We start from the raw sequence: 288358 nt of genomic DNA, 5'->3' as shown, positions 1-288358 counted from the left end.
ATCCTGAGAAGAAAACACAGTCATTTGCATTACTGAAATTTGTTTATACATAAACCATAAACAGTCTTCTCCAAAACATCCAACCCTCATTACATCAAAGTCTGATCTATATATAGAGATACAACCTTAACCACTATGAGCTTCCTCCTCCAGCATGAGGGGAGCTCAAAGACTATCACTAATTACCCTTATCTACCAATTAACTAATTCATTAAATACATTAAGTGCTGACTGTAATTACAAATAGTGCTAATTAAACTACATATCTAATTCTATCTTCCTCGTATCATGATCCTTCTTTGCTCTTGGACGCCTGTCTCCTTTCAGCTTGGCCGAGATAACTGAGAAGTGGATGCAATGAACAAGGTTAGCATTGGATACTGAAGGCGCTGATGGTTCATTGATCATAAGAACAAACCCCTGTTTTTCCGGTCCTTGTCTCCCACCATCCTTCGAAAGTTAAGAAACATGTTCCCAGCGCTTTAACATCCCAAAATTTATGAGCATCACCATATTTCAGATGTGTTGGAGGCCTCGTTGCTGGACATGTGTATAAACCAAAACAATACTACTCGTATGCCATTTCTGCCAAACCCTAACTGGTCATAAAGTACCTTTATAAAAGTTTTAACTTGAGACAAAATATTTAACCTTTACAAAAAGGCACACTTGTAATTATCTGAATGGCTAGAATAGCCTCATGTGGTCTCCCTTATGTTCCTTAGGCGTTTCCTTCAAAAATTTGTTGATCTTACCATTAAACTGTTTGTCTTCATCCAAAAACAGCACCTACAGTAGTTTCGTAGCGCGCTACGAAACTGCTGTTTTTGCTAAAACATAGTATATTTGCATTAAGGCGTTCTTTGCTTGAACCTATGGCTCTTTAAACTTCCCCTACAGGTGTCAGAGACTTATATGTCTTCAAAATAATGGAGCTTAAACAAAAATTGACCAAAACTAAGAATGGCACCTTTTTCTTCAAATCAGTGAGCTAGTTGACCTAGCTGTATCTTTAAATCTGCAACCTCCTTCTTCAAGACTTTATTTTCAGCTCTCACTGGGCTCATGTTCATTTTTTTGATGAGTTTAGCTTGCTTGAGGGCTGGAACCATCCATGTATATACATCAGCCACTGAATCTGCCTGACCCACTAGGTTTTTGCTACCCTTTAACACAGCTCTTCGATAGTTGCCATACCTGACTGCACGCTCTCTAATAACATTCTTTGCTTTGACAATTTCATCTTTTGCTGTTCCCGCTTGATTCTTTATGGCTATAACATTTCCTCCTTGGGTAATGATAACTTTTCTGTTCTTGTCTTTATGCTTGACTGCCTCCACTGTTTTGGTCAATACTTCAATTACCTCTGTTCTGGGCGACTTTACAACTTCCTCTCCTTTATGCACTTTCTCAGCTTCTCTAACTTGTTTCCTTGTAACCGGCCTTCGTGGTTTGAAAATAAACTCCTCACTAGGTTCATCAAACCTTAGTCTCTTCGAAGCTTTGGATTTCTTAGTGCTCTCCGGTGATGATTGAGTCAAATCAATATGCATGGGTTCAATATGCACCGGTTCTACCTGCTCAAACTCCATGGCCTCAAGCAAATCACTTAAGCTGGCCTTTGATATTGGACTTTCCTCAACATCTACTGATTTGCCCTTCTCCTTGCTTAATTGACTCCTTGTTTTAACTATTGATACTCTTTCAGACCCACTTGATCCAGGTACATCTTTCTTGTGCTTAACCTTTTCCTTTGATGATGGCTGAGGTGGCTCTTTAAGAACCAAGGGCTTTACTGGTTTGTTCAACTGAGACTTGGTTTTCTTTTTATCCCTAGCCTCCTTTCTAAGCTCAGCTATTGCAGGTTCCTCCACTGATTCTTCTACTTCTCTAACTGGCTGAGGGGTGAGGCCTATCTTACTCTGGAAACCAGCCATATAGATGAAAGAATTCCAATCCCTACCAATTTTCTGAAGACCATCCAGCACTAACAGTTTTACTAGACCATGGTGAAATAATGATGTCTCACAATCATCCTTCCTCAATTGGACTTTGTCACACATCTTGCTGAGGCTACGAAACAAATAAAATGGAATATCTATAGATGCTTTGCCAGTAAAATGCAGCAACAACTTAAAGTGATAGGAGTAAACCTTGTTATATCTACCCTCACAGGTTAAATACTTTTGAATACAAGTGAGGAGAAGAGCATAGTGCTCCTTAACATAATTTCTAGGCACAGCCTTTGTTAAATCCTCATTCACATGTGCCTCTTTCAAGAATTCTTTGCAGGGGTTCATATCAAATTTGAAGTTTTTAAACCACTCCTGCCCCCCTCTTGGAATCTCAGTTACATTAGCAATTGCCTCTGGGGATACTTGAAATTCTAACATAGATACTTTAGAATTTAAACCTGTAAAGTTCAAGGCAAACTCTTTTGTTACCTGAGAATGGCCACCCTGCAGCTTCTCACAGAAATTCCAACAGCCAGCATCCTTGAAAGCTTTCCTCACACCTTCATCTCTCAATGCAAGGTCCAATCCTTCAGGCTCTGCTCTTTGACATCTACCAGACCGATGCTCCTTCCTCTCCATTCCGCTTTCGAAATTCTTTGCACAGAGAATCACCACCAGCTTCAACTCAAATGGCAAATTCAAATTTTTTAAAACGCGGGCTCGCTTGTATCAGGCTCTCTTGAAAAAGAAACTCGGGCTCATTTGCAATTGAAATATCTAATCATACAAGCTGGCCACTTTATGCATCGTTAACAAACATCATAACACAACCATGCATGACAAAACCGTTTGAATGATTTTTATGTGCGTGGCTATGAATCTATTGGTGGAGTGATGGCTCATAAGTGCTTGGGAGGTACGCCAACTGACAATAACCGGACTGACACAATGACTCATCCCCCAGACATGACCTTTTAAGAATCTGTGCTGCAAAATGCCCGAAACCGCGATTTCGTAGCGCAAATAGTTATAAATTAGCAGAATGCGCTGCGAAACGGCTGGATGCTGACGTGCTACGAAAAGGCTAAAACATAATTGCGCTGCAGAATCAACCAATAAGACTGCGCTGCGAAAATACGGAAAGGACCAGTGACATGTACAAGATAAGACATGGCTTATACAATCATGATGGAGGATGACCAACGGTATTTGAGAATGATTCACATCAAAACCTTTTAGAAACATGACCCCTAAGTAAGAAACATAGGACAAAAACCATTTGACACCCATTTTTGACAATGAACTTTGGACAAAAATTATATACATGTGACTGTAGTTCTAGGTGATAACAGTGGCTCCACTTGGGATAGTGTGCTCCTGTAGTACACTAAGAACTCGTAGAACCAGTGCTTTGTCCATTTTATAAAACATACACACAACTGACAAGCATTCCTTTCTAGCTTTGTGGGCCTTCTCCTCGGGCTAAAGCTTTTCTGTTCAGCTTGTCATTTATTTTTAACAAGAAAACTTCATAAAACGGTTATATACAATGCTCATGAGATACTTGGCAGACTTTCACTGATTGTAATGCTTTAAGAACCTGCCATTAACAGGCCCTCCAGCATATGGTGTTCCATCAACTTCCTGCAGAATGTAAGTGTTGTTTCCATGGAAAGCAGAAATCTGAAATGGCCCTTTCCACAAATTTTCAAATTTGCCATGTTTACCTTTCTCTTCAATTCTGGCTTCCCATTTTAGGACTTTATCATTAATCTGAAATATGACCTCTTTGATCTTCTTGTCAAAAGCTCTCTTGACTCTATTCTGGTTTTGTTGATGGTCTTCAAACACCTCATTCCTTTTCTCCTGCAAAGCTATCAACTGATTAATCCTTCGCTGTATGGCATTTGGTTCCTCTTCTAATCCCTGAATTAGCTTCATAACTGGTACCCCAAGAGATGTTGGGAAAATTGCCTCTGCTCCATACGCAAGTTCATAGGGAGATGTTCCAATGGACCTCTTTGTGCAAATTCGATCAGCCCACAAGGCATACTTCAATTTCAAATGCCAAGCCTTTTTATTATCCTGCAGCAGCTTCTTAATAATTCTCACAAGACTCTTGTTTGAACTCTCAGCCAAGCCATTTCCCTGTGGATAATAAGCTGTGGAATGACCAAGGGAAATGTGGTATTGACGACAAAAATTTATCATTCTTTTAGACTTAAAAGCCTGAGCATTGTCTGTGATAATCTTGTTTGGACAGCCAAACCTTGATAAAATGTTATTCTCTAAAAAGGAAATTATCACTGAATCATTGGCTTGCCTGGTAGGTATTTCCTCTATCCACTTTGTAAAATAATCAATGGCTGTGAGAATCCAGCGATGCTGTCCTGAGGAAGGAGGATGTATTTCCCCTATAAAATCTAATCCCCACTGCTGGAAGGGTGCCTCAACATAGATAGGAACCAATGGCAATGGCATGAGCTTTCTCCTTCCTTCAAATACTTGACATTCATGGCATGCTGCTATCTTTTTATAAATGTCTCTGAACATAGTTGGCCAAAAATATCCAGCTCTCAAAACTTTATTTGCAGTGGCTTTCCAATAGTGATGGCCTCCACAATCTCCCTTATGAAATTCATCAATTACCTTATCAGCCTCTTCTTCAATGAGGCAATTTAGTAAAATCCCTCCTGCATCCTTCCAAAATAAATTTTGATCATACACAAAATATCTAAGAGATTTCAGCTTTGTGAACCGAGCTTTAGATTTGGAAAGATTATCAGGAGCTCTATTGTGCTGCAATACAAATGCCACATCCTTATACCATTCTGATGTCAAAAACTTTTCATTGATTTGAACCAATTCTTCTTCACTCTCAGAAATTTCTGATATTTCTGTGCTAAAATTGATACCAATACAGTCCAGATTTGACTGAGTTAGCAACTTTGCTAAGCCTTGACCCTTCACCAACTTGGTGGGCCTGATCTCAATGTCATACTCCAAGAGCTTTGCTATCCATTTCCCTCTTTTTCCATCAGGGTCAGCTTGTGTAAGAATATCTTTTATTACAGCGCTTGGTACATATGCAACAATATGAGAGTGCAACACATAAATTCTGAAATCTTTAATAGCTTTTACCAATGCATATGCTTGCTTCTCTAAAATATTGTATTTCAACTCAGCATTAGCCAATGTCTTGCTAAAGAAAGAAATGGGTTGTTCAGTACCTTGACTTCCTTTCTGCAGCAACACTCCAGCAATTGTATCTTCAGAAGCAAAGGTGTAGATCAGGAACTCCTTGGTAAAATCCAGGCTGATGAGGACTGGTGCTTGAGTGAGGGCCTTTTTAATTTCTTCAAATGATTTCTTTGCTTCAGCTGTCCACTTGAAATCTGCTCCTTTTCTTAACATATTTGTTATATGTTTGACCACTTCAGCAAAATTAGGAATAAATCTTCTAAAAAAATTAACTTTTCCAAGAAAAGATTGAACCTCTTTTTTGCTCCTTGGCAAATCTAGCCTTTGAATAGCACTGACCCTATTAGGATCAATCCTAATTCCTTCTTCAGAAATAATATGTCCAAGCAATTTGCCACAAGTTAAAGCAAAGATACTTTTGGTTGGATTTAAAGAAATACCAAACCTTCTACACTTTAGCAAGATCCTTTCAAGGTGCTTTAAGTGGTCTTCCTCCCTTTTTGAAAAGACTGTGATATCATCAAGATATACCACCACTGATTTATCTTTTTCTTCAGCAAAAGCAATGTCCATAGCCCTTTGGAAGGTCGCCCCTGCATTCATGAGACCAAAAGGCATCTTTGCATACATAAATGTGCCCCATGGTGTAGTGAAAGCTGTCTTCTCCTGATCATCTGGATGAACAAGGATCTGATTATACCCTGAGAAACCATCCAGCATAGACATTCTCTGGGAACCAACAATATTTTGCAAAATAAGATCCATTTTAGGAAGAGGGTAATTATCTTTCAGTGAAGCCTTGTTTAAGTTCCTGAAATCTATGCAGATTCTAATCTCCCCATTCTTTTTCCTAACTGGTACCAAATTAGCAAGCCAGTTTGAGAATCTGATTGGAACAATAATTTTTGCATCAAAAAGCTTTTTCACCTCCTTTTCAATCAGTGGCATCAGAAGGGGATTAATCCTTCTTAATTTCTGCTTAAAAGGCTTCTCATTTTGCTTAATTGGGATGGTGTGTTGTATAATTGCAGAATCATACTGCTTCAAATCAGCATAACTCCATGCAAAAACATCAATAAAATTCTTCATCATTTCCACATATTTGACCTTCATATCAGCTGATAAAAACTTTGAAATCTTGACTAACTTAGGCACAACTGAGCCACCTAAATTACAACTTTCTATTTCCTCTTCATTAGCTTGCAATCTTGGTGCTTTACACACATCATTCTGATCAAATAACTTTTCCAGTGGAATGAGGCCTTTAGGGATTAGGTTGTTTTGCAGCTGCAACACTTCAGATTTGTCCCTTGTCTCTGCTAACATATTTTGCTGATCTATTTGATTATGCTCAAACTCCTCTTTCAACTCAAGAAAATTTCTTACCTGCTGATCATCTTCAAATACTTGCCAATTTATGATATTATCTGGGATGACTGGTCTATGGCGAACCTTCACTTCATAGCTATCAGAAGAATGCTTGGGAATAATAAAAAGACTGGCTGCAACAGCAAGAGAATCTGCCATAGAATTTTGATTCCTGGTTTTAATGGTGAAGGAATAGGATTGAAACTTTTCCAACAGCTCCAACACTAAGTTTCTGTAGGCTCTCATCCTAACATCCTTGGTTTGATATGCACCCTGTACTTGCTTAATAATCAATTCAGAATCTCCACAAACAACAATGTTCTTTGCTTTCAACTCTATCAATGTTTCCAAGCCTAACACCAGAGACTCGTACTCAGCCATGTTATTGGTACAATCAAAGTTAAGTTTATATGATAGAAACTTACTTTCTTCTGTTGGACTAGTAATCCAAATTCCAGCTCCTGCGCCTTCTTTCCCTGCTGCTCCATCAAAATATAGGGACCAACAACCATTGATATCTATTTCATTTCTTTGTTGTACCTCCAGACCCTGATTTTCTGCAAGTTCCTCTTGTGATTCTTTACCAACTGATTCATTGAACAAGATAGTTGATCCCAGACCTGTATCACATGAGTAAATAGGAAAATTCTGAGGCTTGTCTTTGCTGCTTACCATATATGCCATCCTTGTTTCACGATACAACCTCCTTTGTTCGCCAAACACTGGGATAGTAGCATATGTCAAATCCATTTGCATAGTACCCTTGATTTTTGCAGCCCATGACCTTGAAAGAAGCATCCCAAACTTAGGTGGAATGTCTGCAACAACAATGTCCATGACAGTTGTTTTTGCTGGGATTTGTGTGAGTGCCACAACAACATCTTTTATCAACCCAATGCAATGAACTCTCTTCGAATCAAAAGAAAATAAATCTTTATATGGTCTAGTTACTTCTAATCCCATTCTTTCCATGATTACCTTAGGCATGAGGTTATGTGATGCCCCTGAATCCAGCATAGCATTATGTAGAGTCATATCATGGATATTAATGCTTATATAAAAAGGAGGGAACTCATCACTTTGTTCATCTTCAAGTCTTGGTCCTAAACAGATAATAGGATTATCCTCTTGCACACTTAGAATATCAGCCCCTCCTGGTGGAGAATTAAGCATTTCCACAATCTTGCTTCTATATTTGTCTACTTTCAGAATTTCATTAAATGGGACTGATATTTTGATTTTTGCAATCTCATTTTCTATATTAAAAACAGAACTAGACCTTTCAATTTCCTTAGGAAGTGCAGGGTTTTGAATATCCTTTTTATCAATAGAAGAATCACCTTTACCATCAATCTGCTTTGACTTTTCCTTTTTGTCTTCAACTGCTTTTGAAACATTTTTCTTGGGCTGCGCTTTATTTGCTGTAATAGGGACATCTCGGTTTCTGAGATTATACTGCTTCTGAATTTCAAATATAGCATGCTGATAACCTTTTAAGAAATCAGAAGGTTCCTCTTCTGCCTTTACCAAACTAGACTCATCATGTTCCTCTTTTGTTAAGAAAATTTCTGAGTCTTCTTCACCAAAGCAATGAATAGACTCCTCAGGTACCTCAGGATCTTCCTCTTCATCCACCATGTTTTGTTGGAAAGGAGGTCTCACTGGAGGATCTGCTTGCTGATTTCTATTTTCCCTTGGCCTTTGCTGATTTTGAGGCCTTCTAAATTGAGGGTTCCTAAACCGAGGTTCTTGTTGTGCTTGAGGAGCAGCAGTATTCCCAAGTGCTAATTGATCCATCAATTTCTCCATGGTTTTCATCATGGTTTCAAACTTGTCTTCTTGAGCAGAGGTAGAAGGTTTCTCCTCTTCTTTTATCTTAGTCTTTGCCATCTTTGACTTCTTAGCAGCTAGCATATTCCCCTCTACCTTAACTGCATCATTCTGCATGTCAGCAAGAGTAGCAGACTCTCTTTCTCTGAGTAAAAGAGAGAAATCTGAATCAAATGACTCAGCATATCTTAACTGTGCCAAGGCTCCAGGAGGCTTCAAATGTGCTGGAATGGAATTATATACTTTATTAAACCTCTTAGAAAAATTTTGGACAGTTTCATCTGGAGCTCTTCTTAAACTATTATATTCGTTGAGGGCTTGAACAGGATTGGTCCTATTTCCCCATTTTCTCAGAAAACTATCTTCAAATTCAAGCCAACTATGAATGCTACCAGCTCCAAGGGCTTTAAACCATTTTCGGACTTCCCCAATAAAGGTTTGAGCAAACAGTCTTAACTTTACATCTTCATCATCTACTTCTTCCCTATCAACAAAGTCATTGAATCTATCCACATGTTCCTCAGCTGAAATTTCATCATCTCCTCCCCATGTTGGAATCCTAGCAGCATATTTGCTAGGAAGATCATGCAAAACAACAGGGAGAGCTAGAGGAGCATACCTAGCAGGCACAACCATAATGAAAGGAGGAGCAGGGATAACAAGTATTGTGTGACTAGGGGGACCCGAACTAATATGAGATGTTGTCTGAGGACTTTCTGGACTAGCAGAGGCAGAGGATAAAGTATGAGTACGGAAAGGGCTATTGGGACTTTGTAAGCCACTGACAAAAGAACTCCAATTTGGGAGAGGTAAACCAGTTTTGGATTTAAGCAAGACTTCAAAAGGGTCAAGCTCTTTAAGCTGTTTCAAATCCTCTTTCTCTAATAACAATTCAGAAGTAACAATTTCCCAAAACTCTTCTTTATCTCTTTGTGACACTAAAGATGAAGTATCAATACCTTTCTTTTGTAGATCCAAAATAATACCAATAAGCTCCTCTTCGTTTTCAGACCTCAACAACACTTCTTGGATTTTATCATCAACAATTTTATCTTCAGGACTTCTAGAAAACTCAGGAAACAAAGACTTTGAAATATTTGAAGTACCTGGTATATCAGAAAATCTTTGTTTACTCCTTGAGATGATATTAGGATTTTCCACAGGACTAGGTGGGTTTGGGTCAGGATTACTCCTTGTATACCTTCCTCTCGAAGCCACCTTTCAAACTTTAAAATTCATGGAGTCACCAAGGTAGAATGCAGCCTCGAAAACCTTTTTGAACTCCTGCTACCTTCAGAAATTCAATCTTATAACTACGGGAATGAGTAATCTTCAGGCTCCCGGCAGACGCACCAAAATGTTATCACAAAATCAAACACTGAAGGCTGCCAATCAGCAAGATTCTGTGTAACTATTTCAAACCAGGCTTTGGACTAAGGCTTAGCCTCCTTAGTCTGAGAGGGCTCTCTCACAGATTATGAATATTGACTAATGACAAGAAAAGATGGCTAACTCTTATAAGACACATGAAAAATAAGCTGGCTGGATAACATTGAATTGATTCCCATTTGGCATATGGAGTCTCTCATATCTCAGCAAACAAAAACACTATCTTTTCATAGAAATCAGGGCACTTTACATCTAAATGTTCAAACATAACTTTGGAACCACAGTTTGCCAAGGCATACAGGAAGTCAGAGCATGATTCATGAGTTCTGAGTGATTATGCATTAAAAAAACTGTAAAAGAACCTTAAAGAAAGAATACCATCACCCATTTGAACAAGAAGATCCATTGTGAATCCTGAGAAGAAAACACAGTCATTTGCATTACTGAAATTTGTTTATACATAAACCATAAACAGTCTTCTCAAAAACATCCAACCCTCATTACATCAAAGTCTGATCTATATATAGAGATACAACCTTAACCACTATGAGCTTCCTCCTCCAGCATGAGGGGAGCTCGAAGACTATCACTAATTACCCTTATCTACCAATTAACTAATTCATTAAATACATTAAGTGCTGACTGTAATTACAAATAGTGCTAATTAAACTACATATCTAATTCTATCTTCCTCGTATCATGATCCTTCTTTGCTCTTGGACACCTGACTCCTTTCAGCTTGGCTGAGATAACTGAGAAGTGGATGCAATGAACAAGGTTAGCATTGGATATTGAAGGCGCTGATGGTTCATTGATCATAAGAACAAACCCCTGTTTTTCTGGTCCTTGTCTCCCACCATCCTTCGAAAGTTAAGCAACATGTTCCCAGCTCTTTAACATCCCAAAATTTATGAGCATCACCATATTTCAGATGTGTTGGAGGCCTCGTTGCTGGACACGTGTATAAACCAAAACAATACTCCTCGTATGCCATTCTACCAAACCCTAACTGGTCATAAAGTACCTTTATAAAAGTTTTAACTTGAGACAAAATATTTAACCTTTACAAAAAGGCACACTTGTAATTATCTGAATGGCTAGAATAGCCTCATGTGGTCTCCCTTATGTTCCTTAGGCGTTTCCTTCAAAAATTTGCTGATCTTACCATTAAACTGTTTGTCTTCATCCAAAAACAGCACCTACAGCAGTTTCGTAGCGCGCTACGAAACTGCTGTTTTTGCTAAAACAGAGTATATTTGCATTAAGGCGTTCTTTGCTTGAACCTATGACTCTTTAAACTTCCCCTACAGGTGTCAGAGACTTATATGTCTTCAAAATAATGGAGCTTAAACAAAAATTGACCAAAACTAAGAATGGCACCTTTTTCTTCAAATCAGTGAGCTAGTTGACCTAGCTGTATCTTTAAATCTGCAACCTCCTTCTTCAAGACTTTATTTTCAGCTCTCAGGCTCATGTTCATTTTTCTGATGAGTTTAGCTTGCTTGAGGGCTGGAACCGTCCATGTATATACATCAGCCACTGAATCTGCCTGACCCACTAGGTTTTTGCTACCCTTTAACACAGCTCTTCGATAGTTGGCATACCTGACTGCACGCTCTCTAATAACATTCTTTGCTTTGACAATTTCATCTTTTGATGTTGCCGCTTGATTCTTTATAGCTATAACATTTCCTCCTTGGGTAATGATAACTTTTCTGTTCTTGTCTTTATGCTTGACTGCCTCCACTGTTTTGGACAATACTTCAATTACCTCTGTTCTGGGCGACTTTACAACTTTCTCTCCTTTATGCACTTTCTCAGCTTCTCTAACTTGTTTCCTTGTAACCGGCCTTCGTGGTTTGAAAATAAACTCCTCACTAGGTTCATCAAACCTTAGTCTCTTCGAAGCTTTGGATTTCTTAGTGCTCTCCGGTGATGATTGAGTCAAATCAATATGCATGGGTTCAATATGCACCGGTTCTACCTGCTCAAACTCAATGGCCTCAAGCAAATCACTTAAGCTGGCCTTTGATATTGGACTTTCCTCAACAGCTACTGATTTGCCCTTCTCCTTGCTTAATTGACTCCTTGTTTTAACTCTTGATACTCTTTCAGACCCACTTGATCCAGGTACATCTTTCTTGTGCTTAACCTTTTCCTTTGATGATGGCTGAGGTGGCTCTTTAAGAACCAAGGGCTTTACTGGTTTGTTCAACTGAGACTTGGTTTTATTTTTATCCCTAGCCTCCTTTCTAAGCTCAACTATTGCAGGTTCCTCCACTGATTCTTCTCTTTCTCTAACTAGCTGAGGGGTGAGGCCTGTCTTACTCTGGAAACCAGCCATATAGATGAAAGAATTCCAATCCCTACCAATTTTCTGAAGACCATCCAGCACTAACAGTTTGACTAGACCATGGTGAAATAATGATGTCTCACAATCATCCTTCCTCAATTGGACTTTGTCACACATCTTGCTGAGGCTATGAAACAAATAAAATGGAATATCTATAGATGCTTTGCCAGTAAAATGCAGCAACAACTTAAAGTGATAGGAGTAAACCTTGTTATATCTACCCTCACAGGTTAAATACTTTTGAATACAAGTGAGGAGAAGAGCATAGTGCTCCTTAACATAATTTCTAGGCACAACCTTTGTTAAATCCTCATTCACATGTGCCTCTTTCAAGAATTCTTTGCAGGGGTTCATATCAAATTTGAAGTTTTTAAACCACTCCTGCCCCCCTCTTGGAATCTAAGTTACATTAGCAATTTCCTTTGGGGATACTTGAAATTCTAACATAGATACTTTAGAATTTAAATATGTAAAGTTCAAGGCAAACTCTTTTGTTACTTGAGAATGGCCACCCTGCAGCTTCTCACAAAAATTCCAACAGCCAGCATCCTTGAAAGCTTTCCTCACACCTTCATCTCTCAATGCAAGGTCCAATCCTTCAGGCTCTGCCCTCTGACATCTACCAGACCGATGCTCCTTCCTCTCCATTCCGCTTTCGAAATTCTTTGCACAGAGAATCACCACCAGCTTCAACTCAAATGGCAAATTCAAATTTTTTAAAATGCGGGCTCGCTTGTATCAGGCTCTCTTGAAAAAGAAACTCGGGCTCTTTTGCAATTGAAATATCTAATCATACAAGCTGGCCACTTTATGCATCGTTAACAAACATCATAACACAACCATGCATGACAAAACCGTTTGAATGATTTTTATGTGCGTGGCTATGAATCTATTGGTGGAGTGATAGCTCATAAGTGCTTTGGAGGTACGCCAACTGACAATAACCGGACTGACACAATGACTCATCCCCCAGACATGACCTTTTTAAGAATCTGTGTTGCAAAATGCCCGAAACTGCGATTTCGTAGCGCAAATAGTTATAAATTAGCAGAATGCGCTGCGAAACGGCTGGATGCTGACGTGCTACGAAAAGGCTAAAACATAATTGCGCTGCAGAATCAACCAATAAGACTGCGCTGCGAAAATACGGAAAGGACCAGTGACATGTACAAGATAAGACATGGCTTATACAATCATGATGGAGGATGACCAATGATATTTGAGAATGATTCACATCAAAACCTTTTAGAAACATGACCCCTAAGTAAGAAACATAGGACAAAAATCATTTGACACCCATTTTTGACAATGAACTTTGGACAAAAATTATATACATGTGACTGTAGTTCTAGGTGATAACAGAATCAAGCATGAACATTCATGGGTTATAATCTTTCCTTTTATCAATAAAGAATTTAAAGCTTTTTCCATTCATGATATTATGTGATGTATATCGTATTTTGGATTCTATGATATGTTTAATTAACAGATCTTTATTGTATGCTTTGATGGGTTTCTGTCTTGGCTTGTGTGCAGGTACTTTCCAAGCGAATTAAGTATGGAAAGGAGCGGTGGAATCGGTCAAAGGAAAGAGGGAAGAAGTGAAATTTACAGGTTGGTTTCTTTTCCTCCTCCTCTTATCTGTTGATTATAGAAAAGGCAGCAAATTATTTTGTCTATTGTTTCTAGACTAGCTACTAAGTCTAGAGGGTTAGGTGTGTTAGTGTCAGTCTTTCCAACCTTCCTACAGTGATCAAATGTGCTCTTACAAAGTGATTTTGAAGTGTCAAGGACAAATTTTGTCATTTCAGTGAGTCTTCAAGCAAAATTTGGTCACTAGGCATTAGGTCTAGGGTTTGCCCAAATGTCAGTCCATGTCATCATTCATCTAAGTGTATCATCATTCAGAGGGTTTTCATCGTCATGTCAGTATCTAATGGGTCATTTTACATCTTGTTCATGCTTCAGTTGTGCCTAGGCAAGCTCATTTCCCTCTCCTAGGGTTTTGAAGGCAATTTCTCTTGGATGGTCAAATCACTGGCAAAACTTGTTTCCTGATGTTCATACACCTTCCCCTATCCTTAAAGTACCTTATCAAACACTTCCCATCCCTTAGATCCGCCAAATTCCTCATTTTTGCGCAAACCCTAGTTTCTAGCTCCAACCTGGCGATTTTCTAGATTTGGCCTGTGTTTTGTCCTTTTCGACCCCTTCCCCTCACTCAATCTCTGAGATTCCACTTTCCCCTGCTTCCTAACATCCCTCCCCACTCCCAAAAATTTCCCCAAGAATTTAGAAGCCCCCTATCCCCTTCATTTCGCTCCATTTCGACAAAATTCCTTGTTTCACACATCGGGACAAGTTGCACTCAAATGATGTTTCACAGCAATCAAAGATGAATTTTGCAAAACTGAGAGAGGTTTTTGTCCAAAACATGCCAAGGAAGAAAAACCTCTTTCAATTTTTACACAGGTGTCATGGTTTGAGAGAAATGTCAAAAATACCGGCGAGAACGAAGGTGCTCCAAGGACGGTTGGCCAAAGCACAAAAACGAAGGAAAACGCCCGATCCACTCCAAACTTTGGCCAAAGCCTCTTTGACTGAGCATGGTACTTGATTGGGGACTCCCAGCCCAAATTTCAAGAAATTTGGAGAAAATTTTGTCATTTGTGAATTTTTTGTGCAATTTACAGGTTTTGGCCATTGGAATGGTCTCACCCCGGGTGAGACCATTTTGGAGGACTGCTCGGAATTTTGAAAACTTGGAATTTTTGGAAAGGGCATGCAAAAGCTAGAATTACCTATACTTGGGGTCAACTTGATTTTTAGATTTGGGCCTCCAAAAGCTCAAAATACATCAAAATTTTGACTTTCTGCCCACTTTTTGAGTTGCAGAAAGTGACCTTGGGAGAATTGACTTTTGAGGGGTCAAATCAACTCCAAATCCAGAAATTCCACTTGGGATGGAAAGTAGACACACATAGCTTTACAATGAGCCATCTTGCACTTGATTTGGACAAATGGAACTCACTCAAAAAGTGCTGCAAAGGGGCGCGACCACTCGAGCAGGGGGCGCGACCACTCGAGCTAAAATTGCCAATTTTGACTTTTCAGGCCTGCAAACTCTGTTTTTTACCTTGGTTGATCATTTGTACTTGTAAATGATGGATGTATGGATAATTTTCATGGCACATTGATAGATTTAATCTCTCTTAACCCTTCTAGAAGCTTCCTTGATGTAAATAGTGAATATTTAATGCATGGATGAGTTAGCTAAGTTTTAGAGGCAAGTTGTTTTGATTGCCTATTATCTAGTGCTAAGTTTAGAATTAGTTCAAACTGCTCCTAGGAAGCTGAGCTCGACCCCTAGAGGTGGGGAAAGGAGTTAGATGGTCTATATTATGCCTTCTCTTGCTCATTTTCATGGTTGGACTCTTGTGGGAGAAAGCTTTATTGTGTATTGTACATCTATTTCTGCAATTTAAGGAAAGGAAGGCCAGGGTTTTGCAGACATCATTGTGGATTCTTGTGGATTGATGTGTTGATGGTGTGTTCTCTACATGTTCTTGTAAGTTTGTTTATGTATTCCACATCTCTCTTTTGCTTCTAATTGGACAGATGAAGTGGTAAAGTTTGAATTCATGCTTTGACATGCTCAGCTTTTTAGTTTGTTCAATATTTATGTTTTCTACTGTCTAGAGAGGATTCAAAATGGTTGTTTTCCCTCTTTAGCTCCTCCTCTATCATTCTTGATCATCCATCTCAGATTAAGGCATCAGCGCTCACTCCTACCTTGCCCCAAAGATCCCCCTGCAAAAACTGTGCTCAATCCCCGCACCCTGAATTGCACTCCCTCCAATTGCCACCAAAAACCCCAAAAATCATTAAATCAACCTCCCTATCAATTTACTAGCCTAAAATCTTTATTATTAATTGGTCAGCCTAATCATATTGAAAGATCTATCAAATCTGACCCGAGAGAGCCTTCTCATACCTTGTAGGGCTAGCTACGAGGTGAAATGGTTTGATGTAGCCTTGAGAGTTTGTCTATCTCAGCCTAGGTGAATTCCAAGCGCTAACAAGGTGTTTGTAGAAACACTAAATTTTCCTTAAACAAATTGGCAACCATATTGAGGAACTCTTTACCCTTTTAATAGCTTATCCACCTCCTTAGACACCTTGACATACTTTACTTTTTGTAATTCAACCTTTTGCATTGAATTTTGGTCAAAATTTGAGGTTAGATGACTCTTGAGTGGCCTCACAGGAATCAGTGCGGGCTAGCCTTAGAGACAGTGCTATGCAACGTAGTTCAGCCTTCTTTGACCTACGTTGATTAAGCTTGGAATATTTTAATTAGCGCAGCTTGCCCCTCTTTGACCTGCGCTGATCAACGCAGATTGGCCCTCTTTGACTTGCGTTGATCAATTTTGAAATTATTGAAATCAGCGCAGTCTTTAGTGAGAGCCAGTGCTCTGTAGCGCAGTTAGCCCCTCTGTGACATGCACTAATCAACCTTAGGTTAAATTCCCACCTTTGGATTGAGCTTTTGCCAAAATTCTTCTGATTGCTTGCTTGCTGAAAATAAATGATGTCTTACCTCTGAAAACAGTCTTTTCATCTCCTTAGCTAGCCATCCCTACCTTGATTGGACTGATTAATGTTTCTTTAATGTTTTCTTTGTTATTATTAGTCTATAGTCAAAGTTAGAATATAGTTGATCAATTGTTTTTGTCAATAGAAAAGTTTCGTAAAATTGTCATTTTCTTCGAGAAATGAAGTGTCGTAAAGTCTTCCGTCATAAATAATCAATTGATTTATTCGTGCATTTGATTTGTATTTTCATTTAAAGTGTCGAAAATCTTCATTTCTTTAAAATTGAAAGTTTCGTACAGTCTTCCTTTCCCTTTAAAAGAAATTTTCACAAATCGTCATTTTTATGAAAAGGGCTCTGAATCGTTTGTGCATTAGTTTTTCTTATTGCATCATTCACATTAAGAGAAAATGAAAAGAAAAACATGGATTGTGCATATTAATGTTTGTGAATGCTTGATAGGAATAGCTAGGGAATTGCATCTAGTTTGTGCTCTTTGTTGATTGATCAAAAAGTACTTGTTTGCTTTATCCCTACTAGCTAAGGATTTCCATTGTTCCATTGAATGGAAAGAGTGCTTCTCATTCTAGTTGCATTCTTAGGAATTTCGAAAAACATATTGTGGTGAATCCTCAAAGGCAAATTTTAAGCAAGATCAACCTAAAATTTACATCAATTAATTTAATAATGCATTGGAATTTAACATAAACATCTAGAGGTCTAGGCTAGAGACATGTTCTGGCATCTTTAAACCTAGTGGTTGTCATTTTCACTGAGGTTGGGTGATTCCTCCTCTCTAATTCGATAAGTGCTAGTACGGACTTGTGCTCCTTGTACCATCGAGTATATAGTGGGAGACCCTAATAGGTTGAAATCCTTTATCCTTAGAAAGTTGAGTCTGCCGCCTTACCGATCACAATGCACCGAACACAACATTCGGGAAGATTGACTGTCGTATGTTAAATGCTTGGTAATTTCTCCTTCATTTATCACCAAGGTGTATATTGCAGTTTTGCGATTAGTCTGGTAATCCTTTTTGTCTAGAATCTCCAGAGCAGCCACTTTCATTCCTTTTTGACTCCTTAAAAGAAAAGGATCATCTAAGCACTTGTCCTTTCAGGCTCATTAAACTTCGAAGGGGACTAGAGTCATCTTTTGTTTTTTCTCGACTCTTTAAAAAAGAAAAAGTGAAGTTGTGTTCCAGTGTCATAAAAATTAATTGACCTCGAATAACATCCTCCACGCTTGTTCCTTAGTTGATCTTAGGTTGAATCATATGGCAACAAATCCGGAGTCCACCAATCAAGGAATTTCTTTTGATGGGAATCCTAGTCCTTTTCCCGCTTTCAGAAATATTGGTGCTCCTTATATGGCTACATTGTCCCTTCTAAGATTTACCATTGGCTTGAAAGTATGGTTGTTTTCAACCTCATTGGTTCAAAATGTCGTGATTTCTCCGAACTTGACTACACCTCCAACTAGAGAAAATCAACCTCTAGTTGATCCTAAAGTTGACCGTATGCCTTCTTCCTCTGTTGTTTCTTCCTCCCCTTCTTCCCCTTCACCTGGTGAAAGTATTGGTACGAGTAACCAGGTGGATAAGAAGAAGAAGAAAGAGAAGAAGAAGAAGAAGAAGCAAATTTAGTAGAAGGCCAACCAAGCAACCATTTCTTTGAATGCAACATCTAATGAGAAACCGTCCGTCAAGACTCATAAAGTTTGACATCCATGCAAACTTTTTGTGGGAGACCATCTTCTTCGAAATTGTCCTGATATTACTCAGATCTTAGAAGAATGGTCTTCTCGCTCATATCATCTCGTGTCATCAACTTCTCGAGATCATGTTGGTGACAAACCATCAACTAGTGATAGTAAATTTTAAGGAAAGAAGGGAAAAATTAAGTTTCCCTGTAGTTTATGTGAATGGAATCACCCCATTCACCTTTTTCCCTATCTGGATGAAGTCAAAAAAGTGTTGGACAACCGTCTAGCTTCATCGCAGCGATTTCCATCTAGTTACAGGAAACTTTCCTTACTCCTTCACTAGTTGATGAATTGACTGACAAAAATCAACTTTCATTCAAACCCACTCTCTCTGAAAGTGAATCGTATGAATCTATACTCGACCCAAATCAACAGGTCGAGGTAACAATTGACTCAATTCCACCTTTAGATAATCGTACCATTCCCGAAGAGAGTGAATATGATACCACTCAAGTTCTTTTTGTTTCTTCAGATCCTAATGAGCTTGGGGACAATACTCCTATTCCATCAAGACAAGAGGAAAATCCTCCCATTCTAGTAACTCAAGGGGTTAATTCTCCCATTTCTACGGTACCCCCTCCAAGTAGTCTAGTTACTTCCTTTGATTGGAGTCGAATGGCAGAATTCTATATTCCGTCTTATGTACCTTTCCAGATCATAGTACAAGTTTGTAATATGATTGTATATGGAACTATTGTAGATGAAGTAGCATCCGTGAGTATCCTTTCCTCAACTGCTTGGCAAGCACTCGGTTCGCCGACGCTTGTGCCTGTTACTCAAAATTTGTTGTCTTTTAACAGAAGAACTAGTCAACCGTTAGGGATCCTTCCTTAGTTACCTATTACTTTGGGAGGAAAAAACGTTTATCTGAACGTGATGGTAGTCCTAGGCCCTTTAGATTACAATTTACTTCTTGGGCGCGACTATGTTTATAACATGGGAGCTATTGTCTCAACACTCTTTTGAGTGATTTGTTTCTCACATGAAGGCAGAATTGTCACTGTTGACCAACTTTCATTTCCTGGTCCAAATATGGTGTCTAGTCAACCATCTTCCCTAAATGGTCCTTTTGTACAAATGGTATCATCCCCGCCAGGGGTTAATTATGTGGCAACCTGTTCCATACCTACATCAACTGACAATCAATTCAATGATGTTGTACATCATGTACTGGGGGCATTGGAACCAGATCTCACCTTCATGACCACTTATGAGTTGTGATTGAATCCGAGGATAGTTCCTTGTCTTGTGTCAACCTCATTAAAAAATGAAGAAGGTCATCAAGGATAGTTCCTTGTCTTGTGTCAACCTTGTTAAGAAATGAAACCAAGGATATGAGGAGAGTTCCTGGTCTTGTGTCAACCTCTTTAAAAATTGAAACCAAGGATACAAGGAGAGTTCCTGGTCTTGTGTCAACCTCGTTAAAAAATGAAACCTAGGAATATGAGCATAATTCCTTGTCTTGTGTCAAGCTCATTAAAAAATGAAACAACCAATATGAGCAGAATTCCTTGTCTGTGTCAAGCTCATTAAAAAATAAAACAAAGTTCCCTGGAGCAAAGTTCCAAGTCGAGTCTTTGATTAGATCTCGTAAAATCCTAGTCGAGTCTTTCACTTGATCTCGTACAAGAACCTTCATTCCATCCACTTGATAGCCATGATAAGTCTACTTAGGTGAATGTAATGAAGCTTGGGGGGCATGTACCTAATCGTAAAGTTAATTTTCCCTGTAGGTTATGTGAAGGGAATCACCCCATTCACCTTTGTCCCTATCTGGATGAAGCCAAAAAGTGTTGGATAACCGTCCTGCTTCACCGTAGCGACTTCCATATGGTTATAGGAGACTCTCCTTTTCATCATTATGGGGGCATGTAAACCAATTTCAAGCATAGAATTTCTTCATTTCGAGCTTGTGTAAAAATGAAACCAGTTTCAAGAAAAGTTTTTTCTCATTTCAAGCTTGCGTAAAAATGAAACTAGTTCCAAGCATAGTTCCCTATGGTTCAAGCTTGTGTAAAAATGAACCCATTTCCATTTTAACCCTCGTGATTGCCATTCTACCAGCCTCTTTCGTCAGATGAGCCTTGGTTGTTTTCATCCCATTGCCACCATCCCTTTGGCTGATCATACCCATTTCCATTTTAACCCTCGTGATTGCCATTCTACCAGCCTCTTTCATCAGATGAGCCTTGGTTGTTTTCATCCCATCGCCACCATCCCTTTGGCTGATCATACGCTTTCACTTGGTTGTTTTACCCTTTTTTAGGAACAGTTGCAATGAGTGGTCTTATAACCAACCACTTCACATAAATCAACATGTTTTGAGAAGTTCCAACATCACCGGAACTAGTTGCTACCCTAGACACTACTCGTTCCTCAAAGTGGAGTCCTCTTTAAGCTCTTTTCAGACTCTCTAAACATAAAAATATTGCTGAGTGCTTGTCCTTTTCAGCTCGTTAATGGATTGGAAACGATATCTCTCTTGTATTATTTACACTTTTCAGACTTGAGAGATTATTTTACGAAAAAGAACTCATGGAGTTTTCTTTTTGTCCCTTTTCAAACTCTCCAAATATGAAAAGGACCAATTCATCTTTGTCGTTAAACTCATTAAAAACATCAAATAGTGACAAACTTGTCCATCTAGACAAGGTTGAGTTTCACCTTCGCTAGACTCATTAAAGCATCAAATAGTGATGGATTTGCCCGAAGGGTAAAATTATACAACAATCACATGTTATCCTCCTTAAGCTTGATTAAAAATAAAGAGCTACTGGTCAGTAATGACTGGGGAAAATGGGAAAAAGCTAAGAATACTTTATGGTAGCAGGTCGCTCTTGAACATGACACTTTCACTTCATCTCCATGACTACTTGGGTTGGGTTATTTTCTTGATGGTTATCATACCGTTGGCCTATCATACCATCCCTTACTTTGTTTTGGGTCAATGCTGCTAATTCATTCAATGTCACTGATATGTTCAAGAGAAGTCATTCAATTCAAACTTCATCCTTTGCAATACCATAAACCTTCATTTTCATGACCGCCATTCCTAAGCCTTGTTTCGTCAGTCGATTCTCATCTCCAAAATCATTTACCTTGTTTCATGTCGTTGATGTGGGATACATCAAAGCCCTCCCGTAACGAGTCGCTTCTTGTCGACATCAACACATCATCCAAGAAGTTGACTTAGAAACACCCCTTCAGTTCCTTGAGGCTTGCATACATCAATGGTAGGTTTCTCGCTTCCGATGATAGGTTGACATCACTAGCCCTTGATTGAAAGACTTCGTATGGTGTTTGACATCAAATCATTTATTCACACCTTGCGAAATGTATTGTAGTATCTTGAGGGTCATTATCATTATCAGTGATTCCTCTCGCGTCTGTTAACAGCTTACATCATTGGCTGGTAATCAGACAATGTCTCTCCATGTTCAACCTCAGATCATCTATTCACATGGTTAGACTTGTACATCAAGTGAAGAATGAACGAGATTGAAGATCCTAGATCTAGTTTCATCCATCCAGTATGCAATATATTTTTAGGAGTACTATATCAAATGTACAAATGGCCTTACATTCATGGTCATCCATTCATGGGTCTATATCTGTAGACGACTATATTTGTACATGTAATGAAAGTTTATAAGTTGAGCATGGGTATGCCTTCCCTCAACTAGTTCATGAGAAAAAATCAAATTATCATGATATTTGTATTGTAACTGATGCAGGTCACCTTCCACTTCAAAACATTCTCTCCAAATGGTAAAGCATCTCACTCGACATGTTTATTTTCAACTTCATGCTTTAGGGGGCAATTGTTACAGGTCAATTTGGGCACATCAATCCTGACTTCCAGATCAGTACTATTAGGGTCCATCAATCCCTAATTTAGTTGTTTTCATTCCCTAATGAGGTCAACCTACATCATGCTTGCCTCCCAAGAGTTTCCATGATAACATTCATCCAAAAAGTGTCCCTAAGGAGATCAGCGCAGGTAGCTTTCTATCAGGCTACATTGCAATGTAGAAGCTGAACTAACTGGGTGCGCTTCAGTGCACTTAGCCTTTGTTTCACCTGCGCTGGGGGAGATTCATTGAATTTTTTAAATGAATCCATTGGATTCCTCATCCAATGGACACTTATGGAAGTTTCCACGGTAATTGAGCTTGCATTTCGATGAGGAAGAGGGTGAATGAACCTCAATCCATTATCCCTTCCTCCATGGAACCACTTCCCAATTTTGGCAGAGCATTCATGAGGGCCATTAATGGCTTAACTTCCTCCATTCAGCTATAAATTAACCAAGCATTCAAAGGCTTAAAGAAGGTTGGAATTTCCTAAGCTAAGGAAATGCTGTTTGAATGAGATCAGTAAGAGTATTGTAATGATGTCAAATTGTTGCTTCATGAGGAGAGAAGGGATCGAAACTGGAAGGAAGAAACTGAATCAAGCATGAACATTCATGGGTTGTAATCTTTCCTTTTATCAATAAATAATTTAAAGCTTTTTCCATTCATGATCTTATATGATGTATATCGTATTCTGGATTCTATGATATGTTTAATTAACAGATCTTTATTGTATGCTTTGATGGGTTTCTGTCTCGGCTTGTGTGTAGGTACTTTCCAAGTGAATTAAGTACAGAAAGGAGCAGTGGAATCGGTCAAAGGAAAGAGGGAACAAGTGAAAGTTACAGGTTGGTTTCTTTTCCTCCTTCTCTTATCTGTTGATTATAGAAAAGGCAACAAATTACTTTGTCTGTTGTTTCTAGACTAGCTACTAAGCCTAGAGGGTTAGGCGTTTGTAGAAACATTAAATTTTCTCGAAACAATCATAACCATGTCACACCACTTTGCAACTTGGATTTTTGTGATCTGAGTCCAGGGTCTTGTGCTCCATAACGACCCGATCAAAGTATAGATCCTAGCATGCGAATATATGTGTTGATGTCGAACATGCTAGAAAGTCACTTGATTACCAGTCAATGATGTAAACTGTTAACAAGCACGAGAGAAACCACCAATAATGACAATGGTCCTCAAGGTAATATCAACACAATCATGGAATGTGAGAGGAACTCAAGTCGAACACCCATGAAATCACTCGATCGAAAGCCAATTATGTGAGCTCATTGTCGAGTGTGAAGAACTTGCCATTAGGGCATGCAAGGTCTAAGGTACTGGAAGGGAGTCTCTCGGTCCACTTCTCGAATAATGAGTTGAAGTGGACGGAAAGCGACCATGTTGAAGGAGGGCCATAATGAATCCCACATCATCGATGTGAGAGGAGAGGATGCAAAATGATTTTGGATGATATAGAGAATAAGAGGTAAGTGTAACTACAAAAGGACAACTCTTCAACATATTAGTGACACAACTGGAAGTTTGACAACTTTTGGATCCATGGGATCGATGGTCATGATGACATGGCAGAGATCAAATGGAAGGAAAAAATGAATGGCCCAAACCCAGGAAGGTCAATGATACAACAGAGGATGTCCCAACCTGGCACAAAGCAAAGAGTGTCATGTTCAAGAGTGAGCTACCGACACCACTGATAGATTTCCAAATTTTCCCCCACTTTTTCTGGCAGGTACCCCAATTATTTTTTAATCGCAACCTTGAAGGGGATAGCATATGCTTGCACTGTAAGTTCATCCTTTGGATGAATCTGACATAGTAAGTTTAACGAGCCCTAGGAAGGAGAAGTTCATGTTTGTCATGGTGACGAATCTGATGTCGTTTAATCATTTAACAAGTCCGACAAAGGTGTAACACAACATCTTTTTCATGTTTAGAGAGTTTGAAAAAGAGACGTAAAAGAAAATTCCACATGGTCCCTTTTCGTACATTTGTGTCTCTCGAGCTCGAAAAGGTAGAAAACAATACTTGAGACAAACACTTGACCATTTCAGCCAAGGAATACCTTTTTCATAAATAGTTCCTCCTAGCCTGAAAAAGGGGTAAACTTATACTAGGCATGCAACATTTCGCATCCATTAACGAGTTCGAAACGACAAGGGCTTTGCCATATTTTCGCTTTTAAAGGGTTGGAAAAGCACTGAAAGTGGATCCCCCATTTTTATTCTCTTTAACGAGTCGAAAAGGAAAAATACTCAGTGATCTTTTCATTGCTTATGAGTCAGAAAAGAGCTTAAAGGTGACTCGTCCTGGAGGAACGAGTGGTATAAAGGGTAGCAACTGGTTCCGACAATCGAGGAACTACTCAGAACATGTAATGATCAAGATGTTGGCTAATAAAACCACTCATTGCTGTAGTTCTTCAGGAAAGGAAAAACAACCAAGTGAAAGCATATGATCAGCCAAAGGGATGGTGATGATGGAATGAAACAACCAAGGCTCATTTAGCTGATAAAAATGGCAATCACAAGATGTAAATTGGGCATGGATTCATTTATATGCAAGCTTGAACCATGGAGAACACTACTTGGATTCAATTTCATGTTTACACAACCATGAAATGAAAAACTATGCTTGCTATAAGTTTGCATACCCCCAACATAATGACTCAAGCAAGGTGCATGCCCCCTAAGCTTCATTTCAGTCAACTAGGTGGATGGAATGAAGGTTCACTTTCAAGATCTTGGTAAGACTCGACTGGGATTTTACGAGATCTTAATCAAAGACTCGATTTGGACTAGGGATTTGTTTCATTTTTTTTAAAATGAGGTTGACACAATAAAAGAACTATCCTCAAAATCCATTTCATTTTTTAGCGAGGTCGATACAGAAAAGAACTCTTCTCGTGGCCTTTGTTTCATTTTTTAATGAGGTTGATACATGAACAAATTGTCCTCCGACATCTTGAATCATTTTTTAATGAGCTTGCCACAAGACAAAGAACTATGCTCATCCCTTGTTTCATTTTTTAACGAGGTTAACATAAGACCAGGCACTATCTTCATGAATCTAATCATGGACCATACGAGAACATGGCTCCCAAGAGGTCTTCACTAGATGGAAGAACCATGCTATGGGAGGAATACATGTCATTTGGTACCATAGACAGATCAGGTTCCAATGCCCCCAGTATGTAATGTATTATACCATCTGTATGAGTATCAGCAAATGTGGAGACAACAAGTAGCCACATAATTCACTTGTGGCAGGGAAGGTACTGCTTTCAAACAAGATCCGATAGGGGATGATGATTGTAAAGGAGGAGCCTCGTGACCAATGAATGACAGTTGATCAATAATTACAATTCTCCCTTCGTGAGGGAAACAAACCACACGGAAAAGTGAAGAAAAAAGAGCTCCCATGACATAAACATAGTCACATCTAAGGAGAAGATTGAAATCTAAGGGACCTTAGACTACCATCACGTCTATATAGAAGACCTTTCCTCCCAAAGTAATAGGGAACTTTGGAAGGATCCCTAAGGGCTGACTAGTTCCTCCGTTGAAAACCAATAGATTCTAGGTGACAGGCACAAGCTGTGGAGAACCCAAAGCTTTCCAAGTAGTAGAAGACATGATGCTAACAAATGCACCTTCATCTAATATAGTGCCAGGTACTACCATATTATAGGATTGTACTATAATCTAGAAAGGCACATAAGATGGGAGGTGAAAAGAAGTCAATGGCCCCCAATCAAAAGAGATGACAAAACTACTTGGTGGGGGTATCATATGATTACCCCCATGCTGTACAGGAATAGGAGAAGGACTCTCTTGAACAACTGGGATGGGAGGGTCACTCTTCGATTCATGAGAATCTAAGGAGATGAGAAGAACATGAGCAGTATGATCACCATTCTTTTCCAGAATAGAGTGAGCAACTAGTGGAAAAACCAAGTTGACACTCTTTTTGACCAATGGTTGGTTGGGAACAGACACAAGAGAGTCTCGCTCTGGAAGAGAAGGATGGGAAAGAGGTGAACCTAAGTCAATCTATTTACAAACTAGGAGAGGGTTAGAAGAAAGCCTTTGATAACGAACAGGAAGTTTGGGTTGAGGAGATGAAAGGTTTTCCAAAACTCTGGAAGCGTTATCCATAAGAGGACAAAGGTGAAGAAGATGCTCTTATTCATATAACCTACTACGGAGTCTAATCTTTCCCTTCTTCTTACCATCATGAGCTAAAGGCGTAACATCGACATGATATCCAGAGGTCGACGGGGATGGTCGATTCAGGTTTTGAGACCATACCTATAAGACTGTAGGAATTCCAGGACAGTCTCAAAGGAGATGGTCAGCCTTACACAGCCTTCAAGGGAATTTTACCTTCCATGAAGGGTCAGACGTTTGTCTACAAGAGGTGCGTTTAGAGAAATAGCCATATGGTTGGCCTCTCACTTATCCGAGTTCTTCTTCTTTGTCTTCGTCTTCTTCTTCTTAGCCTCCTGGTTACTAGATTTGAAACTTTCACCAAGCAAAGTAGAAGAGGAGGGTGAAGAAATGGGGGAAGAAGGCGAGATGTCAACCTTAGAATCATCGTGATGTGATTCAAATGAAGGAGATGGTGGGGCAAGAGTTGGGACACTCGGGACCACCGAGGTAAAAAATAACCAGACAGGTAAACCAATGGTTAACCTAGGGAGGGATAACGTTGCCATATAAGGAGCACCAACATTTCCAAGAGAAGGAAAAGGACCAGGATTCCAATCCGAGGGGAACTGTTGATTGTTAGACTCTGTGAATGTTGCCACTGGAATTGACTTTTAAAGAAACACTAAGGAAGATAAATTTAACTAGGAATATTTCGTGGGAAGTTAATTTTAGAACACTGAAACAAAACTCTACGTTTTCATGTTTTGAGAGTCGAGGAAAGGATGAAAGATGACTCTAGTCGCTTTTGGAGTTAACAAGCTCGAAAGGACAAGTGCTCGATGATATTTTCAAATTTAAAGAGTCATTAAAGATAAAAAATGACTACTTAGGGTACTCTAGGCATGAAGGATTACCAGGTAACCATGAATTGCAGAATACCTCCCGCCGAGCCGAAAAGTATGGGCAAGCGATCTCCCCGAATGCTGTGTTTGATGTATCACGTTTACAAGGCGGAAGACTTGACTTCCAACGGATAAAGGATTGCAAACCTAGTGGGGTCTCCCTCTATATACATTATGGTACAAGGAGCACAAGTCTGTACTACCACTATTTAATGCTGAAGCGAATGACAACTCCTAGGTTTAAAGATGTCAGAACACGTCTCTAGCCTAGGCCACTACATGTAAGTGTTACGTTTCAATGCTTCCTTAAGTTAATTCAATAAATTTTAACGATTGATATTGAATTAGGTTTCAATTACAAGGCCCTACCATTGTCATCTGAAAAAACTCCTACATGTAGCTATATGAGAAAAGATATCTTTGTCTTCGATGAAAGTTACCGCTAATTGAGAGATAGAGAACACAAAATTAATGCAACAATTGAAGAATGAAATATTTCACTAATAAATCTACTAAATGCACTTAATCTTCCTATAATAACAAAATAAGTTTCATTTCATTTCCAATGCTTATGACGATGTAATTCTAGCTTCTCAGTAATGCTACTAATGCAATATTTTCGCTTAAGTAAACTAGAATGATGTTCTCCTTTTCATAAAATGCAAAATGAATCTTTCACATAAAGCACTTTAATGAAAATTTTCACAATTCCGAACAAACAAGCATCAATCAAATCCAAAGCATTATAAATGAAACTAAAAGAAACTTCTTCCCTAAATCAAACAAACCAAACACATAAATGCTTCAATTGACAAACCAAGCAATGTAATCTATGCTTGGAAAGAGAAAAGAGACACTCGAAATAATAGAACAAACGAGACTCTTTTGCTCATTCAATTGAAAACAAAGCATCCTAGTCACTTCTGGGTGGAAGAAGAGAGCTTGAGGGTCAAGACACACTGGCATTGGAATGGGAGAGATTATGATTTTTCTTAACTCAGAGACTGGAGTGAATTTTCAGCCAAAAGTAGTGCCGATCAGGGGATTCAAAGAAAAAATAAAAAAGAACTTCACACAGGGCCAAAATTAACACATCAGAAGGTGGGCTAAACCAAGCTAAATGAAGCTCTATAGTCAGGGAGAAACTGGCCCAAAAGGCTTACGGGGTCAAAACCACAAGAGCAAAACACACTGGCCAAGCTTGGGGTCAAGCCCTAATCTTCACTTACAGCCATCGGCGCGACTACCTAACTGACGACAAGAGCCAGAGGCTGGTCGACACGACTGTTTCTTAGCAACTCGTGCTGGTTGGCGCGATTGTCAGCGAATTAAGTGCACTGATCGAGGGAAGGGAAAATATTTTTTTTTTTGAAAACAAGGACCAGATATGCTACTATGAATTTTAGACTCAGACTAGTAAACAGGAGAAAAGAAATAGAACCAAAGGGAAAATGTGGAACTAGAAAAGTTCTCATGAAATCATGAAATCCAAGACAAACAGAAGGATTGGGATCCCTAGCGGAGTTGCCAATTTGTGGTGAAGTAAAATTATAAGTGCAGACACAAACAAATTCCTCTAGTTCGATAATGGGTCTAGCCACAACAAGTAAATTCTATGGAAGATCTCCTTAGGTTAGAATCAATCAAGACAGCCTACCTTTTGGTCCACTTATCCTGCTTGATGATGTCCTCGCTTGCTCGCTCCAGCTATCTCTCACTTCCTTCTTCAAGCACCTGAAACAAGTAAACAACAACAAACAACAAACATGATAATAGACAAATTGCAATTCAACCTACTTAACATGTCAAGAAATATTAAGCCATGAATATGTAATATTAAAAAACATGTAGGAAATCAATCGATAGTTGCATATATTAATATCAAAGAGAGATTACAACCATTTTTCTTGACGTTGCAGTCATCCTCTGACAAGATCAGGTTCCCACACACTTCTGTTAGAATTCTATGATGGCCTCAATCAAAAATAGTTTTAAGGCTTTTCCCTTTAGGCTTCACTCCAAACAAAATCACACTTCTCCCTCACACAACTAGATAGCTACAACTAGTAATATCTTTCTTGTCTACTCCAAACCAAAATAGTATCAGAACACTAATATTGTTAGGCCCCGGTTTCATAACAAATATCAACACTTTAACTCTGCAACTAGCTTGTGCTTGGGAAGAAGGGAGGTTTATATAGGAAATATGGATGGCAGATGGATCCTCTTCTCATGGGAGAAGGACTTATCCCTTGAGGTAGTTCCATCATTATAGGGGAAAGGAGCCCAAACTATCATCCTCGACCCCATCTGGCGAAACCATTTACCAGACTTCAGTTACGAAGCTCCTAGATCTGGAAGCTTAGGATCTAATTTAAAAAAATTTCCATAACAGGATTGGCGTGACTAGAACACAACTCAGTCACTCCGATCGGCATGAGGAGTAGTGCTAATCTCTGCACATTGGCGCGGGGGAGAAAAAGGCCATTAGCGTTGGTTTTGTAAACTAGGAAAAACAAAAGTTTCAGGGGAAATGGTGCAAAAGGGAATTTATTTGCTCATGAAGAGGGAATGGGAGTTCCTTCATGAAGTCAAAGCATGTGTGGTTCACTGTAGAGGTCCTTTAGGATCAAGGAACGGGGAGTATAGGGACATTGACAAAATGTTGTGTAACAATTCGAGTTGAGGGTGTAAATAGAGTCATTTAGAGTTTCTCCAACTTTATAGGATCCATGGTTGAGTTTATTTTGAGTTTTAATTAATTAATTTAGTTTAGCTGATTTAAAGTGAGTTAAACTAGTTCCAATTAATGGAGGAACTAGTATGAGGCTAGAAAATGGGTTGTTGCTTCATGTGTTCAACCAGTTAACGATGATTCACTCATAAATAACTCATGCATGTCAAATCTGAGAGTTACCTAGTTGAGATTGGAGTTCAAGGGTAGTGTAATATCAGTTGTATAATCATCTGAATTGTATAGGTGGTACATGCAGTCAGAGGAAATCCTATGAGTATTGCACAATTCCAATTGAGGAATTTCTCTAATTAATAGGGCCTAATTACCAAGGAAACAACGCAAGGAAATAGGAACTTGGTAGGTAGCAGAATTGGCTAAGTATTGGCCAGAGTCATATTATGAGTGTTACAGGGAAAAGTGTCTATATAGAACTGCTCTATCCCACTAAGGTGTGGTAGTTGCCTTAGAAACAACAGAAAAAAGTCTACTTTGATTTATTTTACAATAGATAGATGAAAGAAGAATAAGGATGCCAACCTTTGTCTTTCGTTTGACTCCTTGCTCAGTTATTCTTCCTTCTTACAGTCTTTCAATGCTTGTCCTCTCGTACGCCCAGCTTCAAGGAATACCTGCAGGATCACAGCAGCACAATACTACGCAAGAACATGGATCTACTATTATAAATAATCTAGGGTCAGTATAGATTAACCATACCAATGCATAAACATGAATTACACAAGAATATGGAAGAAAACGAAGAATAGCTTTATTGATAATCAAAGTAAAGTCAAGAGAGTTACAACCAGCTGTTCTGACCCAGCATCATCCTCTTGACAAGAAAAGCCCTCTTTTCACCTCATACAAAGCTTAGATCACCAAACATACACTGATATCACCTCAAGAAACTAACAACAATTCCTTGCAATATGCCAAATTCCAACCTCTGGATCTCTGGGATGAGGGATCCATATATAGATATCTGCAAGGGGTATGAGTCAGCTTTGTGTTTTTGATTAGTGTCCTCCCACTGATAATCCTTGCTTCCACTTGGAGATTGAGCATCTCTTACTCATCTTAGGTCGAATTCAGAGAGGCAAGTGTCACAGGAGAGAGTTATGGAAGATTCCATGCCTTTCCACCTTGCAAGATGACACTGCCATTTGTCTCTTTCCGCTCAGCGCAACCCATAGAAGGGATTTTTGCATTTCAGTGCACCCCCATAGTGTCTTTAGGTGAGTTGCAGCGTAGCTTGACCATGGAGCAAGTGCATTGATCCTGATTTGACCCATTCTAAGCAGTTTTTCATGGAGAACTTCTGGGAGAAGCTGTAATCAGTTGACCTTGTTCCTTTAGGGGTTGGAACAACACTTTTAGGGACTTAGGAGCCCTTAGATTATGGATATTTATGCTTGGGGTTGTAGGGCCCAAAAATATCTATAACAGTTGCCCCCTAAAGCATGAGGTCGTTAATTCTTTAGATGTCAGGTGAAATGCTTTATAATGAGGATCCAGAGTTCTTTCGAGCCAAGAGGAGACCTGTAATAAGATACAACACAATACATTATCTTCATAATATTTTCATGATCTAGCTGAGGCGGGTATTCCCATGCTCAGCTTTATAAATTCATTTTCATGTACATAGGACAGACAATCGTCTGAGTATAGATTGATGATTCGGGTAGAGCCATCATCCTCTCGATTGGATGATATTTTGTGCCGTAATGCTGTACATTTGATGTTTTTATTTCCCTGAATATATATCGCAGCCCGGATGGATGAAACTAGATCCGGGGTATTCAATCTCGTTTGATCTTCACTCAAAGTACAAGTCGATCCATGTGAAAAATGTTTTTGGAGTCGAACATGGAAAGACATTGCCTGATTACCAGCCAATAATGTAAGCTGTTAACAGGTGTGAGAGGAATCACCGATAATGATGATGACCCTCAAGGTACTGCAGTACAATCTACGTGGTGTGAATAAAGGACTTGGCATTGAACACCATGTAAAATCTTTCGGTCGAAGGCCGTTGAAGTAAACCTTTCGCTGGAAGTGAGAAACTTGCCATTAAGGCATGCAAGCTTCAAAGTACTGGGGGGGGCATTCCTAGATCAACTTCTTGGATAATGAGCTGATGTCGACAAGACATGATCCGTCATAGGAGGGCCTTAGTGAATCCCACATCAATGACACGAAACAGAGCAAAATGATTTTTTATGGAGGTGAAAACTGTCTGATGATATAAAGTTTAGGATGGCGGTCATGAAAGAATGGAGTATAAGTGTATCGTGGTGGGTGAGACTCGGGTGAATTCTCTGAATGACTTCTCTTGAACATATCGGCGACACTGACATGATGGATTGGTAGCATTAACCCCAAAATGTGGATGGTGTGATGTGACCATGGTGATGTGACCGGTGAATGAAACAACCCAACCCGACATGGAAGCGAAGTGAAAGTGTCATGTTCAAGAGCGACTTGCTACCAACAAAGTTTCTTCAAGTTTTCTTCCCAATTTTTCCCCAGTCATTGCTGACCAGTACCTCTTTATTTTTATCAAGCTTGAGGAGGATAACATATGCTTGTTCTATAATTTGCCCTTTGGGCAAACCCATCGCTTTGTTTTACCGAGCTTAGCGATAGTGAAACTCGTTCTTGTCTGCCACAGACAAGTTTGTCGCTATTATGCTTTTAACGAGTTTAATGACAAGGATAACTCGGTCCTTTTCAATTTTAGAGAGTTTGAAAAAGGGACGTAAAGAAAACTCCAGTATTCCTTTTTCGTCACCTAATCCCTTAAGTCCGAAAAAGTATAAAAAAATATAGAAGGGATGGATTTTCGATTCTTTTAACGAGCCGAACAAAACAAGCGCTCGATCTTTTTGTGTAATGATACCTCAAGTCCAAAAAGTTTAAAATCTAAAGGAGGGATAGCACTTCCGGTCACTTTAACGAGTTGGAGAGGCCAATAGCTTGGCAATCTTTTCATATTTTACGAGTCGATTTTGAAAAGAGCTTAAAGACGACTCGTCTTTTGAGGAATGAGTGATAAAAATGGGTAGCAAATGATTCCAGGTAAGGCTTGGAATTTTCCAATCACGACAGTGTTACAATGATGGCTAATATAATCACTCTTCGCAGATGTTCCTCAAAATAGGTAAACAATCAAATGGAGGTGAATGATCGGCCAATTTAAAAGTGGAGGTGACGATGCAAACACGACCAAGGTTTTAGAGGCTGAAGTTTTACATTCACGATGGTTATTTACCGGGAATTGGTTCATTTTTTAATGGGCTTAAACTCTAGAGGAACATGTGCTCATTGCTTATATTTATTTTTTAACGAGCATGAAGTCCGCATTAAAAATGCTCGATAAATCCAGTCGTATAATAAGGATGTCTCATTTCATACGACAATTTTTCAGTTCTTTGCCCTTGAGCCTCCTACGTGCAAGCTAGGAGCGACCAACTACTGTTTATGGAGTTAGCTAGCCACTAAAGCAAGGTAGGAATTCTTCTCCTTTAATTCGCTGAGCCTTTCAGAGAAACGTTCTGCACGAAACGAATTGTCGATTCGACCATTCACTCGACTTGAGTGGCTATAGTTAGAAAACGAATGAGGTTAGCATTACGCTGGTCTCTTTTCACTTGCATGTGAGAGGTTTGCATGCCCCCAGGTATAAAGTAGAGTTTCGAGGTTACCCCTTCTTCTTATCCGTCAAAACATTTGTTTTAACGAGAGAGGCTTACCTCTTACAAATTACCAAAGATTGTCTTATTCACGGTGTAAATGAAACATTTCTTCGGTGATGTCTACCGAAGTAAACAAAGGTGCGTGGTGGCGCTCACTCACTCACATAACTTTGAAAAGAGAATCTTGTTCCAGTCCAACTCCCATTTCCAATTTTGGACGGGAGTACGAAGGTCATATACCTCTCGCAGAAACCTACCCTATACCTGAAGTTTTCTTGCCGCAGCAGACCAGGGTGCATGCCCCCAAGGTTTCCGTCACGCCCCCGAATTACTCGCGCTCATCGGGCTGGCGGACTGGGTGTTGAGACATTTCTTGTGTGAAAATACCATTTAGGAATGGTGAGCAACTATTTGCTATGTGTGAGCCGGGAAATGAAAGCTGGTCTACGAGCTTGACCACTCTTCCTTCGTGCGGAAAACACATTACTCTAAAGAGTGAGGAGACAATTTCTCCCATGCAATAAATATAGTCTCGCCCAAGGAGTAGATTATAATCTAAGGGACCTTGGACTACCATCACGTTCATTTGAACGGTTTTCCTTTTCAATGTTATTGGAACATTGGGAAGGATTCCTAAAGGTCGATTGGTTCCTTTGTCAAAGCCTGTTAGATTTCTCATTTCAGGCAAAAGCGATGGCGAACCAAGCGCTTTCCAAGTAGTCGAGGAAAGGATACTCACAGAAGCCCCTTCATCTATGATGGTGCCGGCCATAACCATTTGATATATTTGAACAATGATTCTAAATGGTATACTAGCCGGTAAACAGGGTCTACCTAGTTGATTCCAGTCGAAGAAAACAACTAGGTTGCTTGGAGGTGGGACCGAATAGACGGCCAGATATGACTTTGACAAACTTCCTTCCTGCGGTAAAGGAATGGGTAAATTGTTCCCTTGTTCATCGGAGTCTGTGTTCACGAAAAGAATTTGGACGGTGTCATCCTTATTCTCTTCGGTGACAGTATCGTCTGAAGATGGAACCTCTGAAGGCAAGACCGGGTCAACTGTTGTCTCGACCTTTTGACTATCGTCTGGTGTGGATTCAGACGGTTCATCTTCAACGATAGGTGCTTCGGCCGACCACTTGAGCGGGCCAGCCGGATTTTCGACTAGTGATGGACTCGGCAAGAGCTTTTTATATCCAGGTGGAAGTCGTAATGGTGAAACCGGATGATCTTCTAGGACTCTTTTAGCCTTGTCTAAGAAGGGACAACGATGTACGGCATGATCGCCTTCACACAATTTACAAGGAAATCTATATTTTCCTTTTTGTCCATGGGCTTCACTCTCTCTAGTCGACGGTGTGCTTCCAACATGACTTTCAGAGGTTGACGACACCGGATTGTGAAAACGAGGAGACTAGTCCCTTAGGATCCGAGGGATGCAGGGACAATCTCTGTGATAATGGTCTCCTTTGCAAATGACACATAGCGATTTAGGCCTAGTCGGTGCAGTGTGTGGATTTTCGCTAGGTAACGAATTGTTGCCCCCTTTTATTTTTGGTTCCTTCTTCTTCTTCTCTCTCTTTTTCTTTTCTTTCTTCTTCTCAGGTACTTGATTTTTGGCTTTACCAGCTCCATCAAGCGAAGAGGAAGGAAGAGAGGAAGAATTGGATGAAGTGGAGGCTTGGGGGGTAACTTTTGGATCGTCTAGCTGATGACTTGATTGATCAGGAATTGCGGTATTCATAACCACAGAGGTTGAGAAGAGCCATACTGGCAAGCCTATTGTCAACCATGGAAGTGACAATGTGGCCATGTGGGGTGCAGCAATATCTCCCCAAGAGGAGAAAGGACTAGGATTCCCTCCAAGGGGAATCCCTTGGTTGGTGGACTCCATTTTCTCAACCTAAGATCAACGTAGGAAAAGTGGCGATTATTCCATTTAAAATAAATTTTACGATGCTTTGACACAACTTGTTTTTTCAATTTTAAATAGTCGAGAAAAAGCAAAAGATGACTCTAGTCTCCTTCAATTTTTAATGAGCTTGAAGTGACAAGTGCTCAGATGGACCTTTTCTGTTAAAGAGTCTGAAAAGGAACAAAAGGGACTGCTCTGGAGATCTAGGTAGAGGGTGTACCAAACCAATCGCAAAACTGCAGAATATGTTTTACGGTACGGCAGTCAATCTTCCTGAATGCTGTGTTCGGTGCATTGCGATCGATAAGGCGGCAGACACGGCTTCCTATGGATAAAGGATAAAGCCTATAGTGGTCTCCCAAAATATACTCGACGGTACGTGGGAGCACAAGTCCGTATTGGCACTTGTCGTCTCAAAGTGGAGGAATCACCCAACCAACAGTGAAAGCGATAGTTACCACGTTTTACGACGCCGGAACACGTCTCTATCCTAGACCTCTAGATGTTGCGTTAAGTTCCAAAGCGTTGTTAGATTCATTCAATTTATTTTAGAGTTGATCTTGTTTATGAAATTTGCCTTTTGGGTTCACCGCGTGATGTATAGATATAATTCCTAAAATGCAATCTAAGATGATGAGCAAGCTTTTATCTTCTTTACGCCATGAAAATCCTAGCTACTAAGGAAAGATAGACATATTTCTTTCAACAAGTAGCAAAGAGCACACACTATATGCACTTTTCCTAAATCAAACCAATCAGACTGTCTAAATGCAAATGCACATGCATGTATTTTTTCGACTTTCTTAATATATGGATGATAAAAAGAAGGCTTAATGTGCAAATTCGAATTACTTTTAAAGCAACAGTGATTTAACAACTTTCTTTTCAAAGATAAGTGAGGGTAAAAAGACACTCAACGATTTCGAAAGGAAATATTGCTTTTCGACACTTTAAAAATCACACCAATCCAAATCATATGCACCAGTAAATCATATAATCGACTACCTAACAGGAGTATTGCTGTCTATGGCTGAAAACGACAGTTACGACACTTTCAAATCAAATGACGACAGCTCGATTATGTTACTTTTTACAAATGAGAACTGAAAATGACTAAAATACACTCAAAACACTGACAGTTCTTTGCACATTAGAGGTGGAATGTCATCAAGGAAAAGGGTTTCAACAGAGGTTTACTGATCATAGGCTGCAAAATTCAAGAGTAGAACTGAAAGGAGTGAATCCAGAGACCAACATTCAGTGGCAAAGGCTCATTATGATCAGCGCACCTGTAACACAAGGAAACTGGATTGCAGCGCAGGTTCACCACTCGGGAGGTGCGCTGAAATGCAGTTTCTCAGTTCAGAGAGTGCGCTGGTCCAGAGACGAGACTTTGAACAGGCTCCGGGTCACAATTTGCAGTTCATTTCAGGGTTTTTGGTCGTGGAAAAGATGATCAGTAACTTGATAATCAGGGGTAGATCTAAATGAGGCTACTAAGGCCACCACAAAGGGCAAGTAGAGGGCTTGTAGATCAAATGTTCAAGTTATAAACAAACCCAGAGATTTACTAAAGCAGCGTTGATCTACTTTGAATTCGTAAAATGAATGCAATTCGAAGGCTAGCTGGCTTAGCTTCAGGCTCCATCTGTGTGTTTATAAAGCAAACAAAAGTAAATGAACAAACAATCTATTCGCTCCCCAGCGGAGTCGCCATTTTGTTACAGGGAAAAGTGTCTATATAGAACTGCTCTATCCCACTAAGGTGTGGTAGCTACCTTAGAAACAACAGAAAAAAGTCTACTTTGGTTTCTTTTACAATAGATAGATGAAAGAAGAATAAGGATGCCAACCTCTGTCTTTCGTTTGAATCCTTTCTCAGTTCTTCTTCCTTCTTACAGTCTTTCAATGCTTGTCCTCTCGTACGCCCAACTTCAAGGAATACCTGCAGGATCACAGCAGCACAAGACTACGCAAGAACATGGATCTACTATTATAAATAATCTAGGGTCAGTATAGATTAACCATACCAATGCATAAACATGAATTACACAAGAATATGGAAGAAAACAAGAATAGCTTTATTGATAATCAAAGTAAAGTCAAGAGAGTTACAACCAGCTGTTACGACCCAGCATCATCCTCTTGACAAGAAAAGCCCTCTTTTCACCTCATACAAAGCTTAGATCACCCAACATACAATGTTATCACCTCAAGAAACTAACAACAATTCCTTGCAATATGCCAAATTCCAACCTCTGGATCTCTGGTATGAGGGATCCATATATAGATATCTGCAAGCGGTATGAGTTAGCTTTGTGTTTTTGATTAGTGTCCTCCCACTGATAGTCCTTGCTTCCACTTGGAGATTGAGCATCTCTTACTCATCTTAGGTCAAATTCAGAGAGGCAAGTGTCACAGGAGAGAGTTATGGAAGATTCCATGCCTTTCCACCTTGCAAGATGACACTGCCATTTGTCTCTTTCCGCTCAGTGCACCCCATAGAAGGGATTTTTGCATTTCAGCGCACCCCCACAGTGTATTTAGGTGAGCTGCATCGCAGCTTGACCATGGAGCAAGTGCATTGATCTTGATTTGACCCATTCTGAGCATTTTTTCATGGAAAACTTCTGGGAGAAGCTGTAATCAGTTGACCTTGTTTCTTTAGGGGTTGGAACAACACTTTTAGGGACTTAGGAGCCCTTAGATTATGGATATTTATGCTTGGGGTTGTAGGGCCGAAAAATATCTATAACAATGAGCTAGTGAGAAAGATAAATATAGTGCAGAGGTTGCTCAAGGTTTGACCAAAGCATTGTAATCTTATCATATTTTCTAACTAATGCAATATACAGATAGCATGGACTTTTAGTTGTGGCTTTCCCAAGGAAATCAATGTGTAATGTGTTTATTGAATTCTTTCTCTTGTATGCTTCATGATTTCTCGGTCGATTAATTATTTCCACTAATGAGTAGAGTAGATTCAAGTCCTTTGTTTTAGCAAATCACATAAGAAATTTGATTCTACAAGTAATTTTTACAACTATTACTTATGGAGACTTCAAAATTCTCATTCCAAGTCAGATGATCATCAATCCCTTGGACTATTTTCTCTGCATGTGTGTGATTCTATGTTTGAGGAAAATCACCAAGGCTTTCTGTTATTTTTCTTTTAATTTATAGACCAATGTTGTTAATCTTTCACTTCCTACTTGGAAGATTTTAGGCTAGAAGCTTCCATGCTTAAAAGTGCAATTATTGTTTGTTGTAATACATTGAGGTCAATATCAACTCATACTACAAATTAAGCATATTTCTATTTGTTGATCATATATTGTTGTTAATGTGCTTCAATTTTATATATGTGTCACTTTCATCATGTTATTATATTCACTAGTTTTTTATACAATAATATGTATTACTTTAGTTCTCTATTAAAATCTAATTTTCCACATCTTTCTGACCTTTTGTACATGGTTTGTATGTTACAATAATGTCTTTCTTTTCTTCGTTTGTCCATTTTCAGGATTGAGTAAGTTCCAAACCTAAATTCCTAAAAATTATATGCAGAATTACACTACTGAAAATATCAGAGATATATGTATACCTTTCTCTTTGTGTACTATTTGGATTGTTACTAATCTCTTGATCTACATGACGTAGTTAATCTTTAAATATTAACTTAAATAATATTTTAGTTATTTTTCCTTTTTGTTTATGATTGTAACATAAACCCTTAAGATATTATATATATATATATATATATATATATATATATATATATATATATATATATATATATATATATATATATATATATAATACTACTAGTGTTTCAGGTATTTATGACCTAAAGATAACTCTGAAATTTACTTTTCTCTAAAAGGATTATATATATATATATCTATATCTATATATATATATATATATATATATATATATATATATATATATATATATATATATATAGATATAGATATATATATATAATCTTAATTTTCTATAATTCTAATAAAATTATTTTATAAAAGTAACTATTTTTTTCTATCCTTGTTAAAACTTACATAGTAACATAAATTATAGATATCATTAACAATGAACTTTAAGCAATTGAATCTCTTCATTTTCCCTTCAACAATTATTGTAAATTTTCAATGTTTTGAATACAAAAGTAGCTTTCTAAAACACAATATTTTCATATAATCTTATAACTTCTATCACTTTCCCTAACCTTCTATTTCACATCTTAAATTTTGTAAAACATAACATAATAAGGTCTCTTTCTTCTAAAAAATTAAGAAAGTTAGGAATTCCAACTTGAAATTTGTATATTTAGAGACTAATACCAACTCTACCCAGTTCCTCCTAGCCTTGACACTTTCCTCCAAAAAGTATCCCCCGGAGCACAAGCATGGAAATCTATCCTGTCACTATTTTTCCTTTTTTCCAATGTCTCACTAGTTCAACACTGTGTGACTCTCTTTTCTCATCTAGGAGGAAAAATAGATTACCCACTTACCAATTCATTTGGTAGTTGGTAACTACCTCCAAGTCGCCCAACAGATGGTAGGTAGTTACTTGCTCATTTATGAGCCCCACTTCCCACTCTCAAAGACAAATATTGTCTTTAAGGGAAGATACAGATTAGTCAATTGCATAACCATAACTAATCTAATCATTTAGATTGAATGCCTAGGAATTAATGAATGGGTAATCAATATCCAAAATTAACTTGCATCCTTATCTCTTTCCACCAGGTGTAGCTTCAACATGAGTTTCCAAATTCCTTTTATTTCATTATCAACATAATAATTACAAACTCACATTTAATACTTATCATCAATAAAATATTGATAAATTAGTTTCCAAATAGGTTCTCAAAATAAAAACAACATTTACACTTAACCATAGACATAATTTACATTGTAAACTCCAAGTCAAGGGATATCACATTTCTTCTTGAATTGGATAAGTGATTAGCTCCCAATAGCAAGTGGTTGAGATCCTCCCCAGTTTCAGTTATAGAGTATCATCACTCTTGATATTAGGTTGCCCCTCTTTGAACTTTGACCCACTGTATAGGCATGGCAACTACTAGAAAGGATGACAGATTGGAGATGGGAACAATTAAACTGAAAATAGTATCAATTTCCCAACAGATTCCATTTTCCTTGATCAAGCTTCCTAGTGGCTAAACAAATGTACTATCGAAATCATATGTAGAGGAATATCTGGAATAGAACCAAGAATTAGTATTAAAATTGTGAACCCAAAATATCCAAACATACATAGGCCCAACTGGATATTTGGTCTCCTAGGGTGGAGCTCGCCTAGAGGGTGATATTATGCTTCCAACTCGACGTGACAGGAGGAATTATGTTCTATGTGTCCAAAAAAATGTATGAATTCTAATAAAATCAGAGCGCCATGCAAATAAGTGCCATCCTTGGTTTGGGAAGAGTAAACAACATGCCTAGGCCGATCTTTTCCTCTTAGACACAAAGTTGGTAACAAAGCTAAGATAGTGAAAAGCCATGATAAGGCACTAAATATGGTTCCTATGACAAACTATAACCAATCAAGCGAGAGAGGAGGCATGGCCAAAGAAGTCAATTTTTGAATTTCGAAGGTGACTTGTTGATAATGTTCTTCACACCCATGTCTGCAATGAAAATCCATGTGGGACATGTAGAATCTTGACAAAGTCACTGATTGTTGGATGATTGACAAGATATCACTGATGAGGCCACTTTATGATAATTGTACTATTATTCATTTAAAACCTATACAAATTTCTTGAAATTCCTCAAAAGGGCTCATTTTCAAAGAATTTTGATATCTGTTGTTATAACCAAACTCACCTAAGTGAAGATAGTATTCCCACTTATTAGGCCTATCCATGGCATACATTCTCAACATATATTCTAAGATCTGATTTTTCCTTTCTATTTTACCATTAGTCTGAGGACAATAGGCTATTCTAAAATTTAATTTTGTTCCCATTCCCTCAAATTAACTCTTCTAAAATTTAGAAGTGATCTTTGCATCCTGATCTGAAATCACAGTTTTGGGCATACCATGGAGTCTAAATATCTCCTTCACAAATACTTTCACTATGTTAATGGCATTAAATGTAAATGTAACAAGAATAAAATGTGCTACTATACTCAGTTTGTCTACTACCACCATAATATAATCATGTTGCCTCCTAGTTTTTAGTAATCTAGTGATGAAGTCCAATGATAGTATCATCCATTTCCATTCTAGAATTGGTAAAGGTTGTAACAGTCCAGTTGGATGTTGATGGTAAGCCTTAATATGTTGACATTCCAAGCACTTGGCCACATATTCTGCTATTTTTTTTTTTCATGTTAGCCAATAAAAATATTTTCTTAACTCAATTATTAGCTTTCTATAAGCAAGATGCTCAACTATTGGCTTCTTATGCAATTCATTTAGGACAAATATTTTTAGATCTGGATCATTAGGCAACTAAATTCTATCCCTATACATTAATAGGTCCTAATTATTCACTGAAAAATCACTCTGTTTGATTTAATAGATAAATTTTCTGAATTTTTTGTTTAATTCCTCTGTAATATTGATCAAAATATGCAACTAATTTAATCCCTTTTGTCAAATTTGTTTTGCAACTGGTTACATAAATGGCATAAATATGATTTAATTTTCTAGTCAAAGCATCCATAATCTTGTTCTCTTTTCATTTAATGTGTATGATTTCAAAATCATATTCACTAAGGAATGCCAACCATATTTCTTGCTTAACATTTAGATTTGGTTGGTCAAATAAGTATTTGAGACTGACAATATAAGTTTTTAGCTGAAATTTTCTTCCTATGAGATAGTGCCTCCACATTTTTAGAGCATGAATGATAACTACTAGTTCTAGGTCATGTGTGGCATAGTTCTTCTCATGGTCTTTTAGTTTTCTGGATTCATAGCTAATTACATGGCCTTCTTCCATTAAAACTCCTCCCAAACCTTCTTTATAGGAATTTGTGAAAACTACAAAGTCTTTGTTGGGATCAACTAATTTCAAGATTAGAGCAATAGTTAATAACTACTTTAATTTCTCAAAGCTATCCTAGCACTTCTAATTCCATTTAAAATTTGTTCCGTTCTTTTGTAAAGAAGTGATTGGATATGTTAGTTTAGAAAATCCTTCTATAAATATTCTATAATAACCTATAATTATCATAAAAGACCTAATATCAGCTACCTCTTTAGGCACTGACCACTCTATGATAACATTTATCTTTTTCGGATCCATAGCAATCCCTTCTTTAGACAAAATGTGTCCTAAGTACTGAATTTGTTTCTAATAAAATGAGCATTTTCTAAATTTATCATATAACTCATTTTCTCTCAGTGTTTGAAGAACAATATTCAAATGTTGATTGCGCTCTTTACTCTTTGAGTAAACCAGAATGCCATCTATAAATACCAAAATTTGTCCATAAAATGATAAAACACATTATTCATTAGACACATAAAAGTGGCTAGTGCATTAATGAGTCTGAATGGAAGTACCACGAACTCATAATGTTTATACCTTGTCTTAAATGTTGTTTTGTGAATATCTTCATCCTTGATTCTAATATGATGGTATCCAGATCTTAAATCAATTTTTGAGAAAATTAAAGCTCCCTTGACTTGGTCAAACAAGTCATCAATCTGGGGCAAAGGATACTTGTTTTTTATGGTCATTTTATTGAGTTGTATGTAATCTATACAAAGTATAAGGGTTCCATATTTATTCTTAACAAATAAGACTGGTAGATCCCAAGGCGATACACTAGGTCTTATATACTTCTTATCTAGCAGCTCTTGTAACTGAATTTTTAACTTCATCAAATCAAGAATGCTCATTTTGTATAGGGATTTTGATACTAGAGCTGCTTCAGGAATAAGGTCAATGGTAAAGTATATATTCATTCTTGGAGGAAGTTTTGGTATTTCTTCAGGAAAAAATCCTCATACTGCCCCAATATAGGATAATCCTCTAAAGATGGTTTATGATTACTACAGAAAGATCTTCAATCTAGAATGAAAACATTTGGCACCCTTTACGAGCACATTTCTTTGATTGTAAGGCAAAAATTTACCTCATAGAAATGGCTCCTATAATTATTTTGACTGTACAAGCTTCACCTTCATCATTGATGCCGGTAAAAGACTTCTCTAGACCAGTTAGAATTACCATGTGTTATTCTAACTAATCCATGCCAACAAGAACATCATAAGACCCCAAAGGTAGAATGTTCAGATTTAAATTAGTATTCATTCAATTTAGATTTAATGAACAATCTTTACTTATTTTAGTAACTTTTCTTTTAGCTCCTATGGCCAATTGTACTAACTAGGGTTTACTCTACTTTTCCTTTTTAAGTCCACATTTTTAAATTGCAGTAGGGGAAATATAAGTTAAAGTAGAACTAGGGTCAATTAGAATTGTCACATTTTTCTCAAACAATTTACCTTGGATTTCCACCATAGTGTAATAGTGATTTTCTTGCCTTCCATCCAGTGCTGCACTAATCCTTAGAATATTACAGGAAACATCATCAATTGTGAATGCTTCTTGCATATAGTTTATTTTTGTTCTTGTGTTCACAAGATTTTGTGGAAAATCCCTCCATAGATGGTTGTAATTGTATCCCTAACACTTGATTGGTGGCCTAACTTATTCACCAAAATTCTTGTTTCCAATTCCTACTCCTTTCCCACCTTTTTCTCTAATGTTTTTCTACTAGCCTACACTTCTGCTATAGTTTCCCCCTTGATTACTTCTAAAGGTCTTGGGAAAGGTAGGTTTCTTAAATCCCCCTTTTATTTTTTCAGTATTGAATTTTTCATTTTCCTTGGCCATCCAACTCTTGGAATTATCACCTTTTTATTTTCTTTGGTGAAAACACATCTTGGTAATCCTTATTGTTTCATCCATGGTCTTTGGATTGTCAAATTAAATCCTCTCCCTATATGAAAAAGGCAAAAAACTAATGAACCTTTGAATTTTCGCCTTTTCTTCTTGCAAATATGGTACATATCTCAACAACTCATGAATTTGTTCCCAAATTCATCCATGGTTGATTGTCCCAAATTTAACTCATGGAACTCTCTAGACTTATCACCAAAGTATCTTTCTATTAAGTACTTACTTAAAAAAAATATTAAATAGATTCCATGACATATTTTTACTTCTAATTCTCTTTATGCCTTTATTTTCCTCTCATCAGAAAGCTACTTTACTAGTTAGTTTGTAAGTAGCCAATCTATCCCTCAATTATCTAAGGTATTTGTAGACCTTAAAGTACTCTTGTTCCTCCTTTTCTTTGGATTACTTTTCTTGATTAGATTTAATACTATCTAAATCTACCTTCAAGCTATCAAATACTTATAGGATTCGGATTCATGATTATATGTATTACCGGTTTCTCCTCCCATCATTCACCATTTAGCATTATGCTCCTCACATTCCCTAGGTCATCCTACATAAGTCTATCCATTGTTATTTTTAGCCATTCTTCAAATTTTTCCTAACAAACTTTTTATTATTTGTATATCACATAGAAAATAATATTTTCAGTTTATGACCCATAAAAGGCCCAATGTTGTAACCTACAACGCTGATACCTCTTGTAACAAACCCCAAAAGCCATACCCAATTTTTTTTAACCAAAACAAGGGTAATAATATTTTATAGAAACATTAACTTATTTTTTATATCCTAGGAGGTTTCCAATACTTATTGGACATGAATTTCATACATATTATGAAATTTGAATGATCATTCACTACTCATTGATAGAACAACCCTTTGGCTAGATTTAGTTCTTTACATGATATTCACCTATCTTATCATTTTTCCTAAAACCCCTTATAGTGAAATATTTTTGATTTGGTTCTTTATATGATATTCACCTATCTTATCATTTTCCCTAAAACCCCTCATAGTGAAATATTAGGAAATACTATATTTTTATAAGTCTTTATTAATTTCTTTCTTCCTCATAAACCTTTGATACCAATTATCATCATACATATATAGCGTGGCCTATGAAATTCTCAAATCTACTTGATGTAGATTTTGAAACTTGGTGTTACTTATATTAATTCCTAATTACACAACTATCAACTTAGGTATTTCCAATTTTACAAACTTACCATGATTATTTACACTTCAAGTGTTTGTATGAAACATGTCCTATGGATAAACTCACACCGTAAAAATATATATTATGTTAACTCATTCGAGACTGGGGAATTTTTTTTATGCATATCATTTCTAGAGGTCCTTATTATATGTTCCATGACTCTGATTTCTATCGTCCGTGTGGTATATTGTAATTTCTATGATTTTGGACTCTCCTACGGATGTGGCACATAACTCCATGAACACATGTGTCCTTACCATGTTGAAACACATGCTCAACCATTCGATAAAATCAACAATTGATATTAATCTACAATGTGTGATGATTAGGGTTTTCTCCTTGTCTCAAAAGGCTAATACGACTGCTAACTTGTCCGTTTTCTCATTCAATTATTTTCAAACGGAGTTCAGATTATCTACAACTAAACCTACCCTACCTCCTTAACGTTATTTTGACTGTAATTAAATGTATGGTCTTAGCCCTGAAAGTATTCTTCTGTTAACCTTCCAGAGAAGAGTTGTAATTCCATTCCCATGTTGATTTTTTCATTTAAGGTCATTTATTTTCATTTCTAGCATAGAGTAACTACATTTATGAACATTTTTCTTCAAAATCTTTGCTACTATTTTTTTTCTCGGTATAGACTTATTCTTTCCATTCTTTTTCTTGGAGGTACATTCAAGGGTTTTAACATATTTTTGGTTCCATTCTCCAATTCAAGCCACAGACCATGAATTAAACTTCAAGCTTTCATTTTTTTTTAGAGTTTCTTCTCCATTGATGAAATGATGATGTTCCTGCAATTCATTTTAATTAATAGGTAATTTCTATGACTATCATTCATCGATTATGTTGTTGATAATGTTTTACAAGATTAAATTATCAGGGTTTTAACCCTAGAGGCTTCTCTGTAGGTATGTCCAATTTTATTTGGATGCTACCCTTCTCAACTTGGTTTTTTAATCTTCAGGAATTTGTGCTCTCATTTCTTTTGGTTCTTTTCAAGAACTGATCGCCTAAGTTTAGGTAAATTTTTAACGTTACAATTTTTCTCCTTTTCTTTTCCTAGGAATTATTTTTCTTAATGGATATGGTTTTATGTAACCCTAATCCTGCCAAGGTATACAATTATATTTTTCCTTATCTTACCATTACTATGATTAGGTTTTTTAGTTATAAACCCTAACCATTCAGGTTATATACTTGCATTGTTTTCATTTTAATTATTTCAGACACAAACAAAGGTCTCAACCATCCATATGTTAATATGTGAATGACCACTACTTCACTCTTTATCATGTATTTTTTTGAGACCCAATTAGACTAAAGTTATGGTTTTAAACCTATGAATTACTTAATTTTATAGTTTCACATTCGCTCACCTATGGTTCTGGTTTAAGAATATTACATGGTTTTAAACCCTAATCATCTTTCAATGTTTTTTTTAATCAAATTTTTATTTTTATTTTTATTTTTTGGGTTTATACATAACTATAACTTTTCCATGACATCTAATATGATTTTGTTTATATTTTACAGGGTTCTATCAGATGCACTGTTAGAGGAAATTCAAGTTATTACCCTTCTAGTTACTATACTTACATATTGAAATATTATTATAGTTGACTTATACTTTGATATGGGAATGAGATTTGTATTTTACTATTCATTCGTAGGTAATAATATTTCCATATTTAATATTATAATTTTTTTCTCCGATGCAATAACTTGGAGCTTTCCTATTTCTTATGGAGACTTTGAAATCCTCATTCTAGGTTAGATGATCTTGAAACCCCTACACTATTTTCTTTGTATGTGCGTGATTACATGGTCAAGAAAATCACCATGGATTTTTTTCATTTGTCATTTAATATATATACTGATATTGTTATCTTTTCTCTTCCTACTTGGAAACTTTTAGGCTATAGGCTTCCATGCCTAACATTTCACTTATTTAAGGGTACTTTCAACCCAGTGCTATTACCAATTATAATTATGAGGCCAATATCAACCCATACTATCGTACTGGTTTGACATCTAGATACATCTTGATTTCATGTTCAAAAATTCTCGAGTCAATGCCTGGCATTTCTTCATATGACCATGCAAAGACATCTCTGAATTCGCAAAAAAGGGCACAGTAGCTATCTAGTTCTGATGGAGAACAAGATTTGCCAACGTGAATATTCTCTACAACATTAGGTTTGGTCGAAATATTAATGGCGATAGTTTCTTCAGTGTTGGACAGATTTCGCTCGGAATCTAGTGTATTTATAGAATTTAATAAAAAATCAACAATTGAGGGGTGATTGAGGTCATTTGAATAATCTCCTTTGTTATTTCGAAGGTGGGAACGATGATGGTAATCTTTCCAAGCGTCTCTCCTATCATCATTGATTAGATGATTCCTTCATCTATAGAATGTATACGAGACCAAGGATCAGAAGAGGTACCATATTCTAAAGACCTATCTACCCAAACACTTGCTGAGTGCAGACTCGGATTTGCCGCACAAGCCCAAAAAATTGATTGCTACAAAGATTCAATGGGGCTTGGCAGCAACTCCTTGCGATGACCCTCACTATCAAAATAGTTGGAACTCTTCTTAAACTCAGATGTTGTAGAAGGGATCATATGATAGGTTTCCACTGTGGCCACTTCTGCAAAACTAGATGGAGACAGGAGGGAAAAAGTACCCATTAAGGAAGGGTCTTTTAGGAGACCTACTCCAACATTTTGAAGTGATTTTGAACTTCCATGGATCAATGGAATGCTTCCAGTAGCTTGTGAACTGTTAGCAAAAAATGCTAGTTGATCAACGATTGTGATTCCACCTTGGAAGGGAAATGCAATATTTCTGAAATATGTGGACACAACGGCAGCCATAGCATAAACCAAGGGCCTTCCTAGTAAAATATTGTAGTCAAGGAGTCCATCAATGACCTCTACTTCAATATCTACCATTTTTCCCCCCAATTCGACTTGCAAGCTACTTAAAATCCCATATGGAGTGTATGTTCTTCCATCGAACACTTTTAGTGTTGTTGGCAATCGTGACAAGGGTGGTGAACCAAGAGTTTTCCAGCAACTCATTGACATAATATAGGTAGATGCCCCCTCATCAATGATGGTTCAATGAACATTTTTATTGAGGGCTTTTACCTGTATAAGGAAAGCGAGTTGGGCCGGTAACTGTGGTGTATATCCTTTATGATCAAAGGCCACAAGATTGGAATCCATTGGATCGATCCCACCTATTGCTGATAATAAAGCTTTCTTTTGGGAGGGACAATTTTGCAATACCTCAAGTGTCGACATAGCGGATGGCGATTGAGCTAGATCCTCCACTATATTATAATTTTGAGCAGCTCGAGCACGAGGATTAAATGTCAATTTATGTATGGCTCCCTTTGACAGCTTAATGGTTAATTTAGGAATAATGGGTGGAACAACTTCTGGCGAAGTTGTTGTCGAAGCACCAGGTTGATCAATATCCCGGTTGTTCAATGACGATGGATTCCTATAATATTTACTCCTTGTCGATACCAAAGCATCATTTTTCTTGTTTGTGATGGATAGCATTAGCACTTGGGATGCGGAAGCATTATCGGTGGCAACCATATTAGTTTCTGGGTTTGGAAACGGATCAGTCAACACCGCTGAGGTATTCGAAGCCTTCAAAAGTTTTGAAACTTTAGGTCGATGTAGACAATCTCTCGTAAAATGTTCCTCATTACATATCAAACATGGATAATGAGGAGGTTTCCTTGTCGCAGAAGGGTTTTCAGATGATTTTTCAGGAGTGAAATTCTCCTGTTTCTTCTTATTATTTTTCCCTTTCTTCTTGCCCCCTGGTTGCTTTGGATTTTTGCCTTTGTCAGATGACACAGCATTAATCTCTGAGATAAGAGAATTGTCATTTGCATTTTGACTAGAAACAGTAAGATCTTGACGAGATGGTGCTCTTGTGGTTGCGTGCTTGAGGCACCAATCACACTGTCACTGGCATGCGAGTCCATATTCGATTTAGGAGGAGGTGGAACGAAAAAAACTGGTCTAGGAGCGTCAGGAATTTTGTCGTAGAGTGTACCAAACTGAGTATAGATCAAATCTAAATATTGGGCACGAGCAATGACTTGCTCTTCAGTGACAACTCCTCCTTTTTCCACGTCCTCAGTGATAGATGGCAACAAGGACTTAGTAAACCACTCAGCTAACAGCTGATCAGGAACATATGTCTTTACCATTCGACGACGACGTCGCCACTCATGAATATGATCAGATATGTGAGTGGATGTGGTTTGTTTAAAATTGGTAAGGAGTTCTGTTCCAGTTTCATACCTAATGGGTAACTGAAAGTGGGCTAGAAAAGTTGTGGCAAGGATGGTGAAGTTATCAAATGAAGCTCTAGGCAATTCAATATACCATTTCATTACTGGACTAGTGAGCGTTCTCTGAAAAATGCGAAGTCTAATCAAATCATGATTCAGAGAGTTAGACGAGCACCACAAATGAAAATTGATTACGTGATTCGATGGATCTTCACCTGGATTTGGATTGAACTTAGGAATATCAAAGGAGAGTTTATGAGGAATTGTTGGCCACCAAGGGGTGTATGCAATTGGATCATTCGTCAGCCGGTTCAAATCTGGTAATTCTAGAGTTGCTACAAAAAGCAACTACTGATTCAGGTTGGGTGGAGCATACCCAAGATAAGATGGAATCGCCTGAGCAGTAGGTCTTTGCATACCATCATAATGCATATGTTGCTGGTAACGTTGATAAGGTTGTTAGACATAACCAGTGTAGTGTGGTTGTTGATAACCGGTTTGAAAATGAGGCTATCTATAACCTACAAAACCTTGTTGCCTAGGTCCTCGATAGGCTTGATATTGACCAAATCTAGTCTGAGCTTGTAAACCAAGCCCAAACTGAGGTTGGGTTTACTGGAATTGCAGTTGCTGGTATTGTGCTAGCCACAATTGTTGGACCATTTTTTGTTGCCCAATACCAGAAGATTGACCAAGTTACGGGTTGAAAATACCCATTGGTGCCTGAGTCATTCCATATAAAGAAGCACTAACTTGAGGTTACGGTTGAGCTGTAGAGACAAGTGGTTGTTGTATCACACCCTGAGAGACTTGAGTCTTATGCCTCGAAACTTGAGGTTGCAAGGAAGAAGGAGCAGGTTAGGGTTGAGACACAACAGGCTGTGCTTGTATTTGCGACACAGTTGTAATAGTAGGTGTAGTGGGAATATTTGACACAGGTCGGATCAGTTGCATTGGATATACAACCCTTAGTTTTTCTAGCAGTATTGGTATCCAACCACTAGATGTAATTCCAGTTTGACCTGAATATTGTTGGGAACTCTCATATGGTTGTTCCCCAGGAGGAAATAGTGAAATGGCATACTGCTCTCCATATGGCGGAAGTTCAGTGCTTAAAGGATATATCGGTCTTTGAAAATTGGTTTGCCAAAATTGATACTGACATGCAAGATCAAATTGCTGAGCTTCAACATAAGAAGGACCAGATGGGACTCCGAATGACTAAATAGGAGCAGACCATGGCACCAAAGTAGCCCCTAAGTGGACTCCAGCTAGTGATTGATAACTAGCTCGAACAGATGGTGTATTGTATAAATATGACTCAGGTGTACCAAAAAACATTGTAGGAATAGTAGCAGGAAGTTTTGTCATGGCTACATCAGATGAAAGATTCCTAGATGTTGATGGTTGCTCAGACATGTTTAGTCTATCCAAAATATCTCCTAACAATTCAACATGAACTTGCAATGATGGAGGATTAAAAGAAACAAAGTCAGGAGCAGAGGGATACAAATGAATCCCAGTTCCAAAATGAAATGAGGTACTAGATGGGGAATCCTCTACTACCTCCTCTATAGAAATCAGACCAGCTGGAAGAGGTAGACCATCAGGTCCGTAAAATATTTCTGGAGCCGAAGAAGGTATAGCTTCTGCAGTGGTAGATACTAGAGGGGTGACACCTTCTGAATACTGAAACTCAACTTCCAGATGTTCAGGTAAATGAACTTCAGTCTCAAAGGGAGGTCCATGAACAACTATTGGTTCAAATGTAGCCTCAGTTTGAACTAGGAGGGGTTCTGGATCAACTCTAGATGGAGTTGTTTCAGGTACAGAAGTGTCTACCGTTACAATAGGATCAGTTCTAATGTCCTCTTGTAAATGTGGAACTTCTTCTCTTAAGGCAGATGTACCAGAAATAATAGGAGTAATTGTAATCTCTGACGATGTTGAAACAAAAGTTTCGAATAAACTAGATGAATTGGACTCAGTTAAACGAGACTGTTGTGTCCGGATTGGCTTCACTTTCAGAGTCAAAGACGATTGACTCGCTAGTCTCTACAACTGATGGGGTTTTGATTGACTTTCTTCCACGATTATGGATTATTTGATCAACTCAAAATTAAGGGGAAAATGATGTTATTCTGAATTCAATTAATTTTAATGACGCTTGGACACAACTTTTCTTTTTCATTTTTTAAGAGTCGAGAAAAAGCTAAAGATGACTCTAGTATCCTTCGATTTTTAATGAACCTGAAAGGACAAGTGCTCAGATGGACCTTTTATTTTAAAGAGTCGAAAAGGAATGAAAGTGACTACTCTGAAAATCTAGATAGAGAGATTACCAAACCAATCACAAAACTGCAATATACACCTTGGTGATAAATTAAAAAGAAATTACCAAGGACTTATGTATGACAGTCAATCTTCCTGAATGTTGTGTTCAGTGCATTGCAATCAATAAGGTGGCAGACTCAGTTACCTATGGATAAAGGATTTAAGCCTATTGTGGTCTCCCAATATATATGCGACGGTACGGGGAGCACAAGTTCGTGCTTGCACTTGTCGTATCAAGCAGGAGGAATCACCCAACCTTCAATGATAATGATAGCCACTAGTTTTAACGACGCCGGAACACGTCACTAGCCTAGACCTCTAGATATGTTGCATTAGGTTCCAAAGCATTTTTAGGTTCATTGAAATTTATTTTAAAGTTGATATTGTTTAGAGTTTGCCTTTCAATCGTTCACCGCATGATGATGATCTGAAATTCCTAAGATGTAATATACAATGATAAACAATCTTTGTTTATTTGAGCAATGAAAATCCTAGCTACTAGGGGAAGAAAATAACAGTGATTTTAAGGAAAGAGCAAAGAGCACACACTAGTGCATTTCCCTAAATCATTTTTTCGCACACAAATAAAAAAATGCAAAATGAAAATGCATGTATTTTTTTTTGCTTTCCTTAATGTGAAAAATTCCAAAAAAGGAAAACTAAATGCAGCAAAAAACTGAAATATTTCACTCAAAATGACATTTTTGACAATTTTTCTACAAAAGAAAAAGGAAGACTAAAAAAAGGCACTTTCAATTTCGAACAAAAATTCTTTCGACACTTCGAATGTAAACAAATCAATCAAATGCATCAAGAAAATATCAGTCAATTATCAAGTGAAGGAAGAATTTACGACACTTCTCTTTTCGACAAAAAATGACAATTACAACACTTTTTGTACCAAAGCGACAAATCAATTTAAACAACTTTTCGACAAAGAATTGTAAATGATGAACAAATACACAGTAACATTCACTAATCCTAATGTAATTGAGGCTGATCTAAGTGATGCAAGTAAGTTTCAGTAAAGAGGCATTGTTCATTTGCAACAAAACAACCAAACAAAACTGAAAACAGGGTCAAAAACCTTCAATTTCTAGATGGAAAAAGAGTTCAGTTAATCATCGCACCTAGGCTTCACATAAACTGAGATGCATTGCACCTACTACACTCAGGATCTGTGATGCATACTGAGTCATGAAGGAAGATAGTGCAATGGTCCAGAGAGCGCAACTGAAATGGGTTTTCGCTCAAATGTGGAGCTGTTTTCAATGAGTTAAGGTGGGTTTTGATGAACAATGCTGAGAAAAGCATGATGGAATGTCTTGAGAGGTTACTGAGCTACCAAAATGGTATCTAGATGTGCTTGCAAGTCAAATGTTCAATTCGTAAACTAAACCAAAGATTGACTGAAGCAGCGTTCATCTACTATGCAATTGCAGAGCAAGAGTAGTTTGAAGGTTAACTGGCTGACTTCAAACTTTATCTATAGCTTATCAAATTTAACATAAAACAAATAATAACAACAAACAAACATCTATTCGTTCCCCAGCGGAGTCACCAATTTGTTTCCAGGAAAACTAGTATTCCTAAAGAATGCTAGCCCTCTAGGTTTGGCAGCTACCTTAAAAACAATAGTTTAAAGCAATTCATGTAGAAATTTCTCATTTCCCACCCCAGTTTTCAGTTTCTCCTTATTTCTCCCATATAGTTAAATTCCATTCCCCATAACCATACATTTAACAAGCTGGAAAAAATAAATTTTCTGAAAACACAAATTCTGGAAATTTTACAGAATGCTGGAAATTGCAAAAATAAAAATCAGCAGTAATAAACAGCCATTAGAACACACTTACACACTGAGATTTTTGGTCAATGTGACCCTGGAAAAACCCCCTACAACTCTTGGGGAAAACAAGTTTGAGAGCTCTTCTTTATTTTTGAAAATTGCCTTTTTACAGTGAGAAATATTCAGCAAAAAATCAGCAAGTAAATTTACAACTTATCTCCTTTCCCGTGCCTCACAGCAATCTGGAAATTACAGCAAACAGGACAGCAATAAATGTTGTACGGCCTCCGTTTTGTGTGCAGAAAAACCAACAAACTGCTCCTCGATTTTTGTGCAAACCACTCCTCGAAAATCGTGCCAAAATCTGCCTTTCACTGTGTATTGAATCAGTTGTACAAATCTGCTCAATTGCTGCCTTGGAATGTGTGCCAAGTTGTTGTCTCCTTCTCCTCCCTGCTCAAAAATCTCTCTTGCTCTCTTGCTCTCCTTCTCCCAATCTGCTCATGAAAGAATTGAATCGAATGTGATCTTTTCCTCCTTTTCCTCCCTTAATATAACTCCAAGTGACTTTTGGGTGATCCAAGTGAGTTTTGGGTGATCTCTAAATCCAATGGCTGAAATAGATTTAGATCAATGGCTGAGATTAAATGCTCATTTAAATCTCACTTTTTATTTTTTAATTCACCCCACTTTAATAAAGACCCACTTAGTCATTTATTTCCAAAGTCACTTTTCCTTTCTAATTTTTCATTGACTTTATAAAAGTCACTTTAAAATTAGACTTAGTAACTTTATCACTTAAAGTCACTTTTAAATCAGATTTAATTTTATAACATTATAAAGTCACTTTAGGAGAAAAATTAAATTCTTTTGGAAACTTTTCCCTAGGCCAAAGATCAAAGCCTAAGGGAATCACCTGTCCTCCAGTACCAAATTTCAACACTCCCTCTTACCGAGGAAGGTGTTCCTCACCACACCCATCTTGTCTCTGAAGTAGACATGCTTGCCCCGTGGTAAGGCTTTGGTAAGAATATCTGCAACCTGCTCATCAGTGGAAATATACTCAAGCTTCACAGCTCCCTTTTAAACATAGTCTCTGATGAAATGATATCTGATCCCGATATGCTTTGACCTGTCATGAAATACTGGATTCTCCGTCAATTTAATGCAACTTTGATTATCACAGTAAATCACTGAAGGTCTCAATCGCTGACCAAATAAGCCAAACAACATCTTGCGAAGCCAGATAGCCTCACAACTAGCTAGACTGGCTGATATATACTCTGCCTCTGCTGAACTCAGTGCTACTGACTGCTGCTTCCGGCTGAACCATGACACTACTACTGAACCCAACCCAAAACAGCACCCTGAAGTGCTCTTCCTATCAGAAGCACAACCTGCCCAATCAGAATCAGTGTATCCTGCCAATCTCACTCCATCTCCCTGCCTGTAGTCCAGACCATAATCCACTGTTCCCTGCAAGTACCGCAAAATTTGTTTTGCAGCCATCCAGTGAACCTTCCTAGGCTCACACATAAACTGACTCATCGTGTTGACTGCAAAACAGATATCTGGTCTAGTGTTGACCAAATACATCAAGGAACCAATCAGCTGCATGTACAATGTGGGATCCACCAACTCGGAATCTGAAGCATGAAGCTTCTTCCAGTTGGTGACCATCGGTGTCGACATGGGTCTACAATCCTCCATGTGGAATCTACTAAGGATGTCCACAATATACTTCCCCTGCCCCAGGAAGAAATGCCCCTCCTCCTGCCACACCTCTAAGCCCAAAAAGTAATACATCAAGCCGATGTCCTTCATCTCAAACTTCGTCGCAAGATCTCTCTTGCAGTGCTCTATGAGTCTCTCTGCACCTGTAATGATCAAGTAATCCACATACAGGACCAGAATGAGAGGCTCCTCACTAATCACAATAAAGTAAAGGTTCGGATCTACCTCACTCTTTGTGAAACCCATCCCCTGCAAATATGTATCTATCCTGGAGTACCAAGCTCTGGGAGTTTGCTTCAGGCCATAAAGGGCCTTCTTCAGTCTGCACACATGGGACTCCTTCCCATGCACCTCAAAGCCCTGTGGCTGCTCAATGTACACCTCCTCCTGTATGAAGCCATTGAGAAATGCAGTCTTCACATCCATCTGGTAGATCTTCCAACCCATCTCTACTGCTATCGATATAATGGAGCGGATCGAAGTATATCGAGCCACGAGAGCGAAGGTCTCCTCATAATCAACTCCCTCTTCCTGGGAGAACCCTCTAGCCACAAACCTCGCTTTGAATTTCTCAATGCTGCCATCTGGAAGTAACCACCGATTTTCCCTCAGGCCTCGGCACCACCTCCCAAACATCATTCTTCATGATAGAAGAATACTCCTCCTGCATGGCCTCTCTCCAGACCTGCTGGCTAGCTTCCTCCTCATAGCTAGAAGGCTCAGAGTCAAGGATGTTGGTAACCATCGCCATATAGCTACAAAACCTCTCAGGTGGTCTACTCTCTCTGACCGGCCTCTTCGGCTCAGCAACAGATGTGGCATCTCTCAAGGTGTCCTGAAGCCACTTGGGCTTCCTTTTCCCTGAGTGCACTTCTCCCACCGGAGAATGAAACTCCTCCTCCTCATCATCATCAGGATCCTGGACTCCTAACTGTCTGTCTGCTGTCCTCCTGCTTGCACCTGAACCTGTAGAAGCTAAGGTATCGTGTGAACTGTCCATCAGTGGACTCCTTAGTGAACTGCTCTGCATGTTGCCTGGAGCAGCACCCCTCTGGCTCGGTGAGCCACTGCTCACTAACGGACCTGACATCCTCATAGATGTACCTCCTGATCGTCCTGATCCCTGCCCACTGGATCCCTGCGGCTGACTCAACTGCTGCTGAGGGTCTGGCTGATCCAGATACTCTAACTCCCATGACCTCCTAAAGACCTTGTCCTCCTCGAACTTCACATCCCGTCTGACAACAACTCTCCTTTGTGCAGGGATGTAAATCCGAAAGGCTTTTGAGGTCTCACTGTAGCCCACAAAGATACCCTTCTTTGCGGTGGGCTCTAGTTTGGTCCTCTTCTCCTTAGGTATATAGGAGTATGTGATACACCCAAAGATACGAAGATGATCAATATCAGGGTTCTTCCCAGAAAAAGCCTCCTCTGGAGTCATGTGCCCCAAGGCACAATGCAGACTCCTGTTCTGCAAGTAAACAGCTGTGTTGCAGGCCTTTGCCCACAAGAACAATGGCAACCCCTGATCATGTAACATGGCTTTGGCAACCCCTATGATGGATCTGTTCTTCCTCTCTGCAACCCCGTTCTGCTGAGGGTTGTAAGGAACAGTGAACTCCCTCCTAATGCCTGCCTCCGTACAATAGTCAACAAACTCTCCAAGGGTGTACTCTCCTCCATTGTCCGACCTCAGGGACTTGATCTTCTGACCTGTCTGTGTCTCCACAAGAGCTCTGAACTCCTGAAACCGCTTGAAGACCTCACTGTTGGTCTTCAAAAAATAAATCCAGGTCCTCCTGGAGTGATCATCAATGAATAAAACATAGTACTCATATCCACTGAAGGAAACATGTGACATCTGACCGCTCACATCAGAATGAATCAAATCAAGTATCCCAATCACTCTGTTGTCACTGCTGGGAAAAGGGGATTTGGCAAACTTGCCCATCGCACAACCTCTGCAAGTATCAAAGTGATCAGTACTGAAATCTGGCACACCTGTAGTGATCTCCCGCAATGTCCTCAAGGCTCCATGATACATATGTCCCATCCTGCGGTGCCAAATCTCACACAGCTCAGAACTGCTAGCTCTGCTGTCGGTGCTACTGCTCAATGCCAAAAGGGGCTGGAATGCAAACTTGTACACCTTTGCATGGCGTACACCTATCACTCTAGCTGAATCAGCTGGAGAGCCCCTGGGATACATCGACAACTGTCCTCCCCTGAACAGTACCTCATAACCTCTATCCTCCAAAGCTAAGACGGATATGAGGTTCTTCCTCATCCCTGGCACATAAAGAACATCTAACACTTTCAAGGAAGGTTTGGACTCCCTCTGAAATGTCACTATCCCCACCCCGACTGCTCTAACAACTCTGTCATCACCGAGTACTACCTCAATATCATTGCCACTCTCTGAAAGCTCTGAGAAGTACTCACGGACTCCTGTCATGTGACGTGAAGCCCCACTGTCCACATACCAGATACCTGAAGATGCTCCGCTAATCGACGGAAAAGCATGCTCCCTCTGTACCTGTGTGGCAGGTGATCTTGCACTAGAGGACTCACACATAGTGAACGCAAACTCCCGGTCAAAATGACCTGCAAAGTCCTCAATCTCTGCTGAAGCTGCCACGTCCTGGTCTTCCCCTTCTTCTTCTTCTTCTCCGAACACACAACTGCATAGTGTCCCATCTTTTGACAATTCCAACACTTCACCTTGGAATAGTCCTTCTGTGCGTTCCTCTGTTTACCTTTACCTTTGCCCCCACCACTGCTTGTGGAAGCCTGCTTCTTCCTTTTGCCTTTCTTGCCTCCTGCCACCAGTGCTACATCCTCGTCCTGCTCAACTGGCTTGGCTGCCCCAAGCTGACCTTTCCTGATCTCTGTCTGAATGCAATCATCCCAAAACCTCTCCCATGTGGGAAGGGTCTCACGTGCACAAACCCCATCAGCAAAGTTCATCCATGAACGGGGGAGGCCATTCACTGCAATCCGCACAAACTCAGTGGGTGGAATGGCCTCTCCAATCATTGCCAACTCATCTCTCACATTAGTAATCTTTGTGAGATATCCAGCTGCACTATCATTATCCATCTTAATGTTCTTCAGCTTCTCCTTCAGGACCATTTTCCGGTTCTCATTGGTACTCTGGTAGAGATTGGACAATGCTGTCCACATCTCATGGGCATTGCTCTTTCCTCTCACATGAGGAATGCAATGGTCTTTGATTCCATCTAGAATCAGCCTCTTACCGTTATTGTTCTTCTTATTATATTCAGCCAACTGAGTAGCATCAGTAGGCACAACAACATGGTTCTGTGTGGTATGCACCATGATATCCCAGACTTCTGCCTCCTCAAAGATACTTTGCATTCTCTCCTTCCAAACACTGTAATTTGTATGCCCATCCAGCCTATCCTCCACCCTCATTCCCAATGACATCCTGTTGTCCTAAAACTGAAAAATAGCACTGTTGTAGTAAAGGTAAAAGTGTTGTTTATGAAAAAATAAGCTTGCTGGAATTTTCTGAGTGAAAAATCAGCAACTGTAATTATTCCTTTTGCTGTCCCAAACTGCCTTCAGCACTCAAGCTCTAATACCATGTAGAAATTTCTCATTTCCCACCCCGGTTTTCAGTTTCTCCTTATTTCTCCCATATAGTTAAATTCCCTTTCCCATAACCATACATTTAACAAGCTGGAAAAAATAAATTTGCTGAAAACACAAATTCTGGAAATTTTACAGAATGCTGGAAATTGTAGAAATAAAAATCAGCAGTAATAAACAGCCATTAAAACACATTTAAACACTGAGATTTTTGGCCAATGTGACCTTGGAAAAACCCCCTACAACTCTTGGGGAAAACCAGTTTGAGAGCTCTTCTTTATTTCTGAAAATTGCCTTTTTACAATAAGAAATATTCAGCAAAAAATCAGCAAGAAAATTTACAACTTATCTCCTTTCCCATGCCTCACAGCAATCTGGAAATTACAGCAAACAAGACAACAATAAATGTTGTACGGCCTCCGTTTTGTGTGTAGAAAAACCAGCAAACTGCTCCTCGATTTTTGTGCAAACCACTCCTCGAAAATCGTGCCAAAATCTGTCTTTCACTGTGTGCTGAATCAATTGTACAAATCTTCTCAACTGCTGCCTTGGAATGTGTGCCAAGCTGCTATCTCCTTCTCCTCCCTGCTCAGAAATCTCTCTTGCTCTCTTGCTCTCCTTATCCCAATCTGCTCATGAAAGAATTGAATCGAATGTGATCTTTTCCTCATTTTCCTCCCTTAATATAACTCTAAGTGACTTTTGGGTGATCCCTAAATCCAATGGCTGAAATAGATTTAGATCAATCGCTGAGATTAAATGCTCATTTAAATCTCACTTTTTATTTTTTAATTCACCCCACTTTATTAAATACCCACTTAGTCATTTATTTCCAAAGTCACTTTTCCTTTCTAATTTTTCATTGACTTTATAAAAGTCACTTTAAAATTAGACTTAGTAACTTTATCACTTAAAGTCACTTTTAAATTAGATTTAACTTTATAACATTATAAAGTCACTTTAGGAGAAAAATTAAATTCTTTTGGACACTTTTCCCTAGGCCAAAGATCAAAGCCTACGGGAACCACCTGTCCTCCGGTACCAAATTTCAACAATTCAATGCTTTCTTCTATGTGTAATAGATAAGAGAAAGATAATGGGACCAACCTAGAACTTCCGCTTAATCTCTCGCTTGCTCTCTCTCCCCTCTGGCAGATCCTGTAACTCCTCTCCGTACTTAACACGCTTGGAGAGTACCTGCACAAATACAACAACAAAGAATCATTAAATAATCGTGATCTATTACAACATAAACATTACAAGATCAGATATATAATGAAAAAATGATAGCATTCACAAATGATAACATTCACAAATTGCACAATCATATGGAAGAAAACCTAAAGAACTTTATTAATAGAAGGGAGAATTACAACCCAGTTGTCTGATCCAGCATCATCTTCCCAGCTTCAATCCTTCTTCACCTCATGAAATAGCAAGATCACGCCAACAATACAATTCTCTTTCCTCAATTACAAAGTATCAACACTTCCTTGCAATTAACAATATTTCAGCCTTTAGATCTCTTGGATGAGGGATCCATTTATAGTTGTTTGCAAGGGTGTGAGTTATCCATGGGGTTTGATTAGTGTCTTTCCACTTGTTACAATGGGTTCCACAAGAGAAGGGATTGGAGATTTCTTTGATCCCTTATTCATCCTTGGGCGAATTCAGAGAGGCAAGTGATATAGAATAAATTTCTGGAAGATTCCATGAGCAATCAACTGACAAATGTCCCGGACATTTTTCCATCCTTTCCCATTGCACCCTATAGAAGGCCTAAACAGTATGCATCGCACTTTGCCAGTGGAGCAGTTAGTATGGTTCAATTTAGGCAATTTTTGGATGGTTTCTCAGATGGAACTTTTGGGGAATGATATATTTAGATGACTATGTTCCTTTATGGTATGAAACAACTCTTTTAGGGGTTGATGAGCCCTAATACATCGACATATAAGTTTGGGATTGATGTGCCCAAATATGTCTATAACACTTGGTCTTTGAGGGTATTAGTCAAGGGTCATAGGTCTTGGAATTCATGAATTGGAGATTCTATAAGAAGAGAAAAATTCTTGCAGGTTTTCCTCTCAGTTGGAGAGGTTTTGGCCCTAGTTGATCGCCTATATCTTGTGTTCTTTGTCTCATTGTTCTTTATGGTTTGGTAGTTTGTTTGATGAAGAGAATACTAATAATAATCAAGTGAAATAAGAAGATAATCAAGTTAAGTAAAAATTCATCACAAGTAGTTATCAAAGAAGAGAAATCACCTAATCTGGCTACCCCTAGACTTCTCAATAATATGGCCAAAATTTATTTTTCATAGATGGGTCTAAGTAAGTTTTTTCCCTTTAAGTTCACTAATTTCAAAGGAAATGGGCCTTCCTTCTTGCATCAAACCAACACCAATGCCATGGCCTGAGGCATCACACTCCATAATGAATATTTTTATGAATTCAAGTGTTTCCAATAAGGAATTTGTATACATAGTCTCTTTGGGTTCTTCAAACGATTTGGTTGCTTATTTAGTCTAAGAAAATGCTTCCATATTGAATAATTTGGTTAGAAGTGTTTCTATTTGACCATCATTCTTGAAAAAATTGCAGTAATGTCCTTTAAATCCTAAGGATCCTCTGAGTTTATTCAATTTATTTGGGATTGGCCATTCCCCAATAACTTTAATTTTGTTAGGATCCACCTTGACACCATCATGTGATAAAATATGACCCAAAAATTCCATTCTTACACCCCAAAGGCACACTTGGAAGGCTTTGCATATAGTTTTTTCTCTTGTAATAGTTTTAAGACCTTGTCAACATGTTGTACATGGTCTTCGCAACATTTGTTGTAAATTTGTATGTCATCAAAAAATACTAGCACAAATTTTCTAACGAAGGGTTTGAAAATATGATTCATCAATCTTCGAAATGTTGAAGGTGAATTTTCAAGTTCAAATGGCATAACCAAAATCTCATAATGACCTTCATGTGTTATAAAAGTTTTTTTGGGTGTATTATTGCCTCATTTTGATTTGATGATATCTAGAACAAAGATCCAAATTAGTAAAGAAAATTTCTTCATCAATGACAAAAATATGAAATTTATTTTTTATTGCTATTTTGTTGAGTTGTCTGTAGTCACGTATGAAACAAACCATATTTTTTATAACCATCACCATTGATGAAGAGAAAGAACTCTAGCTAGGATGAATGATGCCCACCTCTTACATTTCTTGAAGCATATGATCAATCTCACTCTTTTGTACATATAAATATCTATAAGCCTAATGTTAGGTGGTAAGCTTCTAGGTTGAAAATGAATAACATGGTCATTATCTCAGATAGGTGGAAGACCTTTAGGCATTTCACCAAATACCTTAGCATGATTCTTGATAACTTTTTGAAGATCCACCAACGCAGTGGATATAGATTATTGAACACCTAATGAACATAGTTGTGCAATTAGACCTCGGTGTCCTATTTTTAGCAATTTTTTCATGCTATTAGAGTTTATTACTTTATTGGGTTTCCTTTGGATAACACCAAGCTCAATTTTGTTTCCTTCTAAGAAATATATTATGAAAAGATCATGAAAATTAAGGGCCATTGTTCCCAACAATTGTAACTATTGGACCCCTAATACAACATCAACACCACTCATTTGGATTGCAATCATGGGATTAACCAATGAATACTCCCCCATATTCATCTTAATATTATTTCACTTGCGTAAATAATTTTTGGTGCCTCCATCTGCAATCATCACTTCAAATTTTGGTGTTAGATATAGAAAGCAATTAAGAAGTTTTTCCAATGGGTACTACATAAATCAATCAATATTGTTACCCTTTTCCTTTTGATATATCCTTCTATCTTGACGGTTTGTGGCGTAGTGAGTCTGTCCAATGCATGACAAGAGATAGTTGGAGAATTCTCTTATAGCTCTAGATCGTGTGAAATTTCCACTTCTTTATCTTCTTCATCTTAACACTCTATGTGGAAAAATTTCTTCTCACTACATTATGACCTTTAATATATTTTTCATCACACTTGAAACATACTCTCTTTTCTTTTCTTTCATCCATTTTCTAAGGAGTCAACCTTGTCGGTTTATGAAAGGGAGCGTGATTTTCTTTCTAGTTATTAGCGACCAATTTTCTAGTGGCCATATTTTTACTCTCAACTTTCCTTTCCATACTGAAAGAATTATCTAGAGATTTAGGTTCAAAGAGACGCACCTCGTGTTGGATGCTTTCCTTTAAAGTTCCCATAAATAGGTCTAACAAGTTATCCTCCTAAAATATTCTTTACTATGAGACTCTACTTTTGGAATTGTCGAATGTGTTCTGTAAATGGACCTTTTTCTCAAAGATTTACCGATTTACCAAAGAATGTGTTGCTCATAATATGTTATAAATTCCTCTATAAAAATGGCCAAAGATAGAACATAATCCTTTTTTCTTTCACAAATCCATTGATATCATACATCTTGGTCTTGTTCTAAGAACATGGATGCAATATTTACCTTTTGTATGGATGTCATTCGGTGTATGTCATATTATTTCTCCACCTGAAACATCCATGTTACAGGATCATTACCTTCAAAGTTCATCATATTAATCTTTAGAATGTAGCAGTTCCTTGGTGCTGACTTGGAGCCCTATTGATCTAAATCTTGGATTGAAATTAATGATTATGGTTATGTGATTCAAATTTTGTGATTTCTAATTGTGATAGCATACTCCCCATATGAGATTAATTCTCAACAATATGTTTCTCCTTATGTTTACTATTTCCTTGGATCTCCACATCCCTTTTAGGAAGCTTCTCCAAGAGAATATTTTCTATTGTAATCATGGATTTTGGTATTTCTATCTTATTTTCATTCATATTATTTTTTGTTCCTTCTTTTCATTCATATTATTTTCTATTCCTTCCTTATTTTCATTCATCTTCTTTTCCATTTTTCTTTTAAGCTTTTCTCGAGAACATGAGAAATCCACTTTTTTCAACATACTACCATCCATTTCATTAACTTTCTTCTCTGATTGAGATAACATAAATTCTAAATTCCAAGTCTTCACCTTCTTCATGAGTCAAGGAGGGCCTTTAGTAGATTTAATTGGTGTAATAACTTTCTTTTGAGGCATGTTCAAAAATAACAACAACCTCCCTCCTTATTACAACAAAAAATAAAAAACGATCTTCTAATAAACAGTTAGGTCACTTGTAAGTTTTGTACCTTATTTGGAGAATAGTATAATGGTTGAAGCTTTATTGATATATCTCTTAGATTTAATGCCTTTCAGATTTGAAAATTAATTCTGTAATATTTAGATATGTATTTTATGCAATTCCATGGGTGTGAACAAAATTTAATGTGCCAATTTAAATTTATAGTAACTTTCCAAAAGCTTGCTTATTTTTTGGTCTCTTCCCACGAAAAAATATGTATAGTGTGGTAGATGTCCAATTCTTGAAATATAACTCTAGAACTTCTAAATAAGGTAGTTCTATATATCTCCTAAAATTCTTGAAAATTTCACACTCTGAAAATTTCCATACAAAAATACCAAGCTCACTCACTTAAAATTTATTTCATGATTGTTCACAAACCCTAACTTCCATAGGATATAACTCCAAAAGTATAACAAACAAATATTAAAAATGGAATTAGATATTCCTTGAGGTTTCTCCTTACTATGATTCAAGTTTCACTTTATGAATCCTTACAAGAAGAAACTAACAGATATATATATATATATAGCACAAATTCCAAACTAACATGTTTGAGACTGATTTATAGAACATAAAAAAACCCTACTTCCTTGAAGCATATCTCCAAAAATATAACGAACCAAGATCTGTAACTTGGATCAAATGCTCACCACAATTTCGGCTCAATGTGATCCAAGTTTCATGTTCTGAAGCTTCACAAAACAAAATTTATAGCAATATTCCAAACTTACCTATTTGAGACAGAATTTAGGAGCATTGAAAAACCCTAAACTACTTATACCATATTTCTGAAAATATACCAAACCAATATTTGTAACTTGAACCAAATATTTCCCAATATGTCTTCTTAATCTTCTCTAGATTTCATCATCTGAAACCTCGTAGGAAAAAAGTTATCTTAAAAATTCCACAATAACTTGTTTGAAGCAAAAAATCCTAGAATCAAGAACTATGATACCAAATTTTATGATCATTGCACCTTTAAAATGATAAGAAACCAATAATTATAATCCATTTTGAGGAAGAAACCTCTTTTTACAATAAATAGAATGAAGAAGACAATATTTGATGGTCATAAGACTAGGTCCCCTTAATATATATATATATATGAGACAAAGGGTAAAATTATAGTAAAATAAGACCATGAGGGTTTCTAACCTAGATAACGATATAACAATATAAATGTAATCACTCAAATATGCCAGGCTTGATAAAGGGTTTTTGGGTTAACATGGGGCTTATATAGGGATTAACATTACATTGAAGTGTTTACAAAGCTCTTACTTGTAATTATTAAAAAGAAAAAATATACATTGAGTATTAAAACACTTGATAATAAGTATATTTGAATTGTTTTTAAGTTATTTCAAAAAAAAAGGTTATAAAGTATAATACTTTTCTTTGGATTAAAAAAGAGTAAAAAGAGAGGATAAAGGAAAGTATAAGGGTAATTATCAAAACATTTTTGTTATTAATAGAAAAGGGTATTATGGGATAATACCCAAATCATAAGGTATTAATTTTAAGTGAAATATGGGATTTTGACAAATACAAAATGGAGAGTAGTAATGAAACATTTCCTAAAAGTTTATTTTTATATAAAATAAAATAAAAACAAATCACACTATTAAGAATCGAATGAACTCTTGTAGGAAAGGATATTATTATCTCTATCACTCTTACGCAAGTTAATAATTATGCTAATATCAAATGTGCAAACCAATTAGTGATTCTTGAGTAAAATATAATTGAAACTATAGACTTAGAGACTAAAAAACAATATGACATGAACAAATTACAATTGAGCATTGGAGACTATATTCTTGTCTCACAATTGACCATTAAAACTTTATTTTGCGATGATAGTGACATAGTTATAGGATCTCCCTATATGGAAGCACTAGGGATCCTCATCTTAAATAGGAAGAAGAAGTTCTTATAATTTTCCCAATAAATAAATAAAAAACATTACAGGGCACTATGTCAAAGCTAGATTCAATAACACCAAAAGACCTTAAAAATATCTCAAAGGAAATCCTTCATGAAAATCAATGGTCAATATCAGAGTTGCAGAAGGAAAAAGGAAAATTTATTATGGATAAAAAACAAGGAATTTATTGGCTTAAGGAACATAGCGAAAAATTACTTACGCAAGTTAAGAAACTTGGGAAGGATAGGAAGTTGTTAAAAGACAAAGTGCAAAAACTTATCGAGAGGGAAGAATCGAAGGATTCAAATGTGAAAATACAAATTGTGGAGAAAGGAACAAATATAGATTCAATTAATATCACAATGCAAGAATATGCTAAACCAATTGAAGTAAAGGCATACTTAGATGCTAGATTACAAACAATATAAATTTCAAGTGTACTTATCAATAAAAGCTCAGCAATTAATAATGCAACATCAATGCATAAAGAAAATAAAAATCCAAAAGCAAATCAAAGAAACATTTCAAAGACACATTATTGACATCCTAATCACAAAAGTAGGTACATCAACCAATCAGTGTATCGACATCACTCAAAAGGGAAACAATTAACCTATCTTCAAAAGCATATTGATATTAGTATCATCAAGTCTCATCATAAGAATTCATCTTGGGAAGCTTATGAATGCAATGTTTCATAAAGGATCGAATTAGGCTGCTCAATTCATTTTACAGTTCGTCAATTATATTCAACTCTTAAAGGTTCATATTGTCTTGTGTCATCAACCACGACAACACCAAGAAAAAGAATCATGTGAAAACATTACAAGCAAGAGTATAGACATAAAAGCATTTTCATCGATATGTTTTAGGACAAAACATTTCTAAATGGGAGGACAATGTGATGAACATAAATATATATAAAATAATATAAATAATAACTTATAAAAGACATGTCCCAACTAAAAGACATGACTCCTAATAAAAGGGTGCTTCCACCTAGCTGTATATTTGGAGCCCTCATTTGTAATCAATCATATCATATAATACCATTTTTCATACATTTATTTAATGTATATTATTTTATCCTAAATAGATTTCCTTATATTCCAAGTATTTTGGATATTTTACTGGTAAGCCATATTTGGTTGTCATAAACATCAATATGCTTCACAACACACAATAATCATGAATTTTTCAGTGCAAAAAAGGTAGAAGGTAAATGCTCTAGAGCTAGGGTCTTACATGTTAAGGATATTGTCAATTAATGTTAGGGATGACTCTCATCCTTCATTCTCAAAATATATGTCCATCAACTATGTTAAATTAGATTTGAATGAGGAGTAAACAATATGCCAAATGAAAGATGATATGGAAATGAAGTAGCAAAATTACCTCCTATGTAATGTTAGATAGGAGGACGCAAACAATCAACATGTGTTCCACTAGTCTTTGTGTTTTTTAAAGCTAGAAGAATATTAGGAGTTTTTTAGTAAGTTTATTGCTTGAATATCTAGGATGTAATAATCTTAGATATTAATAATGTTAGTTTTTGTAGAATCGGATATGTTCTAGCCATGAAAATTGGTGGAGAGGCTAAGGAAGATGATTTCTAAAGAACCCATAAATTGTTTGGTGAAATTCCACCCGGATTATATTTTATTAAAATAATTAATATTTTAATGGGGTTCCTAAATCTAAACTTAGGAAAATTAAAGTATTAATAGGTATTAATCAAAATATGGGTGAGAATGTTCTAGAAAGTGGATCAAGTCAAGTTTTAATCTTATTCATTGATTAGATTTTTAATCTTGACCATTGAGTCTCAACGATAAAAGTATAAGAAGGAGGCTTATGGTTAATTTAGAAAGACACACAAAGAGAAGGAATTGATCTAGAGTTTGATTTCTAGGGCTAGAAAGCTGAGAATTTGAACTGAGTAATCATTCTGCAGTAGAGGGGTAGAGGTAGTTCAGGAATACTAGATGGAGATGCAGAGAGACACTAATGGAGGCAACACAATAGCTAGAAGGACTGATGTTGGGCCAATATGGGCCTATGCAAGCATGATGCAGAGTCAGAAGGGCCAGTGTAAAGCAGAAGTTTCCCTCCACACAAAAAGTCGGAATAGCCAAGGAAATGTCAGAACATATGGGAAGTTTGATGCAAAAGGCAGAAGAGATAGCATAGAGGTTGACGCAGAGCCTGTACGGCTGACACAGGGCCTATGTAGGGCCAACACAGAGATAGTCGGGGTTAGTCAATTCTACTTTCAAATCAGTTGGAATTTGCAGGGTGAAATGAGGTAAAAATCAGTTTTTTGCCATTATATTTACTCTATCACTGGATTACTCGGAGGGTATCCAACATTGTATTCAGAATTACTACTTAATAATAGAAAACCCTCAGAATTGTTGCACCGGTTTTCCTGCATTGGGTTTTTTTGGGGACTATTTTGTCCAAAAACAATTGTGTCCTATGTATCTTGTTCTTTGCTCAGTTTTATGTTTCATGTAATCAAATTTAAAGTAGTGTGGAATGCAGAAGTAATCTTCAATATTCATAAAATAACTTGATAAATGTATAGTATAATCAAGTAGGAGAAGTAAATTGAGTTGTTACTGCAGTAGGGGTTCCTTGGACTAGGAATTTTCACATGGTATCAGAGCATTGATTTTGAAACAAGAAGAGAAAATCTAGTGCTAAGCAGAGAGGCCAATAGCTGCATTTGGTAGCAATTCAAATCCCCCTGAAGGGATTGCACAATCCTTCTTGGGAAACAAAGATTTCGAGGAAATCTCTCTTTGAGAGAGTCGACAAAGAGACATGATTTCCAGTTCGTGAGGTTGTAGAGGCAAAGGGAGTGATGCAGAGCCTCGGCGCAGTGCTTGAAGGGCACAGTTTCTGCCAGGGCAGAAATACATTAGAAAAGAACGAAGACACATAGAAGGGGAATTTTCTCCTCAGAGGACTTTTCTTGAACAGGATTTTGGGGTCAGCCCAAGGAAGACTACACCTGAGGTAGACCCAAATCAGCAGGAGATGTACGATTATATAGAATCCTTAGAGAAGGCAGTTGCAGGTCAAAGCACTTCATCCATTCAGCCTCACACAACACAAGTCCAATCATTGAAACAAGAAATTTTTGAATTGGAGGTACTAAACAGACACATTAAACATGAAAATGAAGCACTAAAGGAACAAAGTAGATTGGACAAGATCATTCATGACAACACAATGTTACACCTTGGACTATGGCAAAAGAAGAACAGAAAATTAAAGAAAAAGTGCAAGAGGTTGAGTAGAGCATTGATCCACCTCAAATACAGATGTTTGATGAGGAAGCCAAGGATGTTAGCAGCACTAAGGAAGAGGAGAAGAGGACTGGGTGTACTGGCAGAAGTTTCAGAGCACATGGACTAAAGAGAGAATGATCAAAATTTTGGTTGCATGGGGACATGCAACACCTTCGCAGTGGGGGTATGTTGAGCCTCGAAACCACACTTTTCCTACGTATTTTCCTAAACTTTTTCCATCCACTAGACCTCCTAAGCTATCAACATCATTGCATATTCAGTTTAAAAGAGCACATAAAGTGGTTTTCTAACTAGGTTTTGTGTTTGCTGTTTGAATTAGATTTTTTCTCATAAGCTACAGAATCTTGTCACTTTCCGCAGCCAGTTCAACTTTCTGCGGCCTTTTTGTTAAACTCCATATTGTAGGTGTCACGAGGAAAAGCAAGCCACATGGGCAAGTTGGAAATGACTTGGACATGGGTCAAGTTCCATTAGTCCAGCTGGATTCATCAAAGAAAACCGTGGTCAAAGGTGGTCAAGCGGTGGTAAAATATAGAAGTCCTACAGCAACAGGACTCCATTATCAAACACGTGAAGATTTTTGTGACCGTTTCTAGATCTCTGGAGGCATGCTGACACCTGTAGGTTGACCATGATGTGGATCCAACAGCTGCTTTCAATAAGATTGTGTAATCTCGGCGACCATGATGCTAAATCCATGGACATTGTTTTTCACGTGTCCTCTGTTCACGTAGTTTTCCAGGAAAAATAGTTATGTAACCTTTGTTATAAATAATGCGTTCCTATACGCATGATAGTTAGTCTTTGAATGTAAGTTTGTTGTTAAGAACTCACTATGACGTGATACTAGTTTATTGATGTAACTGTGTTTTGAGATATATATAAGAAGACTCTGTTCTACATGCTTGCGTAAACGTGATTTTGGATTGATATCCTATTGGCCGAGGTTGTGCAGAGGGCCCCTGCACACTGAGGTTTCGTTTCCATCGTTGTTGTATAGTCTTTATGTATCATTTCTTTATTTTTACTGCACATGTTTTATAACTATTCACTTGTATATATATTTCTAACATTTCATTTCTGTCCATGACTTTACAAGCTTTGTATAACGCTTATCAGTGTGTGCATGTTTCAGGATAGAGTAGACAACCTGGGCATTTGTATAAAATTTCCACAATAGCTAGTGATATGGAATTGATCCTCTACTGACTTTGCTTTTCATTAGTTTCTTTTAAGTTCTATTTGGTTGATTTTAGTCTTGTTCATTTGTTTTGGTAAATTTAGTTTAGAAATCAACTCGCTCATTTCATTGAGAGTTACCTCCGAAAGCCATAGCTAGACTAACTGGCGAGGGATTGAAATATGAATGTTATGTGTTGGCCTCCTATACCAATAGGTGTCATTTTTCATGATTGACTGTGGAAGTGCCAAATATGTTCATCCTTTCCATGCTGCAAAGGTTCCATATTTCCAAGCAATCACTACTTTTGTTACAGTTAAGGGAAGGCCAAACAGCTTAATCTTGGCCTCCCTAGGTTTAAATTTCTTGTTTTAGAGATAGAGAATGAATATCTGTCCAAACTGTTTAATCTTGGCAGATTATTAGATAGGTAGAGAAGCTAGGGTGCTCAACAGCTTAATCTGAGCCCCTGGAAGATATAAGGATAGATTTAGATAGGAGAATAGCTAAAAGAAAAGAAGAAAAGCTGGGTTTGCTAGTTTAAGTGCACCCAAACAAAAAGAAGTGAAAATGTTAGGTAAGTAGGTAGGGTAGGCAGTTTTGAGGTTGCAGAATGAAGACTTGTGGTAATTTTGTGTTTCAAAGTGCTCAATCTACTTCAGATCACAAGTATAGAGGCATATTCCCTTGGAGCAGCTCAAGCGAGGCATGACTAACTTCCCCTTCTTCCTTTTCCCCAAATCATTCACTAATTTCCCCTAAAGATGTTAAGATCTGCTTAATATCTCTAAAATTCATCATATTCCATAACATTTGCCTAAGTAAAGATCTGCTTTGCTTAAGGGTGCTCATATTTCTTCTATAAGTCCTATTTCCCCTTTGTAGCCTAAGATTTCTATGCTTAGCACTTTCTGATCAAAATTCATATTAATTTCTAACTCTATTATGTAAATCCCTCCTTATTTCCCCTCCCAATACTAAAAATATAGTAAAAATCCCCATAAATACATATCCCCACCCTTTGGTTGAAATATAACCATAAATAGGCCCTCTTTCCATGCTATTAGACCCCTTCTGATGCATGAAATCCCTTATTTGCTTATTTAAACCATCTTCTAATGTGATCAGACCCCTTCCGATGCATTAAGAACCCTCTTTTAACCCTATTTGACCTCTTCTGATTTCAATAATCCTTCGTCCGATCTATAAAACCCTTCTCCAAACATAAAAACCCTTCTCTGATTCCATCGCCCCCCCTCCGACGCGATATCGCTCTCAGAGGTCGCAGCTGCATTGTTGGCCCTTTTATATTGTGCCCCGATGACACTCCGATGATGTGATTTTTGCAAATCGGCAATCGCAATACATATATGCCCCTTTACATGTCTCTGGCCATCCTCCAATGCGATATCGCTATCACAACCGAAAGCGATATCGCAAGCCTTCTCCATCGCATCATCCCCTCTATCACATCACCGCTTTTACACATTCCTCTACATTATCTTTAATCCTATGTTTATCGCAAAATCCATCTTTTATCAAAAAACTCCATTTAACCACAAATCCATGCATTTCCACAATTTTCCCATTTATCGTTAATACTTCACTTATCGCTTATCGCAATCACGCAAAGGTCAAGGATCCAAACCCCTTGACCTTTGCCGATGTGATATAGCGATCGCGCCGACCACCGTCCGATTAACCCCGCATCCAATGGCCCATTTTATGTCGCATCACCCCATATCATTGCGCTATCGCCCATTGCTATATATTCCCCAATGTGATATCGCAAGGCTTCCACCGATGCGATATCGCTATCGCTCATCGCTGCACTACTTTTCCCATATGGTTATGACCCATTGCCCACTCCCGATGTGATATTGTGATCTCCTCTCGGCCGTTGGATCTGCCCGTGCCAGATCCAACGGCCCACATTCAATCTCTCCTATTTTCTTCAAAAATGATCGCTCTCGCCCCGCAAAGCATCATTTTCCTGTGTAAAGTGGTTTTTGCCCATTTATGGGTTAAAAAGGCTTTTTCTTCATATTTTTGATTCAGCGTCCACTTGCACTTCAACAGCAAAGGTACCAGGTCATTTCTTCATCGATTTTCATCACCTACATGCAGAAAAGCTCCAAACAGCGAGCATACTGCCTCGGCACAGTCTCCATTATGCAGTCCTCCTCTATTATGCAATATTCCTCCTTTTTTGATAGTATTTTGATCGGCCAGTGCCGATAAGCCTTCTAAAGCCCACAGAAAGCACCGCAGCAGTTATATTTTGCCATTTTAGTGATAAAGCAAGGGTGATTAGCTGAATAAAAGAGTATCAGTGGAGAAAAGAGCATCGATTCAGTGTTAAAGTGTATTAGTCCAATAAAAGAGTATCAGTTTAGCAGAGCATTAAAGTGTATCAGTGGAGCAGTTAAAGCCACATCAATGATCATTAAAAAGAATCCCAATAAAGTCAAAGAGTATCAGAGCAGGAGTTAAAGCCATTAAAGCCATATCAGATCAGATTAATGCACATAGAGCCACCTAAAAGCAGCAAATCAGAGTTTAAAGAGAAGTTATAGCAGAATGGACAACATAGAGCCTAAAGGACGCCCATAGCCTCATTTTTGGATAGAGTTGCCTCCAGCGCAGCATTTTATAGATATTTTCATCTTGCTTGTAGGATAAGTTAGGTTAATCACAGTTATTTCCTCAGATCTTCTATCAGATCTATTTTTGTAGATATTTTGCTTATATATACCTCCCCAAACAATGTAAAAAGGGTTGGTTGGTTGATTAAGTCATTCTAGACTTGCGTTGTAAGCTTGAGAGCTTTTATGATCAAATATTGCTGGAATGTTTGCTTTTGAACTGGCTGGTTGTGGACTTAATGGCTGAAGAGCATTTTATGGAATTCTTGTGCTTCCTCATGGTTCAATAAGTCTTTCTTACCCCTGTTTTCAGTTTCTATGTGTCTATATAATCTATTTATCATGATCTAAGTTGCAGAAAGAAGGAATAGCTCAGACTTTACTGCTATGTAATCTGTGCTCAATTTCTGTGATTTTCTATGTTTTCTTCAGAATTAGTCATGAATATGTATACTTCATTGATCATGTTTACACTAGTTCTCTCATTTTTGAATGCTGTTTAGGAATACTTCATTGCTCCTATATAGTCTTCATTCACTTTCCCTCTGTTGGCTGAATGAAAGATACTTAATTGCCTTTCATTTCCTGACCTCCATTTCATCTTAATTCCAGCATTAAAGATTGTTCCATGTGTAGCTATCCTGCTCTGTATTCCTCTCTTCTACCAAAGAAAACACACCCATCAGTTCACATTCATTGACTCCATGACCAATGATCTGAACTTCTTACACTTTGCATGCCAACTCCGTCTGAATCATCATCCATACCACCAAACTCAAACAAAACCCATGTGCATCATAACTAGCCTAAAATCACCCCAAAACAAAGCTAAATCATAAAGAGAGAGCCCTCTCTAATTGCAGGTAGGCTAGGACCTGCAGTCCAAAGATTGGTTTGTGGTTACCTCCGTCGTATTCCCTTAGGAGTCAAAGGGAACAACCTAAGTGATAACACTGTGAATTGATTTTAGTTTACTTTTCTGCAATTAGATAATTGGATTGCTCATTTCATTGACAGTTACCTCCAAAATCCATAGCTAGACTAACTGGTGAGGGATTGAAATATGAATGTTGTGATTTGATTTTAGTTTACTTTTCTGAAATTAGATAATTGGATTGCTCATTTCATTGACAGTTACCTCTGAAAGCCATAGCTAGACTAACTGGCGAGGGATTGAAATATGAATGTTGTGATTTGATTTTAGTTTACTTTTCTGCAAATTAGATATTGGATTGCTCATTTCATTGACGGTTACCTCTGAAAGCCATAGCTAGACTAACTGGCGAGGGATCGAAATATGGATGATGTAATTTAATTTTAGTTTTACTTTCTTTGCAGTCTTTGATTTCCTTGAGTGCAATAGTTTAAATCATTTTTCTGTATTTAGACAGCAGCAGAGATGATAGTTTCATAATCAGTAGTTCATTAATTACTTGTTTTAAATAGTAGCATCTTTTCATTCTTGATTCAAGTGTTATTTTTCACTAGTATGTTTATGAAGTGTTAAGTTTTGGAACCCTTATAAAGGACATAATTGCCTTAAAACTTATAACCATACTTGCCTTCTAGAAACTTAGGAATAGGAATTCCATAAACAAAGATAAAAACCCCCAAACAACACAAAAATCAAAAAGGAAAAAAGTAAGAAACAGGTTATCTTGCACATATAGTGTGCCACACTTCGTCAGCTTACGAATCCTGGATTGAAAGTTAATGTAGCAATTTAGGACACACTAAATTGACCAAACAAAGACTTGGATTATCTACCTTAGTAGATAAATATTTTCAAATAAAAGACCTTGAAAATGAGGAAAGCTCCTTGAAAGTATTTTGTCAATGTTAGGACAATTACATGAATGTCTCTAATACCATAAGACTTTTGGAATCAAATCTCCCAAGGTACATGCTCCCCTCTGTGCGAATTTTCCCTAACATTATCCATCAATGTCATGCCAATTATAATCCCACCCTCAGAGCAATAATGTCCCCCGATCAAATTGTTCTCTTCAAAATTACTGCAGATTCAATCAATGAAATGCTACTGTTCTAGCCTGGTCAAGGCCTCACCCCCATTTTCCTTGGGGAATTACTAGAGAAAGCATCTAAAATGTCCCAGTCTGAACTCAGTCACCTTTGCTAGATTTTTATGGATAAACAACATCAACCAAAAGATCCTCCTCCCTATGTGGCATCTTTTTTCACAGAGATAGGAAAAAATATAGTCAATATGATAGCTGCAATCATGGGTTTCAATACTATTGAATATGTGGATGAATTGACTCTAGTTTTAATGTCCATATTTACCCCTGGTTAGCCTCCTATTATCAAATATAATTATGCTTCTTTCATTGTTGAGAAAATCACTGACTAGTTCATGAGGCTAGAAAATGAAAAGGTATTCAAGTATTCTACATTCATATATCACCTTTTCCTTTACAATCAGTCTGAAAAGTTCTTGTTTTCTGTAAATAAACTTGATACAAAGGGTAATTCCAAATCAGTCATTTTTTGGACTTCCATCTTCCACTATTCACATACTTGTCCCTATTCATACAATGAATTCGTTGACCAGTGTGTCCACCCAGTGACCACCATGCTGACAGGAAATACTCCTCCTAGGATTAGTGATGAAATCAAGATAATCCTTCCACTATCAAAGCAGTACAAGCTAAGTGATTGGTACTTGTACCAGAATCACATGAAAATTCAAATCTATGGTTGTGAACTCCCTCCATTCAAACTGCCTAAGTATATTCCTATGATATTGTTTCCCTAGAACATTATGGGCAAATGTTAAACTCTGATCAAACACATTTCACCAAGGCAAAGAAAAAATCACAAGGATTAAAGATCACTTAGGCCCATTTGTCTACAACAATAGAGAAGTAGGGAAAAGAGCAGAAGAAATCCTAGAAAAAATGAGACTAAAGAAAAGCTTTGCTTGGAGATATGATCCACAAGGTTTCATTTGTGATAGGAGAATGAAACATAAGTTGTCACCATATATCCATCACAGAATCCCTGAGGTAGAACAATATGCAAATATGGATGAATGGAGGGAAGGAACTCTAGTTGAAATGGATAGTGATCAAGTTGAGGTAGAGAATGTGATGAAAGACTTAGAAAAGAGACTTGACCTAGACTCTTGTGAATAGGTACCAGTTGAATCTACTCAAAGGCCAACACCAGAGCCTAGTGCCTCTACAACAAAGACTTCTCAAAGGCACACACAGGAAACTAGTGCACCCCCAGCAGAACCACCATAGGAACAAGACCAGGGAACAAGTACTCCAGCATCAGAACAACCAGAGATGTTAGAGCAGCCTAAAATCTCTGAAGAACAAGCTCCACCACAGCCTCATCCAGCTCAGGTTAATATGGGAAACCCTCCCGTTGTGCAGACTCCTCTAAATGAGGAAAAGAACTTGAAAAGAGACAGGGAAGTAGCTACCCCTGCCAGTGGTCCTTCAGACCAGCTTGGTGCTAAGAGGCACAAGCTAAATCCATATTCAAAGGAATAATTCTTTGAGGAAACAACATGTAGTTTGAAGAAAGAAGGTGGAGACAGTCTACATACATTCCCAACAGGTGGGACACCTTCCACTTCACAAAAACAAGAGCTTGAAAGATAGTAGAGTGCTGAAGTTTAATCTTTCAAATCTTCATCTGAAAAGATCATAGACATAAAAGGAAAATTCAAGGAGATAAAGGCCAAGAATGAGCAGCTGAAGGCCCAAGCCTATACTCAATACTTGAAGATGGCCCCTGCAAATCAAACTAGATTGATGTCATCTTATGACATGAAAGAAGGAAAAACGTAGATGAGCTTTCTAAAGTCCACAACAGCAACCCAAGTCATTTGCAGATTACCTCAAGATTGATTTTGAGGTCTTAGCTAAAGATATCCACCCCATAGATCAGATACAACTGCATAAGAAAATAGGGGAGATGGTTTATTCTACACTGACAAGCAAGGAATGATGGTGCATAGGTTGCAAAATTCACTGAACAACACTACTGCCCACTTGCAACTAAAAAAGGCCTCATCACAGGCAAAGGACAACAGAATTAAATCATTGGAGGATTTGATTATTGAGTTGGGCCATAAACCAAAGGATATCAAAGCTGCAGAGAGCCTAACAAAGAAAAAGAATGAAGATATATCTGCTCTGAGAAAGCAGTTGAAATTGCCACCACTCATTCACCCTCAGACTGCTAAAGTGATTGAGAAGAAAAATGAAGAAGAGCTTATGGACTTGGTCCTTAAGCTAAATGAGCAACTAAAAGAGACAAAGCAAGAATTAGAGAAAACACTACAAAGAAAGCAGAGTGAGTTGACCACATAGCCTCAAAATGTAGTGCCAGTGGTTTCTACAGTAGTCCCTTCTACATTGGCAATTTCTTTAGCACCAAATGTCCCTTTGGCAACCATTGTAACTATAGAAGTAACAGGTACAGGTACATCATAGGTAGGAACCTCAAGTTAGAGCATAGAAGATTTGATCAATTCCATAGAGGAAATGAAGCTCCAAGTCACTGAGCTGCAAAAAGTAAAAGAGAAATTCATTTCTTTAGAGAAAAAATATGATGTGTCAAAATTCAATTTTGCCGAAGAGATGAGGAAAAACAAAGGCTTGACTCAACAGATTAAAGCACTGGAGAAAGATCTTACGTTTGAAAAGCCTTTGACTGATATTAAAAAGATATTATGGACCAATATCATTAATTCAATCAATGATATTTGGTCATCAATTCAAATAATTTTGAACAAATTGACTTAGTGAAAGTTGCTCTTCAAGAGATTGAAAAAGCCAAGGAAGAACTAGGAAGGAAGTCTGAAGAAGCTATCAAATTAATAAACTTTCTAAACATTAGAAATAGGCATCAATTGAAACAGTTAAACATTGACGAGAGGACTGCTACCATCCTTGAAATAAAGAAAGTATTGACCAAAAGGAGTCTAATGCAAGGCCTGGAACGCAAATGTCAAAATATGAAAATGAGTTTATGGAGAAATATGGCATCTTAAAAAGTAAAGGAATTCCAAGTCCTTTAGTCATCAATGACAAGCTAATGTTTCAGGATGATTATGTCAACAAATTATATTAGCAAGCTAACAGTTAGACCAACTCATCTATAGCCAAGGCATTTCCCACAAGGAGTGTTCTCTATGATAGTTTAGAGAACCTTTTTTACATTGAGCATTAAGTACTTATTTCCAGTGCAACCAAATTTTGTAAAATATACAGAAGCAGATGAAATCTACAGAAAATTGACAAGGACAAGAATACCAAGAGATGATTGGTGGACCAACATGATAGACATCTTATGATTTACCATGGTAAAAATTGAAGTAAATTGAAATATTTACCATAGTCAATTTTGGTAAAAAGGGATGAATGGTGGTAAAACAGGTAAAGAGTATCAGTCACAGGTAAAAGAGTATCAGTGAAAAGCTAAAATAAATCATCCAGCACAAAATTATGAGCAACACAGCAAGATGCATATTCATAGGACCTGCCTCCAGCTCCTTCAATAAAAACAGGGACAACAAACAAACAGTTCCCATTCAGTTTCTACTTTCGAGACCATATGTCTCTATATCCATGTAAAAGATATTTAGTTTTCCTAGAATGTATCTCTTTTAGTTAGGAGATATTTTGATGTAAATTTTGTATAAGTACTTCCTTATTCGAAGTACTGTGGGTGTATTCTGAGACATTTCTGTAGACATTTTACTTTTGGAATTGAAGTGATGTTGAACATCTTTTGTATCGCTGGCTAGAACAAAGTAATAAAGCAGAGGACTTTTACAGGATACCTGTGTCAAATGAGAAACAAATAAGTACTCTGTATCCTGTGCCTTTTACATTTTTTTGGTTTAAATACTCATATGTGTTTCATATATGAATGATAAATGAAAAATTATATTTCAAAAAGAGCTTTACTGCATTCTGCCTTTAAAATCGTTTATTTTCTTAATGTTTTCTTCGAAGCTATTATAGGTAAGGAATTCTTAATTGCTTCCTGCTTTCATAGTTATCACTGTGACCATTTAACAAAGAATTCTTAATTTCTTTTTGTTATGAGCACCCACTTTCCCACATCTTGAAATTTGTTAAAGGATTCTTAATTTCCCTTCCTCCCTTTCAAGACCATGTCACCCTTTTAAGATATCATTTGTCTTTCGTTTAGCTATCTTGCCTTGTGAGACTATCCTTTGTTAAATCAACTTGATCTAGTTAATCCATCTTCAGTTGACTCCATAGCCCAATGGCCTGAAATACCTTGTTCTATCCATCTGCTCCTGAATTCTACCACCATACAAAATCAAAACCCCCAAGCTTTCATAACTAGCCTAATATCTCACAAGACAAAGCTAAATCACAAAGAGAGAACCCTCTCTGAGTACAGATTGGCTAGATTCTGTACTTAAAAGATTGGTTTGTGGTTACCTCGGACCCATTTCCTTCTTCTAACAACTTCAAGGAAAATCTGAGTGATAACACATTCGACCTGCAGGGAAGTGCCTAACCCTCTCCTCTATTGCATCTGTATAATTCAAAAACTGCATGAACGAATGGAATGGTTGGGATTAAATCAGAAAGGTGGCCAATTAACGAGCCACCCTCATCCAGTTCAACTGCGCTCATCCGGAGATCTCACCACACGTGTGTCTTTTCAACTCATGGGAAATCCAAAAGACAGGTAGTGACAGATGTTTAAACTCCAATGCAAATGATGGGAAGTGATTGCAGGCCAAAGGCATGAAGACTCATGATGACACAACAGTTGGGACCAACAGTCTGAATAATGGCAATGTACCCTTTTTTCCACCTCACATCATCGTCAGAAATATCTTGAGTAACCATAAGTACTCCTCCTCGAACTTATTCACCACCTTTGTTTCCATTTTATCATCGTCCCCGCGATTGCAGCAAGCTCCATACCACCTTCATAGCCTCGAAACCATTGCTCTTTTTCGTTTTCAAAACTCCTCCACTTATCAGGTTCTACAAGAGAACCCTAGCCATTTCTATAGGAGGACCAGTAAGCAGTTTTATAGAAGAGAACATGGGGTTTTCACTCAAATTCAGACTTGAAGAGGTAGGCTCGGTAAAAACACACTTTGGATATTCATATATACAAGGAGTGATGCAATTTTAGGGAATAATTAAGCTTGAAAAAGAAGAGGAATTGCATTAAAAAAAAAAAAATCATGTTTGTTAAAAAAAAAACACACAGTTTTTATCTATTTCCTGTTTCTGCAAAAATTGTTTTCTCCTTCTCCATCTGGGGTATTCCAAAAGATTATAAACATAATGATAGGGGGGATTCATGAGGAAGGATCCCCTAAATTCAGTCAAGCTGCATGAACATCCTAAGGTAGTAGCCACTTTTACCAGAGCCAATTGGATGCCATTTTTTGAAAAATTTCAAGGGTATGATGAAGAAGTGACTCAGGAGTTTGCCCTTTCCTTGGTACCCCACTCAAAGACCCATGTCATCGTTACTTTCAGAGGTCTCACCATGGAAATCACCTTAGATTTTATCAGTAGGGTTACCAGTCTTCCACTTGGACTACGCTGGAGCAAAGAAGAAAAGCCACTAGGTCAAGTTACCAAGAGAACCTTCTTCCAACCAAATGAGCATCCTATAGAGGAAAAAAATGGCATAATAAGAACAAGCATACCTTACCCTTGGGATGAGGTCAGTTATCAAATTATCATGTACATTTCTTGTGAAGGTAGGTATAGCATAGTTTATGGTTAACATTTCAAACTTCTGCATGAGCTGAGATATGGCATGGATACTCCCACTCCCCAAAAACTTAGTATTCTCTATTTTCTCCTATAGTCCCTTATAGATTCCAGCATTAAATTGAAGGCAGGAGGTCCAGATCAATTGGCTCACCATGGACTAATTAAACTGCTAGTGGAAGAAGCCCTCCACACATTCACGATCCCCATAGCCTGGGATATCTTCAGAAATATGACAAGAGAAGATGATATAAAAGCCCTCACATATGACCTCAGTCCTTCTGAAAGTGACGGGGAATAGAAGAAAGGGGAAGATGAGGAGGAAACCAAAACAGAGAAGGAAGAACCCGAAACAAGGAAAGAAGAGACTAAAACAGAGGAGGGAAAGACCAAAGAAAAGCAGAAGGAACCTAGGATAGAAGATAAAATAACTAAAACAGAAAAGAAAAAGATTAAACTAGAGAAGAAAAAGACTAAAGCAGAGAAGGCCAAAACTAAACAAGATGAGAAGGAAACCAAAATAGAGCTAGAGGAAACAAAGCTAGCAAAGGAAGAAAAGACAAAAGAAGAAGAAAAAGGGGTAAAGAAGACAGAAGTGTCTCTTGAGACACTAGAAAAGGATGCAGCAGTTGTTCTTGCTGCCCTTGACACCCCAGTTAAACCCAAACAAAAGAGGAAAAGGAAACCATCAATGTATTTCCAGGCTTGAAAAAGCACAAGAATAAAAATAGGGAAGACACATCCATCCTCAAAAGAGCCCATCATCATTGAAGATTCTGCTACTGTCAAAAAGGAAGAATCTCCATCCAAAACCCCCATCACTTATGAAAGAGGTAGCCCTAGATCTTCCACTTGGAAGGAAATAATAAAAATACAGGACTCAAAAACAGTCCTACAGGAGGCACAGACTGCTCTACAGGAACCCTAACAAAGCTACAGGAGACTGAGAAACTTGAGAAAAGGGTAGAAGAACAGGCCAAGGGGAAGGATGAGGCAGCAAAGACACAAGAACCTGACCCCCAGCCTAGTTTGGGCTCTTATTACAACCTTCTTGAAGGAGGGAAAATTATTCCACAGAAATTTGCAGTCCCACTTTTCTTTGAACTGGAAAAAGAAAGGATAAGGAGCCATAGATGGATTTAGATCGCCAAGTCAGAAGGGGTGGAGGACATTGGACACATTGAGAACAAGCTGAGAGATATGGGTAAGGAATTAAGCACTGCAAGACATATAGAAGCCATCAGAAGATCTCACTTGGAACCAAAGAATGAAATGTTAAGAAAACAAATGCAAGAAAAGGAAACCTAATTAGCATGCATGGCCTGTTGGGCTATGGAGGCACTACAGTGTAGACAACTATCCAAATCATATGGAGTATACCTCAAAGACCAGTGGCTATAGTTCTAGATCAAGACTCTGGCACAGAGAGGCACCATGCCTTTTCAAGATTATAGATAGTTCATGGATCTATGCGACCACAGTTCAGCAGAAGACAAGGCAAAATTGGCATAATTTTATTTGCATAACATGGCCCTCACTGATATGAACCTATGGGACGCTAATGCTAGGTTAGATGACTTACAGCTAATGGCCATGGCATCATGGATGAGTCATGAGGAGAAAAGGGCAACATAAATCAAGAAGTTGATGTTAAAAGAACAAAATGAGCCCCTAATAATTAGATCAGAGCCATCAGACCCTATGGCTCTCATTATCACACACCAACTACTTGCAAATGATCCTCAAAGTGCCCCTAAGTACATCAATAATCAGGCCTAGGCTATTTCACATTTTGAGGACATGGAAAGATTGCTTGGAGATGATTGCATTCATGCCTACATGAGAAGGTGGAACACACTACCAAACAACCTACAAATCAGGGAGTATGACTCCCCAAACAAAATGAAATAAGCATTGAGGAGAGTTCCACTGTACAAGCACTCTATGAAAAGTTTGAAGGTCAATTGGATTGGCCTCAAGTTGAGTCCCCCGCTGCTGCTAGGACTGTTAGAGGGCACAAAGGAGGAAGAAGAAAGACAGTAGTGGGAAGAGGTGGACAAAAAGGTTGGATTCCATGATAGGGAAGAGAATCTCACATCAGAGGCATGGGATGTTAGGGAGACCATCAGGGCCATCAAAGATGAGGAGATGGACTAGTTGCTCAGAGAATGAGCAACACATTCAGTAGGGGGGTGATGATGAGCCCATAAATGGGTAATTATATGGGCTCATTTTGCCTCCTAACTTAGCTTAATCCACCATTCTCATTAGTTTATTACATGTTTTTAATTATATTTATGCTAATAGAGTGAGTTGGGCTAGTCATTATGCCATAAAGTCTAATGTGTGCCTTATGTAGATTTTTGGTTAATTTTGAGACGAATTCAAAGGTTTAATGAGCATTTGGCAGCCAATATTCGAGAAAACAAGGGAGAGGATTTATAGGAGGGTGTCCCCCTCGTTAATGACTCCTTACTTTGAATCCTCCTTTAGAAAGCTCGGAGCACAAGCAACCACATCAATGCATCAAAGAGGCAACCGAGCAAGTGAAGAATAACTAACGTCTATCTCAAGTCTTGGGAGCCAAACCTCCTTGATTTTAGGAGAGATGTTGGGGGCTCTAGCTATATAAATAGAGAGGCTTAGGGTCTCAGTAGGTTTTTGGATGTTAGTCAAATTTTTGCACTTTTGTTGCAGCTCTTGCTCAGCTTATTTCGAGCTTACTTTTGTGAACAATTTTATGTAATGTGACTATTATTTTGATAATGAAGATGAAATATTTTCTGAGCCAGCACTGAGTTCTTCCAAAAGGATGAAGCTCTTGGGTTAGAGACCAACCCAAGCTTCCCAACACCTCTTGTTTTGTATTTATATTTTTTGTTTCAGTTCATGAATTAGCTGTTGTTAAATAGATTTTTTTTCCCTTAGTTAGAATAGGTTGGTTTTGGTGATTTACATAGTTGTTTCCATTTTAGTTTGTTGAAGTAGGTTAAATAGTGATAGGAAATAGATACAAAAAGGCCATCAATAGAGCCTTGACCTCATTTTCTCCCTTTTGGACCATTAGCTGAGGTCAAGACACTCTTGCTGCCACAAAAACACATTTTTGCTTCCTCCATGCAATTTCTAGTGTTACAGTTTGATTCAGAGGTTAATGTTTTGCTTCATATCCATTTTTCCATACTCATTTATGTTTCTGCAATAAATCTCTTTCCATGCTTTTCTTTCCATATAGCATTGTTTAGCATTTTATTTTTGATCTGAAAATGGAATGTACTTGTTTAAGGGTGCAAGGTATCCATTTCCAATAATTTCAACTGTGAGCTATACACTCCAAGTGACCTCTGAAAATGTGAAAACTTCTTATTTCTTATACAGAGATAGATTGCAGGGGCATTCACCGGACATGTCACCTCTAAAAAGAGGATGAGTTCCAGAGGCTACTTGGTCCTCTACAGGCTCTGCCTAAAGAAATAACAAAGTAAACACTTAGAAGTCTTTGACATACACATACTTGAAGTTTAAAGTCTTGCGGAATAAGACAAATAACTTTCTGTAGCTGAATAGGTGATTATGTGTGTATGCAAGTTATATATATTGGTTGTTTAAAACTTTATATCAGTTTTGTTTACCACATCATCTTTAGCAAATAAAGACATCAAAATGATAAAGCAGTTCACCCCCTTTGGGCTACATCTGCTGGACCAAACCTCTCAAACTAGGCTTGTCCTCTTGTATTAAAAATGCTAAAAAGGCTAATACAAGAATATGAATGTCCCAAAGGACAGATCTGACTGTAAATATAGAATCAGAAGATAGGAATTAGCTAAGAATGCTCCTTCCCAAGCACTAAATAGTGAATTTGTACCTTTTACAATACCTTCCCCAATTGGCCTTGGTGGCCCTTTAAACTTGCATGGAGAATTTCGAGGTGAAGATGACCTCAAATGGTTCTGAAACCTCTGCCATTAGAATCAGAAGGTCGAAAATAGCAGACATAGGCTTTTGAATCACCAAAAACGGATGAACATAGACCTCAAATAGCTCAAGCACTGAAATGGCCCTAGTGGCCCTGAAAGCTTCCCTGAAGCTAAACAGTGAGAAGAATGCCTCAAAAGGAAAAACAAGCTGCAGAAATGGATTCAGAAGGTTAAAAACCTTTAGGAATGACCTTCGTTCCACATTCAATGATTGCACAATTCCCAATGCAGCTACCAAACTGATTTGGCCCTAGTGGCTCCTGGAACTTCCACGAAGCTAAAACACCTGAAAATGACCTCAGATGGCTATGAAACCTGTGCCAATGGCTTCAAAAGGTCCAAAATACCCAAAATAAAAAAAAAAATTCCTCCAAAACTGCCTTTCCTAGCCAAAGTTATGGCCATTTCAAGTTTCTCCAGTTTGCCCCTAGAAAAACTCCAACTAACTTTAGTTAACTCCACATAGGCACACCAAATATGGAGGGACCGCCCAAATTTGGCGCTCCGCCATTGTTCCCGCCAACTTGACTGTAGTTACAATAAATTCACATGTGAACGGTTTACCTCGGATTGCGCGCTGGTGGTTAGTGTGCTGGCGGTTGGGGCTTAAGCCCTAGGTTCCGGGCCCGAGGTCACATGGTATGGGGGCTGGCCCCCTTCGGGCCCCGCCCAAAGTCATTTTAAACTTTAAATAATGTTTTTTCCACCCATATAATAAGAACTGCTACCATGGCCTAACGGTAAGGCGTGGGAGTGTTGTAACATAGGTCATGTGTTCAAACCACATGACTCCCAAAATTTTTAAACCATATGCACATACCCTTGCTAACATCACCTTGGGCCACGTGGCGGCCTCCAGGCTTGCCACGTGGCAGCCGTTGATTCGCTATTCAAAAGGAATATTCCTTGGAATATTCCATTGAATATTTTTTTAATTTTTTTTTAAATTCAAAAATTAAGGGTTATTGGGCGATTTTGTTTTTGGCATAACTTTCTCATACGGCGACCGTTTTTCGAACCGTTTGCAGCGCCGGGAGGACGAGCACTTTCCAGTCGTTCAACTTTGAACTAGTTCTAAGCATTTTAAATTTTGAGCATTTTACGACACTTAGGACATGAGCTCCTGATCAATTTTCCTAGATCAAAATTTACGTTAACATGAGATATAGTTCTGTTTTTTTGGTGCAGCTAGTTCATTTCTTGCTCAGTTTCAGTGTCTGATTTGTAGCTCTCTTATAGTATATCTATGCTGATAATAATACAATAAAGAAGCCACCACCATCTCTTTTGCTACATGTTTCACAGGTCATTCATAACCCTTCACAAATCAGACCTAATTTTCTACACTTTTCTCATAAACTTTCCTCTTGTCTCTTGAACAAATCCATCCATCATGTTCTTTCCTAATCCTCCTTGATGAACCTAAGACACATTAACACATTCCTCTAGTCTTCAGCTACCCTTTCCCACTATTTTTCCACCTTTAAAACCTATAAAAGAAGCCCTCGACATCCTCCTGTAGATCCCCTGCAACCTCTTGTCGAATTTCCTATAAGTGACTTTTTGAAGTCCAATTGCAGGGAAAGCCTCCAAAAGGTTACCATAGGCCTCCTAAGACCCCTCCACACCTTCCTACACCTCTACAAATCCCAAAGTCACCCTCCATCGCCACCTAATCACTGCCACATCCACACACAAATAATTTACATGCATAACAATTTCACATAAAATACATAAAAATCCAAAAAGATGTTTTTTTCTCGTTTCCTTCTATACATAGCTTGAATAGATGTAGTTTACTTCCTCAGTAGGTAATGGCTTTCATTTCATAGGTTTTCATCTCTCTTTCTGCAAAAGTAGGGTTAGTTGGTAAATTAGGGTTTTCTAGGTGTTGCTTTACAGTCCAGTCTTCTTTCTCTTTCTGCAAGTAGAATAACCTCTGTAGAGTAAGATTTCCTTTCTTTCATCCCATTTAAATCTTCTTCTAGAATTCATAGAAGTTGGCTTGAGCTCCTAGTGATCTTGTGCCAGCTGACTAAGTGACAGCCTCTAGTAAGAACTAGTACTTGTGCATACAACACTGTCACTTCCAAGTTTGTTACGAACTACCGGGTTGATAAATGTAAAGTAGGAAGCCCGTGGAGTTGCAACATTATTGATACAATACTGGTGCTCACCATGTACCAAACCCTAATTTAGTTACTACATGACCTAGACATGCCACCTCATTGAGTGCTTTCATCCATGAGAGTTTCCTGACTTCAAACCCTGCTAAAGTGCTTGCTTGGGTCACTAGCGCACCCCTGATCAGTGGTAAGTGATATACAGAGAAGGTAGCCCCATTCAAGGCTACGTTGTAGAGAACCTAAGCCCACTCAAGCTTGCGCTAGGTGAGAATCCTAGAAATGTTCATTGGATGTTGAGTATATTCCTCCTTTCTAAATCCTTCTAGAAGGAACCCAACTCCTATCCTATCAAGATGAGCTTGACTTAGGTTAGACTTGGATCATCTAATCCTCTATCTTCTAATCCCTTTGAACATGGAAACTAATCATCCAATTATGCAAAACCGTTCAATGCCATATTAATGACAAAACCACTTGCATTCATGTTTAAATTGGCCTCCCATCATAAAGCCAAGGGGCTTGGATATTATAGAGAAGTATTGTTGGTTTAGAGACTTGAAATCATTGTCAAAGTAATGTTATGCTATTGTATTGATGTTTTTATTGATGTGATGAGAGCTTGGACTAAGCTGGATGGGTGACACAAGATCAAACCACATTGGGTGTAACTTATCCTTCTATCAATCAATAAAGTTGTTTGTTCCTTTTCCAATACTTTTGTCTATATCTATGATGAATGTATGTTCAAATGTTATCGATTCCATTTGTTTACAATAAATAGATCATATGCTTTGATTGTTGTCATCTTTTGTTTATGTTCGCAGGTACCAATTGAGCGAATTTAGTTTGAGTGGGAGCGGCGGGAGCAACTCAAAGGAGATCAAAGGAAGCGAAAGATCACAAGTAGGTTATTTTATATTATGTGTTTATTGTAGGAAAAGGTTAAACATCTTTACTTCAGTTGTTCTAAATGTAACTATCCACTTAGGGAAGATATACTTATCCGTAGGTATAAATTCTATATAACACCCTCGTCATTCATTCTCAATACCACTTGACCTCTCCTCCATCCAAATTTCCATGTTTGTCCATCAAAAGTATTCATTTTCGCCCCTTCTCCCATCACTTCCACCACAGGAAAGGCATCTAACCCTTATCCATAGATTGATCATGAATTATTAGTGTTTTTAGAAGCATTATCTGAAGGATATTACGATCATAATGGGGTTTATCTACAAGAAGACACATAGTCTTGTGGCAGTCTACAGAAGCCCTACAAGACCATAACTGGGAGCACAAGAATGAAGATACATCATTTAGAGTCAATTTGGCTACCACCAAGGATCTGATAAGCTGCCATAGTGATCCTGGTGGATATTGGTGGCCACATGCCTATTCCACCTAGATCCCCTAGTCAGTTTGATCTGATTCCTTGTCCATTTCAACATTTACTATGTTTAGTAGTTTTTTGGGTCTTGAACTTCCAGAGTAGTTTTGACCCCCTAAACAACGTTTTTTTTGGTCCCAAGCAAGCCAATAGCCATAAGCAAGGGATTGTGGCAAAACTTTTAGTACTCCATGACACCTTTCCAACAAGGAAACCTCCACATGATCTCTTCTACATCATCTGAGTTTAAGAAGAGTTTCGACTATTTTGAAAGTGATGATCATCACAAGGCGTTGCTACCAAGCCCCATCAAATCTTTGTAGCAATCAATCTTTTTGGCCTGTGCGCAAACCCGAATCTACACTCAACGAGTGTTTGGGTAGATAGGTCTTTAGAATATGGTACCTCTTCTGATCCTTGGTCTCGTATACATTCTGCAGATGAAGGAACCATCCAATTAGTGATGATAGGAGAGACATCATGGCAATATTATCATCATCATTCCCACCTTCGAGATGACAATGAAGATTATTCAAACAACCTCAATCACCCTTCAATTGTTGATTTTTTTATTAAATTCTATAAATACAGTAATTTCGGAGCAAAATCTATCCAACATTGAAGAAACTATCTCCATTAATATTTCGACCAAACCTAATATTGTAGAGAATATTGACATCGGAAAATCTTGTTCTCCATCAGAACTAGATAGCTATTGTGCTCATTTTTGTGAATTCAGAAATGTCTTTGCATGGTGCTATGAAGAAATGCCAGGCATTAACTCGAGAATTGTTGAACATGAGATCAACATGTATCCTGATCTCAAACCAGTATGACAACGGCTTCGTCCTGTTCATCCAAAGAAATCTACAGCCATTAAAGCGGAGGTTGAAAAACTTTTACGTGTTGGCTTCATTTTGATCTAGGCGGATATTGGTGGCCACCTACCAAGTCCACCTCGACCCCCACCATTGTTTCTCTCAGCATTTTCAGTTCCTTAATTGTAGCACAACTTACTATTTTTAGCATTTTTTGGGGTCCTAAACTTTCGGAGCCATTTTGAGGTCCTAAACGACGTTTTTTGGGAAATCTGGGGCAACATAGTTCCATGGACCAATGTTTCCATCCGAAAGTGGTATTTCTCGGATAGATCTTTCTAACGAGCTATTGTACGCGTCAAATGGAGATCGTCTGCCAAAGTTACGACCCCGGGAAGTTGATGTGCCAATTTACCCAAATGGGGCCCACAGTTTGGTGTTTCATCTTCTAGGGTTAGGTTTTGGAATGTTAAGGGTTTTCCATTGTTTCTCAACAATAAATAGGCCTTTGAGCCTCATTGTAAGACAATTTAGAGGCATGTAGCCACCACATCTCTTCTCAGAGATAAGCTACCATCGCCCTAGCTGGTTTATTTCCATTACTGTTTGTAAGCATATTTAAGTATTTTACAGTAATGGAATGAAGTGCTATTTCCGCTGCAACTCTGTATTTATGGTTATCTCTGTAATTTGTTGCATTCCTGTTTAAATCTGGATCAGTGGTATCAGAGCTGTCTGCTTTTTCTCTGTTTTTCTTTGCATGTCCCCAACGAGGTCAGGATATAAGGAGTTAGGGATTGAACTGGTCGAACCTTTGCAAGACCAGCCCTGCAAATCCTGAGGTCCTCCCATGGCGGATGAGAAGAAAGACGAGGGGGCAGGAGATCCTATCAAAATCTTGCTCGAAGAAGCCCTCAAGTGACAACGGAACACGATGATGGACAACTTTGCCCATATCCTTTAGCGGCTACACAGAAGCAACGCATTGACTTCCAGCAACTACTATGGAAATGACACACTGTTTGAAGTGCAAGTGAATTTTGAAATCCCCATCTTCGAGGGTAAAATAGATGCAAATGCGGTAGATAAATGGTTAAATTTTCTAGAAGGGTATTTTTTTTGTTCATGAATTTTCGAGTCAGGAAAAGATTGTTTTCGCTTTTCTCAAAGCAGCCCCCCCCCGTCAAGGGCTGGTGGGAAACCTACTGCGAGCAGAAGGATGAAAGCACGGGCTCACTATTTCAGCCGCACCCACTTGGGATTCATTCCGGAATGCCATCAAGGAGCAGTACTACCTTGTTAAAAGCTATGAGGACAAATACATCAAATGGACCACACTGCGACAGGGATGAGACCAAGATGTGCCGGAGTTCACAAACATTTTTCATACCCTTCGCACTCAGTTGGGTATCAAGGACTCTGAGCTGCATTTGGTACTCAAATATTGTGGCTGCCTACACATATACATCCAAGAAGAGATGGAGTTCCTGAACATCTCCTCGTTCGGCACAGCATACCGGTACGCTATCAAAATCGAGCAAAAGTTCAAACAGAAGAAGCGAGACTTTGGATCTACAAATCCGAAGCCCAAAGGACAAAGCCAAGGCGGGGTGACCTAAGACAACCCGTCGAAGCCGCAAGAAAAGAACAACACCACAAAGCCGAAGAAGGACATAGGAAAGTGGTGTGAGTTCCACAAGAGTCCCACTCATAACACAAGTGAGTGTCGGACCAAGCAGTGGCTGGTGGCCGAGTTGAAGGCTTCCGAATCAGATGCATGCTTTGACCCTAAGCCAGAACCTAAGGGGAATGGAAAAGGGAAGCAGATCATTGATGCGGATACCAGCACCACTTTTGTCATTGCCAAGGTCCCAAAAAATGAGCCAGAAAATCCAGAGGAAGGGGAGCGTCTTTTCCACTCACAGATGTGGGTGAAGGGTTCACCACTGCAATTCATTGTCGACAGTGGTAGCCAAAAGAACCTCATTTCAGTAGAGGTCGTGAAGTGGTTGGGCCTACCGAATACACCACACCTGCAGCCGTACAGTATCGGGTGGCTTCATGAAGGACGAGATCTCAAAGTTCGCCAGCAGTGTCGCCTTCCCTACAACATCAAGCCCTTCGCAGATGAGGTATTGTGTGATGTTACACCTCTGGATGTTTGTGATGTACTATTAGGCTAGCCATACTTGTGGAGGCGACATGCTGTGTATGAGTCAAGGCCTCGCACTATCATTATTTCTTTGAATAATTCATTATACAGGATTCCAGAGGTAGCCCCACCTACCGCCACTTCTTTGATCGCTGCTAAGAAAGGCAGCAAGCTCATCTCACAGACTAGGAAATTTATTTTCTGTCTGTTTCGCTCCCAAAGTAAGGGGAAGATCATTGTTACTTCCATGACCCCTGTGAAGGGTTCCTCCATACAATAGCAACATCAAAGGGATTCGGTCATGACAGAACATAGGAACAACTTCTCGTCACCCATAGGGGTACCACACAATTTTCACGTGGGCAACAAAGTTTGGTTACATCTGCAAAGAGAACGCCTTACCAGAACCCATCAGAAACTCAAACCACTCCGACATGGCCCCTACACGAGTACCAAGGCTATGGGCAACAATTATTTGAAGCACAACATTCCTCCATTCCTTCGCTTGCACCGAGTGTTCAATGTGGACCATCGTCGACCATGCTTCCCACCATTTCTAGACATATCAGAGATTGCAGAACAGCTCACCAGAAACCCAGATAAGCAAAAGTTTCCTCATCTCATGGAGGAACTCAATGCAATGGGGACCATTGCTTCCTAAGGGGGGAGGAATGATCCAGTGGATAATGGTGGGCACCTACCAAGTCCACCTGGACCCCCACCATTGTTTCTCTCAGCATTTTCAGTTCCTTAATTGTAGCAGAACTTACTATTTTTAGCAGTTTTTCGGGTTCTGAACTTCCGAAGCCATTTTGAGGCCCTAAATGATGTTTTTTGGGAAATTTGTGGCAACATGGGTCCATGGACCCACCCATGTTGCCATCCCAAAGTGGTAGTTCTCGGATAGATCTTTCTAACGAACTATTGTATGCGTCAAATGGAGATCATATGCCAAAGTTACGACCTCGGGAAGTTGATGTACCAATTTACCCAAATGGGGCCCATAGTTTGGCGTTTCATCTTCTAGGGTTAGGTTTTGGAATGTTAAGGGTTTTCCATTGTTTCTCAACAATAAATAGGCCTTTGAGCCTCATTGTAAGACAGTTTAGAGGCATGTAGCCACCACATCTCTTCTCAGAGATAAGCTACCATCGCCCTAGCTGGTTTATTTCCATTACTGTTTATAAGCATATTTCAGTATTTTACAATAATGAAATGAAGTGCTATTTCCACTGCATCTCTATATTTATGGTTATCTTTGTAATTTTTTGCATTCCTGTTTAAATCCAGATCACATTTACCCTATACCTCTCACTGATTGGGTATCGAATATTGTTCCTATGATGAAAATACAAGGAATGATAAGAGTGTGCATTGATTATAGGGATGTAAATCAAGCATGTCCAAACGACAACTATCCTACACCCTTTATCGACCAAATTATGGATGAATGTGCTGGATGCAAAATCTTTTCATTCATGGATGGATTTTCGGGCTATAATCAAATCAATGTCCGTCCACAGGACCAGCCAAAAACTGCATTTATATATCCGTGGGGCACATTCACATATTGTAAATTACCTTTCGATCTGAAGAACGATGGGGCAACATTTCAAAGGGCAATGAATTATGCTTCCCATGACATCAAACACATTGTTCAACCATATCTCGACGATCTTCCTGCTCATTCGTGAAAATGCACTGATCATCCACAACATTTGAGAGCCATATTTTTACGTTGCCGACACTACAAGATACGACTCAATCCACACAAATGTGTGTTTTATGTTGGTTCTAGTCGACTGCTTAGTTTTATAGTTTCTAAGGACGGAATTCAACTTGATCCATTAAAGGTTCAGGCAATTCTTGACATGCCTTCACCTTCAAATTTGCTTCAGATTCAGAGACTCCAAGGGAAAGCTAACTTTACGAGGAGGTTCATTCCAAATTATGTTGAGCTTGCTAAAGGTTATACCGTCTTTTGATGAAAGGGGTACCCTTCCATTGGGATCAGGTCACGCAAGCTTCCTTTGATGCTCTCAAAGATTCCCTAATTAAAGCATCATTAATGTATGCTCCTGACTATCAAAAAGACTTCAACCTGTATCTTGCCACTGCAGATACAACCATCGGTATGGTTTTAGTGCAAGAAGATGACGGAATTGAACATCCTATATATTATCTAAGTCGAAATATTAATGATACAGAAAGCAAGTACTCTTATGTTGAAACGTTTTCTTTAGTAGCCGTTCAAGCAGTACAGAGATTTCGCGTCCTTGCGACCTGTGTGATCTTTGCAACCTATGTGACCTGCGACCTATGCGACCCGTGACCTATGCGACCTTACAACCTGTGCGACTTGTGAAATATTTGTGACCAATGCGACCTGCGACCTACGACCTATGAAACCTGCGACCTATGCAACCTGCAACCTATGCAACCTACGACCTATGTGACTTGCGACCTATGTGACTTATGCAACCTGCAACCTATGTGACCTGCGACCTATGTGACCTTGCGACCTATGTGACCTATGCAATCTTTGTGACCTATGAAACCTGCAACCTATGTGACCTTGCGACCTATGTGACCTATGCGATCTTTGCGACCTATGCAACCTGCAACCTATGTCACCTGCGACCTATGCAACTCGCGACTTATGCAATCTGCGACCTATGCAACCTATGCGACCTGTGTGACCTGCAACCTATGCAACCTGTGACTTGTGCAACCTTTGGGACCTGTGCGACTTTGCGACTTGGTTTGGCTTATGAAAGAGATGTGAGTCTTGTCTAGACCTTTCTGGGGTTTCCTGGCTTTCGAATAGACTCTAAGGATGGGTGGTAGCTACGAAAAAGGTGGAGGGGATCCAAAATTTAGAAGAGTTTGAAAATTTAGGATGGGTTGTTGTAGCGGCTACAACATTTTCATTGTTCAAGTGTCCAAATATAGCATGCCATAAAAGACTTGATGGAAATGTACCTTCATCATAGTGAGAACTGTATGAAAAAATTTGTGCACGAGCATAGGTTCCTTGCAACTTCAGAACTCTTTCTTCTTCGAGCCCAGTCATGACAAGTGAGTGATCTCATGCTTTTCTGACCTCGACCTTGCCATCAAATATATGAATGGAGTGTCCTTCCTAGTGGATGTGGACCAAAGACAACAAGTTTCTCCTCAACTTCAGGAGTTCTAAAACATCATGTAGAAGAAATTCTGGAAGACTAGGCAGTTTGAGCCCGATGGTGCCAAGCCTTGATGGCTTGAGTTTTTACTTATCTGCAAAGAAGTTCCATCAACATTATTAATGAATTCTTCAAAGAAATATTTCCTGAAAGTCATGTGGAAAGTTGCTCATGAATCAAGAAACCAAACATCTTTCCATGAAGCAAGTGAAGCATTGAATAAGTCTTCAGTTACTCCAATGTTACAATGTGTCACAACACAATGAGAAGACTCAGATGCTTTACCTTTCCCTTTATCAGGTGTTTTACCTTTTCCTTCATTTATTTCCTACTCAATTTTATCCGAATGTAGCTTACATGTGGATGCATCGTGTCCATCTCTATTGCATCACATGGAATGAGGATAAAACCTTTCTCCTTGGAAATTGTTGAAGAAAGTGAAACTAGGTTCACAATTTACAAATTTAATTTTGATCTTTGTACTTGTTAATAAAAAGAAATATTATTTTTTGTGAACTATAAGAATGGGTTTCTTGCTCATTTCTTAGGTCTAGGAAAGTCAAATAGTCAATGTCATGCTCTTCTTGAGCTTATATGTAATGTAAATGAGTCAACCTAGTGTCTAGATCAAAGCCCTCCAAGACAAGCAACATCCCCTTAAAGAAGGAAGCAAGCAAAATGAATTAACAAGAATAGTCATATCGGCCTGCAAATGAATTAAGAAGTACAGTCATGTCGGCTCAATAAAAAGACACAATCGTTCACATTGTCATGTCGGCTCAAATGCATAGGCTGACCACTATATATATTCGAACCCTTCACAAAAGAAGAGGAGCAAAACTCGCATCCCTTTGAAGTTTCAGATGGTAGTTACATGAAGGATTTCGTATGTCACAGGAAGGTAATATCGAAGTTTGTCCATAATGCAACTTATGTATTTTTCGGATGAGTACCACTACCTCAAAACCCTAGTTATAGTCACTATCTCGACATATTTACACTCTCAGAATACTATCTCGGTACTGTTACAGTCTTAGCTTAATTGTGATGAAGAGGACTTCGATGATCCTACAGTAGCACTCTCAATCTCGCAGTGACATGTTTTGGTATAATCCCACAGTGACATGCATTAACTTGACATATAATCTGGACGCAGTCATGATCTCAGTGTCTGTCATAGATATGTTGAAGACATAGTTACAAAGTCTTGATCATGTAAAAGTTCTCGGTGCAACTCTCATGAATACATACATATGGACCTCGTTGTTATGATGGTGATCGTGATGAAGGTGCAGAGATGATCTCAGTAAAGGCACAATGGTGATCTCAATGAGAAGTCAAGGTGCAATAATAATGATCTTGGTAAAGCAGTAATGATGATGATGATCTCAGCAGTAAGAAGAGGATTGGTGTCTTGGTCTTGGAGTGGCTTGATAGGTCAAGGGTCATGGTCTTGGTAGTCGTCAATTAGAATCTCTATAAGAAGAATTTTGCGTGGGTTTTCCTCTCCAAGAGGGAGAGGATTTGGCCTTGGCAGAAAGCCAAACATCTTGTGTTCTTGTCTCTTTGTTTTTGGTAGCAATTTGATGAAGAAAACACACACACTAATAATAAGAAGAAGATCAAGCTACGATAAATTTCAAAAGCACTTCAAAAATTGTTATCAAGTCTAGAAGAATCACATTAATCCCACTTTCCCTAGATTCTTCAACATGGTATCAAAGCTAAGGTGCTGAAGTCAAATGAAGGGAAACAAAAGAGACATACAAGGATTTGTCTTCAAGGACATCAAAGCAAATTGAAAGGATTAAAGGAGAAAGTATACAACAAGTAGGTCTACAACAATCATGGAGTATCAACTTCAGTAATTAAAGTCATGCACTCAACTCATGCTCAGTTTGATGAAGTATATCAATGATCCTCACTTCTTGATCAATGAACTTTCTCCATGACATAAAAGATAATCTTAGGTATATATATTGCAGAAGTAATCCAAGGAATACCTCTTACAATCCATGATTACTTCATTGTCCCAGTATAGTTATTACATCAAGGCAGTTTCAGTGATGAGACAATGTATCTATATAGTACCACCGACGGTTTAGTTATGTTATTCATTGACAAGTTTGGGCTCTCAATATATTGCATCTCTACACAATGCACATAGACATCACTGTGTAGTGCCATATACTTGTCACAATCTCGAATTCTGTCTATAATTATGATCTTAATAGCATGGTGCTCAGATCAGAACATAGTATCACTAACATGTCAACAATATGTTGAAGTCAAAAGTACCTTAAAATGAATTGACATTAGGGGAATTTTGAGTTCTAAAATGGGCCTCCTAAGGAAAATGTACAATCAAAATTCACTTTTATGAGAACTAATCACATTTTAGGGGATGAAATCATCCCCAATGGTTGAGGTGGCATTGCTTGAGTTAAATGTACTTACTTGTTACATTGTTAATGGTGGATAAAAATTCATGGTTAACCATTGTGGTGCTCTAAGTATTTTTAAAGTCACAAAGTAAAGTACTCATAATAAATGTCATTTCACACTTTTTGAATAAAATATTAGTAGTCATTGCATACTTTTTGAAAAAATAATGCATATTCCAATACAATATTCAAGTCTTTACACACTTTTCAATAAATATTATATTTGTATATTTTCATAAATTTATCTTTAAATTATACATTCATCTCATTTTATTTAATATTACAATTTTAAATTAATTATAAGTTAATATCTACAGATATATATTATATATATAAAATCAAAATAAATAAAAATGTAACCTTGTAATTTTAGAATAAATCAAATCTATGAATAATATTATTATAATATTAATAGCAATACAAGCCTATTAAAATTAAAGAAAAAATGTATATTAATTTTCTATGAATTATGGTTTTTTTTTAATAAATTGATCTTACAAATTTCGCTTAATTTCAAGTTATTGAATGTTATGCAAAACTATGTTATTATAACATTTTTAATCAAATCAATGTGACTAGATTATAAAAAAATTATAATGTTTTTCCAAAGTAGAAAATAATAAATTTTATTATGTTAATTACAATAATAATTTTATTAAAATATTTAATGATTAAAAAGTGAATATAATTATTGTTCCTACAAATCTGCATATATTTATCTTGAAATTATAAAATAATATGCAAATTGTGTTGTGATGTTTATTTTCAAAAATCAATATTATTTTATTAAAATATTTAATGATTAAAAATTGACTATAATTATTGTTCCTACAATTTTTCTTATATTTAACTTAAATTATAAAATAAAATTCAAATTCTGTTGTGATGTTTCTCTTAAAAAATCAATAATACTGATTTTAATATAAAAAAATTTAACCAATGAAAAAATATATTACAATTTATTATATTATATTATTTGATTTTTATATAGTATATTAATTACATATTATTATATAATTTAATTGTATAATTTAAATAATATAAATTTTAATTAATAGTGTATTATACAATTAAAAATTGGAGTTGTCTATAATGCGACTTTTTGAAGATTCCGGTGACAGAATCTGGCAGAAGAAATTGAGGTTAAATCTTGATTTGTTGCAGTTAAAATGGGTTTTTAACTGCATATTTGAATTCAGCACCCTGAAAAACCCCTGGGACGCTTTAATTGTGCAGAAACTAGCTATCAAACTTGCGATTCCAATAAATTTTTGTCGGATTTTGACCGGAAAAACCCGCCGGAAAGGCTTTCAAAAAGTCACGTTATAGACAACTGCTTAAAAATTTATGAACTTATATTTATAATTTATTTTAAGTTATTTGAGTACAAAAGGAAAATGCATTAGTTGTTCAATGATAATGACTTTTTCTTGAAAAACTCATTCTTATTTATAGTCACATCAATACAATTATTTTATTAATTTTATTTTGGTACAACTTTTCAATTGAATTTAACCATGATTACATGGATAGTGGTACAAAAAGTGAATGGAAAATTCATAAATATTATTTTATTTGTTTAGCTATTATTTTATTATTTCGTTAGGAGGCCCATTTTAGACCTCAAAATTCCCCTAATGGAAGGTTGTGAAGTAGTCTCAATGATGTCAAGGCCACTGATGTCATGGTGCTAGAAATCCTCCAAGGAAGTCGTGATGAAAGGATATTAATGATGGGCAGCTCAAGCAAAAGAAGCATCAAGGGGAAGATCTCCTCTTCACACAACAAGTAAGTATATTTCAATTTTATAATCAGATTTGGTTAAATGATTTCATGATTGCAAAATGATTTATAAATCAGTTAGATAGTTCAAAGTCATTGCATAAAATAAGGAGGATTGTCATAATCCTCATAGAAAAGAGAAATCATTGATATCTATGAAAATATCTAGGAAGATCAATCATTGTTTGAATCCATAAAGAGATTCATAGGATTCATATGATATCACTCAAAATTCCTCTCATGCCTAAATAGAAGAAGAGGAGACATAAAGAGAAATATATGAAACACTAGATATTGATCCAAAATTGATTTTGGATAGACTTCTAAGTCTAGTGGTCCTCATAGAGGAAAAATGAAAGTCCAAGGAAGTTCTTGGAACTAGCCCCATGGTAGAGATCATCTGATTCTGAATCTACTGCAACTTGAATGGGCAAAAATTGATTTAGGATGCAAAAGTTATCATAAAATGAAGCTGCCTATATCCTTTGGAAAAAGGGGCAAAATCCCTTGAAAATGGGTCCTAAAAACCCTCTAAGTCTTCAAAAAAGCTTAAAGTATCAAAACCATCGCATAAGGAGAACCTTCCATGATCTGAATTTGAAACTACTTGTAAATGGTTTGCAAGGTATTCAATTTGGATATATACATATTTAAAAGATGTCCATGTCTTGCAGAAAGAAAACAAATGAAATTTTTCGCTGTTCATGACCCATTTAAGTATAGCAGATTTATTTCCTTTTCCTGTTTAACACACTAAAACGAATTTGTTCTGCAAAATAAATCAACCACAGATGCAAAAGAAGTTGATAAAGCAGTTCACCCCTCCTGGGCTACGTCTGCTGGGTCCAAGGCTCCCAAATGGGCCTGTCCTTGTTTTAATAAAGTGCTCAGATTGAATATATAGCTGAATAGAAGCATCTACATGTGGAATAGATGGTAAAAACAGATTCAGAACACTTGAATCCTTTAGGATTGACTACTGGTTCACCTCAAATGGGTACCTGCAACCCTATACAGTCTTCCCAATACTGGGCCCTAGTGGCTCCTAGAACTTCCATGGCTCCAAAACCTCTACAAATGACCTCAGATGGCTGTAAGACCTATGCCAATGGCTTCATAAGGTCCAAAATACCCAAAAACAAAAAAAAAATTCGTCTAAAACCGCCTTTCCTAGCCAAAGTTATGGACATTTAAAGTTTCTCCAGTCTACCCCTAGAAAAACTCCAGCTAACTGTAGTTGGAGGCTAGATAAGCCCGCCAATTTTGGCGGTCCGCCAATTCCGCCACCAAATCCTGACCTAACCGCCGGATTTAACTGTTTCTTTAATGCGCATGTGAACGCATTTATATTAACTGTAGTTTTCCTCGGATTGCGCACTGACTGGTGGTTATTGTTTTGGCCCACGGTTCTTGGCATAAGGTCACGTGGTATGGGGGGCTGGCCCCCTTGGGGCCCCGCCAAAACAAATTTAAACTTCTTAAGAATTTCCACCGGCAATACAACCAACGTAACCCCGATGGCGCGTTGGTAAGGCGCTTGGTTAATTCTGGGCAGGTCGTGGGTTCAAACCACAGACCTTGCCACATAACTTTTAAAACATGCACACTGATGTCACCCTTGGCCATGTGGTGGCCTCTAGGCCTGCCACATGGCAGCCATTCCAAGGAATCTTTTGTGGAATATTCCTTTTTTATTTTATTTTTTTGAAAAATTAAAAAATTAAGGGTTATTGGGCGATTTTGTTTTTGGCATAACTTTCTCATACGGCGATCGTTTTTTGAACCGTTTGCAGCGCCGAATCAGGAAGATGAGCTCTATCCGGTCGTTCAGGTTTGGACCAGTTCTAAGAATTTTGATTTTTGAGCATTTTACGACGCTTGGGACATGAGCCCCTGATCACGCCTCCCCATTGGGAAGCTTTTGGACCCCAAAAGCCTTCAACTACCTGTTAAAGAGGTGAGGGTATAGCTCCCTCACTCTGTCCACCTCCATCCACTTGGCCTCGTTCGCTTTGCTGCCTTTGAAACCAACCCGAACATAATCTACATTGCCCCTCCTTGAAGTGCGTGTCCTTATGTCAAGGATTGTATCTTCTTTCAACTCATCTAAGAATTCTGGCAAGAAATCTTCTATAGGTGGCAGTTGAACAACACTTTCATGATCAGCAATCAAAGGAGGTTCATACAAACATAAGTTATCCACATTGACAATAGAATACATTTGCATGTAGGAAGGCAAATCTAATTGAAAAGCATTATTTCCAACCTTCTTGAGGATTTTGAATGGACCATAACGAATAGGCTTCAGCTTTTTACCTTCTCCTTGCATCCTTTCCTTACTAATGTATAGCCATACCTCATCCCCTTCTTGAAACTTGTGATCGACTCTATGCTTGTTGTGTCTTTCCTTGTACTTGCCTTGACTCTTCTCAAGCTGTTCTTGAATTTGCTGATGTATTTGCTGAATTCTTTCAATGAATGAATGAGCTTTTTCAATATCACTATGTCCCTCAATGGCGACATCTTTCTCAAGAATGAAATCAAGAGGTGATTTTGGCAAGTACCCAAAACAAGCTTCAAACGGTGAGGTGTTTGTGGAAGAGTGCTTGGCACGATTGTAAGCATGTTGTATGTAGTGCAAATGTTCATCCCACAGGTTGGGATGCTTGCTGCAATATCCTCTCAAGAGGTGCACAATGGTTCTGTTCACAACTTCGGTTTGTCCATCTATTTGTGGATGGAAAGCAGTACTTTTCTTCAACTTTGTGTCCATCATCTCCCATAGGTTGGACCAAAAATTCCCCACAAATCTGGAATCCCTGTCACTAATAATGGAAGTAGGCAAACCAAAGTGAATCCATACATGATGAAAAAATAATTCAGTAGTTTGTTCAGCAGTTATAGTTTTCTTACAAGGCATAAGTATACATATTTTGCTGAAACGATCAACTACTACATATAAATAATCACGTTGCTTTCTAGATTTTGGTAAACCTCCTACAAAATCCATAGAGATGCTCTCCCATGGTCTAGAAGGTACCGGCAAAGGAGTATACAAGCCAAGCTTCCTATTACTAGGCTTGCTTGTAGCACATAATGAACAACCTCTTATGAACCTTGAAACAAAATCTACCATGCGAGGCCAATAACAATACCTCTGTAGATGTGCAATTGTTTTGCTTACACCAAAATGGCCAGCAATAAGAGAAGAATGAGTTTCTCTTATGAAATTTATTCTCTCCCCCTGTGGTATACACAACTTTCCCAAATGAAACAGCAAATTGTTATGCATGTGATAATCATTTTCCTCTACATGATTCCCTTTACTCAAGTTAGCATACACATCTTTAAAGTCATCATCAGATGCATATTGTTCTATGTAACTATCATGTACAATGGAATCATTCTTAAGTAAAGTAACAACACCAATAATAGGCCTTGAAAGCATATCAGCAACTTTATTCAGAGTACCTTTCTTGTACCTTATTACCAAATGGAACTGTTGCAAGAAGCCCATCCATCTGAAGTGTCGTGACTGTTGTAACTTGCTTTGTGATTGCAAGTACTGTAAGGGCTGATGGTCGGTATGTATAACAGTTTCTTTGCCCATCAAATAGTGTTTCCACTTTTACCAATGCATACAACTCCTTATCATATGTAGGATAATTTACAACAGCACCATTAAAAGTTTCAGAATGAAAAGCAATAGGCTTACCATGCTATAGAAGAACTGCACCCATGGCATAATCACTAGCATCGGTTTGTATCTCAAATGGCTGTCTCAAATCGGTAATGCAAGGACTGGAGCTGAACTAATCTTCTCTTTCAAAGATTCGAAAGCTTTTTGCTGCTTGCCTCCCCATTGGAAAGTATGCTTCACACTTGTCACTGCATGCATAGGAGCTGCTGTAGAAGAGAAGTTGGAGATGAACTTCCTCCAATATTGAGTTGCACCCAAAAAGCTTCTTACCTCTGTTATGGATTTGGGAGTAGGCCACTTCACAATAGCCTCAATCTTAGCATGATCAATTCTCAAAGCACCTCCTCCTACTATGTGTCCCAAATAAACCAAATAAGTCTTTCCAAATTCACACTTTGACATTTTAAGAAATAATCGATTCTTCTTCAAAACATCAAGTACCTTCCTAACATGCATGACATGATCTTCTCTAGACTTGCTGAAAATTAAGATTTCATCTAAGTAGACAATAACGAAATCATCAAGAAAAGGACGCAAGACATCATCCATTACCCGCATGAAAGTTGCAGGTGCATTGCACAAACCAAACGGCATCACAAGCCATTCAAAGAGTCCTTGTTTGGTTTTAAACGTTGTCTTCCAAATTTCACTTTCTTCAGTTCTTACTTGATGATATCCACTACGCAAGTCTAACTTAGTGAAATATCGAGCATCTTTCAGCTGGTCTAGAAAATCATCTATCCTTGGGAGTGGGTAATGATTCTTTACCATTATCTTGTTCAAGGCCCTGAAATCAACACACATACGCCAAGTGCCATCTTTCTTTGGAATCAATACAATAGGTAACCCACATGGCGAAGTACTTGGCCTTATGAAACCCTTGTCCAACAAGTCCTTGATTTTCTTCTTTATTTCAGCATTATCCATAATAGACATGCGGTACATGCGTATGTTTGGAAGGGGACAATCTGGATGCAAATGGATTTCATGTTGAATCTCCCTCTTAGGAGGCAAACCTGTTGGCTCCTGAAACATCTCATGATATGCATCAACTACATCATATAGATCTGATTTAAGTTTTGGATCACAATTGTCAAATGACTCATGATTCACATCAACCTTGGGCTTAATCATAAGAAGAACAAAATTCTTACTTGAATTGACCAGCCTTTTTACTTGTCCTGCATTCACCATCGCTATATTTGTCTTCTTGCGATGAGCTCTAACAATGAACTCCTTGCCATCTTTGAAAAGATGATATTTGTTTTCATGGCGATGAAAGATAACTTTCCTGTCAAACAAGTAAGGACTTCCCAAAACAATTCCTACTATATCAAAAGGTACCACATCAAGTTCAACTGTGTCAATAAAATGTGCAGTAATTGCAAAGCGCAATGTGCACTTTCTTGAAACTTGTAAATTTGTATCCTTGCAAATCCATCCAAGTGGATATGGTTTCGGATGTGGAATAGTCTCAAGTTTAAGCTGCTTGACCAAGTCTTCTGATATAAGGTTTGCTTCTGACCCACTATCAAAAAGTGTGTCAATCTTAGTATGTTTTGAAATCACCCTCACATGAAACAGTTCAATTCTTTCTTCCTCATTAGGAGTTTGTACATGACAGTTTGAGGTACTAGTGCTGGCTTGAGTTTCAATTTCTTTTCCCTTCAAGTTTTTCAAACCCATGGCTGCAATTTTGGTTTCATCACCTGAATCATCCCCTAAATCTTGTGGTGTAGATGTAGTAGTAGTAGTTTTCTGTTTCCCTTTGGATTTGTTAAATTGAGGTCTTTTTTCAGGATGTAATTTCCAACAGTTTTTCTCCTCATGGCCTGGTTTAGAACAGTGTTTACGGATCACTTTCTCACTCCCCTGTTTGATAGATGCATTCTTTTTTCCTTTTCCCTTGTAGGTTTTCTCTTTGTTTTTCCCCTTGGGGGGCTTGTTTCTACCCTCTTCAAATGTGTTTTTTCCCCTTGCCTCTAAATGGGTAGCTTGGACACAAACCTCATCCAGGCTAGTAGGGTTAAACATCAAGATGGTGTGTCTAAGGTAGCTATGCAAGCCACCAGTGTATTTCAGCAAGGTTTCCTGGGTCTGTAAATCTACCCCTAACAAGAGAGCTCTTCTCCTGAATTCTTGGGTGTAGTCTTGGACACTCTGACCCTTAAGTTGTCTAAAATTTTTCCAGTTCATAATGGCTTTCTGCATGTGAGCAAGAGGATAAAATTTTTTTTAATGGCTAACAGAAATTCAGGCCATGTTAAGGTAACCTTACCAAATTTCTTGATCTCCTCTTTAGTCTTGGCCTCCCACCAGACCAATGCTGCTCCATCCATTCTCAAAGAAGCCAACTGAATCTTTGTGGCATCATCATGCATATTCTGGATCCTCAAGTAAACTTCCAACTGCCTAATCCAGTTGTCAAGCTTTTCTGCATTCACTTCACCATTAAACATAGGTAATTCGAATTTTACATCAAGCTTAAAAAAAGGACTTTTTCCAGAGGATCTATGCTTATGAACAGAAGAAGAAGACGTGGATGAAGAGGAGGAAGGTGATGATGGGGGTGGTGGATCACCATTACCTCCATGTCCTTTCTTGGAATGATCATTATCCTTCTTACCTCCTGAAGAGCCCTCTCCTTCATGTGGATGTTTGGACCCTTCTCCAACCAATTTCTCATTTCTTTCTTGGTACAATATCCTCACCATTTCAGTGAGGTCTAAGAAAGCCTTTCTGAAGACTCTTTCTTCTTCTCTTGGATCCGTCTCTGTAGGAATTTCTCCTTCATGTTCAGACATCCTTGAAACTTCTACTGAGACTCTTGAGGGTGAAATTGAAGGTGGAGGTGATGGTTCTCTGGCCTTCCTTGACTGAGGATTCTCTCATTCTCTAGTAAACTGTCCTTCCCCTCTTTTAAGTTTCAACCTGGTAAGCATCAATACTTGCAAGACGGTTAGAAGATCTTTGCACAAAAACAATCAAAAGACAACTACACCAGAGATTGACTGAAAGAGCATTTATCTACTTTGCAATTGTATAACAAGAGCATTTCGAAGGCTTCCTGGCTCGTTTCAGGCTCTATCTATAGCTTATTTGACTGCTTTTGATACAAAGAAGCAACAACATAGCTCTGATACCAACTTGATCTGAATTTGAAACTACCTGTAAATGGTTTGCAAGGTATTCAATTCAGATATATACATATTTAAAAGATATCCATGTCTTGCAGAAAGAAAACAAATGAAATTTTCAGCTGCTCATGACCCATTTAAGTATAGCAGATTTATTTCCTTTTACTGTTTAACACACTAAAACGAATTTGTTCTACAAAATAAATCAACCACAGATGCAAAAGAAGTTGATAAAGCAGTTCACCCCTCTTGGGCTACGTCTGCTGGGTCCAAGGCTCCCAAATGGGCCTGTCCTTGTTTTAATAAAATGCTCAGATTGAATATACAGCTGAATAGAAGCATCTACGGGTGGAATAGATGGTAAAAATGGATTCAGAACACTTGAATCCTTCAGGATTGACTACTGGTTCACCTCAAATGGGTACCTGCAACCCTATACAGTCTTCCCAATATTGGGCCCTAGTGGCTCCTATAACTTCCACGGCTCCAAAACCTCTGCAAATGACCTCAGATGGTTGTAAGACTTGTGCTAATGGCTTCAGAAGGTCCAAAATACCCAAAATCAAAAAAAAATTCGTCCAAAACCGCCTTTCCTAGACAAAGTTATGGCCATTTAAAGTTTCTCCAGCCTGCCCCTAGAAAAACTCCAGCTAACTGTAGTTGGAGGCCAGATAAGACCACCAATTTTGGCGGTCCGCCAATTCTGCCACCAAATCTTGACCTGACTGCTGGATTTAACTGTTTCTTTAATGCGCATGTGAACGCATTTATATTAACTCCAATTTTCCTTGGATTGCGCGCTGACTGATGGTTAGTGTTCTAGCCCACGGTTCTTGGCATAAGGTCACGTGGTATGGGGGCTGGCCCCCTTGGGGCCCCGCCAAAACAAATTTAAACTTCTTAAGAATTTCCACCGGCAATACAACCAACGTAACCCCGGTGGCGCTTTGGTAAGGCGCTTGGTTAATTCTGGGCAGGTCGCAGGTTCAAACCACAGACCTTGCCACATAACTTTTAAAACATGCACGTTGATGTCACCCTTGGCCACGTGGCAGCCTCTGGGCCTGCCACGGGGCAGCCATTGATTCGCTGCCCAAAAGGAATATTCCATGGAATATTCTGTGGAATATTTTTTTTTTTTTTTTTTTTTTTTTGAAAAATTCAAAAATTAAAGGTTATTAGGAGATTTTGTTTTTGGCATAACTTTGTCATACGACAACCGTTTTTCGAACCGTTTGTGGCACCGGAATAAGGAAGACGAGCTCTATTCGCTCGTTCAGGTTTGAACCAATTCTGAGCATTTTTATTTTTGAGCATTTTACGACACTTGGGACATGAGCCCCTGATCATTCCAAAAGGTGGAAAAACACTATCGGGAGGCGAAAACATAGAGAAAACAATGAAAAACAGAGTATCTAAGGCTTGAATAGTGAATGCACAGTATCTGTTAGATCTAGCTTATCAACGGTCTAGATTTGATCGTCAATCACAATCGGCTGTGGCTATTGGAGGATATCAGAGAATAATATATGGTTATTGTGAGCGCGACATCGCAATCGGCGATTGCAATAGAGTGATATCGCAATCAGCGACCATAGAGCGCTACATCGTCCCAGGGCATGAGCAATATGCGATTGCGATCAATCACATCGCGATATCGCAATTGACAGACACGATGGAGTGGGGCTTAGACATATATATATGTGCGATGCAATTAGCTGGACCCAATGGGATAATAAATGGTAGTACATAAGATTTGAGATCCGCTGAAAGGCATTTTGTTATGTGTTTTCGTATATTTCGTTATTAAACGAAATACAAAGGGGAAGCATGATGCGATGAAATTCGGACCTGAAGGGGTTTTGGAATGAAACCGAATAATATTTCAAATCCATCATAAGCCATTTTGTGATATTTACATTGTTTTAATGTAATTTTAAAATACAAGGGGAAACCTTGGAACAGGGCCGAAGTGACTTGCGATAGCGATTGCAGGCGGACCCGATAGTGTTATAAAGCGCATTTATGAAGATTTGAAGTCCAGGGAATAGTGTTCTCTGTGGATTTTTCCCGTGTTAGTGCATTTAATTGTGTAAGTCGGGAATGCCAAAATTTGGGGATTTCAAGCATCGATTGCCCCTTCTGTTACAGAATAGGTGGCATCCATCCCTGAGGGCGTTTAGTAATGATTGCTAATGGCCAGAGAAGGGATTTGAGCAGACTATGGCTAGAAGATAGAGAGACGGAGAGGGAAAATGAACCAACGACGTTGATTTGGCTTAAAAGCCACAGAACGACAAAGACGAGAGTTGTTGCTGGTTGCTGAGGTTGTTGATTGTGGGTTGTGGAAGGTGAAGCCAAGGTAGGAAGCTAAGGCAAAAGAGGCAGCGCAAAATCAAAAATGTAGCTGAGGGAGTCACTTGGAAATCAAGTGAAAATCTAAGAGGGTTGTAAACTGATAGAGGGCAGAAAGAAGCTAGAGCCAAAGAGCCAGAGATAGAGTCAGAGCTGAAGAGTCAGAGTCAGAGCCAAAGAGCCAAAACCAAGAGCCAAGAGCCAAAGCTTCAAGAGCCAGGGAATAACATGGTGTTTGAACCCACTATTTCTGTGTAAAGCAGCAGCGGTTAAGCCAAGAGGTTGTCCAAAAAAGATCTATACCATAATCCCAGAGAGCTTAGTTGAGTTGACTGGAGCTCATAGAGATGTAGCCCAAAAGTTGTGGGTGAACTCCTAATTAAATTGTTGTTTCTGTGTAATTGTATATTGTTGCTTTATTTTCTGTTACATGTATTTATACATCAGTTTTAGCACATTAATTTACAACACATGAGAAACTAAGAACAAATACCAGCATACACCTATAGTTTGAAGCATTTCTTAATTTCGCATTGGTTAATCAATAAGACTTGGGAATATTTAAGCTTTGAAAGTGAGAGAGGTTCTTGTAAGTTGGACAGGAACCCTAAGTGCCCCATTTTCAGATCAGGTGGTATTAGAGCCTAAGTTTGGTTAACCCTACCTTCAAAGAAGGTCATATCAGAATGCTTGATTGACAAAGAAAACATTGCTTTTCTAAAAGGTGTTTAAACAATCAGAGGTTGATCGTATGCTTGTGTTGCAAACTGACTATTTTCTTTGTTTGCAGAGGTAAAGGAAAAGTTGTTGCTATCTCAGTCCAGGAAGGACAAATAGGAAGAAGGGTTGAAGACATTCTTTTATCCCAAAGGACCTCAAGGCAATCCAAAGCACAAGAGATTTGTTGCAAGAGGTTGCTTAAATAAGCTCTTTATTTATCTTGTTGAAGTCTTTTTGTTCATTGGCATAATGACAACTTGTACAAGTGGGTCCTCAAATTCTGCTCTCTTCACAAGATTCTTTGATGAAGACATGAAGCAAGAATTATCCACCATGATGGATATGGTGAGAGAAATGTATGAGGATGGAAGGAAGAGCAGCATACTTAGAGAATAGTTGAATTCTGTGAAGGAAGAGAAGAAATTGCTTTCTAACAAATTGCAGGAAATGGAGAGGCAACTTCATATTGCAAATATGAACATGAATAGGATGCATGAGTTGGAAACACAACTCTTTGTTGCCCAAGAAGCCTTAGACAAGTATCTGCTTGAAGAAGAGGTAAACCATTCCAGTTTGTCTTCAAATTCCTCTAAGGATGCTTATATTGGTTCTTTTGAAAAAAATACTAGAGGCATAGGTTCCAAGCTAATGTCCAAGATGGGTTATGAAGGAAAGGGGTTGGGAAAGCATGCACAAGGTATTGTTGAACCAATAAGGATTGCGGATAGGCCTAAGTATTTGGGTCTTGGCTATGGACAAGCATACGGAGAAAGTTCCAAGGCTGCCATGAAGGCCATTGAAACAACTCCAAGGAGGGGTTGCATTATAGAGTGAGTTAAGAAAAAACTGAATTTCTCCCATTCCAGTGCCAGTGTGTCTTGACCCTCAGACTCTCTCCTTCCGCCTTGAAGTGACTAGGATGCTTTGTTTTCAATTGAATGAGTGAAAGAGTCTCATTTGTTCTATTATTTTGAGTGTCTCTTTTCTCTTTCCAAGCATAGATTACATTGCTTGGTTTGTCGATTGAAGCATTTATGTGTTTGGTTTGTTTGATTCAGGGAAGAAGTTGCTTTTAGTTTCATTTATAATGCTTTGGATTTGATTGATGCTTGCTTGTTCGGAATTGTGAAAATTTTCATTAAAGTGATTTATGTGAAAGATTCATTTTGCATTTTATGAAAATGAGAACATCATTCTAGTTTACTTAAGCGAAAATATTGCATTAGTAGCATTACTGAGAAGCTAGAATTGCATCATCATAAGCATTGGAAATGAAATGAAACTTATTTTGGTTTTATAGGAAGATTAAGTGCATTTAGGAGATTTATTAGTGAAATATTTCATTCTTCGATTGTTGCATTAATTTTGTGTTCTCTATCTCTCAATTAATGGTAACTTTCATCGAAGACAAAGATCTCTTTTCTCATATAGCAGCATGTAGGAGTTTTTTCAAATGATAATGGTATTGCCTTGTAATTGAAACCTAATTCAATATCAACCATTAAAATTTATTGCATTAACTTAAGGAAGCATTAAAATTAATGCTCATATGTAGTGGTTTAGGCTAGAGACGTGTTCCGGCGTCTTTAAACCTAGTAGCTATCGTTCACTTTAGCATTAGACAGCGGTAGTATGGACTTGTGCTCCCTGTACCGTCGTGTATATAAAGGGAGACCCCACTAGGTTTGCAATCCTTTATCCGTTGGAAGTCGAGTCTGTCACCTTGTAAACATGATACATCGAACACAGCATTCGGGGAGATTGCTTGCCCGTACTTCTCGATTCGCCGGGAGGTATTCTGGAGTTCACGGTTACCTGGTAATCCTTCATGCCTAGAGTAACTTGAGTAGTCATTTTTTATCTTTAATGACTTTAAATTTGAAAAGATCATCGAAAACTTGTCCTTTCGAGCTCGTTAACTCCGAAAGCGACTAGAGTAATCTTTTGTCCTTTTATTGACTCTCAAAATGTGAAAAGGTAAAGTTTTGTTTCAGTGTTCTAAAATTAACTTCCCACGAAATATTCTTGGTTAAATTTATCTTCCTTAGTGTTTCTTTAAAAATCGATTCCAATGGAAACATTCCCAAAGTCTACCAGTCAACGGTTCCCCTCGGATGGGAATCCTGATCCTTTTCCTTCTCTTGGAAATGTTGGTGGTCCTTATATGGAAACGTTGTCCCTCCCTAGGTTAACCATTGGTTTACCTGTCTAGTTATTTTTGACCTCGATGGTCCCAAGTGTCCCAACTCTTTCCCCGCCATCTCCTTCATTTGAATCACATCATGATGATTCTAAGGTTGAACCCTCGCCTTCTTCCCCCATTTCTTCACCCTCCTCTTCTATTTCGCTTGGTGAAATTTTTAAATATAGTAACCAGGAGGATAAGAAGAAGAAGAAGAAGTCGGATAAGCGAGAGACCAACCATGCAACTATTTCTCTAAACGCACCTCTTGTAGACAAACTGTCTAACCGTTCGCAGAAGGTAAAATTCCTTTGAAGGTTGTGTAAGGGTGACCATCTCCTTCGAGACAGTCCTGGAATTCCCAGAGTCTTATAAGTATGGTCTCAAAACCTGAACCCACCATCCATGTCAACCTTTGGAGATCATGTCGATGTTACACCTTCAGCTCATGATGGTAAGAAGAAGGGAAAGATTAGATTCCCTAGTAGATTATGTGAATAAGAGCATCTTCTTCACCTTTTTCCTCTTATGGATAAAGCTTCCAAAGTTTTGGAAAACCTTGCAGCTCCTCAACCCTAACTTCCTGTTGGTTATCAAAGGCTTTCTTCTAACCCTCTCCTAGTTGGTAAATAGATAGAATTAGGTTCATCTCTTTCCCATCCTTCTCTTTCGAAGCAAGACTCTCTTGTGTTTGTTCCCATCCAACCATTGGTCGAAAAGAGTGTCGACTTGGTTTCACCACCAGTTGCTCACTCTGTTCCGGAAAAGAGGTGTGATCATACTACTCATGTTCTTCTCATCTCCTCAGATTCTCATGAATCGAAGAGTGAACCTCCCATCTTGGTTGTTCAAGAGAGTCCTTCTCCTATTCCTGTACAACATGGGGGTAATCATATGATACCCCCACCAAGTAGTTTTGTCATCTCTTTCGATTGGGGGCCATTGACTTCTTTTCGCCTTCCATCTTATGTGTCTTTCTAGATTATAGTACAATCTTATAATATGGTACTACTTGGCACTATATTAGATGAAGGTGCATATGTTAGCATCATGTCTTCTACTACATTGAAAGCTTTGGGTTCCCCACAGCTTGTGCCTGTCACCCAGAATCTGTTGGTTTTCAACAGAGGAACCAGTCAGCCCTGAGGGATCCTTCCGAATTTCCCTATTACTTGGGAGGAAAGACCTTCAATATAGACGTGATGGTAGTCCAAGGTCCCTTATATTTCAATCTTCTCCTTAGGCATGACTATGTTTATGTCATGGGAGCTCTTGTTTCTTCACTTTTTTGTGTGATTTGTTTCCCTCATGAAGGGAGAATTGTGATTATTGATCAACTATTATTCATTGGTCACCAGGTGCCTCCTTTGCAATCATCATCCCCTATTGGCTCTTGTTTGCAAGCAGTACCTTCCCCGCCACAGGTGAATTATGTGGCTACCCATTCCATCTCCACATCTGTTGATGCTCACATAGATGGTATAGTACATTATGTACTAGGGGCATTGGAACCCGATCTGTCTATGGTACCAAATGACATGTATTCCTCCCAAAGAATGGTTCTTCCATCTAGTGAAGACCTCTTGGGAGCCATGTTCTCGTATGGTCCATGATCAGATTCATGAGGATAGTTCCTGGTCTTATGTTAACCTCGTTAAAAAATGAAATAAGGGATGAGCATAGTTCTTTGTCTTGTGGCAAGCTCGTTAAAAAATGAGTCAAGATGTCGGAGGATAGTTTGTTCATGTATCAACCTCATTAAAAATGAAGCAAAGGCCACAAGGATAGTTATTTTCTATATCAACCTCGCTAAAAAATGAAATGGATTTTGAGGATAGTTCTTTTATTGTGTCAACCTCGTTAAAAAAAAATGAAACAAATCCCTAGTCCAAATCAAGTCTTTGTTTAAGATCTTGTAAAATCTCATTTCAGTATTTCCAAGATCTCAAAAGTGAACCTTCATTCCATCCACCTAGTTGACTGAAATGAAGCTTAGGGGGTATGCACTTTGTTTGAGTCATTATGCTGGGGGTATGCGAACTTATAGCAAGCATAGTTTTTCATTTCAAGCTTGTGTAAACACGAAACTGAATCCAAGAAGAGTTATCCATGGTTCAAGCTTGTATAAAAATGAACCCATGCCCAATTTACATCTCGTGGTTGCCATTTTTATCAGCTAAATGAGCCTTGGTTGTTTCATTCCATCGCCACCATCCCTTTGGCCAATCATATGCTTTCACTTGGTTGGTTTTCCTTTCCTGAAGGATTGCAGCAATGAGTGGTTTTATTAGCCAACCTCTTGATCATTACATGTTTTGAGCAGTTCCTCAATTGCCGGAACTAGTTTCTACCCTTTATACCACTCGTTCCTCTAGGACGAGTCACCTTTAAGATCTTTTCTGACTCGTAAACAATGAAAAGATCACTGAGTATTTTTCCTTTTCGACTCAATAAAAAGAATAAAAATGGGGGATCCACTTTCAGTTCTTTTTTGACCCTTTAAAAGTGAAAAGATGGCAAAGCCCTTATCGTTTCGAACTCGTTAATAGATTCAAAACATCGTGTGCCTAGCATAAGTTTACCCCTTTTTCGGGCTGGGAGGAACTATTTACAAAAAAGGTATTCCTTGGCTGAAATGGTCAAGTGGTTGTCTCAAGTATTGTTTTCTACCTTTTTGAGCTCGAGAGACACAAATGTATGAAAAGGGACCATGTGGAGTTTTCTTTTACGTGTCTTTTTCAAACTCTATAAACATGAAAAAGATGTCATGTTACACCTTTGTCGGACTCTTTACACGATTAAATGATGTCGGATTCGTCACCATGACGAACATGAGCTTCTCCTTCCTAGGGTTGATTAAACTTACTATGTCAGATTCGTCCAAAGGATGAACTTACAATGCAAGAATATGCTATCCCCTTCAAGGTTACGATTAAAAAATAATTGGGGTACTTGCCAGAAAAAGTGGGGGAAAATTTGGAAATCTATCAGTCATGTTGGTAGCTCACTCTTGAACATGACACTCTTGCTTTGTGCTGGGTTGGGACATCCTTTGTTGTATCATTGACCTTCCTGTGTTTGGGCCATTCATTTTTTCCTTCCATTTGATCTCTGCCACGTCATCATGACCACTGATCCCATGGATCCAAAAGCTGTCAAACTTCCAATTGTGTCACTGATATGTTCAAGAGTTTTCCTTTTGTAGTTACACTTACCTCTGATTCTCTGTATCATCCAAAATGATTTTGCATCCTCTCATCTCGCATCGATGATGTGGGATTCATTATGGCCCTCCTTTAACATGGTCTCTCTCCGTCGACTTCAACTCATTAACCGGGAAGTGGACCGAGAAACTCCCTTCCAATAACTTAGAGCTTGCATGCCCTAATGGCAAGTTATTCACACTCCACGATGAGCTCACATCATTGGCTTTCGATCGAGTGATTTCACAATTGTTCGACTTGAGTTCCTCTATTCACATTCCATGAATTGTGCTAATAGTACCTTGAGGACCATTTTCATTATTGGTGGTTTCTCTCATGCTTGTTAACAGTTTACATCATTGACTGGTAATCAAGTGACTTTCTAGCATGTTTGACGTCAACACATATATTTGCATGCTAGGATTTGTACTTTGATTTGGTCATGATGGAGCACAAGACCCTGGACTCAGATCACAAAAATCTAGGCTGCGAAGTGGTTTGACATGGTTATGATTGTTTCGGGTAAATTTAGTGTTTCTACAAACGCCTAACCCTCTAGACTTAGTAGCTAGTCTAGAAACCAACCTGTAACTTTCGCTTGCTCCCTCTTTCCTTTGACCGATTTCGTCACTCCTTTCCGTACTTAATTCGCTTGGAAAGTACCTGCACACAAGCCAAGACAGAAACCCATCAAAGCATACAATAAATATCTGTTAACTAAACATATCATAGAATCCAGAATATGATATACATCACATAAGATCATGAATGGAAAAAGCTTTAAATTATATATTGATAAAAGGAAATATTACAACCCATGAATTTTCATGCTTGATTCAGTGTCTTCCTTCTAGTTTCGATCCCTTCTCTCCTCATGAAGAAAAAATTTGACATCATTACAATACTCTTACTAATCTCATTCAAACAACATTTCCTTAGAACAAGAAATTCCAACCTTCTTTAAGCCTTTGAATGCTTGGTTAATTTATAGCTGAATGGAGGAGGTTAAGCCATTAATGGCCCTCATGAGTGCTCTGCCAAAATTGGGAAGTGGTTCTGTTATCACCCCAAGAAACTCACCTAGGTTGTATATCAGTGATGCTCGGGAACATTACAAACTCAACAAAATGTTGGAAAAATAGGTGGATGAATGAAAGAAATGCTGCATATTCAAGCCAGATAACCACTTCTACTATGATTGACCCCAGACATGGGTGAACACCCCCAGGCTACAAGGCTTTTAACCACCAATTACTCACAGTTTTAGAGACAATGGGATGATGGAGAACACTGATCACACCAGCAGATGCACAGGACCCTGTGATGGCCAACTACAACCAGTTAAAAGGTCTGTAAATCTATTTTCTAATACACAGATAGGATGACAGCTCTCTGGCATTAAAACAACAAAAACCTGCAAGCAAATTCAATGATACATGCTAAATCCTAACACAGAGGTGGGATGACAGCCCCTCTAATGCTAAATATTAACAACACATGAAATAATGCAGAACAGGCACAACTTGGAACAAAGAAGAAGCAATGAAAAGTGAGCAATCAACAGCGAAAGAAGCTTGTATTAGCTGGAAATGCAGACCAGAAGCTGCAGGTTACAAAGTAGTTACAGTCTCCAAAAGTTGAAGCTTGCAATAGAATGATATTCATCAACCTGATTACATCGTTTTCCTGGGTATATATAGAATCTGCTTGCAAAATTACTCTGCTAAGCTGTGCTGGAGGTGTCTTAATTGACTACCAACCACATTTATAGTTAGATATGGGTCTTCTGCTACAATTTGAATGTTTTAATGGACAAAATGTCATTTACTGGTACTTTAATGTCCTCTCTGAGCATATGGGAAGTAATGCTTCATGACTGATTTATATCTTGATCTGCTTGAAGCCGTCCTTCTTGTCCTTGACTGTGGTGTCTCTTTAATATAGTGGGTGAAGTATTAATTGCAGAGAGCTGGATGACAATCATCTTCATCCCCTGGAAGCGCGGGGCAGGCCAAAACATGGAAATTGCATGGAAAACCAATGAGGGGCTAAGAACAAATGATAGCCATCAGATGGTGTAAATAAACGGCCGAGATTTGATTTGAGGGGCTATCGAGAGCTAACAAAAATAAAGGATCGGGGTTTAATGAAAGCTGTTGGATCCATCAGGCAAATCCAACAGTGATCAGGGGCGGAAGACGCAGGATAGTGAATGCGCGGGGAGGACGGTGGTATGACGGGCGGGCGGTTTCCCCGAACTGCCTTTGGGCTGCAAGCGGTAATCGTACATATGAGCACGGTCCAGTTATATGACGATGCATGGCTGACTGGATAGCGGGGAAACCGCTTTCCTTGGGAGTTATCGGATGGTCAATTTACAGGAAGAGGGGTTGCGAATGGCGTTAGATTATACAGTGGGCACAATCGGACGACGGAGAAAGGTCAAAGGTTAATGCACTTGTTTAGAGTTTGATGTGACAGGCGAGGGGCGGGCCCGGGCTTAATTAAAGCTTAGGGTTATAAACTTTATTATATGCGCGGGGTTAAGAGTGTTAGGACTTAAGTGACCCGGGATAAAACGAAGAAATAGATTAATATGGAGTTTAAAGGGTTTTCGGGGTTTATAAAGGTAAACGAGTTTTATAAAGAGTTATTGGGGGTTTTGAGGCAAAATAGGGAAAAAGGGGTTTAGAGGGAAATAAGGGAAAATGAACAGGGAAGGATGAAATGGAGGTAGCAGGGAAACTATGGAGGGACCATGATAGCCATTATAAACCATCTCTGAGCCAGCAACCAAGGACCAGACCAATTCCTTCTCCTGGAAAATCAGCAGCATGTGGTAGAGCTAACACTGGCTCCTTCTGGGGATGAGAGCCTCCCTGTGAGGTCTCAAGAACCTGCAGACCATTTCCTTTCCAGCTGAACACAAATTAGCCAAAATTCCTAGTGTTCCATTGGGCATGGAGTCTACTGTGCCTGCACAAAACTGATAAAAACAAAATATTTACAGCGTTTAAGGCCAAATACCTTAAACAACATAAACTTTCAAAAACCGCCCATTAACCGGGCCATCAAAAACTGTCTCTCCTCCCATACTTTTTAGTATGAAGGTGTTGTTCCCTTGAATCTATGCAATGATGAAAGGCCCTGTCTAGAAAGCATCAAATTTCCCACGATTTCCTTTCTCTTCCTTCAATGCATCCCACTTCAAAACCAAATCACCAATCTGAAAATTATTTGTTTTTGCCTTCTTATCAAAGGCTTCCTTGATCTTTCTTTGATGTGTTGTAGCCTTTTCAACCAGCTGTTCTCTAATCTGATGTAATTCTGCCAAATCAATGATTCTCTTTGCCATGTCTTCTTCTTCATCTTGCTCTGCTTGAAGTAACTTTGCCACGGGGAGAGTTAGCTGAATTGGAAATACAGCATCAGTGCCATATACCAGCTTGAAAGGAGAATTCCCTGTAGATTTCTTAATGGTCACTCTGTCAGCCCACAGTGCATACTTGAGCTTTGAATCCCAATTCTTTTTATTGTCCGCTAACAGTTTTTTCATTATCCTGATCAGACTTTTATTAGAGGATTCTGCTAGACCATTTCCCTGAGGATAATATGAGGTGGAATGAACAAGTTTAATGCCCATTGAATCGCGCATTTCCACCAGATCTTTTGCCCTGAAGGATGCTACATTATCTGTGATTAGTTTATGTGGACAACCAAATCTGCTGAAAATATACTCTATCAAAAACTTCATGACCACATTATGATCAGCCTTCCTTGTAGGGACTGCTTCAATCCACTTAGTGAAATAATCAATGGCTACTAATATCCACTTGTGCTGGCCACTGGAATGTGGATTGATTTCTCCAATAAAATCCAAGCCCCACTGCTGAAAAGGTCCTTTTGCCTGAATTGGTTTTAGGGGCAGGGATTTCAACTGCTGCTTTCCTTCAAATCTTTGGCACCTGTCACAAGATTTAACAAAAACAAATACATCAGAAAATAAAGTGGGCCAATAGTACCCAGCTCTGAGAATTTTGTGGGTTGTAGTTTTCCAATAATGGTGCCCTCCACACATGCTGTTATGAAACTGTTGCATAGCTTCTTTTAATTGTTCTTTGTCCAGGCATCTTAAAAATATTCCAGATGGATCCCTCCAGTAGAGCAGATTTTCTGTAATGCAATACTTTTCTACTCTAAGTTTTAAAGTTCTGGCCTGACTTTGAGTAAATTCTGAAGGGATTTCTAGCTTTAGCAAGAAATTAATTATTTTAGCATACCAGTTACATGAAGCTAGATTCTCGACCACTGACTGTTTTCTCACTGTTTCAGCTGCTCTTTTCTCTTCTTCTGCCTGACCATTTTCTGCCATTGTGCATAGGAAATCAATGTCTAAAGACCTGCAATTTTCTTCACCTAACAATTTGGCAAGACCCTGACCTCTGACCAGCTTTGTGGGCTTCAACACTATATAAACTTCAATCATTTTAGTAATCCACTTTGCCCTTCTTCCATCAACATCAGGTTGTGTTAGGACATCTTTTATTGCAGCAGAGGGCACATATGCAATTATTTTTTAATGCAAGATATAAAGTCGGAAAGCCTTTAAGGATTCAATAGGAGCATATGCCTATTTCTCTATAATATCATACCTTAGTTCAACATCCCTCAAGTTCTTGCTGAAAAATGCTATTGGATGTTTTGAACCTTCTTCATCTTGCTGCAATAAAACAGATACAATGGTATCTTCAAAGGCAAAAGAAAATATATGGAACTCCTTGCTGTAGTTTGGACTGCTTAGTGTGGGAGCTTCCATAATAGCCTTTTTGATGGAATCAAATTATTTTCTTGCTGTTTCAGTCCATTTAACCTCTGATCCTTTCTTCAGCATGGAGGTCACATGCTTAACCAACTCTGCAAAATTTGGAATAAACCTCCTGACAAAATTAATTTTGCCCAGAAAGGATTGGATATCTTTCTTTGATCTAGGGATAGTCAAAGTTTTTATTGCTTTGACTCTTTCTGGGTCAATCTGAACACCTACAGCAGACACAATATGTCCTAACAACTTACCTTCATGCAAAAAAATTGAGATTTTTTTGGACTGACTGATATTCCAAACCTCCTGCACTTCAAGAATACTTTTTTCAAATGCTGCAAATGATTTTGATGGCTGCTAGAATAAACAGTTATATCATCAAGGTAGATAAGGACAAATTTGTCCTTCTCTCCCACAAAGGCTATATCCATAGCTCTCTGAAAGGTGGCTCCAGCATTCATCAATCCAAATGGCATTTTTGCATACATAAAAGTGCCCCAAGGAGTGGTAAATGCAGTCTTTTCTTGATCATCTGGGTGCACAACAATCTGATTAAAACCTGAAAATCCATCCAAGAAAGACATCACCTTAGCTCCTGAGACTTTTTGCAGCAAATGCTCCATCTTTGGTAAAGGATAATTATCTTTCTTGGATCATTTATTTAAATTTCTGAAATCAACACACAGTCTGATTTCTCTACTCTTCTTCCTCACCACCACTAGATTTTCCACCCACTTTGAATATCTGAGTGGAAATATAATCGTGGAAGCTAGCAACTTTTTAATTTCTTTCTAAATCAGTGGAAGAAGCATGGGATTTATTGGTCTCAGCTTTTGTTTGAAAGGAATAGTGTCTTTTTCCAAAGGGATTTTGTGCTGAATTATGCTCTTATCATAAGTTTTCAGGTCACTATACTCCCAGGCAAACACATCAGCAAATTGCCTCATTAAATTGCAATATTCAACATTTTGATCAGTAGACAAATGAGAGGACAAATTCACATACTTAGGCTGACCTGGACTTCCTATATCATTCTTACAGACTGCAGATTGGTCTTTTTTTTGGGCAGCCTTGTAAGGGACATCATTTTGGTCAAATAGTCTTTCAAGAGGAATTAGGCCCTTAGGAATACTGTTACTAGGAAGCTGGACAATGTTGTATTTACCAATTTTATTTCTAAGTTGGGACTGGGGTTTTTCTTCCAAGGCATCGTTCTCTTGGTCAATTTACATTTCTGAAAACTCATCAATGACTTGAAGGAACCTATTCAGCGCATTATCATCTTCAAAAACTTTCCAATGGTGGACATTGTCAGGCAAGGATGGTTTGTATTTCACTTGAACTTCATACACTAGTCTGGGAGGCAAATGAGGTATAAATAGACTAGTAGAAATAGAAAGGGAATCAGCAAGCTGATTTTGGGCTCTAGGGATGTATGAAATATAGAAATAATCAAAGGAATCCCTAATTCTACATACCTCATCTCTGTATGCCTTCAGCCTTGGGTGCTTTGCCTGAAAAGCTTTATTTACTTGTTGAATAATCATATCAACATCTCCAAATACCTTTAGATTCTTTATTCCTCTGTCTTTTGCTGCATTAAGGCCCAACAGCAACGCCTCATACTCTGCTATGTTATTTGTCACTTGAAAAGCCAGTTTGAAAGACAACTGAATGCTTTCTTGTTGTGGAGATACTAGCACCACCCCTGCTCCTGCAGTCTCCCTGGAACATGCTCCATCAAATAACATCTCCCAAACCTGACTTCCTTGCTCTTCTTCGACCTGAACAATTGGTTCCCTGATCTGCATTTTTGCCTTCTGAGACTCTTCTATTTGGAGAATGCATGCTCCGAAATCAGTGTCCACTGCATATATAGGATGATTTGTAGGATTCTTCTCATCACTGATGATATATGCCAATTGTGCTTCTCTGTACAATCTCCTACTTTCTCCTCCAAAAACTGGTATAGTGGCATACGATAGATCATTTTGTAGTGTCCCACCTAGTCTCTTAATCCACCCTCTAGACAACAGCATGCCAAACTTAGGAGGGACATCTACTACCACAATATCCATCATCATACTCTTCATGGGCAACTGAGTTAAGGTAATGGCCAGATCTTTAATCAATCCAAGACATTTCACCTTCCTTGAATCAAAAGAAAATAAATCACGATAGGGTCTGGTGATATCAAGGCCCAACTCTTCCGAGACAGCTTTAGGCATTAAATTGTGGTTGGCCCATGTGTCTAGCAAGAAATTGTGGAGGATTTTATCATGAATGGTCAAGGAGACATAAAAAGATGGAGAATTATTATCAATAGGCTCAATCATAGGACTAAGCACAATGGCAGGCTTTTCATCTTGCAAATTAACAGAGTCAGTGGAGGTTTGTTTGGTTTCTAGCTCAAGGGCTTCAAGGATAGGCTTCATAAATACTTCACTTTTCACCAACTCAACCAGAGGCATAAATATTTTCAGTTTCTGAACTTCTGAATCAAAGCTAAAAGAAGAAGATTATTTATCATAAATTTTTACCTCTTGAACTGGAGCTTTGAGGATGACTGGATCAGCTGCTGGTCTTCTCTGCTTGACATTTTGAGATTCTGTTTGAATAACAACTCTTTGGGAAGCATTCTCTTTAGCATTTTTTACATTGGATCTCAGGTTATATCTCTGCTGATCACCTATTTGTAGAACAACTCCTCTATCCCACACCTGACTATTTTGTTCTTGCAGCAATGATTCTTCATACTGATCTAATGTCAAAAATGCAGCACTGCCTTTATCTTCCATGTAGTGAATCTTATCCTCATCTTCTTCAAATTGTTCCTCCTCCATGACTACATTCTAAAAGGGAGCTTTAACTTTCTGATCTCCTTTTGAATCTTCACCCCTCTGCATAATTTGTAACTGCTCATTTGCTCTTATGAAAGGATTGGGGTTTCTTGGAGCAAATGTATTTTGCTGCCTTGTTTTCCTTGAATTCTGCTCAACTTTTAGCTTAGAAATTTCTGCAGCCAATGACTCTATCATCTTGGTCATTTTATCTAATTTAGGCTCTGAAGATGATGCAGAAGAAGTAGAAGCCTGACCTCTCTGTCTTCTCCTATCAGCTTGATTTTTTAGCTTCTCTGCAACCATGATATTAGACTCTACTTCTAGGGCTGCATCTTGCATGTCTACCAGCGTAGCACATCTTCTTTCTCTCAATAACAAGCAGAAATCAGAGTCAAACGCATTGGCATAAGTGAGTTTGGAAGATGTAGGAGTAGGCTCTACCTCAGCTGGTATCTTACTATACATTCGATTAAATCTTTTGTTAAACTTAGGTATTGATTCCCCATTTTCCCTCTTCAGATTACCAAACTCTGTGTGGTAATACAACAAGTCCTTTTTGTCTCCCCATTGCTTCAAAAATGCATCATCTAATGCTTCAATATCAGTTATTGATCTCTGGGGTAATTCTCTAAACCACTTCATAGCCTCTCCATCAAGGCTCTGGACAAAAACTCTCATCCACACATCATTTTCATTTATATCTAAATTATCAGCATAACTGTAAAAAGCTTCAAGGTGTTCTTCTGCTATTACTCCCTCTGTTCCAGTGAATTTAGGCATATATTTTGATATTCTCCCACAGGCATAGGATTTAAAGGGACAGGCAATACCAGCGGTCCATATCTGGCAGCGACAATTCTTTCTATCCTCGTAGGTGCTTGTTGTCCTGCCATGATTGGAATATTTGGAAGACTACTAGCAGATGGAGAAGTAGGAAATAATGTGATGGATGGTAGAGATAAAGGGATGTTTTGGACTGAAATGGAAGCTTTCTTTGGACTGAGATTCAGAGGGGAACTGACTGTACCAGGGGCTGAGCTAATCTCTGGAGGTTTTTCCTTACTAACAGTGCTGGGCTCTAAATTTTCAAATTGTAAATCTTCAGCAATAGCTTTATCTTTCAGAGATGAATGAGACTTCTTAGGCTTACCTGATCCTGATGCCCCTTTCTGTGAATATTTCTTCGATTTAACAGTCCTCTCAGGTTCAGGCACTGGTTCAGCTGCTAATTTCTTAGGATTTCTTCAAGTGTTTTTCACAAACTGAGCCAGAAATTCAATGTGGAGTCGCCAAATGATGGTCTTCCTCCAATGGAGTCGCCAGACAGATGATTACAACTAGAAACTATGTTCAAACCTTGTATGTCATCAAATTTTGAAGCTGTGTCATTCTCCCAAGGAAGATGAGCTTCGAATCTCCTCTCCCCGGCAACGACGCCAATTAATGTTATCACCCCAAGAAACTCACCTAGGTTGTATATCAATGATGCTCGGGAACATTACAAACTCAATGAAATGTTGGAAAAATAGGTGGATGAATTAAAGAAATGTTGCATATTCAAGCCAGATAACCACTTCTACTGTGATTGACCCCAGACATGGGTGAACACCCCCAGGCTGCAAGGCTTTTAAACACCAATTACTCACAGTTTTAAAGGCAATGGGATGATGGGGAACACTGATCACACCAGCGAATGCACAAGACCCTGTGATGGCCAGCTGCAACCAGTTAAAAGGTCTGTAAATTTGTTTTCTAATACACAGACAGGATGACAACTCTCTGGCATTAAAACAACAGAAACCTGCAAGCAAATTCAATGATACATGCTAAATCGTAACAGAGAGGTGTGATGACAACCCCTCTAATGAAAAATATTAACAGCACATGAAATAATGCAGAACAGGCACAACCTAGAACAAAGAAGTAATGGAGAGTGAGCAATCGACAACAAAAGAAGCTTGTATTAGCTGGAAATGCAGACCAGAAGCTGTAGGTTACAAGTAGTTACAGTCTCCAGAAGTTGAAGCTTGCAACAGAATGACATTCATCAACCTAATTACATCATTTTTTCTGGGTATATATAGAATCTGCTTGCAAAATTACTCTACTAGGTTGTGCGTGGAGGTGTCTTAATTGACTACCAACCGCATTTACAGTTAGATATGGGTCTTCTGCTACAATCTGAATGTTTTAATGGACAAAATGACATTTACTGGTACTTTGATGTCCTTTCTGAGCATATGGGAAGTAATGCTCCATGACTGATTTATATCTTGATCTGCTTGAAGCCGTCCTTCTTGTCCTTGACCGTGGTGTCTCTTTAATATAGTGGGTGAAGTATTAATCGCAGAGAGCTGAAGGACGATCATCTTCATCCCCTGAAGCGTAGGGCAGGCCAAAACATGGAAATTGCATGGAAAACCAATGAGGGGCTAAGAACAAATGATAGCCATCGGATGGTGTAAGTAAACGACCGAGATCTGATTTGAGGGGCTATCGGGAGCTAACAGAAATAGAGGATCGGGGTTTAACGAAAGCCGTTGGATCACCGTCAGGCAGATCCAATGGTGATCGGGGGCGGAAGACGCAGGATAGTTAACGCGCGGGGAGGACGGTGGTATGACGGGTGGGCGGTTTCCCCGCACTGCCTTTGGGCTGCAGGCGGTAATCGTACATATGAGCGCGATCCAGTTATATGACGACGCGTGGCTGACAGGATGGCAGGGAAACCGCTTTCCCCAGGAGTTATCGGACGGTCGGTTTACAGGAAGAGGGCTTGCGAATGGCGTTAGATTATACAGCGGGCGCAATCGGACGACGGAGAAAGGTCAAAGGTTAATGCACCAATTTAGAGTTTGATGTGACAGGCGAGGGGCAGGCCCGGGCTTAATTAAAGCTTAGGGTTATAAACTTTATTATATGCGCGGGGTTAAGAGTGTTAGGACTTAAGTGACTTGGGATAAAACAAAGAAATAGATTAATATGAAGTTTAAAGGGTTTTCGAGGTTTGTAAAGGTAAACGCGTTTTATAAAGAGTTATTGGGGGTTTTGAGGCAAAATAGGGAAAAATGGGTTTAGAGGGGAATAAGGGAAAATGAACAGGGAAGGATGAAATGGAGGTAGCGGGGAAACTATGGAGGGACCATGATAGCCATTATAAACCATCTCTAAGCCAGCAACCAAGGACCAGACCAATTCCTTCTCCTGGAAAATCAGCAGCATGTGGCAGAGCTAACAGGTTCCATGGAGGAAGGGATAATGGATTGAGGTTCATTCACCCTCTTCCTCATCCAAATGTGAGCTCAATTACCCTGGAAACTTCCAGAAGTATCCATTGGATGAGGAATCCAATGGATTCATTTAAAAAATTCGATGAATCTCACCCAACGCAGGTGAAACAAAGGCTAAGTGCGTTGCAGCGCACCTAGTCAGTTCAGCTTCTACACTACAATGTAGCCTGATAGAAGGCTACCTACGCTGATCTCCTTAGGGACACTTTTTGGATGAATGGTATCATGGAAACTCTTGGGAGGCAAGCATGATGTAGGTTGACCTCATTATGGAATGAGAACAACTAAATTAGGGATTGATGGACCCTAATAATATTGATCTGGAAGTTGGGATTGATGTGCCCAAATTGACCTGTAACAATGATGATATGCATGTCTTTTTAAGATGGTTGGCTGCAGCCAGACCATGAGTTATCATATGTGATCCTTCTCATTATTGGATGGGTGCGACCATACCTTGGTTTTGTTATGATCCTCCTTGATGGATGGTTATGCCCATAACTGGATTCATTTGCATGATCATTCTCCGGATGGCTACATCCATGCCACAATTCATGTATCATTTAATAGAGATCTCAGTTTATGTATATGTATCTGTACTTGCAGGTTTTCTGATGGCAGACCGGTTCCCTGCACTGATTTATAAAGAATTTCATCCCTCACTCCAAATTGACCTTCACGCTTTAGGGGGCATATGTTACATAGAATTTCGTTATTGTCCCTATACTCCCTGTTCCTTGATCCTAGAGGACCTCTACAATGAACCCCACATACTTTTCCTTCATGAAGGAACTCCCATTGTGTCCCTCTTCATGAGTAGATAAATTCCCTTTTGCATCATTTCCCCCGAAACTTTTGTTTTTCCCAGTTTACAAGACCGGCACTAATGACCTTTGTCTCCCCCGCACCGATGTGCAGAGATTAGCACTACTCCTCGCACTAACTGGAGCAACTGAGCTGTGTTCTAGTCGCTCTGGTCCTGTTATGGAATTTTTTTTAAATTAGAGTCGAAGCTTCCAGCTCTAGAAGCTTCGTAATGGAAGTCTGGTAAATGGTTTGGCCGGATGGGGTCAAGTATGACAGTTTAGGCTCCTTTCCCCTATAATTGTGGAACTACCTCAAGGGATAATTTGTTCTCCCATGAGAAGAGGATCCATCTCCCATCCATATTTCCTATATAAACTTCCCTTCTTCCCAAGCACAAGCTAGTTGCAGAGTTAGAGTGTTGATATTAGTGTGCTAATACTATTTTGGTTTGGAGTAGACAAGCAAGCTATTGCTAGTTGTATCTATCTATTTGTGTGAGGGAGAAGTGTGATTTGGTTTGGAGTGAAGCCTAAAGGGAAAAGCCTTAAAAATATTGTTGATTGAGGCCATCATGGAATGCTAGCAGAAGTGTGTGGGAACCTGGTCTTTTCAGAGGAGGACTGCAACGTCAAGACAAAGGGTTGTAATCTCTCTTTGATATTAATATATGCAACTATCTATTGATTTCCTACATGCTTGTAATATTACATATTCATGGCTTAATGTTTCTTGACTAGTTAAGTGGGTCGAATTACAATTTTTCTATTATCATGTTTGTTGTATGTTGTTGTTTACTTGTTTCAAGTGCTTGAAGAAGGAAGCGAGAGATAGTTGGAGTGAGCAAGCAAGGACATCATCAAGAAGGATAAGCAGACCAAGAGGTAGGCCCTCTTGATTGATTCTAAGCGAAGGAGATCTTCCATAGAATGTACTTGTTGTGGCTAGACCCATTATCGAGCTAGAGGAATTTGTTTGTGTCCGCACTTATTATTTTACTTCACCACAAGAATATGTCATTTATGTCAAATTATCTGTGTCTTGCATGAATTCTGTAATGTTGGCCAGAATGATAAATCAAATTGAGTGACAAAATTGTGGTGCGAGCTTTATGTTATTCTTTTCCATTAAAACTATTTCTCTATTTTTTTCCATTGAATCCTCTATGCCTTATGTGACGATATCTCTTGTGTTAACTCGAAGACTGTTGTCTGTGAAATTTATTATTGAACGTTACTATTATATGTTATCTAAGTGTGAATGGTTTGTTTCATGCCAATGTTTGAAGTGTTGAATATTCGTTGAAGCAATATGATAAAGGCATTGAAGCAACATTGAAAAGTCATGGAACCATGGTGTAGCAGAAGCATGGTGAACCCAATGTGAAAGAGACTCATGGTGCAGGTTGTTGGAGTTTTGAAGGGCTACATTACTCCTTCTTGAATTGGAATCTTGTGTATAGTGCGACCTTGTAGGTGAATTTCGTTATATATGAAGGTTGTGACGAAGAATGTATCAAAGACTGTGTAATGAAGACCATTCAAATTGGTATGGAAAATTTTTTATAAGCATGAATTTAAACATGAACATTGATTTTTATGGAGCATATGGCTTAGAAACAATTAATGGAATGTCAAAGCTTTTTTTAAGATGGAGGTCGTATGGTATATATAGTTAAATTGGCACATAATTGGATATAAGTGTATGTGGTGATTTATACAGTGGAATATTAGGAGTAGTAAATAATGGAATTTAATTTAAAAAAGGAGTTGTTGTATATATGTTATATGATACATGTATGATTAAGTTTCTTTTTAATGGTTATATGGTATGAAAGGAAGCAGTTATATGTTGGAGACCATAATGTATATGTTGGAGCATATTTTTTTAGTTGAAGTTCTTTGAATACAACCAATCATTTTTATTACAAAGACATCAATCTATTGTTATGAGGCCATACCAGATTATATAATGCATTATTTAATCTCCATAGTGGGAGTTGTTATATCGAGAAAGGATAATTATTGTGAGTGATCTCGAAAGATAAAACAAACCCTCATTTTAAATCAGTTGTAGAAAGGGGTTTGTGAAGGAGAAGGAGACAGTGCACCTAAAAAGCCCATTTCAGATAAGGAGCTTTCCATTTGGGAAAAAAAGAACACCAAGGCCTATTCCTTGATTGCAACATTATTAAATGAAGAGGTGAGTCGACATATTTTTCCATTTTCAAATGACTTTGAAGCTTTAGAGAAGTCGAAGGAATTGTATGACTTGCACTCTGAACTTGGAGTTGTTCAATTGATGATTAAGTTGTTTAGTCTTGAATTGAAAAATGATGACCGTATTGCCTAAGCATTAGAAGTAAGATCCATTATGCATGACATAAAATCCATTGGTGTTGAGATAGATATTCCTCTCATAGCTTATGTCAAGGCACTATATCCCACCTATTCACATTATCTTGAGTCATTTCAAGAAAGTGGCAACCTTAAGGAGATTACCTTTGACTCCCTTGAGAAGAAGTTTGCTAAAAGAGAGAAGGAGTTTGGGAAGAAGATAGCTCCTCAGCCTTTTGAAGAAGTTGTGTTCCTTGCACAAAGGGAGAAGAATCATGTATAAGATTCTTCTAGAGGAAGAGGTGATCGAAGAGGAACAGGAAGGAGGAATTTTAGAGGCAGGGGGCAAGACAATTCCAAGGAGAAAAGTTTGATCTCTATTGCATACACTATAATAGAGATGGACATGATGCTTCCACTTGTAAGTTGTCTTGGGACCAAATTGAGCAGGAGTAAAATGAAGGAAAAGTAAAACAATTAAAAAAGGGAAAGGTGAAGCACCCAAGTCCACAAATTACATCGTGGCACATTGCAACATTGGAGTAACTGAAGACTTATTCAATGCTTCACTTTCTTCATGGAAAGATGATTAGTTGCTTGATTCATGAGCAACTTTCCCTGTGAATTTTAGGAGAGATTTCTTTGAATAATTTTCTGAAAATGTTGATGGAGTAGTATAATTTGCAGACAAGTCAAAACTCAAGCCATCAAGCTTAAACTACCTGGTCTTCCAGACTTTCTTCTACATGATGTTTTATACCTCCTGGAGCTAAGGATAAACTTTCTATATTTTGTACACATCTTCCAACAAGGACACTCCATTCATATATTTGATGGAAAGGTTGAGGTAAGAAAATCATCAGATTACTCACTTTTCATGACAGGGATAGAAGAAGAAATACATTTGAAGCTGAAAGGAACCTTTGTTCGTACACAAAACTTCTCATATAGTTCTCATTATGATGAAGGTACATTTACATGAAGTCTTTTTATGGCATGCTATATTTGGACCATGAACTATGAAAAACTTTGTTTGTTAAAGAAGAATGGTGTTATTCGTTTGCCTACTATTCCTAGGAAACTTAAGCAATGTGATTCTTGTATCTCGGGAAATCACAACAAACAATATTTTCATGATTCTCATTCCAGAGCACATAGAAAACTTGAACTCATTCATTTTGATTTACGTGGCCCGATGTATGTTCCTTCTGAAAATGGTAATAAATATATGATGACTACACTAGAATGTATTGGGTTGATTTATTGAAGAGAAAACCTTAATTTTTTGAAACATTCAAGAACATTCATGCATGGATTGAAAATGATGCACAATCTCATATTGGCTCTATTCACATTAATAATGGAAAAGAATACACTTAAAATCAATTTGAAAACTATCTTCATCGGCATGGGATCAAACATCAAACAACCGTGCCTTATAATCCCTAATAGAATGAAGTAGCTGAGAGAATGAATAAGACAATCTTAAATATGGTATGTTCCATGATATTTTTCAAGAATGTTAAAATAATGTTTTCAGTTGATGAAGTTCTATGTGTTGTGTATATAAAGAATAGGTGTCCATCTATGTTATAAAAAAGAAAACTCCTTATGAAATGTGGTATGGACACATTCCTTCAGTGAGGCATCTCAGGGTTTTTGTTCCAGCTGTTATGCCTTGATACCTAAGGAACAAAGAAACAAACATGGTGCAAGGAGTGTAATTGTATCTTCTTGGGGTACTCAAATACCTCCAAAGAATATTGTCTCTATGATGAAGTGAATAAGAAGTTTATAATATCTAGAGATGTGATATTTCTTCAATATTCCAAGTTTGACAATGTTGTTGAGTGGCAGCTTAATTGCCTGGATCGATTCAGACATGAAAAATATTTTCAAGAGTTTGATAATGAGATTCCGCATCTTGAAGGGGGGATTCCTATACTGGATCAATCTATGGAATCTTCTTCTGAATCACTCTCTACCCCGCATGAAGCTCCAACCACTGATGACACTTTGAGTGATGTGATTGACAAAATTGGGAGACTAAATCTTGATTCAACCCCATGTGACTCAATTAAGCAACCTAAGCCATCTCAGAAGGGTCCTCCAAAAATGGTTGACAAAGACACTCAAAAGTATTCATCCTAATGAGGTTGGAAAGATAGGAACAAGAAGCTCAACCAGACAGAATGGAGGTGATGTATATAATCTTGATTCAATGTTTCATATGGATGTTTCTTATGATTGTGAACTAAATTTGTCTATAGATTTCAAACCAAATTCCTTTAAATAAGTCACTTCTCTTGATGGATGGAAAGAAGTAATGCAGAAATAATATGAGGCTTTGATAAAAAATGGCACCTGGAAGCTGGTTGATCCTCCATTGGGAACCAAACCAATTGGTTGCAAGTGGGTCTTCAAAAACAAGTATAAAGTAGATGGATCACTTGACAAGCATGAAACTAGGCTTGGGGAAAAAGGTTTTGCATAGAAGGAAGGGGTTGACTATGAGGAGACTTTTCCCTCACAGCAAAATGGGCTACCATCTGGATACTCTTTTACTTGGTGGCTTAGAATGGCTAGAAAGTCCTTGAAATGGATGTAAAAACTGATTTCTTGAATGGAGATCTGAAAGAGAATGTTTTTATGTCCCAACTAGAAGGATTTTTTGTGAAGGGTTAGGACCAAAAAGTATGAAAGCTTGTAAAATTCTTGTATGGCCTCAAACAAGCATAGCGAGCTTGGTACAAGAAGTTAACTGAGCACCTTCTGAAACTCAACCTCAAAATTATGATCTTGATGGTGCAAATTTGTTTGTCAAGAGAGTTGGCAAAAAAATTCTATATCTTATGGTGTATGTAGATGATTTTCTAATTATAGGGAAAATGAGAGCGACATTGCATCCATAAAGAAGGAATTGAGGAAAGGTTTTGAAATGACATATTCGGGCTATGTTCACTACTATCTTGGTATTGAAGAAACTTAACATCTGAAGTTTATATTCCTCTCTCGGAATAAGTACATTGGATATTTGTTGAACAAGTTTGGCATAGTTGAGTGAAATCTTTTGAATAATCTAGTGGAACATAACTTAAAGCTCACATCCACTGAAGGAAAAGAATTTGAGGATGCAACAAAGTATAGACAACTCGTAGGAAGTCTATACTACCTGACTACTACCAAACCAAACATTTCATTTATTGTTGGAACCTATTAAAGCCCCGAAAATGGGGTCTACAACAAGGGGGATACCCACCCGGTCCGAACCTTGGTTAGCAACTCATTTTCTGTTTGGTATAGTGGGTCCGACTGGGGATATGGGACCAGTTTCCCAATTTATGTGTGTGTGTGTTGAGATTTGATATTTCCATTCTAAAAGTTCCTAAGTGAAATGCTTTTACTCTAACTCTAATCTAATAACATGCGACTGTATTCTAATAAACATATATATCTAATTCTACACTAACCCGGGGTGTAATCTTTCCGTTATGCGATCTAAAATGATTTCAAATAACAATTGGTAATAAAGATCATTCAACTATTATGAGAAAATAATTCAATAGAGATAGACCACTTCGTATAAAAAGTTAGACGAAACAGTTGTGCAAAATATATCGCATAATAAGCTATTCATACACTAAGCATAAATAAATAGCTATCACCGCACAAAAGTGCCAAATGATAACTCAAGCATTCACGCATCAATATATAAACAAATGATCATCAATATCACTTTAACACAAAAGACAGAAAGAGTTAAGAGATAGAAGTACCATTTATAACTAGTTCTACTCATGAGCTTCAAGCGATAATGATTTATCTCTTCTTATTCCAACATCGACTAAGAGTACAAAAGTGCAACATCAGTAGTAGATATTAGATGCAGATATCAATAAATCCTGTTCCATTCATTCATCAAAACCTCCTCGGAGGGTGAAAAAGTGCATGTTCTGAGGACAAGTTTTTGACAAATTTCAGGACCCTTCTCTAAATGCATGAGAAGGGTTTAAATACTACTAACTAAATCTAAAAATAACTTATTACAAAAATGTAGGATACGGTTTCAGGCAAAAATAAAGCAAAATTAATACTAACATTGAATCTAAAATTAAAACTAACAACTAACTATTTATGTATCTATTCCTTGAAATCACAAGCGTTCAGCATTTGTTTGAGAAGAGTCGGCTGGCCGATTTCCGACTTTAGCTGTCATATGAAAACGACATTGGTAAGAGCTGGTGCCATCTTCTCGGCAGAATTGATGATACATTTGAGAGTCATGCACTGGCTATGTGGTTTTACCAAATGTGCCCAGTAAGAATCCCAATTCAACTTAGTTAATCTTTTGATTGATTCTGCCTTTTCTTGAGCCTTCTGTCTCCAGCCTGTCTACAGTTGCTATGTATATATACATACCATTTTGAAGATATTTCTGATAAATACCACTCGTTTTAGGATTAAAGTTTTACTTTTTACCTCTAGTGTTGCTTTCTTACAAATTTCTAGGCTTACAGGTGACTGAGTAATTAGAGGCATTCCCTTTCAAGAGGTTTTTCTCAGTGATCGTGCATCAGAAACTACCTCCGTTTCTTGATCCGGGCTTCCCTGGTGCGATTTTTTGCCTCTTGCACGCTTTTTGTTAGCGGATATAAAGCATAAATTTTGTGAAAATAATGATTTCGTAAGTTGTTGACATTGAGTCTTAAATTGTCTGTTTTTTATGTCGATGCTGTCCAGTACCCATTTAACCATGTCCGTGTATGGAATAATTTTGGGCCTCGCCGCTATCCGGTGTAAGAATGAGCAAGCTAGCTCTGTAATAGATGCCTTAGAAGACCCGTGTGAGCCTGCAGTAGCTGTAACCTCCATTATTTTTGGATTCTCTTCTTCAAGTAGACTATACATGCCTTCCCAAGTAGTAATACCAGCGTCTCTGTTACAGGCAGTGTCTGTCTACAAGGGCGTCATTTCTTGATCTTAAGAACTCGGAGCTTTGCCTTTCTTTCCTATAGTATCCTGAATATTTCTTTATATCGTTCTTTGTTCTTTGTTCCTGCAATTTACAAATAAGGTGAGAATTATGATAAGGAAAAGGTGACGGGAAAGCTTTAATGCCGAAGACATATAAAATATACCACCTTACGTGAAATGGCTCTTCGATAATCACAAAACCCTATTTCATTAATGATTGGAAACTAACTCATTAATTAGCATTAAAGCGCATAACCAGGTCTCGGTTTATGGAAAATACTTTTTTGAACAACGAGCCTGAAATATTTGCGATGAAGCAATTTTGCAATTTGCTTCGCAATATCGCAGATTGCAACATCGCAATATCGCTTTATCGCTCTATCACTCTATCGCAATATCGCAATATCACTCTATCGCTATATCGCAATATCGCAATAGCATAGCATATGAAAATCATTCGTTAATGTGTTTTCCGCGAAATGCGATTTGCGATATGCGTCATCGCATATCGGCAGTTTGAGGTTTTTCAGCGTAAGGGATATTTGATGCATGCAATGCGATGAAGTTTCGCATCGCGATCTCGCAACCTTAGAATTGTGTTTGTAAGGAGGTATCCATTATCCTTTTTTGCGATGCGATATTTCTTAAGGAGTGATTTTATCCTATCTCATCATGAAACTTAAGCTTTTTAGATTTTTCAAGGGTATTCTCCTAAGTTTATGATGGTAAGTTTTATTGAACAAGGAAATTCAAGCACTAATTGATTTTTAAATTTTTGACTAAGGGTCCCCAGTTATTTTGTATTAGTAATAACACTAAATAAGAAGGGGGGTTGTTGCTAGCCACAACAATTGGTGATTCACTTGGAAGAACCAGTTATCTCTGCTTTTCTTTTGAATTTTCTAAACTTCCAAAATAGAAAATTTTCCAAAAAATCAAACTTTATTATAGAAAGACAAAGTACATTATGCTTTTACCTATCAATGATATTTCGTTTCTTCTATTTTTAATTTTGATTATTTACTCCCTCAAGCTAGTCCTTGTATCTACATCAGTCACTACTTGGTTTATAAAGATAAAAACAAAGCCTTCTCTGTAAATCAGTTTTAAATATGCTCATTTGTCATAGGTAGAGCCTCTGCTGCCAGCAGGCATTTATAGCCTCAACAGGGTTACCTGTTACCCAACAATGATCTTGTATCCCACTTAGAGAAATATACAATTTTCAAAGAGAAATCCATATTCACACTTATTGCTTTCATTTTTCTTTTTACCCTTAAAGAACAATGTCTTGGTTTGGTAGCCAATTTATGACAGTGTCATTCACTTGATTTATAACTTTGCTGAACAAGCTGGCTCGTGATGAGACCCCTTGTCTTTTGATTGCAACAATCTTTGAGTCATTGCCCTGTTGTGGTATGCAGTATTGGCAAAGTTAGCAAGCTATAATATCTATGATCATGATAATTCGGCTCGTGATGAGACCTCTTACTCTTTAAGTTAAAGTGTATCATTGGATTATTCCTTGAACGTTGTAATTTCCTAGGTGGGGAGGAAGTCATTGTTTCCTTAAGATAGCTCTGGACGACAATGGTAGAGTTTTTGGAAAGAGCTTTTCTACAGAGAATCTTCGTTTTGTTATTGATACCTTTCATTAGACTGATATAAAACAATTTCTCACTAAAGGTCGCTTTTCATCAAAATTTACAAGGTTGAAACTAGTATCATTTCTAGGTCTAGAGCCTTTAACTGTATCTTTCAGTGATAATGATCGATTTTCTAAAAGAATTCTATTTATACAAGTGAAAAAAAACAAAATCTAAAAGAGAATTTGTGTCTTTTTCGTGAATTCCGAATGTAACCATTTACAACTGGTTTTATTATGAAAAAAAAAAATCTAATCTACAAGATAGAAGAATGATTTCCTATGGAAAATATTTTTTGAGGATCTGTCCATTAACAGGTAAAGATTCTTTTCTTCCTGTTAAATCCTGTAACATAAAAGTAGACGGACCTATGACTTCTACGATTTGAAAAGGGCCAAGCCACATTCGTTGAAATTTCATATGTTTCCCTTTTTCTTCATGAGCCTTGTCCCATTTTAGAACTAGATCTCCCATCTGAAAGTCCTTTCTGGATATTATGTTTGAATCAAAAGAAGCTTTTACTAATGCTTGATGATGAGCATGCGTTATTTTGGCCTGTTCTCATTTCTCTTCTAACTTAATTATTTCCAGTTGCCTTAGCTGTAAGGAAGAAGTTGGTGCTTCATCAATATATTGAACTAAGGCTAAAGAGGGAATTGCTAAATGAGTTGGAAGAACCACTTCTTTCCCATAAACTAAATTAAAGGGAGAAGTGCCGATGGAGGCTTTCTGCACTATTCGATCTGCCCATAAAGCATATATTAAAGACTTGTGCCCATTTTTGTGATTTTGATCAATGGTTCACTTAATGATTCTGATTAAGTTTTTATTTGTAGATTCAGCTAACCCATTCCCTTGTGGGTAATAATTGGCAGAGTATTTAAGCTTGAAACCCCTTTTTAGTGCAAATTCAGTCATCACATTACTAGAAAAATATGATGCATTATCAAACATTAAAGCAGAAGGCAACCCATACCTGGTGATTATGAACTGACCTATGAACTCAATGATGTGTTTAGCATTAGTCGCCTTGAGAGGGACTGCTTCTACCCATTTAGTGAAGTCATTTGTTGCTGTAAGGATATATCTATGCTGTTTAGAGGAGTGAGGAACGATCTCACCTATTATGTCCAATCCCCATTGATCAAAAGGTTGCTCAATGTTGACTAGTTGCAGCGGCAATGAAGGTTTCTTTTGTCTCGTAGCAGCGGTTTGACAAACTTGACATTTCCTTGCGTAGTTATGTGAGTCTTTGAATAATGTGGGCCAGTAATAGCCTACGTGTAAGATTTTATGTGCATTAGCGTCTCCAGCATAATGTCCACCTACTAGCCCATCGTGGAGTTACTGCAAGACTTTTTCAGCTTCAGATTTCTCAAGACATGTAAGGAGAACATAATCATAATTTATTCTAAAAAGAACATCGTTCACGAGCTGATATTGTTTAGCCTTCAACCTTAGAGCTCTTTTCTTGGTATGATCGAGGTTTGAAGGAGCATATCCATTCTTTAGATAAAATATGATATCAACGTATAATGATTCAACATCGTTTAGGCTTACCTCATACGTTTGTATCTCTGTAGATGGTATTTCGGAAATAAGCGATGCTCCAGCTAGCATTTTGTAAAAGCCTTGACCTTTTACAATACTTGCTGGTTTGATTTCTACGTCATATTCCTGTAAGGCAGTAACCCAATTGGCTCTTTTCTCACCCACATCTTTCTGTACTAAGATATTTCTTACCGCTAGAAACGGTACTATGATTTTTGTATGGGTTTTAAGTAGAAAGGGTCTGAAATATTTAATTGCTTTGAAAACAGCATAAGCTTGTTTCTCTACATCTGAATAATTTAACTCAACACCCTGTAAATTTGAACTGAAAAAAGAAATTGGAGCTTTTGCCTTGTCTTGATTTGCTTGAGTGAGTATCGCGGCATATGATCTATCAAAGGCAAATGTATATAAAATAAAAGGATCGGAAAAATTTGGAGTTGCTAAAGATGAAGCGTTAACAATTGCTTGTTTGATTAGATTGAATGCCTCATGTTCACCTTGGCCCCATTTGAAGTTTGAGTTCTTTTTAATCATTGCTTGTAAAGGAGACACGATTCTTGAAAAATATGGAACAAATCTCTTTACAAAATTAATCTGGCCAAGGAAAGATTGCATAGCTTTCTTGTTGTGAGGTAGGGGTATTTCAGAAATCTCCTTGATTCTGTCAGGATCAATATGAATTCCAAATTTTGACACTATGAATCCAAGAAGTTTTCCTTCACTTAATGCGAAAAAGGATTTTTTCGGGTTAAGTGAAATTCCATACCTTTGACAACGTTGGAAGATTTGTTTTAAATCTCTAAGATGATTGCCTCATTTCTTGGAATATACAGTTATATCATCCAAGTAGATTACCACTGATTTGTTAACTAATCCCTTGAATGCGATGTCCATGGCTCGCTGAAATGTGGCACCAGCGTTGATTAGACCAAAGGGCATCTTTTGATATGCGTAAGTGCCCCATTTGGTTCTGAATGTGGTTTTTAATTGATCATCGGGATGAACCAACACTTGGTTTTATCCTGAGAATCCATCCAAGAAGGACATTAACTCTGATCCTACAACTGCTTGCAGTATTTGCTCCATGGGAGGTAAAGGAAAATTATCATTTTGACAGGCTTTGTTAAGGTTTCAAAAGTCAACGCAAATTCTAATATCTTCGTTTTTCTTTCTAACGAGAACCATATTGGAAACCCATTTGGAATGTTGAATGGGAAAAATGATTTTGGCTTTCAATAACTTATTGAGCTCAGATTTGATCTAGTTTTCTAGATTGGGATGGATCTTTCTCAGCTTTTGCTGGACAAGTTTTTCATCATTTAGCATTGGGATAGTATGTTGGATGATAGAAGTGTCATAAGTTTTGATTTCATCGTAGTTCCAAGCAAAGACACTTTTGTATTGCCTGAAGAGACGAATATACACTAATTTTTCTTCAGGAGCTAGGCCAAGGCCTAGGTTGATATTCTGTGGTTTGGCATTGGTTCCTAGATTTACTAATTCATAGTTCAAAGTTGAACTTTGCAGTTTTGAATTGGTAGATCTTTTGAATCGATCTTTCATATCATAAAGGTCTTCTAACTTGACTACTGATTTTGGCATAACATTATTAGTGCTATCTTGTTGCAATTGTCTATCATGTTGGTCCTCATCAATTATCTGATTGGTGTAAGATCCTTCAGATGTGAGAAAAATCACAATATTAGGATTGTCGTTAAAAATCCTCCAATTGGTAATGGTATCAGGAATTGAGGGTCTAAAGATTAATTCGATTGAAAATCGATCAGGGCTATAATCTTCTAAAGGAATGAGCTTGGAAGCTACATTAGCTAGGAGGTCTGCACTAGCATTCTGGAGTCTGGGAATTGATGAAATATTAAATGCTATAAAGTGTTCAGTCAGATCTTGAACTAAAGATTGGTAATGCTTTAGATGACTTGATAAACAATGTATAGTATTGCATACCTGTCTGATTACAATTTCAGAACCTCTGAAAACTTGAAGATATTTGATGTCTAATCTGATTGCTTTGTATAATCCTTGGACTAAAGCCTCGTATTCTGCGGTATTATTGGTGCAATCGAATTCGAGTCCATAAGTTAGCATAGTTTTGTTTCCCTCTGGACTGATTAACACGCATCCTACTCCTGCTCCTTCGTTAGACTTAGAACCTGATGAGCCCCAAATTTAGGTAACATTTTGGGCTCATTTGGCTTACTTACCTTGCTCAACCCTTCATTTTTTTATCACTTATGCATCATTTCTTAGTATATTTGTGTTATTTGTAGGAAGAAGGGCAGTCATTATGCCTATGTGGCTAATACATGATTATTTCAGGTTTTTTGACATTAAATGGAGCAAAGACCACGCAGATGGAGACAAGGAGACAACCAAGGTGGCATTGCGGGTTTATAGGAAGGATGTCCACAGCCTTGAATGACCTTCCTCGTGATCTCCACCCCAACTCCGAGCTCCAACAGCTATGACCACCAAGCTAGAAGGCAGCCAACGGATTCTATAGGAACAACAGTTTACTTTTAGTTGGACAACCAAGCCCCACTAATTGAGGAGGCCAGCTTGGCCCTCATCATGTATAAATATTGAGGCTGTAGCCTTCGATAGGACTCTTGAACCTTTGTTGTAGATTTTGAATCAAGAGCTATAGCTATGTTTTGCTGTTTGTAAGCCATTTTTGGCATGTTGTTAGACTCATGATTATGATCTTTTAATAAAAGGCAGGCAGATTTGGATTCAATTCTGAGTTCTTAGAGGAGCTATAGCTCTCAGGTTAGGGCTCAACCTGAGAGCAATAGACCTCCTTTTCTTTGTATTGTTACTTGTCTTTCCTTTCAACATTTCATTTCTTTGCCTTGACATGCATTTGGAAAACACAGTCTGTTGATTCAGATTGCTTGATGTGATTAAGTAGGTTAGTTTATGGATAAAATGCTTTCAACAGTTTAGATTAGAGTAGGAGGATTAGAATTTAACAGAGTTCCAAGAAAAGGTTGATTGTACACTCACTTCCACCTCTGTTTAGAGATTGGGAGTGTAGATCGTGCCAACCACCAAAAAACGCAGTCTTATATGTTCATGCAAGCTTTAAAGTCATATTTCCATTGGTAGAAGTATCCATGCATTTAGATCTTGAGCAATAACCCCTTGTTTCAGCTCCATGCACGATTTCTCTCTTAACTTACATCGTTGTTCTTTGATTTTTAATAAAACAGATAGAATAGGTTGATGAATTCTCAGTTTTGTGCAAGATAGAGGTGATTTGTTTCATTTACACTGCGCAGCACCACTTCAACACTTCCTTATCCTCCTCAGCCATCCCTAAGCCATCTCCCTACCTCGCAGCTAGATCCTTTGCCCACCAACTCTTCTATTATCCACGTTGTTTTATCTTTTCGGCCTTCCATTGCTTCTCCCCTTCTATCGACCAACCAGCTTTACACACCCTCTCTCCATCTCATCTCTCTGTCCACGAGCCATCACAAGCCCCCCTCTCATCCTACCTATCCACCCATACAGCTCATTCACTCCTCCATCACCCAAAACTCCGACTGCAGAACATCCTGTAGAAGTTAGCAGACTTCCTGTAGAAATCCCGAGCTTCCTGTAGGATCCCCTGCAGACATCCTGTAGAAGCCTGCAAACACGGTTGCCAAGCATATGAACGTTGTGAACTTCTGTAGAATGATGCTAGGGATCCCCTGGAACCTCTCAGAGTCCTCCTAACCTTTCCCAATCCTTCCTCCCCTTTGAACTACCCCTGCACAGTCAAAACCCAGTAAGAAGCACAATCGTAACAACTCCAACCACTTGAGCAAAAATACAAAAACGCGTTCTCTTCAATGGAATTAGTTTAAACTCATGCATCTCATCTCACTAGAAGTAATGGCATCATTTGTAGAAGTTGCATTCCCACTATTGCATCGTAAGGATTAAGCTGGTCAGATTAGGGTTTACTAGGGTTTCCATGTTTGGTTGACTTTTAGTTCATTCTTGCAAAGTAGGTTAATTTCCTTTGAGATAGCCTTTGTTCATCACTTAAAAAGCTTCTTCTGAGAATATATAGAAGTTGGCTTGAGCCCTAGCGGACTTGTACCAGCTGACCAAGTGACAGCTGCGACAAGAGCTAGTACTTGTGCATACAGCACCGTCGCTTCCAAGTTTGTTATGAACTACCGGGTTGATAAAATTAGAGAAGGAAGCTCCAGGAGTTGTAGCATTATTGCTACAATACTGGAGCCCACCATATTTTTGGCGCTGTTGCCGGGGAAGCGTCAGAGTATTAGTAATTGTTGCTTTTCTTCTATTTTCCTACTCTTGCCTTCTGCCAAGTAGTTTATTTCATTTCCATTATGTAAAAGTAGCATAGACATTTCCTGCTTTCATAGATTAGCATTTCAATTCCGCAATTTCAATTTTGCAAGCATAGATTAGTATTTCAATTTTGCAAGCATAGACTAGCATTTCCATTCCTGCAATTTCATTTGAACAAAGTAGATTAGTTCTTTCCTGCTTTCATTTCAATTCTGCATCTTTATTTCAGCAAGATAGTTAGTTGTAGATCAATCTGTTTCAGTTTTGCAGGTACCTAAGAAAAAACAAAAGCAATAAAAAAAAGTCTTTCCATTTCATACCTCGTAGGAATCGAGATAAAACAGGCAAATTCTTACCCAACACCCCCACCACATCACTGAGTCACCCTTCTCTCTTCTTCGGTGACAGTGATCCAGAAGAACCTATAGGTGAACCTCCTGAGATATACGAAGATCCTATAGCAGAAAAAGAATTAGAGACCATCCCATCTGAAGCTATGGCTGACAATAGAGGAGAAGATGAGAGAATAGAAGGTGCCTTCCCCATCCGAGAAACCAATGGAGACATGAAAATGAAAAACATTAGTCCCTTCGCTCTACCTCACTTCCATGGACTGACTACTGAAGATTCTGATACCTTCCTGTTTGAGTTTGCTGTCCTTTGTTGAACCTATGACTATACTGAAGATGAGCAGAAGCTGAAACTCTTCCCTTCAACTCTTAAGGATGCAACATTACGCTGGTTCATGGGCTTACCTGGGAATAGTATCACCACTTGGGCTCAGATGCAGCAAGCTTTCAATACCAAGTACCGGGACTACTGTAGGTCCAAGGAAACCAAGGGAGAAATATTTCAGATGACCAGGGGAAATGATGAGTCCTTAGAGGATTATGAGGAGAGGTTCCAACTTAGCTATAAACAGGCCAGGTGCACACTTGACCCTGAATTCCTCAAGTTGGTCCTGCTCCGAGGAGTCCCTGAAGACCTCTTAGATACCCTTCACATGTTAGCTGGGGGAGATATTTACCAACTGCCTTATGAAGACATCAAGACTGTGCTTAGAAACCACTCTAGGGCATCCCGGAAACGAGGTAGAGGAAACCTCCTCTCAGCTGGTATCCCTTTCTCCAAGCATGAGTTTGCAAATCAATTAGAAGATCTTAAGAGTGAGGTGAGACAGACCATTGCCATGCAACTGGACACATTCAAGATCCAGCAGAAGAAGGAAGAAGCTGAGAGGGCCTTGGCTATCTTCTGCCCTAGATGTACAAGGAGACACCCTAAGAACGAGTGCCCATTGCATTCGGTTGAAGTGTGCTTCGTTTGTGAGGAGGACCATCCCACAAATCAATGTCCAACCTTACCTGGGCTTAAAGCCATGTACCAAGGGACAGAAGCTCCCACTGAACCTCTCTATTTCCTCAACCAAAGGAGGCCACAAGGACCTAGACCTTACCAACAGGGGATGCAAGGGGCACCCCAAGCTTATTACAGCCCCAACCAGTCGACTCCTATGCCTTCCTGGGGTCCCCCTGCTCATCCTTCTTGGTCTATGCCTCCTCCATGGTCTTATCCACCTCAGTACCCTACTCAGCCCACTACTCATTCATATCACTCACATGCCCAGCCACAGCCTCAGTGGAATGCACCTCATTCGGGGTGGAGGCCCCAGTACAACACTCCTCCCGCCATTTTGCCTCCACCACCAGTTCAACCTCAACCATTACCTCCTGCTCCTCCAAGGCAACCTCAAATACCTGCTCAACCGAACCCGAACCCCAACAATAGACAGGCCCAGCAGGTATACACTGGGGAAACATCGTGCCCTACCTATGTTGTGGAGATCTAGGAGATCAATCTTCGATCTGGAAAGACTCTTCCAGATTGCCAACCTCCTCCCCCAGAGGACGAGGAAGACAAACAGGAAAGTGAACCAAAGGCTATTCCACCCTTTCCTGAGAGACTAACAGCCACCACACAACCCAACCCAGAGGAGGATGAGCTTCTGGGAGAGCTCAAGCAGTTGTGTGTGAAAATACCACTTCTCCAAGCCATCAAGGATGTGCCAATATACAACAAACTGGTTAAGGAAAAGTGTTTCAAAAACCCAGGCAGGCGAAAGAGAGATGCTTCAACCATCAATGTATTAGGACAACTGTCTGACCTTATGTTAGGACAAATCATCTGCCCAAAGTATCTAGATCCTGGGAGTCCTGTAGTAGATGTCCACATCAATGGCACCATCATACCTCACACCTTGATTGATTTGGGGTCTGCCATTAATGTGATGACCAGGGATACCATGCTCAAACTCAATCTTTAGGGTTCCTTGAGGAAGACCTCGACAATCCTGCAACTAGCAGATCGCTCCACCGTGACTCCCAAAGGGATTGTGGAGGATGTCTTGGTCTCCGTCGACTCTTGGGAATACCCTGCAGATTTCTTGGTTCTGCAACCCAAGGCAAAGCTTACTGGATATCCTCTTATTTTGGGAAGGCCTTGGTTAGCCACTACAGATGCTTACATAAGTTGTCGTGCAGGAAACATGACCATCAAAAATGGTCCTATGTCCAAGCAGCTAGTCCTATACCCTTCTGCCCAACCCTCCTTAGAGCATGACTTACCACTGTGGTTGGAGGAAGGAGAAGAGGATGAGGTGTACTCAACACCTTTGTGCACCCTAGATACCACTAGAAGAGACCCCCTAACCGAGGATGACTTGATTGAGACCTTGATCCAGAATCCACCGTCCAGTGCACTATCCTTAGAGAAATTGGTGGAGGATGCCCAAGCCAGCACCTTATTGGACCTTTGTGCCACCAACCCTGTCACTCCCAGAGTCAAGAATGTGGAGTTCGGCCCTGAGAGAACGTTAAATATCAGCTCCTCCCTATCTCCTTCCCAGGAAAAGGAGCTGTGTAGCCTGTTGGCCAGCCATCTAGATGCTTTTGCTTGGAGCTATAAGGAGATGAAAGGAGTCCATCCTTCGGTCTGTACCCATCACATATACATCAAAGAGGATTGTAAACTGGTTCGGCAACCTCAGAGGAGAATGAATCCATCCCTTAAGGACATTGTCAAGGAAGAATTACAAAAACTGTTGGATGCCGGATTCATTTACCCCATCTCAGATAGTGAATGGGTGTACCCTCTGGTGTTGGTTCCCAAGAAAAATGGGAAGTGGAGAATCTGTGTGGACTACCGAGAATTGAACAAAGCTACCAAGAAAGACCATTTCTCTCTACCTTTCATAGATCAAGTGTTGGATGGACTGGCAGGAAAGAAGTTCTTCTCTTTCCTGGATGGGTTTAGTGGGTACAACCAAATGCAAATCAGCCCGGAAGACCAAGATAAGACCACCTTCACTTGTCCTTGGGGTACCTTTTCCTACCGAGTTCTTCCCTTTGGGCTATGCAATGCTCCTGATACCTTCCAAAGAGCTGTCTTGAGCATCTTCTCGGAGCTGGTCCATGATGCGGTGGAAATCTATATGGATGACTTCACTCCTTATGGGTCCAACTTCCAGGAAGCATTGTCCAATCTGGGAAAGGTCCTAACCAAATGCATTGAGATGAACCTGTCCCTTAGTCCTGAAAAATGTGAATTCCTGATGACTGAAGGGACCGTGCTAGGCCATACCATTTCTTACCAAGGGTTACAAGTGGATCCTAACAAAATTTCTCTCATCAAGAAGGTTCCACCTCCCCAAAAGGTAAGGGATGTTAGGAGTTTCTTAGGATTAGCAGGGTATTACAGGAGATTCATTAAAGACTTCAGCAAGCTAGCCTTGCCATTGTTTGGCCTGTTGGCAAAAGATGTGGAGTTTAAATGGACTGACGATTGTCAGAGGGCTTTGAATGAATTAAAGGACAAGTTGGTGTCAGCCCCAATCTTGAGAGGTCCAAACTGGGCCCTACCTTTCCACATCTACACTGATGCCTCGAACAAAGCCATAGGGGCAGCTTTAGGACAAGTTGAACAAAAACTTCCTTATGCCATTTACTTTGTTAGCAAGAACTTGTCCAAAGCTGAACTGAATTACACTGTAACCGAGAAAGAATTCTTGGCTGTGGTCCATGCATTGAACAAGTTCCGACATTATATTACTGGCTATCAAACCTTTGTACATACGGATCATGCTACAATTAGATATTTAATGAATAAACCAGATGTGAATGCTCGTATTATTAGATGGTTACTTTTGTTGCAGCAGTTTGATTTGACCATTGTTGACAAACCAGGTAAAGAAAATGTTGTTGCTGACTTTTTATCTAGATTGGATTTGTCTACAAATGAGGATGGAACAGTGGATCACCAGATGCCCGATGAACATTTGTTTGCTATCTCAGTACTCTCTCCATGGTTTGCTGATATAGCAAACTACCTTGTTTCAACACAGTTCCCTCCGCACCTATCTTCAAGAGAGAAGAGCACAATCATCAGAAAAAGTGCCTCATTTACTTGGATCGGGGGCAATCTGTTCAAGCTTGGTCCTGATCAGATCTTAAGGCGTTGTGTAAGGGAGGAGGAAGTCTTTGATATCCTCACGATGGGCCTTGTGGAGGACATTTTGCAGCAAAGAGGACTGCCTTCAAAATCCTGTAGGCGAGCTACTATTGGCCCACACTTCATCAAGATGTCAGAAGGTATATCAGCCAATGTGACCAATGCCAAAGAATGGGGAAACCGACTCAAAGGGATGAGATGCCTCTCCAAACTCAAGTGACTCTTGAGCCATTTGAGAAGTGGGGTATGGACTTTGTGGGTCCAATCAACCCTCCTTCGAGGCAAAGGTCTTACATCATTGTGTGCACTGACTACCTGACAAAGTGGGCAGAGACTAAAGCAATCAAGGCAGCAACATAAGAAAAGGTGGTTGAGTTCTTAAGGGAGAACATCTTCTACAAATTTGGCTACCCAAGAGAGTTGGTCACCGATCAAGGAAGCCAATTCACATCCAACTTAATTGAAGACCTACTAGCTCATCACAAAATCAAGCATAGGACTTCCACCCCCTATCATCCACAGGCAAATGGGCAAGTGGAAGTCACCAACAGAGCATTGGAAGGAATTTTGACTAAGGTGGTGAGCAGCAGTAGGAAAGATTGGGCGGATCGCCTGGTTGAGGCCACATGGGCTTACAACACCACCTGGAAGATCACCACCGGCTTCACACCTTATGAGTTGGTCTATGGGAAGAAAGCTTTGTTGTACATTGAATTTGAATACAACACTTTGAGGATGGCAGCTCAGCTGGACCTAGATCTCAGCCATGCACAACAAGAAAGGTTATTGCAGTTGAATGGACTGGACGAGCACCGAATGTAGGCCCTCCTTCACTCGGAAGTGGTTCAACTTCAGAGAAAGGTGTGTCATGACCAACACCTCAATGACAAGCAATTCCAGCCAAGAGATTGGGCATTGTTGTATGACTCCAGGTACAAAGATTTCAAGGGGAAGTTGAGAACCAGATGGCTGGGACCATATGCAGTGGAAAAATGTCATGACAATGGATCTGTTCTTATTCGGACCATTGATGAGGAAGCCATCCCCATGCTTGTCAATGGGCATCGATTGAAGATCTACAGGAAACCTCTCTCAAGACAAGAGTTCATCAAAACTATGGAGAAATCAGTGTTGGTCATAGAGAAGGGTTTTGCCTCTGCTTTGGGCATACCCTGAAAGATCTAAAAAAATAATAATAATAATAATAATAATAATAAATAATAAAGATCCTTGGGTGAAAACCTCTCTGAGGCTCCCAAGGCAGGTGGTAGGGGTGAAAACCTCATTGAGGCGCCCCTATTGTCTTTCAAAAAAAAAAAGAGATTTGAAAAAGATCCTTGAGTGAAAACCTCTCTGAGGCGCTTAAGGCAGATGGCAAGGGTGAAAACCTCATTGAGGCGCCCCTGCTATCTTTCAAAAAAAAAAAAAAAAAACAATAAGAAAAAAGAGGACAACAAGTTTATAATGTGAAATTGCATGCAGGTTGCAGGTGTTCTATGAAGGAGAGGAGGTCTTTTAGCGCACAGCCAAAGATCCTTATCATGCTGCCAGGAGACCTCACCAGCACCTCCTCCAAGAATACTCATTTTCTCCAAGGTATGTGCACGATTTCATCACAGCTTGAGTCTTCTACAGGAAGATGCAGACTTTCTACAGGAAGGTGCAGACTTTCTATAGGAAATGCAGACTTTCTACAGGAAGTTCTGTATTTCTACAGGAAACTTCCTGTAGAAGTTCGGGACGGCCCAGAATTCATTTTATGAGGAGATCTAATGACCAAGGATTGGTTTGGACGCATGCAAGCCACTGTTGTCACCCTTACACACTGCTGTCACCTCTTTCTACCATCCCTGACGACATGCAATGAAGTTACCTGCACCATCAAAGCAGATCATTGAGTTATCAAGAGAAAGCAATTTTTAAGATGAAAAAATGATGAGATGTCATACCATATCCATCCCAGCCATACATGAGCTCTGTGAGCGTGATCGTGAGGCCATTGCCTTCGTCGTGCAGCATGCACCATAGGAGTAAAAACTGTTACAGGACATCCTGCAGGAGTCCCGTAACAGTTAAGCCCGCTAGAGTATACACCATTCACAGCGCTTGCCACATGCAATGAAAATGCGGGCGCATGTAGCCGAAGCATCTAATTCATCATCAGCGGCCTGCGAATATGAACCTCCGGGCCTGTACAAATCCACCAGCAGCAAATAAATCCGCTCATCGTCGTCCAAGAGCCGAAAAATCGTGTTGCGGACGCACAGGTAAGTGCCTCGATCCTTTCTTCCGACGAATTGCATGAATTTTACTTTGAAAATTTTTGCAAGTGTGAAGTGAACGGGTTGAGCGGTTGTATGGTCAATCGATTGGCCACGTCGACTAGTCAGCTGGTCGAACCAGATGTGTGAATGGTGGTCGTGGAAAAAACGGGTAGTGGACACGTGAGAACCATCCACTCGGGGAGAAACGAGTTCTAACGAGAATGGCAACGGCGGATCTGCAGGGAATGATGCGGTAGTAAGGGAACTTGCAGAAGAATGATGGTGTGACGTCGCCTAATGGTCCGGCAGGGACAGCTCACCCCCGCGCCACGGATTCCGCCGATTCAAATCTAATCGGCTAGATTGCCACCCCATGCATTTATCATTCACTGTTTGAGACTCGAGTGATCATCCGGATCCCTCTGCAGCTCGACACTCCAAGTCTTTGGCCATCAGAACGCCTGTGAAGCAACACCAAGAGCGCAGACCCACTGCAGTACCCTCCAGAAATCGCGCGTTGCTCCTACAGGAAAGCTGTTTCTACAGGAAATCGGGTTCCTCACGTCAAAAGGTGGCGGACTAAAAAGGTAAGCCTGAACTCTCCATGCAATTGGTTTTGAGGGTGGCAGAATCGATGTCTACAGTCTGGCTGTAGAAATTTTTGGCAAATATTGTCTTTCGTTGCATGAATTGTCGTCCTACAGGATGTTAGTGTAATTAAGCTGTGTTAAGGTCCTCGGGGGATAAGCTTTGTGAATTATATGCATGACCGAAGTGTAATTCTACGCTCTGTCCCAGTAGGCCAAATTTATTCTGCATTCGCCACCTCCAACTAACGCAGCAGTTTTTCACCATGCCGGGTGGGCTCATCAGAAGGGAACCAACTGATTCAACGAAGTTAAGAGAAAATCCTGAGGTGGTGGAGCTCTTCACGTGAGCACAATGGATATCCTTCTGTGAAAAATTGCAGGGCTATGACAACGAGGTGGCAGAAGAGTTTTTGCAAGCTCTGAGGCTGAAGTCCAAAACATTGGCCACCGTTAACTTCAGGGGTTTGAGTCTCAAACTCACCCCACAATTCATCAGCCGAGTTACTGAGCTCCCAATGGGATTGCCATGGGATAAAGAAGAAAGGAAATTGGGCCAACAGGCTAAGAAAGAATTCTTTCCACCAGAGGAGGAATTCTCAGAAGATAAAAATGGGGTTCGTAGAACCAGTTTACTGCCACCGTGGAATGAAGTTAGCCTGCAAATTATGAAGTACATCACCTGCGAAGGCCGTTTTAGCATTGTATACGGGTACCACTTTCGGTTACTCACTAAATTAAGGCACCATATGGATCTACCTGTAGAAAACAAACTCAGTCTCCCCTACTTTCTACTACAGTCTCTGATTGAGTGTGCCACCAAGTTGAAAGAAGACACACCAGACCAGGTAGCCCACCATGGACTCATCAAACTCCTCGTGGGGGATGCGCTCCACACATACAAGGTTCCTTTCTCATGGGAAGCCTTCAGAAATTTGACAAAGGATGGTGATATAAAGATGCTGACCGAAGAGCCCGGTTCATCTAGCAGTGAGGAGAAAGAGTCAGTGCCCGCAGGGAAGAAGGAAAAAGGCCAGAAGACCACGACCATGGAGCAGAAGAAAAAGCAAGAGAAGAAACAAGAGAAAAGGGTGCCAAAGAGAAAGAGGACACACCCATCTTGACAGCAAGAGAGAAAGGTTGCAAGGCAGAGTGGACAAGGCTGAGAAGGTCCACATCAGCAAAAGTGCCTCGACAACATCCGCAACCAAGTCAAAAAGCAAAACTCATGCAGCAAAGCAAACCAAGGCGGTGACACCTGTTTCTACAGGAAAACCGAAACCGGCTTCTACAGGAAGCCCGAAATTAACTGAAAAAGGGTTTTCTACAGGAAGCCCGAAATTGACTAAAACAGGGTCTTCTATAGGAAGCCCTGAAAAAGTGAAACCCAAGGAGAAGAAAGCTGACATTCTAGCAAGGGAGGCAGCAACTGTGTTGGCCGCCCTCAGAACACCTCCTAAGCCAAAGGAGAAGAGAAAGAGGGAGACCCCTCTATATTTTAAAGATCGAACAAGTGTGAGAATAAAGACGGGCAAGCCACAGCGTCCGTCCAGCAGCCCGATCATTATTGAAGATGCCCCTACTTCGCCAAAGGAAAGGTCCCCCTCGAGGATATTAGTCACCTATGAGAGGGGGAGCCTGAAGAAAACTACGTGGCAAGAAAGGTTAGACCAATTGACTGCAAAAGCTCGGCTACATGATGCTGAAGATGCTCTACAGGAAACCTTAGCCAGGCTTAAAGAAACTGAGAGAATGGAAGGGGAAGCACCCTTATCACCACCAAGGGAGGGTGAAGTAGAGCCACCAAAGGAGGTGGAGAAAGAACATATACCAGATCCCAGCCCTCAGCCAAGTCTGAGTTCATATTACACCTTTTTAGAGGCTGGCAAAATTATACCTCAAAAATTTACTGTGCCACTGTTTTTTGCATTGGAGGAAGAGAGAGTCCGTACACACACGTGGATGAAAATAGCCAAGTCAAAGGGTGTGGCGGACATAGGTCCCTTACAGGAGCAGCTCAAGGAGGCCAGAAGTGAATTGTCCATGGCTAAACACGTGGCAAATTGCCAACGAGTGTTCCTACAGGAAGAAAACCAAAAGCTGAGATTGCAGCTACAGGAGCTGAGGGCAGGGACAGGTACATCCTCCAAGGACACCTCAGAAGAACAGCAAGGAAAAAAGGAACTGAACACCGGTCTTGGGGAGCCAACCACACCACTACAGGAAGCAGAACAACAAGCACAAATTGAGGTGCAAGCTCTCAGAGAACAGCTGCAGCAGAAAGAAGCACAATTGACCTGCATGGCCAGCTGGGCCATGGATGCTATCCAATGCAGACAGCCGGCCAAATCCTATGGCCTGTACTTGAAAGACCAATGGCTGCAGTTCCAAATCAATACTTTGGCACAAAGAGGTATCTCTCAGCTCCAAGACCCACAACAATTTTCTGAATTATGCAGTACTAGTTCATCTGAGGATAAGGCCAAGTTAGCGGAGTTCTACCTCCGTAATTTGGCCCTTCCTAATGTAGTTTCATGGGATCCCAATACGGCCTTGGGAGATATGCAATTAATGGCATTAGCCTCGTGGCTGAACCATGAGGACAAAAGAGCAGCAGAAGCCAAAGCGACCATGAACCGAGAGCTGAACGAGCCATTGCTCATCAGACCAAAACCAGGGTATCCAGTTGCACTAATCTCGGCACACCAACATTTGTCCACTGATCCTCAAGCTTCATTAAGATATATGGATCAACAGGCCCAAGCCATATCTCATTTTGAGGACATGGAGAGACTGTTAGGAGACAACGCTGTCCAAGCATGCACACGCAGATGGAATACATTGGCACACAGTCTGAAAATCTGAGAGTACCATACCCCAACTCGGATGAGGGAAGCTCTGGTACGGGTAGCCCTCTATAAGAAATCCATGCAAAACCTCCAGGCCAGCTGGATTGGCCTTAAACTCAGCCCACCACTGCTGCTAGGATTGATGGAGGGCAGCACAGAGAAAGATGATAATGAACAGTGGGAAGAGGTAAACAGAAGGGTTGGGTTTCATATCAGCAAGGAGGACACTACTACAGAGGCTTGGGATGTAACAGTAGCAATAAAGGCAATGAAGGATGAAGAGTTGGACTAGTTGCTCAAGGATGAGAAAATATTTTAGCAGGGGGTGATGATGAGCCCCAAATTTTGGTAACATTTTGGGCTCATTTGGCCTACTTACCTTGCTCAACCCTTCATTTTTTATCACTTATGCATCATTTCTTAGTATATTCGTGTTATTTGTAGGAAGAAGGGCAGTCATTATGCCTATGTGGCTAATACATGATTATTTCAGGTTTTTTGACATTAAATGGAGCAAAGACCACGCAGATGGAGACAAGGAGACAACCAAGGTGGCATTGCGGATTTATAGGAAGGATGTCCACAGCCTTGAATGACCTTCCTCGTGATCTCCACCCCAACTCCGAGCTCCAACAGCTATGACCACCGAGCTAGAAGGCAGCCAACGGATTCTACAGGAACAACAGTTTACTTTTAGTTGGACAACCAAGCCCCACTAATTGAGGAGGCCAGCTTGGCCCTCATCATGTATAAATATTGAGGTTGTAGCCTTCGATAGGACTCTTGAACCTTTGTTGTAGATTTTGAATCACGAGCTATAGCTATGTTTTGCTCTTTGTAAGCCATTTTTGGCATGTTGTTAGACTCATTATTATGATCTTTTAATAAAAGGCAGGCAGATTTGGATTCAATTCTGAGTTCTTAGAGGAGATATAGCTCTCAGGTTAGGGCCCAACCTGAGAGCAATAGACCTCCTTTTCTTTGTATTGTTACTTGTCTTTCCTTTCAACATTTCATTTCTTTGCCTTGACATGCATTTGGAAAACACAGTCTGCTGATTCAGAATGCTTGATGTGATTAAGTAGGTTAGTTTATGGATAAAATGCTTTCAGCAGCTTAGATTAGAGTAGGAGGATTAGAATTTAACAGAGTTCCAAGAAAAGGTTGATTGTACACTCACTTCCACCTCTGTTTATAGATTGGGAGTGTAGACCGTGCCAACCACCAAAAAACGCAGTCTTATATGTTCATGCAAGCTTTAAAGTCATATTTCCATTGGTAGAAGTATCCATGCATTTAGATCTTGAGCAATAACCCCTTGTTTCAGCTCCATGCACGATTTCTCTCTTAACTTACATCGTTGTTCTTTGATTTTTAATAAAACAGATAGAATAGGTTGATGAATTCTCGGTTTTGTGCAAGATAGAGGTGATTTGTTTCATTTACACTGCGCAACACCACTTCAACACTTCCTTATCCTCCTCAGCCGTCCCTAAGCCATCTCCCTACCTCGCAGCTAGATCCTTTGCCCACCAACTCTTCTATTATCCACGTTGTTTTATCTTTTCGGCCTTCCATTGCTTCTCCCCTTCTATCGACCAACCAGCTTTACACACCCTCTCTCCATCTCATCTCTCTGTCCACGAGCCATCACAAGCCCCCCTCTCATCCCACCTATCCACCCATACAGCTCATTCACTCCTCCATCACCCAAAACTCTGACTGCAGAACATCCTATAGAAGTTAGCAAACTTCCTGTAGAAATCCCGAGCTTCCTGTAGGATCCCCTGCAGACATCTTATAGAAGCCTGCAAACACGGTTGCCAAGCATTTGAACATTGTGAACTTCTATAGAATGATGTTAGGGATCCCCTGGAACCTCTCAGAGTCCTCCTAACCTTTCCCAAGCCTTCCTCCCCTTTGAACTACCCCTGCACAGTCAAAACCCAGTAAGAAGCACAATCGTAACAACTCCAACCACTTGAGTAAAAATACAAAAACGCGTTCTCTTCAATGGAAGTAGTTTAAACTCATGCATCTCATCTCACTAGAAGTAATGGCATCATTTGTAGAAGTTGCATTCCCACTATTGCATCGTAAGGATTAAGCTGGTCAGATTAGGGTTTACTAGGGTTTCCATGTTTGGTTGACTTTCAGTTCATTCTTGCAAAGTAGGTTAATTTCCTTTGAGATAGCCTTCGTTCATCACTTAAAAAGCTTCTTCTGAGAATATATAGAAGTTGGCTTGAGCCCTAGCGGACTTGTGCCAGCTGACCAAGTGACAGCTGCGACAAGAGCTAGTACTTGTGCATACAGCACCGTCGCTTCCAAGTTTGTTACGAACTACCGGGTTGATAAAATTAGAGAAGGAAGCTCCAGGAGTTGTAGCATTATTGCTACAATACTGGAGCCCACCAGAACCATCAAAAAAATAACTTCCAAAATAAAGATTTATTTACAGGACTATCTATAAAGTTAATACATTTAGAACTATCTGTTTGAGAGAAATTTTCTACTTGAGATACAACAGAATGTTCTAAGTAAGGTGAAGTATGAGCATTAAAATTTTCTAAGAAAGAATCTACTGAGTAGTTGCCAATGATGTTATTGCTGTAAGCTACTGGTTCATTTTCTCCTTCAAGTTCCGTTACTATGTATTTCTGGTGTCTTTCTCACTCAACTTTTATCTAATTTGGTTTACCATTGTAAGGGAGCCACATGTACGACCAGTCAATTGCAAAGTATCCATGAAGTTTTTCTGACCAATATCTGCTAAGAATTAAGCCATAAAATTCCGGAATATCAGCAACTAAAATGTCGATAACTTGACATACCTTTGGATTGGATGACAACCTTATGGTAACCTGATTTAATTCGCCGATCACTTCAACTTGCGATCGATCTAGCTGAACTATGCACACAACATATTTTTGTAGTTGAACGTTCAACTTTGCACATATTGATTTTGGTAGAATATTAGATGAAGCTCCAGAATCCACTAAGAAATTATGTAAATTTTTTATTGAAAATTTCATAAGTAAGAAGAAATGGGGGAGTGTGAGATCTCGGCCTTCCTCCAATTAAAGTGATGTCATTTGGATCAACTTTATTAATCACGTTAGTTGGAGGTCTTCCCATTTCATGGGAAGCTTGAGAGATTACAGCGGCGGGCAAAGGTGCAACTGGTACAGCATGTAATTCTTTCAAAAGTACCTTTTGCTGGTGTTTTAACTTGCTCAATTCGTAAAAAGTGATGTTAGCCCTAGTCTTTTTCATGTCTTCTATGATATTATACTCCATTTCATCCGAAACGATCAGTGTTTTTGATGGAGTTGATGAATTTGTTTGGACTGGGCTGGTTTGAGTTTCTTTAGGTGTCGTTTTCTTGGCTGCGACTTGATACTTAGTCATTGAGCTTGCGCTCTTTGGCTTAAGATTTGGTTGAGGAGGATCAAGTTGATTTCTACTTCGAGTACTAATAGGGGATGCCTCTTGATCCTCTTCATCAGGGAGGATGAAGTCCCACATACCTTGTACCTCTACAACTTCTTCTTCATCGGTATGCTCTTAGGTAACAATTTCCTCTTCTTCTTCTTTTGATTCAGCACTTGTGATAGCATTTGGCGGCTTTGAATCGGTTGAAGGGTTTCTTCTATAAGGCTTGTATGACCTTTTAGAAGAAGTTTCTACCACTTGTTTCTTAATGTCAACCATTTCATTAGACATGGTTTTCAAAACTTTTTGCAATCCTTCTAAATTGAATGGATCTTTTGATTGTTTTTTCTTGGGGTCTTCCTTGAAAGTAACCTTCTTGGATTTTCGTTCTTCTATCACGTTTTTATTTTCTAGAGATATGATACGTTTCTCTATTGCTATTGCTTCTTTCATATTGTCGGCTAAAGTTGTTTTGTTAGCCCTATCAATGAAGATTGCTATGTTTGACGGTAAAGTAGAGATGTACCACTCACTTCGCACTTCTTCGCTAGGCTTGGAAGCAGTAGGAATTTTATTTAGCAGTTTATTGAAATGTGAATTAAAACATTTGATAGGTTCTTTTGACTCAGCCCTAAGGTTAGACAGGTTGTCGATCAGTGTCGCCGTAGACCTGCCATCACCGAACTTAGTCATGAATTGTTCTTGGAAGATATCCCAACTAGTGATAGATCCAGACGGTAATGAGAAATACCATGATCCGGCTGCTCCTTGCAGAGTGTAAGGGAAAATTCGGACGACAGCATCTTCGTTGGTAACTCCATTGAGATTTATGGATAACATAAAGTTATTTATATGTTCTTCCACTAGCATGCCTACTTCAGGATTAAACTTAGGCAGCCATTTTTCAGGATGGGTCGGTAACTGACTCAAGGGCGCAGGCATTAAGACTACCCCTGGGTTATTCCATGGAGATTGGGCCATTGATGAACTGCTAATAGAGGAAAGTGCAGAAGAAGATCCCTACGATTGAGAATATGAGGATATTACGACTCCAGATGATTGAGAAAAAGGTGCATAAGTTGTTGTGGACTAGTGGACAATAATCTAAAGTGGAGGAGTGGATGGTTGACTTCACGGTGGAGAGATGGAGATGGATGATGATGATGAAAGAGTTTCGCTATTGGACCCTTTAGGCGATTTCCTTGCTCTCTTTCTTATAGGTAGAGGTAACTCGTTTGGCTGAACACAAAACTTTTCGCTCTTTAATCTGGTAAGAGGATGAGCACGGTTATATTGTGAAGTCACGCTGCCTTGAGATTTATTAGATCTTTGAGGTGATATAGAAAATCACTGAAGTTTATGGATCAAAGATTCAACTTCAGGAGGTTCAATAGTAGATTGTTCTGAAACGTTAGGGTTTGTAGTAGCGGCTGTTGTTCTTTCGACTTTTGGCTCTAGATTTGAAGATTCTAAGTGCGATGGAGAAGTCGGGGGAGATGGTGAGGGAGATTTACTCTCAGAATGGTATTTAGATTTAGACTTACTTGCCATTCACAGTTCGGGGCCCTCCTTCTAGCGCCAAATATGTTGAAGCCCCGAAAATCGGGTCTACAACAAGGGGGATACCCACTCGGTCCGGACCTTGGTTAGCAGCTCCTTTTCCGTTTGGTATAGTGGGTCCAACTGGGGATATGGGACTAGTTTCCCAATTTATGTGTGTGTGTGTGTTGAGATTTGATATTTCCTTTCTAAAAGTTCCTAAGTGAAATGCTTTTACTCTAACTCTAATCTAATAACATGCGATTGTATTCTAATAAACACAAATATCTAATTCTACACTAACCCGTGGTGTAATGTTTCCGTTATGTGATCTAAAATGATTTCAAATAACAATTGGTAATAAAGATCATTCAACTGTTATGAGAAAAGAGTTCAATAGAGATAAACCACTTCGTATAAAAAGTTAGATGAAACAGTTGTGCAAAATATATCGCATAATAAGCTATTCATACATTAAGCATAAATAAATAGCTATCACCATACAAAAGTGCCAATTGATAACTCAAGCATTCACGCATCAATATATAAACAATTGATCATAAATATCACTTTAACACAAAAGGCAGAAAGAGTTAAGAGATAGAAGTACCATTTATAACTAGTTCTACTCATGAGCTTCAAGTGATAATGATTTATCTCTTCTTAATCCAACATCCACTAAGAGTACAGAAGTGAAACATCAGTAGTAGATATTAGATGCAGATATCAATAAATCTTGTTCCATTCATTCATCAAAACCTCCTCGGAGGGTGCAAAAGTGCATGTTCTAAGGACAAGTTTTTGGCAAATTTTAGGACCCTTCTCTAAATGCATGAGAAGGGTTTAAATACTACTAACTAAATCTAAAAATAACTTATTACAAAAATGTAGGATACGGTTTAAATGACCATCCTCATTTCAGGAAAAAATAAAGCAAAATTAGTACTAACATTGAATCTAAAATTAAAACTAACAACTAACTATTTCTGTATCTATTCCTTGAAATCCTAAGCATTCAGCATTTGTTTGAGAAGAGTTGGCTGGCCGATTTCCGACTAAAACTGTCCTGCGAAAACGACATCGGTAAGAGCTGGTGCCATCTTCTCGGCAGAATTGATGATACATTTGAGAGTCATGCACTGGCTGTGTGGTTTTACCAAATGTGCCCAGTAAGAATCCCAATTCAACTTAGTTAATCTTTTGATCGATTCTGCCTTTTCTTGAGCCTTCTGTCTCCAGCCTGTCTGTAGTTGTTGTGTATATATACATACCATTTTGAAGATATTTCTGATAAATACCACTGGTTTTAGGATTCAAGTTTTACTTTTTTACCTCTAGCGTTGCTTTCTTACAAATTTCTGGGCTTACAGGTGACTGAGTAATTAGAGGCTTTCCCTTTCAAGAGGTTTTTCTCAGCGATCGCGCATCGGAAACTGCCTCCGTTTCTTGATCCGGGCTTCCCTGGTGCGATTTTTTGCCTCTTGCACGCTTTTTGTTAATGGATATAAAGCTTAAATTTTGTGAAAATAATGATTTCGTAAGTTGTTGACACTGAGTCTTAAATTGTCTATTTTTTATGTCGGCGCTGTCGAGTACCCATTTAACCATGTCCATGTATGGAAGAATTTTTTGCCTCGCTGCTATTCGGCGTAAGAATGAGAAAGCTAGCTCTGTAATAAACGCCTCAGAAGACCTGTGTGAGCCTGCAGTAGCTGTAACCTCCATTATTTTGGGATTCTCTTCTTCAAGTAGACTATACATGCCTTCCTAAGTAGTAATACCAGCGTCTCTGTTACAGTCGGTGTCTATATACAAGGGCGTCATTTCTTGATCTTCAGAACTCAGAGATTTGCCTTTCTTTCCCATAGTATCCTGAATATTGCTTTGTATCGTTCTCTGTTATTTGTTCTTGCAGTTTACAAATAAGGTGAGAATTATGATAAGGAAAAGGTGATGGGAAAGTTTTAAATGCCGAAGACATATAAAATATACCACCTTACGTGAAATGGCTCTTCGATAAGCATGAAACCCTATTTCATTAATGATTGGCAACTAACTCATTAATTAGCATTAAAGCGCATAACCAGGTCTCAGTTTATGGAAAACACTTTTTTGAACAATGAGCCCGAAAGATTTGCGATGAAGCAATTTTGCGTTGCTTCGCAATATCGTAGATCGCAACATCGCAATATCACTTTATTGCTCTATCGCAATATCGCTCTATCGCTATATCGCAATATCGCAATAGCGTAGCATATGAAAATCATCCGTTAATGTGTTTTCCGCGAAATGCGACTTGCAATATGTGCCATCGCATATCGGTAGTTTGAGGTTTTTCAGCGTAAGGGATATTTGATGCATGCGATGCGATGAAGTTTCACATCGCGATCTCGCAACCTTAGAATTGTGTTTGTAAGGAGGTATCCATTATCCTTTTTTGCGATGCAATATTTCTTAAGGAGTGATTTTATCCTATCTCATCATGAAACTTAAGCTTTTTAGGTTTTTCAAGGGTATTCTCCTAAGTTTATGATGGTAAGTTTTATTGAACAAGGAAATTCAAGCACTAATTGATTTTTAAATTTTTTACTAAGGGTCCCCACTTATTTAGTATTAGTAATAACACTAAAGAAGAAGGGGGGTTGTTGCTAGCCACAACAGAACCCTCTATAGGTTTATGTAAAAGCCTTGTGAGGGTCATGGGTATGCTGCAAAAAGAGTTCTAAAGTACTTGAAGGGAACTAAAGACTTTGGACTTAAGTATACTTTGGTGGGAAACTCTAGCTTGATTGGATACTCTTATTCAGACCTCGATGGAGATAAATAAACTAGGGTATCTACTTCAGGTTATGTTATGAGTCTTGGATTAGGATCTGTCTCCTAGAGGTCATGCAAATAATTAGTTCCAGTAGATTCCACAACTGAGGTAGAATATGTGGCAGTAACTGAAGCAACAAAGGAAATTGTGTGGCTCAGGAAAATTCTAGAAGATTTGCAAGAGAAACAAGTGAATTTTACTCCTCTTTTGATTGATAACACTTTTGCAATAAAGTTGGCCAAGAACCCAAAGTTCCATGATTGAACGAAGCACATCAATACAAAATACCATCTAATTTGACATCATGTTGAGGCCAAGACAATCCACCTACACCATTGTTCCACAAATGAGTAGATTGCAGACATATTCACCAAAGCGCTTAGAATATAAAAGTTTGTAAGATTCAAAATGATTCTTGGACTCACCAACATCCATTCAAATTAAGAGGGGCAATGTTAACACCTAATCCAAAAGCATTATTGTAAATATTGTAGATATTTTCAGTTATTCTTTTGAGAAAACCAAGAGACTTTGGAATTGGACTCCCTAGAGTCTCTCCACTCATGTATAAATTCATGATATGGCTAATGCAATGAACAAATTCATTCATGGAGTTACCTCCTGGCCTGACACCTCAGTATCTGACTGACATTGATCCTTTTGCTACTGAATATTGTGGGCCACTATAGAAAGGTTAATGATCCATGAGACAAACACACCTCAATGGACCTTGCCCAAATTTCTGCACTCTTGGAACTATTTCACATCACCCCACCTCACACCTAGATGTATGGCTACATGTTCTCCCTCTACCCACTTAGCTCGAAATTCCCCCTACTGAAGGTCTCTGCTTGAGTGCATGTTTCCACTTTGTATCCCCTCTACTTCTCCAATTGTGGTTGCTCCACAACTTGTTGAGGCTACTTCTGAGGCTGCATTTTGAGAGGTAAATTATGCTCCCTCTCAACCACTAAGTCTCTAACCTTTGCCTTTCTCCTCAAGGCTTTGCATGCATCTTTGACCTCAAGTGCATACAGGTTCTTGACTCGCACACCAATCTGCTTCACTTTTTTGATGGCTATGTAATGAAGGAAATCATTTCCTTTGCTAAATGTCACATCGCATCCACGACCTTCCAACATAGAAACTAAAACTAAATTCTTCTTCAGGCCTGAAACATACATGACATATTTTAATGTGAGAAGAGAAGCAAACTCCCTTTGAAAAGTAATAGTACCGATGTCGATCACATTATACGTTCAATCATCTCCCATCTCTATGTGCATCTGGAGGTCCTTCTCCTCCAAACCACTAAAAAATTCTTTGTTGCCGGTCATATGGAATGTGGCTCCACTATCGAAATAACACACACTACCCATCATCGATGTCACCATGCATGAAATGAGGGTGAATCCAAATCAAATTGTGAAGCAATATCTTCACTTGCTTCTCCTCTTGAGGGCTTCTTATTGGCCTTCATGTGCGGACACTTTGTGGCATAGTGTCCTAACTCATGATAGTGAAAACATTTAATGTTGGAAAATTCTTTCTTCTTTCCTTCCTTGCCTAGAGACTTCTTTATCATGGATTTCTTTCCTTTGCTGACTAATTCAAATTCCTCTTCCACTTCTTTGGAAGAGGTCCCATATCTGTTGTTTCACCTTATCTCTCCTTGCACCAAGTCAGACCACAAACATTCCCACTCTGGCATCTTCTCTCTCCCATTTACTGAATCTTGGTAGCTGTGCCAACTCTTGGGAAGGCCTAGAAGTGATAGGCTAAACATATCATCTTCAACAACTGTAACACCAACACTCCCAAGCTCATCCCAACATTGGGTGAACTTTCTCAAATACTGTGGTATTATGTCACCCTTCTCCATCTTGAATTTCTGAAGCTTGTCCTTCAGTGCCAACTTCCTATGGTCACTATTGTTATGAAGCAAGTCTGTCAAGGCCTTCCACGTTTCATATGGAGTCTCCTTCCTATGGAGGTTTGAGAAAATATGATCTCGATCTCCTTCTAGTAAGATCCTTCTTGCCTTGGCTACATTCTCCTTCCACTCTGTCAAATTCTATGCATTTGTAGCTGTCATTTTCAGAACATTGCTATCAATGTATTCCTTCAATCTATTATCTTCCATGAATTCTTCCATCTGATCCTTCCAAGCAATGTAATTTGAGCTACCCTCAAGGGCATACTTGAGCCTTAGACCATAGAACACCATCATGATCCTGGTGCTAGCTCTAGAGAAGAGATCTGCAAAAATCATTCTTCCAAGAAATGCAAACCTGTATTATTCTCTTTTATTGTTATTTCATCTCTTATATCACATATAAATTCCTTGTAGATTCAAACTTCTTATGTGATTTTCTAAAACAAAAGGCTTGAATCTACTTTACTCATTAGCTAAAACAATTAATCGATCGAGAAATCACGAACCATACAAGAGAAATAATTCAATCAACACATTACACAATGATTTATTGGGGAAAGACACAACTAAAAACCCTTTATATTTGTATATTTCATTAGTTAGAAAATGTGAGAATATTACAATGCTTTGCTCAAACCCTGAGCAACCTCTGTGCTATCTCTATCTTTCTCACTACCTCACAAGTTGACTCTAGCCAATACTTAGCCAATATTGTTTCCTAGCCAAGCTCCTATTTCCATGTGTTGTTTCCTTGGTAATTAGCCCCTATTAATTACAAAAATGCCTCAATTGGAATTGTGTAATCCTCATAGGCCTTCCTCTGACTGCATGCATCACCTATACAATTCATATGATTATACAACTGATAATACACTTCCCTTAAAATCCAATATCAACTAGGTAACTCTCATATCTGACATGCATGAGTTATTTATGAGTGAATCATCAATTGACCAATTGAACACATGAAGAAACACCTCACTGTATAACCTCCTACTAGTTCCTCCATCAGTTGGAACTAGTTTAACTCACTATAACTTGGTTAAACTGAATTAATTAATTACAAATCAAAATATACTCAGCCGAGGCTCCTATAAAGTAGGAGACACTCTACATGACTCTAGTTAGACCCTAAACTAAAATTAACTGAGCCAATTAAGTCAAATTAACTTAGTTAACTTGTACAAATTGTCTTGTGATGTGGAATTACAATTTTCCTCCTAATTTCATTTGAGGGAAAATTAAATCATGGTTTTCTTGTTGCATTTTCAACAATAGGAAAGTTCTAGTTTATTGCATTGAAGGAACAACTATTAAAATTAAATCTAACAAAATTATTACCTGTGAACGAAGGATGAAATACAAATCGCATTCCAATATTAAAGTATAAGTCAACTATAATAACATTTCAGGATGTAATTTTAGTAACCAAAAGGGTAATAACCTAGAGTGAATTTCCTATAACAATGCATCTGACATAACCCTGTAAAATATAAACAAAATTATATTAGATGTTAGGGAAAATTTATAGTTCTAGCTAAACGCAAAAAGTAGAAAGAAAAGAAAATATGATAAAAATTCATTGAAGGATGATTAGGGTTTATAACCCTGTAATATTCCTAAACTAGAAGTAGAGGTTAGCGAATGTGAAACTATATACTTGAGTACGTTCATAGGGTTAAAACACTTACTTTGGTGTACTTTGGTCTCGTAAATACACATGATAAACAATGAAGTAATGTTCATTCAAATATTAATATGTGAATCGACAAGAACTTTGTTTGGGCCTTAAACAATTAAAACAAAAACAATACAAATATATACCCTAAATGGTTATGGTTTATAACTAAAAAAACCCTAATCATAGTAATGGTAGGATAACGAAAAATATAATTGTATGCCTTGGAAGGATTAGAATTATAGAAAACCATAGCCATGAATGACAACTAATTCACAAGAAAAAAAAGGAGAACAATTGTAATATTAAAAATTTACCTAACTTGCAGTTCATTATTTGGGAAAAATAGATTTGATAAGGCTATCAAGCTAGGGTTTCTTAATGGGCGGCTAGGGTTTGAAGAATACCTGTTCAAACTGTAGTAAGAGTACCAAATCTGGAGGAAGACAGTGCCAGAGCGGCAGAGCTTCACAGAAGAGGGCAGGTTCTGACCCTACAGATGAAAAACGCGGGGTCCAGAGGGACCCCATCTTATAAACAGGCAATGATGCACAAGGGTAAAACTGCACTGGACGGGGTGCAAATCTCAGGTTCTGAGAAGACAGGAAAGGAGGATATGACAAATAAAGGAAAGCTAAACAACGAGGGCAAAGATACCTAGAAACGAAAAGAAATCATTAGAGGTGATAGCAGAGCTGACAGAGACAAGGAAAACCATACCCCAGAACAGAAATCACAAGAAAAGGAGCTTGAGGATGAACAATTAGGGAAAAAGAAGGATTCAAACCAAGTTAAGGCAGGACAGGAAGGAACAAATACGGAAGCTAGAAAGAAAGAGACCCAGGGACTGTGCAAGCCTAAAGCAACTGAAACCCTAAGGGTAATAATCTCTGACCCAGAACTAGAGGCGTACAGAGAACACATGGTAGAACATGCAGTGATCTGCAAGTTTATGGGTTTCTAGCCAACAGAACGAGCTCTATGCTTGTGGATCAAGCAACAATGGAAACCCAGAGGAGATGTAAGACTCCACCTAGGAGCCAAAGGCTTCTTCACAGTGGTATTCACCAATCTGGATGACAAGGATCGCATCTTTGATGGAGGCCCGTATTTCTTCGCCTCAGCAGGTCTGTACATGAGACCTTGGAAGCCCAACTTCACACCAGAACAGGAAACCTTCAAATAGGTACCAGTTTGGATTCACCTGTTTTCTCTACCCATTGACTACTGGGGACATGCAGCACTTGAACAGATAGGAAACAAGTTAGGAACCTTCATCAAAGCCTCAGAGGCAACATTACAGAAGAGATACACCTCCTGTGCTAGGATCTATGTCGAGATGGATGTTTCGAGAGCTCTGCATGAGGGTCTATGGTTGGAATATAGAGATAAAGGGTATTTTTAAGCCATAGACTATGATCAAATCCCATTTCGCTACAGGAAATTTCATGAACATGGACATCTAATCAGAGAATTCCCAATGAACATAACGATGGAGAAACCCAAGGAAAACACAGGGGGTAAGAATAAGGAGGCTTTCATTTTACCTCATGCTAGACAGTGAGCAAACAAAAGACAACAAAATAAAGCAAGTACCTCCTTCAGAAGCACAGGCAATGCTTTTGAGGTGTTGGAATCAGAGACGGAACCAGAGGACACCACTCAAGAGCAGGAGCCATTGCGAGAAAACCAGACCACAACCACACCAGGGACACAAGAACCCATTTCTAGTCTAGCAAACAACTTCCCTCTTGTTCCGGGACCAACAGAAGGACTGGAAGAGGATTCAGAAATGATGACTAGTGAAATGGGACTCGAGGATATGGAACTAAGCGACATTCTGGAACAGGAAGGAATGGACCTACCAAACATGGTAGAACAATGGAAAAAGAAAGGCATTGAACACATATCAGAAGAGGAGGTGAACAAAATCAACACGTTATTCATAGCACAACAACAAGCAGAGATGGATATGCAGAGAAGAAGCATGGGAACAACAAAAGGCCTAGGGGTGAGAGCTCAGGGGATGCATCAAGCTACAACCAACCCAAAGCACTGGAAAAAACAAGGACGAAGAACAAACAATGAAGCATTACAAGAGCTTGGTCAAATGCTCCTAAACTTAGGTAAGATGAAAGCCCTTGAGGCGTTTACACTAACCTCCTAAAAATTCGTTTATTATGAAAGTACTTTCATGGAATGTTAGAGGGCTAAATGGCCTAAAGAAGTAGAGGTTATTAAAGAAGAAAGTCAAAAAGGAACAACCAGATATGATTTTTTTGCAAGAAACTAAATGATCCAGCAAAACAATGGAAAACATCATTAAAAAATTGGGCAAAAGGATGGAATGCTTGGAAACAACAAGTAATGGATGGGAAGGGGGCTTGGCCATTCTTTGGAATCCTCAGGTTATCTAGATTATTTCTTCTGAAGCAGCCAGATCTCACATCTCAATAGAAATCCAAATGGTAGGGAATCCCGACACCTATCTATGCACAAATGTCTATGGCCCTAAAAAACTAGAGGAAAAACTACTATTGCTTAGAGGTCTATCCAACCTGCAACAAAGATATCCCCAAGCAAAATCTTTTTTTGGAGGAGACTCTAATATGATTACTCTGCTTACGGAAAAAAAAAGGAGGAATTAGAACGCTCGACCGGGATACTGAAGCTTTCGAAGACTTTATCAAATCAGCTAAGCTGGTAGACATCATCCCTAAGAGTAGAGTTTTCACATGGAACAATAAAAGAGGGGGTGATAGGAAAATCGCCTCTAGATTGGACAGGTTCTTGGTAAATGAAACCATCCTTCTGGAAGGGATTACTGTGGATTCGGACATACTACCTAGTGGAGGGTCGGACCACTGGCCCATAATTATGAATGCGGCCATCCTGGGAACACCAAGGAATAAGCCCTTCAGATTTGAAAATTTTTGGCTTAGTCATCTAGAGTTTACATCGAAAATAAAACAATGGTGGAGTGAACCGATAGGTATAAGAGGCACTAAAATGTACATGCTCCAAGCTAAACTTAAACATATCAAAACCAGGTTAAAATCCTAGAATCAAGAAGTCTTCGGCAACATATTTAAAGAAAAGAAGGTGCTGGAGGAGCAATTGGAACAAATTCACAAGGAATGGATCCAGGGGAATATTACTCAAGAAACAAGAAACACAGAACAAAAGCTTATGCAAGAGTGGCACACCATATGTCAACAGGAGGAAACTCTATGGAGGCAAAAATCTAGAATTCAGTGGCTTAAGGAAGGTGAAAAGAACAAAAAATTATTTCACAGATCTGCCATTGATCACAGGAGCACTAACAAAATCTTAAGAATAAAGGATGATCAGGGGACCTCTGTGCAAACTCATCATGAAATATCAGCCCTTCTCATAAACCATTTCAGCCAAATAGCTTTGGAACCCAACATTGATAGAGAGGAAGCCATTAGGGATCTAATGACTTCTATTCCCAAGCTTATTACAGAGGATCAAAACAAGGCTTTAAATCGAGCAATCACCTTGGAAGAAGTGGAAGAAGTAGTGAAAGAAATGCCCAATGGTAAGGCGCCAGGACCGGATGGTTTCACCATCGACTTTTACAAAGCCTGCTGGGATATAATCAAAACAAAAGTTTGGGAAGTGGTGGAGGATTCCCGGTGCTCTTCTTCCATCCTAAAATCTCTCAACTCTACATTCATAACCCTTATACCAAAGGAGGAGGAAGCAAACACTCCATCGAAATTTCGACCAATTGCTCTGTGCAATGTTTTGTACAAGATTATATCTAAAGTCATAGCTAACAGACTAAAGACAATTCTTCCAGGAATCATCTCGGAAGAACAATCTAGTTATGTAGAAGGGAGACAGAATATCGATAACAGGTTGCTAGCTCAAGAGATGATTCACACCCTCAAAACTCAGAAAAAAGTTGGCATGCTAATGCAGCTGGATCTGTCGAAGGCTAATGATAAAGTCATCCAGCACTATTTGGAGGCTATTCTTATTGCCTTTGGCTTTGCGAAGAAGTGGATAATTTGGATCCTAGCCTTGATTAAGTCTACCAGATTATCAATTCTGGTTAACGGAACTCCCACAGCCCAGTTCACACCCTCTCGTGGTATCAGGCAAGGGGATACCCTGTCCCCCTTTTTGTTTGTGATACTAATGGAAGGTCTTAGCAGGCTCATCAGAAAAACTAAAGAGGATGGCTTGATTAAGGGACTCCAACCCCTGCCCGCGTGCCCTGCAACCACTCATCAGCAGTTTTTCGATGATACAATGCTACATGGCACGCCCTCATTCAAAGAAGCTCTTGGTTTCAAAAACATTCTCAATCGTTTCAGCTTTGCTTCAGGTATGGAACTCAATCTAGCTAAATCTTCCATATGCTTTTTTAATACGCACATAATAGTCCAGAAAAACCTATCTAATGTTCTCGGATTCAAGAGGTGTAACCTCCCATCCAGATACCTAGGCATTCCACTGACAGAAAAACCCTGGCAAAAAGTGCATTGGGAAAAAATGATCGCCAATCTAGAAAAGCATTTTCAGCATTGGACTCATAGGACCCTTAACTTTGCAGGCCAGCTTGTCCTTACCAAATCTGTCCTCCAGGCTATTCCTCAATTCATGCTATCTATTCTCCCGACACCTAAAGGTGTTCTTAAAAAAAATCGACTCATTTAGAAAGCCTTTCTTTTGTTGGAAACTCAATTAAACAGAAGTGGTCTTTAATGGCATGGGACAAGATCTGCAAACCCAAAAACCTAGGTGGGTTAAATATTCAGGACCCTTATACCATCAACCGAGCTTGTGGAGCTAAGTTATGGTTGATATGGGTTAAAGAACCGAACATACCATGGGCCAAACATTGGAAAGCTAAGTATGCAGTTAATTACAACCCTCATAATCTAATCAGGATGCAGGAACTGCCAGACGGATCTCCAATCTGGAATCTTGCTAGAAATAATCGAGGCATAATTCAGGAAAAAAGTTTTTGGGAAGTACGTAATGAACAGACTGCTCTGTTCTGGGAGGATGCATGGCAGCAATTACCCAGGCTAGAAAACCCAGATTTCCTCACCATTCAAAGAAGAAACCAGGAACTAGGGAAGATAACCGTGAATCATTACTGGAGGCCTAACAACACTAATCAAGCTTGGAAACAGTGGATCTTCAATGATACATTGCAACCAGAAGAGGAGGACAACATTATGAGGGCGCTGCAAATAGAGCTGGCTAAAAGGAAAATAAGAAATGCTTATGATGCAGATCAACTGCGTTGGGGCAAGCTCGAGGGGGGTAATTTCTCCCTCAAAGAAGCAAGAGGATATATTGAAGGAAGAGACCAAGGGGAAAAAGTCAATTGGTATAACAGAGTATGGGATGTTGAACTATGGCCGAAGATTAAAACATTTCTTTGGCTCTTGATGCACAGAAGAACTCTTACATGGGAGAACCTTCGAAAAAAGGGTCATAGGCCCCTCACGCTGCCCCCTGTGTGAAAATGAGGAAGAGTCCATGAATCATCTCCTCAATATTTGTAGCTGGACAGAAAGCCTATGGAACTGGATGGAAACCATATTCAAAAGCACGGATAGAAACAGAGACTCAATACAGGAAAGCATAGGGAATTGGCGAAGTAATTTTTCCAAATCCCAAACAGTCAATACATTATGGAAACTAATCCCTGGGTTCATAGTGTGGTCGGTTTGGAAAGAACGAAATAGATGAGTGTTTCAAAATGAAGAAAAAACCATAGAAGTTATTAGAGCCAACATACTGCAAAACATGAGGGAAACGGCTCTTACCAGATGGAAAGCAGAACAGAACAAAGATCTCTCAGTGACTGACTTACAAATTCAGCAGACTTTTGGAATTGAGGCAGGCATCATCTCTAGTCCATCTGAACTGTGAAAACAACAAGGCCCCTCCTTGAATGTCTGGATACCACCACCCACGGGCTTTGAAAAACTCAACTTCGACGAGGCTTCTCGAGGCAATCCTGGACCAGCAGGTATAGGAGGTGTCATCCGAGATTACAAAGGGGAAATTCAACATATTTTTAGCCAACCTTTGGGAGAAGGAACCAACAATGAGATGGAATTTGCAGCATTAGAACAAGGGCTCTGAATACTCATTCATCTGGGAAAAGGAGCTACAATGGTGGAAGGGGATTCTCTTTTGGCTATCAATGCCGCAAGAAAAATGTAGATGTGATCGAAACCGAGTAAGGTTACGAAGCATTGGAGGTTGGCCAAGGTCACAGAGCTCATAGCAGAGCACCTCTCAAGCCTTGACGAAATCATTCTGCAAGTGGTAAGAAGGACGGCAAATGCAATGGCCGATTGTTTGGCCAAGTATGGGATTGATCACCTCATTACCTACCTGGACACTTGTTGGCATGATTTCACATGCACAAAACTTTGGGATCAGTGTTTACATATTTCGAGACAAGACATTCGTTACAGGGAGGAGGGGAGCAGCAGGTCGACGTGACACTCCTCAATAGGAAATTAAGATAGCCTTTAAGGCTCATTTCCTAGATCATAATACCCTGAAATGGATTGGGGAGGGAAGACACCATCACCTACAGTGGAAGATGAAGGAAATCATGCAGAAGAATGACTGTCAGAAATATCTAGGCTCAGTGGATGACACATGGCCCATGACAAAAAAACTCTAGCATGACAAATCTGTTGCCTCGAATAGCAGGCAGGAGCAGACACATCGGAAAAGAAATAAAAGTAACTCGGCCAGATTCCGGGGATATATGCAAACCTTACTCAACCATGGTGCTCATTCTTCCACTATATCTATAGTGTTTCACCAAAAATCTCCTACTTCTTTTGCTCCTCGCCCAACTCTTCGTCCTCAGTGCTTTGCTTGCTTTTGTGTCTAGTTCTTGGAAAAGTATCCATCACCCTCTGTCACCTACACAGTTCATCGAACGGGGAGGAAAATCAACAAAAAATATGATCGGCGCTGTCATCAGGATGCAGGGGATGACACATGGCTCTCAACCAATAACCTCAAGTGTGGCAGAGTTAAGGCTCTGAATTGACATCATGAGCAGGAGATGGGAAATCGTAATGGTAGTTATTATGGCATGAACAGCATATCTCCAACGGCAAAGTGGGAGATCTCAAGCCAAACCTTACCACCCTCAGCTATATCTAAGGCGTCAAACCAGGGGATCATAACACTACTTTCTCTTGGCTCTTTTCTTAGCAATTGCAATGTTGCTAGGATTTTCATTGTATCCTCGACCTGCAATTACATTATGGCGTGTGAGGGTAGTTGGAATGTCTCCACTAACCGGGACATGCAGAAAGCCTATAAGACTTATGAAACCTGGACCACTCAGAGAGAAAAACACAAAATCAAAGACCTCGAAGCTGCGGTTACAGAGGAGGAAGAATGGTTGGATGCTCAGGCTCTGGAGAAGGAAATGGATTAGCTTTCTGATCAAGGTACAATGACAACAAGAGCAACACAGTTCGTTTGAACCCAAGGAGAAATGTGGAGAATGAAGACCATGTTGGCCAAGGCGCTCAGCATGCAGGACGAAGATATCAAGAGAGCTCACCAAGCCATCTCCCTCGTTTCTACAGAGAATTCGGCTAAGCTAGATGCCATGGAGTTCAATTTCAGTGCCCTGTCTCAGGACGTCAGAATCCTTTCGCAAAAGCTAAGTGTCCTCATCAATATCGTCAGGCACTCCATCCATCAGGGATCTAATGCTACGATGGAAGTCTTGGGAGGTAACGGACACCAGCCAAGTGAAGTGCCCCACTCCGCAAGGGATTCAGCAACCCGAGTTCGTGACTGCAATGGCAAGCCCAAGTGCACCCAGTAAAGACTATGTGATTTTGAAGCTATAATGGCATCTCAGTTTCTTGTTTCTCTCTTGCTTTTGTATCTCTCTGTCGTAGCTATGGAGGTCCTCCAGGCCCTCTTTCCTTTTGGAATTACTAACAAGCAGCCTAGAGTGATGGTTTTTTCTGGTTTAGACCCCTCGTTAGGCAGCCCTGCGTGGTTAGCCTCGGTTTTAGTAGATATAGGTTCAGCTGCTTACAGTCATTTTGAGCATGCATTGATGATTTCGCTTTGTCTGTATGTACATACCTTTTGTATCCTATGTATTTTTATGAATTAATATATAACTGTTGATTTACAAAAAAAAATAAGAAAAGTACCTAAGCTTAGGTGAGCCATTCTCGAAAAGAACCAAAAGAACCGAGAACACAAATTCTTGAAGATTAAAAATCCAAGTTGAGAAGGGTAGTGGCCAAATAAACTTGGATATACATACAGATAAGCCTTTAGCGTTAAAACCCCAATAATTTAATCTTGTAAAACACCAACAATAGCATAATCGACAAGAGTGTCATAGAAATTACCTATTAATGAAAATGAATTGTTGGAATGACATCATTTCAACAATGACGAAGAAAATCTCAAAACAAACATGAAACCTTGAAGTTTATGGCCTAAATTGGAGAATGGAACCAAAAATAGGTTAAAACCCTTGAATGTACTTGCAAGCACAAGAATGGAAGGAATAAGTCTATACTGAAAAAAATAGTAGCAATAATTTTGAAGGAAAAGGTTCATAAATGTAATTACTCTCTACCAAAAATGAAAAGCAACTACCTTAAACAAAAAAATCCATACGAGAATGGAATTATAGCTTCGCCTTAGAAGGTTGATGAAAGAATACTTTTAGGGCTAAGACCCTTCATTTAATTATAGTCATAGTAACATTAAGGAAGTAGGATAGGTTTAGTTGGGGAGTGCCAGGGCTCTGTTAAAAAACAATTGAAAGAGAAAATGAACAATTCAGAGGCCAGATAGCTTTTTGAGACAAGGAGAAAATCCTAATAATTGCATAGTGTAGATATTTTAGGGTTTAATATTAACAGTTGATGTAACCGAATGATTGAGCATGTGTCAACACAATAGGAAGACATGTGTGCATGGAGTTATGTGGAAAATCCATAGAGGAGTCCAAAATCATAGAGATTACAATATACCACATGGATGACGGAAATCATAGTCTTGGAACATATATTAAGGACCTTTAGAAATGATATGCATACAAAAAAATCCCAAGTGTCAAATGAGATAACATAATATATACTGTGATGGTGTGATTTTATTCATAGGATGAGTTTCACACAAACATATGAAATGTAAGTAATCATGGTAAGTGTATAAGCGGGGAAAGGCCTAATAAATGTATTATGATAATGGGTATCAAAGTTTTATGAGGAAGAAAGAAATTAATGTTTAATCATTAGAGATAACCAATGTCATAAAAATCTATAAAAACAAATCATTTCTCCTAATATTTCATCATGACGGTTTTAAGGGAAAATGATATGATAGGTGAATACCATATAAAGAACCAAATCTATTGAAAGGATTGTTCTATGAATGAATAGTAAATCATGATTTAAAGTGCTTAATATGTATGGATTTAAGTATTGGAAACCTTCTAGGATATAAAAAATAAGTTAATGTTTCCATAGAATACTATTATCCTTGTGTTGATGGTGCTGGACCCACCAACATGTAAGGGGATCTCCCTGGTAAGAAGTCTCAATTAGACCTTAGACCATTTGGTGTAGGAGTCCCAGCATTGGGTCATACGGTAATGCCTTGACCGTGATTTTTCACAAAGGAAAGTAAGATAACTCTGTTGGTAGCAAGGGTGTGACAACTGTAGTGAGTCAAGGAAGGTGCATGAGAGGTTCTAACACATGAGGGTTGAGATGAGGGTGACCCTTGGAAACCTGTGATAGCACTCAGCTTGGAAGGGAACACACGAGAAAATATGCCTCACAACATGGAAGGAAAATTAGCGAGCAATCCAAAGTGATGGTTAAACCAACATCACATTTCAGAAAGATTCATACATACTTATACAGAATAGTCTATACATGCATGCGTAAGCAAACCAATACATATATCATTTAGAGTAAACCACATAGCATAAAATACAATACAACATATGCATGAAACGTGTTTACTCTTGTTATATTAAGAAGTGTAAGTCCCAATCATATAATACATCCATGTCCAACCACTAGTTCCAATAGTGAAACGTTACAACCACAACTGCTTGCTCCTCCAAAGAGATGTACTAGCTCTATGCATTAGAGAGGCCAAGGCTCGTTACAATAATGTCCAAGCTTTCTCCAAGATAGTCTTATCGGAAACTTGGCTGACCAAAAGCCTTTACAATGAGTTATGAGGTTCTATTTATGGCAAAGGGTGGAGTGATCCTTGACATTCCCCTTTGTGATAATTCAACCACCCTCATGACTCTTAATCTACTCTATGATTGTTACATCCAACTATCGACACTTGACTTGAACTTGACAAGACATTACATTACAATGCACATGTACTGATGTGAGACAATATGGATTGAGCAAGCCATGCAAGAAATCACTAACACTCGGTCCGTTGTGATGAGACCAACTCTTTGACATGATTGTGATGGTGAAGGTGTTGAGTTGATGTCAAGCTTGGTCGTCCGTGATGGTGTACATGCACCCCATGGTGACATCTTGCTGAATAAAATTCTTGCCTCCATTGCATCCAATGAATTGGTATGGATCATCTATCCAACTCATCTGATAGCATGCTCATGGTCTTCTTAGGTGTGGCTGAACCGGAAACACACTGATGCATAGTTTTCGTGCAGATCTTCAAGTATGTGCTAGTGGTTATATGCATCAACTTGCCGAAGTACATGTTCAGCTCAAGTCAGACTTACTTCTTGTCTTCGCCTTGGTGAGTGTGTTGAATTGGTGGGATCGCATGCGTGTGCACAATGACATGCACGCTGCTACATTCCCCTTCATGCAATCAACAACACTGCTCACCTTGTCTGCTTCGTGCCAATTGCTGGGATGGATCTTTAACTTGTACAAGTGCAGTTTCATCCATGAGTGCATGTTATGCCCACTGTTGTACTTGTACTACTGCAACTCATTTTTGTTATAGACAATTTTGTGCCTTGCAGCATCAGGCATGAATTGTCAATAATCCAAGGGATCCAAAGTCCCTAAACATGATGTTCCTACCCCTAGAGGAACAAGGTCAGCAAACCAACAGCTCTCAGATCAGTTCTGCACCTGAAAACACTCAAAAACAAGCAATCCTGAAATCAAAGCAGGTGCTCCACTAGGCTTCTGTGCTGAAACTAAACTCCTCCATGGTGTACCTACGTTGCAAAGCAGGTAGAACAAAGGCCACCTGCGCTGAGCGAGATGGGACAAGTGGACTCAAGAACTGAAGATCAACTGAAGAGAGAGAGGACACAAGGCAGCTACACATCAGTTGCAAGCTGACTCATCCTTTCTCAATTCATCTATATATTGAGCTCTCTCCTATGAGCTCAGGAGGCTGGAATTTTGTGCAAGGTAATGATATGCTATTGGTTTCACTATAGAACTATTGGGTGATTGCTTGAAGGAGGTGAAGAGGAGAAATTCTTTCTGCTGGGAGATGTTGCTGGATTGGGGCCTTCAATGGTTGTAACATTCTCAGAACTTTACTTCTTCTATTAATAAAAGCTATTGAGGTTCTTCTATATGCACTTGTTTCAATGATGTATTGTGATAATTGTATATTTGATTTATGCTAATCCTTGAATTAGTTATGATTGCATGCTTCTTGTAGTTTCCTTCTTTGTTATTTTGCAGGATCTCATTGTAGCTGGGCCAGCAAAAGAGCAAGGAGCTGGGAGCAAGAAGCAAAGAGAAGAGTTTGGATTTGACATTAAGCGCAAGGCAACGGTTAGTGCATTTCGTCATTCTCTCTTGCTTTCGTAAAGAAGTAAACCTTAAGTAGTTTTCTTTACAGTTGTTGTTGAGGTACTATCACCCTTAGAGTGGGATAGGGTCATCCGAGTCGGATACTTTTCCCTACAACAAACTGGCGACCATACTGGGGATCGTATCTGTTTGATTGTTTGTAGTATTTTGCTATTCATTTCCTGAACAAAAGAGTACCAAATCGAAAAGCTTTTGACTATATCAAAAGCGAAGTAGAGGGCAGCTACTCTAGCTCATTTCTGAGCATGTTCATGATTTGAAGAGCTGATCTAAAAGGATCCTTGTAAGCTCTTAGTGATAGCTTTTCATCTTCCTTGTCATCCCTTAGTGTGTGCTTGACTGATAGCTTCTGATTTGAGCAAAAACTGTGAATTTTTTAGAAAATTGTGACCCAGAAACTGAGAAAACGCAACTTTCGTTTTCCAAAGCAGGTAGTACACAGGCTACCTGCTTTGCAACGCAGGTCCCGAAAGGGCTACCTGCGCTGAGAGCCAGACTGGCTGTGCAGCACCTGCGTTGGCCCAATTTTGCCTTGTGCATTTGGGGTTTCCTCCCTTTTTCTTGCCTGTTTTCACTATAGATTTTGCAGCCAGTTACCAGTCTTGTACCTGTTCTGAAACCAACCTTACTTGCCATCATTTCGCCTCTGTTATATAACGAAATTGTACTTGTTCTTTTGTATTTCTTACATCATTTACAATTTCCCATAACGAAAGTGAACTAGTCTTGCTTTGGCCTCTTAGATCTGAACCTGTGTTAGGCATTTTGCTGGTCTAAAGAGTTAGCTTGTTTGCTATCCATAGCTGATTAGTCTTTTTACTTTCGTCATTATGGTTTGATTTCATGTATTTCCAGTGATTAAACAAGTAAATCTTAAGGTGTCCTTTGATTTTGGACAAGATTGTTTACTTTCGCTTGAAATCGAAATCAAAGTTATATAACAACTTTCTTTTTTGTAATACATCAACATTAAGAAAGGGAAAAGAAAATACATGCATTGTGCATTTTGCATTTGACTGTTTGCATACTGATTTAGGAAAAATTGCATTAGTGTGTGCTCTATGATCTGTGTGAAAAGATTTGCCTTTCTTTTCCCTCAGTAGTTAAGATTTTCAAAGTTGAAAGATTGAAAAGTTTGCTTCTCATCTTAGACTGCATTCAGGAATTTGTTACATACATCTCGTGGTGATCCTTAAAGGCAAACTGCCAAACAAGATCAACATTAAAATAAATTCAATTTACATAACAACGCTTTGTAACATAACGCAAACACATAGAGGTCTAGGTAGAGACGTGTTCCGGCGTCGTTAAACATAGTGACTATCGATCTCTACGAAGGTGGGCGATTCCTCCTGAGAGTCGGTGGCACTAATACGGACTTGTGCTCCCACGTACCGTCGTGTATATATTGGGAGACCCCTATAGGAACAAAGCCTTTATCCATAGGAAGCCGTGTCAGCCGCCCTACTGATCGCGATGCAGTGAACACAGCATTCACGAAGATCGACCACCCGTACTGTAAAACGTATTCTGTGGTTTCGCGAAAAGTTTGGCACACCCTCTGCCTAGAACTCCAGAGAAGTTTCTTTTGGCCTTTTTCAAACTCTATAACTGAAAAAGTCCATCCGAGCATTTGTCACTTCGAGCTCGTTAAAACATCGAAGGAGACTAGAGTCATCTTTAGCTTTTTCTCGACTCTTAAAACATGAAAAAGCAAAGTTGTGTCTAAAGCGTCGTTAATAAAATTTATTTTAATCGGAACATAATCACCTGTTATTCCCACGTTGATCTTTCAGTTGAAAAGTATGGAGCCCACCAACCAAGGAAGTCACCTTGGTGGAAGTCCCAATCCCTTCTCCTCTTGGGGAGATGTTGGTGTGCCTCATATGGCCACATTGTCACTTCCAGGATTGACAATTGGCCTACCTGTATGGCTCTTTTCAACTAATGTAGTTCAGATCACCACTAATCCTGAGCAGTCGAATCAACAGTCAGACCAGTCTAGAACTACCCACCAGCCTTCCACTTATTACAATTCTTCCTCTGATCCTTCATCTTCGCAAGGTAGAGCCGGAAAAAGTCAGCCTCCCATGGAGAAGAAGGAGAAGAAGAAGAAAGAAAAGAAGCAGAAGGAGCCTAAGGCAAAGGCGACTGGGGGCAAGCAAAAGACATCTGACAAAAATCCACACACTGCACCGACCGGGCCTAAATCGCCATGTGTCATTTGCAAAGGGACCCACTTCCACCGTGATTGTCCTTGTATTCCCCGGATACTAAGAGACTGGTCCCCCAGGTTGCACAATCCGGTAGCATCAACCTCTGATAGACATGTTGATTGCATTCCGTCAACTAGCGAGAGTGAAGGACAAAGAGGGAGACCAAGATCACCCTGCAGACTGTGTGAAGGCGATCACGCCATCCACCGTTGTCCATTCTTAGATGAGGCGAAGAGAGTTTTGGAAGATCGTCCGGTTTCACCGTTACGACTTCCTCCTGGATACCAAAAACTCGTGCCAAGTCCCTCGATAGTTGAAAATCTAGCTGGCCCGATCAAGTGGTCAGCTGAAGTGTCAGTCATTGAGAATGAACCTACTGAATCCAGACCAGATGAAAGTCTAAAGGTCGAAACGGCAGTTGACCCGGTTCTTCCTTCAGAGGTTTCATCCTCAAATGACACCGTCGTTGAAGATTCATCTTCAAATGACACCCTCACTGAAGAGAACAAGGATGACACCATCCAGATTCTTTTCATCAACACAGACTCTGATGAGCATCAGGGCAACGCGCCCATTCCTTTATCGCAGGAAGGAACATCGTCAGGGTCGTATTCGGCCGTGTATTCGGTCCCACCACCAAGCAACCTGGTTGTGTCCTTTGATTGGAATCAACTAGGCAGACCCCGGTTACCAGCCAGTATCCCATTCAGAATCATCGTCCAAATCTACAGAATGGTGATGGCTGGAACTATCATTGATGAAGGGGCATCTGTGAGTATCCTTTCCTCTATTGCTTGGAAAGCACTGGGTTCCCCGGCGCTTTTACCTGAGATGCGAAATCTATCAGGTTTTGATAAAGGAACCAGTCGCCCGTTAGGGATTCTCCCCAATGTTCCTGTTACATTGAAGGGGAAGACAATTCATATGAACGTCATGGTCGTCCAGGGACCCTTGGTGTATAACTTACTCCTTGGACGAGACTATATATATTGCATGGAGGCGATAGTGTCCTCACTCTTCAGAGTTATGTGTTTTCCGCACGAAGGAAGAATGGTCAAGCTCGTAGACCAACTTTCATTTCCAGGATCACGCATCGCAAATAGTCAAATACCATCCCTTAACGGTTTATTCACTCAAGGAATGCCTCCACCCCTGGTTCTACTTCCTGATGAATGCGAGTGATTCGGAAAGATGTAACTGGGACCCAGGGGGCATGCACCCTGGCCTGCCTTGGGCAGAGGAAACCTTGGGTATAAAGTTAATTTCCGCAGAAGAATGGGACTAGTCCGTACCCCGTCCGAAAGAAGGAAGAGAGGGTTGTTCTAGGATAAAGTTCTTTTGTCAAAGTTATGTGAGTGAGATAATCAGCTTCTCGCTCCCTTTGTCTAAAAAGTAGGCTCTCCTGAGGGAGGAGATCCATTTGTGGCGGCAAGTAGCCACCATCTTTGAAGGCAAGCCTCACCCATTAAAACATATGTTTTGAAGGATAAGTAGGGGCAGCCTCCAAAGAAAGAGATGAAATTGCTGCAACAAGTAGTCACCATCCTTAGCAACCTAATGATAGACATCGCCGAAAAGAGAGTTTAGTTTGCGGCAGCGAACAGAACCATTTTTCGGATAATAAGTAAGAGGTAGCCTTGAAATTATACTTTATGCCTGGGGGCATGCAAACCTTTTGGAGTGCAAGCACGGGACGACTATTTATTTTTTAAATTTTTAGGTCCTCCCTTTAAACCTATAGGTCTAACCCGTTAAACTCGTAGGATTAGCCGTTTCCAGCTTGCATAAAGAAAGGATGTGGGGCAAAAGTTAAAACTTGCCAAATTGGAGTAACTAGTGAGGTATAGCTCCTTAAATATGACTACCTCACCTGAGGCGTTCCTTGTATTAAGACTGGTATAATCGAGCAGTTTTAGCAATGTTCATGCTCGTTAAAAAATAAACGCAAGATCCGAGCAGTTTTAGCACATAGTTCATGCTCGTTAAAAAATAAACATAAGTTGTGAGCAATCTTCCCCTAGAGTTCAAGCTCACCCAGAAAAAATGAACCGGTAAATAACCTTGGTAAATGTAACCTTTGACAGCCATATTAAAGCCCTTGGTCGTGTTCTTGCAGTCTCACCTCCATCCGTTCATTTGGCCAATCGTTCATCTCCATATGTTTGTTTACCCATTTTGAGGAACAGTTGCGAAGAGTGATTTCACTTAGCCATCCTTGTGACACTGCCGTGATTGGAAAATTCCAACCTGTACCTAGAATCTGCTGCTATCCCTGTTTATCACCCGTTCCTCAAAAGACGAGTCTTCTTTGAGCTCTTTTCTCCTGACTCGTAAAATATGAAAAGTTTGCCGAGTTTTGGCCTTCCAACTCGTTAAACGACCGGAAGAGTTATCCCTCCTCTAGATTTTAATCTTTTTGGACCTGAGGGATTATTGCACAAAAAGATCGAGCGCTTGTTTTGTTCGGCTCGTTAAAGCGATCGAAAATTCATCCCTTCTGTATTGTTTTATACTTTTTCGGACTTAAGGGATTAGATGACGAAAAAGGAATTCTGGAGTTGACTTTATGTACCTTTTCAGACTCTCTAAAAATGAAAAGGACCGAGTTATCCTTGTCGTTAGACTCGTTAAATTCATTAAATAGCGACAAACTTGTCTTTAGACGAGAACGAGTTTCCCTATCGCTAGGCTCGTTAAAACATAGCGATGGGCTTGCCCGAAGGGCAGGTTATAGAACAAGCATATGTTATCCTCCTCAAGCTTGATAAAAATAAAGAGGTACTGGTCAGCAATGACTGGGGAAAAATTGGGAGAACCTCACAGCTTTAATGGTAGCAAGTCGCTCTTGAACATGACACTTTGTCCTCCGTATCACATCGAGTTGGGTTGTTTCATTCACCGGTCTCATCACCATGGTCCTCGTCACACCATCCACATTTGGGGTAATGCTACCAATCCATCACATCAGTGTCGTTATATGTTCAAGAGATGTTGTTCTGCAAAGAGTCAACCGTGTCCCATCCACTGCCATACATTGTCCTTCATCCATTTCATGACCGCCACCCTGAATCATACATCATAGTTTGTTTTCACCTCATCAAAATCACTAGCTCCGTTCCGTGTCACTGATGTGGGATTCATTAAGGCCCTCCTTTGACAGATCGCTCCTTGTCGACATCAGCTCATTATCCAAGGAGTTGATCTAGGAACAATCCCTTCAGTACTTTGAAGCTTGCATGCCTCAATGGCAAGTTTCTCACTTCCGGCGACAGGTATACATCAATGACCTTCGACCAGAAGATTTTGCATGGTGGTCGACGCCAAGTCGTTTATTCCCACCATGTGAATTGTACTGCCGTACCTTGAGGGTCATCATCCTTATCGGTGATTCCTCTCGCGCTTGTTAACGGTTTACATCATTGACCGGTAATCAAGCGATGTCTTTCCATGTTCGACTTCAAGAAATTCTCACATGGATTGACTTGTGCATCGAGTGAAGATCGGAAGAGATTGAAGACCCCGGATCTAGTTTCATCCATCTGGGCTGCGATATATATTCAGGATATAAAGACATTTGATATGTACATCATTACAGCAGATGATCATCCTTCTCAAAGGATGATAATTTCAGCAAAGAATTATCAGTCTATCATCAGACGATCGTCTGTGCTATGTACCAAAATGAATTTATAAAGCTGAGCATGGGAATGCCCGCCTCAGCTAGATCATGAAAAAGTATGAAAAATAATGTATTGTATTGTATCTTATTACAGGACACTTCTCAGCAGATTGAATGAACTTCGGATCCTCCTAATAAAGCATTTCACCCGATAAACGACCTCATACTTTAGGGGGCATCTGTTATAGACAATTTTGTGCCTTGCAGCATCAGGCATGAATTGTCAATAATCCAAGGGATCCAAAGTCCCTAAACATGATGTTCCTACCCCTAGAGGAACAAGGTCAGCAAACCAACAGCTCTCAGATCAGTTCTCCACCTGAAAACACTCAAAAACAAGCAATCCTGAAATCAAAGCAGGTGCTCCACTAGGCTTCTGCGCTGAAACTCAAATCCTCCATGGTGTACCTGCGTTGCAAAGTAGGTAGAACAAAGGCCACCTGCGCTGAGCGAGATGGGACAAGTGGCACACTGAGTCATTGCTCTGGAATCTTCCAAAAATGACACTTGGATCAGGGATTTCGCCTCGTGATGAGTCAGAGGCTCTGTTTCTCCAAGTGGAAGAAAGGTCCTCCAAGTGGACTCAAGAACTGAAGATCAACTGAAGAGAGAGAGGACACAAGGCAGCTACACATCAGTTGCAAGCTGACTCATCCTTTCTCAATTCATCTATATATTGAGCTCTCTCCTATGAGCTCAGGAGGCTGGAATTTTGTGCAAAGTAATGATATGTTGTTGGTTTCACTACAGAACTATTGGGTGATTGCTTGAAGGAGGTGAAGAGGAGAAATTCTTTCTGCTGGGAGATGTTGCTGGATTGGGGCCTTCAATGGTTGTAACATTCTCAGAACTTTACTTCTTCTATTAATAAAAGCTATTGAGGTTCTTCTATATGCACTTGTTTCAATGATGTATTGTGATAATTGTATATTTGATTTATGCTAATCCTTGAATCAGTTATGATTGCATGCTTCTTGTAGTTTCCTTCTTTGTTATTTTGCAGGATCTCATTGTAGCTGGGCCAGCAAAAGAGCAAGGAGCTGGGAGCAAGCAGCAAAGAGAAAAGTTTGGATTCGACATTAAGCGCAAGGCAACGGTTAGTGCATTTCTTCATTCTCTCTTGCTTTCGTAAAGAAGTAAACCTTAAGTAGTTTTCTTTACAGTTGTTGCTGAGGTACTATCACCCTTAGAGTGGGATAGGGTCATCCGAGTCGGATACTTTTCCCTACAACAATTTTCTTGTCTATGTAGCTCCTGTTCTTCCTTGAGTTGTTGCTTCAGCACATGCAACTACTCCTTTTTTCCATTCTCTGTCTTCGCGCAATCTTCATGTCACGTTGTCACCTCATAGCCTCAGTCTCCAAAATTTCTTTTATCACCAGTGGATCTGCTTGAGCTTGCAAATTTGTTTCGCCTCTGTGTTGTCAACAACCTTCCCCTTACATTCATTGCATTTGGTATTCTTCCTTAAGTTGTTGTTCATGATGCCGCTTGCTGTGATACTGCTGCCATCATATCTTGATGTCCTTGTCTACGATCAACTTGACGTCTTTGTGGGTAGGCAAGTCCATAGACACTTAATCAACTGCATCTCCAAGTGTGCTCTGAAAAGTGTCTTCGACTTTGCTCTCTTGGAAACCATTGTACCTGTACATTTGATAAGTAGATGAACACTTGTGATACCTAGAGACATGGAAACCCTTATGGAAAGAAATTTGTCAGTCGAAAACCAAAAGGAACTTGAGAACTGACTTGCAACATACTTGTGTGACTGATCATGAAGGTCGCGCAATTTCAGTCGGGAGGTCAGGAGACTGAGTGCCAAAACTGTGCAAGGCACAGTCTGGGCTGTTGGGAGGCTGACTAACTACTGGAACTTCACAATGCATAATCTAGTATAGCTGCTAGCTATTGGAATTGAGAAATGCGCAATCTTAGCTGGAAATGGTTACAGGCTACAATTTTCTGGGCCACTAGTCACTATCCCTCGGAATTGTGCAATGCAAGACTTGAGGTCAGTCACTGGGCAGAAATGCGCATTTCATGAGAGGAGGAAAGAGCCTTCCCTCTCAGGATTGTGCAATGTTGTCTTGGTGAGGCAAAGTCTGGGCCAAGGCTACCCAGACTCGCCGACAAGCAACTGGAAGCGAATGTGAATGTGAATGCATGTTGATACTGAGTGTAAGCATAAGTGAATGATCATGCATGCAAATCGTGATTGACAGATTTAGAAAACGGAACAAAATGCATGTGGGTGAGGTGAGGCACTGAATCAACGACGTTCGTGAAAAACAGTTTCATGCATTCGATTGCAATGCGATGTTAATGAAAACTGAAATGGTGCTAGTACAAGCTAGAATGTATCAAAACGATGGCAAGTGCTCACTGAAATCAAGAAAACAACATTCATATGAAGCAAAACACAAAAAGCATCAGAAATGCAACATAAGACATGGAAGGCGAGCTTACCCCAAAACAGTTGAGCTGAGTGTGTCGATGACTCCTAGATGGGATGTGGGATGTTAGAGATACAAGGTTGATGTGAGGAATGAGCTCTGCAACATCCGGTTGATGAGTTTTGATAAAATTGAGGTTGTGACGTGCATGCCACAAATCTAGGGAAAGCAACCCTTGGTGGGAGGTTTCTGTAATGATCCTTGCATGTAACATCCAACTACCAAAAATAGATCCCTGAAACAAGGGATGCCTTTGCATGATTCCTTGGGAGAAGAATCCCATGCATGCAAGTTTGTTTTGCTTGGTTCTAGAGGGAACCTGTCAACTCAGCTGAACATGCAAGAGGCTGCTCAATTGCTGGGAGAAAATGCACATTTCTGACTGTACGCTGGGATGGCTGCTCAGAAGATTTGCACAATTTCTAGGTAGAGCAGCTAACTGCTGCCTAGATTTGTGCAAATTTTGGGTTGAGTAGCTCAGCTAGGAAGGATTGCGCAGTTTTCTGGGTGAAGCTTGGATTAGAAAGATTAATGATTTTACTTCATGTGATTTTCTTTCGTTACATTTGGAGCTTTTTAATGAGATATATTCTCCCCTTTGGTCCCAGATCGACGTGCGCTTGACATTGAAATCCAGTCACATGGAGGAAAGATGGAAAATGAAGCAGTCCAAGAAGTTTATCTAGCTCTCAGAAAAATATCTTTCATAGTCTAATTGTGCTAGTTCCTTTCATGGTTCTTCAATGAGAAAAATTAATATTAATCAAATTTATGCTCTCCTATCTTGGGTTGGTTGTGTCTCTCTCTCTTCTGCCATCCAAAGTGATAGGGGTGAAGCTGGGTTTGTCTCTAGTTTTGGTTGTATTAGCCCTATGATTTCCCCGCTTCAGATTCCTCCCCTCTCTAGTTTTCCTCCTTCTCATTCTGAAAATCCTGTTATTTCCAGTGATTCCCAGGTTTATTCTACCGATGAGACTGTTGGGCTCCAAAAGTGGCACTCATTACCATACATTTTTCACCTATGCTTCCATTATTTCGCTCACTATTCATCACCTTGTCACTCCATTTTCCCTACTATTCACCATTAATGGGTCTCATTTATATTTTCCAAATATTGTTTATTTTTAAGCATTTTTGAGAGAAATTCTTGATTAAATATTAGAAAATAATATATTTTACTTTATATATGGAAAGTGGGTTGTTTTGGTGACATGTGTAGGTTCCAAGGAAGCTTCCAAGACACATTTATGTGGCCTTGAATGATCAAATTCGAATTTGATAAGATAAACCTCATGGAAAAGATCATGGAGAAGATCATGGACCTCATGGAGGAAATCATGGAGGATAGGGTTATGTGTCTAGATGGTTGAAAAATGTATGGAACTAAAGAGAGATTAGTGGATCATCATTATGAGTTTGTTATCTCCTCTCATTGTATAAATAGGAGTACCTCCTCCATTCCAAAGGGGAGGACTCTTAGAGCATTGTATCCAATAGATGATGGAATAGAATAAAGCTTCATTTTTCATACATTTCCATTATGTAGTTTTTAGATATAAGTTTGCTTAATGTAGTATATGGAATAATTTGTCTTGTTCTTAGGAGAATTGAGCTCACTCTAAAAGGATGAGAGAAACATGTTATTTCATATTAGATATTATTTAATTTACTTGCTTAGATGTTTGATGTTTGAGGATTTGATTTGTTTATGATTGATGAATGAGTTTTAAGTTAGAATCTTATCAGCATATGAGAGAACAACCAAGAGTCTAAGTTAGACTCTCTCTCCATTTGATTTGCATGATAATTGAAATTCATTCTTTTATGCTTTTAAGTTTTAAGTTATTTCATTTCTTATGTTTATGGATGAATCTTAGTTTAGTTTGGATTAGTACATGAGAGGACAATCAAGAGACTAAGTTAGTCTTTCTCTCTCTCTACTTGAATTAAACAATAATTAAGTTCATTCTCTTGTCTTCATTTCAAGTTTTTTTAATTTTCATGTAATCAATGATTTCTTTATGATACTGTAGGGAAGGACAACCAGGACCTCCTTAGTTAGGAGCCTCTTCCCTTACATATTGTATTGAATCTTAAATAATTTAGTTAGACATAGAGTTAGCTGCCTACTCCTGCATATATTGTGCTAGCATCATCACAAGCTTACGAGTTTCCCTGGTTGATAATTTAATGCAGCAATTTAAGCCCAATAAATTGCCCAACAGAGACCACTGGTGGTTAGTGTTTAGGTGATCCGATTGATCCTGGTTATTCTTCAGACTCACATATCTGTCCTCATCGTGTTCGGTTTGATCGTCCCCTTCTTCTTCTTTTTCCCCTGGTTCCCCTACATGTCCTCTGTCATCCTTTGGTCATCCCTCCCTTGCCCCCAATCTCCTCCCACTGGTGGTTGGTCTACGGTCATCATTTTTTAACAAGGAACTGTTAGTGCTCCCATATTTACTGTTCCCTCATGCTGCAAATGCTAGTTCTATTCTCAGTTCTCCACATGCAGCCTCTTTGGACTCATCGTTGGACTCATTAGTGGTTAAAACAGAGTTGGGGGCATTCTCCTCTTCCGCCCTCTCTAACTCTAGTTCAGCTCGTTGCTCACGGTCTCCTTTGGACAAAGGCTCTGTTCACCCTGCCTCCTTGAATGGTAATGCAGATTCCTTGGGTTTCAATTATGTGGTTTTTGTTATGTCGTGTAGCAATAGATTTGTGGATAAAGGTTATCATAGTATTAATAATAATATTTATAATAGTAAGATCATTCCTTTTAATAATAATAATAATAATCGTTTTAATAAAATAATAACTATAATAATAACAATAACTTTTTGAATAACAAGATTAATAATGATAGTAGGGTTGTTAATAACTATAATAGAAATAAGATGTATAATAAAAATAACAATAATATTAAAAACAATGATTTTCTTTTCAATGTTATTAATAGTAATAATATTAGAAATAGTAATAATAAGTTAGTCAATTGTAGGACTTTTTGTGCTTTTAATAATGTTTGTTATAATTCTTTTCCCCCTCTAGTAATAGGGTTGTCAATCTCTCGAGCTTTTCTTTTGACCATCCAGCCTTTCTTCTATTAGAGTAAGGTTTAAATTTTTCCCTCGCTCCTAGAAATATCTCGGTTGATCATATCATTTCTGACAATGAATATGGTATTAGATACTTACTGGATGTCACTAAAGATATCATCATATAGGACTATGTTGTTGTACTTAGAAAGGCTAAGCCCCCCAAGAACAACATCAACAAACTTGAGTTTGACACTCTCAAGTCATTAAATAGTAACAAGGATGTTGTTCTCAAAGCTGACAAGGGTGGTGTTGTGGTTATTCTGGATAGAGAGTATTATAGGAGGAAGATGTTAGACCACATTTGTAATAGCATGACCTACAAGAAACTTAATAAGGATCCTTTGAAGAAGATTTCTAAAATTGTGGCTCTTATTATAAAATATAGTAGCTCGGTCGGCTTGTTCAGTCATAAGCTTATCAAAAGTAGCCCTCTTACCCACAAAATCTATGGCCTTCCAAAGATTAATAAAGAAGGGGCTCCTCTGAGACCCATTGTCAACACGATAGGAGGACCGACCTATCTTCTTGCTAAATATTTAGCACTGAAGTTGAAGCCCCTTGTTGGCCATACAAAATTGTTTGTCAAGCACTCTGCATCGTTTGTCAATGAGTTAAAGAGTATTACTTTTTATTTAGATGACAAGCTTGTGAGTTTCGATGTGGTCTCCCTAGTATGCACTAATATCCCCATCAATGAGGACATTGAAGTCATTAAACGTATTACAGATCCTGATACGGCTAGATTAGTTGATATTTGTCTGACCTCTACTTTCTTCTCTTTTGATGGGGAATTCTATGAGCAAACTTGTGGTGTCGCCATGGGTTCCCCTCTCTCTCCTATGGTGACTAATATATTCATGGAGAATTTTTGAAATAAAGGCCTTAGCCTCTTCTTGTCTTCTGCCTAAGATGTGAAAGAGGTTTGCGGATGACACTTGTGTCATCTGGTCCCATGGTAAAGAAGGATTGACCTTTTTTTCCTTCATCTTAATAATCATTCTAGTTCCATAAAGTTAACCATGGAATTTGAAAGCAATGGTAGTCTACCCTTCCTTGACATGCTCATGTCAAAGAATGATGAGGGCTCTTTTTCTTATCCATTCTTTCGAAAGAAAACTCACACGGAGCAATATCTTCATGCTAAGTCTCATCATTTCCTAACTCAAAAGCTTGGTGTTCTCAACACTTTAGCGACTAGAGCTTTAAGAGTTTCTGATGGAAACCATCTTAATGATGAGAAAGCATACCTCCTGAATGTTTTCTTAAATAATGTGTATAGTAGACACCAGTGTATAAAGGCTTTCCTCAAATTCGAAAAATGTCCTAAAGCTAAGATAAAACCTAAGGATCGATTTTCAGGTGTTCATCTCCCTTCTATCTAAGGGACCACTAACAAGATTACAAGGATCCTAAGGAAGAAGAAGGTTTCTTCAACCTTTAGGCCTCTGAATACCATCTAAAGCTCCGTAAGATCTACAAAATACCTGGTGGACCCTAAAAATATGAAAAGTATTTATGTTATCCCTTGCTCATTTGGGACTCCCCACATAGGTGAGACCGGTCGCTCAATTAATCAAAGGATTCGTGAGCACACTACTGACATCATGCATGGCATGACCTGCTCCTCTGCTTTGGTAGAACATGAAGAAAAGCCAAGCATCACATCTGCATTGAGGAGGCCCAAGTCACTGCCAGGATTAGTGTTGGGCAGCGGGTCCTCAGCATAAGGGTTTTGGGGCTGAAAGTCCACAATTTTGGGTAAAAGTATGGTAAAGGTTCCGTGAAGTGCACGGAGCACGAACTGTAATGGGTCAAGTCAAAGGGTTGTCTGCCCAAAAATAATGTAAAATAATAGAAAGCAAGTTGGCCTGCCCATGGTCCGTGGACCATGGGAAGGTATAAATAGAGCAAAGTTCTAAGGATAGAAGGTAGTTTTTTTTGGTAATTGCAAATGAGATCTGAAGTGTATGGGTTTGTAAAGGCAATATTCGCTCTGAGTCTGTAAGTCCGAGTCAGGTTTGGTAGTAGTTAGAGTAGGCTCTGCAGCTATGTGCGCAGAGGCCTAGTAGAGTCTGCAACTGTGTGTGCGGACTCTTGCAGCTGAGTGCGCAGGGTAGCAAGGGATTGTAATGGAATAAAGACATTAATAAAGAGAAGTTACTCCTGAAATATTGTGTATCTATTTATATACTGCAAATTCGAATGGTTGTTCTTATGTTATTATTTTATGCATATATTTAAGAGTTCTGGTAGCGCGCACTGGTTATAGCAATTAAATGCTTAATTAAGACCATAAGACTTAAATCAGATCGGTAATAATTGCAATAATAATAAGAATCTGGGAAATGCCTTGTCGCAGATCTATGCAAAGGAAAGACTGATGCGTAGAGCAACGTGAGTGCGCAGGTCGGTTCACGACCCTTCCAGACCTCATCAAGACATCCATAGGGTGCAAAAACCTGGTTCCAACACCCTCCCCTACTACCTCGGGTGAGACTTCAGTCCGCGCTCCATGGATTGTTGTTGAAAGGGTCGGTAGTGTAGGATTTGTTTGGCTAAAACTTTTCCGAACCTGGGCCAGGCCCCATCAAGCCAACAAATGGTTTTGTTGCCGGGACCGGGATCTACCTAAGGTATGTCTAATGTCAAAACACTGGAACCCTACGAAGAAAGAAATTGAAGATTTGTTGGATCAGAAGTTGCACGAGTTCAGAATACAGGAAAACAAAACTCTGCAGATCTCTGAGGAAAGGTGGTTGGATCGCTTCATATATACAGAAATCCATGAGGTCTTCTTTGCAACCTTCCCTTTAGAACTATATGACTGGATCGCAAGGCTAGTAGACAGCAATGGAAGGTGAAAGCTTGATTAGATGATAGTGTGGAATTCGAAGTTGGTACGCAGGCTAGAGGCATCCGAAGATAAGATCGCGTAGGCCGTAGATCATTGGTTGGATCGGATAATAGGAGGGTTTATCAATGAGTTTGCGATAGACACAACCATGAGCTAGAGCGAAGTTGAGCGGCGTTTTCTCAAGGGACCAAGAGGTAAGTACATCAAATCATTGAATACCTGGATTAAAATGCTATTATGTGAAAAACAGGTTATGTGAATCCATTGATGTCTAGGATAATGCGGAGTGGAAGAGGCTACCAAGGGACCAAAGGATTAGAGAACAGTCCCTTGATTTCACTTTTGCGAGAAGGCGAGGAGGAGCTCGCTAGGTTCTCTCTGAGAAGTTCGGTTCGGTTGATAAAGCAGCACATTCCACAGTTACCACCTCCATCTACGCCATCCCCCACTTCGCCTACATCAACTCCATCATTGCCCACCCCACCTCCACCACCCCCACGGGTGGGAATGGTGAGTGCGATCAAGTTGCTCATATTTAGCGGCGTAGGAAATGAGGAACCAAATCAGTTCGGGTTCGTGGTAAAGGCAGTATGGGAAGTCCAAGGCGTTACAGATGACAACATTAAAAAGACTACGTTAGTAAGTGTGTTGCAGGATCACGCGTTGACGTGGTATATCAAGCACTCTAGCGATCATCCAAATGCTGTAATACTGAGATCCAGGACGCATTGAATAAAGAGTTTAGCCGATCGAAATCAAAAACTCAGTCAATCATCAAATTTAAGGAAATCATGATGCTTCCAGGTGAAACTCCCTGGGATTTGGATTAGAGATTGAAGAGAACAATCTGTGAAGCTAACATGACGCTGACGGATGCGCAACATTGCATGTGGTTTGTGGCATCTTTGACACCACATCTGAGGACAATGCTATCACAGCAGAAGATCTCAACCTAGGCTGAAGCATTAGACATAGTGATGAGGTTGCATGAAACTCCAACAAAAGATCCTGGGTTGGGAGTTCAGCAAATCCACATGCAACTACAAAACCTATTCTTGGAGATGCAGAGTTTGAAACAGGATAAGGCGCCCCGATCAGAAGCACGCAAAGTGGTGTGGTGCATAAAATGTAAAGGCCAGGGTCACGATAAGGATCATTGTTTGGTATTCACGAACTATTTGGCAAGGGGGACCAATGCTGCTGAGACCGGAGGCACAATTGGGGCCAAGCATAGTGCCTGCACTATGGTGCGTGATCTGTCAGGTGGGAGGAAAGCACACAACGGACAACTGTCATCTATTGTACAAGTTTACACAACCCCCCCAGCAGCTATTTTGCAATTTTTATAGATCGGTGGGCCATGACGAACGAAACTGCCAAAGTTATGAGTTGCTGATGGATCGGACACTTGCTTACAGGATGCAGACTGAGGCGCGAGGTCAGGATCCAGCCGCAGCAATAGCGCCTATTGGATTCCAGGGACACGGATTTGGACGAGGAGGAATGGGACCCAAATGAGGGCGTGGATAGTTAATTTTCTATAATTGTGGAGGACCTGGGCACTATGCGCGTGACTGTACGAATCTGACCAGAAAATGTTGCCCGTACTACTACCAGTTTGATCATGAAGTGGTAGATTGCCCCACACTAATCGGACAGATGTGTGAAAAGGGGGTGCTTCAGTGTTCTCCAACACAGAACATCCAAATGATAAAGGTTGAACCGCGCGAAGAAGACCCCAACATGAACATGGTGCTTAGAAGCAGTGCAACCATAGGGCAGGATAAGGGGAAGCAACCTGAGGAAGATACATTGGTTCACAGGGCCCCTACAAAGTGTTAGGTAAATTTGACTCGGGATAGAGTCAAAGTTGACCAGGTTAAACATTGATGGTTTTGGGGCACATCGTATTGTGCACCCATAGTATTCTACCTATGGTATTATATGTAATGGAGCTTATAAAAGGCTGGAAGGGCTTCATTGTAATGCAAGACCTGGAAGTGAGCGGTGAAGGCTCGGTTTTGGCCAATGCTAATATGATCTTATTAGGTTGGGCTTTTCCCCGGATTTGAGGTTTTCTCGGATAAACATTTGTGTTTATGTGTTTATGGTTGTTGCTTGTTATTTTTATATTTATTCCTCTCAGTAATTATTTATGTTATGCAATAAATTTCTTAACAACTGGTATCAGAGCCAGAAATTGGCTTCAAAGGGATTCTTTGATGCCAGGGGTTTATAGTGCCTGATGAGATCAATGCAGCCTTTTTACAGATCTCGGTCTGAAAATAATGGTGGAACAATCGTACGCGGAAGAACCTTGAATAGAATGTGCTAAAGATAGTGCCGTAATTGCCAGGGATCGCAGTGCATTTGCGATATTTACCGGTTTGGAACATGCTGACGAATTGTTCGGGATTCATGCGGCTATTTAAAGAAAGTCAGCAGAAGAAAATTGTTCATGCGGCTTTGAAAATTGTTCGCTTTCTGCTACGTGAGGCCACTGGTGCTAGAATCTACGATGTTCTCATCGGGCTCGCAGTTGGAGCGGTTTGATAGAAGTTTTTGAGCAAATCAAATTGAGAGAGGATGGATCAGAATTGTAGTAGCAATAAATAAATACAAAAATTAATGAAGTCAAAATTATTGCATGTAAATGGGCATACTATTGTAAGACCTGGTAAGGCATGTGTACCCCTCAGTAATCACCGGTAAAGTCTGGGTTAGACCTAGGTGATAGGGGGATGTCGGGTTAACAATACCCCGGGTAAAAAATCTGAGGGGGGTAAGAGCTAGAGTGAGTGGGATTGTTTCACTTAGCAGGTTTGGCTGGAGTTAGTCAAGGAACCCCAAGTCAAGCTTCAAGGGGGAATTGTTAGGTAAACTTGACTCGGGATAGAGTCAAAGTTGACTAGGTTAAACAGTGATGGTTTTGGGGCACATGGTATTGTGCACCCATAGTATTCTACCCGTGGTATTATATGTAATGGAGCTTATAAAAGGTTGGAAGGGCTTCATTGTAATGTAAGACCTGGAGGTGAGCAGTGAAGGCTCACTTGGTCAGATTGGCCAGGGTTTTGGCCAATGCTAATAAGGTCTTATTAGGTTGGGTTTTTCCCCGGATTTGGGGTTTTCTCGGATAAACATTTGTGTTTATGTGTTTATGGTTGTTGCTGGTTATTGTTATATTTATTCCTCTCAGTAATTATTTATGTTATGCAGTAAATTTCTTAACACAAATCAACCTGAGTTTGATTTGGAATGCGCAAAGGAGACATTTATGGAAGCTAAGAAGAGCTTCGCAGAGGCCTCTACTTCAGGTAGTAAGGATCAAACTGAGCCAGAAATGGATCCTTCTATGCTAACTACCTTTTTAGAGACATGCATGAAGCTACTACAGGATAATAAGGCAGTTAAGGGATTGTAAGAGTTGATAACTAGGTGTGCAGGGTCAGGTGAACCACGCATGGTTTAGAAACTAGGCAAGCATACTTTGCACACCGGGTGGGAAATTCGATTGACGACACATATTGGTGACTATGAGATGGATCAGGTCATTCTGGACTTAGGGTCGAATGCAAATGTGATACCTAAATAGACCTGGGAATGCATGGGTAGGCTCGCACTACAGTGGTCTCCTATTCAATTACAGTTGGCTAACCAACAAAATATCTTACCCATGGGGAGATTGCATGGAGTAACAACGAACATCAAAGGCGCGAGCACACAAACAGATTTTGAGGTAATAGAAATTTTGGATGACAGTAACCCGTACCCCGCATTGTTAGGGATAAACTGGGCAATGAACATGAATGGAGTCATCAACTTGAAGAGACGAAAAATGATATTCGAGAAAAAGTATCTCCGTGTAATAGTTCCACTAGATCCAGCCGAAGGAGCGCGATAAACAGAACCTGTACACGACGAAGGCAGTGATGATGAACTGGACTGCATTTACCAGATAATGGCGCAAGACCAGGATCGGGTGAATCCAATAGCAAACAGGAGAATCTCATGGGAACGTGACAGTTCCTACACATTAGACTCAGATGAAGAGATAGAGCGATGGCAGAACCGATTACATGAAGTAACCACGCTAAATTGTAATATGATGATTAGATCACTGCGACACGTGACAACCAAAGTAAGGAAACTGCCCACAGATGACGGCGCAACAAATGGGGAGGAATTCGTAGACCACTATGGGACTACAATCATGGAGCAAGAGCGGCACAGTGTGCAAAAAGGGGCGCTGCGCGTGCCAACTACACGAGGGTGGAGCACACCTTGGAAGATTAGGTGGAATGGGTGCGAATGTAGAAAGAAGTTGTGTGTATGGGTTGGAGGCCTTCAGCATCGAACATGTTTTAGGCAACCAGGACGAAGCGGTTTGGGCACCCGCCTATGACGAGGGATACAGCCGTATGATGTACAACCACCACCCCAACTAAATCTGTGCATACCAGGGGTTCGATGGGCCAATAGGACCATAAAAAAAATGGGGTGTGCAAAGATGATCCTATCCGCGATCAGACATGATGAAACCAGGAAGGCGGAGAGAATTTCCCCGACCACCACCCCTGCAGTTCAGACTGAACGTGAGGACCTGGGCAAAGGAATTCGGCGGTTGCAGGAAGCCATTCGGCGCGACAGCTTGAGACTTCGCGAACTCGATGAAGAATGGGCACGGCTGAGGAGGAAAAGCGTGATGTTGGACGAAGAAATCAGCAAAATGAAAATCGGAGTCGCACAAGCGGGCCGCGTGAATATGAGAATAAGGGGGCCCAACTTGGCTGGTCCTACTACAGTACTAGAACGAGCTGCGACCCTGCTATCATGGCTGCAACTGCACCAACGGGGGAATGTACCATATACAGCAGAGCGCGATGGGCTATTGGATACAAAGGTACTTGAAAGGTGCCCGCAGCCCAGGCTAGCAAGAAAATTGAAGTCCCGCACCAAGAGTGCGACCACCTAACTATCCGTAGGAGGCCCAATCTCAGCGCTCCATGCAGTTGGAAGAGGGCGTGGGACTATAAAGGATTCTGTAGGGGGATTGCGTGGCTCGGACGTGGCAAGAAAAATCAATATGAAGCACAGAACGCGTTCGCATATATGGGACTACACTACAGCGCGGGGAGGATGGAAGGTGACCATTTCAGATACTGTTCATGACAATATGTCCCATTTAAGACACCGAGGAGTAGACGGCGGGTAATTAAGACACAAGGTTGAACGAATCTACTGTGAAAATCGCATTGATGAGCCACGAAAGGGGGGGATGGTCGAATTTGAATTCAAAGAGGCATATAAAGCACTAGTGGCCTATCACCAAGAAACCCTTAGCATTTTTCATATTAAGTCGTTCCGTTATCAAGCAAATAGGAGCATCATGAATTAGGTAGTCGTGAGACTCACAAGTCCATTGTTTCAAGCATTGCCGAAAGATATGCAGGAGTCCCTAATTAGGACGATAGCCATAACCAAGAACATTACACAAAACCCTATGCCGTAAGTAGGGGGTCCAACCGAGATCCCTAAATCACCCTAGACGTCACGGACCAAGAAGGACCCATAGGTAGCAGGACTGGTCCAGATGTCTCCGTGAAATCCGCGATTTGGAAAACTGTCGATGGAAGAAAAGGGAAAAACGGTTACTATTGAGAGCGATGATGAGGAAGAGGATCCTCTGACCTTTGTCGAGGAGATGGAACCAGAGGAAGAGATGGAAGAAGATATCCAGCCAATACGGGCTCCAACAAAACAACCTAAGTATGTCCCTCCATGGAAAGGGAGGGTCAAGGTACCTAAATATTTGGATGCTGTTAAAAATGCACTTATAACCCCGTCCCTCCCTAAAGGGGTTCTGTTTGAAGGAATGACAATTGGCCGCATTCCCACTATGAAATTTGAAGACTGGGACCTTGTGGATAATGAGAAGTTTCCCCATTTGGAAACTAGTGAACTGATGGAACAAAGCACAGAGGGGGCCGTTACAACACTACAGCTGCAGAAATGGCTACGAGGGGTGGAGGAGGCCGGGCTACTCCACCTCCTGTCAATTCCACACTTTCATCAGGCCCCAATCACGATATTTGTCATCAGGCAACTGCTCTGCCTGGTGCACGATGGGTACTTATGGCTAGAAAACCCATCCCCATCACGGTGGAGCTCATTCATAGGATCTCTCAGCTTCCCTATGAAGGAAGGGACCCCGCAAAAATAGTTGGCACGAGTGGCGACTTGACAATTACGGAAGCCATGAAAAAGAAATATAAGTTGGAGAAAAAGCAGAGAGGGTATGTTATTACTAGTATTTAGGACAAAGGGGTCTGCATTGCTACCTAGTTGCTGGCAGGAAAGGTGATGAGAAAATGTCGAGGCAATGAGGTACCAGCAATGGTCATCATGTTAGCTGAGCAATGCGTAAAAGGGGTACTGTTCAATTGGGCACAGTTCCTCTGCGACAAATTCCTAATGAACTGAGGGAGGCCTAAGATCTCAAGGCACAAGTCGACGCCGCTCGCTAGAAAGAAATAGTCCTTAAAGAATGCATCTAGGCTTGGCTTGATGAGGCATTTGTGGTCACCGCCAACATCGAGGGAAAGCTAGCCCACATGCAGGCAGTATACAAACTCAGAGAAGCAAGTGAAGCCGACAATGACGTATCAGAGGCTCGTGCACAACGAGTACAACAGATGGTGGAAGAATGTGTTGTGGAGGTAAGCGAAGTGCAGAAGCTGCTGAATAACCTCCGAGCGAAGATCACCGCACTAGCCGAGTGACTCGGGACGAGTCACGATGATTGTGTTGGGGGCTTGTTGGGCAGCAGGTCCCCCGCATAAGGGTTTTGGGGCTCAAAGCCCACAATTTTGGGTAAAAGTATGGTAAAGGTTCCATGAAGTACGCGGAGCGCGAACTGTAATGGGTCGAGTCAAAGGGTTGTCAACCCAAAAATAATGTAAAATAATAGAAAGCAAATCGGCCTACCCATGGTCCATGGACCATGGGACGATATAAATAGAGAAAAGTTTTAAGGATAGAAGGTAGGTTTTTTGGTAATTCCGAATCAGATCTGAAGTGTATGGGTCTGTAAAGGCAATATTCGCTTTGAGTTTGTAAGTCCGAGTTGGGTTTGGTTGTAGTTAGAGTAGGCTCTGCAGTTGTGTGCACAGAGGCTTGGTAGAGTCCACAGCTGTGTGCGCAAACCCCTGCAGCTGAGTGTGCAGGGCAGGAAGGGATTGTATTGGAACAAAGACATTAATAAAGAGAAGTTACTCCTAAAATATCGTGTATCTGTTTATATTCTGCAAATCTGAATGATTGTTCTTATGTTATGATTTTATGCATATCTTTAAGAGTTTTGGTAGCGCGCGTTGGTTATAACAATTGAATGCTTAATTAAGACCGCAAGACTTAGATCAGATCGGTAATAACTGCAATAATAATAACAATCTGGGAAACGCCCCATCGCAGATCTACGCAAAGGACAGACTGCTGTGCAGAACAGCGCGAGTGCGCAGGTCGGTTCGTGACCCTTCCAGACCTCATCAAGACATCCCTAGGGTGCGAAAACCTGGTTCCAGCTCACCCTCCCCTACTACCTCAGATGAGACTTCAGTCTGCGCTCCGCAGATTGTTGCCGAAAGGGCCGGTAGTGCGGGATTTGTTTGACTAAAACTCTTCCGAACCTGGGTCAGGCCCCATCAAGCTAACAATTAGTCATTTCCATTATCAAAAATTTAGTGAAGCTTTAGAAATCGAAATAATGCCCACTAATTTGAATAGAGACTATGGTTGGAATATTAGTAGAAGTTGGGTCCCTGTCTTGTCCTCCTAATAGTTTTTAAGTTTCTTTTTTATTTTTGTGGTTATCCGCCTCTTCTTATTTTTCAAAAGTTGTTGTTAATAATTAGGTTTTATCTTCTGGATCTTTCTTAGCTCTCGCAATTATCTTTATCATCATGTTCATTCTTAGATTCTCTAAGTATTTATTTTATTTTAGACTTTGGTCTTTATCATCTTGTTCATTCTTAAATTCTCGAAGTATTTATTTTATGTTAGGCTTTGGTTATTTTTTTTCCTGGCTCCTTTATTTATTTGTATGGCCTTAGCCCCTTATTTTATGGTTGACCTTGATTCATTAATCTTTGTTACTTTCATTATTTTGAATTTTATTTATTATTTTTTCTAATTTCTTCATTAATTTGTTTTTATTTATTAATAAGGTCTTGACTCTATTTTTATTAATAGGATATTGTCCCCTTCTCTTATTTTTCTATTATTTTTTACTGCGCCTTGGTTGATGTTTGACTTTTATTATTCTTTTTATTAAACTTAATCTATTTCTTGATCTTATTTAATATAGTTGGATCCTAGTAATTAATGTTATTAATTAAATAATATTTTTCGTAAGTTAGTAGTTTATTATGGTTGGTATTTTTTGACTTGGCTCCTTGTTTGAGGTTTGACTTTGTATGTTTGATTCCTTTTATTGAATATTTAGTTCTTTATCATATTCCTTGATTTAATTAATATAATTGGTTCCTATTAATCAATGTGATAGATTAAATATTATTATTAGTAAACTAGCAGCCCTTATATCAATAAGGGTCTCTACATTGATCTCTATTTAAGGTGGTGACATGATGTGCCTCTTCACTGTAGCCTGACAATGAGCCACACTAGATGGTTTGAAATGCAAAAATCATCCTATGTGATTTCTAATGATATAAAAATTAAACCAACCAAAAAAAAAATTATTCTTAATTCCATATGGATCACAAATTCTACCATATGATTTCTCCGGAAAAAAATGTTCTTAATTCAATATAGATAAAAAACACATTGACAAAAATTCTCCTATATAATTTATACCAATATGTCTTATTTGTTTGAATTCCCTTCTTTATATTAATTAAAAAAAATTCTTATATAATTTGAAATATCTTATTCAATTTAAAAAATTCTTATATAATTTGAAATATCTTATTCAATTGGAAATCACTTGTCAACGAGCGACCATTACATATTCCAATTATAATCCCATCCCAAAATCTATTAAGCGTTACTCGTCAACGAGCGACCGTTACCCTCAGCAAATTAGCCTTACTGTCACCATAGTCCTTGTCATTTCTGTTCTTGAAAGAGTCATAATATCCGTCACCCTCCTAGTGGGATCAGTTCACTTTCTTTTGAACTTAGTTGGGCCAAATCACTCTGTACAAATCGACAATATCACAATTTCAAGCACACATTTCAAACATTGCCTAGCTTGCCTAAATGAACGTAAATAAAATACAGAAGTGCAGACAAAGATGCTACGATGGAGTTTAATATCAAATCATCCACGATAAACAAATAGCATACACACACAAATAATAAGATCTTACATTTTAATATACTCTGTTCATTGCAGGCTTGAAACAGACAACATTGACTGTAAAAGACTGACATTTTATTAAATTGCAACCTTGTCGCGCAATTTGCATTCTTCCCACCATATCATGAAGCTGTTTCCTTCCCTGAGAACATCTGATGAAATGCTGAGAGCCTTTATCATCGTTGTCACATACTTTTCAAAATTTTCAAGATTTAGTGTTTGAGACTTTCCAGGTCTTTCAAAGCCTCTTCTACATCTGCCCAAAAGCATGAGTCCTGAGTGAGCGATGCAGGTTTTGTGCGGCGTTCTTGAATTTTTGAACTGCGAGTTTTTTCTTTCGCTTCCACCCATTCCTGACCAACTTTATGTCGTCTGGGTCTTCCATCTGAAAGATAGTTGCCGTTGCGGTTAAAGCGATAATAATGTGCAATATCCAAAGGCTCTATATATGTGCAATATCCAAAGGCTCTACAAGTCTTCTATATGTATTCGAAATCACTGGGCAACTCATGACTTTCCAACATCTCAACAATCTCATCCCAAAACTCAAGCAGTATTCGCCTGCGCCCACCTACACCGATATCCTTGAAATCATTCTGGTTCTTGAAGGAATCATAATATGTGATGCCAACTTTCTTCTCACAACCCTCTTTATACCACTCAAGCTCTGTCATAGTACATTTTTTCATGAATAATTCACACCTCAGCTTAGCAGCATTTTCGTCAACGTGGTTTTCCATATCTCATGTTATGGGGGAGAAAATCCATTTATGACCATTCTGCACAAAGTTGAAATCACCAATTCAAAATTACCAAATTACAATTCTTAATTAATATATTTGAAAGAAGGAAATAAAATTATAAATTATAAATAAAATAATTTAATATTAAACTTATTTAAATTTTCCACTTATTATAACTTCGATGTATTATCTATTTTAATCTTAATTTATGATTAAAAGCTATTAATAAAAATTCTAGTATTTATTATATATTATCAAATAGATTACTATTTACCATATAATACAATGGTTTTTAAAAATTAACCTTTACACAAACTCTTAGTGCATCCCAAGTTCATGGACACACTAATATACATATGATATTTTGAAATCATTTTTACCAATATTCAAATGCTCTCTGAAAACATTAAATATAACTCTACCTTAGTTCACCCTATATTATTTTTTAAGAAAGGTTTGAATAAGTTTAAACAACTATTTTCCGTTGTTGAATAGTTCACTCTCACCGTGAACTAATTCATTATTTTTTGAAGTAACGTGTGGTAGAATTAAATATTTTGATAAGAAAGTTTTATTTGTGGTGAGCTTAAAGTTTGTTATAAGGAGAAATAAGGATTAAACTATTTTTTATGGTTATAATGTTTGACGAAAAGAATTCATATCCAGTTTGTTTTGGGAGCGTTAACTCGGTTGGGTAAGAAGGAGAAATAAGTTCTTTTTTGTTTTTTTATGGGAAGCAAGATTAAGTCTGGTTTTTTTTAGATCCTATGCAATTCGTTTTGGATATGATGAATTTGGATGTAGATTTGCTGAATTTGGATGCATTTTGGTGCATTTTGTTCACTGGGGACAATTGTTTTTGTCATTATGTCAAATTTTTTGGCTGAAACTTATTTGAATGAGTCCACAAGGCTTGATGGAGGAAATTATGCAAATTGCAAACAAAAACAAAGGTGTTGCTACGAATGTCTGTTAAGGATAACATCGTTCCTCAGATTAGGGATTGTAAAACATCCAAAGAAACATGGGATGTTATCAAAAGCTTATATGAAACATTTAATACTAACCGGATTTTGTTCTTGAAGTCCAAGTTTTTGTCAATTAAAATGGAGGCCAATGAAAGTATACTCAATTTCATTTCCCGTGTCAAAGATCTAAGTGATAAGTTAGGAGACATTGGTGAAAAGGTATCCAATGCTCACTTGGTCACCATCATAGTAAATGGCTTAGTGCAAGATTATCAATTTTTTGTTTCAAGTCTTTCCCCTAGAGAGAAACCTCCTACTTTTGATGAACTAACAGGCATTCTTCTACAAGAGGAAGAGAAGATGAAGAACTTCAATTTGGGCTCAAACAATTCAAATTTCGCATTTGGAGCCAAGGGTAAGCAGGCATACAAAGGCAAGCCATGGGACAAAACAAAAGGAGGAAAGTTTCAAGCAAAGCACAAGGGTATGGCATAAACTAAATTTCGAGTTCATGATAAAAAAAATGATGATTGTTATTATTGTGGAAAACTTGGACATCATGCTAAAGGTTACTATAAAGGGAAATAAAATGAGCCTAAACAGAGAAACAGAAGGCATAATGGGAATTTTGTGGACAAAGACACCTCATTCAATGATGGATTTAAAAATCTCAAATTGTTTGTTACTGATGTTGCATTGTTTGTTGAGACTGATGATGTGAATGCTTGGTTCATTGATTCTGGTGCATCACTCCATATGTCTTGTAATAAGGATTGGTTTGATGAATATCATGAGAACATTGATGGAACATGTGTTTATCTAGGAGATAATAAATCCCTTCAAGTTCAAGGATATGGAATAATAGGTGTGATGTTACCTAATGGAAAAGAGAGACAGATCCATGATGTGATGTATGTTCCTGGTATAAAAAAGAATTTAATTTATGTTTCTATTATTGTTGATCAAGATCTAAAGGTGGAATTTGTCAAATCATAGTGTGTTGTTAAAGATATCCAGGATCGCTACAAGGTTATTGCCACAGGTACTAGAGTTGGAGGCTTGTATAAGCTGAATGTGACTAGGACAGGGCATCAAGCATTGACATCTACAACAATGTCAACAGAAAAGTTATGGCATCAAAGGTATGGGAATTTAAATCACAATGATTTAATGTTACTTCAAAGAAAAATAATGGTTGAAGGTCTTCATGTTATGAAGAATAATCATGTTGAATGTGAAGCATGTGCACTTGGAAAGAAACATAGAGAGGAATTTCCTATACATGAAGAGAAAAGGCAAAGAGAAATAGTTGAATTAATTCATACTAATGTATGTGGACCTATGCAAACTAGATCTCTTGGAGGAACATTGTACTTTCTTATTTTTGTTGATGATAGATCTAGAGACACTTGGGTCTATTTCATAAGAAAGAAAAGGGATGTTTTTAAGTACTTTAAGAAATTCAAAAACATAGTGGAAAAACAAACTCGGAATGTTACACATCATTTTGTCATTGTTCCTCGATCCTCGAGGACCTCTACAATGAACCTCATGTGTTTTCCTATCATGAAGAACATGTCTTTACATCACTCTTCATCTATAGAACATTCCCCTCTTGGATGTTTCCTACTGAAAAAAGTATCATGGAAATTATGTCTCTTGAGGAAGCACCTTGGAATGAAACTCATCATCGTTCCTCATTCTTACCTCACCCGAAAGTCATGTCTACTTGTATTGAGAAGTTCTCTTCTCGTTTCCTGACCCAACCACATCAGACGCCTATCATGACCCAAGAAGTCTGGTCAGAAGGGAACATGGGTAATATTACCCAAACGATGCCGATTGACATTTTAGTTAAACCTATTATTGTTGAAAACGTTCATATTGGGGTCACTTGTTTTCCTCATGAGATCAAGCTTTATACTCTCCTTTTTCAAGAGTTTCGAGATCTTTTTGTATGGTTTTATGAAGAAATTCCTGACATTGACCCAAGTATAGTTGTGCATGAAATTATGACTTATCTTAACGTGAAGCCCATTCATCAATGACTTCGTCCTATGCACCCTAGAAAAGTAGCGACCATTAAGGCAGAGGTTGAAAAACTTCTTAAAGCTAGTTTTATTTATCCTATAACTCTGACAGATTGGGTGTCCAACATCATACCGGTGACTAAGGAACAAGGCACCATTCGCGTCTGTGTTGATTACCATGACCTTAATCGTGCCTATCCAAAATATAATTATCCCACTCCTTTTATAGACCAGATTATAGATGAATGTGCTGGGAGTGAGAAGACTTGAATTCTTAGAAAACATGATTGAGCATGAGCTTAATGGATTGAAACAAATGATGGCATGATCATAAGGAAGCTCCAAAATTTGAAGGTAGGAACAATTTTGGAGCGGTTTGTAGCAGCTACAACAAACAGGTTCCTTTAAGAACAATCTAACAACTAGGAGGTAGATATTAAATAGTTTCGAACTAGGATGGATATTCCACCAACAAAGGCCCTATGTTCATAGGAAAAAATTATGCATTTTGGATGGTATGACTGAGAACTTATAGAAATTATTTTGGTTTAGATGTTTGGAACACAATAAAAAATGGCTATAAAATGCCAAATGCATTGATTAGTAAGGATGGAAAGCTTGAATTCACTAACTGCTAAAGCAATGAATGCAATCCTGAGTGGTTTTCCTAAATCTGAGTTGGTTAAAATCATGCATTGCACAATAGCCAAATATATATGGGATGAGTTGATAAGTTGCTATGAAGGTGAAAAAAAGAAAAGAAAGCCAAAATCCAAGGCTTCATAATGAATTTTGAAGCATTAAGGATGAAAGAAGATGATGATATAGGCAATTATTTCTTGAAGTGAACAAAATAGTAAACACCATGAGATGAATTGATAAAACTGTGGATGATTCCTTTATAGTTAAAAAGGTGCTGAGATCTCTTCTAGCCAGATTTGATGCAAAAGTATTAACCATTAAATATTGGCACGGTCACAACACATTGCCATGTATTAGCAACATGAAATACTAATAGCTTATGAAATTTGAACTTCAAAAGGAAAATCTGCATTAAGAGAGGATGCCTTCAAAGTTGACAAAAGAGAAAATAAGATATAGAAGACTCGAGCTATGAATTTGCTGAAGAAGAGGCAACATTCACCAGAAAAATAAAAAGAGGATATGAGAAGTACAAAGGTAAGTTACCTTTGAAATGTTTTAAATGTGGAAAAGTAGATCATTATGCATATAAATGTCCATATAAGGAAGAAATTAAGGACTATGACCATAAATAGAGATATATATATGGGAAAGGAAAGAAGAAAAATAAGTTCAAGAAGATGGATTTTATAAACAAGAATATAGTAGTTGCTTAGAAGATGAAGATGAACATTCCTCTAATGAAGAAAGAATGCAAGGAAAAATTAAGGAATTTATGCTCATGGCATTAGAAACTCTAGATAAATGTAGAAATTCTCTACAAATCTCCCTCTGAGACCATGTAGAAAATCTAACTATAGGTTAACCTGATAATGCAATATAACCAAAGCAAAATACTATAACCTACTTCTACTATCAATTTGCGGAAGCTTAAAGATCGATTTGAAAACATATAACGAGAAGAAGAAGAATCAATCGCACAATACACATGAGAATACTTTGGGGAAAGCCTTAGTTAAAAACCCCACTACTTGCATTATCATACAAGGTGGAAATACATAGAAATTATACAAAGCCTTAGCTCAATCAAGTAGCCAGCCTTCAGTACAATCCTCACAGATTCTCACAGGCAATCTTGGCTTCTCTCAAGCCTTCCTCTCTGCCCTCCAAACTCCTATTTCCTTGCGTTGTTCGTTGTGGATTATCTTCACCTCACCAAGTGGATGACCTCTTTCACACACTATCAGAACTACGCAATCCTCAAGGAATGATTACTTGACTGCATGCATGAGTTTTCTTTATAAGAAAAAGCATGCAACTAATAGTACACTATCCTTGACTTTAATCTCAATAGGGTCTTTCTTAGAATAGACATGCATGAGTTTCTGATGAGGGAATCTTTAGTTAACTGGAGTACACTGGTTGAGTGCATGTATGCATCAGCTGACTATTAACTCTCTATTAGTTCCTCAAATAGTTTGGAACTAATTTAACTGGGCTTAAATCAGTAAACTGAGTTAACTAATTACAACTCAAACATAACTCAATATTGTCTCCTTAATTTAAGGGATAACTCTTGCATGACTTCAAAAAGACTTCTAACTTGAATTTCTCCAACTAATTAATTTGAAACAAATTAATTAATTATTTCTAAGTAGTTGTTAAGAATAAATTCGATTTTAATTCACAATTTAATTTAAGGACAAATTAAATTGGAATATTCTTGTTTCCACATTTCAACACTCCCTCTCAATAAGAAAGGGATTATTTTCCACCCCAATCCTGTCTCTATGGAACTCGAATTTACACTTTGACAATGCCTTTGTCAAAATGTCAACATCTTGCTTTTCTATCGAAATATACACTGCAGAAGCATGATCCTCCTCGATATATGAAAATCCACGAGCAATAAATCTTCTCCACACCACCATCAGCACCTTGTTTACCTTGTAAAGCCAATGGGAACTCACAACTAACTTGTTCTCCGGTCTTGGAAGCATGTCCCAAACACTGTTACGAACTATGGATTCATACTCCTCCACCATAGCATCAACCCAAATTGGTTGCTGCACTTCTTCCTCAAAGGAAGATGGCTCAATCTCAACACATTCCCTAGCAAGGGCCATGTATGCAGTGCACCTCTCAAGTGACCTCCTCTATCTGCACTGAGAAGATGGTGCTTCCACATTCTCTCTCGCATCCTTCAACAATCTGTTAGCTTCTCTTGTGCTCTTCTGTCCATCTCTGGAAGACTCTGCTTGAGTGGACGTCTCCACTCCTGGAACCTCTACATGTGGCTACTCCGCATCAGTCTAAGGCTCCTCCTCCTTAGGAACAAACAGTTCCTCCACAGCCTATAGTTGGAGCTCCCTCTCAAGTGAAACTCACATGGCCTTCTGCTCATCAAACTTGAAATCTCTGCGAACCACTGTCCTCCGACCGGTAGGCAAGTACACCCGATAGTTGTGAAGTGTATTAGTGTACCCCACAAAAATCCCCAACTGTATTGTTGGCTCAATCTTCTTCCGTGCATCCTTTTTCATATGGCAATATACCGATGAGCCAAAGATCCCGAAGTGACCCACATTTGGTCTCTTACCAGAGAAAGCTTCCTCTGGTATCTTCATCTCAAGTATGTGATGCGGGCTTCTATTCTGCAAATAGACTGTTGTGTTGCATGCATTAGCCCACAAGTGAAGTGGTAGGCCTTGGTCATGCAGCATTTCTTGTGTTGCCCTTACAATATTTATGTTCTTCCTCTCGGCCACCCCATTCTACTATGGGTCATGAGGTGCCATCAACTCTCATTTAATTCCTTCTGTTGCACAGAAGTCTTTAAACTCTTGAGAGACATATTCTCCACCGTTGTCACTTCTCAAGGCCTTGATCTTATTCCCTGACTCGTTCTCGATCAAAGCTTGGAACTCACAAAACTTTGTGAAGGTTTGGTCCTTCTTCTGCATGAAATAAATCCAGCATTTACGAGAATAATCACCAATGAAAATCACAAAATACCTTTGCTTCACTATGGATGCTGTAGAGAATGGTCCACACACATCAATATGAACTCTCTCTAAGGTAGCCTCTGCTCGACTGTCTCGATCATGAAAGGAAGACTTGTTGTACTTTCTCGAGGTACAACCTTTGCATGTGTCAACTTGCTCAAGTTTAACTTTGGGAAGTCCTATAGATATCTGTTGCATTATCTTCAAAGCCCCATGATGCAAATGGCCCAACCACCTGTGCCACAACTCGCCAATGTCTTGGCTTTGCACCAATTTTGCTTTCATAATCAATGCTACACAATCATCAATCTCTAGTTTATAGAGATTCTTCACCTGAATACCTATCCTCTTGGTCTGACCTATGGCTATGTGTCTTAGGAATGTCTTTCCTTTACTGAAGACAACATCGTAGCCTTTGTCCTCCAACATTGTGACCGATACCAAGTTCTTCTTCAGTCCAGGCACATACATCACATTTGTCAAGGTGATAGGAGGTTCGTGCTCCCTCTAAAAAGCAATCATGCCCACTCCTGAAACACTATACCTTCCGTCATCACCCATCTCTATGTGCATCTTAAGGTCTTTCTCCTCTAAGGTACTGAATAAAATTTTATCGCCAATCATGTGGAATGAGGCCCCATTGTCAAGATACCAGACACAACCCATCATCAATGACACCATGCATGCGATGAGGGTAAAGTCCATTTTGAACTGAGTGGCTAATGCCTCACCTTCCGATCCTTCCGAGGATTCCTTCTTGGACTTATTCGATGGGTAATTAGTCACATAATGTCCCATCTCGTGACAATTGAAGCATCTTACTTTAGACTTGTCACCCTTCTTCCCTCCATGAGAAGAATTCGATTTGGAATGGGAAGCCTTCTCAATCCCTTTCCTTGCCTTAGTTGCTAAGGCCAGATTTTCTTCATCATCATTCTTGGATGAAGAACCATATTGTGTACTCCTCCTGATCTCCTCCAGCATAAGATCTGACCACAGTTGTTCCCAATCCAGCAGTTTCTTCCTTCCATTCACAGAGTCCTGGTAGCTATTCCAACTCTTTGGAAGGCCAAGGAGAGTGAGGCTCACCATATCATCATTGGTAGTAGTTATTCCCACACTACCAAGCTCATCTCTACAAGTGGTGAGTTTGTTCAGATATGTGGAAATAGTATCGCCCTTCTCCATTTTGATTCTTCGAAGCTTATCCTTGAGCGCCAATTTCCTCTGGTCACTACTGTTTTGGTAGAGGTCTTTCAATGTCTTCCACATTGAAAATGGAGTATCCTTCCCATGGAGACTCGAGACAATATGGTCTCAAACTCCCTCAGGGATGATCCGTCTCACCTTCACCACACACTTCTTCAACTCAGCCAACTATTTGTTAGGATATTCAGACACATAGGAAATAGTTAAGTTCAACTTGGTCTAGTATAGAGTTAGGTATAGAGTTAGGTAAAGTGTGTTTCTTTACCGTTGTACATTTTGTAACTTACAATCCGACGGTCACGATATGTAGTGATCCGACAGTTCACTCTCTCCTCTGTATTACCGACACTTGATCCGTGGCTTGACACCCGATTGGTCCATGAGTTCTATTTAAAGCACATGGAGGGTCATTGTTCGGGTAATCCGTGCATGAGAGAAGCTTATGTAAATTTTCATTCTTTGATTAATAAATTGCCTGTAGTAGCCACGTTGGCGCAGGCCGTGGACTGTTTCCCTCTTTGAGGGTTTTAACCACGTCAAAAATACTGGTGTATTGATCTGTGATCTGGTTGTGAGTGGTGTCCTTTTGGTGTTCTTTTTGAGGAACTTACCCTGTAAATTCCTACATGGTATCAGAGCTATTTGAGGGCCGCGTCCGTTGGTGATCCAAATATGAAGCTGGTAGAACTGCATCCGACTGCCGTTTCCTAGATCTGTTGTTTCTGACTGCTTTCGGGCCGAGAGGACTGCTCTGTTGTGTTCGGAGCATCTGTTCCAGTGAGGAACCCCTTTCGTTTCACACGAAAAGGTTTCTGGTAGCCCTATCTGCATCATTTTTAAGATCTGGAGGTATACAGTACTTATTTGCAGTTTACTGTTATTTTCTCTCTGCTTATTTCGGTTTCGGTTTATTTAGTTTTTTTTTAACCGGATCTATACCTTTCATTTCTGCGTATGCTCTTTGCCCTGCGACTCTGTGCGATCTGGGCAAATCAGAAACAGAAAGGAAGGATTTTTCTCATGCGTATGCTCTTTTCCCTGCACCTTAGTGTGATCTCGGAAAATCAGAAACATTGAGAAAAATATTTAGTTTTTCGGCTAAAGCTAACTTTGAGCCGCAAGGTTCATTTTTGAAAATATTTAGTTTTTTGGGTAAAGCTAACTTCGAGCCGTAAGGTTCGTTTTTCTTTGCATATTCGTGTTGGGTTTTGTGTTTTGTGTTTTGTAGGGAAAAAGAGCTTTCTCAAGGCAAGCACGCAAACCAAGGCCCCCCCCCCCCCCCCCCCCTCTCTCTCTCTCTCTCTCTCTCTCTCTCTCTAATTTTTTGTATAGATCAATTGGTTCAAAGCTATTTTAAGAGAGTAGAGGTCTTGGGTTCAAGTCTCCATTTTGTGGGGGCAGATTTTTTCATTCCTGCACATTCGCGCACTTTGCTGACAACTTCAACAAAATTTTTTCAAAAAGCCATAACTTCTTCATCCGGAAGCCTTTTTCAGAGCCGTTTTTTTTAAAACCGCCTAATTTTTCGAGATATATCCAGTGGAACACTTACTTTCAGCATCTTCATCTCCAGTGTTTTTTAAATGGAAAGTCCATGCCAAGTCGTTCTTGACAGCACTAACTACTTCCAATGGATATCCTACATGGAAGATTTACTTAGAAGTAAAGGTATCTATAGAATAGCCACATGCCAAGAGAAGAAACCAAAAGATGAAGACAAGGCTGCAAAATGGGAAAATAGACAAGATCAAGCACGTGGTTTGATAGGGATGTCTATTTCTCCAGATCTTAGATTCCATATTGCAAAACTTGAAACTCCTCATGAAGCATTGGAACAAATCACTAAAGTTTTTGGGATTAAAAATTAAATTAGAGCCCATCAACTTGAAAATGAGTTGCTTACATTGGATCCTAATAATTTTTCTTGCATTGAAGATTTCTTGTCCAAATTCAAGACCCTTAGATATCTCTTGGAAGGTGTTAAGGTTAAGAAAGAAGATAGTAACCTTATTTATTCCATCCTTACTAAGTTGGGACCAGCCTACTCTGTATTTGTTTCCACCTTCCATTCTACAAGGGAAGCTTTCATTTGTTAAGGAAAAGACTACAAGGCCCCTTCCTTTGACTCTTTTTGTGATTCTTTAATAAGAGAACAAGAAAAACTCTTACACCTTGGTCTTCTCAATCTTGGAAACTCTTCCAAGAAAGCGTTAGCCGCCCAGCAACAACCAAATTCAAAGAATCCAAACAAGTCATATCCTAAAAAGAATGTTCCTAAACCAAACAAGGGTCCTAAGCAAACGCAGCCTCAAAATGAAAGATCATTTCAGCAAAATGATAAGACCAATAAAAAAAAATGGAAGAAGACTGATAGACATTGTAACTTTTGTAATTGAGATGGCCACTTAGAATCTAAATGCTTTAAGAAGATGGAAGCCTTGGAAGCCGCAATGAAGAAACATAACATCCATGTGGAGCATACTTCAACTTCAACTTCAGGAATGGCACTTTCTGCATGTCGTTGTCAATCATCTCAGTCTGGTTATGCATTAAATGTATCTTCTTCTTTTCATTCTCATGAGTGGCTCATTGATTCTGGAGCCTCTTATCACATGGCCAAAAACCAAGCCATGTTTTCTTCTTTAAATGATTGTAACACCAAAAATATATATGTTGGTGATGATAGATCTCTTAATGTTGTAGGGACTGGAACTGTTCATCTAGACAATGGTCAGTTTAATGATGTATTATGTGTTCCAACCTTATCCTGCAACCTTCTATCTGTATATCAGATAACTCATTCAGGTGAAGGTAAAATTGTTGAATTTTCACCTCATGATGTTGTAATCAAGGATCTAAGAGATCCTAAACAGATTCTAGCTACTGGTATTGCTGATGATTCCACAAGGTTGTATAAGTTTCACAACTTTGGGTCATCAAATCTTCCCTCAGTATTTGTTGCTCATAATGATGAAGTGAGCAAACTTTGGCATGAGCAATTTGGTCACTTAAACTATCGCTCCCTTCAGCATCTATGTAAAGAAAATACGGTGACAGGTCTTCCTATGGTATCTTGCAGAGATGGTGTTTGTTCCGGATGTGTACTCGGAAAACATCATCGGGACAGTTTTGAAAAATGTGCCTCTTGGCACGCCTCAGCCCCTTTACAGCTTGTGCACAGTGATTTATGTGGTCCACTTCCTGTTGCTTCATTCTCTGGCTGCAAGTATTTCTTAACTTTCATTGATGATTTCTCCAGACGCACTTGGGTATACTTCTTAAAACTCAAGAGCGAAGTATTTAACACATTTTTGGCCTTCAAAGCCTTTTTTGAAAAACAATCTGGACATCAAATTCTTAAGCTAAGAACTGATAATGGTGGAGAATATGTTAAAAACACATTCATCAACTTTTGCACTGAAAATGGAATTCAAATGCAACATACTGTTCCATACACTCCACAACAAAATGGTGTAGCTGAAAGGAAAAATCGCACCTTAAAGGAAATGGCTAATTGTATGCTGCAATCTAAAGGACTCAGTCTTAGTTTTTGGGCCGAAGCAATTAATTGTGCAAATTATATAATCAATCGCACTCCTACTAAGGTTCTAAAGAATATCACTCCAGAAAAAGCTTGGAGTTCCATTAAACCAGATGTAAGTCACTTTCGTGTTTTTGGAAGTGAAGCATGGGCCCATATTCCAGATGAAAAGCATAAAGCTTTAGAACCTAAGAGTGAGAAATGTACTTTTGTTGGATATTCTGAAGATGTAAAAGGTTATAGACTTATTCCATTTAAGTCCAAAAATGTTATCATTAGAAGAGATGTAAAATTTGATGAAAATAAATCGGCCTGCGAGCCTAGTCCGGCGGATGTGCCACCTCTTCCTATCTCTTCTACTTTTGAAAAAATTTCTTCTTCAGATGATGAAAGTGAGGATGACAATCCTCCCCCACCTTCTCAGGATCCTCAACTTCCAAGATGGGTCCGTGCTACTCGGGATGCAGCAGGTGATATTGCCGGTGATCCTACAGATCAGCGACGTACACGTTCTCAGTTTGAAAGAGCCTCTTCTTTACTGGCTCAAGCTCCAGTAAATCATGATCCTGACACTTTTGCAGAAGCTTCAAGCCATCCACATTGGGAAGCATCTATGAATGAAGAATACCATTCATTGTTGGCAAATGATACATGGGATCTTGTTCCTCTACCAAAGGGATGCAAACTTGTTATATGTAAATGGGTTTACAGAACCAAGTATGGACCAGATGGGAAAGTTGATAAACATAAAGCTCGTCTTGTTGCTAAGGGCTTTTCACAGGTTGAAGGCATTGACTACACTGAAACCTTCTCCCATGTTGCCAAAATTAACTCTATCCGCCTTGTTCTTTCCCTTGCTGCCTCTTTAAAATGGGAAGTCCATCAAATGGATGTTAAATCTGCCTTCTTGCATGGGGACTTGCATGAAGAAATCTATATGGAACAACCCATTGGATTCATCCAAACAGACTCCAGCCTTGTATGTCGACTTAAGAAATCTCTTTATGGTCTCAAGCAAGCTCCTCGGGCTTGGTATGCCAAAATGGATAGCTTTCTTTTAGAATCTGGCTTTTCTAGGTGTTATTCTGATAATACTGTCTACACCAAGAAAGTGGGAAACTCTCTTATCATCCTTGTTCTTTATGTTGATGATCTTATTCTTACTGGTAGTGATCCCAACCTTATAAACCATGTGAAGTCCAACCTTAAAAAGAAATTTGAAATGACAGACTTAGGACACTTACACTATTTTCTCGGTCTTCAAGTCTTGCAATCCAAGGAGGGTATTTCCCTTTCCCAGTCCAAGTATGCTTGTGATATTCTTCGTCATTTTCACATGGAAGACTGTAAGCCAGCCCCTTCTCCCTTTCAGTCTGGAGTCAAACTTTCAGTCTCTTGTACTTCTCCTGAAGTTGATGCTACCTTATACCGTCAACTTGTAGGAAAACTCTTGTATTTAACCCATACTTGTCCTGACCTTTCCTTTGTTGTTGGCCTTGTTGCTCGTTTTATGCAAAACCCCTGTGAAAGTCATTGGAAAGCAGCCAAAAGAATACTTCGTTATGTTCGAGGTACAGTACAGTTTGGGATTCATTACAGTGCCAAAGCAGCTCCTCTATTAGTTGGTTTCACTGATTCTGATTGGGCTGGTGACCCTGATGATCGGAAGTCTATTGCCGGTTATGTCTTCACTCTTGGTTCAGGACCTATTACATGGGCTTGTAAGAAACAAGATGCCATTTCTCTTTCGTCAGTAGAAGCAGAGTATCGTGGTGCCGTGGAAGCTAGTAAGGAAGCCTTGTGGCTTTGTCAGATCTTATCAGAGTTTGGCTTTGAGCAGCAGCATCCAACCACACTTTGGTGTGATAATCAAAGTGCCATTCAGCTATGCAAAGATCCAGTCCAGCATCAGCGCAGCAAACACATTGAACTACACATGCACTTCATCAGAAAGCTCATTCATGACCATGTTCTTGAAGTGCAATATTGTTCAACAGATGATCAGGTTGCAGACATCTTCACAAAGGCTCTCACAGAGGCGAAGTTCACTAAACTTCGATATATGCTTGGAGTTCAGGAAGTTGTCACTAAGGGGGGATAGGCTCTAGTGCCTCCTTCCTTCTCCTATTGTGTCATATTTGTAAATCCTTCAATCCTATCCCAAGTTGTTCTTAAGGGGGGATGTTAGGATATTCCGACACATAGGAAATAGTTAAGTTCAACTTGGTCTAGTATAGAGTTAGGTATAGAGTTAGGTAAAGTGTGTTTCTTTACCGTTGTACATTTTGTAACTTACAATCTGACGGTCACGATATGTAGTGATCCGACGGTTCACTCTCTCATCGGTATTACCGACACTTGATTCGTGGCTTGACACCCGATTGGTCCATGAGTTCTATTTAAAGCGCATGGAGGGTCATTGTTCGGGTAATCCGTGCATGAGAGAAGCTTATGTAAATTTTCATTCTTTGATTAATAAATTGCCTGTAGTAGCCACGTTGGCGCAGGCCGTGGACTGTTTCCCTCTTTGAGGGTTTTAACCACGTCAAAAATACTGGTGTATTGATCTGTGATCTGGTTGTGAGCGGTGTCCTTTTGGTGTTCTTTCTGAGGAACTTACCCTGTAAATTCCTACACTATTGTGCATTAGTTGAAGCTGGCTTTGGGATTTCTTGACCATTGAAATCCTTCAAGCCATTGTCTTCTAATATAGCCTCCATTCTATCTTTCCATGTTATGTAATTCGAGCTACCTTCCAAGGAATAATCAAGTCTCAAGCCATAGAATGCCATTGGCCAAGCTTGAAGTATGATATGAATTCGATTTGCACCTGCAACCCTAAACTTCAAACTTCGAATTCTCTTCTTAGTATACTATTCACAGCTTCGATACCATGTACAAATTCTCTACAGATCTCCCTTTGAGACCATGTAGAAAATCTGACTGTAGGTTAATCAAATAATGCAATATAACCAAAGCAAAATACTATAACCTACTTCTACTATCAATTTGTGAAAGCTTAAAGATCGAGCTGAACACATATAACTAGAAGAAGAAGAATCAATCGCATAATACACATGAGAATACTTTGGGGAAAGCCTCAGCTCAAATCCCCACTATCTGTATTATCATATAAGGTGCAAATACATAGGAATTATACAAAGCCTTAGCTCTCACAGCTAGCCAGCTCTCAGCACAATCCTCACAGATGCTCACAGTCAATCTTAGCTTCTCTCAAGCCTTCCTCTCTACCCTCCAAGCTCCTATTTCATTGCGATGTTCCTTGTGGATGATCTTCACCTCACCAAGTGGACGACCTCTCTCACACACTCTCAAAACTGCGCAATTCTCAAGGAATGATTGCTTGATTTCATGCATGAGTTTTCTTTATAAGAAAACATATGCAAGTAATAATGTTGGAATTATGATACAGGTGTTGTCCTTGATGGCAACTCACTCAGATAAAAGATCACAGTACAACATGTCAACAACAAAGAATTATAGATCAGACTACAAAGAATGAAGAAAGAAAGGTATACGCAGGTTCACCTTGACAAAGCTGTGTATACACATAGGTTCACTGAACACAAGTAGCATATACATATACATGCACTTTCACAAAAGGAAAAGTGTGTATATCTTGGAAAACTAAGTTTTTGGTCCAAGGTATTTATATCCAAGGTATTTGGTCTGAGGTATTGACCCTAGGTATTTGGTCCAAGGTATTGGTCCTAAGTGGTTTTGGTCCATGGTATTGAGAAAGGCCTTAAACTATATAAGGAGGAGAATATCATTAGACCAAGTGTGCAAGTATCGAATATATGATGAAGTGTGAGATCTAGTATGAAGTTTATTGGCTTATGGTGTTGTTCTTGATCTAAACCAAGGATGAACCTTAGCAGTTGATGAAGGATAAGATCTAATGATGGATCTGGATCTTAAGGCTTGAAATGAATTATCATTAAGTGGTTTGATCATGTATATTCTAGTTCTGAATACTGACGCATGTGTTATTCTATAAATATTATGATCTGGGTATAATTGAAGTCCAGAATAGCTGCAAAATTATGAATTAATATTTGCAGATGTGTACGTTGGTTGGCTTTGATAAAAGCGTGTATACATGCTGGTTTGACACATGGAAGGAGTGTATACATTATGAAGTATGTTTTAGTTGTTTCTATTTATTGTTGCAGAGTTATGGGTTTTACTTTGGGTTCTGGTGACTGTATTCTAGTGATAATGTTCTAAATGATCAGATTGATTGTGATTTGCTACAGTAATGATGGGTTGTCAAAGTGATTGATTGATTCAGTTGTTGGTTGATTCAGAAAGTGATGATTGAGTTTCAGTGATTGGCTGATGCAGATGTATTTGATGATTCTATTGCAGTTATGATGTTGTTGATGGATCTAGTTTGAAAATTTATGAAACGTGGTCCTTGGAGGAAGAAAGAAGGTCATAGAATTCTGTAGGTCGTCGCCTATGTACTAGTAAACATATCAGCTAGTACAAGAGCTAGAGGGTTGTAGCTCCCTTCCAGTATGTTATCACTCTGGTTGTCCTTAAGCTCTAGAAAGGATACAGCCGAGGTAACCACAAACCAACTTTGGACTGCAGGTTCTAGCCCACCTGCAGTCAGAGAGGGCTCTCTCTTTTTGATTTAGCTTTGTTGATGACGATTTTAGGCTAGCTATTAGTTTCAGGGGTTTTGTTTGTATTTTGGTGGGAAGGATGGTGCTTCCAAGTAGAGAGGAAAAATACTATCTGGTCGTTTTCAAACCATTGGGCATGGAGTTAAAAAAACAGGACTGCTGATGTGTTTTCTTGGTCACAAGATAATCATGGAGCAAGGTAGCTGCATATGAAACAACCTTTCAAACTAAAAGAATGGAGTGAAAGCTAAGGCATGAGAGGCAATTAAGAATCTCTCAAACATGTTTAGCAGAAGGAAATTGAATGAACCTTGCCCAGGAGCAATTAAGAATTCCTAGCTAACAGTCCTTCATATGTGAAAAAGGTTAAACATGAGCCATAAAGGAATTCATATTCATCCCTAAATCAAGAGGAAAACATTAAGAAACCACAGAAACTGAGCATAGAGTGCAAGCATGCAAATTCTAGACCAATCTTTCTTTCTGTGATTTGAGCATATATGAGATGAAAATAACAGAGATAAAGAAGACTTATTGATTCATACAGCAGCGCAAGAATTCCACATTCACATCTTCAACCATTTAACACAGCGCAGACAGTTGTCCTCCGAACCTTTGAGCAGTCTTTGATTATAGAAAAGTTTCAGACATACAGTGCGAGTCTCTCTTGAGATACATTAGCCGACCAACCCTTTTAACAATGCAGAGGGTGGTATTTATACAAAATTCTGATACAAAAATATCTAGACGAGAAGTTAATAGCTAATAACTTCTCCACCAACTCTAGAGGAGTGGTTGATGAAAAGTAAATGTTGAAATAAATACGAATATAACAGCTATTCTTTGGCACTGGGAAATGTTGACTTTTGATTTTGCTTAAGTCGGTTGGATTGCGCTTTCAAAAAATTTGCGCTCTTGGGCTTATCGTCCCAGCGGATTGCTTTGTGACTGCTTCTACTGTTCTGCGTGCTCTTTGACTGCTCTGCCTGGTTTTTCCTGCCATTGTCATGTGTTTGCTGATGACATATAACTACCTGCGGATTTGAAAATAAACAAAAACGGGGCAAAAACTGATATTACCAGGGCAGGATGGCTAGCATTGCCCGCCACCAATTTTCAGAAGGCAACTGGTGTCTTTGTCTTTTGACAAGTGTTTCATCTGCCTCTGTGTATTTGTAATAACTGGGTGGCATCTCGAACAGATGATTGACCTCATGCTCCAGGTAAAATAAGCTCTCCAGCTTGTCGTAGAGCGTCTGTCCTGTAGGTGGCTCTGTTTCTGTTGCAGAACTTGATGCAGCAGTAAGCTGATTAGTGACAAAATTATTGAGTCTGGTAGAATATTGGTCACATATCAATAATTTCCCAGCACTGGTTAGCAGGCTGGGCAACCCTCTAGCCTGTAATGCTGCAAGCCTTACGTCAAAACTATCCACATCCCTTTGTATATCCCTGCACCTTGCCTCCAGCGTTTGCACAGAGCTTCTCAATGTAAGCACACTTTTTGCAGTGAGTATGGCATCTGTTATGTTCATAATATTAAGTGCTGCCAGCTCATCCATAGTTTGGTGGTTGAGAAAGTTAATCATTTTGTTAGCCTGGTCAGGCATATTTCCTAATGTTGCCTTGGCCTTTTGGCTTTCAAACTTAGCATGGCCAAGCAGTTCCACCTGTTCATATATTGCCTGAATCGACCTCCATTGGCCAGTGATAGACTGATTTACTCTGGTCCACAGAATTCTCTTTATTTCAGCGAAAGCCTTGTCCAATGACAATTCTTTTTCCAATGATTTGATTCTGTCTTTCAGGGCTTTGATTTCTCTAGATTGCTCACCCACTATCATTTTGGACTTGTCATACTTTATTTCAAGCTCAGCCAATTTTTCTCTAGCTTGTTTGATCTCCGTTGCCTGGAGGTCTACTTCTTTGATAGCCCTTTTTAATTCTTCCATACTCATGCTAGACTCAGGGACTGTTGTTATCGCTGGCGCAACATCTGTAGTTGTTGTCATTGTTGGAATTATAGAAGGGGTGGCCGTTGCTTGTGTTGGAGGAATAGTAACAGTAATTGGAATTGTTTGAGGTGTCTGGGAGGTTGACTCTCACTCCTTGTTTTTTAGTGCTCTCTCCAAATTTCCCTCTAAATCAATTACTTTCTGATTTAATTTCATTATCAAATCCCATTGATCCTCAGCTTCTTTCTCCTTTTGCAGTTCTCCTGTTTGAGGATGCTCAGTAGGTAGCAACCTCAACCTTTTCTTCAGTGCTGCAATGTCATCATCTTTCTTTTTCATCAGGGTCCTAACGGCCTTAGGATCTTTTGGATCATGACCCAAGTCAATAATGATCTCCTCCAATGTTTTGATTCTATTATCCTTAGCTGTGGAGGACATTCTTTCAAAATCCAGCTGAGTATTGGTGTTCCTCAAAGACTCGCCTAACTCATGGGCCAATGTGGCCTTTTCTGCAAGGGTGGCATAAAGCATTTCAGCTATTTGCTTGTGTAGCTCTATTTGGTCCATAGGGTGAATATCCTTGGACAGGACCTCTAGTCTCGTCTTAACGAAATCAGCAGCTGACTGCGGCTGCTGAATCTTAGGTTTGAAGTGGGTCAGAAACATATTTTCTTGCTTTATATCATATGCTGCCATCAGTCTTTCCTGTTTGGCAGGTGTGGCTTTTAGGAATTGCTCATATAATTGCACTCTTAGTAGCTCATTTTGAGCCTTGATTTCTTTGAAACTGATCTTGGTGCTGACTGATTTTTTGCCCCTTTGTGTGGAGGAATATACCTCCATGTGGCATTGTGTATCTTGCTCTTGTTGTCTCTGCTGCTCTTGCTGAAAAGAGCTTGTTGGTGTATGCAAGCTTGTTTCCTTTCTCGAGCTTTCCATGATTTCTTCACTGCCTTCTTCCTCGACTGGAGAATTCCCTCTTTGCCTTTTTGACTCAGGCTGTTGCGTAGACCCACTAGCAGGTGTGGAGTCTTCCCGGTCTCTCTTCCTGCCTCTCTCTTCATTGAGTGGAGTTTGGAGAACAGGTATTTGAGTTGTCCCTGTTTGTTGTGGAAGGGCTTGCCCTTGAGTTTGTTCTGTTAAAGTGTCCGGCTGCACTGTAACCGTTCGCTCTATCTCCATCGGATCCTTTCCTTTGGCTGCACCTGCTGCTGATGTAGAAGCCCGCTGGGCAGCTAGTGAAGCTGCTGCTGTAGATGGGCCCTCTTCCAGTTGGTATGGTAGTCTGAAATTTACCTGGTCATCAGAATCCAAGTCAAGAGTCTTTTCAAGGTCTTTAGCAGTTTGTTCCAAAATTTCCTCTTGAGTTAATTCTTCAATTAAAGTTCCATGTGCCCATGCATCCTGATTGGCATATTTTTCAATTTCTGGCTTTTTGGAGTGGTCATAGGGTGTTAGCCTATATTTGACTCTTCTGGCATTAATAAAACCAAGCGGGTCATAAGGGGCCCACCAGAAACTCTTCTTCAACTTGAAGTGATCACTGAGTACCAGGTCAGCCTCTTGCCAACCATCCTTCTTATTCATGATGAAGGGGCCTAGGCGGTCTCTGAATTTTAGTTGCGCCCTTTTCTTAGTGCAGTGGAAGTGAGTCAAATCTGAATTTATAAGTTGCCTGTAGTATTCTAATGCAAACAGCCTCATTGGCACATATCTCAGGAGCCTGTAAGGGCACAGCTCACAGCCATAAATTCTGATAACAGTATGGTCTTCATATAGGTACCAATCACCTAATTTGAAATTTTTAGATAGCTGTAGGATTTTCTGCATTTCATAGGTTACTCGGGGAGGAGGAACCTTCATTAAGAGGCAAGACACAGGGTATACAAACTGGTCAATGAACTCAGGGTATGAATAAGGGGAATCCTGAACTTGATGGAAAACCGACGACCAGAAGATAACAGACCTCCTTCGTCCCTTTGAATCCAGTTTCTTGATAGGGCATTGAAAGATTTCAGACTGATAAAACATGAACAAATGATAGATATAGGAGGAATATTTGAAAATCCCCTGCCTATCTAGTCTAGTGAGCTGGTCATGGATTTTATCTGATATAAACCTGGCATAATTATACTTGACAGCAGGAGGTTGTCCTTGGCTGAAAGAAGACAATATAACTAGCACTGCTTCGTCTACAAGTTCAGTTGATGTGAAGCCCAACACATATGATATCATGTCTATCAGTAGCTTACCCACCTCATTGAAATGGTCATAAGGATATGGAGGTGATTCCTTTGGCTGGCAATCTGGCCTCATGAATGTCTCTGTGATCATTTCCATCTTGGTACCAAGTAACCAAGAGGTCTCTTGCAGCAAACTGTTTATGGAAAAGGGCAATAACGTGTGATTGGTTCTGAAGTTCAGCATCTGGTTGATGGAGTCAGGAGTAGTGTAGAAAAGTATGCTTCCAGATGAAGACTTAATGGCCCTTTGACTTGGTTCATAATTTGCAGCACAGAGATGAATAATCTCAGGAAAAATATTCACAGAGGGGAGGAAATAATAAGGCAGAGTGGACTCCCATATGCAATACTTGTCAGTTTTATCCAAGAAGTTGTTTCTCAGCTGGCAGTAGGTGCGTAGATGATTTCTTTTGGCAACAAAATCTTGGATGAGATAATCTGTATCGGCCAAGGGCATGGACTCCAGTTCTTTACTTGGTGGGTTTGCGGGGGTGACATTCAGAGCAGGTGGGGCAGCCATTATGCAATTCTCTGAAGGCTTGAACTGAAAAGGGGTATCATAGGCCAATGTGGGACCGCCACGGGATTTCTTGATAGGGGCCGAGTTTGAACATGATTTCGCTAGTAAAATTGCAGACGGGCACCAGGTTTCTGAGACCTTTCTGGTGTAAAGGGTTTGCAGTGCGTTTAATGGGGTCTCAGGTACAAGAAGGACACCAATTGGGTATTTTACAACCTTGCAGTCATGTGCAGTGGATAAATATGAAGAGCAGGCGAGAAAAAGAGAAGGATATGGCAAATATCTAGTTTTAAACAACTCCAAAGAGGATGAACTGGTGCTCTGGTAGACTATAAACCTGAATTGGAGGCCGCAGCAGCTGGCTTAGTCACTTTGAAGCTTTGAGAGTGAACGGGTGAATGAAACAAGGGAGCCGAGCGTTCAAATGAGGTAATAAAATTAAAGGTAACAGTCGTTAGCGCGCTCTTTTTATTGAAAAATATGACATTTGGGCGATTTGGCGCTCTTTGGGGATGATGCGCTTTTTCTGGATGACGTCAGCATGACATCATGGCAGGTCCCGTTGTACGGATGGATGACGTGGCAGTACAGTAGCAGGGACACGGTGGCAGTGACGTGGCAATGCCACGGAGGTAGGGCGCAGGTACGACAGGGTTGAGGTGGCGACAACGTGTCAGGACAACAGAGTGCAGAAGGTGACGCCGGCAGATAGGACGTGGCGCTGACATTACGCAGGAGCGGGCGGTAAGAGGTACCTTGGCGCACCGCTTATGAACACAAGTGGTTTTGGGAGGAGGGGCTCCGCCACACTCCAAAGCCCGACGCGTGGCGGGAGTACGGCGGCAAAACCACCGAACTCCCGGACGCTAAAGCTCTGGCACTTTGTGTATAGGAAAGCCCGCCCACCGTAGATCTGGGTCGAGCCAGATCTAACGGCTGGCGGGATTTTTAATGTGGCGGAGGGTTAGGGCGGGGACCCGCCCATCATTTAATTTAATTAAAACGCATGGCGGGGGGGGGGTTTAACATTAATAAAGGGTTTATGTGTTATATGCCGGCGGGAGGTTAAAAACTTTGGGAAAGTGGGTTTTTTGGGGTTCGGATTTATGAGGGTTAATACGCCAAGATGTTTAATAAACACATTTGAACATTTCAGAATGGGGTTTAACTGCGAGGGGTAAATGGCAAGGGTTCTTAGTCCTAACCAGAGGTTAGACTAATCCCGGGGAAAGAACGCAGAAGGGCTGACCATAGCCCCAGATGGGCTAATGTCTCCCTTGACCATAATACTTAGCTATAGTGCTAAAAAGGGGGGGATATTCAATATATTTTTTGGGAATTTGCATCGAATGTTATAATAGTAGGGGGAAAGGGAACACTTAGGGAATTAAATAATAAGGTTAGAAGTCAATATGAGGTGGGGATGTGAAAGAGGAACAGAGAACTAAGTTTAAAGAGTAAACTCAGATTTAGAAGCAGATGAAAGTGAGACATGATTTTACACAAGAAATGTGGCTTCTTTTCAGAGAAGAAGGTCACAACTTGTCATGAAATTCTGAAGAGAGAAATGGAAGGGGGACTGCTTAGGCAGATCCTAAGGCCTTCAAGGGGATATTAGTAAGAAACCTTTTGAAAGGACTGAGGGGAGTTAGACATGCTTCCAAATTTCTGCCATTGAACCACTGCTTTGCTACCTTTGCCACTGATGTGATGAGTCTCCTTTGTAAGGCCAGAGTTGAAGATGACCTTATTTCTGCAACCCCAAGCTACCTACCCTTATACAATGCCTAGCATTTTTTGTTACTTCAGGAAAGGTGCACTTAGGCTTGCAAACCCGGATTTCTTTTTCTTTTGAACTGCCTTCCTATCTAGAAACTACCCTTATTTCTGCCAGGGGCTCAGCTTAAACTGTCGAGTCCCCAAGATTCTCTACCTATCTACACATCTTCCAAGCTTAAACTGTTTGGCCAGATATATTCTCTATGTTCTAAAGCAAAAAATTATACCTAGGGAAACCAAGCTTGGGCTGTTTGGCCTTCCCTCAACTGAGAAATCTTTCAAAAATGGAACGTTTGCAGGATGGAAAAGATGATCATTTTTGGTACTTCCACTGTCAGTCATGAAATATGAAACCTGTTGCAACAGGAGGCTAACACAATAGAAGCTGGAGAGTGATAGAAGGTTGTAACCTTCTGTAGGTAGAATCCTAAATATTGGTATGAGTCTGCACCAGTATAAGATTGTAAACATATTTTCTTATTATTAAAAGAAGACAGAGACGACAAAAGCATGTGGTTTTTACCCACATTGAGTTTCCACCTTATATCTTGGTGTTCATGTGTGTTGCTTACGTGTGATGCTTTATTCTGCTTTTACTGCACTATCTATTAAGTCTCTGATATACTGATTAAAGTTCAATGCATGATAAATTGGCTAAATCAAAAGTTCTCTGCATATACAATGTTTCTTTAAGTACAATCGCGTGTACAAACTAGTTCACTTAGTTGAAGTAGCGTATATAAATCTGTTTGGGAAACAAAATTATTTATCTGATAATACTGATTCACCCCCCCAGTATTATTTCCAACAATTGGTATCAGAGCACGTCCTTAAGAAGAAGCTTGATTTCTTGAAGGGAGATCCATCATCATGAGTAATCAAGAAAGTGTGGGATCCATCAGACCGCAAATTTTTAATGGGAAAACCTTTGTTTATTGGAAAATAAGAACCACAACCTATCTACAATCATTTGGAATGGATGTCTGGGAAATTGTGGAAGGAGGATATACTTTTCCAACAGGAATTCCTACAGATACGGTAGATAAAAGGCAAAATGAAACCAATGCCAGGGTTGTCAATACTTTTTCGGAAGTCTGTCACAATCAGAGTTTGTCAAATTCATTTAGCTCAAATCAGCCAAAGAAATATGGGACAAAATTGTTCTGATCTACGAAGGAGACTCTCAAGTAAAATGTGCTAAACTTCAAACTCTCAAAATTCAGTCTGAAACTCTTAAGATGTACAATGATGAAAGTATAGCTAGTTACTTCTTACGTATATATGAGGTTGTCAATTGTATGAAGAATCTGTGTGAAGATATAAAGGAAGTTACCTTAGTTGAGAAAGTTATAAGATCCTTGTCTGTTAAATTTGAATCAAAAGTGTCTGCCATATAAGAAAAACAGGATCTGCAGACTATCACTATGACATAGATTCACGGAATCTTAACTACCTTTGAGATGAGAAAAGGAGGTCCATCAGATATGAGAGAAGCCGCATTTAAAGCTTTAGCAAAAGGAAAGGAAGAACTCAATGAATCAAGATATGTTTCAGAAGAAGAAGATGAAGTAAACTTTGTCAAGAAGCTTCAACGGGGTTCCGAAAGATTTAGAGGTAAGCTACCCTTCAAATGCTTTGCCTGTGGTAGAGTCGGTCATTATGCTACCAAATGTCCTCATAAAGATAAATATGAAAAGGGGAAGGAATATGAAAAATGGAATAGAAAACAAGTTGTAAATAAAAGGAGTTACTATACTCATGAAGATAGCGATGGTTTATCAAATAGTGATGAAGATGAAAACAGTAATGACTATAGACTTCTAATGGCTAATGACGATGATAATTTTTGGGATGCTTTAGAAGAAGATGACCTTCATAAAGAAATCTCTAAACTCAAAATATGTTTAGAATAAAAGAATATGATTATAGATATCTTGACATACCAACTTGTTGAAAAAGAAAAACACAATGAAAAACTAGAATGTGAAATTGTGGGTCTAAGAAAGGATCTTGAGAAAACGAAATCTCTTAATCTTAGATTTGCTAAAGGATCAGAAAGCTTAAATGAATTATCAAAGTGCAGTGTTCTCCTATGATAAAGACAGGTCTTGGATATATTGAAGAAGCATTTCAATCACAAAAGCCATCAACCTCCACTAAAAGTTATCTTGATGCAGCAAAGACTAGTGAACAGTATGACAATTGTCAGCAAAGGCATAAAGTAGATCACTAGGTAAATCAGACTCAATTTATTCCAAGCATGAATAGAAGCCACAACTAACCTCAGGTAAATCATACTCAATTTGCTCCAGAGATGAATATCAATAGAAACTACAATCACTAGGTCAATAGATTCGATACTCGGAGGAACTTCTTTAATGGGCAATGTTTTTCATGTCATAATTTTGGACACAAAGTTGCTCGATGTGTTGCTTATAAAACCATCATGACTAGAGAAGCACGAAATCAAAGGAATGTAACAGGGGTCAAGAAAAGTTCCTATAATAACTTTTCTCTTCTTGAAAATGAAATAGAATGCTCAATCTGTAACAACTTTGGTCACGAAGAATCTGAATGCGGGAGCAAATTTCAGCAAACATCTCAAAAGGAGCAAACTCCATTAAATCCCAAGATATGGAGAAGGAAAGAATCTCAAACAGAAAGATGTGGTATAGCCTTATATGCAGAAGGACAAGAAAATCAATGGTACATCGACAGTGAATGCTCAAAGCACATGATAGGTGACAAAGAAAAACTTCACTCATATAATACCTTAGAAAAGGAAAAGAATGTATCATTTGGAAATGAAACTCCTGTTGTCATAAAAGGTAAAGGATCTGTTTTCTTCAAGGAAAAGGTTAAAGCTAGAAATGTTATGTATGTAGATGGTTTAAAGCATAACCTGTTGAGTGTCAGTGAAATGTGTGATCAAGGAAATGAAGTGGTGTTTCAGTCAAATGGATGTGTTGTTCATGAGCTTGATACAGGTAAGACCGTGATCAAAGGTACAAGAACTCCAAACAACCTATACGTACTCAAGGGAGGACAACAACAGTGTTATCTAAGCAAAAATGATGAAAACTGGGTGTGGCATAGAAGATTGGGACATCTAGGCTTTTCTCAAATAAGAAAAGCATGCAGATTCAAGGTTGTTCGTGGTCTTCCAGATATTAGCATCCCTGAAAATACAATATGCAAACCATGTCAATTCGGTAAGCAAACCAGAGCTCACTTCATTGAAAAAGAAGGGTCAGCTAGTAAGCCTCTTGAACTTGTCCATATTAATCTATGTGGACCTATTATCACTCCAAGAAACTCTCCGAGGCTATAGCTCGGAGATGCCTGGTAACATATAAATTCAACTTATTGTTGCAGTGTATGAATGGAAGGAATGATGCTTATTCAAGCTAGATAACCACTTCTACTTTGTTTCACTCCAGACATGCATGAACACCCCCCCACTACAAGGCTTTAGACCACCAACTACTCGCAGTTTAGAGATAAGGTGAATATGGAGAATACTGACCACACCAGCAGATGCATAAGACCATGTGATGGCTAGTTGCAACCAGTAAGAAGCCTGTAAATCTATTCTACTAATGCAAAGGCAGGATGACAACTCTCTGACACTAGATAGAAAGAAACCTGGAAAACTTATTCAATGATACATTCAAAAATCTAACACATAGATAGGATGACAAATTTCTAGTGCTAAACCTTAAAGATCAAGAATACAGCATATCAGGCACAGCTTAGAACAGAGGAAAATAGAAAGTGAGCAGTTAATAGCAAAAGAAGCTTGTATTAGCTAAAAATGAAGACGAGATGCTGCAAGTGGGAAAATATTCACAGTCTCCAGAAGTTGAACCTTACATCAAAACATCAACCATCAACCCTGATTATATCTTGCTTTTGGGTATTTATACATTACAAAGGCACTTGGCCGTTTAGGCATGGAGGAGTCATAATTGACCACCAATTGCATTTAACTGCCTGATGTAGTCTCTGAACATGCTTGCTTGCTTTAGTGAGTGAATCTGATCCTTTTAGGTGCTGTGATATCCTCTTAGGCAGTTGGAGTGATTGTCCAGTGAAGTTCCATAACTGTAAATTCGGTTACAGGGCCACGCTTGTCCTTTTCTCCTCTGGCCATACCTTCTGCTAAATGTAGTTGTTGAGGCTTTACTGTTACTGGTATTGGCATGCTAGTTGCCTTCTTCCTTCAGGCAAAATGGAGTGGTCAAAGGACGTGGACTACATGGGTGAGTGGATAAGTTAGATGAGTGGAGATAACGACCGTCAGATTGAGGGAACAGACAGCGGAAATGGCTTTGAGAAGACTATCGAACGATCTGGGAGCAGATTGATTTTGGGCCGTTAGATCTTAGTTGGCCAAATCTAACAATGATTGGGCAGTGAAGTTTCATGGGATTTTAACGGGCGGGTGGTTAGGTTGGGCAGTAAATGGTATTGCTCACACCGCCTTTGGGCATGAAGCGGTAAAAGGATGGGGGCATGCGATCCCACTCAGCAATCGACACATAGTGGCAGATGAGAGAGAAAAATCACTCTCATCGTGCGCTAATGTTCAATCGAGTTACGGGTGCGGGGAAAGCGAATGCCATCGGATCGGGCCGATATGGATTGGACGGTTGGGAAATGAGTGCATAGGTTGCTTTATCGGGCACGACAGGAGCCGTTAGATTTGGCGGGGAAAATCAATGGTGGAGATTACGGGCTACGAGTTTATAAAGGCACAAATTTGTATGGGTGAGGTTTTATGAGGGTTTACACTTTGTGCTTGGGGCTTATGGTAAAAAGGGGTTTTGTGGGTTTTAGAAGAAAAACAGAGGAAACAGAGATAAGGGAGAATGTGCGGGGTAAAGGAGAAAGACGAAAATGACCGTTATGAGTTTCTTTTGAGCATAACTAGTGGACCAAGCTCATTTATGACCTTAGAAAATCATCCTTATATAGCAGAGCTAACACTGGCTCCTTCTGGGGATGAGATCCTCCCTATGAGGTCTCAGGAACTGTAGACCAATGCCTTTCCTATGAGACCAGATCAGCCAAATTTCCTAGTGTTCGATTGGGCATGGAGTCAAATTAAGTCTACACTAAAACTGATAAAACAACGTATTTACACCATTAAGTCCTAAAAACCTTAAACAACATAAATTTTCAAAAATTTCCCATTAACTGAGTCATCCAAAACTGTCTCTCCTTCCATACTTTGCAGCATGAAAGTGTTTTTCCCTTGGATCTGAGAAATGATAAAAGGCCCAATCCACACAGCATCAAACTTCCCATGGTTTCCTTTCTTCTCCTTAAGTGCATCCCATTTAAGAACCAAGTCCCCAAATTGAAAACTATCTATCTTTTCCCTTTTGTAAAAGGCTTCCTTGATTCTCTTCTGATGTGCTATAGACCTATCAACTAATTGATCACTAATTTGATGCACTTCAGCTAGGTCGTTGATTCATTTTTCCATGTCGTCTTCTTCATTCTGCTCTTCCTGCAAGAACTTTGCCATAGGGAGGGTTAATTGAATTGGGAATACAGCCTCAATGCCATATACCAGCTTGAATGGAGAATTCCCTGTGGATCTCTTGTTAGTCACTCTGTTAGCCCACAATGCATACTTCAGCTTGGAATCCCAGTTCTTTTTGTTGTCCTCCAATAGCTTTTTGATTATCTTTATCAAGCTCTTGTTGGATGATTCTACTAAGCCATTGCCTTGAGGGTAATATGAGGTGGAATGAACTAGCTTAATGCCCATTGAGTCACACATGTCCACTAATTCTTTTGCCCTAAAGGTTGCTACATTGTCTGTAACTAATTTGTGTGGACAACCAAACCTGGTGAAGATATTCTCTGTCAAGAACTTCATGACCACATGATGATCAACTTTCCTAGTAGGGATGGCCTCAATCCATTTAGTGGAATAGTTAGTGGCTACTAAGATCCACCTGTGCTGGCCACTGGAATGTGGGTTAATTTCTCCTATGAAATCCAAACCCCACTGCTGAAAAGGGCCACTGGCATGTATTGGCTTTAAGGGTAGGGACTTCAACTGCTATTTTCCTTCAAATATTTGGCACCTGTCACAAGATTTTACAAATGAAAAGACATCAGAAAACAGAGCGGGCTAGTAATACCCAGCTCTGAGATCTTGTGGGCTGTGGTTTTCCAGTAGTGATGTACTCTGCATATGCTGGAATGGAATTGATGCATGACTTCCATGGATTGTTCTCTATCCAAACACCTCAAGAGAATTCCAGAGGGGCCCCTCCAGTAGAGCAGGTTTTCATGAATGCAATACTTGGCTGCTCTGAGCTTAACACTCTTGGCTTGGCGTGAACTAAGGCCTCGAGGGACTTCTAGCTTCAGTAAAAATTGAGCTATTGTAGAATACTATTCACAAGAAGATAGATTTTCTGCCAATGACTGGTTCTACCTTGGTTCAGCGGTTTCTTGCTCTATCTGTCTGTCATCTGAGTTCGTGCTTATTAGATTCATGTCCAACATCCTGCAATTTTCTTCAGCCATCAGTTTGGCAAGGCCCTGACGTTTGACAAACTTGGTGGGCTTTAATCATATGTTGAATTCGATGAGTTTTACAATCCATTTAGCCCTTCTTCCATCAGCATCTGGCTGCGTTAGGACATCTTTTACTGAAGCAAAGGGCACATATGCAATTACTTTGGAATGGAGAATGTATATTCTGAAAGCTTTCAAAAATTTGATAAGAGAATAGGCCTGTTTTTCTATAATATCATACCTTAGTTCACCATCCCTTAATGTTTTACAGAAGAATACCACTAGATGTTCTGAACCTTCATCATTTGTTTGCAATAAAACTGCTGCAAGTGTGTCACCTGAAGCAAATGAAAATACATGGAACTCCTTGCTACAGTCTAGGCTGATTAAAGTAGGAGCTTCCATAATAGCCCTCTTGATGGCTTCAAAAGATCTTATTGCTGCATCTGTCCATTTGATTTTTGACCCCTTTTTTAGCATGGAGGTGATGTGTTTTACAAGTTCTTCAAAATTAGGAATAAACCTCCTTACAAAGTTTATCTTGCCCAAAAAGGATTGGATGTCCTTTTTTGATCTTGGGATAGACAAGGACTTTATTGCTTTCACGCTTTCAGGATCAATCTTGACACCTGCAGCAGAGACAATGTGTCCTAACAGCTTGCCCTCTTCTAAAGCAAACTGTGAAATTTTAGGATTGATTGATATCCCAAACGTTTTGCACTTCAGAAACACTTTCTTCAAATGCTGCAAATGGTCTTGATGGCCGCTGGAGTATACTGTTATATCATCTAGGTAGACAAGGACAAACTTATCCTTCTCTCCTACAAACAGTATATCCATAGCTCTCTGAAAGGTTGCTCCAGCATTCATCAGCCCAAAAGGCATCTTAGAATACATAAAAGTGCCCCAAGGAGTGGTGAATGCAGTCTTTTCTTGGTCATCTAGATGTATAGCAACTTGGTTATATCCTGAAAATCCATCCAGGAAAGACATCACTTTGGCTCCTGAGACTTTTTTAAAGGAATGGTTTCTTTCTCCAATGGAATCTTATGTTGGATGATCTTTTTATCATAATTTTTAAGGTCACTGTATTCCCAGGCAAAGACATCAGCGAATTGTTTCATCAAGATGCAATACTCAGCAGTTTGGGTAGCGGACAAGTGGGTGGATAGGTTTATATATTTTGGATGACCGGAACTCCCTATGTTATACCTTTGGACTACAGATTGATCTTCTTTCTGGGCAGCCTTATAAGGCACATCATTCTGGTCAAACAGCTTCTCTAGGGGAACTAGGCCTTTGGGTATATAATTTCTAGGCAATTGAAAAATGTTGTCATGGCCAATTTTGTTTCTAAGCTGGGGCTGGGGATTTTCTTCCAAGGCTTCAGTCTCTTGGTCAATTTTCATTTCAGAGAATTCACCAATGACTTGCAGAAATGTATTTACCTCATCATCATCCTCAAAAACTTTCGAATGCTGGACATTATCAGGCAAGGATGGTTTATATTTTATCTGGACATCATAAACCAATTTAGGGGGCATGGGAGGGATGAACATGCTAGCAGACATAGCAAGGGAGTCAGAAAGCTTATTTTTTACTCTAGGGATATATGAGATACAAAAACTATCAAAAGATTCTTTTAGTCTCCATACCTCATCTTTGTATGCGTTCAGCCTTGGTTGCCTTGCTTGGAACGTTTTGTTCACTTGCTGGATGATGAGATCAACATCTCCAAACACCTTTATATTTATGATTCCTCTATCTTGTAGTGTTTAAGCCCAATATCAGAGCCTCATACTCTGCTATATTGTTGGTGACCTGGAAAGTCAGCTTGAAAGACAGATGTGTGCTTTCTTGTTTTGGGGATACCAACACCACTCCTGCCCCTGCAGTTTCTTTTGAGCAGGCTCCATCAAAGAACATATCCCAAGCTTGTGTTCCTTCCTTTTCCATGGTCTGATCAACTGATTTCTTGATCTGCATTGAGGCTTTCTCAGATTCTTCAATTTGGAGAATACAGGACCCAAAGTCAGTGTCCATAGTGTAAATGGAATGATTAGAAGGGTTCTTCTCATCACTGATGATATAGGCCAGCTGGGTTTTCCTGTACAATCTTTTTCTTTCTCCTCCAAAGACTGGGACAGTGACATAAGATAAATCATTTTGTAATGTTCCCCCCACCCTCTTAATCCACCCCCTAGACAGCAGCATGCCAAACTTAGGGGGAATGTCTGCTACCATGATGTCCATCATCATGATTTTCATGGGCAGTTGAGTTAGGGTGATAGCTAAATCTTTGATCAACCCTAGACATTTCACCTTCCTTGAATCAAAGGAGAATAAATCATGATATGATCTGGTGATATCAAGGCCTAACTCTTCCATGACATCCTTGGGCATCAGATTGTGGCTGGCCCCTGTGTCGAGCAGACAGTTGTGGAGGATTTTGTAATGAATTGTCAAGAAGACATAAAATGATGGAGAAGTATCATTAGCAAGTTTAGTCATTGGGCTAAGCACAACTACAGGTTTGTCATCTTGAAAATTGACATAGTCAGCGAAGGCTTGTGTGGCTTTCAGCTCAAGGGCATCAAGGATAGGCTTTCTAAAGACTTCACTCTTTACAAGTTCTATCAGAGGTACAATTATTTTTAACTTTTGGACATCTGATTCAAAACTAAAAGGGGAAGGGGACTTGTCAGGGCCTCTTAGCTCTTGAGCTGGCACTTTGAGGATGATAGGATCAGCTGCTGGTCTTTTCGGTTTGTTAATTTGTTGCTCTATTGGGACAACAGCTCTTGGGACTCAATTCTTCTTTACATTACTTTTTCTTGACCTCAGACTATATCTTTTTTGTTCATCAGTCTGCAAAACAGCTTCTCTGTTCCACTCTTGACTGGTATAGTCCTAGAGTAATGATTCTTCATAGGCAACCAATGTTAAAAAGGAAACACTGCCCTTATCTTCCATGCAATGAATGTCATCCTCTTCGTCTAGCTGTTCTTCCTCCATGACTACTTTCTGGAAAGGAGTCTTAACCCTTTGTTCTTCATTTGACTCTTTGCCCCTCTGAATGATCTACAATTGTTCATTCGCTCTTTTGAATGGATTTGGATTTCTTGGAGCAAATGTGTTTGGAAGCCTTGCTTTCCCAGAGCTCTGCTCAACCTTTAGCTTAGATATTTCAGCAGCCAATGACTCTATCATTTTAGTCATTTTGTCTATTTTGGGCTCTGAAGATGAAGCAAAGGAAGAAGAAGCCTCACCTCTCTGCCTCCTTCTATCAGCATGGCCTTTGAGCTTTTTTGCAGCCATGATATTGGATTCCACCTCTAAGGCTGCATCTTGCATTTCAACTAGAGTGGCACATCTTCTTTCTCTCAATAGCAGGCAAAAATCAGAGTCAAAGGCATTGGCATAGGTGAGTTTGGCAGAGGTGGGGGTAGGCTTTACTTCAGCTGGTATCTTACTATACATACGATTGAATATTTTATTAAAATCAGACAATGATTTCCCATTTTCCCTCTTGAGGTTGCCAAACTCAATATGGTAATATAGCAAGTCTTTCTTATCTCCCCAGTGTTTTAAAAACACATAATCTAATGCTTCAATGTTTGCTATAGACCTAGGGGTCAGCTCTCTGAACCACTTTCTAACCTCCCCATCAAGGCTTTGGACAAATACTCTCATCCACACATCATCCTCACTGATATCTAGGTTATTAGCATAACTATAAAAAGACTCAAGGTGTTCTTTAGCAGTTACTCCCTCTGTACCAGTGAACTTAGGCATGTATTTCTGATATTCTCCTATAGGCATGGCATTCAAAGGAACAGGCAGGACCAAGGGTCCATACCTAGCAACTATGATTCTTTCCATCTTTGTGGGTGCTTGTTGGCCTACCATGACTGGGGTAAATGGAAGAGTATTGGTCATTTGGATGACAGAAGGCTAAGAAATGAATGACAGGGCATAAGGAAACTGAGTGACTATAGGGGAGGTTTTCTTTGGATTGATATCCAAAAGGGAACTTATTGAACAAGGAGCTTTGTGAATCTCTGGAAATTTTTCTTCACTGACAGTACTAGGCTCTATACTCTCAACATATACATGCTCAGCTACAAGCCTCTCTTGTAGAGATACATAAGATTTTTTAGGCTTACCTGATCTTGATGCTTCTTTCTGTGGTGGTTTTCTTTGCTTGACAGTCTTCTTACGGTCAGGCACTGGGTTAGCTGGTGATTTCTGAGGATTTCTCTAAGTATGCCTCACAAATTGAGCCAGAAGTTTGATGTGGAGTCGCCAAAGGTTGGTCCTCCAATAGAGTCACCAGATAGATGATTACAACCAAGAATGTGTCCAAACATTATCTATCATCAAAGTTGGATCTATGTCATTCTCCTAGGGAAGCTGAGCTTCAATCTCCTCTCCCCGGCAACAGCACCAATTATGTTATCACTCCAAGAAACTCTCCTAGATTGTAGCTCGGAGATGCCTGGTAACATATAAATTCAACTTATTGTTGCAATGGATGAATGGAAGGAATGATGCTTGATCAAGCCAGATAACCACTTCTACTTTGTTTCACTCTAGACATGTGTGAACACCCCCAGACTACAAGGCTTTAGAACACCAACTACTCACAGTTTAGAGATAAGGTGAATATGGAGAATAATGACCACACCAGCATATGCACAAGACCATGTGATTGTCGATTGCAACTAGTAAGAAGCCTGTAAATCTATTCTAATAATAAATAGATAGGATGATAGCTCTCTGACACTAGATAGAAAGAAACACGGAAAACCTATTCAATGATACATGCAACAATCTAACACATAGATAGGATGACAACTTTCTAGTGCTAAACCTTAAAGATCAAGAATACAGCGTATCAGGCATAGCTTAGATCAGGGGAAAATGGAAAGTGAGTAGTTAACAACAAAAGAAGCTTGTATTAGCTAAAAATGAAGACAAGACGTTGTAAGTGGCAAAATATTCATAGTCTCCAGAAGTTGAACCTTACATCAAAACATCAACCATCAACCCTGATTACATCTTGTTTCTGGGTATTTATACATTATAAAGGCACTTGGCCGTTTAGGCATGGAGGAGTCATAATTGACCACCAACCACATTTAACTATCTAATGGAGTCTTTGAATGTGCTTGCTTGCTTTAGTGAGTGAATCTGATCCTGTTGGGTGTTGTGCTATCCTCTTAGGTATTTGGAGTGCTCGTCCAGTGAAGTTCCATAACTGATAAATTCAGTTACAGGGCCATTCGTGTCCTTTTCTCCTCTAGCCATACCTTCTATTAAATGTAGTTGTTGAGGCTTTACTGTTACTAGTACTGGCATGCTAGTCCCCTTCTTCCTTCTGGTAAAATGGAGTGATCAAAGGATGTGGACTACATGGGTGAGTGGACGAGTTAGATGAGCGGAGATAACGGCCGTCGGATCGAGGGAACGGACGACGGAAATGGCTCTGCGGAGGTTATTGAACGATGTCGGAGCGGATTGATTTTGGGTCGTTAGATCTTAGTTGGCAAGATCTAACAGTGATCAGGCAGTGAAGTTGCGCGGGAGTTTAACGAGAGGGTGGTTAGGTTAGGCGGTAAACAGTATTTCTCGCATCGCCTTCGGGCATGAAGCGGTAAAAGGAAGGGGGTGTGCGATCCCACTCAGCGATCGACACGTAGCGACAGATGAGAGAGAAAAACTACTCTCATTGTGCACTAACGTTCGATCGGGTTACGGGCGTGGGGAGAGCAAATATCGTCAGATCAGGCGGAGATGAATCAGACGGTTGGGAAATAAGCGCGTAGGTTACTTTATCAGGTGTGACAGGAGCAGTTAGATTTTGTGGGGAAGATCAACGGCAGAGATTACAGGCTACGAGTTTATAAAGGCACAAAGTCATATGGGTGACGTTTTATGAGGGTTTAGACTTTTCACTCGGGGCTTAAGGTAAAAAGGGGTTTTGTGGGTTTTAGAAGAAAAACAGAGGAAACGGAGATAAGGGAGAATGAGCGGGGTAAAGGAGAAAGGAGAAAATGACCGTTATGAGTTTATTTTGAGCATAACTAATGGACCAAGCTCATTTCCAACCTTAGAAAACCATCCTTATATAGTAGAGCTAACAAGACCATCAAGGAAGAAGTCACATCGTGGAGAAGAATACTATATTTTGTTCATTGATGATTTTTCCAGAATGTGTTGGATAGGTCTGCTAAAGCATTAAGATGAAGCATTTGAAAAGTTCCAAGCCTTTAAAGCTTTGGTTGAAAATGAATCAGATCAAAAAATCAAATGTCTCAGATCTGATCATGGAGGGGAATTTACATTGGATGAATTCTTTGACTTTTGTGAGAAACATGGAATAAAAAGGCAATTCTCCACTACAAGCACTCCTTAGCAAAATGAAGTGGTAGAAAGAATGAACATAATTGTTCAACATATGGCTCAAGCTATGCTAGATGAATCTGAAACTCCTGAAACCTTCTGGGCTGAAGTTGCATTTGCTGTCGTAACTATTCTCAACCAAGCAAATGTTCGGGTAAATAGCACTCAAACTCCACAAGAACTTTAGTATGTTCTTTTTTTTTTTTTTGAATCAGAGACCGGAGAATCCACAGTATGAACATTTTTATACCAACGTTTCAAATCCCAAGTGGGATCCATCATCAGGATTGAAGAATGATGATAAAAGAAGAGCAAATAAGGGAAATAAATACTAATGAGGAAGAATTTTTCAAGGAAGAACACACTGTCGGCTAGAATCTTTTAATTTTTAATTTTATATAATTTTATTTAATCTAATAAATTGCTTATATTTATTTTTCTTAATATTATTAAAAAATTTTAAGAGAAAGAAACTTAGTTCATAACCTAATTATAAAACTAGGGACAATAAGAAATAAATTAATATATTAAACTAATTTAATATATTTAAATCATATTAATAATTATAAATAATTAATATTTATAATTAATTAATATAATAATTCATATATTAATTAATATATAAATTAATATATAAATTAATATAATATAATAATTAATATAATAAAATTAATTATTAAAATAAGTAATTAACTATAATAATAATAATAATTAATTAATATAATAATTAATATATTAATTAATATAATAATTATTATATAAATTAAATTAATATATATAACTCATGTTAATATTAATAATCATAAATAATTAATATTTATAGTAATTAATATAATAATTAATATATTAAATAATAGCTATATATAGAAATCAATATATTATAGTATTTTAATGATATAAAACTGGACCAAAAAATGGAAAAGGAGAGGGGAGATAACTTACCTGAGGGGTGCATTACCTGGGGATGGGATGGCGACTTTTAATTTTCTTGATCAAGGGAAGCCAGCTTCCGCTAATTTCCATACCATTGTCTCTGTTCAGATTCTGAGGATGCTTAATAATTTCAAGTGCTTCTCTGATCTTTCGTCTTTGATGCTGCTCTTCTCTTGCGATAATTGATGCGTTTTCCAGGCAGATATGGTGCTTAGTCTTCAAGGAGTGTTCTGCCAATGCTGAGGTACGAGATCTTCCATTCCTAATATCAGCGCCATGTTCTTTGAGCCTTGTCTGGAGGGAGTGACCTGTTTCACCTATGTAGCTTTTTCCACAAGAACAGTCTATTTTATAGACTCCTTTAAGCTGAAGATTGTCAATATCATCTTTAACAGACTTCAAACCTTGTCTGATAGTACCAGAAGCTGAGAAATGAGTGATAATGTTTTTCTTTCTTAGGATTTTAGCGATTTTGTCTGTAACACCATGGATATAAGGTAGAAAAATCTTACTACATTGAGGTTGGTCTTGCGCCTTATGCTCATGAGATGACAACTTTCTTTCAGCTTTCTCTATGGCTTTTTTAATCTCATGCTCTTTGTAGCCTATATTCTTAAAAGTTAAAACCAGATGCCTCTTTTCTTCATTCAGATGCTCTGAGTCGGAAATTCGAAGGGCTCTAATGGCAAGGGTGTTTAGAACCCCAAACTTCTGGGCTGGGTGATGGTGGGAATCCGCATGGAGGTAACTTTCTGTGTGGGTTGACTTTCTGAAAACCTTGTGGCCTAGAGAGCCATCCTCTTTTCTGATGATTAGAACGTCCAAAAATGGGATGCTCATGTTTTCTTCGAGTTCCATCGTAAATTTTATTTCTGGGGAGATGGAATTTAAGTGAATGAAAAACTTGTCAAGTTCTGCTTTACCATGCGTCCATTTTATGTTGGTATCATCGACAAAACGCTTCCACCATGCCGGCTTTAAAGGATATGATTCCAGGGCCTTCTTTTCAAAGTGTTCCATGTATAGGTTGGCCACGATTGGTGATAGGGGTGATCCCATTGCCACACCTGATGTCTGCTCATAAAATATTCCTTGGAAGGTGAACACAGTTGACCTTAAGCAGATCTCAGCCAGCTTTGCAGTCCCTGGATCAGTGACATCTTTTATAACCTGAATGGCTTCATCAAGAGGAATCTTCGTGAATAAGGATACTACGTCAAAGCTAACAAGGAGGTCATCACGTTCCATCCTTTCATTTTTAATCAGATTCACAAAGTCCTGGGAGTCTTTGATGAAGGAATCAGTATTTCCGATAAGGGGTTTAAGGATTTTAGCAACATATTTAGCAAGCTCATAGGTTGGGGAACCAATAGTATTAACTATCGGTCTGAGGGGGACCCCTTCCTTATGGATCTTGGGTAATCCATAGATTCTAGGGATGGTTTCACAAGAGGGGATTAATTTCTTCTTTAATTTCTCGTCAAGGTTAGAATCTGAGATGATCTTTTTTACATCCTTCATGATTTTGGGAATGGGATTACTGTTCAACTTCTTATAACTGCCACAATTTAGGTGATCATTCATTTTGCGCACATAGTCTTCTTTATCTAAGATGACTGCTGCTCCTCCTTTATCTGCTTTAAGAACCACCACCTTGTCATTGTTCCGCAAGGATTTGAAAGCTTTTTGTTCTTCCCTACTCAAGTTGCTTTTGGGAGCTTTGGCTTTCCTCATGATGAGAGAAAATTCTTGCCTCAATGCTTCTTTGTCTTCCAAAGGGAGGTTACTAATTCCATCCTCTATGCTACATATCATGCTTTCAACAGGAAGGCTTCTAGGAGCCACCGCAAACCCCATACCTTTGCTGAGAACATTGGTTACTACAGGATCTAATTCTTGGGAAGACTTATCCTGTCAACGTTCTGGGCATTGGTCGTACGGTTCTCCATCAAATCTGGTTCTGCTGCAACATTAGGATGATTATCAACGCTGATGCTTCTTCTATCGTTTTTCATAATAACGTTGTTCAACCTGTCCTTCATGATTACGTTGTTCAACTTGTTCACTGCGAAGTTTTCAATTGCTGCGCGGGCTACCATTATATCTGAATCAGCTATGGGCCACTCATCATCACCGCTTGGTATGGTAAGACTCCTACTGTAAAATAATTTAAATTTTTGGAAGCAAATGTTATATCAAAAGGACTGATGAAAACCTTGGTAAGTTTGATCCCAGATTAGATGAAGGCATTCTTCTTGGTTACTCTTCTCGAAGTAAAGGGTATAAATGTTATAATAAAAGACTTGGGAAAATTGTTGAAAGTATTAATGTTGTAGTTGATGAAGCATGCAAAAATCCAAAACAGAAAAAAACATAAGATTATGACAATGAAGAAGATGGGGAGTATTTTCCCACATCAAATCACAATGATTCTAAAGAAGAAACCAATGAAGCACCATAAGAAGAGATAACAGTAGAAGAAAAGACTCAGTCCAGGTATGTTCAGAAAAATCATCCAAAAACTCAAATTTTAGGGGAAAAAGAGACAGGTGTACAGACAACAATAACTATTACAGAAGCATCAAGCTATCTAGCATTACTATCCTCCCTCGAACCTCAAAATGTAAATGAAGCATGCAAAGATGAAGATTGGGTGAAGGCCATGAATAAAGAACTTGAGCAAATTGAAAAGAATAATACTTGGGAATTAATTCCTAAACCTCACGATAAAAATATTATAGGAACTAAATGGATATTCAAAAACAAGCTGAAGGAAAATGGAGAAGTTATTAGAAACAAGGCCAGACTTGTTTGTAAAGGATATGCTCAACAAGAAGGTATATATTTTGAAGAAAATTTTGCACCTGTTGCTAGACTTGAAGCCATAAGGATGTTTCTTGCTCTTTTTAGCTTTTAGAAATTCAAAGTATACCAAATGGATGTAAAATCTACTTTCCTTGATGGAGATTTAGAAGAAGAAGTTTATATTGAACAACCAGAAGGATTCATTCTTAGAAATGATGAAAAACTTGTATGCAAACTCAAAAAGGCTCCCTATGGTCTGAAATAGGCTCCAAGGGCCTGGTATTATTGCCTTGACAAATATCTACACCAACAGGGTTTTTCAAAAGGATCAACAGATAGCAATCTATATACAAAGATTGACACTGATAAATTGATAATAATTGTTGTTTATGTTGATGATATAATTTTTGGTAGCAATGAAGAATCCATGAGTCAAAATTTTTCTTCAGTAATGCAACAAGAATTTGAAATGTCCTTGCTTGGTGAACTTACCTATTTTCTTAGTCTACAAGTTCAAAAAAATAAAGATGGTATTTTTCTTTCACAAACCAAATATCCCAAACAGATCTTGAAAAGGTACGGCATGGAAGATTCTAAACCTGTATGTACCCCAATGGTAACAGGATGCAGTCTTACCTCAAATGATGAATCAACAACAGTACATCAACCAACTTACAGATCCATGATTAGCAGTCTTCTTTATCTAATAGGTACCCGACCTGACATCATGCATGCAGTAGCAATAGTTGGAAGATTCCAAGCAAATCAAAAGGAATCACACCTTCAGGTAGTAAAAAGAATTTTAAAATATCCTCAAGGAACATAGAACATTGGTTTATGGTATCCTAGAGATATATATCTTACTCTTCATGCATATATAGATGCAGATTGGTGTTGTTGGGAAAAGTATCTAATACGGAATGACCCTATCCCACTCTAAGGGTGATAGTACCTCAGCAACAATCGAAGCAAAGCTATCTAAGATTTCTTCTTTATGAAAGTAAAATAGGGGAGAAAGAGATCCACTAACCGATGTCTTTCGCTAATGGTTGACCCAATCTTCTCTCCTTGCTGCTTGCTCCCAGCTCCTTACTCTTTCACTGGCCCAGCTACACCAAGATCCTGCAAAATGGCAAGAGAGGGAAACTACAAGAAGCATACATTCATAATTGATTCAAGGATTAGAATAAATCAAATACACAAGTATGACAATACATCATTGAGACACATGCATATAGAAGAACCTCAAATGCTTTATTAATGGAAGAAGTAAAGTTCAGAAAGTGATACAACCATAAGAGGCCCAATCCAGCATCACCTTCCCAGCAAAAAGAAATCTCCTCTTCACCTCCTTCAAAGAAAATCACCCAATAGCTCTAAACTCAAACCAACAGCACTTCCTTACATTCACAAGATTCCAGCCCCCCTTAGACCTCATGAGAGAGCTCTATATATAGGATTTTTGGAGAAAGGATGAGTCAGCTTGAGAGCTGACTAGTGTCCTCTCTCACTTCAATTATTCTTCAGTTCTTGAGTCCACTTGGAGGTTCTTGCTTCCACTTGGAGATCTAGACCCTCTTACTCATCACCAGTCGAATTCCTTGATCCAAGTGTCATTTTGGAAGCTTCCTGGGCATTGACACCTTGAGGAATGACTGTGCCACTTGTCCAAGTACGCTCAGCGCAGGTGGCCTTCTTTGCAGTTGACATTCAGCGCAGGTACAGAGTGGAGCACTTGACATTCAGCGCAGATGCTCAGTGGAGCAGTTGACTTGATCCAGAATTGCCTTGTTTTTGAGTGTTTTCAGGTGGAGAACTGTTCTTCAGTGCTGTGGTTTGCTGACCTTGTTCCTCTAGGGGTAGGAACAACATGTTTAGGGACTTTGGATCCCTTAGATTATGGACATTTCATGCTTCATGTTGTAAGGCACAAAAATTTCTATAAGAGTTGCCCCCTAAAGTATGAGGTCGTTTATCGGGTGAAATGCTTTATCAGGAGGATCCGAAGTTCATTCAATCGCTGAGAGATGACCTGTAATAAAATACAATACAATACATTATTTTTCATTCTGCTTTCATGATCTAGCTGAGGCGGGCATTCCCATGCTCAGCTTTATAAATTCATTTTGGTACATAGAACAGACGATCGTCTGATGGTAGACTGATAATTCTCTGCTGAAATTATCATCCTTTGAGTAGGATGATCATCTGCTGCAATGATGTACGTGTCAAATGTCTTTATATTTCCTGAATATATATCGCAGCCCGGATGGATGAAACTAGATCCGGGGTCTTCAAACTCGTTCGATCTTCACTCTAAGTACAAGTCGATCCATGTGAGAATTGCACTGAAGTCGAACATGGAAAGACATCGCTTGATTACCGGTCAATGATGTAAACCGTTAACAAGCGCGAGAGGAATCACCGATAATGATAATGACCCTCAAGGTACTGCAGTACAATTCACGTGGTGTGAATAAAGGACTTGGCGTCGAACACCACGTAAAATCTTTCGGTCGAAGGTCATTGATGTATACCTGTCGCCGGAAGTGAGAAAATTGCCATTGAGGCATGCAAGCTTCAAAGTACTGGGGGTTTTGTTCCTAGATCAACTCCTTGGATAATGAGCTGAAGTCGACAAGAAGCGATCCGTCAAAGGAGGGCCTTAATGAATCCCACATCAGTGACACAGAACGGAGCTAATGATTTTAGTGGAGGTGAAAACAATCTGTGACATATGATTCAGGGAGGCGGTCATGGATGGATGAAGGATAATGTATGGCAGTGGATGGGACACGGTTGACTCTTTCTGAACAACATCTCTTGAACATATAACGACACTGATGCGATGGATCGGTAGCATTACCCCAAATGGATGGTTTGGCGAGACCATGGTGATGAGACCGGTGAATGAAACAACCCAACCCGATGTGGTACGGAGGAAAAGTGTCATGTTCAAGAGCGACTTGCTACCATTAAAGCTTTGAGGTTCTCCCAATTTTTCCCCAGTCATTTCTGACCAGTACCTCTTTATTTTTGTCAAGCTTGAGGAGGATAACATATGCTTGTTCTATAACCTGCCCTTCGGGCAAGCCCATCGCTATGTTTTAACGAGCCTAGCGATAGGGAAACTCGTTCTCGTCTAAAGACAAGTTTGTCGCTATTTAATCATTTTAACGAGTCTAACGACAAGGAAAACTCGGTCCTTTTCATTTTTAGAGAGTCTGAAAAGGTACAGAAAGTTAACTCCAAAATTCCTTTTTCGTCATCTAATCCCTTAAGTCCGAAAAAGTGTAAAACAATACAGAAGGGATGAGTTTTCGATAACTTTAACGAGCCGAATAAAACAAGAGCTCGACCTTTTTGTGCAATAATCCCTCAGGTCCAAAAAGATTAAAATCTAGAGGAGGGATAGCTCTTCCGGTCACTTTAACGAGTTGGAAGGCCAAAACTCGGCAAACTTTTTATATTTTACGAGTGAGATGAAAAGAGCTTAAAGAAGACTCGTCTTTTGAGGAATGAGTGATAAACAGGGATAGCAACTGATTCCAGGTACAGGTTGGAATTTTCCAATCACGGCAGTGTCACAAGGATGGCTAGGTGAAATCACTCTTCGCAGCTGTTCCTCAAAATGGGTAAACAATCATATGGAGGTAAACGATCGGCCAAATGAACGGTGGAGGTGATGGTGCACAAAACACGACCACGGTCTTTTTACAGTTGATAAATTTACGATCACAGAGGTTATTTACCGGAATAGGTTCATTTTTTAACGAGCTTGAATGCGCCAAAACACTGCTCGATCTTATGTTTATTTTTTAACGAGCATGAACTATGTGCTAAAACTGCTCGGATCTTGCGTTTATTTTTTAACGAGCATGAACTTTATGCTAAAACTGCTCGATATACCAGTCATAAGATAAGAAATGTCCCCTGTGAGATCTCTATTTTTTAAGGAGTTTCATCTTCACTAAGCTTTACTCCATATCCTTTCTTTATGCAAGTTCGGAAACGACTAATCCAAAAAACAGATAAATAACCGCTCTTTGCTTGCACTCCAAAAGGTTTGCATGCCCCCAGGTATAAAATACAATTTCAAGGTTGCCCCTCCTCCTTCCCACCTCTGTTTTTCTTTGGGTGTTCACAGCTACTTGTCGTCTTGCCAGTCTAATGTTAACGATACTTGTCTTCTCGTTATTTTCAACGGGTCTTACGCGATACTTGTCTTCTCGTCAGCCCAATTTTTAACAGATCTTTTGCAAGATCGCAAGAGAACAGCTACTTGCGACAAGAGAGCAGCTACTTGCGACAAGAGAAGAACACTACTCAAAGACAAAACATTTGTGTTATTGAGGGAGGCTTGCCTCTTTCTGGTTACCCAAAGATTGTTTCGTTAACTTCTTCAAACAAAAACATTTCCTCGGCACTGTCTACCGAAATAGACAAGGGTGAATGACTCTTGTCAAACACGTAACTTTGACAAAAGAATCCTATTCCAGAACAACCCCTCTTCCTCTATGGACGGGGTACGGACTAGTCATATTCTCTCGCGGAAATTCTATCTTATACCCAAGGTTTTCTCTGCCCAAAGCAGACCAGGATGCATGCCCCCTGGGTTCCAGTCCTATCTTTCCGAATCACTCGCACTCATCGGGAAGAAGGACTGGGGGTGGAGACATTTCTTGATTGAATAGACCATTCAGGGTTGGTATGTGACTATTTGCGATGCGTGATCCCGAAAATGAAAGTTGGTCTACGAGCTTGACCATTCTTCCTTCGTGTGGAAAACACATTACTCTAAAGAGTGAGGAGACTATTGCTCCCATGCAATATATATAGTCTCGTCCAAGGAGTAGGTTATAATCCAAGGGTCCTTGAACGACCATCACGTTCATTTGAATGGTCTTCCCTTTCAATGTTATAGGCACATTGGGGAGGATCCCTAATGGTCAACTGGTTCCTTTATCGAAACCCGAGAGATTTCTTATCTCAGGCAAAAGCGCCAGGGAACCCAGTGCTTTCCAAGCAATAGAGGAAAGGATACTCACAGATGCCCCTTCATCAATGATAGTGCCAGCCATTACCATTCTGTATATTTGGACTATGATTCTGAATGGTATACTGGCTGGCAACCGGGGTCTGCCTAGTTGATTCCAATCAAAGGATACAACCAGGTTGCTTGGTGGTGGGACCGAATATACGGCCGGATATGACCCTGACGATGTTCCTTCCTGCGATAAAGGAATGGGCGCATTTCCCTGATGCTCATCAGAGTCTGTGTTGATGAAAAGAATCTGGATGGTGTCATCCTTATTCTCTTCAGTGAGGGTGTCATTTGAAGATGAGTCTTCAATGACGGTGTCATTTGAAGATGAAACTTCTAAAGGGAGAACCGGGTCAACTGCCGTTTCGAACTTTGGACTTTCGTCCGGTCTGGATTCAGTAGGTTCATTTTCAGTGACTGACGCTTCAGCCGACCACTTGAGCGGGCCAGCTGTATTCTCAACCAACGAAGGACTTGGCACGAGTTTTTTGTATCCAGGAGGAAGTCTCAACGGTGAAACCGGACGATCTTCCAAAACTCTCTTCGCTTCGTCTAAGAAGGGACAACGGTGGATGGTGTGATCGCCTTCACACAATCTGCAGGGGGATCTTACTCCCCCTCTTTGTCTTGAACCTTCACTTTCGCTGGTTGATGGTAAGCATTCAACATGGCTATCAGAGGTTGATGCTCCCGAATTGTGCAAACGAGGGGACCAGTCCCTTAGTATCCGGGGAATACAGGGAAAATCTCTATGGAAGTGGTCTCCTCTACATATGACACATGGCAATTTAGGCCCGGTCTGTGCTGTGTGTGGATTTTTGTCAGATGTCTTTTGCTTGCCCCCAGTCGCCTTAGGCTCCTTCTTCTTCTTCTCTCTCTTCTTCTTCTCCTTCTTCTCCATGGGAGCTTGGCTTTTGCCGGCTCTACCTTGCGAAGACGAGGGATTGGAGGAAGAGTTATAGGAAGTAGAAGGCTGGTGGGCAGCTCTAGACTGATCTAACTGTTGACTTGACTGTTCAGGAACCATGGTGTTCTGAACTACATTGGTTGAGAATAGCCAAATTGGCAGGCCAATTGTCAGTCCTGGAAGCGACAATGTGGCCATGTGGGGCGCACCAACTTCTCCCCAAGAGGAGAAAGGACTAGGATTTCCATCATGGGGAATTCCTTGGTTGGGGCGTTCCATGTTCTCAACCTACATATCAACGCAAGAATAAGAGGTGATTATGTTCCATTTAAAATAAATTTTATAACGACGCTTTAGACACAACTTGCTTTTTCACTTTTTAAGAGTCGAGAAAAAGCTAAAGATGACTCTAGTCTCCTTCGATGTTTTAACGAGCCCGAAGTGACAAATGCTCGGATGGACTTTTTCAGTTATAGAGTTTGAAAAAGGCCAAAAGAAACTGCTCTGGAGATCTAGGCAGAGGGTGTGCCAAACCTTTCGCGAAACCACAGAATACGTTTTACGGTACGGGTGGTCGATCTTCGTGAATGCTGTGTTCATTGCATCGCGATCAGTAGGGCGGCCAACACGGCTTCCTAAGGATAAAGGCTTTGTTCCTATAGGGGTCTCCCAATATATACGCGACGGTACATGGGAGCACAAGTCTGTATTGATACTTATCGCTTCACCGTGGAGGAATCACCCAACCACTCAACGCTAAGATATCACGTTTAACGACGCCAGAACACGTCTCTAGCTTAGACCTCTATGTGTTTGTGTTATGTTTCAAAGCGTTGTTATGTAAATTCAATTCATTTTAAGTTGATCTTGTTTAGCAGTTTGCCTTTATGGATCACCGCGAGATGTATAATACAACTTCCTAAATGCAGTCTAAGATGATAAGCAAGATTTTCAATCTTTCAACTTTGAAAATCTTAACTACTGAGGGAAAAGAAAGACATCATCTTTTCACACAGATCATAGAGCACACACTAATGCACTTTTCCCGAAATCAACATACAAGCTGTCAAAATGCACATGCACAATGCAGGTATTTCTTTTCTCTTTCTTAATGTTGATGTATTACAAAAAGAAAGCTGTTGTATAATTTTGAATTCGATTTCAAGTGAAAGCAAACAAGCTTTATCCAAAATCAAAAGACACCTTAAGATTTCCTTGTTTCAACACTAGAAATACATAAATTCAAACCATATGACGAAAGAAAAAGCTCAATCAGCTATGAACAGCAAACAAACTAACTCTTAAGATCAGTACGACACTTATCACAGGTCTAGATCTAAGAGGCCACAGCAAGACTAGTTCACTTTCGTTATGGGAAACTGCAAATGATGTAAGAAATACACAAAGAACAAATACAGTTTCTTTATACAACCGAGGCGGAATAGTGGCAAGGAAAGGTGGTTTCAAATAGGTACATTGACTGATAACAGGCTGCAAAAACAAGGATGAAAACAGGGCAATAAACAGCAGGGAACCCCAGTTGCACAAGGAAAAATTGGTTCAGTGCAGGTAGTACACTATCAGTTTGACATTCAGCGCAGGTAGCCCCTTCGGGACCTGCGATGAAATGCAGACTGCCTTTACAGTGCCTGCAATGAAGAGAGAAACTCTTGTTTCTCTTGGTTTCCGGGTTACAGATTGCTCAAAAATTCACAGTTTTTGGCCAAATCAAAAGCTATCAATCAAGTACACACTAAAGGGTAATTAGGAGGATGAAAAGCTATCACTAAGAGCTGTTCAGAGTCCTTGTGGATCAGCTCTTCAAATCATAAACATGCCCATAAACTGAGCTAGAGTAGCTGCCCTCTACTTTGCATTTGAAAGATCCAAATGCAGTTCGATTCGGTACTCCCTGTGTTTAGGAAATGAATAGCAAAAACACAAACAACCAACAAGATACGATCCCCAGCGGAGTCGCCAATTTTTTGTTGGGAAAAGTATCCAATACAGAATGACCCTATCCCACTCTAAGGGTGATAGTACCTCAGCAACAATCGAAGCAAAGCTATCTAAGATTTCTTCTTTATGAAAGCAAAATAGGGGAGAAAGAGATCTACTAACCGATGTCTTTTGCCAATGGTTGACCCAATCTTCTCTCCTTGCTTCTTGCTCCCAACTCCTTACTCTTTCACTGGCCCAGCTACACCAAGATCCTGCAAAATGGCAAGAGAGGGAAACTACAAGAAGCATACATTCATAATTGATTCAAGGATTAGAATAAATCAAATACACAAGTATGACAATACATCATTGAGACACATGCATATAGAAGAACCTCAAATGCTTTATTAATGGAAGAAGTAAAGTTCAGGAAGTGATACAACCATAAGAGGCCCAATCTAGCATCACCTTCCCAGCAAAAAGAAATCTCCTCTTCACCTCCTTCAAAGCAAATCACCCAATAGCTCTAAACTCAAACCAACAACACTTCCTTACATTCACAAGATTCCAGCCCCCCTTAGACCTCATGAGAGAGCTCTATATATAGGATTTTTGGAGAAAGGATGAGTCAGCTTGAGAGCTGACTAGTGTCCTCTCTCACTTCAGTTATTCTTCAGTTCTTGAGTCCACTTGGAGGTTCTTGCTTCCACTTGGAGATCTAGACCCTCTTACTCATCACCAGTCGAATTACTTGATCCAAGTGTCATTTTGGAAGCTTCCTGGGCATTGACACCTTGAGGAATGACTGTGCCACTTGTCCAAGTACGCTCAGCGCAGGTGGCCTTCTTTGCAGTTGACATTCAGCGCAGGTACAGAGTGGAGCACTTGACATTCAGCGCAGATGCTCAGTGGAGCAGTTGACATGATCCAGAATTGCCTTGTTTTTGAGTGTTTTCAGGTGGAGAACTGTTCTTCAGTGTTGTGGTTTGTTGACCTTGTTCCTCTAGGGGTAGGAACAACATGTTTAGGGACTTTGGATCCCTTAGATTATGGACATTTCATGCTTCATGTTGTAAGGCACAAAAATGTCTATAAAAATTGGGCAGGAAGTTTTGATGACAGAAAAAGCACTAGTGGTGGTGCATTCTATATGGGTTCCAAGTTAGTGTCTTGGTTTAGCAAGAAACAAAGTTCAATTGCGTTATCTATAGCTGAAGCAGAATATGTGGCTGCCGCATCTTGCTGCACACAACTACTTTGGATGATGCAAACATTGCAAGACATTCAGATCACATGTACTCCACCCATCTCCATTCTATGTGATAATACAAGTGACATCAATATTTCAAAGAATCCAGTCATGCACTACAAGACCAAGCACATACCCATCAAATACCATTTTCTACATGAACAAGTGCTTGAACAAAAGTTCAAATTGGAATATGTTCCCTCCAAAGAATAGGTTGCTGATATATTCACTAAACCACTGCCCAGAGAGACATTTGAATATCTTAGACAAAAGTTGGGAGTAGTTGTTGCATCATCCTACTATTAAAACAAATTTTTCAGAGAAAGGTTATTGTACGCGTGTTTCATGAAGTATAGTCACGTACACATGTGGGTTTCTGTGGGTCGAGGAGTGTATATATTTTTTAGACAAGAAAAACAGTGGGGCAGGCTCTTATATGGGTGCTCTGACTGATATTGATGATTAATTTTCTCTATTCATTAATTTTATCTTACTAACAAAGATGCCTTGGTCATTGACTTGTTAACAATGCATAGGTAGCACCAGTTCAAGGGGAGCATTATCCTTCACGTACATTCAACATTGTTGGCATTATGGTTGCTGAGTCCAGCTATGGCTCCAAATATTTATACCATTTGTTGCCCAAGTCATGTAAAAGTCTAGGGTGTGATATGTCTTCTCATACATTTGAATGAGTCCTCTCGGACAAATGATGCAATTTGTATCCGCACTTTACATGCGATGGATGATGTAATATTTCTTGTTTTTGTCATGTATAAACAATTGGTATATCCCCACTTGGTTGGGTGGATGAGTCAAATTTGGTATATCCCCACTTGGTTGGGAGATGGATGTATGTATGAGTCATAGCTGATAGGAAGGTCATACCCAAATAGTTGAGTTATAGAGTCATATTATTCTTTTAGAAAATATTTTTGAAGATTTTTCTTATGCACAGGGGGAGCATAGATGGTTTCAGTACATCTCAGTATGTACAAACAGGGAGCTCAATTAGAGAATTCACCATGTGCTCAAGGGGAGCATGACCAACATAATGTATGTCAAAGGGAGAAATTATCTTGGCCCACCCTTTGCCCTTGATGTCAAAAGAGGAGATTGACTTGGTGTTGTTGTTGCCATCAAGTCCAAAGGGGGAGATTGTTGGCATTATGATACAGGTGTTGTCCTTGATGGCGACTCACTCAAATGAAAGATCATAGTATGGCATGTCAACAACAAAGAATTACAGATCAGACTACAAAAAATGAAGAAAGAGAGGTATACGCAGGTTCACTGAACACAAGTAGCATATACATACACACGCACTTTCACAGAAGGAAAAGCATGCATATCTTGGAAAACTAAGTTTTTAGTCCAAGGTATTTTGATCCAAGTTATTGGTCCAAGGTATTTGGTCTGAGGTATTGACCCTAGGTATTTGGTCCAAGGTATTGGTACTAAGTGGTTTTGGTCCATGGTATTGAGAAAGGCCTAAAAATATATAAGGAGGAGAAGATCATTAGGCCAAGTGTGCAAGTATTGAGTATCTAATGAAGTGTGAGATCTAGTATGCAGGTTATTGGATTATGGTGTTCTGCTTGATCTAAACTAAGGATGAACCTTAGCTATTCATGAAGGATAATATCTAATGATGGATCGGGATCTTAAGCCTTGAAATGAATTATCATTATGTGGTTTGATCATGTATATTCTAGATCTTAATACTGAGCATGTGTTATTCCGTAAATATTATGATCTGGGTGTAACTGAAGTCCGAAATAGCTGTAGAATTATGAATTAATATTTGCAGATGTGTACACTGGTTGGATTTGATAAAAGCGCATATACATGCTGGTTCGACACATGGAAGTAGCATATACCTTATGAAGTATGTTTCAGTTGTTTCTATTTGTTGTTGCAAAGTTCTTTGTTTTTCTTTGGGTTCTTGTGAATGTATTCTAGTGGCAGTGTTCTGAATGATTAGATTGATTATGATTTGCTACAGTGATGATGGGTTGTCAAAGTGATTGATTGATTCAGTTGTTGGTTGATTCAAAAAGTGATGATTGAGTTTCAATGATTGGTTGATGCAGATGTATTTGAGGATTGTATTGTAGTTATGATGTTGTTCATGGATCCAGTTTGAAAATTTATGAAACGTGGTCCTTGGAGGAAGAAATAAGGTCATAGCCTTTTGTAGGTCGCCGCCTACGTACTAGTAAATATATCAGCTAGTACAAGAGCTAGGGGGTTGTAGCTCCCTTCCAGTAGAAGTTGGAGAATGAGAGAAGGTTGTAACCTTCTACAGGTAGAAGCCTGTGTACTGGTATGAGTTTGCAATAGTATAAGATTGTAAATAGATTTTCTCATTATTAAAAGAAGACAGAGACGACAACAGCAGATGGTTTTTACCCACATTGGGTTTCCACCTTATATCTTGGTGTTCATGCATGTTTCTTATGTGTGATTCTTTATTCTCTTTTTTACTGCACTGTCTAATAAATCTCTGATATATTGATTAAATTTTAATGCATGATAAATTGGCTAAATCAAAAGTTCTCTCCATATATGCTAGTTGTTTCAAGTACAATTGTGTGTACACGCTAGTTCACTTAGTTGAAGTAGCGTATATAAACTAGTTTGGGAAATAAAATTGTTGATTTGATAATACTAATTCACCACCCCCTCTCAGTATTATTTCCAACAGATAGTACACTATCCTTGACTTTAATCTCAACTGGGTCTTTCTCAAAATAGACATGCATGAATTTCTAATGAGGGAATCTTCAGTTAACTGGAGTACACTAGTTGAGTGCATGCATGCATCAACTAACTATTAACTCTCTATTAGTTCCTCAAATAGTTTGGAACTAATTTAACTAGACTTAACTCATTAAACTGAGTTAACTAATTACAACTCAAATATAACTCAATTTTATCTCCTTAATTTAAGGGATAACTCTTACATGACTTCAGAAAGACTTCTAACTTGAATTTCTCCAATTAATTAATTTGAAACAAATTAATTAATTGTTTCCAAGTTATTGTTAAGAATAAATTCAATTTTAATTCACAATTTAATTTAATGACAAATTAAATTGGAATACCCTTGTTGCCACATTTCAACAATAAAGGTCAAAATGAGGATGATGAAGAAGAAGAAACTGAATTAGAACTAGAAGGAGAACTAATCAGTGTTCTAGCATAAATTCAAAGGCCCAAGAAAAAGAATAAGAAGCTGAAGGAGATGTTGGTGAAATTTGAAAAAGGTAAATCCGAAGATTTATCACTTCGTCCTATAAAAGTTAAGTTGGAATAATCAACACCTTGTCATAACAATTGAATAAGAAGGGAAAGGAATGTGAAAAGGTCGAATAAGAACTAGTCTTCCTTAGAAAGGAATTAGAAAAGTCCATGACTCAAATGAACCAGAACATGAATTTTATTGAAAGATCTAATAAGTTAGATGAGAATTTGAGTATTCATGTATCCCCTCTCATCAAAATTGGTTTGGGTTATGAAGGAGAATCAAGCAACAAGAAAGTTGAATACAGGGAATCAATCAGCTACATTGAAACAATTAAAGTTTTAAACAACAATACAACCTAGGAGCATATGAGGAACATAGTAGGGTGGAGTCCTAATATAAGAAATGATGAAGGAGACAAATAAACAAAATAGGCCAGGAGGACACTCTAAAGCCCAAATTTCTCCACATGTTGAAATGATGAAACTGTATTACACAAAGAAAATTCCAAATAAGGCTTCCTAGAGCAATGGCAAGATCCTATTGATTCTAGAGGCCACCAAAAGGGTTGGGTTCAATAGAGATTAGGGATGGGTGAACCTTAAGCTTGAGAGTGTTGATTTTCCATTGAATTATACCTTAGGGTGAACTAATCACACACATAAATATTAATGAAACCACATATGAACACAATTTCCATGACTTTATGAGTAATAATGAACAGAGGTGGAGGGAAGGCGCTAAGCTTAGGCCTCCACCGTCTTATGGTACTTTGACCATGTAGGGAGGACACCACAAGGATATTTTCATGTCCTTGAATGACAAAATGTGCCATGATGACAAGCCTATCATGTAAGCCTTAAGTCAAATAGATCCCTGTGCAAGAAAACTTAATGGTGCACAAGGATTGATATCTTAATTCCACAAGAATTATAAAATGTTGTTAGGAAGATAAAGAGAGGGGATGTCAAGGTAGGTTCTGCCATCCTTGAGCATTATTACTTTCCATTTTTTGAAATTTGAGAAGGCATGCCTTGTTGGCTTGAAAATCAACCTCCTTGTTTTGATTTTGGAGAACATGATTGAAGGATTTTTTAGAGAAGTACTCTAGGAGTCTTGAAATTCATTGGAGTAGTATCTTTAGATGTTGATCCTTGGGAAAGGTTTTGTTTCAGAGGTATCGAATTATTAGAAGTGAATCCCCCCTGAATAGAAATGTTGAAAGTTTTCATACCCTTTTCCAGGAGTAGGCCATGCAATAAGCCATGCATCTTAGCATAATTATTGGTCGTGCACCCCAATCCAAATGAGTACCTTATTTAAATTTTTCCATCAGGTTTATAAAGAACCCCCTCCACCTCCCCTCCTCTTTCCATGCTCAGATTCTTCTTTGAGGCCCCATCAAATTGAAGGATCCAAAATTTCTAATCTTTCCTCCACTCCACTAGATTGTTGTCTAATAGCTAGAGAAGCTAACTATGATCAACATGTCAAGTCTTTTTCACAATTGTTGTGTATTTTTTATGGGTTCACCAAGATCTCCAGCTAGCATTGTTCGAAGGAATCCAAATAAGGACCATAGTTTACAAGCAATAAGTTCTGATACTTAGCACACATTGTGATTACTTCCATGGCGATGAATATGGGAGGGAGAATAATCTTCTTGAAAATGGAATTATTTTGAGACAACCAAATGTGCTAGCAAAGGAGTTTTGAAAAAGAATTCTAGAACCACCTAAATTAGGGCTTCAATAAAAGCGTTCACTTGTAGATTTTATGCTAGGAGGTGAAGAATGCTTTAGGGTCATTGGGCCAACAAGTTTGGGAAAACAATAGGCCAAGGGCATCTTCCCAAACATGCTTAGAGTATGGATAGATCAGGAATAGGTGGGATATTGATTCTTCATTCAATTTACATAAATTGCATACAGAGGGGCTCTCGATGCCCCTTTTTTTGATATTTTAGATGTCATATTTTTTTTGTGAGATAATAGCAAGATAAGATATTTACCTTTGGGTTGGAATTGTTTTTCCAAGTAGTTTTTCCAGGCGATGGATTTTGAGGGCACTAGGAAGAGAAAAACAATTCTTCATAACCTTCTTTGACAAAATATATCAAACATTTCCAGCCCAGCTAATTGTTTGCTTGTTGATTCAAAGGAGAAAAACTAACTAGGTTCTCTTCAAGAAACTCCACTAGAGGAAGGAGGTTGTTGGGAATTTCTCCAAAATACTAGCCATTCCAATTTCCTTTGTTGTCCCATATGGAGAGGTCTTCCAATGAAAATTTCCCATATGTCACCAAGGAGTTCTTAAGGGGATTTATTTAGGGCCGATCTTTTAGGGGAAGGTGACCCATAACTAGACTGTTCCATATTTTTATTTATTTCCTGGTATCCATAAGAGATTTCTATAAATGATAGGTGTTGCTGCATATATGGGCTTCAATAGTATCAATCCATGGCCAACAAGTTGGATGTGGACGACGCTCCTACTGAAGGTATTAAGCTTGGGGAATCGGGTTGTGTCATCAAGCACCAGGTTAACTTAGTCTTAATGACTTGATTCATTAAAATAGGGTCATAGATTCCAAGTCCCCCATGGAGTTTAAAGCCTCAACAATTATCCATTTAAGGAGGTGGAACTTTTTTGTGCTCGCTTTACCTCCTTTATAATGATAATTTAAAACAAATTTATAATTTAGTTAATTTTTATGGTTTTTTTTTTTTTAGCAAGGTGAGATGTATCATGAAGTAAGTGTTTTGATGTTTATTATGAATTAATGTCTATTAACATTTCCCAATGATTTAATTTATAGGGCTAAGCTAGTTAGTAAAAATAAATAAAATGCATTCTATTACTCATTTACTTACTATATTTAAAAAAAATATACAAAATAAATATAGATGCATTTTTAGTTTGAATCTATTACAAGATCTGAATTTAAGACAACTAGGAAGCAATATTTTTAATTTTTTAAATAATATACTAGGATGTAAAAAGATGGAGGTTTGCACTTCTTAATGTGTATTAAATATTGCATATAAGTTCCTTAGATGAGGTGATCAAGGTGGAAAAATGGGGGAGCATTTTTACACCCCTGCTCTCTTCGAGAACATTTATGTCTTACATGATATGTCGATGATTTCTAGAATTCAACACTTGACAGGCTTGCTCTGCATTGATTACTGCATGTGGTTATCTATGTGAAAAAAAAATTTAGAAGATTTGTAGATGTTTTCCATGGATGAAAGTACAATTCTCATAATTTGTCTCGATCACTGCAATCTTGTCAATCATTCAACAACAAACGATTGGTCATATCTTGTTGGGATTCTACACATCATATAGGGGTTTTCATTACAGGGATGGGTATGAAGTACATTATCAACAAGTCACCTTAACAATTCAAATTCTAGCTTCTTCAATCATGCCTCCCCTCTCGCTCGACTGGTTGTAAGTCATTGTAGGTGCCATAATCAGTGTCAGGTCTCATGGATTTTCCACTAGCTTAATTTCACTACCTGGCCCACATCTAAGAGGGAAAGGTTGGCCTAGGCATGTTGTTTCCTATTCTTAGACCAATGATGGTGCTCATTTGCATGGCACTCAGATTTTCTGGGAGTTAATACTTTTTCTCAGACATGTAGAGCATCACTCCTATTAATTCGAGATGAGAAGATATTGTAGCCATTTAGGCAAGCACACCCCTCCCAGACCCCCACACCCAGCCTTCCTCGAAGCTTAACACTCCATTTAGGCCTAGGTATGTTTGGATTTTTTGGGTTAGTAGTTTTAATACTTATTCGTAGCTTGACTATAGTTATTCTTCCATAGATGGTTCCAACAATGCATTTGTGACATCCACTAGGAATCTTGGTCAGGGAAAAGGGACTTTATCATGAATGAGATACTTTCATTGGTTTAAGTGTGCCCATCTCCAACCTCTCAAAGACGAGTAGCCTACTATTAGGAGCGAGGCAGCTCTAGAGCTCAAACTCGGGTTGAGAGCTAGGACAACTCACGAAAGAGAGCTAGGACAACTCACAACAGAGAGCTAACAATACCCTATGCAGCAGTATCCTATCAGCAAAGTCAAACATTACTGGAGGATTAGAAAAACCTTATACTCCTTCCAGTGCTCCCAAATTTTTCATTAGCCATATCTTTGGCCATGTACATCATAATGTAAATTTGGGAATAAGTAGATGAATTTGCAAAGTTTGTATTAGCAGTGCTTTAAATTCTACACAATTGTATGGATTTGGGACAACAATAAGTAGATTTATTTTAATTTAACTTTATTAAATATTAAGTTGGGTTGTACAATTTGATTAGATTTAAAGGGTAAGAATATGTATTTTTGGGTTGGAGTTTTCTGTGCAAGTTAACGAAACAATTTTTCACTAACCACTGGCATGGTGTGCACCGAGAATATTTTTAACTGACAGCTGGCAAGATGTGCACCGGCAATATTTTTTAACTAACAGATGGCATGATATATTTGCACACCTTTGTATTACCAGCCATGGACTGGTAGCTGGTGTAGTTGTGCCATGTTCAAATAGCTTTTACGAAATGCCTAGATGTTCCCTGATCTCTCACCAACATTCCACTGCAAATTTGCTTCTAAGAATTGGTTCCTTAGTAAAACTGATTTAAGAGTGATAGAAAACATTTGGTTCGATACATGGATTGTTAGCCTTCCTAAATGGGTATTTACCTTCTACTTGCAAAAATATCCAACCATATTGTAAGTTCGTGTAAAACAATGAATTACGGTATCACACAACCTCTGCATCAAAACATTAAGTGCTTGAAATTAAAGAAATTTGATGTGATGCAAAATCTAGGCCATTTCGACATGAATGGCTAAAGGATGTTTTGATCAAACATAGAAAAGAGGTTTGTTTTCAACTTTTTTATCAATGTTGGAATAATGTAGAAATGATATGTCCACATAGAGTTGATGAGTTGTATTCTCGTAGTTAGTGTTTGAGTCTATCTATCATGAGTTGTGTCTTTGTAGTTTGTGTTGTGAGTTGGTGATCCAAATTATTTGGATCTAGATTGTCCTAGAAGCTGTCTATGTGTGTCTATATAATCTATTGGTTGTCCAAGCAGTTTGATCAACGAGATTTTATTTCATTCTTGTGCATCTCTCTATTTTCTAATCTGGTATCAGAGTGAGAGAGGGAGATCTAGTGAGACATCATATGTGAGAGAAAGAGGGCTCAGATCTGTGAGGGCTGTGAGATCTTGTTGCTACAGTGCTGCTCCCAAGTTTTTTTATGTTTTTTGGTTGAGAAAAATCGCTGAAGTGTTGGTTGTCTGCAGCCGTTGTGTAGAATCAAGCTTCGGTTCTCGACGGTTATCTGCAATAGTTGTGTGCAATCTAAATCTGTAGCTGGCAGGTATTCTCAGGCCTTGTCACAGGTACCCTATAACAGTTCGATTCCAAGCATGTGATGTGCAGGTGACTTGCATATCGACTGTAGACACATTTGGGAACTCGTTGGTCAATCTCTAGCGAACATTGAAATGTGAAAATGCATTTATTTTCTCCACGGTGTGTTTGAAAGAAATGTTTGAATAAGTTTAAACAACTATTTGCCATCACTAAATAGTTCACTCTCACCGTGAACTAATTCATTATTTTTTGAAGTAATGTGTGGTAGTATTAAATATTTTGTTAAGAAAGTTTTATTTTTGTTGAAGGTAAAGTTTGTTATAAGGAGAGATTGACAAAAATTGAAGAGAACAAAATGTGGAGCAATGGACTTGCTCTTCTTAGTATTACAAATCACTTAAATAATATTACATTGGAAACATCACTAATAAATGACTCGAGTTAAACTCAACTTACTCAAACTGAACTGTGACACTTGGAGGGACGGTTTTGACACCTAACATGTCATTGGAATTAGATTCTCCAACACTCCCCCTTAATTACAACCACATAAAAATTCAATTAAGATACCTTCTTGTCTATTTCTCAGCTAGGCTTGTAATTTAAAAATTGACTTCAACTTCATTTTGTTTTCTTCTTCTCTTCTTTCAGATCCTATAGCCTCTAAATTGCTTCATTTTTTTCTCTTTGTTGTATTCTTTAAACCTCAGTTTCTTCCTTTACTGGTGCAGATCTTCTATTCTTCTAGGTTGTCTAAGCATATCCTGGACTTATTCAAAAACTGACTTGTATGTAGGCTGCTGCCACATATGATCTTCTGTAGTGTTCTTTTCATCATCAATCTATTGCAACATAAGATTATAATAAAATAATATTTCTTCAGGACTCCAATACCTGAAAATTTCATTAATATCTTCATCATCATTGTTGTCTTCAAGGTTCATTTATGCATATTCTATGCAGACCTCATTAAGACATGGTGTTGCAAGCCATGTTTCAAGGAAATCTAACTCTTCTTCATATTCATTCTGTGTACCTGCATATTGGAAATCAATATTAGAATTAAAAATATTTGGAGAATGAGATTGGTTATGTTCCTTCTGCTCTGCAATGAGAGTTTTTTCCTGTTACGCTTCTTTCTCAGCTACTGCTTCTGCATCTGTCTCTGTTTTCTCTTTCTGGGCTTCCTTCTTTGCCTCTTCCTCTGTTTTTGTACTAAACTGTGCTACTACAAACAGGTTGCCTTCAACTATCTTAGCAAATAACATCATGTCAATATGATGTTTTTGTTGCATCACCTGCAACCATTCATCATTACCCAACAATTCTTCATCAAAAGTTACATCAGAAATATTAATTGTTGTACTCACCATAGCTGCTACAATGGCAGTTTCATTGTCCTCGGCAATCTCTATTGCTGGTTTTATCAAATATTTGGCCACTTGTGGCCGTGCATAGTGGGGTTCGTGAACATCTACGTGCTCCTTATCTCTTGCTTCTGTGACTTCATCACAGACATCATCCACATATGACTGAGCACAGTGGGATTCATCAATCCTTTCATCTCGATGTAGATCTATTGATGTAGATCCACCTTCATCTTCAACTTCAGTGCTCCCCCTTGCACCACAACTTTTCTCAAGGGTATCCCAAGCCTCCTTGGTTTTTTTGGCTTCTCAAATCAGGTGAAGAATGTTGTCATCAACTGATCCGAGTTGACTCAACACCCAAATTTAACAAAGATCTTTTTCTTTCATGATGTGATTATAATTTCATTTAAAATATCATAAAGGAACATAAATTCATGTTGTAAAGAAGAAGCAACATGACAATAATCAACAACATAAAACACAAGACATTGATAATGGAGTTTGTCCAGGAGGGACTACATCTCCAGACCCACTGTCAAGATGGTGTAGGCTGCTACATTAAATGCTGGAAAGAGTGATGATGTACATGCATGTGTTTTCTCTATCATACAAGAAATATGCCCTCATGCAGGAGTGGCTCCAAGAGATGTTCTGCTGCAGGAACCCTCATTCAAAAAAGGACTCTTATTAGTATGACATAATTTCACATATGACATTAATGAGCATCCCACCAATCATAGCATCAAAGGGATCTCAATTCAGACATACATGACTATAACATGAGTATCCCATCAACATGACGACTAAGGGATCTGAGTAACAACATGACAAGAAGTACATCTCACAAATGATTCCGTGTCACATCAAGCAGGAATCATGAAACAAGTAAGAAAACAAGATCCCACATCAAACATCAAACAAGGAACTATGCAGCACAATGCATCTCATAGCATAAAGAAGTACATGAACACACTGCATATACCTCACACCCTGGGGCCATCTGAAGAAAGGGATGTCAAACCGCTGAAGCTAGTCATACCATCAATCTCGAGGCATCGAATCTCATGGAAATGACTGCTCGTGCATCAAATGCTGACACCTGCACTCCACTTTGAAAAGTGGCTGAAAAATGAAATGACCAAATGGAAAATCAGATTCCACCATCTGATTCTTCGTATCGAATAGTGTAAAATCAACTGTCAAATTTCTGAATTCTGAGAAAGTGGAAATTTGGGGCTGCTGGAATATTTTAGATTCCCCCTAGATTCTTCAAAGATTCCCTCCTTCAGGTCATCTGAAGGTCTGCTGCTCAGATAAAAATTCTAACTATGCCATCAGGTTCGTGTCATTGAGAGGTGTAGGATAGACATAAATTTTGTCCAATTATACACTGGCGAAATTTTGCCCTCCTGAAAATTTGGCTCAATCAAGGTTCCACCTGCTCTTTTCCAGGATCATGGTTCCACCTGCAAAAATTAATAAAAGAATGTTGCCTCGATCTCTGTGCCACGTTCTACCTCCTTGACCTGCATCATGGTTCCGTTCTCCATTCCACACCTCCGTTCTCAAATCTGCCACCTCCGTTCTCCCCTCAGTCACACTGAAAGACGAGTTTATATATTAAATTGGTGGTGAGTAAACAACAAAGGCTATTTAGCTGGTTGGTTAGGGTAGATGGTTCAAGGCATGGAGTTTGGGGGATCAAATCCCAACCCCTCCAAGTATACGTGTGGTTTATTTTATCGTTTTGGCACCTATTAATTTTGGGCGTGGATTTGTTTATTTGCAACCAACATTAAGCTATGCATTGTTGGTTTATGTGTGAAATGGGTCATGATGGTGTTTGGTTTGTTAAATAGGGCCACCACATGGTGGTAGGCTGGCCCACGTGGTTCGCACGGGTTTGATACCTGACAGCCTCCTTATTCTTGGTTTTCGTTGCATGGTGGTTGGGTGTTGGGGTCTCGGCTGGGTCCACCAGAGGTGGCCCGCCCACTCCAAATTAATACAATATACAATATAGCTGGAGGTTTGTTGGGGGCTAATAGGGGTCATGGCACATTGTCCATATTTAAATAAAACTTTGTTTTGGGCCTTGGTGGGGGTGGCGGGGGTCATGGCCCGCCACCCATTTAATATTTTTATTTTATTTTATTTTCTATGTTATAAAAAAATAATTAGGCATTTTGAAAATTCAGAAAATTGATCGAAGGAGTCAATTAAGTAGGCCACAAATTCACCTGGAATCTAGCCCAGGTTGGTTGAATCCAGTGTTTGGGTTTTGTCCAAGTTGTTGCCTCCTTAAGCCTGCCTAGTCACCCAAGTCAACCCTAAACTTCGATTTCTCCAAACTTTCGCATACGGACTTGGTTTGACGAATTGTTCACACCACTATGATCATGACGAAGAGCTATTCAACATGAACCTAGTTTGAGCACAATCTAAAAACTTTGATTTTTGACCCATTTTGAGTCCTCTGGGACTTCTGCTTTTGTTTGGAGTCACCTGGATCAATCCTCCCCATTAAGGAGCTTTTGGTCCTCCAAAAGCATGAAAAATAATATGCAACTCTATGTACCTTGTGTACATCACAAGCATCCTGAAAAGGTCTCGTGTCCATCTCCTTCACCTTTGCTCTTCGGAGCCTTATGCGATGAGTCGACACCTGCAACCTTTGCAACCTATAGTACATTGTTTTTGCAAATTCCATTCTTGAATTTCAAAACCAACTAATGACCCAAGCATCCCATATTTACCACGAGTTTATAACACATACTCGGTGGTCAATTTTACATCGAAATGGAAACAATACCCTAGCTACGAAAACAAGGCCAACATATCATTGTTGCTTCAACAAGTGATGGAAAACTCATTATCACTGCAACACATGATTTACAAAAATAAGGCCAAACAATATTGTTTCTTTGACAAGTGATGGAAGCACAACATCACTTTCATAGTTTATTATGCAACCCAAAATAATTGCAGACATCATTGTTGCTTAGCAAGTGATGGAAAAACACATTATCACTTTTACATTTTAAAATGCAACAAATTATTTACAAAAGCATGACCATGACAAGCTAACATATTTAGAAACCATTTTTCACTTATCGATGTGAATGGGTCATCTCCCTGTGGTGGTTTTGCTTATTGAATAACTGCTTCACCTAGTTCATGCACCAACACTTTGTCTTTAAGGCACTGCTCTGGATGGAGCCTCCAACAAGCGGCTCTTTGATGGACACCTTTGTTGTAATGAATGCAATACATCTCCTTCCTCTAGATCTGCTTAACATGTTTCTTTACCTATTTTTGAGAGGGTATTTCATGCCTCCTCCTTTTGTGTGCTGCTATTCTTTTTCGACACTTAGAAAATGTATGGTTATGTAATCCACAAAAGGTACATGGTTTTCAATTCCATGATTTACATTCATCTTTAACAACACGATGATAATTGAAATGAACTTTCAAAATATCAAGACTGGTTATACCTTTCCTTGCTGCCTCTCGTATCATTATGGCGATGAGAGCTTGCCTCAACTCCTTCATTGTAATGGGTACTGCCATGGGATGATGGGGATGTGTTCCCGTCATTCTCTTTCCTCAACAATTTCGACGATGTCTCGGAAGAATGTGACACCTTCGAGCATTCTCCCTCGGTGTATCCCAAGCCTGCAAATTGATGTCTCTGCACAACCTCCAATGGTTGAGTCATGCCTTGGTTATTAAGACCAACTTCTTTTTCCTCATTGTACCTCATCCTAGTAAGAAGCCTCATGTTTGTCCCTGTAATTTGGATCTCCAAATCTCCAACAGAAATCATACTATGTGAAGATGAAACTGAAAAGAAATCAACATATTTTACCTTTCCTGTTGAGTTGGAAAGAACTGATGATGGCTTCTCATCATATGTTGTTGGAGGTTCGCTGGCTATCATGGTGCATTACCCAACTTCCTTTCCGACATACCCAAGTCTTGCCTGATGGGGTAATTCCTCTACTTTGATGGGGTTGACAATGCCTTGGCCTTTAATGCCCAAGCCTTTTCCTTCATACCCCATTTTCTTCAACAATTTGGAGCCAATTCCTGTGGTATGATTTTAAAAAACAGCGAAATCATCATCAAGAAACATACATGAATTTGGGGAACTATTTTTTACCTCACATGGGTCATGCTGCAACTTTTCCAAGTTCTCGTCCTTAGCTTGCAGCTGTCGTAGCAAACAATTTTCTCCTCTTTCTCTTCTTGTAGAAGCATCTTCAATTCAATGTTCTCTCTTTGAAGATTTTGGTTCTTCCAGGGCCTCTTCTATGGCTCGCAACTGAAGCTACAATCGCTCCTTTTCCTCTGTCTCCTTTTGTAGAGCTTCATACATTATTTCCACCCTTTGGGAAATTTTGAGCATGGTCTCATACATCCCTTTTTCATCCTTTGTTGTTGCATGTTTCATTGTTCACACTTGTAATTCCCCATCCACGCAAAGATCGCTTTGATACCAAACTTTATCTGAGTTGACTGAACTCTTGGATTTAACCAAGATCTTTTGCTTTTGTGATGTGACTATAATTACATTTAAAATAGCATAAAGGAACATAAATTCATGTTGTAAAGAAGAAGCAACATGACAATAATCAGCAACATAAAACACAATACATTGATAATGGTGTTCATCCAGGAGGGACTACATCTCCGGACCCAGTGTCAAGATGGTGTAGGCCACTGCATTAAGTGCTGGAAAGAGTGATGATGTACATGCATGTGTTTTCTCTATCATACAAGGAATATGCCCTCACACAGGAGTGGCTCCAAGAGATGTTTCGCTACAGGAACTCTCATTCAAAAAAGGACTCCTATCAGTATGACATAATTTCACATATGACAATAATGAGCATCCCGCCAATCATGGCATCAAAGGGATCTCAATTTAGACATACATGACTACAACATGAGTATCCCGTCCACATGACGACAAAGGGATCTCAATAACAACATGACAAGAAGTACATCTCACAGATGATTCCGCGTCACATCAAGCAAGAATCATGAAACAAGTAAGAAAACAAGATCCCACATCAAACATCAAACAGGGATCTATGCAACACAATGCATCTCATATAAAAAAGAATTACATGAACACACTGCATATACCTCACACCCTGAGGCCATATGAAGAAAAGTATGTCAAACTGCTGAAGTTGGCCATACCATCAATCTCATGGGGTCGAATCTCATGGAAATGACTACTCCCACATCGAATGCTGACACCTACACTCAACTTTGAAAATTGGCTGAAAAATGAAATGACCAAATGGAAAATTTGATTGCACCATCAGATTAGTGGCATCAAATAGTGTAAAATTGACTATCAAATTTCTGAATTCTGAGAAAGTGGAAATCTAGGGCTGCAGGAATCTTTTAGATTCCCACTAGATTTCTCGAAGATTCCCTTCTCCAAGTCATCTAAAGATATGCTGCTCAGATCAAAAATTTGACTGCGCCATCAGGTTCGTGTCACTAAGAGGTGTAGGATAGACATAAAGTTTTTCAAATTTGGACACTGGCAAAATTTCGCCCTCCTGAAAATTTGGCTCAATCATGGTTCTGCCTCCTCTTTTCCAGGATCATGGTTCCACCTGTAAAAATTAATTAAAAAATGAGGCCTCAATTTTTGTGCGGCATTCTACCTCCTGGAACTACGTCATGGTTCCATTCTCCGTTCCACACCTCCGTTCTCAAATTTGCCACAGTTCTCCCCTTGGTTGCACTAAAAGACGGGTTTATATATTAAACTGGTGGCGGAGTAAACAACAAAGACCATTTGGCTAGTTGGTTAGGGTAGATGGTTTGAGGCATGGAGGTTAGGTGATCAAATCCTCATCCCTCCAAGTATACGTGTGGCTTATTTTATCGTTTTGGCGCGTATTAATTTTGGGCGTGGATTTGTTTGTTTGCAACCAACATTAAACTATGCGTTGTTGGTTTGTGTGTGAAATGGGTCACCATGGTGGTTGGTTTGTTAAATGGGGCTGCTGCATGGTGGCAGGCCGACCCACATGGATGGTGCAAGTTTGATACTCGTCGGCCCCCTTATTCTTGGTTTTCGTTGCATGGTGGTTGGGTGTTGGGGTGTGGGCCGGGTCCACCGGAGGTGGCCCGCGCAATGCCAAATTAACACAATATAGAATATAGTTGGAGGTTTTTTGGGGGACGATGGGGGTCATGCCCCATTTTCCATATTTAAATAAAACTTTGTTTTGGGTTCCGGTGGGGGTGGCGTGGGTCATGGCCCGCCACCCATTTAATATTTTTATTTTTGGAGGTTTTTTGGGGGACGATGGGGGTCATGCCCCATTTTCCATATTTAAATAAAACTTTGTTTTGGGTTCCGGTGGGGGTGGCGTGGTTCATGGCCCACCACCCATTTAATATTTTTATTTTTATTTTTTTATGTTATAAAAAAAATAATTAGGCATTTTGAAAATTCGGAAAATTGATAGAAGGAGTCAATTTAAGTAGGACACAAATTCACGTGGAATCTGGCCGAGGTTGGTTGGAATTCGGTGGCCGGGTTTTGTCCAAATTGCTGCCTCCTTAAGCCTGCTTAGTCACCCAAGTCAACCCTGAACTTTGACTGCTCCTAACTTTCACATACGGACTCGGTTTGACGAACCATATGCACCACCATGATCATGACGACGAGATGTTCAACATGAACCTAGTTTGAGCACAATACAAAAAATTTGATTTTTGACCCTTTTTAAGTCCTCTGGGACTTCTACCTGTGTCTGGAGCCACCTGGATCATCGACGGATTCTTTTATGCATTTCAATGCAAAGGCATCCTTTTGCCTCTTCACTTCCAGATCTAAAAATATCTCAAACATCTCTTGTTGTCTCTTTGACCTTCGTAGCCTCTTGAATTTTCCCATTTGAGTGTTCATTGAATACAACTCAAAAAACAAAACAGAAAATAGACATCGCATCTAACTACAATAAAAATATCACTGCTGCTTGGCTTCCACAAACCAACAATGCTTTCAAAAAAAATATAGTGCCGAAAAACGGACTGGAACAACACCTTTTTTTTAATCTCCTTTTCTTTTAACAAAATGGTATCATAATATATGATAAACAAATGCACATGTGTTAAAGAGGCTCATGTAATTTTTGAGTGCGTTGTTATTGTTTGTAAAAGGTCTTGAGTAATTTTAAAATGCCTTATTAAATTCTTTTCAAATGAGGCCTTATGCCATAAAGGTTATATAAGAGGTATTCTTTAAAACAAGAAGGTGAATTACAAAAAGAAGAATGTAGCTCCCTTTTTAATTCCCTCTTTTAGAAAAAACTTCTTTTAGACAATATAATTCCCTTTTAAAAAACATTACATTAATCCCTTTTTCCAAATCACGTGAAGCCTATTTAAAAAGAAATTACATGAGCCCTTCATAAATAATATGAATCTCATTTCACATTCAAATTCAAATTCATAAAAGGTATTTAAAATTTTGAAATAAGCCCATTCAAAATAATATGACCATAGTCCTTTGACCTTTTTATTTGCGCTCCCGATTGGAATGCTTCTTCCATATGAAGAATCGACTGCAAAATTCAAAGACTTCAAGTAGATCATGTTTGAAAACAACCTCGAGGATTATACCTTGACTTTCTCCAGCGAATCTACTCCTCGATCAGCGCACTTTCTCTTTTGAATTCTCAGCATTAGTGGTGTTACTAATGCACTGGTTTAATGCATGGAAAGTGTTAATCTCCCAAAAACAAATTCTTCAATCTAGTTCCTTGTTGCTTCTTTGTAGGCTTCTTCAATCTTCTACTACTCTCTCAAAGAGGCTTACGCTAAACTTCTGCTACTCTCTCAAAGAGGCTTACACTTTATCTGCACTCACTTCTGTTGCTCTCTCAAGAGGCTTACGCTTTCTCTTCACTCACATTGCTGCTCTCTCATGGAGTCTTATGTAAACTCATCTCTCTCTATTTCTCTCAAGGATTCTTACACAGGATGAGCTCTGATACCATGATAAAAATTGAAGAGAACAAAATGTGGAGTAGAGGACTTTCTCTTCTCAGTATTACAAATCACTTAAATAAGATTACATTGCATACATCACTAATAAATTACTCGAGTTAAACTCAACTTGCTCAAACTGAACTGGGACACTTGGAGGGATGGTTTTGACACCTAACATGTGGTTGGAATTAGATTATCCAACAGAAATAAGGATTAAACTATTCTTTTATGGTTATAATGTTTGGTGAAAATAATTCATATCAAGTTTGCTTTGGGAGCGTTAACTAGGTTTGGTAAAAAGGAGAAATAAGAAGTTTTTTTCGGCTTTGTTTATTTATTGGAAGCAAGATTAAGTCTTGTGTTTTTTAGATCCTGTGCATTTGGTTTTGGATCTAGTGAATTTGGATGTAGATGTGGTGAATTTGGGTGTAGATGTGGTGGATTTGGGTACATTATGTTGATTGGGAACAATTTTTTTTGTCATTATGTCAAATTTTCTGGCTGAAACTTATTTGAATGAGTTCACAACGCTTGGTGGAGGAAATTATGCAAATTGGAAATTCAAGGTATTAACAATTTTAGAGGGAAATAATTTGTGGCCCATAGTGAGTGGGGCAGAGCCCAAACCCACTGTTGCTATAGCTATTCCAGATTTGGAAAAAAATGGAAACAGAAGCAAAGGTGTTGCTACAAATGTCAGTTAAGGATAACATCATTCCTCACATTAGGGATTGTAAAACATCCAAAGAAACATGGGATGATCTCAGAAGCTTGTATGAAACATCTAATACGAACCAGATTTTGTTCTTGAAGACCAAGCTTTTGACAATTAAAATGGAGGCCAATCAAAGTATAAGCAATTTCATTTCTCGTGTCAAAGAACTAAGTGATAAGTTAGGAGACATTGGTGAAAAGGTGTCCAATACTCACTTGGTCACCATCACAATAAATGGCTTAGTGAAATTATCAAATTTTTGTTTCGAGTCTTTCAGCTAGAGAGAAGCCTCCTACTTTTAATGAATTGACATGTATTCTTCTACAAGAGGAAGAGGGGATGAAGAACTTCAATTTGGACTCAAACAATTCAGGTTTGGAATTGGTAGCCAAGGGTAAGAAGCCATATAAAGGCAAGCCAATGGACAAAAGAAAAGGAGGAATGTTTCAAGCAAAGCAAAAAGGTATGGCACAATCTAAATTTCCAGTTCATGATAAAAGAAATGATGATTGTTATTATTGTGGAAAACCTGGACATCATGCTAAATATTGCTATAAAATGAAATATAATGAGTCTAAACAGAGAAACAAAAGGCATAATGGGAATTTTGTGGACAAAGACACCTCAATCAATGATGGATTTAAAAATATCAAATTGTTTGTTTCTGATGTTGCATTGTCTGCTAAGACTGATGATGTGAATGCTTGGTTCATTGATTCTGGTGCATCACTCCATATGTCTTGTAATAAGGATTGGTTTGATGAATATCATGAGAAAATTTATGGAACATGTGTTTATCTAGGAGATAATAGATCCCTTCAAGTTCAAGGATATGGAGTGATAGGTGTGATGTTACCTCATGGAAAAGAGAGACAGATCCATGGTGTGATGTATGTTCCTGGTATAAAAAGAATTTAATTTATGTTTCTACTATTGCTGATCAAGATCTAAAGGTAGAATTTGTCAAATCATAGTGTGATGTTAAAGATATCTAGGATCGCTACAAGGTTATTACCACAAGTACTACAATTGGAGGTTTGTATAAGCTGAATGTGGCTAGGACAGGGCATCAAGAATTGGCATCTAAACCAATGTCAATAGAAAAGTTATGGCATCAAAGGTATGGGCATTTAAATCACATTGACATAATATTACTTCAAAGAAAAACAATGGTTGAAGGTCTTCCTATAATGAAGAATAATCATGTTGAATATGAAGCATGTGCACTTGGCAAGAAACATAGAGAGGAATTTCCTATTCATGAAGAAAAAAGGAAAAGAGAAATACTTGAATTAATTCATACTGATGTATGTCGACCTATGTAAACTAAATCTCTTGGAGGAGCATTGTACTTTCTCATTTTTGTTGATGACAGATCTAGATACACTTGGGTCTACATCATAAGAAAGAAAAGTGAAGTTTTTGAGTACTTTAAGGAATTGAAAAACATGGTGGAAAAACAAACTCAGAAATATATCAAAATTCTCAGATCTGATCAGGGGGGAGAATACAAATAAAGACATTTTAATCAATATTTCAAAAGTCATGGGATTCTACAACAAATTACAGTGCCTCATACACCTCAGCAAAATGGAGTTGCTGAGAGGAAAAATAGAATACTAGTGGAATGTGCATGAAGCATGCTTCAAGGTAAAAATATCTCTAAAGTTTTTTGGGATGAGCCATTAATACTATTGTTTATTTGAAAAATAGGAGTCCAACCTGAATTTTAGATCTAGAAACACCTTTTGAAGCATTTTATGGATATAAACCAAAAATGACTCATTCAAGAGTTTTTGGGTGCAAGGCATTTGCACATATTCCAAAATATGAAAGAAGAAAACTTGATGCAAAATCAATTAAGTGAACATTCATTGATTATTTTGATGATCAAAAGTCATACAAGTTGTTTGATCCTACTTCACATAGATTGTTTACATGTAGGGATGTGGTGTTTCATGAAAATGTCGATGAAGGTGATAAAATGAATAACACACGTGTATGGCATGATATTGATGTTTATGTCGAAATTGAAGCAAGTTTTGAACATGAACATGAATAAATACAAGAACAAGTACAGGAACAGGTACAGGTTCATGAGCAGGAAGCATATAGCAGTCATGACACTCCAGGAAGAGAACAAGAGACTCCACAAAGTAGAAAGAAGGATGAAAGTAGTAAAAGTACTCTAAGGAGGTCATCATGTCAAATTTGGCCACTTATGAGGTATAAAGATTATGCATTAATGTCTCATGTAATGAATTTTGTAGATCCCTCAAGTTATGAAGAAGCTAAAGAATATAAAGAATGGAGAGATGTAATGAATGAGGAATACAACTCTATAATGAATAATGAAACATGGGAATTAACAGAATTGCCAAAAGATAAAGTCTCCATAGGATGCAAATGGTTATTCAAACCAAATTTTAATGTTGATGGTAGTATTGATAAGTATAAAGCTATATTGGCTGCAAAAGGCTATTCACAAAAAGAAGGCATTGATGATGAAGATACTTTTGCACCTATAGCTAAATTGGATACAATTAGAATCATGATTCCATTAGCTACAAAAAAAAAAATAGCAAATGCATCAGTTAGATGTCAAATATTCTTTCTTGAATGGTGAATTAAAAGAAGTTTATTTGGTTTAGCCTAAAGGGTTTGTAAAGCAGGGACATGAGCATCTTGTTTGCAGGTTAAAGAAAGCTTTGTATGGCTTGAAACAAGCACCAAGATATTGGTATGTGAAAATTGATTCATTCCCTTATGACAAAGGTTTTGTGAGAATAAAAATTGATCCTAACTTGTATATCAAGAGAGATGAATATGGTAACATTGCCTTGATATCTTTGTATGTTGATGATCTTATCATAACAGGCATTGCACTCAAGTTGATTAAAGAAATTAAAATTCATTTGTCACAGGTATTTGAAAGGAAGGATCTTGGTGAATTGCATTATTGTTTGGGTCTTGAAATTTGGAGGGAATCTGGTAAGACAATCATCACACAAAGCAAATATATGAAGATAATCCTTGAAAGATTTCATATGTTTGAATGCAAACCAGTATCTACTCCTTTGGAATAGAATGCCAAGTTCTACAGTGATGATGGATCTAAAGAAGTGAATGGAACTGTCTATCGTCAATTGGTGGGAGGATCGAACTACCTCACCACTACTAGGCCAGATATAACATATTTTGTGAGCATCCTTAGTCAATTTATGGCTAAGCCTTGTGAAAGCCATTGGAACGCAACAAAGAAAGTCCTTTGATATCTGAAGGGAACACTTTATTTTGGTATTTTGCATACTGATGAATCTGATGTTGAGTTGGTAGGTTTTTTTGATTCAAATTGGGCTAGAAATCCTAATGATGGAAGATCAACCTCTCGATATGAATACAATTTAGGATCGGGGGTCATATCATGGAGTAGCAAGAAACAACCAATTGTTTCTTTATCATCCACAGAAGCTGAATACGAAGATTTGACAAATGCAGCTTATGAAGCTATTTTGTTAAGGAGGATTCTTGAAGATGTTGGAGAAAAGCCAAGAGGACCAACAAGCATCAAATGTAACAACCAGAGTTCCATGAAGTTGGAAAATAATCCAATTTATCATGCCAGAAAAGAACATATTGAAGTCCAATATCATTTTGTAAGGGAAAAGCTACAATCAATTGAGATTCACTTAGTCTATTGTAATACAAGTGAGAATGTAGCTGACATCTTTACCAAGCCTCATGAAAAGATGAACTTTGAAATATGTAGACAACAACTAGGCATTATTGAAAGTCCATTTCTCCATTAAGGGGGTATGTTGGAATAATGTAGAAATGATATGTTCAGATAGGGTTGATGAGTTGTATTCTCATAGTTAGTGTTTGAGTCTATCTGTCATGAGTTGGGTCTTTGTATTTTGTGTTGTGAGTTAGTGATCCAAATTATTTGGATCTAGATTGTCCTAGAAGCTGTCTACGTGTGCCTATATAATGTATTGGTTGTCAAAGCATTTTGATCATAGATATTTGATTTCATTATTGTGCAACTATCTGATTTTCTAATCATCAACCCATATTTATTTTTTTCTTGGGTGTCCATATGATATGGAATGGAGTATATTTTGCACTGGAAACTATTTTACTTTTATTTAACGATCAAAAGAAGTTGTCAAGCTACCACTCAGTTAGTTGTCTTATCATTCCAAAATCTTCTTATATCCCTGATTTTTATACTCAATTTAACCATGTTTAACTATTGCCATTTTCATGCAATATTTGATGGTTAATTAAATTTTTATTTAATTATTTATTTATTTTAACTGTCACAATCATATATTAATAAATTCGTTCATATAAGGAAATAACACATGTGCAATCACATTAATAATTATGGTGAATATAAATTGAAAGTGTGTATCAACTATATTAATAATTATTATGCCACTGCTTGCACAATGGCATTTATGATGGGTTATTATGTATTAGTTTGTCCGTATTATTGAATTTTTTATTTTTGTATGATTAACATTATGCTTTTGCTAGAAATTTCCGGGTTACATCAACCCGTCGATGCATCCCCAACTACGGGTTTTGAGGGTGGGCGTCATCCTGACATGTATGATTAACTGGGTTGATCACATAGTACAAAGGAGGTACCATCAACAAGGATTCTGCATACGTTTAAGAGTTAAATACAACTTGTTTTGAGCTTTGGTGTCGTAAACTTGGATTTAACAGTGTTGGTAGAAAATTTATTAATGGATTATCAATAAGCACATTTCTAATCAATTAGAGCTTGTTAATTGAACTAGTCTTTTGCAGTTTTGAGTCGTTTTTTGTGTTCAAAGGCTCTGCATTATTTTCTTGGCATTGTGGCCCTCACTGAAGTTGGAATTCCCATGTATGTACTTGCATCCAAGAGCATAGTGTTAGAAAATTATATATTACAGAGCAATGGAACACAGAAAATATTCCAAAAATAGAAACATAGAAAATGCATAAAATAAAAGAGACACAAATATACTTGGTTCACCTAATTTAGGCTACATCCACGGAGAAATAGCCAGTCCTTCCTTTTATATTTTCTAGCAAACTGAAGAGATTCAACCTACAATAAATTCGCTGTAATTCCCTCTTCGCTCTAAATCTCCTCTCTCTTCCTCACTTAGAATACATATCTACATAGACACAATACAATTCCTTCAAATATAGCGAGGCGTTTCCTTTTAGGGAAAAAAAACCCTAAATTAAACATAACTTCTACTATCAGATCTCCACCTAATGAACGACCCAGATTGAATACGAAATTACAACATTTTACAAGGCAATTTTACATCTATTTTTAGCTTCGGGGGCACTGCCCCTGATCCCCCCACGAGGGGGGGTCCTAAAGGTCACAGCCACCCCCCTAGACCCCCCCTGCATCGAATATTTTACGGGTGGTGTTGTCGCCCCATTACAAATTGTGGTTCAATGCAACGATACCTTTGAATACAAAAGATAATCAGGCTCCACACCCAACAATCTCCCACTTGGATACTAATTATAGCAACTCCATCACTGATTCATTTGCTGGACAATGACTCCACTTTGGACCTACCTGTTTCTCATCTTCTTCATCATACTTGAAAACTAATTGAAACTAAGTAGATTCTCACTTTCTCCTTGGTTACAACTTTTGTTAACATATTTGCAGGATTCTGGATAGTGTGTATCTTTTCCAGCTTCAACTGTCCATCTTCCAACGCTGACCGTATGAAATGGTACTTGAGCTGTATATCTTTAGTCTTGGAATGAAATGCAGAGTTCTTTGAAAGATGTATGGCACTCTGGCTGTCACTGTATAACCTACCCAACTCCTGCTTCTTACCCAATTCATCCAGAAACCTTTGTAACCAAATCATTTCTTTACTAGCCACTATAGCAGCAACATACTCTGCTTCTGTTGTTGAGAGTGCAACAACACTTTGCAGTTTTGAGACCCAGCTGACAGTTTTTCCACCTGCTATAAGCACATACCCTGTTGTGCTCCTCCCATTATCTCTATCACTCGCCATATATGCATCAACATATCCCTGCAGAGAAATGTTTGAACCACCAAAGCATAACGCTTGATTTGTGGTACCTCTCAAATACCTGAGAATCCAATTCACCGCCATCCAATGTGATGAGCCCTAGAAATGGGTAATTATATGGGCTCATTTTGCCTCTTAATTTGACTTAATCCAACATTCTCATTAGTTTATTGCATGTTTTTGAATATATTTATGCTAATAGAGTGAATTAGGTTACTCATTTTGCCATGTAGTCTAATGTGTGCTTTATGCAGATTTTTTGGTCAATTTTGGACAAAGTCAAGGGATTTATGAGAAAATGGCAGAAAATACTCGAGGAAAATAGGGAAGAGGATTTGTAGGGGGTTTCCCCTTCATTTATGACCCCTTTCGTTGAATCCTGCATCAGCAACTCAGAGCACAAAGGTCCACATTGATGCATAAAAAGGGGCAGCTAAGCAAGTAAAGAAGGACTGTTGTTTATCTCCAGTTCTAGGAAGCCGAGCTCCTTGATTTTAGGAGGACTGTTGGAGGAATCCATTTGCATAAATAAGGGGGCTTAGAGCCTCAGTAGGTTAAATAGTCATTAGTAAAATTTTCACACTTTTGTGTAGCACTTGTTCAGCTCATTTTCGAGCTTCCTTTTCGAGAACAGTTTATGTAATGTGACTTTTATTTTTGATAATGAAGATGAAATAGTTTTTGAGCCAACACTGATCTCTTTTAGAGGGCTAAATCTCTTGGGTTAGGGCCCAACCCAAGCTGCCCAGCACCTTTTGCTTTGTACTTATATGTTTTTGCTTCAGTTCATTAGTTAATTTCTGTTACATAGATTTATTTTACTTTGTTTAGATTAGGCTTCTTTTGATGGTTTGCATAACTGTTTTTGTTTCAGTTGCTCAAGTAGGTTAATGTAGTGACAGGCTAAGATTAAAAAAAGGCCAACAGCAGGCCTTGATCTCCTTTCTCCCTTTTTGAGACTATGATTTGAGGTCAAGGCACTACTGTTGCCACCAAAAACACAGTTTTGCTCTTCCATGCAACTTCTAGTGTGATGACTTGATTTGGAAAGATTGATATATTGATTTAAATTCAGTTGCGAAGATCATTTCCTATTATTTTACCATAGATCTCTCTGCATGCTTTTCTGTTCAAAGGTTACTGTTCAACATTTTCTATTTGTAGGTTAGAAATTAGGTCAAGCTAGAGAAATTTATGTTTTCATGGTATAGTTAGTCCTTTCTTTGATTAGTTATTGTAAGTAGATGTGCAGATCTCTTGTAGGACACCTTAGCTCACCATAAATCCATAAAGTAGCCAGCACCAACTCACTTCTCATAGATTTCCCAAGTCATTAGCAACATTTCACCAATCTGCCCTAATTTCTGAGTTTTTCTCCATATGCTTCCCTCTTACCATTTGAAAAAATCCAACCATCATGTTCCCTCTTTATCTTCCATGACAAGCTCTAGACACCTTAACACCTTCATCTAGCCTTTAGTTACCCTTTCCCATCATTTTTCCACTCCAAAAGTAGCTCTCGGCCTCCTCCTGTAGATCCTCTTATAGATCCCCTGCAGCCTCCTGTAGAATTTCCTGTAAGTGGTTTTTTGAAATCTAACTGCAATGAAAGTCTTCAGAAGGGTACTAGGGGATTCTTAGGACCTCTCCACACCTTCCTCCACCTCTACAAAAACCAAGTCCATCTTCCTTCGCCACCAAACCTCTGCACAATCACAACCAAATAAATTACAACCATAATAATATCACATAAAAACACTCAAAAGCGCAAAAAGATGTTTTCTTCTCATTTCTTTTCAGAAGTAGCTTGAATAAATGAATTTTACCTTTTCAATAGTCAATGGCACTCATTTCATCAGTTTTCATCTCTTTTCTTGCAAAAGTAGGGTTAATGGGTAAATTAGGGTTTGTTAGGGTTTGCGTTTACATTCCAGTCTTATTTCTTTTTCTGCAAATAGAATAGCCTCTGTAGAGTTAGCTTTCTTTCATCACAGTTAAAAGCTTCTTTTGGAAACTCATAGAAGGTGGCTTGAGCTCCTAGTGATCTTGCGCCAGCTGACCAAGTGACAGCTTGCAATAAGAGCTAGTACTTGTGCATACAACACCGTTGCTTCCAAGTTTGTTACGAACTACCTGGCTGATAAAAGTAAAGTAGGAAGCCCCAAGAGTTGTAGCATTATTGCTGCAATACTGGTGCTCACCAATTTTTGGCACTGTTGCTGCGGAAGCGTCATAGTATTTTGTGATCACTGCTTTTCTTCTATTTTCTACTACAACATTCTACTAAGTAGTTTATTTCAACAAAAGTAGAGTAGTTGTTCTTTCGATTTCTACATTTCCTTGCTTTCATTTCAATTCTGCAATTTCCATTTCAGCAAAAGTAGATTAGTTCTTTTAATTTTTCAATTTCCATTTCAGCAAAAGTAGATTAGTTCTTTCAATTATGTAATTTCCATTTCGGAAAAAGTAGATTGATCATTTCCTTACTTTCATTTCAATTCTGCAATTTCCATTCCAGCAAAGTAGATTAGTCATTTCCTTTCTTTCATTTCAATTTTGCAATTTCATTTTAGCAAGTTCATTTCAGTTAGTTGCAATTTGTTTGTTCAATCAATTTTAGTTTTGCATGTATAAGTAGAAGAAAAACAAAAATCACTCAAAAAGAGATTTCCTTTCATGCCTCATAGGAACAGAGATAATTCAAGGAAACTCCTACCCAAAACCCCCACCACATCACAAAGTCACCCTTCTCTTTTCTTTAGTGGCAGTGATCTAGAAGAACCTATAGGTGAACCACTAGAGATATACGAAGATCCTATAGCAGAAGAAGAGAAAGAAACCATCCCTCCTGAGACCATGGCTGAAAAAAAATGTTAGAGGGAATGGGGAAAGAGTAGAGGTGACCTTTCCCATATGAGAGACCAATGGGGACACTAAAATGGAGAACATAAGTCCTTCAGCCTTACCTCACTTCCATGGGTTGACTACTGAAGATCCTAATACCTTTTGTTTGAATTTTCTGTTATTTGTCGAACCTATGACTATGCAGAAGATGAGCAGAAGTTGAAACTGTTTCCTTCTCCCCTCAAGGATGCAGCATTGTGCTAGTTCATGGGGTTACCTGGCAACAGCATCACATCTTGGGCTCAGATGCAACAAGCCTTTAATAAAAAATACCAAGACTATTGTATGTCAAAGGATACCAAGGAAGAAATCTTCTGAATTACCATGGGAATCTATGAATCCTTGGAAGATTATGAAGAGAGTTTTCAGCTCAGTTATAAAATGGCCAGGTGCACACTTGACCCCGAATCTTTGAGGTTGGTCCTGTTCAAAGGAGTCTTGGAAGACCTTCTAGATACCCTCCATTTGCTGGCTGGGGGGGGACATCTACCAACTACCTTATGAAGACATAAAGACTATGTTTAGAAACCATTCTAGGGTAGCCAGAAAGAGAGGTAGGGGAAGTCAACCCCTAGCTAGTACATCCTCATCCAGTTCATCCCTTAGAGGTGAATTTGGAAATATGCTGGAAGATTTCAAGAGCGAGATGATGCAGACTCTTGCCATGCAAATGGATACCTTGCATATCAAAAGGAAACAAGAAGAAGCAGAAAGGGCCTTGGCCATTTTTTGTCCTAGGTGCACCAAAAGGCATCCTAGGAACGAATGTCCATTGAACTCTATAGAAGTGTGTTCAGTCTGTGAAGAAGACCATTCTACGAATCAGTGCCCTTCCTTGCCCAGACTTAAAGTTGCATACCAAGGGGCCAAAGGAGCCACTGAAACACTCTATTTCATGAACCAGAGGAAGCCACATGGGCCCAGACCTTACCAATAGCGAATGCAAGGGACATCCCAAACATATTACAACCCCAATCAAACCAGCTAAATCATATGCAGTGTACCTCAAGGATCAGTGGCTCCAATTTCAGATCAAGACCCTGGCCTAGAGGGCCATAATACCTTTCTAGAATTATGGGCAGTTCATAGACTTGTGTGAACAAAATTTAGCGGAGGAAAAGGCGAGGTTGGCATATTTTTATCTACATAACATGGCCCTTACTGATATGAACCTATGGGACCCTAATGCAAAGTTGGGTGACTTACAGTTGATGGCCATGGCATCCTGGAGGAGTCATGAGGACAAGAGAGCAACATAAATCCAAAAAATGATGGCAAAAGAGTTGAGTGAACCTCTGATGATTAGAGCAAATCCAGCAGACCCCATGGCTCTCATCTCTGCCCACCAATACCTTGTAGCTAATCCTCAAAGTGTCCCCAAATATGTTGATGAGCAGGCCCAGGCTATTGCACATTTCGAGGACATGGAGAGATTGTTTAGAGATCACTGCATTCATGCCTGCATGAGAAGGTGGAAGACATTGCCACACAGCCTACAAATCAGGGAGTATCACTCCACAAACAGGATGAGGGAAGCCATAAGGAGAGTACCACTATATAAGCACTCTATGCAAAGCTTGAAGGCCAATTGGATTGGCCTCAAATTCAGTCCTCCACTACTACTAGGACTGCTGGAAGGAGTAAAAGAGGAGGAAGAACAGAAACAGTGGGAAGAGGTGGATAGAAAGGCAGGATTCCATGATAAAGAGGAAGATATCACATCAGAAGCATGGGATGTCAGGGAATCTATCAAAGCCATCAAGGATGAAAAGTTAGACTAGTTTCTCAGAGGATAAGCAACCCATTCAGTAGGGAGGTGATGATGAGCTCCAGAAACGGCTAATTATATGGGCTCATTTTTCCTCTTAATTTGACTTAATCCACCATTCTCATTAGTTTATTGCATTTTTTTGAATATATTTATGCTAATAGAGTGAATTGGGTTAGTCATTTTTCCATGTAGTCTAATGTGTGCATTATGCAGATTTTTTGGTCAATTTTGGACAAAGTAAAGGGATTTATGAGCAAATGGCAGAAAATAATCGAGCAAAACAGGGAAGAGGATTTGTAGGGGGTATCCCCTTCATTTTTGACCCCTTTCCTCAAACCTTCCATCAGCAACTCGGAGCACAAAGGTCCACATTGATGCATCAAAAGGGGCAGCCGAGCAAGTAAAGAAGGACTGTTGTTTGTTTCCAATTCTGGGAAGTTGAGCTCCTTGATTTTAGGAGGATTGTCGAAGGACTCCATTTGTATAAATAAGAGGGCTTAGAGCCATAGTAGGTTAGCTAGTCATTAGTAGAATTTTTTGTTGGAAATAATACTGAGAGGGGGGGTGAATCAGTATTATCAAATTCTTTTCAATATATCTTCCTTATTTATACTTTGAATTATTCTTCAGATTTGATCTTGACTTTGTATGTCAGTACCATAAAATAATGAGCATGAACATGTTAGTACCATGTCAGCTCTTCTTATTTGCATTCTGTTTCTTGTTCCATCTAATAGGTTCCTTTCCCTTGTCGATCTTATCCTTATGAGGACATTTGGCAGCATAGTGACCTACTCTTCCACAAGCAAAGCATTTGAAGGGCAACTTACCTCTGAACCGTCCAGCACCCCGTTGAAGATTTCTGACAAAATTTGATTCTTCTTCTTCTTCTGACCCATGTCCTGATTCATAGTACTCTCCTTTGCCTGAAGCCTTGAAGGCAGCTTCTCTCCTGTCAGATGGACCTCCTTTCCTCATTTCATAAGCAGTTAGAATTCCATGCAGTTGTGACATTTTAAGATGTTGTAGATTCTCCTTTTCTTCTATAGCAGAAACTTTAGATTCAAACCTAGGTGACAAAGATCTTAGAAGTTTTTCAACCACAATAGCCTCTTTTATTTCTTCACCCAATTTTTTCATACAATTGACAATCTCATCCACCCGAAGAAAATAGTTAGCCACACTTTCATCATTATACATCTTGAGATTTTCATACTGAATCCTGAGGGTTTGAAGTTTTGCACGTTTCACCTGATCATCTCCTTCATAGCTCAGAACAATCTTTTCCCATATTTCTTTTTCGGATTTATACTGCATAACTTTCACAAATTCTGATTGAGATAGACATCCTAGAAGAGTATTGACCGCCTTTGCATTTGTTTCATATTTCTTCTTTTCCGCTGGATCTGTAGGAGTAGCTGATGGAAAAGTATACCCTGTTTCTATGATGTCCCAGACCTCTGTACCCAAAGATTGAAGATAGGCAGTAACTCTTACCTTCCAATATATGAAGTTTGTCTCATCAAAAATCGGTGGCCTGATTTATGCTTTCCTCTCGTAGTTGCTCATGATGATGGATCTTCCTTCAAGCGATCAAGCTCCTTTAGAAGGACCTGCTCTGATACCAATTGTTGGAAATAATACTGAGAGGGGGGTGAATCAGTATTATCAAATTCTTTTCAATATATCTTCCTTATTTATACTTTGAATTATTCTTCAGATATTGATCGTTACTTTGTATGTCAGTACCATAAAATAATGAGCATGAACAAGAAAAACAGATAGTCACACCAAAGAACACCAGATATAAGGTGGAAACCCAATGTGGGTGAAAACCACCTGCTGCAATATGTCTCTATCTTCTTTCAATTAGAAACTCCTTTTACAATGATTTTGTACTGGTGCAGTCCTTTACTAGTACGCAGGCTGCAACCTGCAGAGAGCTACAACTCTCTCTCGTTTTCCAGTCTCTCCTGGAAGGGAGCTACAACCCCCTACTTCTTTTCTTTCAAGGACCACTTTTCATAAATTTTCAAACTGGATACAAGAAGATCAAAATATCAAGTACATGCAAATCACCCAAACTCCTTATACAATCAACCAAAGAATCACCCAACTTCTCAGAATGTTGTAAACAGAAAGGTAGTACCAGAAATATAAACCCAGAACTCTGCAGCAATAGATAAAAGATAATCAACAAATGTTTTAAGACAGATCCGCAGTTTTTCCTTATCTGGACTGCGTGACTCCGCACCCCGCCTTCTGTTTTCCTGCGTATCCACGCAGAGCGCCTTCTGCTTCACTGCGTATCTCCGCAATTCGCCTTCTGTCTTGCTGCGTACCTCTACTGTGCCAACGCACCTGCTCCTTCTATCGCGCCACGTACTTCTATGTACCTCCGCTGCTTCTTTTGTCGCGTCACATGCCTCCGCACCGTGCCTTCTGTTGCGTCGCGCCCCTCTACTGTATCTCCGCACTTTGCCTTCGATCGCGCTGCGGGCCTCCACACTGTGCCTTTCGTTGGGCCGCGTACCACCGCACTTCACCTTTCACTGAGCTGCGAACCTCTGCATCTGAATTGTGAATCACCTGCGTACCTTTGATTTGAACAGAATTAACAGCCCTCCAATGTGCCATTAATAGTCAGATGCACAGATCTGCTCATGCGCTCGAGAGATCACGACTTAATAGATTCACCTTCAAATTTACTCTGATTTAGATCAAGCTTTTAACATTGATAACCCAATATTTCAGATCTTAAGATATTCAAATTGCAAAGATACATTGGCCAAGTGATCTCCTTCCCTATTTATATTCAAGCCCTTATTCAAACCATGGGACAAAACCATCAAATAACCAATACAAGGGATCCAAACCGGGGCTAAATTAGATCTTATACCACGGGCCAAAACCATAGGATCATGAACGACGGGCTAAATACCACGGGCCAAACATAAGTAATCCCACGTGAGCGCGCTTCTCTGCCTTGAAGTGAGTGAACTGGGGGACCACACCTTCTGAACGGATAACCTGCGGGTATGACTGCACCTCCTGGACGGCTAACCTGCGGGTCCGCACCTTTTGAACCATTCACCTGCGAACCTCTTAATTTCCATCATTTTGAGAGCCTGAACAAAGCATTGCCACTTGAGTGAGTTTCCATCAAGTACAACACCTGTATCATAGAGCCATACCAGAATCATAATGCCAACATTTTTGCACTTTTGTACAGCACTTGTTTAGCTCATTTTCGAGCTTCCTTTTCGAGAACAATTTATGTAATGTGACTTTTATTTTTTATAATGAAGATGAAACATTTTTTGAGCCAACAATAATCTCTTTTAGAGGGCTAAAGCTCTTGGGTTAGGGCCCAACCCAAGATGCCCAGCACCTCTTGCTTTGTACTTATATGTTTTTGCTTTAGATCAGTTCATGAGTTAATTTCTGATTCATTTTACTTTGTTTAGATTAGGTTGCTTTTGATGGTTCGCATAGCTATTTTTGTTACAGTTGCTCAAGTAGGTTAATGTAGTGATAGGCTAAGATTCAAAAAAGGCCAACAGTAGGCCCTGATCTCCTTTCTCCCTTTCTGGGACTATGATTTGAGGTGAAGGGACTACTGCAGCCACCAAAAATACAGTTTTGTTCTTCCATGCAACTTCTAGTCTGATGACTTGATTTGGAAAGATTGATATATTGATTCTAATTTAGTTGCCTAGATCATTTACTATTCTTTTACCATAGATCTCTCTGCATGCTTTTCTGTTCAAAGGTTACTATTCAGCATTTTCTGTTTGTAGGTCAGAAATTAGGTCAAGCTAGAGAAATTTATGTTTTCATGGTATAGTTAGTCCTTTCTTTGATCAGTTTTTGTAAGTAGATGTGTAGATCTCTTGTAGCACACCTCAGCTAACCATACATCCATAAAGCAGCTAGCACCAACTCACTTCTCATATATTTTGCAAGTCATTCGTGACATTTCACAAATCTGCCTTAATTTCTGCATTTTTCTCCATAAGCTTCCCTCTTTCCATTTGAACAAATCCAACCATCATGTTCCCTCTTGATCTTCCATGAAAAGCTCTAGACACCTCAACACCTTCATCTAGCCTTCAATTACCCTTTCCCATCATTTTTCCATTCCAAAAATAGCTCTCGGCCTCCTCCTGTAGATCGCCTCCAGCCTCCTGTAGAATTTACTGTAAGTGGTTTTTCAAAATCCGATTGGAATGAAAGTCTAGAGAAGAGTATTAGGGGATTCTTAGGACCTCTCCAAACCTTCCCCCACCTCTGCAAAAACTAATTCCATCTTCCTTCGCCACCAAACCTCTGCACAATCACAACCAGATAAATCACAACCATAATAATTTCACATAAAAACACTCAAAAGCACAAAAAGATGCTTTTTCCTCATTTCTTTTCAAAAGTAGCTTGAATAAATGCAATTTACCTTTCCAATAGTCAATGGCACTAAAATCATCAGTTTTCATCTCTTTTCCTGCAAAAGTAGGGTTAGTGGGTAAATTAGGGTTTGCTAGGGTTTGCTTTTACATTCCATTCTTCTTTCTCTTTCTGCAAATAGAATAGCCTCGGTAGAGTTAGCTTTCTTTCATCACAGTTAAAAGCTTCTTTTGAAAACTCATAGAAGTTGGCTTGAGCTCCTAGTGATCTTGCGCCAGCTGACCAAGTGACAGCCTGCAGTAAGAGCTAGTACTTGTGCATACAACACCGTCTCTTCCAAGTTTATTATGAACTACTGGGTTGATAAAAGTAAAGTAGGAAGCCCCATGAGTTACATCATTATTGATGCAATACTGGTGCTCACCACAATGTTTTTTTCTTGGATTATTCATGTACTTGCTTACAACTCCCACTACATGTGCAATATCAGGCCTTGTGCAGACCATTGCATACATTAAGCTTCCAACTGCAGATGTACATGGAACTTTAGACATATGAGTCATTTCTTCCGGAGTCTTGGGGCACTCCTCGTTACTTAATTTGAAATAGCCAACCAAAGGTATACTAACTAGTTTTTCATTCTGCATATTAAACCTTTTCAACACCTTTTCTATGTACTCACTTTGAGACAATGTGAATTTGAAATTCTTCCTGTCTCTATTATTCTCATACCAAGGATTTGTTTTGCAGCACCCAAATCCTTCATTGCAAATGAGTTCGCCAATTTTATTTTAAGCACATTTATTTCCTGCATGTTAGAACCTGCAACAAGAATGTCATCTACATACAATAACAATATAATATACCTGCCATCATTTTGCCTTTTGAGATAAACACAATGATCAGAGTGACATCTAGTATAACCTTGTTCAGACATAAACCTGTCAAATTTTAGATACCACTGCCTTGGAGCCTCTTTTAAGTCATACAAGCTCTTCTTCAAGCTGCACACTAGTTTCTCCTTCCCTTATACCTCATATCCTTGTGGCTGTTGCATATATATCTCTTCCTCCAAATGCCCATGGAGAAAGGTTGTCTTTACATCTAACTGCTCAAGATGAAAACCTTCAACCGATACTAGACTTAAAATAGTTCTGATTGAAGTCATTCTAACAACAAGAGAAAATATCTCATCAAAGTCTATACCCTTTTTCTATGCAAACCCTTTCACCACAAGCCTAGCTTTATACCTTTTTCTACCTCCATCTTCTTCCTTCAACTTGTAAACCCATTTATTCTACAATTTTGTTTTTCCTGCAGGCAACCTGACGAAGTACCAAGTCTCATTATGTGCTAAGGAGTCCATCTCTTCTTTCATGGCTTTCTCTCACTTCTTCCTGGTTTCTACCTATACTGCTTCTTCATAACATTCTAGTTTACGAGAATTAGTCAACAATACATAATATAATGAAGGAGAGTATCATTCAAGGGGTCTACTTATCTTGGTAGACCTTCTAACACCACTTTCAAGTGTTTGAGGTGCTTGTTGCTATTGTGGTTGTTGTTCTGGATGTTGATCATTATGATTTTCAAGCACCATCACCTTTTCTGTGATCTTGTCAAGCACTGTGTATTAGCTGTTTTCTTTTTCCTGTAGTTGATCCTTATACAAAACCTTTTCATTGAATATGACATCTCTACTCCTAATGTTTTTGTGTTTTTCATAATCATAAAAGTGATAACCAAAATCATTAACACCATATCTAATAAAGGTATATTTCTTTGATTTTTCCTCGAGATTTGTTCTATTTTCTTTATTAATGTGGACAAAGGCTTCACAACCAAAAGTCTTTAAAAATGATTAGTTTACCTTTTTACCTGTGCATGCCTCCTCTAGAATACCACCATCAAAGGAACTTGAAGGCCCTTTGTTTATTAGATAAATAGCAGTATCTACAGAATTTGCCCAAAATTGTAAAGACAATCCTGCATGCAATCTCATGCACCTTGCACGCTCCATGATTGTCCTGTTCATCCTTTTTGACACACCATTTTCTTGTGGTGTTCCTAGAAATTTCTTCTCTCTATGAATTCCATTCTCTGAACAGTACCTATCAAATTCTTTGCTGCAATATTCACCTCCATTGTCTGATCTGAGACACTTCAACATTTTTCCTGTCTCATTTTCAACCAAAGATTTCAATTTCTTGAAAACATCAAATACATTAGATTTATTTTGAATACAATAAATCCAGGTTTTTCTGGTTGCATAATCAATAAAAGTAACATAATAACAAGAACCACCAAGAGATGATACCTGAGCAAGTCCCCATACATCTATATACACAAGCTCTTTTTCGTTCTTATTTTCTTTCCCAACTTTGAGGAATCTGACTCTCTTTTGTTTTCCATAAACACAATTCTCACAAAATTTTAAATCAACATGCTTCAAACCTAGCAACAAATTTCTTTAGTGAAGAATATGCATCCCCTTTTCACTCATGTGCTTGAGCCTATGATACCATAATGGTGTATCTTCTCCTGTAAAGGTTAAAGCATTAATAGAATTATAAATACCATTGCCTAAATACAATGTACCAACCTTTTCTCCCTTTGCTCTTACCAGGGATCCTTTAGTGACCTTCCAGGTTTTATCTGTAAAAGTAGTCACACAGCCTTCACCTCCCAACTGCCCTGTTGAAATCAAATTTTTCTTCAGATCTAGAACATGCCTTACCTCCTTCAATAGCCATTGATTTCCATTATGCTATTTTATGAAAACTATACCCATTCCAATGATTTTACAGGGTTTATCATCACCCAATCGAACCTATCCAAAATCTCCTTGAACATAATCATGAAAATGTTTCCTATCAAGCGTGGCATGGAATGAGGCCCCTGAATCTACCACCCAGGCATCTACAATATTTTCTAAAGAAAGAATCAAAGCATCTTGCAACACATCACCTATCACATTCACTTCATGATTGTTTTCTAGTTGCACGTCTCCTTCTTTTCCCTTTCGAGACTTGCAGTATTTCTTTAGGTGTCCTTTCTTCCCACATTTCCAGCACACTATCCCTGATCTAGACTTGGATCTGCCTTTCCTTGACTTACTGCGATATCTTGGGCTCCTTCCTCTTTCCATTTTTCTTCCCCTAGTCTCTGTAGTTAAAGCATTACCTTATGTCTCACCAGAGCTTTTCCATCGCATTTCCTCGCTAAGGATTGCACCGACAACAACATCAAACATTAAAGTTCTAGATCTAGAGACATAGTTACTAATGGCCATAGCTAAACCATTCCAACTTTCTAGAAATGAGCACAGAAATAACAGAGCCCTAACTTCATCATCAAAAGTTACCCCTACATAACCTAACTGACTGGTAACTGTATTAAATTCATTTAAATGATCAGCAGCAGATCCACCTTCTAACATTTTCATATTAAAGAAAAGCTTCATAAGAAATACCTTATTTGAGGCCGAGGGTTTTTCATATAGTTTGGCCAATGTCGACATTAAACCCTCTGTTGTCGTTTCCTTTGAAATATTGAATGTTACCGACATCACTAGGCACAACCGTATTGTTCCAAGTGTCTTTTTGTCGAGAATATCCCATTCTATGTCTGTCATATTTGTCGGCTTGTTTTCCTTTCCACTTAATGGTTGGTACAGATCTCTCTGATACAAATAATCTTCCATCTACATCTTCCATAGTTGGTAGTTTTGGCCGTTAAAGTTTTCGACCCTAAACCTACCATCTTTCACTATTGCTTCCACTCGAACCAAAAACCCTTCTCTCCTACGAGTTTATCAGCCAAATAGGTCTTTGACTCTAATACCAGTTGTTAGAAAATTATATATTACAGAGGAATGGAACACATAAAATATTGCAGAAATATAAACATAGAAAATGCATAAAACAAGAGAGACACAGATATATGTGGTTCACCCTATTTGGGCTACGTCCATGGAGAAACAGTTAGTCCTTCCTTTTATATTATCCAGAAAACTGAAGAGATACAACCTACAACAAATCCGTTGTAATTCCCTCTTCACTCTCAATCTCCTCTCTCTTCCTCACTCAGAATACAGATCTACATAGATGCAATACAATTCCCTCATATATAGCGAGGGGTTTCCTTCTAGGGCAAAAACCCTAAATTAAACATAACTTCTACCATCAGATCTCTACCTAACAAACGACCCAGATTGAATACGAAATTACAACATTTTACAAGGCAATTTTACATTTATTTTTAGCTTCGGGAGCGTTTCCCCCAATGCCTCAGCCAGGGGGGGGGTTCACAAAGGTCGCAACCGCCCCCCCTGGACCCCCCTTGTAGTGACTATTTTACGGGTGGCATTGCCACCCCATTATGAACTATGGTCCAATGCGGCGATACCTTTGAATACAGAAGATAATCAGGCTCCACACCCAACACATAGTTTTCTGAGGGTGTTAATATAGATTTTGGGGGAAGTAGCTAACTAGATTCTACCAATGGAAATCTGGTGAGTTTTTGATGTCTCAAGGATCGTGAAAAATCACGTTAAATTTAAAAAATGTTGGGCTATGATTTTGCAATATTCTGAGAGAATTGTTGATGATGACTCAGGTTAATCTTTCGATGAGCATGCTCTCTATGTGTTGGGTTTATTAATTGTGGATATTAATATTGATACACCTTTTAAGTTGGATCTAAAACTCATGTTTGATGAAGTTTTTTGAGATCTCCCTACGAGAAAACAATGGTTTAATTCGTGAGTTTGTTTCTTAACAAAAAATTATGGAGTTTGACAGTAAATATAAAAATAATGCCAAAGTTTCAGTGTTAAATCGAGGTGGACATGTAATTAATTCAAATGGGAGAAAACATAAATAATTTGAAAACAATGTTGGGGTTTGAGTTTTGATTCTTTGAATGCAATCATGTAGAAGTAGACCAGTAGAAGGTGACCACAACTAAGTTGAAAGTCAGCCCATCTTTCCATTTCCACGAGTCTTGTGAGCAAGGTGCCGACCCCAACTCCATATCATCTAGTTTTAAATAGTCGAGGGCTTGAATTTCTATTGGAATTCAAAATGCAATCTTATAGGGAGTTTTGTTTAATAATCAGTATAAAAGAGCCATGTTTTTCTGTAACATTTAATACAAAATTTGTGATGAATTTAACTCTCTAAAGTTTGCTAAGTCAAAAGTATACCCATCTTTACAGTTTTAGAAGACTCGTGAGAAAGGTGTCAGCCCTGACTCCATATCGTGGTGTTTTAGATAGCCGAGGGGTCAAAGTTCTATTGGCATAAATATCTAGTTGGAAAAGAAAATAACTTCGAGCTTAGTTAGGAACGACGCATAAACAGAAGAATGTGTTAATTAATAAAAAAAATAAGAAAACAATTGTTCACACACCTGTGAGCAAGGTCTTGACCTTGACTCCATATCATGGTTTTTTAAATAGTTGGGGAGTCAGAGTTCTATTGGCACAAATATCTAGCTAGTGAGGAAAATAGCCCCGACCTCAGTCGGGCCCGACCCATAGACACAGACATGTGTTAATTATTAAAAAAGCTAAGAAAAAATTGTTCACACACAAGTAATAGGAATTTATTCAAAATGCAATCTTGTAGGCGATTTTGTTTAATAATCAATATAAAAACTCCATGTTTTCCTATAGCGTTTACAAAAGAAAAAAAAAATTCATTTTTAAGTTTCTAAAATTTGTGAAGTCGAAGGTCGTTCCACATTTCCATGTCCACATGACCCGTGAGCAAGGTCCCAACTCCTGACCCCTTCTCCATATTGTGGTTTTTTAAATAGTGAGGGGGTCGGAGTTCTATTAGCATAAACATCTAGCTCGTGAAGAAAATAATCTTGACCTGAGTCATGCCCACCACATAGACACAAACATATGTTAATTATTTTAAATAAATACAAATTTTATGCAAAGTGAAAACTATTAGTCAAATTTAGAGGACAAAGAGAAAAAAACAGAGTATATTTAAATATTTAAGGATTAAGGAATCACGAGAAGCAAATAAGCATCCTTGCATGTGAAGATATATAAATATTTATAGCAGAATTAATTCTGGCATGTCTGGCTATAAATGTTTCCACATGCAAAAGGCAAGTTAAAATATGAATTTGTATGGCATTGCAAGGTAGAAGGTGAGCATAATTAATTGAAATTTATTCAAAATACAATCTTGCAGGTAATTTTGTTTAATAATCAATATAAGAGCTCCATGCTTTCCTATAATGTTTATGGTGAAATTTTTTAGCATTTTAAATTTCTAAAATTTGCGAAGTTGGAATTCGGCCCATCTTTCCATTTCCACAAGTCTATTTGGCAAGGTATCGACGACGACTTCATATCACGGTCTTTTAAATAGTCGGGGTGTCGAATTTCTATTGGAATAAACATTTAGCTAGCGAAGAAAAAAAGTGACATGCATAGACAAAAAAACAAATCTTCACACTCGGTTGTAATGACTTTTAAATCCATTATTTCATGAAAAGTGAAAACTATTAGTCAAATTTAGAGGAATCAGACAAAGAAATAGAGTATATTCAACTATTTATGGATTGAGGAATCACGAGAAGCAAAGAAGCATGCTTGCATGTGAAAATATAAAATATTTATAA

This window comes from Pinus tabuliformis, chromosome 8 (genome assembly GCF_031772625.1).
Source record: "Pinus tabuliformis cultivar Carrire ecotype Pingquan chromosome 8, CPIR1, whole genome shotgun sequence".
NCBI lineage: Eukaryota > Viridiplantae > Streptophyta > Pinopsida > Pinales > Pinaceae > Pinus > Pinus tabuliformis.
The sequence above is the reverse complement of the archived record's forward strand: the minus strand, read 5'-3'. Positions refer to the sequence as shown.